Source organism: Scyliorhinus canicula, chromosome 11 (assembly GCF_902713615.1).
Source record: "Scyliorhinus canicula chromosome 11, sScyCan1.1, whole genome shotgun sequence".
NCBI lineage: Eukaryota > Metazoa > Chordata > Chondrichthyes > Carcharhiniformes > Scyliorhinidae > Scyliorhinus > Scyliorhinus canicula.
Genome location: NC_052156.1, coordinates 15014042 through 15302399, shown reverse-complemented (window position 1 = coordinate 15302399; position 288358 = coordinate 15014042). Strand labels below are relative to the sequence as shown.

The 288358-nt window shown below is 48.3% G+C and overlaps 1 protein-coding gene across 5 annotated transcripts; it reads left to right on the top strand.

The window, feature by feature from the left end:
- The first annotated feature begins 92720 nt into the window (after positions 1-92720).
- On the top strand, positions 92721-282667 carry LOC119973850 (caM kinase-like vesicle-associated protein). 5 transcript variants are annotated; one of them, XM_038812330.1, is made up of 12 exons: positions 92721-93003; positions 98644-98811; positions 167024-167131; positions 172842-172973; positions 200145-200219; positions 246489-246627; positions 250388-250508; positions 256178-256253; positions 263030-263166; positions 272519-272597; positions 274624-274711; positions 280193-282667. In XM_038812330.1, exons 3-12 carry the CDS (start codon positions 167037-167039, stop codon positions 280457-280459), a joined length of 1209 nt encoding a protein of 402 aa, XP_038668258.1. In that variant the 5' UTR covers positions 92721-93003; positions 98644-98811; positions 167024-167036; the 3' UTR covers positions 280460-282667. The 5 variants fall into 5 exon arrangements, with proteins under 5 accessions (XP_038668258.1, XP_038668257.1, XP_038668260.1 ...); XM_038812331.1 differs by lacking the exon at positions 92721-93003 and adding an exon at positions 96219-96384; XM_038812329.1 differs by lacking the exon at positions 98644-98811 and having other exon boundaries at positions 92722-93003.
- Positions 282668-288358: the final 5691 nt, after the last annotated feature.

Sequence of the window (288358 nt, the reverse complement as noted above, 5' to 3'; positions counted from 1 at the left end):
TGCACTGTAGGAGCTGCGGCAGCCAATTTGCTCACAGCAAAGTCGGCCACCCAACCAGAAATGAAATAAATGATCGGATTGTGTGTTTCAGCAGGCGGTTAAGGGAAAAATGTTGGCCAGTACACTCAAAGAGCTGGTCTGTTCTATCTATGTCATGGGATCTGTTACATCTGCCTGAGACAGATCTCAGTTTAATGCTGCATGTGAACGATGGCACCTTAGTAATAATAATAATCGCTTATTGTCTCACGTAGGCTGCAATGAAGTTCCTGTGAAAAGCCCCTAGTCACCACATTCCGTTGCCTGTTCGGGGAGGCGGGTACAGGAATTGAACCCGGGCTGCTGGCCATGTTCTGCATTACAAGCCAGCTGTTTAGCCCACTGTGCTAAACCAGCTCCATATTGCAGTTGAGCATCAATCTATGTGTTCAGATCATTAGAGTGAGAATCACCAGGGAACTCACCAAGACTCCTTGGACAGCACCTTCCAAACCAATGATCGCCGCCATCCAGAGAAGGACAAGAGGAGATGGGACATGCCAATGCCACTAACTGGACTTTCCTCAAGACAGACAACATCCTGTCTTGGACTACATCACCGTTCCTTCACTGTCAATAGATCAAAATCCCGGGAGTCCCTCCCTAACGGGTAACACGGTGACGCAGTGGTTAGCACTTCTGCCTCACCGCGTCAGGGACCTGGGTTCGATTCCGGCCTCGGCTGATTGTCTGTGTGGAGTTTGCACTTCCCTCAGTGTCTGCGTGGGTTTCCTCCGGGTGCTCCGGTTTCCTCCCACAGCCCAAAGATGTGCAGGTTATGTGGATTGGCCATGCTAAATTGCCCCTCAGTTCCCAAGGATGTCCAGGTTAGGTGGGGTTACGGGGATTGGGTGGAGGAGTGGGCCTAGGTAGGGTGGCCATTCAGAGGGTTGGTGCAGACTCAATGGCCTGAATGGCCTCCTCCTGCACTGTTGGGTTTCCATAATTCTAAGAGGCATGGTATGAATGCAATTTCTTCCTAATAACACTGTGGGTGTACCTAACCACATGGACTGCAGCGGTTCAAGAAGGCAGCTCACACCACCTTCTCAGGGGCAATTAGGGATGGGCAATAAATGCTGGCCTGGCCACTGAAACCCGTGTCCTGTGAATGAATAAATAAATATATTCCAAGGAACAGATTACAGCCTGTGCCCCCTGAGAAATATTCAGAAGTTGTTGAGTTGGAGTCACACTCCTCATGCACTCCGAATTTTGTTGTCCGTTTGAAACCCCCCAAACTGCTCCCATACCCACTCACTCCCTCCCTACCCCAGTGTTTCTCCTGGTAACTCACCCGAGTAAGATTTCACTGCTCTTGGCAGATGTAACGGGTCTTCTTTTCCCAAAGAAGATCATTCACTTGATGTGCCTGTCAGCGAGGTTTGTTTAGCAACTGTATAGTGATTGCCAATTTTTGTAAATGCTCACCACTGCCCACAGAATGCGTTCGGCAGTTGGTTCTCTAGGATTTAATCTTAGGTAGTGCAATCGTATTCTAATTATATGTGTAATTACGACATATAATTATTCTCATTAGTAATTGAACGAAGCAGACAAGTAACGAACCCTTTCCTGAGGCAGACCACAGTAAACAGATTTTCATGAAGAATGTGATTTTAATTACACTTCCATAAAATAAAACTTGTTCATTCATGTGAACAGGCGTTTACAGAATTTACAGAATTTACAGTGCAGAAGGAGGCCATTCGGCCCATCGAGTCTGCGCCGGCTCCTGGAAAGAGCACCCTACCCAAGGTTAACACCTCCACCCTATCCCCATAACCCAGTAACCCCACCCAACACTAAGGGCAATTTTGGACACTAAGGGCAATTTATCATGGCCAATCCACCTAACCTGCACATCTTTGGACTGTGGGAGGAAACCGGAGCACCTGGAGGAAACCCACGCACACTCGGGGAGGATGTGCAGACTCCGCACAGACAGTGACCCAAGCCGGAATCGAACCTGGGACCCTGGAACTGTGAAGCGATTGTGCTATCCACAATGCTACCGTGCTGCCCACGGTATTTATGGGTATATATTGTATACTGTTATATACATGGTATATATTATACACTGGGCCAGCATTTATGGCCCATCCCTACTTGTACTTGAGCTGAGTTAGGCTGAAAGCATTTTGAGAATCAAGCACATTGATGTATATCTGGACCAGGTAAAGACATGTGATGAATGCAAGAAATTGGTGTATAGATAGGGGCTGGTTTAGCACAGGGCTAAATCGCTGGCTTTGAAAGCAGACCAAGGCAGGCCAGCTTCAATTCCCGTGCCAGCCTCCCTGAACAGGCACCGGAATGTGGTAACTAGGGGCTTTTCACAGTAACTTCATTTGAAGCCTACTTGTGACAATAAGTGATTTTTTTTTTCATTTTCATAATGAATTTTATGTATCTGGTGCAGTAATGGTTTTAAAAATCTGGGTTAGGGTGAGTATATTTCAGCTGCAGTAACATTTTTCAAAAATCCTGGTTTAAGAGGAAGGCAGAGACTGTGGCTGCAGAAGGTGCAACTATTATGTCGTAAAAGAGAGATCATCATTATTTCAAAACGATCTTATGTTTACAAGGAGGCTTAATGGGTTTTTGTTATGCTTTCTGGGGAGGAGATTATTAGAGGCATTGTATTTAAACTTAAGTAATTAGGTTATGGGATTTGAGTCGGATAATGATGATGTAGTAATGGGAGGAGCCAGGTCTGTAGCAGGTCCGGGATTTTGCATGGAAAGAGGTACTCTTGTTCCCTCATTGCCAGAGCACACTCTGTTGGACAGGTTGTTATCGTCAGATGAGCTAGGGGATGGGAGGATTGTGAACATCTATGGACGGCCGGTGGGCACAGGAAAAGCGCCAATCGAGGAGGTAAAATGGAAGTTGAAGGAGGGACCGGTCATAGAGTTGGGATAGGAGATATGGAGTGAGATTATGCACCAGGTCAAAACTACGTCATCCCGTGCCAGGATCAAGATGGTGCATAGGGCTCACCTGACGCAGGCATGGATGAGCGGGTTCTTTGCAAAGGTAGAGGATAAGCATTGGAGATATGGCAGGTGGATTGCAAATCATGTCCACATGTTTTGGTCATGTCAACAATTGGTGGTGTTCTGGGGTCTGATATTTGAAACTCTATCGAAAATTGTTGGGGTGGAGATGTCGCCGGGCCCTCTGGTGGTGATCTTTGGGGTGTCGGAATTGCCAGAGCTGTTAGAGGGGAATGGGACTGACAGTGGTTTTTGCCACGCCGCTGATTGCCCGGTGGCGAATTCTACTGGAGTGGAGGTCGGTGCAGCCACCAAGGGCGTTGGCATGGTTGGGGGATGTTGCTGAATTCCTTAAACTGGAGAAGATTAAATTGTTCTTTGGGGCTCGGAAGTGGGGGGGGGGGGGGGGGGAGCAATCCTGGGTGTGGTGGAGCATGTTCATGTCCCTGTTTGAGGACCTGTTCACTGCGAATGAGTAAGGGGGTTAAGGTGAGAAAAAGGAGAGAAAATGTCAAATGATGGGGATTGCTATGTTTTTGATTCACTGTGTGTTTATGTTTATGTATGCCCTGGTTTGATTTAAAATATCTTAGGAAAAAAAAGGCCTGTACCAGTCTTTAGCAGGTGTTGGATCTCTGGAAGTTGTGAGCTGAACAACAATTTCTGCAGAAGGCTGTCAAAGATTCAGCATTAATCTGACAGGACACCTCTCTCTCTTCAAGCGACCTCTCAAAAGATATTTATGCCCAAAGATAGCCAAGTAATCCTGTGTTTGCGAACTTTATTTAAAAGTGGATTTTGACCTGTGATGGGTTTTGCCTAATTGGAGATAAAGGATGTATTCGTTAGAAGTTAAAGCGGTTCCTTTTATTGTTAAGCATTGCCTAACTGGTAATTGTAAGCTATATTTCTATGACTTTAACGTAGTATAACGCTGTGTTAATAATAACGTTTGTTTTACTAAACCATATCCCTTAATTGGGTGGAATCAGTCCTGGAGCAAAGTATTCTTTCCTCCCAGTTTTATAAGTTTAAACAAAAGTGATTGGGGTTCTTGTCCAGTATCCCAGCAAATTTCAGGGTCTGGGCTGGGATCGTAATAGACTGCACATTTCCTTCCCTAAAGGGCATTAGTGAACAAGATGGGTTTTTACAACAATTGGCAATGTTTCGTGATCCTCATTACGACTTGTAATTCTAGTTTTTATTGAATTCACATTTCATCATCTGCCATGTGGGATTTAAACCCGGGTCCCAGAGCATTATCCTGGGTCTCTGAAATATGTTTAGCTCACAGGGCTAATCGCTGGCTTTGAAAGCAGACCAAGGCAGGCCAGCAGCACGGTTCGATTCCCGTACCAGCCTCCCCGAACAGGCGCCGGAATGTGGCGACTAGGGGCTTTTCACAGTAACTTCATTGAAGCCTATTCGTGACAATAAGCGATTTTCATTTTCATTTTTTCATTTCAAATATTAGTCTAGCGACAATATCACTGCCTTGTCATGAACATGAACACCATCTCCCCCACCCCTCCTCAGAACGGAATATATCACGTCAACTCCTTGCTCGACTGGAAATCTGTCCATGATCTTTCTGTAAATATTTCAAAGTTGAGACATATTAATGTTGACTTCTCCCTCACCAACGCAATATGGATTGTTCTCAAATACCAGCTCCAGGTTAACATGATGTATGAGAGTCAATACTGAAGCAAACACAGACCAAATGGCATGAGATGTGGCGCAGTGTGTGAAACTCCAAGTGGCACAAACACATCTCTAGACATGAAATGGATGGTCAGCTTTATTTTATCTGGAGTGTGAACTGTCAGTGAGAAAAATATCAGCCACTACTGCAACAAGTGTGAACAGATTGTGACTAGGGTTATCAACTTTATAGTTTTGGACAGTTCAGACTAATTTTTGATTGGGCTCTACTAATGCCATCACCTCTGAAATGAAATGAAATGAAATGAAAATCGCTTATTGTCATAAGTAGGCTTCAAATGAAGTTACTGTGAAAAGCCCCTAGTCGCCACATTCCAGCGCCTGTCCAGGGAGGCTGATACGGGACCTCTGAGGTCCTCTTAAAGTCACACACCATCCTGACTTGAACATTGATCACTGTTCCCTCCTTGACAAAATCCTGGAATTCCCTATAACAGTCCCATTGGAGTCCTTCACTAACTAGATTGCAGTGATTGTTCAAGAAGACCGCCTACAGACCCCACCTCAAAGACAAACACCAATGAGCAATAAAATGCCGGCCTGACCGAAATCTCATACGGCCACAGTTAATATTTTCAAAAACACATTTCGAAAATGGACAGCAGGAAATTGTGAGTCCAGTTTTCAAATCGGACTTTTCTTTGTTTCCACACACTTGTGTTTAATATTGTAGAGGCATTAATCATTAATGTCCATGCATATTTTATCAACAAGCAAACATTATAGCCTAAAGTTTTTCATCCTTGATGTATGCTCGCTGTGAGGCAAAAGAATACCTTGGAAGCTGTTCTAGGAACCCACTGCTCGCCCTACCCCCCGCCACTTGAGCAAATGAACAAACAACCAGAATTTTCTTTGACTGCGATGAAGAGGAAGGCGGTCCACACCACGGAGAAGAATTATTTATCGGGTGCAATGGATCCTGAGCATTTACCTGAAGAGACAGCCACAGTCTCCACTGAACAACTCATGAAACAGTTACTCTGACCCTACAACAGTCCCCCAGTGCCAAACGTCAGCCTAGATTTAGTTTCTTAATTCATTCGGGGGGTGTGGGCGGTCAAGGGTAAGACCAGCATTTATTCTGTTCCTATCTTTACTTGCTCTAAATATGGCCGTCAATAAGGTTGCCCTTCTTTTATCTAGATAGTGATATAATATGCTCTCAGAGTCACCAGGTATCAAATGATACCGCCACAAGGTTCAAACGGGTATCGATCAAAGAGCCAAACAACCAGTTAGTTAGTTCAAGATCAATGGTAATTTATTTACACACAAGATCACCTTACACATGCAAAATAAACACTACGAGCTGAACTACACCTAACAACTATGACAACCTGTCCTTAACTTCAGGCACCTGGCTTAGGTCACAGGAACAGTGGCCTTTGTTCGAATCTGGATCGGCTGGATCTGGAGAAGTAACTGCGGTTTGGCTAGGATCATCTGTCTGGTAGCGAGCGTTGAACTTGAACTTGCTTCTGGTCGTCGTGCTGCGATTGGAGATGGACGTTGCCGGAGCACCAGGTTCAAAAGAGGTCGAACACATGGCAGTGTCTCTCTTTATCCTTGGGGAGTTTCGCGGCTCTTTTGGGCAGTCCTGAGGTTTGAACCCAATTAATTGGGCAGTTCTCGATCACTGCCTTCATACTGAGCCAATAAAGGGGCGGGTGCCTTGATGGCTGGGCGTGTCCTAAGCGGTCATTGACCTTGCTGTTTATGCTTCCTGAGTAAAGGGGGTGGCGCCAATGTGTCTGGGCTTGTATCGGTTACTCGAGTACCAGTCCTTTGTCCGACGGAGATGGGCCATCAAAATGCTAATCGGTTGGGGGTTTCGATGCTGTCTGCATTCTCTGCTGATGAATATACATTCAGGCTCTGAGCCTGCCTGAATCTTACATTGTCCATATTTCCCTTTAGGCTTTGCGAACGTCCATGTTTCTTGTTGTAATTGGCCATCCCAGATGGCTACAATTCCCCCCCCCCGCCCCCCCCCCCGCCCACACACCCCCCCACACCCCCCTCCCCCCCCCCCCCACCCCCCCACCACCACCACACAGGCTATTGAGAAGGTGGCGGTGAGTGCCTTCTTAATCTAGATGCACCCAACAAGTCATTATGGAGGACGTGCTCAGATTTTGACCCAGTGGCAATGAAGTAATGGCGATACATTTCCAAGTCAGGACGCTGTGAGACCTGGAGGGGAATTTGAGGGTCGTGCTGGGACATGCACATGCTGCCTGAGTTGTCATTCCAGCTGGAAGAGGTCATTCGATTGGGAGAGTTGCTGCACTATACCTTGCAGATGGTACACACTGCAGCCCTGATGCATTGATAGCAGGGTGGCGTGGGGTGGGGGGAGGGGGGATGTTTAAGGTGGTGATTGAGATGACAGTCAAGCAGGCTGCTTTGTCCTTGTCTGCGGCAGGCACAAATGTTGAAAGTATAAAGTAGATAATTCCTCACCTTATAATTGAAAAGACAGACTAATTTTTTGTTTGCAGTCCTCCAACAGAATAATTGATAGATAAGTAACTGTGGGCGGGGAAAACAAAGGGAAAAATCAAAGTTGAGCTGCCCGTCCAATGAGGCCAGTGAACCTCTGCGTCATTTCTGCAAACTCACACACCCACCCATTGAATCCATTCCAACCTCACTTCTCCTGTCTCACTTTCAACTGCAATTCAAATCTCCAAACTGCAAAAACCTTTGGCCTCCATTCAGCACACTACTTCAGCAGTTTCCATTTACCCCCATCGCTCCCATCTCCCATTTCCCCTCTCCCATCCCTGACCGTTAACCCCTGGTATGAGTCACACAGCAGTTTTGTCGTGTTATTCACCCTGGGGTAACACAGACTGCAACTGGGTGCAGTTGTACTTGAAAGTAGACACCAAACGGTGATGTTGGTTCAATACGCTTTATTGAACTTGTTAAGCAGTGCAGACAGTTCGCTGTGGGTTTGACACTCTACTAATCTAAGCGTGCTTGCTATAACTAACTAGACCAGACTAGCTCTGAGCCACGTGTAGAAGGTGCTAACTGATATATACACCCTGACTGTCACTACAGTTATCACCAGTGGAAAGAGGCAGAGTGCTGATGCCTCGTGTGTTTTATAGTGGGAGACCACCTTCTAGTGTTCTGACTGGTGATTGGTTGTGTTCTGTCCTTTGTGTTGATTGGCTGTACTGGGTGTCTGTCACTGCCTGTCTGTATCTCATTATGTGCATGAGTGCATATCATGACAAGGGTTAAGCATGTGTCGCCTGGAAATGTGCATCAGGCCCTTGACACCTTCAAAAAAAAGGAAAGAGAAGGTCCTGAGATCACCTTCCATTTTCCAGTGACTATTACTCAATATGGATTCTATACTGGCCTCTGGCAACAAATGCTGACCTAGCCAGCGGTGCCACATCCTGTAAATCCCACTCCATGGTGTCCGAAGCAGGATTCTTCATGATGGCAATGTCAGCGCAAGATGGCGCCATCGCAAGAAAACAGAAAAACTAAGAAAAAGGGCAACTTGACAGATTCTGAACTAACATAAGCTCCAAACTGAAGCTACAGATGTTTGAGGAAAATCTGCCGGGGATAGGTAGCTCCAGCGAGAGTAGAGCCTGGCAGCAAAATGGTGGAATATTTGCTTCAGTGCAAGGCTCCAGGGCAGCACGGTAGCATAGTGGTTAGCACAATCGCTTCACAGCTCCAGGGTCCCAGGTTCGATTCCGGCTTGGGTCACTGTCTGTGCGGAGTCTGCACATCCTCCCCATGTGTGCGTGGGTTTCCTCCGGGTGCTCCGGTTTCCTCCCACAGTCCAAAGATGTGCAGGTTAGGTGGATTGGCCATGATAAATTTCCCTTAGTGTCCAAAGTTGCCCTTAGTGTTGGGTGGGGTTACTGGGTTACGGGGATAGGGTTGGGTGCTCTTTCCAAGAGCCGGTGCAGATCCGATGGGCTGAATGGCCTCCTTCTGAACTGGAAATTCTATGGAAATTCTATGAATCGCCCTTGGTTGTCCAGCTTCAGCCAGCAGAACCTACAGCCTGCATGCAGGAACCCCTTTCCATCCGGTCAGTCAGAAGGGCCATTAGAAAGAAACTCATCCACTAATCCTGTCCCCCGACTCAACACGTGGGTCCTGAGTTCGGCAAAATAATTTTTAAGAATTAAATTAACAATTTTTTTTTCTACTTTGGGTACCTCACAACCGTCCCATTTCCTAAACAGGAAGTCTGGAGTTCCTCTCTACTTGTCCCGACTCACATGCCAAAGCCCGGCCTGTGTGGGAAGATCCATTGCTCGGCAGTGAACAGCGACGCCATCTTGGAAGCCTGTAGTCTCCTAAAGCTGCATCCATAACCTTTAAAACTCTTCAAAACAGATGACAGTTGCACACTTCCAGTTCCACTGGGATGGGCTCCTGGCCCAGACCAATCACAGAATTGGAGCCTTTGGGGAAAATATTTTTGAAGATACAGCATTGCTGCAGGTCTGGAAAAAAAATCAAAAGCAGGGCAAGTCAATAAACTCCTTACTAATTACAGATGACATAATTACACAACAAGCTATGGAAATCAGTCATCCGCCAAATTTGATGATGTTTTAAAATCCTTCGACATTTATTTGACCGTGAGATCCAATAAAATATTGGAGAGTCAAATTTAATAAGAGAGTCCAACTGCTCAGGGAACCTGTCGATTCATCAATGAAGTCTGCTGGCTGGCAAAGGGATGTAAATAGAACGATTGCAAGTCTGGATTTATCTGAGACAGAATTTGGGGGGTGGGGGGGGGGGGGGGGGGGGGTGGGGTGCAGAAGATTCATTTTGTAACCTCCTACAATTTAAGGATGATCTTACCCCAGGCAAGGCAATCCAGCTTGTTAGATTGGCTGAGTTACATGAACAGCACAGGACCATCCTAACAGGAGGAAACACTACTTGAGGCGGAAATTAAACTTCATTCCACCAGATCAGGGGGCGGGATTCTACCCTACCCGGCGGGGCGGGGGGTCCCGGCGGGACGGAGTGCCGTGAACCACTCCGGCGTCGGGCCGCCCCAAAGGTGCGAAATCCTCCGCACCTTTAGGGGCTAGGCCAGCCCCGGAGTGGTTGGTGCCCCGCTGGCCGGCGTGGAAGGCCTTTGTCGCCACGCCAGCTGGGGCGGAAGGGTCTCTGCCGGCCGGCGGGAGTCCGCGTATGCGCGGGAGCGTCAGTGGCTGCTGACATGCTGACATCATCCCCGCGCATGCGCAGCCGGGGGGGGGGGGGGGGGGGGGGGCGTCACCTACACGTCAGCCGTGGCGGAGGCTGATGGCCGACGCGAAGGGGAAAGAGTGCCCCCACGGCACAGGCCCGCCCACGGACCGGTGGACCCCAATTGCGGGCCAGGCTACCGTGGGGGCACCCCCCCGGGGCCAGATCACCCCGCACCCCCCCACCCAGGACCCCGGAGCCCGAACAGGGACCTGGTTCAATCCACGCCGGCGGGACTGGCATAGAAGCAGCGGGCTTCGGCCAATCACGGACCGGAGAATCGTCGGGGGGGGGGGGGGGGGGGCGTTAACCAGCGCGGCGCAATTCCCGCCCCTGCCGAATATCCGGTGCTGGATAATTCGGCAGCCGCCAGAGGCGGGATTCACGCCGGCCCCAGGTCACAGAAACGCAGGGAAACGCCCAAATCAGGAAAAGCGATTGCCGAACCGTCCAGCAGAGCGACCTTGCCAGTGCCGGGGTCTGCAGCACCCTCACAGGCAAGATCAGTGCCCTGCCAACACTGCCCAATGCTTCCACTGAAACCAACAGACGCTTCAGTGAACTGTGTACGTCAAAACCCCAGCCCTGCTCAGATATCCTGGAGATAATCCATGAGGGTTAGGTCCATGAGACCGAAAGCCTTGAATACACACAACCAAGCTTCTTGGGTGACCTCAGAGAATGTGGCTCACTATTCTGGAATGCTGACATCTTGGTCAATGGTCATCAAAAGAATATTTGAATTAGATTCCGGTAGCAGCGTGGCAATCCTGTTAAATGAGGAACCCCGGCTCCAAGGCCTTTGGATTTGAACAGCGGACACTCCACTTAATAACAATAATAATCTTTATTGTCACAAGTAGGCTAAAATTAGCACTGCAATGAAGTTACTGTGAAAAGCCCCTAGTCGCCACATTCTGGCCCCTGTTCGGGTACACGGAGTGAGAATTCAGAATGTCCAAATTACCTAACAGCACGTCTTTCAGGACTTGTGGGAAGAAACCAGAGCACCCGGAGAAAACCCACGCAGATACGGCGAGAACGTGCTGACTCCGCACAGTTACCCAAGCCCGGGAATTCAACCTGGAACCCTGGCGCTGTGAAGTAACAGTGCTAACCACAGTGCTACCGTGCCGCCAAGGGAGCAGGAGGAGTCTGACTCCTCTGCATGATCCTTGATCCACTGAAGTGTGACAACAATCGTACCATTGAGATAATGTATGTTGTGTGGGATCAGTCTTTCTCTCTTCTGAGTGGGGTCTCTTACAAAACCCTCGCTCTCCTCCGGGTGTCAAGATATCAAGAGTACCACTGTCGTTAGCCAACCAGAACAGCACAACCCTGAGTCCTCAAACACCAAAGAATGATCGGACGCTGATTTCACTTGTGATCTTTCTTCTCTATCTGCAGAGCAGGGTTGTCCATCATTATTCAGGGTCCTAAAAGTCTCCAATGTCCAGACCAACCTACTGCACACAAGGTTCCAATAGAGCAGGGGTGGGCAAACTTTTCCGTGCAAGGGCCACATTCAGAAATTCACAATTTTAAAGGGCCGCATAGTATATTAAGTAAAATAATTACTTCACCCGGTTATGATTCTGGGCGCCTCATATAGAACATAGAACAGTACAGCACAGAACAGGCCCTTCGCTCCTCGATGTTGTGCCGAGCAATGATCACCCTACTCAAGTCAACGTATCCACCCTATACCAGTAAGTAACCCAACAGCCCCCCCCCCCCCCCCCCCCCCCCCCATTAACCTAAAAGAAATTTTTTTTTTAAATTAAAAAAAAAAAAATTTTTTTTTAAACATTTTTTTTAATGACTTGGTGGGCCGCATAAAGACCTTTGGCAGGCCGCATGCGGCCCGCGGGCCGTAGTTTGCCCACCCCTGCAATAGAACCTACGGTGGAAGGATCAAAAGTGTGAGGAGCCTCTACCCCCCACCTACGATGATGGTACAGTTGGTAGGCACACCATCCATTGTGCACAGAGGGCAACATCCAGCTGGCATAGCAAAACCACAAAGGATGCTGGAACCTTGTAGCAATCTCGCACCTTCAACAACAAAAAAAAGAGGTGAACATGCCATTCAATTTTCTTCTTGCCGCAGGAACGTCCTTCCTCAGCCTGAGCAAAATGTCCTGATGGCCCGAACAAAGAAAGGAAGAAGAAAAGACACCAGGAAGCAGACGACTGCCATTTTCGTCCACCCACAAGGAACGATGAAGTGTAACAAGAACCATTCAGTGCCAAACCAGCCTGATCAACCAGGCATGGTTTAACACCAGGTGGCAGCCAGATCTCCAAGCCAACAACACAAAGCAGAACCACCAGTTGATATCTCTCTCTCTCGACAAAATGGGAAAGGAGGTTTGAAAGGGTTGTGAGGCCTCCAGACCTCAGAACCTTCAAGGACCTGAAGTGGGGGGATGGATCGAGGAGAATGTTGCTAATGGTCATAATGTAACAGCAATAATGTTGGAATAGCAGTAAGGTTGTGTGGTAGTCGGTATTAGGGGTATTACGGTACCCTGGACAATGCTGTAAGACCATTGGTGTGGGAGGTACCTGAGACTGCCGTATCATTGGTGAAGCCTGCCTGCTGGTTCCGCCCAGTAAGGCGGAGTATAAGAGCCCGTGTCCCCCCAGCAGCTGCATTCTGTACCTGCGCTGCTGAGGGAAACATCTAGTACAATAAAGCCTTAAATTGTCATCCAATCTCGCTTCTGGAGTCATTGATCGAGCATCAGGTTGCAATAATTAATTAAATGTGCAAGACTCATAACAATGCAAGACTTGAAGTAAACCAAAATACTCTATATCCTTGGGATAAAGACTTGGGGGGAGGTGTTGTTGTAGGGTCTGGTACATACAGGGTTAATATAAGTATAGTACCGCCCACACGGTGATGTAAGAAGCCACATGACACAGAGGCAGGAGCAGTCCAGAGATGTAGAGAGATGTGTAAAAACCTAGGATGGAATCAGCTCCACACCTGTATCTTCTGCTGTATCTATCTATATAGCTATGAGTTGTTAAGAAAGACTTGCTATTAATATGTTGAAGACTATGAAAGCTGGGCCGGATTTCTCCAACGTTGGGAATTTCCTGTGGGCAGTGCACCCCCGCCCATAGGTTTCCTGGTGATTTCAATGGAATATCCCATTGACAAGTGGTGGGAGTATATAGTCCCACTGCCAGTGAACGGCGTGCCTCCGACAATCAAGAGACTGGGGAACTAGAGAATGCCGCCCTGGTGTCTGAAACAGGATTTTACAGATTCAGCTGGTCTTTTGCCAGGCTACTGATTTCCAATAAAAACTCCAAACATCCATGCAGCCCATGACAGCAAGGAAACAGCACCAAGGGAGGGAATCCTCACACAAGGAATTTTCTGATCTTCCCCAGTCTCTGCAGTGAACTACATCCCAGCGTGAAAATGGAGTAGAAGCCCACGATCAGCCATGATGGTATTGAATAGCGGCGCAGGCTCGATGGGCCTTGTGGGCTACTCCTGCTTCTCATTCTTGTCCTATTTCTTGTGTTCTTGTCAGCCCATATATGGATCGACTGAGCAAAAGATGGAGGCACAGCCTAAGAGGCCCATACAGAGCCCCAGGGTATGTTGGAATGCCATCAACTATCAGCTCACTGTGAGAGGAGACAAGTTGGCAGCAAAGGAAATCTTTGCAAAGGTCATTCATTTCCTCTCCCATACACCGACCCTACTCTTGCACCACAAGATGGTTAGGTAGACCAATAGTGGTGTGTTTTTCACCTAATTAGCGGAAGCTAGATACATGAGATACAGGAGTATTGGTCATTAACATATCCAATGATGGAATGAAGCGAAGGAATCTGACCAATCTTACCATGTTGCCTAAGACACCTGAATCCAGAAACAAAGGGCAGAATTTTCCAAAGAGATGGCAAACGGCCATCTTGTAACTGAAAAGCAGAGTGCTTCGCTCCAGAAACACAGCCGGGTTTTCTGTCCAGATGGATGGGGGTCGCAGGGATAGGGTTGGAGAGTGGGCCTAGGTAGGGTCTTTCGGAAGGTTGGCGCAGACCCGATGGGCCGAGTGGCCTCCTTCTGCACTGGAGGGATTCTATGGATTCTGACACTTGGTCAAAACAAGATAGGGGTGCGTGTTTTGCACCAGCACTCTAGTGGGGTGGGACAGAGACCAGGGTAGAATCCTTAAAGAGTGTCCTGGACAGCATGAAAAATCAACTCCCTCACACTCCCACGGCCATTGATAGAAATCTAAATTTTTAATATGTGATAAGTTATAGGAAGAAATGGTCTAGAAGTAAAATGGTTTATTAAAGTCACACATTTTAAACATGACGATGAAAACTGTTCAATAGCATGGGAATGGTCAGATTGAAATAGGCCAGGCAGAAGCAAGGACACAATTTGTTAGTATGAAAATCTGGACAACTTTCCTAGTCCAGTTTTCATGGCAACAGATAAAGCTTGATGAGAAAGCAACATCTCAGTCACACCATATCAAAATTTGATGGACAGACATTTCAATCGTAATTGAATGAACTATAATTATTATGACCCAATCACAGCCAGAAAGGGGACAGAACATTGATGATAGCAATTACCTTAAAGCTAGGTGCCGGTTGTGAGCAATTAATCCCGGGACCTTCTTACTTCATTTCTGAAGCTATTTCCTGTGCTTTGCTTTGAAAGCTACCATTTTGTTTATTTCCAACTTCTCTGTATTGTGTATTTTTATTTGAAGAAATGATCAAGAACTGTAATCTGTATTGAATTCAACTCAGTCATCTGTAGTTGCTTGGGCAAAACAAACTTTCTAAAACTCTGTATTTGCAAGTAAAGTGACCTGATCAAGAGCCATTTTAAACCTGACTGAATAAAGCTACAATTTACTCCACGCATGAAGCTCTGTTTTATGTTCTGCCGAGTGATGTATGAGTGCGGCGACACGTAGATATATTAACCAAGTACAGACCTATCAGTCATGGAGGATCCCCTCCCTCGCAAGCTTTGGGGAACTCTTCCCCACCACCCCCTGCATTCGCCAGAGTGCAACCCTCACCCCCCCCCTCCCCCGACTCCATCACACAATAGGGGAAGACCATTCCCCAATGGCTCAGGGTTTGCCCTCTCTCAATAACTCCTCTCTGTGCCCTTTCCCAATGCCACCTTTGGCACTGCCCCAGTACTGACATTTAGCGCGATTCCGTGGCCATCGTGAGATTTGTACCCGTGGTGAAAGGCATCTGGTGGGATTCAAATTCAATGAATAAAATCCGGAATGTAAAGATAGGGTGGAATCTTCTCCTTTCAGTGGTGGAAAGCTGGGAAGGATCTATAATGAGGTAGTTTGGGGGTGAACCTTCCTTCTTGTCTTTGCCAGAATTAGACTCTGACCTTGAAGTCCCAAGGTTGACCTTTGCACCCTTGCCTCTGACTGACCATTCGCTCGGTGAGAAATCTGCCATCCTTACCTGGTCTGGCCAACACGTGACTCCAGACACACTGCAAGGCGACTGACTCTTCATCACACTCTGAACCGACCTGGCCGGCCACTCAGTTCAAGGGACAATTCGGGATGGATTCACGACCTAGACCAGAAATCAAGCTTGTAGACTAATCGGAAGCGACAGCCCAGAGCTGGATGCATTGCTTGAGGCCCGGTGACTCCGGTGAAACATGAAACCAGGATCGCGTGTAGCCGTTCAGAGGATGTTAAGGATGCTGTGGCTCTATTACTCAAAGAGGAAGGATTCTTCCTGGTATCTGGGACATCGCTCCTTTCTCAGCCAACAAAAACAGAACAACAGATTCCTCTCACTGATGTTTTGTGGGAACTTGCAGCATGTAAACAATAGTTGCTGAATTTCAAAGCAATTTACTGAACGTCAAGCAATTTGAGATGTTTCTGGGCGATATGGTGAAGTGTATAATAAGTGCAAGTCTTTCCTTCATTGCACTTTAAGCTGGTGGCTACATTTAATCATTCAGGGAGAAAAATGCCAAGAAATGCGGCAGATTTTCAAAGGCTGGATGAAGATACTGAAAAATGTATCAGAATGCTGAGATACACATCTCAGTCGATCTGTATCGGGAGCATCGCAGGAGGAGATGCCGGATACTGCGGGAATGGTGAGGAAAGGTATCCATGAAACCTGCTTTGACATAACTTGTCCAGCATACGCCTAATCTCGGAAGTTCATTCAATATAACCCTCAGGAGATTTAATCAGCCTTATATTGATGCAATGCAAGATGTGTATGTTGTCCTGTGGGATGAGAGGAATACCCTGTGTGGGATTTTCTGCCCCCCCCCTTGCCCCCCCCACCACCCCCCCCCCCCCCACCCCCGCACCGTGGCTTGTTTTGCAGTGGAGTAGGCGGCCCGCCATTGGCAATGGCGAGGTCTTCCTGTTCACGTTGTTCACGTTTCAAGTTGTTCACGCCTTTTATAATAATAATATTTATTGTCACAAGTTAGGCTTACATTAACACTGCAATGAAGTTAGTGTGTAAAGCCCCTAGTCGCCACATTCCGGCGCCTGTTCAGGGACACGGAGGGAGAATTCAGAATGTCCAATGTCTAACAGCCCGTCTTACGGGACTTGTGGGAGGAAACCGGATCATCCGGAGGAAACCCACCCAGACGGGGGTAGAGCGTGCAGGCCCCGCACAGACAGTGACCCAAGCTGGGAATAGAACCTGGGACCCTGGCGCTGTGAAGCAACAGTGCTAACCACTGTGCTACCGTGCCGCCTGGGAAACCCACGGCGGGGTGGTGCCATCGGCGGGAATGGAAGATCCCGTCGGGAACTGACGGGACATTTTGGCCGTTATTTTTTTCATTCGCTTGTGGAATGTGAGTATCTGTGGCAAGGCTAGTTATTGTTCCCGATCCATGACTGCTTTGCCTTGCACCGAGTCGGGCAACCAATGGAAAATTCAGGAACTGGTCATCTGGATCGTGAGGTCTGACTTAGACCACTTCGAAAAATATTGACGCTAGTTGAAACAATCTGTTCTATCTGACTGCACGGTACACAAGTGGCTAGCACTGTGGCTTCACAGCGCCAGGGTCCCAGGTTCGATTCCCCGCTGGGTCACTGTCTGTGTGGAGTCTGCACGTTCCCCCCGTGTCTGCGTGGGTTTCCTCCGGGTGCTCCGGTTTCCTCCCATAGTCCAAAGATGTGCAGGTTAGGTGGATTGCCATGATAAATTGCCCTTAGTGACCAAAAAAAGTTAGGTGGGGTTACTGGGCTATGGGGATAGGGTGAGGGCTTAAGTGAGTCGGTGCAGACTCAATGGGCCGAATGGCCTCCTTCTGCACTGCGTGTTCCATGCTCCATTTCTGAACTGAGATCCCGACTTCTTACCCAACACCAGAGATTAAACAAAGTTAAAATCTGAAAGGTCATTCCTTATTTTGTCTTGGCTCAGAACACCAGATCATTCTCTGGCTTTAATTCTTCATGTGCCACATTACATTTGTCATTGTATTTCTTGCATTGTCACAGCTCGGTTATGTCTCATTATTTGGGCCACCGTCCCTGTGGCAATTGCACTGGTACCACAGGGAAAGCTGATTATTAATTAATTAGACACTTGCAGCAGAAGATGGCTTCGCGACCATTGCTCATTTCCCGAGAGTGCGAGGGGGTAATTGGCTGCATTCATTTTATATTTCGTGTTCCCTCGGAGCAGCCAGCGGCATAAGTGAACCGCAAGGGTCTCCGAACGTCTCCGAACGTCTGCGAGCACAGCTGAAGGATGAGGTCAATGTCTGTTTGTTTCCCAGGGAGCCCTCCTTAGTTGTATGTCTTGTGGAACTCGCAGCTTTCTGAGCTTTTTGAAGCGCCCGCCCCAGGTTGACGGCTAGATCCTGATTGAGAAGGGCTAACCCCTCTCGGCCTGGTTATTGGCACCTTTGACGCATTCCAGCAGTAAAACGCTACAATGCAGCTCACATCTCTACTGGGGCCATCAACACACAAACCATTGACCTGTTGAAAATGCCACTGACTGAACAGATTTGGAGGGGTTTTGCAGTACCCATCAAAGAGGATTTCGCAGATAGTAAAGGTAAAGGTAGAGTCGCTATAGTCCCAGATGACCAAAGGCTGCTTTCCCCTTTGCGTGGGGGGTGGGGAGAGCTGACTGGTGGTGGCTTAACCTGAGAATCTCCACATCTCAGGCGAGGGGCAAGGTTGAGAAGGCATAACCTCAGCCAGTATTGGAGTAGAACCTGCGCTGCCGGCCTTGTTCTGCGTCAGAACCCAGCTGTCTGGACCCACTGAGCTAGACCAGTGGTACGTTGTGCACAGCACAATATGGCCATGCACCATGGAAACCCCTTGCATCAGGACCTTAGGGAGGAGCAACACTTCTCCTCAGATGAGGAAGAACGGGGTGAACATCAAGATGAGAACATTAACCCGAATGAGCCGCCACTGGATGTCAGGGCTATGGAGAGACGTGCCAAGAATAACTGGAATTTGCCCAGGATTGAGTCACCGACATGGCCATTGTCCCATCTCCATCAGCAGGGATGGCAGTGCCGTAGTGGTACTGTCCCTGGACTACTAATCCAGAGGCACAGAGCAATACACTGGGGACCTGGGTTCAAATCCCACCATGGCAGATGCCAAAATATGAATTCATTTAAAAATCCGGCAATAAAAGTCTAATGATAATCATGAAGCCGTTGTTGATTGTTGTAAAAACCCTTCGCGTTCACAAATTCCCTTTAGGGGAAGGAAATCTGCCATCGTCACCTGGTCTGGCCTACATGTGACTCCAGACCCACAGCAATATGGTTGCCTCTTGAAATAGCCTGACCCAGTTCAAGGGTCAATTAGGGATTGGCGACAAATGCTGGCCTAGTCAGTACCATGTGAAGTACCCCTCCTCCCCACCCCCCCCCCCCCCCCCTCTCCCGCAGCAGCTACCTCTCAAACTGTGTCCAGGATAACAAGGAGAGTGGGTCTCTCACACAAATCCATCACTTCCTTTGTTGTGATGGGGCACAGTCCCGGACCCCCCCTCCCCAACAGCACTGTGGGCGCCCCTACCCCACATGGACCGCAATGGTTCAAGGAAACAGCAATTAGAGATTGGAAATGGAGGGCTGGCTTGTCAGTAACGCCCACATCCTGGGAATGAATAAAAAATAGGATTCTATTCTTATCAATTCTGATACATCTCATTGCCATCTGGCAGGTTTACAAAGGTAACATTTAAAGAGGAAAGTGAATATTTCATGAGAGACTCAGATTAAGAAGTACTGGGGAGGGGGGGGGGGGGGAGTTGGAAACAGACTTCAAGCATAGCAATGCCTTGGTATTTGTGGATGATCATTGTATTTTTTTTCACATAATTAAGCTTCACCCTGTCATCTCAGCATCCATCACCCCTGTCATCGAACTCCAAGATTTTCACTGACCATTTTTCTTCCCTTAGCCTCAATAACCTTTTTCTCATTGCGGACAGAAACAAAACTCTGATTTCCCGTCTCAGTAACCCACCAATGGAACAGCATTTACTGTGTCCAAAGACTCTTAAATTCTGAGGTCATGTTCCAATGAAGTACATACACACTCACACACACACACACACACACATACACACTCACACACACACACACACACATACACACTCACACACACACACACACACACACAGACACATACACACTCACACACAGACACACTCTCACACACACACACACACAGACACATACACACTCACACACACACAGACACATACACACTCACACTCACACACACACAGACACATACACACTCACACACACACACACATACACACTCACACTCACACACACACAGACACACTCACACACACAGACACATACACACTCACACACACACAGACACACTCACACTCACACACACACACTCACACACACACAGACACATACACACTCACACACACAAACACACACTCACACACACACAGACACATACACACTCACACTCACACACACACATACACATACACACTCACACACACACACTCACACACACACACATACACACTCACACACACACATACACACTCACACACACACAGACACATACACACTCACACACACACAGACACATACACACTCACACACACACAGACACATACACACTCACACTCACACACACACAGACACATACACACTCACACACACACACTCACACACACACAGACACATACACACTCACACACACACACACACACACTCACACACACAGACACATACACACTCACACTCACACACACACAGACACATACACACTCACACACACACACACACACAGACACATACACACTCACACACAGACACATACACACTCACACTCACACAGACACATACACACTCACACACACACACTCACACAGACACATACACACTCACACACACTCACACACACACAGACACATACACACTCACACTCACACACACACAGACACATACACACTCACACACACACACACACAGACACATACACACTCACACACACACATACACACTCACACACACACACAGACACATACACACTCACACACACACAGACACATACACACACACACACACACAGACACATACACACTCACACACACAGACACATACACACTCACACACAGACACATACACACTCACACACACACAGACACATACACACTCACACAGACACATACACACTCGCACACACACAGACACATACACACTCACACACACAGGCACATACACACTCACGCATACACACACAAACACATACACACACACACAGGCACACACAGACACATACACACTCACATACACACAGACACACACAGACACACACACACAGACACATACACACTCGCACAGACACGTACACACTCACACAGATACGTACACACTCACACAGACACATACACATCTCACACACACAGACACATACACACTCACACACACACAGACACATACACACACACAGACACATACACACTCACACAGACACATACACACTCACACAGATACGTACACACTCACACAGACACATACACACTCACACAGACATGTACACACTCACATAGATAAGTACACACTCACACAGACACACACAGACACATACACACACAGACACATACACACTCACACATACACACACACAGACACATACACACTCACACAGACACGTACACACTCACACAGATACGTACACACTCACAGACACAGACACACTCACACAGACACGTACACACACATAGACACACTGAGTCACATACACACTCACAGACACACAGTCACACAGGTACACATATACGTACACACTCACACAGACACACAGTCACGTACACACACAGACACACGCAGACAAGTACATACTCAAACATACACACACAGACATGTTCACGCACACAGACACACACAGATGTATACACACTCACACATACACACACAGATACGTACACACTCACACATACACACAGACACATACACACTCACACATACACACACAGATACATACACACTCACAAAGACTCACACAGACATGTACCCACACACATACACACACAGATACGTACACACTCACAAAGACTCACAGAGACATGGACATACTCACACAGACATGTACACACTCACACATACACACAGACACGTACGCACTCACACAGCTACACACACACAACCACCCCTCCCCCCACACGGGCATTCCTGGCCCCGCCAGAAGTAAAATGGGCCTTTGATTGTTTCTCCAAATTTTCCGTTCCTGCCACCAGCTAAGGCTTCATCTGGAAAATTGCAATTTACCTCCCTCAAGATTTTAAGTGTGAAAATGTGTTGGGTTCCAGAAACACCATCAACAAGGATGTATAACGGACATCTGGTGGCTGCATGTAGGAGAAGATCACACGCAAGGTAGCTCCCGCCAAGGTCCTTGTTTTTGGTCCTTTTTACCCGGTTGCCGGGAGAAATTGGTGAACACACCTGACCCATTTCATTGTATTCAATGGCAGGATGTCGAAAGCCACGAAACAGACTTTTGGAAAGAAGGATACGAGTGTTAGTCCTTCGATGGAGCCAGAGAGAGGAGCCCATTGGGAGGAAAGATGGTGGAGGCGACCTGGGCAGGAGTGGCCGCTCCCATCACAGTGAAAAGGCTGACTGGGGTCCTGGCACACAAATTCAAAAAAACATTTGGAACACTTTGAAAGACACGGAAAGGAAATGATGGAGACCCTCAAAATATCTATTGACGAGGCACTCTGCCTGATGAGAGAGATGGAGGCTATGAACGAGCATGGAGAGGTGCTGAAGGGATGGAAGGGGTTTTGTCAGGGCAGAGTGAGCAGATTGCCTTGCTGGAAGCCGAGATGATGATGGTGCGGGAGAGGAATAAGGCCCTGAGGGCAAAGGTCAGGGACTTGGAGAACTGGTCCAGGAGACAGGATCGTGGGATTGCAGGAGGGGGTAGGGGGCCCCAAGGCCAACCAAGTACTTTTCTCAGATGTTTGAAAAGTTGTTGGGCGGCGGATGAACAGGTGTCCCCTCCTGAGTTGGATAGGGCCCACTGAGCACTCCAGCAGAGGCCTCGAGTGAATGAACCACCGCAAGCGGGTGATAGTTCGTTGTCATAGCTTCCAGAAGAAGGAACATAGAACATAGAACAGTACAGCACAGAACAGGCCCTTCGGCCCTCGATGTTGTGCCGAGCAATGATCACCCTACTCAAACCCACGTATCCACCCTATACCCGTAACCCAACAACCCCCCCCCCTTAACCTTACTTTTTAGGACACTACGGGCAATTTTAGCATGGCCAATCCACCTAACCCGCACATCTTTGGACTGTGGGAGGAAACCGGAGCACCCGGAGGAAACCCACGCACACACGGGGAGGACGTGCAGACTCAGCACAGACAGTGACCCAGCCGGGAATCGAACCTGGGACCCTGGAGCTGTGAAGCATTTATGCTAACCACCATGCTACCGTGCTGCCCCCTACCGTGCTGACCCCTAGGAGCGGTCCTGAAATGGGCCAAAGAGAACCGGGACGTGAAGCGGGAAGGAAGCAACATCCAAATTTATCAAGATGCCGGGGCAGAGCTTGCAAAGAGGCGCGCGGCCTTTAATAGGGCAAAGTTGGCACAACATAAAAATGGAGTGCATTTTGGAGTGATGTACCCGGCGAGGTTGAGAGTTACGTATAACTCAATAGATCACTTTTCCGAGACGTCAGAGGAGGCGGAGGCTTTTGTCAAGGAACAAGGACTTGGATTTAATGGAAAGGGTTTGAGTGGGACTTTAATGGATGTTGATGGGATGGGACTGTTTGGGGATGTTTCAGTATTATGTATATAATTTTGGTTATTTGGGATTTATTGTTCTCTATTGGAGTGTATATGTTGTTGGGGGTGGGTGGACCTGTTGTACCTGTTTGGACAGGTTTCAATGTGCCTAGCCTGTTTGTTTGGTGAGGGGAGGGGGATGATGAGGAGGGAGCATTGTGTGTTGGGAGGTAGTTTGCAGGTTCTTGAGTTGGGGACGAGGGGGTAGACATGGGGTTTTTCTTTGTCTCACCTTATGAGTCGGATTGGTGGCCATCTTGGGTAGGCCTTGACTCCTTAACCTGGGGTAAGGACTGGATAATTCCTCATGGTGGAAATGACTGACATGAGAGGGAGGGGAGGTGATAGATCCCTGATCAAACTAGTCGCTTGGAACATTGGAGGTCTGGGGGGCCCAATGAAACGATCAAGAGTTTTCCCTCCCCTGGGGAATTTAAGGGCCGATGTGGTGCTTTTGCAGGACACCCACTTGCGGGTGAGGGATCAGACTGGGCTCCGAAAGGCCTGAAGCCAGGCGTTCCACTCGGGTCTTGACAGTAGGGCATGCTGGGGGGGGGGGGGGGGGAGAGAGGGGGAGGAGGGGGGGCAATTTTAATTAACAAAAGGGTCCATTTTCTAGCGGGAAGGCTGTGGCGGATCAGGGAGGTAGGTATGTGATAGTCACTAGGACGCTGGAAGATAAGTTAGTGGTACTGGTGAATGTATATATCCCGAATTGGGATGATGCAACATTTATGAGGAGATTGTTGGCCTCAATAGTGGATTTGGACACTCATCAGATGATTCTGAGGAAATATAAATTGTATTTTTAACTCAAAACTTGACCGGTCAAATCCGAAGTCGTTGGCTCCTTCGGGGGTGGCAAAGTCATTGTTGGCGTTGATAGCGGAGACCAAGGGGCAGATCCAAGATATCGGTCAGGGTGCCAACACTGATGTTGGAACCTTGTCTTTCTCAGGTGATGGGGGAAGATCAGACGGAATTTGTCAAAGGCCGGCAGTTGTGCGGTGATTACTAAATCTGGAGCTTTCCCCATCTGAGGGCTCTGATCCAGAGGTAATCGTCTCGTTAGATGCCAACTAGGGTAAAATGGGAGTATCTTTTTGCGGTTTTGGAGAGTTATGGGTTGGGGCCCAAGTTTGTGTCAAGGATACGCCTGTTGCACAAAATTCCCCCAGCTCGTGCCGCACCAATACCACAAGCTCAGGGTACTTTGAGCTAATTAGCGAACGAGACAAGAATGCCCTATGTTGCCACCCCCCATCTTGTTTGCATTGACGATGCAGCCTTTGGCCACAATTTTGAGGACTTTGAGTAAGTGGAGAAGGATAATTAGGGGAGGATGGAGCATAGTGTCCCTGTATGCTGATGACCATTGACTTTAGGCGACGAACCCGGTCCCACTATGAGTGATATAATGGAACTACTGAGATGCTTTTGCTCCTTTTCAGGATACAAGCTAAACTTGGAAAAGAGTGAGTGTTTTCCCTGGCCCTACACTCATCCACAGAGCATCTCGACAACAAGGACGCCTACATCAGACTCCTATTTATTGACTACAGCTCCGCCTTCAACACCATAATCCCAGCCAAGCTCATATCAAAGCTCCAAAACCTAGGACTTGGCTCCTAACTCTGCAAATGGATCCTTGACTTTCTGACCCACAGAACACAATCAGTAAGAATGAACAACACCTCCTCCACAATAATACTCAATACCGGAACCCCCAAGGCTGTGTACTTAGCCCCCTACTCTACTCCCTGTACACACACGACTGCGTGGCAAAATTTTGTTCCAACTCCATCTACAGGTTTGCTGACGATACGACTGTAGTGGGCCGGATCTCGAATAACGATGAGTCAGAATACAGGAGGGAGATAGAGAACCTAGTGGAGTGGTGCAGCGACAACAATCTCTCCCTCAATGACAGCAAAACTAAAGAGCTGGTCATTGACTTCAGGAAGCAAAGTCCTGTACACACCCCTGTCAGCATCAACGGGGCCGAAGTGGAAATAGTTAGCAGTTTCAAATTCCTCGGGCTGCACATCTCCAAATATCTCTCCTGGTCTACCCACGTCGACGCTACCACCAAGAAAGCACAACAGCGCCTATACTCCCTCAGGAAACTAAGGAAATTTGGCGTGTCCACATTAACTCTGACCAACTTTTACAGATGTACCATGGAAAGCATCCTATCTGGCTGCATCACAGCCTGGTATGGCAACTGCTCGGCCCAGGGCCACAGAAGCTTTAGATAACACAGCCCAGTCCATCACACAAACATGCCTCCCATCCATTGACTCCATCTACACCTCCTGATGCCTGGAGAAAGTGGGCAGCATAATCAAAGACCTCTCCCACCCGGCTTATTCACTCTTCCAACTTCTTCCATCAGCCAGGAGATATAAAAGTCTGAGAACACACACAAACAGACTCAAAGACAGCTTCTTCCCCGCTGTTACCAGACTCCTAAACGACCCTCTTATGGACTGACCTCATTTACAGTACACCTCTGTATGCTTCATCCGATGCCGGTGCTCATGTAGTTACACCTTGTGTTGCCCTATTATGTATTTTCTTTTATTTCCTTTTCATTTCATGTACTTAATGATCTGTTGAGCTGCTTGCAGAAAAATACTTTTCACTGTACCTCGGTACACGTGACAATAAACAAATCCAATCCAATCCAATCTCAGGGTGCTACCATTTCGCATGGCTGGTTTCAGCTTTGGCTATCTGGGGGTCGGAGTGGCTCGGGATTGGGCCTGACTTGGAAAACTGATTATACCGGCCTTCTAGGTAGAGTCAAGACCGACCTGCAAAGGCGGAATATCCTTCCCTTTTCCTTGACAGGTAGGGTCCAATCGATCAAGATGAACATTTTGCCATTTTTATTTCCAGGGTCTGCCGGTGTTCCTTCCTAAGTCCTTTTTTTAGGAAGGTCGAGAAGTTGACATCATCCTTTATATGGGTGGGCAAGACCGCGAGGATTCGTAGGGCAGTCCTTCAAAGGGGGTGGGGGGCCTGGTGTTGCCGAATTTGGGCTGGGAAGGGGCTGGAGAGAGTGGGCAATTTGCCGGTCTAGAGGAATTAGCAGAAATGTTTCAGCTCTTGGGGTCAGATTCGTACAGATATCGTCAAGTTCAACTTTGCATCACGGATTTTCCCAACATTCCCCAGGGCAACGCCAACCTCTCTAATGAAGAGGGTCTTTTCGCTCGCGGGATCGGGGGGGGGGGGGGGGGGGCACTTCTGGTGTTTGTAGACGGATTTTGTCAGAAAACTGGGTGTCGGTGGAGGGGGTTAAGGCCAGGTGGAAGGAGGAATTGGGACCCACATTGGATGACGACGAAGGAGTGAGGCCCTTCGCAGGGCAAACTCCATGGCCCCGTGCACGAGTCTTGGTTTGATCCAACTTAAGGTTGTTTTTAGGGAAACACCTAGCCAAGTGCAGAATGAACCATTTCTTTGCAGGGGTGGAGGACAGATGCGAGCGCTGTTCAAGATGTCTGGCTGACCACACGCACACGCTCTGGTCTTGTGCCAAGCCCGTGGGATAGGGTTTCCTTCTTTCGCTAATTCTGAAAATTGAGCTGGAGCCCTCTACTTTAGTGGCCATATTTGGGCCATTCAGGCGGGCATGGGGGCCGAAGTCCTGGCCTTCGCCTCGCTGATTACCCAGAGGCGATAGCTGCTGATTAGTTTTCGAGAAGCATTTATGCCAAAAGTTCCAATTGTTCAGAGAGTTGGTGAGCGCAGTGGCAGAGCAGGAACAGGGTTGGTGTTTGTGGGGAGATTGATTCATGGGACTCCCACGGAAGTAGGCCCAAGTAAAGATGGTCGGGGTTAATTACTGGAGTCTGGTCTCGATTAGAGGAACCATAATGAAAAGTCCAGTCGTCAGTGACTTTCATTTCCACTGATGCATGGCATCGAAATGAATCATGACAAACAATTGATCACCAAAATGAACTGCGTTGCCCAGTGCCGGAATGTGGCGACTAGGGGCTTTTCACAGTAACTTCATTTGAAATGAAATGAAATGAAAATCGCTTTATTGTCATGAGTAGGCTTCAATGAAGTTACTGTGAAAAGCCCCTAGTCGCCACATTCCGGCGCATGTCCGGGGAGGCTGGTACGGGAATCGAACCGTGCTTCTGGCCTGCTTGGTCTGCTTTAAAAGCCAGCGATTTAGCCTGGTGAGCTAAACTATTTGAAACCTACTTGTGACAATAAATTATTATTTTTTTTTAAATACTGAAACGGGAACTTGTTTCCAGACAGAGATAAATATGTGTAGAAGAAATTCTCCTTCCATTCCTTAAGGTTTTAGTCAGCAATTCTTGAAGCAAATGTAGACAAGGGCAAGGTTTTTAAGACGCTTCACAGTTCATTTTTAGTCCAATGCACGCTGATAATCTAGCCATGAGTTGGTCCTGTCACCAGTTAAATGGAACAGAAAATTATTTGAAGTCAAATCAGCCGGATAAAATAAAACAGACGGTTTTCAGACTTTATTTAAAACGACAGTAGATTTAATTCTGTCAGCTTATTTTTTAAGCTTCTTGGAACATAACCTCCATACCAAGCAAATTAAATGGAAGTGCTGGTCTAACGATTGGGGAGAGGGAGACTTGTATAGAAAAATGTGGCTTTTATAGTTTTACAATAATTTTGTTGGAAAGCAAAGAAATGTAACCGATACAACAATCTGAATTTTAACCTAGCCCGCCCAGTGGGAATGGGTAAAAGCCCAATGCACACCTTGTTAAATGTTTGACTGTTCGCCACCAATGGAGTGTAAAATAGAGCAGGGGATAAGAGGGGCACCCAAGCTGAATCATCTGTGTTCCCACCAGGGAGGGTTAGGTTAAAATCACAAGTAAAGTCTTAGCTTGAGCTTAGCTTTGCCATCGCTCAGTCATCACCCTGCCTAGGTAACAATAGTCACCACTTTTCAAAGTAATTGATTGTGTGTGAAGCGTTTCGCGATGTTTATGAAGGACGAGGTCAGGAATTACATAAATACATGTCTTTCTTTTCTAATTACTTCATGACTTTGGGCTGACAGCAAGCTATAATTGAAATGCCGAAGAAAAAGATGTTTCGACAAGAATAAATACCTGGGCCACAATTGCTCGGGCTGATTTGTGTTCAGAGTGACAAATACATGGCCAGGCACTCAGCTGTCCATCAGCTTGCTTTTGCTGGTGAAAGCAATGTCAGGGTTATTTGATTTGAGCACACTCAATTTGTTGGTTTTAAAAAAATGATGTAGTCATGTCAAGTTGTGTTTTTGTTCTTTCCCAGGATATGGGTATCTCTGGCGAGGCCAGCTTTTTCATTGCCCATCCTTAATTGCCCTTCATAAGATGGTGTGAGCCACCTTCTTGAATCACGACAGTGCATGTGGTGTCGGTACACCCATAGTGCAGTTAGAGTGTAAGTTCTAGGATTTTAACCCAAAGATTGTGAAGGAATGGCAATATAGATCCAGCAAAGGATGGTGTGTAGGTTGGAGGGGAACATCCAGGTGGTGATGTTCCCATGTGCCTGCTACCCTTGTGCTTCTAGGGGGTGGAAGTTGTGGGTTTGTAAGATGCTGTTGAAGAGCTCTTGGTGAGTTTCTGCTGACTGTGTTGCTCTGTTTCGGTCCCAACAGCGTCACCAATACTGTGGATATTTCTATTTATCTCGGTGAACCACAAGTCTTTCCCTTAAAGCAATCAAATGACCACACAACCAGTTAGTTAGTTCAAAAGATGGTTTATTTACATATACAAGAGTTATCTCAACGTGCAAACACAATATCTACTATGAGTTAAACTACACCTATCAGCTACAATAACTTATACTTAACTTCAGGGCGACCGGCACTGTGCAAATGGATAAAGCCTTTATCTGGATTTCACTTGGCTGGTTCGAAGAAAGCGGCTCTGTCTCTGCTGGGTGGGGGGTCGGAGAATTCCGCCCAGGCTGTGTATATGTCCGATTCTTGGGTTGGCCATAATTCCCATGGTCCTTTGCAGGTGGCCATCTTAGATGGCTACAACTGTTACTACATCTTATAGACGGTGCACACTGCTGCTACTGTGAATCGGTGGTGGAGGGAGTGGATGTTAAAGATGGGGGGTGAAGTGTGTATCAAGAGAGCTCCTTTGTCCTGGGTGGTGTTGGGTTTCGTGAGTATTATTGGAGCTGCACTCATCCGGGAAAGTGGAGAGTATTCCATTACACTCCTGACTTGTGTCTTGGGGATGGTGGACAGGCTTTGGGGAGCTCAGCAGGTGAGCTACTCGTCAACCTCTAACCTGCTCTGATAGCCACAGAATTTATATGGCTGGTCCAGTTCAGTTTCTGGTCAATGTTCATCTTCTTCGGCGATCACTCGCTAATCAGTCTGATTGTCCATCTAAGAAACTCTCTGTTACTGGTCATGGGTTCTGTGGGTCCTTGAGTGACTGATGAGCCCAGTCCTAGAGCAAAATCTTCGACCACACACTTGGCAAGTGTTTCTGGGAGGTGGGATTGGCATTTTGACTTGAGATCGCTGGTATTCCGATCTGAGAATCCTTTTCTGGGCCTCCTGTTGCCATCGGATGTCCTCGAGGAATTGTGTCTCTTCAATCAGGAGGTTCCTCCAAGTAGGTCTCTTCTGAGCAAAGTCTCCCAGGCATTGATGCCTATGTTGCAAGAACAGTACTGTAAGGTCTGTTTCAATGTCTATTACTTTATGCAGAAAATACACACGGACCTGGATTCTCCATTTGGGAGACTAAGCTTTCCCACTGGAACTGAATCACAAGCAATTTGCGTGCCTGCTGTGTGAGCTGCTTGAACAAAATTCAGGAGAAGCAAATGGGCCGGCGCTCTGTCCACGTAAATTGTCAACAATTCTCAGCCCCGTTGACGGCTGTTTCGCTGGGGCGGGATTCGTGTTAAAGAGCCTGACAAACTATAGCGGCATCAGCACGGTAGCACAGAGGTTAGCACTGTTTCTTCACAGCTCCCAGTAGATTCCCAACTTGGGTTACTGTCCATGTGGAGTCTGCACATTCTCCCCGTGTGTGCGTGGGTTTCCTCCGGGAGATCCGGTTTCCTCCCGCAGTCCAAGATGTGCAGATTAGGTCGATTGGCCATGCTAAATTGTACTTTGTGTCCAAAAAGGTTAGGTGGGGTTACTGGGTTACGGGGATAGGGTGGAGGTGTGGGCTTAGGTAGGGTGTTCTTTCCAAGGGCCAGTGTAGACTTGATGGGCCGAATGGCCTCCTTCTGCACTGTAAATTCTACGATTCTTTAAGCACTCCACTCAGCACACATTCTCATTCAAGCCAAGAATATTGTTCAGAGAAGACCTGCCACCTCAGTTCGGGAGCCTGAAGTTGACCAGGTCACCTGCGGGAAAAAGGCGGCTTTGTTCGCAGGCTGTTGATTACCTTGACCATCCAAAGCCGCCAAGTTAATTGGCCACACTGAGTTGTACTGAATGCACCAACCTCAACACGTCCCCCACCCCAAGCAACAGCAGTGTGAGCATTGAAGCAATGGGGTGGGTTTAAATAACATACTGCAGCAATGGGGGTCTGAGCCAGCCCACCCCGATCGCGAGGGGGATACCCCGAGTCCGTGCATTTGGTACCAATTTGTTCTCCGTTACTCCCTGCGGCCCAGGCAGCACCCCCCAGCAAGCCCGCCCAGCACGCCGCCCTGCTGGTAAATATTTACACCAATGCACGCCCACGTGACATCCGCCTGAGAGGAGTGGTGTATTGCGGAGGCGTGGGGCATGTGGTGTCCAACCCGCTAATCACAGTCAAATCTAATTTGCATGGGGCTGCCAGCTCGGAGCGACCTTCAGTGCAGCTGCTAGCGGAGGACCGGAGCATCACGTCGGAATCGGCACCAGCCGCAAGTTCTGATCTTTGCTCCGCCCAACATTCGTCATCGCGATTCTCAGTGCCGGCAGCGAGCAGCGGAGAATCCAGTCCCCTCGGTTAAAAAGATACAATTAATTTACAGGTGCTGCTTTATGGCTCATGAGTGTTTGGGTGGCAGCCCCTGGGACAGCCTACTGTGAACTACATCCATTTTATATCCAGCCAAACAGAGGATCCGCGGTTTAAAATGAAGACAAGCTGTGCTGGTAGCTTAGGAACAACCTTCGTACAATATCACAGTGGTGCGGAAACTGTAATTGCTCCAATTTCCGGATCTCTGTTTCTCGTGTAGCTCCTTGTGATAATGATGTGCACCTTCCAGTTGCTATAGTGTAAGAGGCAGAATTTCTATCTGCTACCGATTTGGAAATGTACCTCCCTTCCTCAGACTGAAGATCTGAACCAGTGGTGGGCAGTCAGCAGCCCATCTGGGTTCTGAGTGTGTCCCACGAGACGTTTTGTTGACCGTTGACCCACGTGCAGGGTTGCCACGTTCCACTGATTTCTGCCCACGTGGATTTTATTCCGACCGGCATGGCTGAAGTGAGGCCCACGTAAAGCGAGGGAGATTGAAGTGAGGTGCGTGCTGATTGCTCACAAAATTGACTGTGAGAGCCGTGCATTCCCTCTGCTTCCAAAGTGGAAATCTTTCTTTTGTTTTTGAGTTGATGACAGTTCTATTAATATATAAATGATTGAGCATTTTCTATAACTCGTTATGAAATATTCATAGAATCATAGAATCCCTACAGTGCAGAAGGGGGCCATTCGGCCCATCGAGGCCAGAGAGTCGGGGCAAATTTGATCGTTTGAATGGCCTCCTTCTGAACTATAGGGATTCTATGAGCAACATAATTTGAAGACGAGCAGGAGAGCTCTCCCAGAGGCCTGGCGTATTTACCACCCAAAACAACAGTACCAACACAGATTAGTTTTATTTCATTTCTCCTCGTGGGGCGCAAATCAGCCACCATATTGCACACATAACAACAGGTGGTGCCCGTCAAAATCAGTTCATTATCTTTGGAGCATGTGAGAACATCCTGTGGAAATGAAAGAAGTTAGGCTGGATTCTCCGTCGACAGGATATACCGTTTTGCTGGCAGTGCCCTCACGCCTGCAGATTTCCCGACGGAGTGAAGTTGCCCACAATAGGAAACCCAATTGGCCGGCTGCCAGGATGGGGAATCCCGCTGCCGGCGGGATGGGGAATCCCGCCCCTTATATAAAAGCAAGTTTCTTTCTTTGTTCTTAATGAACTGTACAATGAGAAAGGATTAAGTAATAATTGGGTCCCTTGGGGAAGAGCGACCATAATATGTATAAATCCTTCTTTAAGATGGAGAGTGAAGTTGTCGAATCCGTAACCAGGGTCCTGAATGTAACTAAAGGGAACTGTGAGGGTACGAGGCGCGAATTGGCAAGGCTAGATTGGGGAAACTTATTAAACAGGTTGATGGTGGGTAGACAGTGGTTCATGTTTAAAGAATGTGTGCATGCATTACAACAGTTATTCATTTCTGCCTGGCTCAAAAAAATAGAAATATGGAACATAGAAGCAGGAGTAGGCCATTCGGCCCTTTGAGCCTACTCCACCATCATCAAGTTCAATACCCTGACCCCGCCTTCCCCCCATATCCCTTGTTTTTCAGCTTCAGGGTTACTGTAGAATAAAGGAGACAAGAGTTCTGCTTCTCCACAAAACACCTTTGTTTCTTTAATCTAACTTCACACACAAATCCTCCAACAAATAGTGCCACCTGTAACTTCTTTATATATCAGTGACTTCTATTGGATAGTTGACATCAAATTAGTATGTAATTGGAAGGACTGTTAATCCATTCCTAACAGTCTCCCCTTCCTTGGAGGAAAGAAAATATTTTGATGAATATTGGTTTTCCCAGAAAAACAGAAAATACAAGAAACACAAAACATGCACCTTGATTGGCTGGGGCATTGAGTATAAGAATTGACAAGTCATGTTGCAGCTGTATAGAACCTTGGTTAGGCCACACTTGGAGTATAGTGTTCAATTCTGACCGCCACACTACCAGAAGGATGTGGAGGCTATGGAGAGGCTGCAGAAGAGATTTACCAGGATGCTGCCTGGTATGGAGGGCATTAGCTTTGAGGAGCGGTTGAATAAACTGGGTTTGTTCTCACTGGAACGACGGAGGTTGAGGGGTGACCTGATAGAGGTCGACAAAATTATGAGGAGCATAGACAGAGTGGATAGTCAGAGGCTTTTTCCCAGGGTAGAGGGGTCAATTACTCGGGGGCATAGGTTTAAGGTGCGAGGGGCAAGGTTTAGAGGAGATGTACGAGGTAAGTTTTTTACACAGACTGTAGTGGGTGCCCGGAGGAGATGGTGGAAGCAGGGACGATAGTGACATTTAAGGGGCATCTTGACAAATACATGAATAGGATGGGAATAGAGGGATACGGACCCGGGAAGTGTAGAAGATTTTAGGTTAGATGGGCAGCATGATCGACACAGGCTTGGAGGGCTGAAGGGCCTGTTCCTGTGCTGTACTTTTCTTTGTTCTTTGTTCTCTTGATACCTTTAGCCCAAGGCTATATCTAAGCGGAAAGGTGGCTCAACCATGACTTACAAAATAAATTATGGATAAGATTAACACAAAAGAGGAGACATATATAATTGCCTGAAAAAGCATCAAGCTTGAGGATTGGGAGCATTTTAGAATTCTGTATAAGAGGACAAAGATTTGATCAAGAGGGGGAAAATGGAGTATGAGAGTAAAATAGCAGGAAGCATAGAAACTGGCTGTAAAAGCTTCTATAAATATGTGGAGAAAAAAATATTAGTGAAGACAAATGTAGGTCCCTTACAGTCAGAAGCTGGGAAATTGTAATTAGGACAAAGAAATGGCAGAAGGCTTGAACACATACTTTGATTCTGTCTTCACAAAAGAGGAAACTAATAACCTTCCAGTAATGCTAGGGTACAAAGGGTCTAGTGAGAGGGCGGAATTGAAGGAAATCAGTGTCAGTAAGAAACTGGTGCCAGGGAAATTATTGGGGTTAAAGGCTGACAATTCACCCAGGGCCTGGTAATCCATACCCCAGAGTATTAAAAGAAGCGGCCTTGGAAATATTGGATGCATTGGTGATCATATTCCAAAATCCGATAGACTCTGGGGCAATTCCGAAAGATTGGAGGGTGACACAGTGGCACAGTGGTTAGCACTACTGCCTCACAATGCCAGGGACACAGGTTCAATTCTGGCCTTGGGTGACTGTCTGGAGTTTTCACTTTCTCCCCGTGTCTGCGTGGGTTTCCTTCGGGTGCTCCGGTTTCCTCCCACAATCCAAAGATGTGCAGGTTGGGTGGATTGGCCATGATAAATTGCATCTTAGGGTCCAAAGGTTAGGTAGGGTTACGGGGAGGGGTGGGGAGTGCGCCTAGGTAGGGGTGCTCTTTCAGAGGGTTAGTGCAGACTCGATGGGCCAAATGGTCTCTTTCTGCACTGTAGGGATTATATGATTCAAATGTAACCACACTATTCAAAAAGGGAGGGAGAGAAAAAAGGGAAAAATTAAAGACCGGTTTGCCCGACATTAGTAGTGGGAAAGACGCTGGGGTCTATTATAAAGGACGTGAAAACAGAACATTTGGAAAGCATCAATGGGATTGGACAAAGCCAATGTGGGTTTATGAAAGGCAAATCATGCTTAAGAAATCTACTGGAGTTTTTTCAGGACGTAACTAGTAGAATAGATAAGGGAGAACCAATGGATGAAATGAAAATGAAATGAAAATCGCTTATTGTCACAAGTAAGCTTTAAATGAAGTTACTGTGAAAAGCCCCTAGTCGCCACATTCCGCCGCCTGTTCGCGGAGGCTGGTACGGGAATCGAACCGTGCTGCTGGCCTGCCTCGGTCTGCTTTAAAAGCCAGCGATTTAACCCTGTGCAAAACCAGCCCCTACGTGTTGTATTTGGACTTTCGTAAAGGTTTTGATAAGGTCCCTCAAAAGAGCTTAGTGGACAAAATTAAAGCACATGGGAGAGGGGTAATGTATTGGCATGAATTGAGAATTGGTGACAGATAGAGAACAGAGTGGAAATAAATGGGTCTTTCTTCGAGTGATAGACAGTGACTCGTGGGGTTCCACAGGGATCAGTGCTTGGGCCTAAGCTGTTCATGACATGTCCAAATGACCTGGATCAGGGAACCAAATGTAACATTTCCAAGTTTGCAGAAGACAGGAAACTGAGTCGTGAGGAGGGTGCAAGAAGGCTTCATAGTGATTTAGACAAGTTGAATGAGTGGGCAAACACATGGCGGATGCAGTACAAAGTGACTAAAAGTCAAGTTTTACACTTCGATGTGAAAAACAGAAGAGTATTATTTAAATGGTGATACACTGGGAAGTGTGGATGTACAAAGGGATCTGGGAGAATTGTACACCAGTCAATGAAAGTGGAGAGGCAGGTGCAGCAAGCAGTTAGGAAGGCAAATGCCATGTTGGCTTTCATTGCAAGAAGGTTTGAGTTTTGAAGCAGAGATGTCTTATTGTAGTTACACAGGGCCTTGGTGAGACCATACCTGGAGTATTGCACACAGCTTTGGTCTCCTTACCTAAGAAAGGATATACTTACCATAGAGGGAGTGCAGCAGAGGTTCATTAGGCTGACACTGGGGTTGGCGGGACTGTCCGATGAGGTGAGATTGGTTCAACTGGCCCTGTATTAACTAGAGTCTAGAAGGATGAGAGGAGATCTGATTGGAACGTATAAAATTCTGGCAGCGCTGGACGAACTAGATGCAGCGAGGATGTTTTCCCTGTAGAGAATTTAGAACCAGGGAGCATAGTCTCAGGATACAGTGGAGACCATTTAGGACTGAGGTGAGGAAAGATTTTTTCACTCAAAGGGTAACGAACCTGTGGAATCCTCTGCCACGGAATATTGTGCAGGTTAAGCCTTGAATTGTAAGGATGCCAGACCACACCCCAGCTTTCATTAGGATACCGGACAAGAACTACAAATGATGCTTCTATTTGTAAAACAGTCAGAAAGGATTCGCCACCACAGGAGAGATGACTCTGGCCAATAGCCATCTGTTATGCTGAAACAAACTTTAATTTAAATACAGAATTAACCACGTTAACATCAATAGAATAGTTTTACAATTAACAGTTAAACAATTCTTAAACAAAAACTTTAACTGATTATCTATATCTAATTCCAATTAAGCAACCCAATACAGTTCAAAAACCCAATAAATGAAGTTAACAAAACAGTTTACTTGCTGATCCGCTTGTAGACCTTTTGGAGAGAGACCCTTTCAAGAGCAGATCCAGTACATTTCTGTCCTGTTAGACTCTTCAGCTCAACCTGACAGCACCTGGCAAAACTGGTGTCCAGCTTAAAATCTTACAACAGACTGCAGAAATACAGACAGACCTGGCTCCTCCAATTAATTACATCATCTGCATCCCACTAAGCTACCCCATCATCTGCTTAGCTCGGATGAAATACAATCTCTCATAATTTATCTATTCTCCAGGGAATCTCCAGCAATCATAACAACGGGCATGATTCAGTGCCCCCATTGCACCCGGAGCGAATCCGGTCGTAATGGGTGAATTACGAACGAGTCCAAAATCGGGCTCTGCATCGGGCTGATCGTCAGTCACCTGAGTCACTCCGTCTATCTCATTCTTGCTGGGCGAGATCCAGATCTGTGTATTTAAATAAGCTCCAAAGTCTAAAGATGTGCAGATTAGGTGGATTTGCCATGCGTAAATTGTCCCTAGTGTCCAGGAATGTATAGTTTAGGTTACGGGGGTAGGACAGAGGAGTGGGTCTAGCTCAGGTGCTCTTTCACAGGATCAGTGCAAGCTTGATGGGCCAAATGACTTCCTTCTGCACTGTTGGAATTCTAAGGTTCTATAGTTCATGTAAATATGGACATCGGATTTACTCGGTACCGGAACTCACCAATCGCAATTGGGAGACCTCGCCAGGGTGCCATTTAGTACTGTCCACACAAACATGGACCAGAGGTAACGCCATCTGGGGGGCCTCCCACGCCATTGAGACCCCCATGTGGTCGGGGCAGGGCAGTGTGGCTTCCTACACTCCGCTGGCACCTGGAAACCTTGGCACTGACACCTAGAACCCTGGTAGTGACACCCTGGCATTTCCAGGGTGCCCAGGTGGCACTGTCAGGGTACCAGGGCACTGTCAGGGTGTTGGGTTAGCAGTGCCAGGTTGGCACTGCCAGGGGTCAGGCCTGGGGGGCCTTGCCAGGTAGAGGAGAGTGAAGGGGGGGGGGGTTCCTGGGAACCTTCCCAAGGTTGGAGGGGGTGAGTCGAGGGGGGGTTACAAAAATGGGGGGGGGCGACTGAAAGGGGGAGAAGGAAAGATTGGGGCAGTCTTCCAAAATAGTGCCCGATCTGTGAGGAGCCTCTCCTGCTGGCGAGCAGGAAATCCCTCTAGGTGCGGCCTGGGCGGAGAGAATCTTCCCAAGGCCAAAGAAAGCGGCAAATTGCCGTTGAATTGCGGGGTATTTCTCGATGCTGCAGCCGTCGGGAAGCACTCTGTTAGCCGCACGTCCAGTGGACTTTAACATGAGTCTGCTGAAAAACGCCCAATATCACATTAACCATCTGCATCTAAAGAGGTAAATGGTTAGAAGCCAGGGTCACCTCACTCCTTATTCCACATTAATTACAGTTTTAGCAGACACACAGTCTAGGTAACTTAACCTAGGTTCTTCAATAATGTCACTCCAACAAATATATACCTTAACCCAGGGTCTTAATAACTTTACTACAACAGGTATACAAACTTTACTGCAACAGATATCACGGAATGTATTCAAAAAAGAGTTAGATTTGTTTTTAGATTTTAATGGTATCGAGGGGTATGGGGAGAAAGCGGGAATATGGGATTGAGATGGAGGATCAGCCTTGCTCATATTGAAGGTGAGAGTGGGCTCGAAGGGCCGATTGGCCTCCTCCTGCTCTTAGTTTATATGTTTCTATGAACCCGACTCACTATTCATCAGCACGAGAATATTCCTCAACCTTTCCGTGAGGGAGCTTTAAAAGAGTAGGGCCCCAAAATGACTTTAGTGGGAAAGTGATTAGCAGGTATAGGGCGGCACGGTAGCACAGTGGTTAGCACTGTTACTTTACAGCGCCAGGGTCCTGGGTTGGATTCCCGCTTGGGCCACCGTCTGTGCGGAATCTGCACGTTCTCCCCACGTCTGCGTGGATTTCCTCCGGGTGCTCCGGTTTCCCCCCACAAGTCCCGAAAGAGGTGCTTGTTAGGTGAATTGGACATTCTGAATTCTCCCTCTGTGTATTTGAACAAGCGCCGGAATGTGGCGACTCGGGGATTTCACAGTCACTTCGTTGCAGTGTTAATGTAAGCCTACTTGTGACAATAACGAAGATTATTATTATGTTTGCAATCTCCCTCTCCACTATTTTAGTGGTGCTGTTAAAAATCTACTCCAAGGAAATATGGTAACATTTGCACTGAAATTCAAAGGAATGGATTTACTGCCAGCCTCCTGGTGCTCCTTGTTCCAAGACTAATTAGGGAATTAACATGTTTACAAATCCCGGCATAATTCGGGAAGAAATAAACATGGGCAGCACTTGAATTGCTTGGAGCTAAACTCAGTGAAAACTCTTCTCTCTATCGAAACACGGGCAATATTCTTCCCTGTAACCTTGAGCATTTACTTTGCCCACGAACTTGTTGCAAGACCGATCATTGCAAATATTTGCTGCTTTGTGTAAGTAGAATTTTTTCTGATATAAAGAGAAAACTGCTTAACACAAAGTTTTGGTTGTAGACTGGATCTTACCAAGGACTTTCAACATCAGAATGACAAAGGACCGATATGACTCACAGCATCATACAACTGCTGCCGAGGTCACGCTCACTCGTCCTTTCTCTCTGCATAAGTCTCGAGCCTGTCAGCGTTTGAGAGTGGATTCATGCTTCTTTCATTGAATTAGTATTATTGTTTCTGCTGCAGAGATGCTGAATTGTTGCAACTAATCCATTCACTGTCTCCAAAGGCTCTCAAACTCAACGCGCAAGCAAAAGGAAGGCCAGGGTCATTTAACCCACCGAATCTTATCCATTTTGTACCCTAAGCGCCTCATTATAGTGTTCAACTCAGACCTAAATGCACTTGCCAGAACATTCCAAACACTTAGCACTCTTTGAATGAAGAATTTTTGCCCTAATCTTGCCATTCAATTTACCTTTCATTCATTTAACTTTGCATCATGTCGACCTATCTTCTGACTTGTTTGAAAGTGTTTGATACTCTCTGTGCCTTGATGAGATTCTCCCTGGACTGCCTTTCTCCAGCATTGTGGAGACTGAGCATCTCCAATTTTTCCCCAAAGCTCTTCCTCTGACTTGTAACTTGTTGAAGTGCTTTCCTGCTTGTGACATTGTGAGAAATGTACAGAACTGTAAGGGTTAATGTTACGTCCGAATCAACCACTGGGGGGGAGCTAGATGCAGAACTATATAAAGGATTGATGCTAAGCCTTCTGGGAGAGTGTTGAGGAGAAAGTTAGGAGAAAGACTGTAGGAAAGCTACTGTGAGTGAGAGCAGATCATAGTTATTGTATTCGTATAGAGATTAGTACAAAGAACAAAGAACAAAGAAAATTACAGCACAGGAACAGGCCCTTCGGCCCTCCCAGCCTGCGCCGCTCCAGATCCTTTATCTAAACCTGTCGCCTATTTTCCAAGGATCTACTTCCCTTTGTTCCCCGCCCGTTCATATATCTGTCCAGATGCATCTTAAATGATGCTATCGTGCCCGACTCTACCACCTCCGCTGGAAAAGTGTTCCAGGCACCCACCACCCTCTATGTAAAAAACTTTCCACGCACATCTCCCTTAAACTTTCCCCCTCTCACCTTGAAATCGTGATCCAAGAGGTAGATGAGTGTAGATTGTATATTTATTGTCAATTGTTTATCATATAGAAGTAAGAGTTCAAATTCAATTAAGTAGTTTAAATATAACTTTAGCTTTGTTTAACACAAAAGATAGTTGCGGTCTTTGTGAACATTACTGTGGTGATATGCATCACTGTAAATACACAAGGGGTTAATGCAAATACACATAGACTAGCTAGACACTAGAGGGAGCACCAGAGACATGACACACAGACATTCAACCAATAGATCAGTAAGATAGGACACGACCAATGGGCATTCAAGATACACACAGAGGTGACACTACCACAGGAGGGCATTACACCAACCCATATAAAAGGACACAGCACACATGATCTTCCTCTTTCCAGTGGAGACACTTTGTGAGTACACAGGGTTGATTTGAAACACATCACACCCACCACGTGGATTGTAGCACACTGGTTCGTCAGTCTGAGTAGCTTTAGCAGAATTAACAGGAGAGTCGAATCCAAGTAGGAGAATTGTTAACAGTTTAATAAATGTGTTAAAGCTATCTCCGAGTCTGAACCTTCCTTTGTCAGAGTGCATATCAAGGACGCAGCTTATGCTACGTCAAGAGCATAACAAAACAATTACAACAACCTTCCGAAGATCTGAACTACAAAGAACACCACACTGCTTTATTTTCTTTCCTTATTTTAAACGGATATCAGTTGCAACACCTACAGCATAGGACCTTGTACTTAATGATCTCATGTCACGCAATCAAACCTGAGTACACAATCAAATCATACAAATTAATTACATTTAATGATTTGCCTCTTTATTATAGAATTTACAGTGCAGAAGGAGGCCATTCGGCCCATCGAGTCTGCACCGGCTCTTGGAAAGAGCACCCTACCCAAGGTCCACACCTCCCCCTATCCCAATAGCCCAGTAACCCCACCCAACACTAAGGGCAATTTTGGACACTAAGGACAGTTTATCATGGCCAATCCACCTAACCCGCACATCTTTGGACTGTGGGAGGAAACCGGAGCATCCGGAGGAAACCCACGCACACACGGGGAGGATGTGCAGACTCCACGCAGACAGTGACCCAAGCTGGAATTGAACCTGGGACCCTGGAGCTGTGAAGCAATTGTGCTATCCACAATGCTACCGTGCTGAGTTTATGATTCACTCTAAGAATTCGGATATCAATCTTTGAAACTCCAGCCTAACCATAGCATAAAGCTTAAAATATTAGACCAAATCTACCTTTGATCCCTATTTTCTGTCAATACTTACACGAGCTACAATGCATTAAATTATGCACTCTGCAGATGGCCGATAACATGGAGCCAGGAAGATACATTTAATTTCATCAATCACTCCCAATGATTCCTTTACCATGGGCATATGCCCTTTAATCAATGTATTGCTATTAACAGTAACTAAGCTTAGACTTGGGTGAATGACCGTCCCATTTCTTCAGCTTCTCATCCTTCACAAGGCATCCCTACTCAGCAGAATTGAAACTATATTAACTCAGTATGTCCTGATGTCACAAACAATGAGAAACGGTGAATTACATGAGTGGTTTGTACTCACATTTCCATAGAGATCAGTCTTACTTTTCCTCCATCCTCATTGCATTGCATGTACACAGTTTTGTACACATGTGAGAGCTGAGTGCTGCCTTGTTGCATCAGAGTGCAGCTGAAGTTTGGTGAAACAGGGAGTTGGGTGAAAGAGGGAGGAGGTGATCAGTCCCTTCCTTTCTCAACTTCTGCTCTTTAAAATAAAAATAAGGGGCAGGATTCTCCGTTGCCCAATGCCGAAATTGTATTCGGTGATCGGGTGGAGAATCCTTTTTTGACACTGAAATCGGGGTGGGTGCCTGTTTTTGGATGCTCTGCCCCCTCCAAAATGGCTTCATCGGTGAGTACGCCGCACGCTGTTGGGTCAGTCTCAGCACATCACCTGAACGCCCTCCCCCGATGCTCCGCCCCCGACGGCTGACCTCCCGACAACGTGGGACACGTGTGCTCTGAGGTTTCAACAACCTCACCTGGCGGCTGCAGACGATGTCCAGTGTTGCCACAGTCTGGGGGAGCCGTTCGCTGGCCGGGGGGGGGCTTCGGCTGGGGCTGGGGGGGGTGCTCCAGCGGTGGCTAGGAGGGGTACGGGGAGCACTATCTGGCAGGCCGGATCCGCGTGCGTCCGGCGCCATTTTGTACGGTACAACTGCTGCAGGTCGCCGCCGTGCGCATGCAGGGCCACGGACCCAGCAATTCTCCGGCCGTTTTTGTCAGGAACGCCAGGGGTTTTACGTGGCACGGATGCTAGCCCCCCCCCCCACTGGGCGGAGCATCGGTGTGGGGACAGGGCTGTCTTTTTCATCGTAAAACTAGACACTACCTCCAGACATATTCTCAAAGTCAGAGAATCCAGCCCTAAGTGTTGATGCTCAGGCAGATTTCATGGACTTTCACAACAGCTTGTGTGGGGAAACCGGAGCAGCCGGAGGAAACCCACGCAGACACGGGGAGAACGTGCAGACTCCGCACAGACAGTGACCCAAGCTGGGAGTCTAACCCAGGTCCTGGCGCTGCGAAGCAACAGCGCTAACCACTGTGCTACCGTGCCATAAACTAGGAGACGGGATGATCAGAGCTGAGTGAATCCATGACATCATCAAAGAAACAGTCCATTCACTGCAGATGAAAAGATAGAAATTTGGCAAAAAGAGCTGAATTTCTCAATCACTGAATGCTTGCTGCCAGCCACCATTGCTGAAGAATACCACATCAAGATAATTAACCTCTTCTCAGTTTGAACCAGTGGTCCACAAATTCATCATTAGACCATAAGACACATAAGATGTAGGAGCAGAAGTGGGTCATTCAGCCCATCGAGTCTGATCCGCCATTCAATAAGATCATGACTGATCTGATACAATCCTCAACTCCTCTTTCCCGCCTTCTCCCCATAAACCTGAGCTCCCTGGCTGATTAAAAATCTGTCTATCCCAGCTTTTACTGAACGACCCAGCCGCTACAGAAAAAAATTCCAAAGATTCACTACTGTCCGAGGGAAAAAGTCCTCCTCATCTCTGCCTCAAATGGATGACCCCTTACTTTGAGATCATGCCCCCTGGTCCGCGACTCTCCCACAGGGGGAAACATCCTCTCAGCATCTCCCCTGTCAAACTCCCTGAGAATTCTATATGTTTCAATAATGTCGCCTCTCATTCTTCTAAACTCCAATGAGCACAGGCCCAACCTACTCAACCTCTCCTCTTAAGAAAACCCCCCCATACCCAGGATCAAGCTGAAGAACCTTCTTTATCACTACTAGTCCATGGTTAGGAAGATGCATAAGTTTATAATGATAGGAAATAAAATAGCTTCCAGTTACAGCCTTTACTCAAAGTTGGCTTGGTCTAATTCTGCCTGTCTCCCCTGGAACCTAACTATCAATATATCCCAAATCGATGCAATGATCATCTCTTCACTCTGATTACTCATACATAGAGTTGGAATAATTTCCAATCTGCGTAACTGGATAGGGTAAGGGGTGATTGTGGATTGAGTTTGCAATCTGCTATGAAACACAGTTGCAGGATCGAGGGAGTGCCGCATTGTTGGAGATGTTATCCTTCAGGCCTGATATGTAAAGGCACTAGCTGCCTGTTTCAGTCATTCAGGAGGATGGTAACGATCCCGCTGTGCTCTTCGAAGAGAAGCTGTCCACTCTTCCATTGTGTGGGCAGAATTTGTGAACCAATGCTGGTCACCGGCAGTGTATCATATTGCGGCTTGTGGGATGTAGCAGCATGGAATGGGACTGCTTGATTAGTGCGGGAGAACAGCAGTCAGAAGTACTCCATTACGTGTGAAAAGGGCAGCACGGTACCACAGTGGTTAGCACCAATGCTTCACAGCTCCAGGGTCCCGGGTTCGATTCCTAGCTTGGATCACTGTCTGTGCGGAGTCTGCAAGTTCTCCCCCCTGTCTGCGTGGGTTTCCTCCCACAAGCCCCGAAAGACGTGCTTGTTAGATGAATTGGATATTCTGAATTCTCCCTCCCTGTACCCGAACAGGCGCCGGAGGGTGGCGACGAGGGAATTTTCACAGTCACTTCATTGCAGTGTTAATGTAAACCTACTTGTGGCACTAAGAAAGATTATTATTATTATTAAATGCTTTGCGATGCCTCCGAGAGATGGCAAAGAGTATCCTATAAATAAGAGTCAGGGAGGCAGTGGCATTGAGGTAACACCACAAGGCTAGTAATGCAAAGGTCCAGTGCTTGGCCATGAAAGAATGAAGAAAAATATTGGAGTATTCGTTCTGTTTTTTCATTCCCTTCCCTGCTATTGCCTAGGCACGGTTTATGAGCAAACCCTGACTGATGTTGAAGACATAACATGTACTGGCAAAACCTTCACATTCTTTCACACCCCTCCGCCCTTTCCGAAAAGCGGGTGGGTTGGGGGGGGGGGGGGGGGGGGGGGGGGGGCACTGCCCGTTAAAACACGCCGCCAAAACCCTGGCACAAGCTTGTTTCCAACAAGATCAGAAGACAGGACTTCAATGTAGATAGTGCCTTTCATGATCTCTTGATGTCCCACAGTGCTTCACAGCTATGTCAGAGTTGGATTACTGTTCTCAATAGAGGAGCGCAGGGAAGGATAATAGGCTCTGCCATAAAAGAGAAAGTCTTACATTTATATAGCACCTTTCACACCCTCAGGACACCCCAAAGCACTATACAGCCAATGAAATGCTTTTAAATTGTAGTCACTGTTGTCATGCAGGGAGCGTGGCAACCAATTTGTGCACAGCAAGCTCCCACAAACAGCAATGTGATAATAAGCGGATAATCCGTATTTTGCAATGATTAGATGATAAACATTGACCAGGACAAGAATGGGAACTCCCATTATTTCTTAAAGTAGGATTTTTTAAATCAACCCAGGAGCGTCCTGTTTTAATGTCTCACCCAAAGGTTGGCACCTCTGACACTGCTGCATTCCTATCGCATTGCGCTGGAGTGTCAGCCTGGATTTTTGTGCTCAGGTCCTGGACTGGGACTTGAACCGACAGAGGCAAGAGAGCTACCAGCTGAACTCACTAAACCTCCTTAGGCAGCAAACCTCCAAACCCACGGCCTTTACCACCTCGAAGGACAGGAGCAGCAGATACCTGGGAACAGCACCACCTAGAGGTTCTCCTCCAAGCCACACATCAGCCTGGCCTCGAAACACATTGTCGTTCCTTCACTGTCGCTGGGTCAAAATCCTGCGACCCCCCTCCATAACAGCACTGTGGGTGTACCTACACTACGTGGACTGCAGCGGCTCAAGAAGGCAGCTCACCACCACCTTTGAAAGGGGCACTAGAGATAGACAATAAATGCTGGCCTAACCAGCGACACTCACATCCATAGAACATAGAACAGTACAGCACAGAACAGGCCCTTCGGCCCTCAATGTTGTGCCGAGCCATGGTCACCCTACTCAAACCCACGTATCCACCCTATACCCGTAACCCAACAACCCCCCCCTTAACTTTACTTTTATTAGGACACTACGGGCAATTTAGCATGGCCAATCCACCTAACCCGCACATCTTTGGACTGTGGGAGGAAACCGGAGCACCCGGAGGAAACCCACGCACACAGGGGGAGGACGTGCAGACTCCACACAGACAGTGACCCAGCCGGGAATCGAACCTGGGACCCTGGAGCTGTGAAGCATTTATGCTAACCACTATGCTACCCTGCTGCCCCTTGAATTATGAATCCCATAAATTAATTTTGAAAAGAGAACCAGAGCTGACGACACCTAAATTACTGGTGGAAAATTACAAACAGAATAGGCTAGGGGGGATACTAAATAAATAAAAATGAATGTGTGAGACTAAATAAAATAGCTCAAAAGATTTGAATGAAATATTTCTGCAGCTGTACTCAGCGACAGTGAAATGTGCATTGAAGTGTTTGGTGTTCAATCAGTAGACAGACATGTCAACCTCTGGGCAGTGGCAGGTGCAAACGTTTTTACACACTCTACAGGTCTTTAATGGCATTTCCTAGTTACAGGAAAATCAAACCCTTAGAATGCACAATGTATCAAACTGCTGCCAATGTAGAACTCTATTTAACCGGTCTGTCTTTTTAACATTTCAGAGTCTCATTGTTAAGAACATTTGCTGTCAATTACAGGTTAATTACCATCAGTGAACAAAGTTGGTCGATTGACAGGCGCTTGTATAGCTCTGGCTCCGTGTTGGAGGACACTAGCATGAAATGACTGGCTTGTAATCTCCTGTATTGTAACTCTTTGGACACTTTGGCGTGTGGCAGACGGTGTTTGAAGGACATTGTCAGAAATGTTCATACAATGTAAAGTCGCCACAGGCTGCTTTCCGCCTTGAGGGGGGAAAGAGCTGACTGGTGGTGATGTAACCTGAGGATCATCTCAGGCGAGGGGCATGGTTGAGGAGGCCGGGCCTTCATGAATGACCTCAGTCGGTGTGGGAATTACATAGAATTTACAGTGCAGAAGGAGGCCATTCGGCCCATCGAGTCTGCACCGGCTCTTGGAAACAGCATCCTACCCAAGGTCAACAGCTCCACCCTATCCCCATAACCCAGTAACCCCACCCAACACTAAGGGCAATTTTGGACACTAAGGGCAATTTAGCATGGCCAATCCACCTATTGAACCCACGCTGTTGGCACAAACCAGCTGTCCAGCCAACTGAGCTGAACCAGCCCCCTTTTTCAAAATAGAGCAAAGAACCAAGTCAGTGGTGTGTCAGCCACTGTGTGCTTTGCAGGAGACTTGGCTTTAATGGAACTGACACATATTTAACAGCATCTGGAGGAAGGAAATGGACATCGGATGATTGCTTGCAGGTACAGACCATGTACCCCACGGAGTCAGAACACGTGCACAGGATCTGCCCAGCCTGCTGCTGCGTGGTGGAGGACCTTTATGTGGGAGGTATGTTTTGTATAATGTGATTACAGTTCAGTCCACTTAAAGTTGCAGTTGTGTGAATGCTCCGCACTCGCCCTCCAATCCAGCTCCACAGAAGCCTGTACAGTTAAGTGTATATTAATAAGGGTAATTTTCGGATAAGTATAAGGCTTTTCAGCTCACGCCCCCATCCTCCCCATTGTAAATGGTAATTTGTTAATTGTTCATTTATGTACTTGTGTCACACTGGTGTACATATCAGGCTCTGAGTACTCCCCTAAACAGAGCTATTATGGTAAATATAAAAGAGCATTTTTCCAAATAAATCTGTTTTTTTGTAAAGTGGCATTTCTCTTAAAGCCGCCAAGCCTCCTGAAGCAGAGCACAGCGGCTGACAGCAACTCCCTAATGTGAAAGTGGAGTGGGCAAGGTTGCCAACTCCAGTTGGGCCTATTCCAGGAGGCTTCATCATCAACCGCCCCGTTTGGTCACACATTCATTTTATTCATCCATCTCCAATTTTAAATATATCTAATAAAGAAAAGCGTTCAAAGAAAAATGGAAAGTACATATTTTTTTAATGCCCCCTCGTGATGTTCCTCCTGGCTATTGCGTGCAGTATTGTGCTGGATGTTAATCTCGCATTCATGGAGAATTGGCAACCCATTGGAGGGCTGTCGAATCACCGGGGGCTTGGACAATAAGAGGTAAAATCAGTAATTAAGGAATTTCATTTACGCCTCAGGTCTTGCCTCTTCACTGGGCAGGGAGAGGATGTCGAGGGATTGCTTTTGTAATGATATGTGTAGTACAAGTTTAGTAAAGGGTTAACAACAGAAACTACGTGTAACTCAACACTAGATGGCGTTACTAAGTGATTGTATATAAGGCAGCATCTCTAGGAATTCTGGGAAAAGATGATGAGAAGTTGATGAGACAGAGGGAGAAAGCTGAGGGAGATTTCATTGTGGAAATATAGCATGAGGTTGAGTTATAGTGCGGTTGAATAGTTGGAGAGAATATTGATTACTATACTACAGATTCAGTATAATAATTTTATTATGTTACTTAGTAAAGTGTGCGAACCTGATCAGGTTTAGGAGTGTAAAATAAATTTGTTTTGATTTGAACTTTTTAATTTTATATTCTTTGTCAACACTACATGTCTGGCTGTCTTGGAGAACGAGACAAGGAATATAACAGCTGTCAGAGGAAGAGAGAGTGACCATTCGCCACCTTTTAAGTCACATTTCAGGTTCCAGATAACTGGCAGGATGTGGGCCTCGGGTAGCTCTCTTGAAAGGGAAGGATCGGGGAGGGGGCGGGAGACAGACAGGGAAGGGGGGAGGGGGAGGCCTCTGGCATGGGAGACATTCTACCTCCACCTGGTCCCCCGAAAAGGCATTACTTCACATTCCTCGAAGGCCACTTTACCCTCCCACCTGCTCAATATGGGTGTTTCAGCCGGATGGGAAATGTTGTGATGGTGTGCTCGTTAACAGCTAAAGTATCTTCATTTACATATGTATTGATGTGAATAGTTACCTCATCACAGGAAGTGACATCATACCTCATCACAGGAAGTGACATCATACCTCATGCAGCAGCCATCTTAGTTAGTAAACAGTAAACACCGCGCGGGGCAGAAGCCTCCATTAAAGTTCTGCGTTCGATCTCAATATCTGCCCTTCAGTTGCATTGGTGTTAGCCCAGAAAGAGATAATAAAACAGGAAAGTCACTGCGCAGCTTTCCTGCTCTGGCTCCAGTTAAAGTGTCATCAGCGTGCCTATTTGCCACATCAAACCTCAATTCCCATTCAAGCATGGGAATGCCTGCTGGATCCTATCCGTACCTCATCCAGCACTATCACAGTATTGTTACTGAGCAAAAGGAGACCATTTGGCCCATCGTGTCTGCACCAGCTCTCCAAAGGAGCATCATAGCTTTGTGCCGTTGCCCTGCCTTTGTCCCGTGACCCTGCACATTGTTTCCATTCAAGTTATCACCTAATGCCCTGTTGAATGCCTCGATTAAGCCTGCCTCCACCACACTAATGCCCTGTTGAATGCCTCGATTGAGCCTGCCTCCACCACACTAATGCCCTGTTGAATGCCTCGATTAAGCCTGCCTCCACCACACTAATGCCCTGTTGAATGCCTCGATTGAGCCTGCCTCCACCACACTTTCAGGCAGGGCATTCCAAGCCCCAACCGCTCGGTGTGTGAAAGTTTTTTTCTCACGTCACATTTGCTTCTTTTGCAAATCACTTTAAATCTGTGCCCTCTCGTTCTTGATTGTTGTATGGGTGGGTACAGTATCTGCTCATCTACCAGAACCAGCAGGGTCAAGCAGAGTGGGAAATGGAGACACTGCAGCTTAATTGCACAACCACTCTGTTGCCACCCATTGTAAGAACATAAAACTCCGCCCCCCCCATCCCTCCCACTACCCTGGCTTTACACTATGATTACACAGGAGTCCAGCAGAGGGAGCCTATATCTAACCTTTTCATTCTTGGTAAACTCCAGTCTGAGATGCTGCGGTTCAACAATTGATGGCATCACTCCCAAGCTGGTGGTTGTAACAATATGTATATTGTGTGGGAGATAAAGAGTTGACAATTTCATGTCAATACTTCTCCCCACCAGATGGGGATCAGGAGCAGCCATATAAATAGATAACCTTTATTGTCACAAGTAGGCTTACATTAGCACTACAATGAAGTTACTGTGAAAAGTCCCTCATCGCCATATTCCGGCGCCTGTTCAGGTACACAGAGTAAATAAAATGTGACTCCTGGGATTCTGGGAGAAGGTGTTTAGGTGTGAGGTAGATCAGTTGTGTATTTGAGAGTTCTGCAGTTAGAGATAGCATAGTTTAATTTAGTAACCTTATACTTGAGGAATTTGTATGAATCTTTTTTAGTAGCGTTAATAAATGTGTTTTGTTAGTTAACAATGCTTGGTGTTCTTTGTTCAACAATGCCAATCCAGGTAAAGTAAAACAAGGGACATCACAGTGATCTGAACCCAAATAAAGATAATGATCGCATGGAAAGAGTAGTTTCTTCCAGTGCTCAGGTCAAGCAGCATGGGCAAAACAACAGATTAACTCGTCATTCATTCATCTCCTTTTTGCATGTGGGATCTTCCTGTGTGCCAAATGCTGCTGTTTTAACCCGCGTGACACCTGGCACTGTGCTTCAAAGTAAATAACTAAGGCACGATGAAAAAGTATCTTTATGCAAGCCTGGTCTCGCATGCACAAACCCAAGACCCTGTGCTAACTCAAGTCGGCAGAGTCCCAGATGACCGGAAGCTGCTTTCCCCTTTGAGGGGGAGAGAGCTGACTGGTGGTGATTTAACCTGAGGGTCATCACACCTCAGGCGAGGGGTCATGTTGAGAAGGCGGGTCCTTCCTGAATAATCTCAGCCTTTACGGGAATTGAACCCACACTGCTGGCATTGTTCTGCATCATAAACCAGCTGTCCAGCCAATTTATAGAATCACTGCATCCCTTCAGTGCAGAAGGAGGCCATTAAGCCCATCGAGTCAGCACCGGCCCTTGGAAAGAGCACCCTACTTAAGCCTGCTCTTCCCCCCTATCCCCGTAACCCAGTAACCTTACCTAACCCAATCTTTTGGACACTGAGGGGCAATTTAGCATGGCCAATCCACCTAACCTGCACATCTTTTGGACTGTGGGAGGAAACCGGAGCACCCGGAGGAAACCCACGCAGACACAGGGAGAAAGTGCAAACCCTACACAGGCAGTCACCCGAGGCCGGATTTGAACCCGGGTCCCTGGCGTTGTGAGGAAGCAGTGCTAACCACTGTGCCACTACACCGCTCACTTAAATCAGCTATTTACGAGATTATAACTGAGCTAAACCAGCCCCACTAACAACCATTAATAACAAATAGGGATTGTGTAAAAGTTTTAAATGCAAATATTACTTTAAAACAGGCTTCTTGTCATCAAAAGATAGAATTATTGGCCGATTTACAGATTAGATTTTCTCATTATTAACTGTGGAGCATGATTAGTGTTTTCAGAAGTAATCCTTCCACTGTCTCAATTTCTTCCTTTTCAAATAGAATTCCTTTAATGGTTCAGCTAAATATATGAGCTTAATCCCTTCCTGCTTACTACCCATGCGATAGAACCTTGCAACAAGCTGACTCACGTATCTGCTGGTAGAACTCTTCAACCAATATTGGAGAGTTTTGGGTTCAAGTCCCCCTCCTGAGACTTGAGCACAAAATCTAGGCCGTGTCTCGAGGCATTGAACTGGAGGCCGAGCTGCGGACACTGCACTGCATCAGAGAGGGACACTTTATTCCAGGAGACAGTCACACTCCTTAGGATACGACCACCTGATTTTGGTCAGTGGTCAGGGATAGGAAGATGTGACTGCAGCTGAGATAGGTAAAGGGGTCCATCAGATAGCAGTGGAGGAGCCTCAGTAGTCACAGTTGTCCAACTGGTTCGAGGTGTTTGCAGTCTGTGTGGAGGAAGACAGGGGCCGCAATGTGGATGAGCAAATTGACCATGGTACCATGGTACAGGAAGCCATTCACGCGGGGTGAATTGATAGGAATGTAGTCGTGGTAGGGGACAGCATAGTCAGAGGGGTAGACACAGGGATGTACCTGGGAATGAGATTCCAGATGGCCGTGTTGTCTCCCCAATGCTACATCTGCTCAGGGCTGGAGAGAAACCTGCAGTGAGAGGGAGAGGGAGAAGACCTAGCGGACTTGGTGCGAATTCTGTGGGAAAGAGGTTTTGCTCAGGGGTATGAGCAGCTAAGGACTAAATTAAAAAACACAACTTCAAAGGTAATAATCTCAAGAATAATCTCGTGATTCTTTCTGAGCCACGAGGAAATTGGCACAGGGTAAATAAGATTAAACGGTTAAGTGCATGGCTGAAAGATGGCATCCAATTCATGGGCATTGGCTTGAGTATGGGGAAAAGTAGGAGCAGAACTGTGTTGGGGACTGTGGCGAGTGACATGGCTAGGGCAGGAGAGTTAAACTAAATACTGTAGTGGTAGGTGAGGGATCACCTGTTGGAAGGTGTGGTAAATTGAAGAGAGAGCACAAGCCAGAGGAGAAAAATGACAATAAATGAGCTAGTAATATAAGCAAGAGAGGAGCGACCAGCAGAAGGCCCACCAATCTGAGGTCTTTTATTTTCTGTGAGAAGTAAGTTATGAAGCCAGATTGCGATCCAACATGCCTTAGCATGTTGAGATGGTGGTGTGGTGGTAAGGACACTGGGCTGGAAATACAGAGACCCCGGCTAATCCTCTGAGCAATATGGGTTCAAATCCCACCCAAGGAATTTAAATTTTATTAATAAAATCTGGAATTATAGATCATAGAATTTACAGTGCAGAAGGAGGCCATTCGGCCCATCGAGTCTGCACCGGCTCCTGGAAAGAGCACCCCACCCGAGGTCAACACATCCACCCTATCCCCATAACCCAGTAACCCCACCCAACACTAAGGGCAATTTTGGACACTAAGGGCAATTTATCATGTCCAATCCACCTAACCCGCACATCTTTGGACTGTGGGAGGAAACCGGTGCACCCGGAGGAAACCCACGCACACACGGGGAGGATGTGCAGACTCCACACAGACAGTGCCCCAAGCCAGAATCGAACCTGGGACCCTGGAGCTGTGAAGCGATTGTGCTATCCACAATGCTACCGTGCTGCCCATTATAAAGCTGGTCTCAGCACCGTAGCACAGTGGTTAGCACTGTTGCATCACAGTGCCAAGATCCCACTGCGTGCGGAGTCTGCACCTTCTCCCTGCGTCTGCGTGGGTTGCCTCCAGGTGCTCCAGTTCCCTCCCACAAGACCCGAAGGTTGTGCTGTTAAGTGAATTGGACATTCTGAATTATCCCTCAGTGTACCCGAACAGGAGCCGAAATCTGGCGACGAGGGGCTTTTCACAGTAACTTCATTGCAGTGGTAATGTAAGCCTACTTGTGACAATAATAAAGATTATTATTATCGTTGATTGCTGTAAAATCCCATCTGCTCATTAATGAGGGAAGGAAATCTACCATCCTTACCTTACTCAGTTTGGCCTGTGTGTGTGTGACTCCAGACCCACAGCGATGCAGTAGCCTCTTAACTGCCCTTTGAAATGGCCTAGAGATGGGCAACAACTGCTGCCTTTGCCATTGAGGACCACATCCCATGAAAGAATTAAAACAAATCAGAAAATGGTGCTACAATCCCAGCTGATATTACAACTGGACGGGAAGATTCCAGAATGTGACCCAGGCTCAAATGACCATAACTTGTATGTTTTTATTATAAAACACAGAGGGACAGAGTCACTGGGACCACTTATTAGTTCTAACAGCAAGAAAAAAACATTTATTAAACATGATAAAATTGGATTCTGATATATTTTACTTGTACTCCCCCCTTTAGTTTAACAATTACAGATAGATTATAAGATTAACACATATTACAGAGTACATGTTAAGATACAATAGTCTCATCAACACACAAAGTCCCTTTTAACCACACAGAATGACTGTGGTAAGACACACTCTTCTCTGAACCCAAGTGAATGTCTGTGGATTTCTCTTCATATTCCCTCCAGGTGATTCTTATACCGTGAGCCACCTCATCTCACTCAACTCCGGCTTCGACACGAGGGATTTCAAATTCCACTTTCAAAAGTCACACTTTTGAATCTTCTTTTAAATAATGCTTTCCCTCTGTTGCTTCCACCAAGGTTTCGCTTTCGGATTTTACACTTAAAAGCTTCTCTGTCCTCAAAGGCCCTAGTTGCTAAGCAACAACTGCTGGTTTATTTACTCTTCATGCCGTATCCCTCTCAAAGGAGACACATTTGGAACCGAAACAACACCCACACATATAAACACATTTGTCCAGCATGAATCTAACTACAGGTTTTATCCTTCCAGGCACAGAAACAGTAAATTAAACCCACTTAAAACAATATTTTATTTCTATTGTTTACCAATACAACTATAAATCCCTTAATACTACCTTTATTTTCTGAACAATGGCAGGAAGGGAAGAAGTGTACAAACTTAAGACTGAGCCAGCAAATCTGCCTGGAGGCCGCAAAATAGGAAATGGGCTAAACAGGTGATTTGGGACGCAAATAGAAATAAACATGTATGATCTGATAGCCATTACAGAGATATGGCTGGAGCCTGAATTTTCAAGAGGACATGACATTTCATGAGAACAAAAAGCAAGGAAAAGTAGTCCTGTTAATTAAGGATAGATTAAGGAGAAATCCATAGACATTCACTTGGGTTCAGAGAGGAGTGTGTCTTACCACAGTCATCCTGTGTGCTTAAAAGGGACTTTGTGTGTAAATGAGACTATTGTATCTTAAGATGTACTTTGTGATATGTGTTAATCTTATAATCTATCTGTAATTGTACCCCAAGGAGGGGTAGTTCTGTTAATTAAGGATGACATGAGCACAATAGTGAGCAATGACTTTAATTCCAAGGATCAAGATGCAGTTTGGATAAGAGATAAGAAAGTGTAAAGATAGGAAAAATAGAAAAGCAACATATTATTTAAATGGAGAAAGTTTGCAGAGGTACAGAGGGATATGGGTGACCTGATGAATCAGAAATCAGGTACAGCAAGTGACGAGGGGAAAAAAATGAATGTTGTTGCTTATCGCAAGGCAAATGGCACATAAAGAAAGGGATTTTTTTCTGCAGTTGTACAAGCTTTTGGTGAGATCAAATCTGAAGTATTGTGTACAGTTTTGGTCTCCTTAGTTAAGAAAGGATATAATTGCACCAGATGTAGTTCAGAGAAGGTTAACTCAACTAATTCCTGGGTTGAGGGGGTTATCCTTTGAGGAAAGGTTGAACAGGTTGGGCCTGTACCCGTTGGCACCTCTTCCCCGTCTCTTACAGGACAAGCTGCTCCTTAACCTAGTGCTAATGGCACCATGGAGCGTGTATCTGCTGTCATCACTCTGGATGTCAGTATTCATCCTCCCACCATTGCTACTCCGGTGGTGCCCTTGATACTGTCCCCCTTAGTCCAACGGCCTGGACTACTGCTGCCCATACTGACTGAGGTGGTGGAGTCCAAAGCCAGGACTCCAAGAGCTTCTCAAAGGCATTCCTGAAAAGCCAGTTACTGTCTCCCCCTCCACCCCTTGTAGAACGTCCACAGCCTTACTACAGTCACTGGTATAGCACTGCAGAGAAGAATGAGGCCAGACAAAGGTAATGTACAGGGGTGAATATTTCATTTTTTCTTGTATGATTAGATGCATTGTATGAAGACATTAGTGTCAAAGTTTCCACTGCAAGATTCGAGTCAAGAAAGCACTGTGATGGTGCATCGCAGATTTATGGACCAGGAAGGTATAGTAGAGCAATGGTGGTGAAGGGTTTCTATCCCACAGTAATGGGAGTCTGAGTGGCCACTCACAGGGAGTTGATCTGCGACAAAGGTGTCTCTGACGCCTCCTCCTCCACTCTCCATGCAGAGCTTGTCCTCTCTGCAGTCTCTGCTCCACCTTCCTTGCCAGACCCAAAGCCCCTGCAACTACAGACCCATATCGGTGGTGCTGACATCTATTATGAAGTTCTTCGAGAGGTTAATCGTGACACATATAAGACAGGATTCTCTGTTGGCGGGATCCTCCGCTTCGCAGGTAGCGCACTCACGCCCGCGTATTTCCCGACGGTGTGGGGATGCCCATTATGGGAAACCCCATTGGCCGGCTGGGAGGACGGAGGATTCCGTCCATCAACTCTAACATTCCAGATTGTCTTGATCCACTGCAATTCGCCTATCGCCACAACCGGTCCACAGCAGATGCCATCTCCCTGGACCTACACTCATCCCTGGAGCATCTCGACAACAAGGACTACAATGTCAGACTCCTATTCATTGACTACAGCTCCGCCTTCCACATCATAATCCCAGCCAAGCTCATTTCAAAACTCCAAAACCTCGGACTTGGCTGCTCCCTCTATAACTGGATCCTCGTCTTCCTGATCCACAGACCACAATCAGTAAGAATAAACAACAATATCTCCTCCACGATAGTCCTCAAGGCACTGTGCTTGTAAAGCCACATACTTAGCCCAGTACTATACTCCCTGTATACACACACACACAGCTATGTGGAAAAATTCTGCACCAACTCCATCTACAGGTTTGCCGATGACACGACCGTAGTGGGTCCGATCTCAAACAACGATGAGTCAGAGTACAGGAGGGAGATAGAGAACCTAGTGGAGCAGTGTAACGACAACAATCGCTCCCCCATGTCAGCAAACCTAAGGAGCCGGCCATTGACTTCAGGAAGCTAAATGTCATACACGCTCCTGTCTGTATCAATGGTACTGAGGTGGAGATGGTTGACAGCTTCAAATTCTTAGGTGTGCACATCACCAACAATCTGTCCTGGTCCACCCACATCAACGCTACAACCAAGAAAGCACAACAGCGCCTATACTTCCTCAGGAAATTAAGGAAATTCAGCATGTCCACATTAACTCGTACCAACTTTTACAGATGCACCATAGAAAGCATCCTGTCAGGCTTCATCACAGCCTGGTATGGCAACTGCTTGGACCAAGACCGCAAGAAACTTCAGAGAATCGTAAACACAGCCCAGTCCATCACATGAATCCGCCTCCCATCCATTGACTCTATCTACACCTCCCACTGCCTGGGGAAAGTGGGCAGCGTAATCAAAGACTCCTCCCGCCGACTTACTCACTCTTCTAACTTCTTCCATCGGGCAGTTGAAACAAAAGTCTGAGAACACGCACCAATAGATTCAAAAACAGCTTCTTCCCTGCTGTTACCAGACTCCTGAACTAATGGACTGAGCTGATCTTTCTACGCATCTTCTCTACTGTGTAGTATTACACTCCGTATCCTTCACCCGATGTCTGTGTCTATGTATTTATATTGTGTATTTCTCGTATGTTCTATGTTTGTCATGTATGGAGCGATCTGCCGGGACTAACAATACTTTTCACTGCCTTGGTACACGTGACAATAAATCTAAATCTGGTGCAGCCTTGTGGCTAGGTCACCAGATCTCCCACCCTCCCTGTGAGCGGACAGCAATCTCCACTGTCAAAGCCAGCAACTCATCGCAACCTCCAAAAACACTCAAGAGTACTTCCCGAGACTTTCCAGCAGCAGGAGTCAGTCCCAATCTCCTCACTTACATGTTGGGCGCCTGGTTGTTTAAAGAACACCAGTAGGTGTTCTCTTGCAGCTGAACTCGTGTTCTTTGGTGAGCTCGAAGCAGATGCGTTGCGTGGACCCGTGTGAGAATACATTGGCCAAATCAGTTGGAGAGCCCATGCAGGCTCTCTTCTCTGCAGGGTGCACCCAGGAACACTGCGTACCCCACTCAAGAGAGTCTTTGCCTTCCATAGCATTGTCTCCAGAGGCACGACGAAGGCAACGGTCAATGCTCAGAGCTCCATAAGAACACAAGAACATAAGAACTAGGAACAGGAGTAGGCCACCTGGCCCCTCGAGCCTGCTCCGCCATTCAATGAGATCATGGCTGATCTTTTGTGGACTCAGCTCCACTTTCCGGCCCGAACACCATAACCCTTAATCCCTTTATTCTTCAAAAAACTATCTATCTTTATCTTAAAAACATTTAATGAAGGAGCCTCAACTGCTTCACTGGGCAAGGAATTCCATAGATTCACAACCCTTTGGGTGAAGAGGTTCCTCCTAAACTCAGTCCTAATGCAAACTGCAAACTGGAACCATCGCAGCAAAACCTGCCCTTGGCCTTCCCCATTTCCTGATTGTCGCAGGTACAATTCTGGTGGCTCAGCTCATGGGCCGAGCTTGAGATGTTCTGGCCTCCTTTGCTCTTTAGCTAGCCACACAGTGAGTCATAGTGAGTCATCAGACAGGGCACAGCATCATTCACATCATGCAGCACCATCCTACCAGGTCTGTGACATAACCAGGGAGCCAGCTTACAGAAATAACCAAGGAATTTAAACAGTGGTAATTAAATAACACAAAACTATCATAAATCTAGTCGTGAGTCCATCAGAAAGTTAAAAAAATAATGAGCTTCTAAAGATAAACTCCAGCTCAATAATAGTATAATGATAACAAAATGCTTATGAAGTTAAACAAACACTTCAATTAAGAAATGAAGAGAATAATCTCCTGCATGATGCATTGGCAGTGTTTAATCTGGGCAGGGGGCTGAATGTCTCTGAAGTACTAATCCCTCGTCACGTGTACCAGGTTCAGCTGCAGAGGAATCTTTGTGGTTATTGGAGACACGAGCAAGCTGGCAGTTTGTCGCTGCTCTTCGTTGTCCCTGGAGGTGGAACAAGTGAACTGGCTGATCCGATAAATGAGAGGCACTATTCCCATTCGGGAACTGTGCTGTAAGGGATGCAAAAATGACAACGCCGGGAGTCAGGAGATGAGTTACTCATGACAGAATTCCCAATCTCTGACCTGCTCCTGTCGCCACGGTATTTATATGGCTGGCCCTGTTGGGGTTTTGGTCAAAGGTCATCCCCAGGATGTTGAAGGTGGGCATGCAGTAATGTTAATGCCATTAAATGCCAGGAGGAGATGATTACTTAAGAACATAAGAACTAGGAGCAGGAGTAGGCCATCTGGCTCCTCGAGCCTGCTCCGCCATTCAATGAGATCATGGCTGATCTTTTGTGGACTCAGCTCAACTTTCCGGCCCGAACACCATAACCCTTAATCCCTTTATTCTTCAAAAAACTATCTATCTTTATCTCAAAAACATTTAATGAAGAAGCCTCAACTGCTTCACTGGGCAAGGAATTCCATAGATTCACAACCCTTTGGGTGAAGAAGTTCCTCCTAAACTCAGTCCTAAATCTACTTCCCCTTATTTTGAGGCTATGTCCCCTAGTTCTGCTTTCACCCGCCAGTGGAAACAAGCTGCCCGCATCTATCCTATCTATTTCTTCATAATTTTAAATGTTTCTATAAGATCCCCCCTCATCCTTCTAAATTCCAACGAGTACAGTCCCAGTCTACTCAACCTCTCCTCGTAATCCAACCCCTTCAGCTCTGGGATTAGATCATAGAATTTACAGTGCATAACGAGGCCATTCGGCCCATCGAGTCTGCACCGGCTCTTGGAAAGAGCACCCTACCCAAGGTCAACACCTCCCCCTATCCCAATAACCCAGTAACCCCACCCAACACTAAGGGCAATTTTGGACACTTTGGGCAATTTATCATGGCCAATCCACCTAACCTGCACATCTTTGGACTGTGGGAGGAAACCGGAGCACTCGGAGGAAACTCACGCACACACGGGGAGGATGTGCAGACTCCGCACAGACAGTGACCCCAGCCGGAATCGAACCTGGGACCCTGGAGCTGTGAAGCCATTGTGCTATCCACAATGCTACCATGCCTAGTGAATCTCCTCTGCACACCCTCCAGTGCCTGTACGTCCTTTCTCAAATAAGGAGACCAAAACTGAACACAATACTCCAGGTGTGGCCTCACTAACACCTTATACAATTGCAGCATAACCTCCCTAGTCTTAAACTCCATCCCTCTAGCAATGAAGGACAAAATTCCATTTGCCTTCTTACATTCTTTCTAGCTGGAGATGGTCAGTGCCCTATACTTTTGGACTATCAATGTGCCTTGTGACTTATCAAGCCAAGATTAATATTTCCAAGTCTTGCTGCATGCGGGAAGGGACTGCTTCATTATCTGAGGAGCTGTAATGGAACTGAATGCTGGGCAATCATCCACTAACATTCCCAATCTCTAAAATAGGATGGAAAGAGGATGATTGATGAAGCAACTGAAGGCGGTATGACCTGGCACATTACCCCGATGAACTCTGCAGTGATGTCCCATTATAATTACAATTATATTACTCCCAATCCTATTCATTCTAATCTTTTCTGACAACCTATCGGGCGCGATTCTCCAACCTTGTTGCTCTCTCGCTCGAGCGGAATGAGGCCAGTGAATAGCGGGAGAGGACGTAAACGAGAACAGCTGCCAGCACCAGTTTGCGATGCAGCCGGCCCTGGTATGGCGAGAAACCAATTGTCACCACTTAAGTCCGATTTCCATATAATTAAGGGAGCCACCCCTTATCCAACGGCCTCCCGTCATTCAGCGGCGTCCCCAGCAAGTGGTCACACTGGCGCCGATTGGTGCTCCTTTTGAAATACGTGAACCTGGCGGAAGGCCTTCTGCGGGGAGCCGAGGTGGTGAGTAGCCATCTTTGCTCAGAGGCAAAGAACTCGGGGGTGCTGGGTTTGCCACCCCAGTGCTCGGCGGGGAGGGGTGGGCCGGGAGGTGGGGGACCCTTGGCTGAGCGGAGACCCTCCGTCGGGATGGGCCGCCAGGGGAATGTGGGGGGAGTCACTGGGAGGGCAATCGGGGGACAACCGCATGCGGCATCGCCATGCCAACCCTGGATCATGTGCACCGCTTCCGGGGGCAACCCTTGTCCCTGTCCATCTGGCCCACCAACCACCCATAATCCCCACCGACTGCTGAGGCCTCTGGCCGGGAGTCTGAACACTGTTGGTAATAAAGAATTGGCAATCTTGGTTAAGTGAGATCTTCACTCAACCCAAATGCATCCCCGTGGGTGGGCGGGCCATGTAACATGTGGGAGCCATTGCCTAGCATCCCAATCACACCTTGGTGCCTGGACACTGGGGGAGACATGCAGCAGCCAACACCCAGGGATGGGAACACAGCTCCGGGGACATGTGGGTGGGTAAGAGCCACAGGGAGGGGGGATGCCTGGAGAGATGGGCCAAGGGTTTGGAGGTCAACCGGCATTGCGGAAGAAAGTGACAGAGGCATCATACTGGTTTGCACAAGGATGTTTATTGTTATCATAGAATTTACAGTGCAGAAGGAGGCCATTCAGCCCATCCCATCAAGTCTGCACAAGCCCTTGGAAAGAGCATCCCACTTATGCCAACACCTCCACCCCATCCCCGTAACTCAGTAACCCCACCCAACCTTTTTGGACACTTAAGGGCAATTTAGCATGGCCAATCCGCCTGATCTGCACATCTTTGGACTGTGGCAGGAAACCAGAGCACCGGGAGGAAACCCACACAGACACGGGGAGAACGTGCAGACTCCGCACAGACAGTGACCCAAGACAGGTATCGAACCTGTGACCTTGGAGCTGGGGAACAACTGTGCTAACCACTGTGCTACCATGTTTGACAATTCCCCACACTCCCAATGGTGCCACCGCCTCCCCCACGCACCTCTCCACTCCCCCCCTCTTCACCTCTACCTACCCCCTGTTACCCCCACCCCCAGCCCCCCTCCCCTGGTGCCCTCAGTGATCCTCGATGTACTTCGCCTTCCCAGCTCTACCACTATGTCTAGGTGTGTCCCCAGGATGCACATCAGAGGAGAGGCAGCCAGCTGCTCACCACGTCCCTTGGGCTTTGATTCCCCGGGTGGGTGTCCTCTAGGGGCTCTGGGACTGGAGGGCCCCGGCTCACTTGCCGGCGGCCCATGCCGTGCTGCCCTGTACCGGGTGCTGGCTTCGTGACACGGCCTCATCGGAGGGGGAGAACTAAGGGGAGCCAGCGGCCGCCATTACATTCCCCATGGGAATGATTCGGGTTGGCACTCAGCCCAGAGGGCCCGAGGGTTCACCTTGGGACGGAAGGCCAGCTGGTTTGAGCCCCAGCTGCCCCTGCATCATCTGGCTCTGCCAACCCTGGTGGCTCCCCAATGTCTGCACCATCGTGTCGACGCCCTCGGTGACGCTCCTCAGTGACTGGGACATGCTCCGCAGCACCTCGGCCATTTCCATCTGAGAGCGGGACATGTCCCGTAGCACCTCATCTAGGTCAGCCTGGTACTGGGTCACATCCCCCAGCGAAGTGGACATTCTGTTGATACCCTCAGCCATGGCCGTCACCGACAGCACAACAACTTCACTCATGGTGGCAACGTCATGCACCAGGCTTTCCACTGCGTTCACCGCCATAGCAGTGTTGGCCTCAGTGCCATGCATTGCCGGCAACAAGTCCTGCGCTAATAGCCTCTGGGACTTCTCCAATCAGCCATGGATTAGCTGGAGTGTCGCTGACATCTCCCTCTGAATGTCTGACTGCTCCCTATTGTCTCCATCAGCACAGGCTCAACATCTGGCTGGGGCCCAGCTGCATCCTGGGATCCAGCAGGCCACGGACTGCTGTCTCGCCTGGGGGTTCCTGACTCCACCTTATGAGCATCAGCAGCAGCTGTGTGGTGCTCGCCAGACTGTGCCCCGGAAGCCTGACCATTAACATGTCCCACCGAGGTGTGTGTATCTGTGCTGGCGGAGAGCGGGGATGACAGCTGTGACACTTCGATCGTGTCTTCCTCAGAGCCCCCCTCTGAGGTGGTCTCATGGGAGGCTGGAGAGGGAGCCACCCGGGATGGGCCAGTGCTGTCGGCTGGAGGACCTGTGGGAGAATGGACATGTGGTCAGTGGGAGGGATGGATCAGTCAGTAAGGCAATCTCTACTCATGTTTGAAAGGTCCTATGGGTGGAGCCCGGTGGTTCCTCACCTCTGTGGTGTCCACCAGCTTCCGAATAGGTGCCGCCCTGTCCTCGGCCACCCCAGTAACCTCCAGGGCCCATTCCTCGAACGAGGTAAGGGTTCTTCAGTCTGGCACCCCACCGCCAGTCTGGGCCCTCTCCCAGCGATAGTGTGGCAGCTTTTCCTGAGGAGACACAGAGAGGGCATTATTAGCCACGGGGAGGTTCACAGTATTGGGAGAGGGGGTGGAGGGGGGGTTGGAGTGGGGGATTGAAGGGGGATGGGGTGGAGGGAAAGTTGGCAGTCACATGGAGAGTTGGGGGGGGTGGATGCTCATGTGGGGCAGATAGGTCTCGGTGGGGGAGGGACTTATGTCCACTTACTCGTGCTGCCCGTTCCATGCTGACCTTTTCCCGGCACTGGGGGCCAGTCCTCCTGGTCACACACGTGGCTCTCACAGCCGGCCCCACCTTGCCCCAGGCAGCACTGGCTGCCCTGTGACTAACCCTCCGGGACCCTCATGGGAACAGGACATCCCTCCTGGCCTCCACTGCGTCTCGGGCCCTCCCCAGATCTGGAACCTTAGTGCATGCTTTCTGAAAATTCAGATAGCCAAATATATACCTATTTATTTCCATTTATCTACATCTATAAATACACCCTCAAACATGGATCTGTTAATAAAACCAAGTTAACTCTGTCTAATATTGTGATTCGCCAAGTGCCCTATTGCCATCGACCTAATAATAAATTTGAGCATTTTTCTTCCGATTGGTATCAGACTAACTGGTCGAACATTCTTGACTTCCTCTTCCCCTTGAACTGAGAGTTGTACTCGCTCTGATTCCAGAAGGAGATTCTGAAAATCTGGGAAATTCGGGAAGATCAAGACAATGTATACACTTGCTGCAGCCCATCCCTTTTATAACCCCAGCATTTTGGCCTTTGGTCTCGGGGCTTTGTTGGCGTTTAGTCCCATTGATTTCTCCAGCGGTCTTGTGGCGCAGTGGGTAGCATCTCTGTATCTGAGCCAAGAAGCTCTGGCTACGAGTCCCACTCCAGGATTCGATGGCCAAAGAAGGTGTGTTCAGAACGCGTAAATCCTTCCAAACACGCCAATGGTTGGCGGCGAGAGTGGTAGAGACTCCTGGTTGGCCACACTTAATGTGGAGTGGCCATACGCCTTCTGGCGACAGACTGGCAACCTGCTCCGGGAAATACTAGCTATAGAAACAGATGGAAATCTGCCTCAGTGCAATACTCGGAACGGGGAAAGAGCCGGAATGAAATTTTTCTAGAACTCTTTTGTTACTGATATTGGCAGAGATTCTCCGACCTGCTCGTGGTCCCACTGAAAGTGAATGGCATTTTGCTTGGGACATCAAATTCTCTGTTCTCTCTTGTAGCGGGGGCAATATCGGACGAGATCAAAGAATCCTGGTCATTAATTACTTCAAGTTTCTCAGTCTCATTAGACCCAGTTTGTTCCCCAAACCTGCCAATATATTATTTGTGTTTCCCATTGTGAAGACATCCGAGGTACTTGTTTAACATCTCCGCCATTTCTAATTTCCCATTTCACCTCCAAAGGAACCATATATATGGGGCCGCACAGTAGCACAGTAGTTAGCACTGTTGCTTCACAGCACCAAGGGTCCCAGGTTTGATTCCCACTTGGGTCACTGTCTGTGCGAAGTCTGCACGTTCTCCCCGTGTCTGCGTGGGTTTCTTCCGGGTGCTCCGGTTCCCTCCCACCAGTCCCGAAAGATGTGCTTGTTAGGTGAATTGGACATTCTGAATTCTCCGTCCGTGTTCCCGAACAGGCGCTGGAATGTGGCTAAGAGGGGATTTTCACAGTAACTTTATTGCAGTGTTAATTTAAGCTTACATGCGACAATAATAAAGATTATTATTATATATCTTTGATAATCTCTTTATTGTTATACATTTCTAAAAATGTTCACAATCATGTTTTTATATTTCTTGCTATTAGACACTCATTTTCAATTTTATCCCCTCTTTTTTGGTCATCCTTTGCTGATTTTTTAAACCCACCCAGTCCTCAGGTTTACTACTCTTTTTGGCCACCTTATAAGTCTCTTTAATTTAATACTTAACTTCCTGTGTTAACTCCCCTTTCACCACTTTTCCAGTGGCTTCCTTATTCTTCAATGTTCATTGAGAAATATGAATTATTCCTTTAAATTTTTCCAATCCTCGTTTATTTCACATCTTAATCTAATTTCCCAATCTACCTCAGCTAGCTCACCATACATCTGTGAGAATTATTTCTTTCATTATTTTTATTTGTCAAAATTTAAGATTTCAGTTTTGGACTTGACCATATTGCTCTCAAACTTAATATGAAATTCATTCATATTATGACCGCTCTTCTCCAATGGGTCCTTTCTCATAAGATTTCTAATTAACCCTGTCTCATTATAAAATCCACAATCTAAAATAACCAGTTCCCTTATTGGTTCTTCAACACTCTGTTCCAGAAAACTGCCCTGAATGCATTCCTCAAACTCATTCTATAAACTTCCTTATTTGGCTTAGCTGCAGGGGACGGAAGTTGATGGCAGGCGGCTGCTTTAGTGACTGGAAGCCAGTGTCTAGTGGCTTACCACAGGGATCTGGCTGGTGTCCCTATTGTTTGTCAGGGGAAGGGGAAAAGGGGAAAAGGGGAAAGGGGAAAAGGGGGAAGGGGAAAAGGGGGAAGGGGAAAAGGGGAAGGGGAAGAGGGGGAAGGGGAAGAGGGGGGTGAAGAGGGGGGTGAAGAGGGGGGGGCGAAGAGACGGGGGCAAAGAGGGGAGCAAAGAGGGGGGTGCAGAGGGGGGTGAAGAGAGGGGGGAAGAGGGGGGAAAGGGGGGAAGAGGGGGAAGAGGGGGGAAGAGTGGAGGAAGGGTGGTGGAGTGTGGGGGATGGAGTGGGGCAGGGAGTGGGGGCGGGGGTAATGTGGGGGTTGGAGTGGGGCAGGGGAGTGGGGGCAGGGGGAGTGGGAGTTGGAGTAGGGGGGGGCGAGTGGGGGCGCGGGGGGAGTTCCCCTGGTCTTTCAGCCGGTGTTGGGGGTAGTCGGGAAACATGGCGTCCAAAATACTCTAGCCATTGTCTCATTGCAGGAAAGCAGACTTTACCCTACCAATTACATCAACAAAGCCCTAAAATACAAACTACGATCAAAGCCTTGGAGACTGAGAGAGATAACTCTCTACAGGTACTTCAGCCGTCATGCCAGCAGCTACATAGGAGCCTTACCTAAGATTACTAAGGAACTTTGACTGCAGATATCTTTGGAGTAATGATGTAATTGAAGGGATAGGTGCACATGAGGTGGGCCCTCTAACATGGGCTGCAGGGTGGGTATCACTCGTGTGGGTCGTGGATTCGGCCACAGAAATAACCACTTGGCAAGCTCCTGAGTGCCTGCGTGGATGCTCTTTAAAAGCATGACTTCTGGTCCCAAGGAACCTTCAGCCAAATATGGCATATCCTGACCATCTGCTCAGCAGCATCTTCTTCCTTGTGCCCAGCTACCAGTTGCTCCTATCTACTCGCATTCTCTGTATTGCTTGGTGAACCTTCCTCTCATTTAATTTCCCTCGAGTGAATTACACAGGATATGCAGCACAGAAACAGGCCATTCAGCCCACTCACTCCACATCGGCATTTATGCGCCATTCAAGTTACTTTCCTCATCTATGTTGTTCAGTGTAATCCACTGTTTCCTTCTCTCTCACACGCTGGCCTCGCCTCTACTTAAATACTATCCATTTCGACCACACCCGGTGCGGGTAGCCAGCGGTAAGAACTGCTGCTTTTCAGGAACCTCCTGCATTGCCTGACCTGCTGTAAATTTGATGCGGAGATGCCGGCGTTGGACTTGGGTGAGCACAGTGAGAAGTCTTACAACACCTGGTTAAAGTCCCAACAAGTTTCAAAACAAACCTGTTGGACTTTAACCCGGTGTTGTAAGCCTTCTTACTGTGCTACAACTTTGTCCAACACAAGATGGTGACGTAGTGGTGATGTCACTGGATTAGACATCCAGCAGCCCAGGCTAATCCTCTGAAGCCATGGATTCAAACCCCATCATGGCAGCTGGTGGAAGTTTAATTCATTATTAAAAATCTGGAATATGAAGCTATTGCCAATGACCATGTCAACTATCTTCGATTGTTGTCAAAGCCCTTCGGGGATTGGCTAATCCCCTTCAGGGAAGAAAATTGGCCGTCCTTACCTGCTCTGGCCTACATGGAACTCCAGGTCGCACAGTAACCTGACACTTTCTGAAATGGTCGAGCAAGCGATGGAGCTCAATGGCCAATTGGGGGTGGACAACAAATACTGGCCTTGCCGTCAAAGAAAGAATTTTTTTTTAAAAAAGGGCAATGGAGCATATTGGAGAGGACCAAACAGTATGACGATATACAGCTTCTCTTATTATCCCTGTGTTTCCGTCTCCCTCTTCCCAATCTTTCATACATTCAGGCATTCTAGCAATCATATGTTCAACATGCACAATGTCACAGCACAATATGACGTACAAGCTGCATGTTCAAGGACATCACTGTAAGGCTTGTGTTTCCCTAGGCATCCTCAAAAATCGCCAAACCTCAATTGACCCTTCACACCTCACAGCACACAGCAGCACTGATTCATCCTTTGGCAGTTCCCAGTGGGTGCGAGGAGGTGGCGCTTTCAGGCCTGAGGTTGGTGGCATTTGTTTCAGGTAAAGATGAGGAGCAAAGTTGAGTAAATGGAGTTGAGGTGCAGAAAAGCCAGCAGTTACGCAGTTGATGTAGTTTACATGGATTTCAGCAAAGTCTTTGGCAAGGCCCCAGATGGGAGACTGAAGGTCTCCATGGGATCCAGGGTAACTTGGCAAGTTGGATCCAAAACTGGCTTCGTGGTAGGAGACAGAGGGTGAAGGTAGAGGGCTGCTTGTGTGACTGAAGTCTGGTGTCCAGTGGTGTACCAAAAGGATCAGTGCTGGGTCGCTTATTGTTTGTGATATATACATAAACAATATCAATGCGAATGTTGGGGGAAGGGAAATGATAAGTAGGTTTGCAGATGGCACAAAGATTGTAGGATGGTTAAGAATGAGGCAGGAAGATATAGACGGGTTGGTCAAATGGGCAAATCAGTGGCAGATGGAATTAAAATCCTGAAAAATGCGAGGTCTTGCACTGAAGGAGTTACAAGACAAGGGAGTACTCAATGAATAGCAGGACACTAGGATGTTCAGAGGATCTTGGGGTGCTTGTCCACAGATACCTGGAGGTGGCAGGACAGATTAATAGGGTAGTTAAGAAGGCATATGGGACACTTGCCTTTATCAGTTGTGGCATTAATTGTAAAGGCTATGAAGAGAGGCTGGATGGGCTCGGGTCGTTTTCTTCAGAGCAATGAAGGTTGAGGGGGCTCCTGATTCAGGTGTACAAGATTATGAAGGGTAAAGTAAGTAAAGTTGCCATAGTGCCAGATGACCTTGGCTGCTTTCCCCTTTGCGGGCGGGAGCTGACTGGTGGTGATTTGACCTGAGGATCACCACACCTCAGGCGAGGGACAAGGTTCAGAAGGCGGGGCCCTCATGAATAACCTCAGCTGGTACGGGAATTGAACCCGCACTGCTGGCCTTGTTATGCATCACAAACCAGCTGTCCAGCCAACTAAACTAAACTGGCCCCCATTATGAGGTGTCTGGACAGGGTGGATAGGGAGCAGCTGCCCCTCAGTTGAAGGGTCAATAACGAGGAAGCATAATTTTAAGGTGAAGAGCAGAAGGTTTAGAGGTGGTTTGAGGAAAAGCCTTTTCACCCAGAGCATGCTGGGAGACTGAAATGCATTGCCTGGGAGAGCAATAGACGTGAGAAACCTCACAACCTTTAAAACATTTGTGGATGAGCATTTGAAATGTCATAACATTCAAGACTATATGCCAAGTGCTCGAACATGGGGTTAGTGTAGTTCAGTCGGCGGAGACTCAATGAGCCAAAGGGCCTCTCCGGTAATACATGATCTTATGACGCTATGACAGCAAAGTGTGTTTACACAGTGCCTTTAATGTAGTAAAGTTCCAAATTGCTTCATGGGAGAATTATCAAACAAAATTTGACACCAAGCAGTGTGAGGCAGATGACCAAAAGCTTGGCCAGAGGTAGGACCAAAGGAGCGTCTTGAAGCAGGAAAGAGAGGTGGGGATGCAAAGAAGGTCAGGAGGGTATCGTAGAGCTTGGGGACGTGGCAGTTCAAGGCACAGCAGCCAATTGTTGAGCAATTAAAATGGGGTGCTCCAGAGGCCAGAATTAAAGGCGTAGCGAGACCTCGGAGGATTGTCGGACATGTGTCAGCTGAATATTGGTGCATATCCGAAGACCTGGATAGCCTGCTCATGTTCCTAATGTCCCTACAGGAACATCCATAGTGTAGGATTCAGATAAAGGTTAGAAGTGGGAACGCTGGCTGACACACAGAGAATGAGTGAAGAACAAGTGCAGGTTGTCACTTAGAACTACCCCCATGGAGTCATTTAACAGTGGGTTATGGCTAGAATCAATTAGCCACTTCTATGAGGGTGGGTTTGTCTACTTCAAAGACCTAGAAACTATTTTAAACAAATGTATTTTAAAAAATATCTTTAATAATGAACCCATGTACAGCTATAGGTTCCTTCAGGAATACACCCACTGATATTTCTCAATGCCTTGGGTATTATTCTCTGCTCCTGTCCTGTCTGGATTCACCAGACTGGCTAATCAGACTCCCCCTGGGCTGATTGCAAAACCCGCTTGTATATGAACTAAATTACATTCTGGGACAGATTTCACTGGCAGGAGATGTCGGGGTGGGTGCGCAATGTTGGTTGAGGATATTGGAGTTTGGTGATCCAGTTCATTGGGAACATGTTCGCAAGAAAGCTTATGTTTTTCTAATTGGAAATGTTCTTTATTAGTGCTAAACACGCCTTCCCTCCTGGGCAGCGATACTATTGGCAATTAAAGAAAGGAAGAAAGACTTGCATTTCTGTAGCACCTTGCACATCCACAGGATGTCCTAATGTGCTTTGCAACCAATTAAGTATTTTTGAAATGTAGTCACTGTTTAATTCTGAGAAAGGGTTCATCAATATCAACATACTATAGACCTGAACTTTAACTGGACCAGCCAATATAAATACTGAATTTCTAATTATGTGGTGAGTAACTCACCTCCTGACTCCCCAAAGCCTGCCGACCATCTACAAGGCGCAAGTCGGGAGTGTGATGGGACACTCTTCTCTTGCCTGGGTGCGTGTAGCTCCAGCAACACCCAAGAAGCTCAACACCATCCAAGACAAAGCAGCCCATCCACCACCTTAAACATTCACTCCTTCCCCAGCTAGCGCACAGCAGCAGCTATGTGTACTATCTACTAGATACACTGCAGCAACTCACCAAGACTCCATTGACCTTCTAAACCATGACCTCTGCCACTGGAAGGACAAGGGCAGCAGTTGCATGGGAATACCACCACCTGCAAGTTTCCTGCCAAGCTGCACACCATCCTGACTTGGAACTCCATCACCATTCCTTTACTGTTGCTGGGCCAGAACTCCCTCTCGAACAGCATCATGAGTGAACCTACACCACATGGACTGCAGCGGTTCAAGAAAGCAGCTCACCAGCACCTTTTCAAGGGTGTCAAGGTCTTATTAATTCCATTTTTATGGATTAATAGAAGTCACATTGTTAAACAGTTAATGGGCATTTGTACAGCCATAAATGGGGATGGCTGGGACACTGGGCTGGTGGAGTGGTGTTGACTCTGAACCATGTCAATAAACCATCTCCAGCAAAAAAAAAGCAGCTGTGTTTTAGTTTTAACTTCACCAACCAGTGTGGATTTGATTAACGACGGGCAATTAGAGCTGGCTTCCCAGATATACTCATTGAAAGAATGGTTTAAAATCCCAAGCTCATTGTCAATTGATGTTCAGGTCCTCCTATCCACCCAATGTTGGCCCCACATGATAAGGTATTGTTACTGAGGTGAACGTACCCCAGATGCCAATGAATGGCACAGTGGTTAGTACGGTTGCTTCATAGCTCCAGGGTCCTCGGTTCGATTCCCGGCTTGGGTCACTGCCTGTGTGTAGTTTGCACTTTCTCACCGTGTCTGCATGGGTGTGCTCCGGTTTCCTCCCACAGTCCAAAGATTTATTTTAAATAAATTTAGAGTACCTAATTATTTATGTTTTTCCAATTAAGGGGCAATTTAGCACATCTTTGGGTTGCAGGGCTGAAACCCGCACAGATACAGGGGGAATGTGCAAACTCCACATGGACAGTGACCCAGGGCCGGGGTCCCACAGTCCAAAGATGTGCAGGTTAGGTGGATTGGCCATGCTAAATTGCCCTTAGTGTCAAAAAAAAGGTTAGGTGGCGTTACTGGGTTACGGGGATAGGGTGGAGGTGTGGGCTTAAGTGGGGTGAAGGGCTGATGCAGACTCGATGGGCCAAATGGCCTCCTTCTGCACTGTAAATTCTATGATCTTGTAAATTCTATGAATACTATAAAGTCTAATCCGGTGATGAGGGAGTTGAGTACAATTGGGAGCCCAGCAGTGCAAAGCACACCAGCTTGCAGAGTCCTTGGTATGGTCACAGAGAGCTCTGTCCTGCCATGCTGATCATCAGCTTAAATAACCTTATTCCGTGAGTATATTTATGTTTCATTCGGATGGATGTGAGCTATCACCATCAGAACCCAGGTGAAATTGCTGCTGTTGGCAGTTGACAGAACATTAAGTAATGCCCAATATTCCCATTTCACTGCTTCCTAAAATGAGCCCCATTGTGACCATTGCCGGTAATCGTCAAGGCATTATCCATCAATGTCGAGACATTAAACTGGACTGTACTCAGTCAGGAAAGGTGTTCATTGTTCATCTGCAGTTTATTTTTAATGTATATATGGATAACTATTGAAGAAAAATCTATTTTCATTATTTTTATGTGTGCGTGTGCAAACACGATAATCACACATGAATGACCTTTGTATTCTTTTGGAAAAGGTGGGAATGTTGAATGACTGCTAACCCCCCCCCCCCCCCCCCCCCCCCCGGTCATGAATTACTGGAGTGTTCGGTTCAACAAGCTGAGAAAAATAGGAATCTTTTGCCTTCGTGTTGAGTGGTAGAACCGCCTGGGCTAGTGCACGGTCAATTCCAGCCCCACTTGACCCAGAGTCGCAGCAAGTGAATTAACCAATAATTCTTAGAAAAATACCCAAAGACTCTGGCTGTCCAATAATTACAGTCACCAGGTTTGTAAATTTACGATTAATTTTTATTAATAACATTAGCTATGAGTAAATGGGCAGAAAATACAACTGGTTAAGTATTATCTATTTCCTAACCCTGCCTCCTGCTTTTAACTCACCCCACCCTCTACACACACACAAGACAGACAAACACAGAGGGGAAAGAGGGGTGTAAAGGAAATAATGCAAAAGTAAAAAGGATAAACGTCTCCGTTTCAGATGGATGTCTTCCAGTACATCTTTCCTCAGTCCAGGCCTTCAGTTGGTGGTTTTTGCTTCCAGTCTGTCATAGTTTTCACTGTGGATTCATCCAGGTCTCAAGAACCTCTCTGCAGGTTCAGGAATCAGCAGATTTTTTTTGGAGAAGGGGAGGGCAGCATGGCGGCACAGTGGTTAGCACTGCAGCCGCACAGCGGCAGGGACCCGGGTTCAATTCCAGCCTTGTCTGTGTGGAGTTTGCACGTTCTCCCCGTGTCTGCATGGGTTTCCTCCGGGTGCTCCGATTTCCTCCCACAGTCCAAAGATGTCCCGGTTAGGTGGATTGGCCGTGCCCTCAGTGTCCAAAAAGGTTAGATGTGATTACAGGATTACGGGGATAGGGTGGGGGGGAGTGGGCCTAGGTAAGGTGCTCTTTCAAAGCGTCGATACAGACTCGATGGGCCAAATGGCCTCCTTCTGCACTGGAGAGAGAGAGAGACTCATAGCTTCTTATCTCTGCATCCAGGATGTTCTCTGAAAACCATCCCACATGGATAGGACCCAATCACTGCCATGTACAAAGCCAGAATATGGCCTTTGCCAGAAAGTCTGAGTTCTGCTGTTAAAAAGCTAACTCTCCAAAAACACAGTCCAGTAACTTGCAGCTTTTGTGTTCTTCACTTCCACTGCTCAAGGATGTGTGTCCATTAAATATCCATGGATCAAAACGATAACCACAAAGTAAAAGAAGTGGGAAATAAGGGAATCAACAGGAAGGGGCCTTACATTAGTAATATGAAAATCACTTATTGTCACAAGTAGGCTTCAAATGGAGTTACTGTGAAAAGCCCCTAGTCGCCATATTCCAACACCTGTTCGGGGAGGCTGGTACGGGAATTGAACCCATGCTGCTGGCCTGCCTTGGTCTGCTTTAAAAGCCAGCGATTTAGCTCTTTGTGCTGTACTCTGTACTTGATATGCCTGCTGCAAAATAATAGGTTTGTAATCCTCTTGTGTCCTATGATGATTGGAGATTGTGGATTTATTTATTGTCACGTCTACCGAGGTACAGTGAAAGGTATTGTTCTGCGTACAGCTCAGACAGATCATTCCGTACATGAAAAGAAAATACCTACCTAGGGCAAACATAAGACCATAAGACATAGGAGTGGAAGTAAGGCCATTCGGCCCATCGAGTCCACTCCGCCATTCAATCATGGCTGATGGGCATTTCAACTCCACCTACCAGCATTCTCCCCGTAGCCCTTAATTCCTCGCGACATCAAGAATTTATCTATCTCTGCCTTGAAGCCATTTAGCGTCCCGGCCTCCACTGCACTCCGCGGCAATGAATTCCACAGGCCCACCACTCTCTGGCTGAAGAAATGTCTCTGCATTTCTGTTCTGAATTTACCCCCTCTAATTCTAAGGCTGTGCCCACGGGTCCTCGTCTCCTCGCCTAACGGAAACAGTTTCTTTGCGTCCACCCTTTCTAAGCCATGTATTATCTTGTAAGTTTCTATTAGATCTCCCCTTAACCTTCTAAACTCCAATGAATACAATCCCAGGATCCTCAGCCGTTCATCATATGTTAGACCCGCCATTCCAGGGATCATCCGTGTGAATCTCCGCTGGACACACTCCAGTGCCAGTATGTCCTTCCTGAGATGTGGGGCCCAAAACTGGACACAGTACTCCAAATGGGGCCTAACCAGAGCCTTATAAAGGCTCAGTAGCACATCGCTGCTTTTATATTCCAACCCTCTTGAGATAAATGACAACATTGCATTCGCTTTCTTAACATAGGTAGGTTTGCAATGTTTCTATCCTAATAAACAACTAGCCCCAGATCAAACAAAGCTGATTCATGGGATAGCCTGTTGCAATGACAGGAAGGCAGATTATCTGATTGGCGGCAGTTTAGGAAAAGGGGAGATGCAATGAGACCTGGGTGTCATAGTGGAACAGTTGCTGAAGTTTGGCATACAGGTACAGCAGGCAGTGAGGAAAGCTAATGGTAAGCTGGTCTTCATAGCGAGAGGATTTGAGTATAGGATTAGGGATTTCTTGCTCCAGTTATACAAGGTGTTGGTGAGGCCACACCTTGAGTATTGTGTGGAGTATTGATCTCCTAGTTTGAGGAAGGACATTCTTGCTATTGAGGGTGTCCAGCGAAGGTTCACCAGACTAATTCCCGGGATGGCAGAACTGACATATGAAGAAAGACTGGATCGACTGGGCTTCTACTCACTGGAGTTTAGAAGATTGAGAGGGGATCTCATAGAAACATATAAAATCCTGATGGGACTGGACAGGCTGGATGCGGGAAGAATGTTCCCGATGTTGGGGACGTCCAGAAGTCGGGGTCACAGCTGAAGAATAAGGGGTAAGTCATTCAAGACTGAGATGAGGAAGAACTTCTTCTCTCAGAGAGTTGTGAACTTGTGGAATTCCCTACCGCAGAAAGCTGTTGGGGCCAGTTTGTTGGATATATTCAAGAGGGAGCTGGACATGTCCCTTGTGGCTAAAGGGATCAAGGAGTATGGAGAGAAAGTGGGAGTGGGATACTGAATTTGCATGATCAGCCATGGTCATATTGAATGGGGGTGCAGGTACAAAGGGCCGAATGGCCTCCACCTGCACCTGTTTTGTATGTTTCTATAATGTGGGGAAATGTGAAATTGTTCATTTTGGCAGGAAGAATGTAAAAGAAGTAAATGATCTAAATGGTGAGAGATTGCAGAGCTCTGAGATACAGAGGGATCTGGGTGTCCTAGTGCATGAATCACAAAAGGCTAGTATGCAGGTACAGCAAGTAATTAGGAAAGTTGATACAATGTTATCATTTATTGCGAGGGGAATTGATGACAAAAATAGGGAGGTTATGCTCCAGTTGTACAGGGCATTGGTGAGACTACATCTGTAGTATCATGTACAGTATTGGTCTCCTTATTTACAGAAGAAATACTACTGGAAATACTATAGTTCGAGTACTATAGATGGGTCAGTTTTTGTGCAGTGTGTGCAGGAGGGTTTTCTGACACAGTATGTAGACAGACCAACAAGGGGCGAGGCCACATTGGATTTGGTACTGGGTAATGAACCCGGCCAGGTGTTAGATTTAGATGTAGGTGAGCACTTTGGTGATAGTGATCACAACTCGGTTATGTTTACTTTAGCAATGGGCAGGGATAGGTATATACCGCAAGGCAAGAATTATAGCTGGGGGAAAGGCAATTATGATGCTATTCGGCAAGATTTAGGAGGTATAGGATGGGGAAGGAAACTGCAGGGGATGGGTACAATCGAAATGTGGAGCTTTTTCAAGGAACAGCTACTGCGTGTCCTTGATAAGTATGTACCTGTCAGGCAGGGAGGAAGTTGTCGAGCAAGGGAGCCGTGGTTTACTAAGGAAGTTGAAGCACTTGTCAAGAGGAAGAAGAAGGCTTATGTTAGGATGAGACATGAAGGCTCAGTTAGGGCACTTGAGAGTTACAAGTTAGCCAGGAAGGACCTAAAGGGAGAGTTAAGAAGAGCGAGGAGAGGACACGAAAAGTCGTTGGCGGATAGGATCAAGGAAAACCCTAAGGCTTTCTATAGGTATATCAGGAACAAAAGAATGACTCGAGTAAGATTAGGGCCAATCAAGGATAGTAGTGGAAAGTTGTGTGTGGAATCAGAGGAGATAGGGGAAGCATTAAATGGATATTTTTCGTCAGTGTTTACACTGGAGAAAGACAATGTTGTCGAGGAGAACACTCAGGTTCAGTCGACCAGGCTAGATGGAATTGTGGTTCAAAAGGAGGAGGTGTTAGCAATTTTAGAAAATGTCAAAATAGATAAGTCCCCTGGGCCAGATGGGATTTATCCTAGGATTCTCTGGGAAGCCAGGGAGGAGATTGCAGAGCCTTTGTCCTTGATATTTATGTCGTCTTTGTCGACAGGAATAGTGCCGGAAGACTGGAGGATAGCAAATGTTGTCCCCTTGTTCAAGAAGGGGAGTAGAGACAACCCTGGTAATTATAGACCTGTGAGCCTTACTTCGGTTGTGGGTAAAATGTTGGAAAAGGTTATAAGAGATAGGGTTTATAATCATCTTGAAAAGAACAAGTTGATTAGCGATACTCAACACGGTTTTGTGAAGGGTAGGTCATGTCTCACAAACCTTATTGAGTTTTTTGAGAAGGTGACCAAACAGGTGGATCAGGGTAAAGCTGTTGATGCGGTGTATATGGATTTCAGTAAGGCGTTTGATAAGGTTCCCCACAGTAGGCTATTGCAGAAAATAAGGAAGTATGGAATTGAAGGTGATTTAGCGGTTTGGATCAGTAATTGGCTAGCTGAAAGAAGACAGAGGGTGGTGGTTGATGGCAAATGTTCATCCTGGAGTTCAGTTACTAGTGGTGTACCGCAAGGATCTGTTTTGGGGCCACTGCTGTTTGCCATTTTTATAAATGACCTGGAAGAGGGAGTAGAAGGATGGGTTAGTAAATTTGCAGATGACACGAAGGTCGGTGGAGTTGTGGATAGTGCTGAAGGATGTTATAGGATACAGAGGGACATAGATAAGCTGCAGAGCTGGGCTGAGAGGTGGCAGATGGAGTTTAATGCGGAAAAGTGTGAGGTGGTTCACTTTGGAAGGAGTAACAGGAATGCAGAGTACTGGGCTAATGGCAAGATTCTTGGTAGTGTAGATGAACAGAGAGATCTCGGCATCCAGGTACATAAATCCTTGAAAGTTGCCACCCAGGTTAATAGGGCTGTTAAGAAGGCATATGGTGGCAGGTCGGATCACTCCCGCCCGAGATGGGCAAACGGACCTTTGTCTACGGACTTTTTAGGGACCTGGCAGCCTGAATCGGTGGAGGAGACGACAGGGAAGAGGCTTTCTTCCCGGGGTATGGGCAGCTGGACCAGAAGCGGTCGAGTGGAGCGGGAAGGATCGAAGCGGGAGCAGCGGGGAACCCAGGCCGGGCGGCCAAGCATGGCGGACGGCGGGGACCGGGGAGCGGAGGCTCACTGGCCAAGGGAGGAGCAGATGGAGTTCTTCAAGAACTGCTTCGCCGAGCTGAGGAGGGACACGCTGGACCCGATGAGAGCGGTGATGGACCGAATGGTCGAGACACAGGCGGCCTAAGGGAAGGCGCTCAGGGAGGTCGAGGCGAAGCTCTCCAGTCAGGAGGGAACGGTAACGGAGCTGGAGCACGAGGTGGAGGAGCTGAACGCCCGTCAGAGGAGGATGCAGGAGCAGCTTGAAGAGCTGGGGAACAGAGCCAGGAGGCAGAATTTAAGAATCGTTGGCCTCCCCGAGGGCTGCGAGGGGTCGGATGTGGGCGCATACGTGACGGGTATGCTTGAGGCGCTGATGGGACCGGAGGCCTTCCCTCAACCCCTGGAGTTGGATGGGGCACATAGAGCCCCCGCAAGGAAGCCCAGGACGGGCGACCGACCGAGGGCCTTGGTGGTCCGCTTTCACCGGCTTGCTGACAGGGAACGTGTGCTGCGATGGGCCAAGGTGGAGAGGAGCAGCAGATGGGAGAACTGCGAGGTGCGCATTTACCAGGACTTGGGAACGGAGCTGGCCAAGAGGCGTGCAGGATTCATCAAGGTAAAGGCAGCCTTCTACAAAAAGGAGGTGAGGTTTGGAATGCTATATCCTGCAAAGCTTTGGGTTACGTTTGAGGAACTCCACTACTACTTTGAGACACCAGAACAGGTTTGGACCTTTATTAAAGACAAGAAGCTGGACTTGAACTAATGGGCACTGAGTTCTTTCAGTGCTGTACAGTGGCGGCGGCCTGTTAACTTAAAGTTGCTCTGATTAGGACTTTTACTAAGAAAAAGAAGCTGGACTGGAACTAAAGGACTCGGGGCTTTCAGACATTTTGTGTGGCGGCGGTTTGTTAAACTATCCTGTACTGTAATGTTTTATCTAAGATTGTTTTCAGCCTGGACAGAGAGTGGGGGCTGGAGGGCGCACTGTTTAGGGTCCTTTGGGGGGATCGCAATGGGGGGGAGGGGGGGGCCTGTGCGTGGTACCTTCTGGTGCGAGATCGGGGCCTCTGATGGGGGGATGGGCTAGGGGCTAGTCACGGGACTTGAAAGGGCTCGGTGGGATACAATTAGGTTAATGGGTCCCTGGTGGGTGGGGGGAGGGCCTGAGCGCTGGGACGGGAGACAGGTAGGCGCCAAGGGCAGGGGTCAGTGTGACTAGCGTAGGTCAGGGGGCACCAGGGAGATCGGAGGGGGGGCGGGGCGGGCTAGGGCCAAGCGCAGGGCTGACCTGGCAGGCCAGGCCTGGGGGAGTAGGGGAGACCAGGCGGGGGGGGGGGGGGGGGGGGGGGGGGGGCGGGGAGGGAGAAGAGGGTTAGGGCCACGTTAGCTTAGTGTAGTTGAACACGTGTGGCATGGGTAAACAGAGCTGGCAGGGAAAGTGCCGTATGGAAGGATTTTTGGTTTCAACATTTATTAACATGTTTATTCTTTCCCACTGTTCGTTTTCACTATGTTAAGGCTCTTTGCACAGGGCCATTTTTCGCTTTGTAACTGTTACAAATTTGTGTTAAATAAAAAACTTCAAAAAAAAAAAAAAAAAAAAAAAAGAAGGCATATGGTGTGCTAGCCTTTATAAGCAGGGGGATTGAGTTTCGGAACCACAGGGTCATGCTGCAGCTGTACATAACTCTGGTGCGGCCACACCTGGAGTACTGCGTGCAGTTCTGGTCACCACATTATAGGAAGGATGTGGAAGCTTTGGAAAGGGTTCAGAGGAGATTTACTAGGATGTTGCCTGGTATGGAGGGAAGGTCTTACGAGGAAAGGCTCAGGGAATTGAGGTTGTTTTCGTTAGAGAGGAGAAGGCTGAGAGGTGACTTAATAGAGACATATAAGATAGTCAGAGGGTTAGATAGGGTGGACAGTGAGAGTCTTTTTCCTCGGATGGTGATGACCAACACGAGGGGACATAGCTTTAAATTGAGGGGTGAGAGATATAGGACAGATGTCAGAGGCAGTTTCTTTACTCAGAGAGTAGTAGGGGTGTGGAACGCCCTGCCTGCAACAGTAGTAGACTCGCCAACTTTAAGGGCATTTAAGTGGTCACTGGATAGACATATGGATGAAAATGGAATAGTGTAGGTCAGATAGGCTTCAGATGGTTTCACAGGTCGGCGCAACATCGAGGGCCGAAGGGCCCGTACTGCGCTGTAGTGTTCTATGTTCTATGTTCTATGTTCTAAATGTAAATGTATTAGAAGTTCAGGGAACATTTACTGGACTAATACCACAAATAGGCAGGTTGCCTTATGAAGAAAGATTGAACCAGGCTCGGCTTCTATACACTGGGGTTTAGAAGAGTAAGAGACAACCTGATTGAAACATATAAGATCCTGAGGGGTCTTGACAGGGTGGAGATGGAGGGGATGTTTCCTCTTCTGGGATTATCTAGAACTCGGGGTCTCTGTGTAAAAATAAGGGGTTTCTCATTTAAGACAGCGATGAGGAGATGTGTTTTTGTCATAACGTAGTGAGCCTTGGAACTCTCTTCCTGAAAGAGGCAGTGGAAGCTGAATCTTTGAATATTTTTAGGGTGGCGATAAATAGATTCTTGATTAACAAGGTAGTGAAAGGCTGTTGGTGGGAGGCAGAAAGTTACAATCAGATCAACATGAATGGCGGAGCAGGCAAGGGCTGAGTCGCCTACTTCTGCTTCTACTTCTCTTTGTTTGTGAAAAATGATGTGGAGATGCCGGCGTTGGACTGGGTTGGGCACAGTAAGCAGTCTTACAGGTTAAAGTCCAACAGGTTTGTTTGGAATCACGAGCTTTCGGAGCGCAGCTCCTTCATCAAGTGAGTGCAAAATATTTGTGCAAAATATCAGAGGAACGCAAAATATCAGAGGAACGTAACAGGCCCAGTTTTCTCTGTACATGTGAATGGATTACGAGTGGGTTAAAATCAGGTTCCACAGATCCAGGCCATGATTTTAAAAAACTTAACTGCGCTTGAAACAGGCGGGTGAAAGAAAAATGTGCATTTGTCTAGTGCCTCTCACATCCCGGGATGTCCAAAAAACTTTACACCCAATGAAATACTTTTGAAGTTGTCACTGATGCAGTGCAGAGAGATGTGGCATCTAATGGGTTCACGGCAAAGACTGATGGCCAGTTATCTGTTCCGTCAGTGATGGTGGTTGAGTGATAACTATTGGCCAGGGCACGAGGTGAACTCTCCTGGTTTTCTTCAGATCGCACAAGAGAACATTTGTGTCTGGCGTGGGGCTTATACCAGGATCCGAACCCAGGATCACCCAAAGCTAGAATCAGACCCTTAAACCAACAAGCCATGGTCATCTGTACTTCTATAGTGCCTTCCGCAACCTCAGGGCAGCCCGAAGCACTTTACAGCCAATGGCGAGCTTTTGAAGTGTCAATGTTGTGATGTAGCAAACACAGCTGTCAGTTTGTGCTGCAAACTCCCACAGACAGCAATCTCATATTTGTTAAATCATTGATTTTTGTGACATTGATCGAGGAATGAATATTGATCAGGGCACCAGGGATTACATGCTCTGAAGAAGTCATACAGATTAGAAATATTAACTCTGTTTTTCTCTCCACAGACGCTGCCAGGCCCGCTGAGCTTATCCAACATTTTGACGTTTTTATTTCAGATTTTCAGCATCCGCAAGATAATGCTTTCATAACACGCCAACTGTTCTTTGAAATGACGTCATGGGATCTCTTACATTCACCAGAGAGAGCAACCAAAGGCCCGGGTTAGCATTCGATTTAATGACAATACTTCCTCAGAATCCATCGGAGCATCAGTCCCGGGAACGGGACTAGAACACACAACCTTCTAACTCAGGGGCAAAGGTGCTACCAACTGAGCTAATGCCTGACACCAGTCAGCTCTGAAAGGACTGAAATGTGGGAGACACTTTTGTCAGAGTACCAAAGTACATCACATAGGATGTGGAACTGAAGTACATTATTGTGATGATGCTTGGAGGTGGTGGTGGGGGGGGGGGGGGGGGGGGGGTTAAGCAGAGCAAGGCCACTGCGGGAGTTGTAAGGAAGAGTAAAGAAGAGTGAAGATGTTGAAATCGATGAGTGGAAGGAGTCAGTGGAGTTTGGAGAGCAGAATGGGGACCGTGACTTCACACGTCATCCTCACAGTGCCATGGTAACGAGGAATGTGAAGGTGGGAGTATATTAGTGGATAGGGGGTTATCGAATGAGTCAATTATCTCCAATTAGGGCAGCACGGTAGCATTGTGGATAGCACAATCACTTCACAGCTCCAGGGTCCCAGGTTCGATTCCGGCTTGGGTCACTGTCTGTGCGGAGTCTGCACATCCTCCCCGTCTGTGCGTAGGTTTCCTCCGGGTGCACCGGTTTCCTCCCACAGTCCAACGATGTAGGTTAGGTGGATTTGCCATGATAAATTGCCCTTAGTGTCCAAAATTGCCCTTAGTGTTGGGTGGGGTTACTGAGTTATGGGGATAGGGTGGAGGTGTTGACCTTGGGTAGGGGGTAGGGTGCTCTTTCCAAGAGCCGGTGCAGACTCGATGGTACGAATGGCCTCCTTCTGCACTGTAAATTCTATGTTCTATGTTCTAATACGGTTCAAAAATATAGGCACTTTACACACATTCTCACTTTTTACATGGCTCATCTACCTGGATCAAGCCATCATGAAGGCCTGGTTAAACTACTGTGCATGGAGAACCTAAACTGTGACCGTAACGCAGATGGTCACATCGATAAACACCACAACCTGACTGCCAGTGAGCAATGTCACAGAGCATCGTCGCGTCAAATTAAAATAAAAATTCTCTCGCACATCGAAGATTGAAGAGTGATCTGACCAAAGCATTAAAAAAGTTTAAATTATTTGACATTGTGGATATGGAGAATCTATTTCCTCTGGTGGGGAATGAAGAACCTGTGGACATTATCTTAAAATTCAACTCAGGCATGACATCAGGATCCACCTTTCTATATAAAGCGTGCGGATGTTGGGACAATTAAACCTTTCAAGACTGATTTTTGTTATTTAAAAGGATCAAGGGGTCTGGAGCAAAAGCAGTGACATGGAATGTAGACACAGATTAACCCTGCTCTTTATGCTCATGTCTCCTAACTGAATTATACAGTGTGTTAGAAAGGCACTTTCTCACCAATCACCTATTTATTGATTCTATGTTTGGATTCCACCCAGACCACCAACTCCTGATCTCATTAAAGCCTTAACCCAAACATGGACAAAGCGGCTGAATTCCAGAGCTTAGGTTTTAATAACATCAAGGCGGCATTTGGCCGAGAGCGACATCAAGGAACCCTCGGAAAACTTTAAGGCAATGGGAACTGTCCAAAATTCCCTTCTGGTTAGAGTTCTACCCAGCACAAAGGAAGATGGTTGTGGTTGTTGGAGGCCAATCATCTAACTCTCAAAATATTGCTTCAGGGGTTCTTCAGGGTAGTCTCCTAAACTCAACCATCTTCAGCTGCTTCATCAATGACCATCCTTCTATCATAAGGTCAGAGGTCGGGAAATTTGCTAATGAATGCAAGATGCTAAGTGCCATTTGTGACTCCTCAGATGCTGAAGACGTCTCTGCTAACATGCAGCAAGACTTAGACAATATTCAGGCTTTGGCTGATAAGTGGCAAGTAACATTAATATCACACAAGTGGCAGACTCCTTCTCCAACATGAGAAGTCTAGCCACTTCCCCTTCAAAGTAAGATCATAGAAACAGGCAGGAAAGATCGGGAGACTTTTTTGGTAGGTTGATGTTTTAAATTATTAATTTTTAGCATTTATAAATATGTTTGAAATGCAAATAAAGTGAAAGGGATACGTATTTTTATTTTTTTTAACTTTGCTTTGTGATGAGGGGGCGGCACAGTAGCACAGAGCTGAGCACTGTTTCTTCACAGCTCCAGGGTCCCAGGTTCGATTCCCGGTTTGAGTCACTGTCTGTGTGGAGTCTGCACGTTCACCCCGTGTCTGCATGGGTTTCTTTTGGGTGCACCGGTTTCCTCCCATAAGTCCCAAAGAGATGCTTTTAGGTAATTTGGACATTCTGAATTCTCCCTCGGTGTACCCGAACAGGTGCCGGAATGTGACGACTCGGGAATTTTCACAGTAACTTCATTGCAGTGTTAATGTAAGCCTACTTGTGACAATAAAGATTATTATTATTATTCCTTTCTCTGGCTCCCTTTCCAGGCCTCCTCTTGCCGTTGGGTCCTCGAAGAATTGTGATCCTTCAATCGAGAGGTTCTTCCAAATAGGTCTCTTCTGAGCCAAGGTCTCCCAGGCACTGAAGTCTATGTTCCATTTCTTGAAGTAAGCCGTCAAGGTGTCTTTGAAGAGCTTCCTTTGTCCTCCTCATGTTTGAGATCCTTCCGTGAGCTGGGTGAAGACTATTTGCTCGAGCAGTCAAGATTCTGACATCTTAAGCATATGGCTGGATCCTGGTGTTATTGACTGCGTCAAGGACACTAATGTTAGCACGCTTGACCTCCCAGCTGATTCAGAGCTAAAGTACATTTGGATTTCGCAATGTATTTTAAGCTGTGTTTCTCCCTGATGTAATGTTCATCCTTACAAGCCTCAGTGATTACTTCAACTGCTTTAACAATGTTGAATGCCTGAGTTGACATATGCAAGCCTCCTGTAAGTTAATGTGAACTATCTGTCTGACAGGTATTGGAACAAATCAATTACCCACCCTAAGGCCAAAGGATATCCCGATATTATGTTGGAGCAGATGTGTGCCAGACACTGCACTTCAGAAACTGCTGCTTTCAGACTTTGAGCTTGTAAAATTAACAATTGATATGTCAAAACACTTTCCTTCCCCCTCTTCCCTCCCCCTTCACTCCTTCCACTTCCCCCCTCCATCCCCTTCCCCCCTCTTCCCTCCTTCCCCTCCCCTCCTCTTCCCTCCCTCCTCTCTTCCCTCTCTCCCCTTTCCTCCCTCCCTTCCCTTTACAAATAGATAGAACCGTAGTGTTTATGTGGGAAAACATATTTTATTGACCATTGTGTTTAAGTGAGAAAATATACTTGATTGCAAGAAACTTGTAAAAGTTGAGGTAGTTTAATGTCATTGTTCAGCTCATAAAGTTAAACGTTAAGTTAAATGTTGACTGGTTTCAAAGTTTTGTATAATAAAATTAATTTTGTTAATAAATGAGTCGCGTTAAATTTTACAAACTTTTATAAATGTCTTCCTGAAACATCAAAACACAACATTTAATTATGGGATAATTACAAATGAATAAGAATGATTAAGATGATTGAAGTAAAAAGGCAGAAATAGAATAACACGGGCAACATGATAGCGCACTGGTCAGTACTACTGCCTCACAACACCAGGGACCCGTGTTCAGTTTGGACCTTGAGTGACTGTGTGTGTTTGCATAGTCTCCCTGTGTTTGCAAGGGTTTCCTAGAACATTGCATAGAACCATAGAATGCCTTCAGTGCAGAAGGAAGCCAGTAGGCACATTGAGGCTGCCCCAACCCACTGAAAGAGTACCCTACCTAGGTCCACTCCCCTGCCCTATCCAGGAACCAAACCTGTACATCCCTGGACACTAAGTGGCAATGTAGCACGGCCAATCCAACTAACCTGCACATCTTTGGGCTGTGGGAGGAAACCAGAGCACCCGGAGGAAACCCATGCAGACACGGGGAGAACGTATAAACTCCACAAAGACAGTCACCCAAGGCTGGAATTGAATCTGGGTCCCTGACGTTGTGAGGCAGCAGTGCTAACCACTGTGCCACCGCGCCGCCGCCATTTCCTCCCGGTGCTTCTATTTCCTCCCACAATCCAAAGATAAGCAGGTTAGGTGGATTGGCCATCATGTGCAGGTTAGGTGGATTGGCCATCATGTGCAGGTTAGGTGGATTGGCCATCATGTGCAGGTTAGGTGGATTGGCCATCATGTGCAGGTTGGGTGGATTGGCCATCATGTGCAGGTTAGGTGGATTGGCCTTGCTAAATTGCTCCTTAGACTCCAATGGTTAGGTGGGATTATGGGGATAATGTGGGGGCGTGGACCTGGGTAGGTGCTCTTTCGGAGTGTTGGTGCAGACTCGATTGCCTGAACGTCTTTCTTCTGCATTGCAGTAATTCTATGATTCTATAACCACAGGCGGGATTATCCCCTACCCGGCGGGGAGGGGGGTCCCGGCGGGACAGAGTGGGTTGAACCACTCCGGCGTCGGGCTGCCCCAAAGGTGCAGAATCCTCTGCACCTTCAGGAGCTAGGCCGGCGCCAGAGTGGTTTGCGCCCCGCCAGCCTGCGTGGAAGGCCTTTGGCGCCGTGCCAGCTGGGGTCGAAGGGACTCCGCCGGCTGGCGTGGGTCCGTCAGCGGGATCATCAGCGGCTGCTGACGTCATCCCCGCGCATGCGTAGGGCGGGGGGGGTCACCTACGCGTCAGCCATCGCGGAGGCTGACACGGCTGGCGCGTAGGAAAAGAGTGCCCCCACTGCACAGGCCCGCCTGCGGATCGGTGGGCCCCGATCGCAGGCCAGGCCACCATGGGGGCAGCCCCTGGGGCCAGATCGCCCCGCGCCGCCCCAGGACCCCGGATTTCACAGATTTCAAACAAAAGACCTGTTCAGTTATAAATAATCACCTTTAATTATAAAAATTTAAAATTACTTTAAAAGAATTAATAACAGTAGCAATGTTTGAATGCAAGATAGAGCAAAGAAACTGTTAAATAAAACTTCTACATACCTTTGAAATACGTGTTAAATATGGTGCCTATTAAATTCAATCTCAATCTGCTGTTTAAATGCCTGCCCTCAATGCGTGTTCCCGTAGCTGCTGTGTCACAAGTTGGCGACGCTGCACTCCTCCTGCGCCGCGCTGGAACCTGCGCAGACTGTCCCGCTGGAGGCCCCAGGCTGCTGCATCGACTGGAAGGCTCATCGCGTTATTCCAGCGCAGGTTAAGTGCGCATTTTTCCCTTTTAGAATCGGCTGCCCGTGGCTTCCCGTCGCTTGCCAAAGGTTACAGGCCCTCGGACCCCCAAACAGTGATGGCAGTTTATCCTAATCTAATCTATCTTTTCCTGTTAATAACTTGAAGACTTCAATCAGATCACCCTTTAACCTTCTAAACTCTGGAGAAAAGAGGCCTAATTTGTATAGTCTCTCCCCACAACTTCACCCCTGAAGTCCAGGCATCATTCCTGTTAGGTGAATAGGACATTCTGAATTCTCCCTCCGTGTACCCGAACAGGCGCCGGAATGTGGCGACTAGGGGCTTTTCACAGTAACTTCATTGCAGTGTTAATGTAAGCCTACTTGTGACAATCAAGATTATTATTACGGTTATTATTATTCTGAACCTATGTTGCACTCTCTCCAAAGCCAAAACATCCTTCCTAAAGTGCGGTACCAGATCTGGTCACAGTGACTCCAAGTGGGGTCCAGCCACGGTTTTGTAAAGCTGCAGCATAACTTCTGTGTCCTTCTGCTCCAGTCCGCTAGATACAAAGGCCAGCATTCCGTCAGCCTTCTTGATTACTTTCTGCTCTTGTTTGTGGCGTTTTAAAGGTCTATGCAACGAACCCCAAAGGCCCCTACGAACATCTACTGAATTTAGTAGCTTCATACCATCGAGAAAGTACCTTGATCTATGCTTTCTTGGTCCAAAATGGATAGTCTTGCACAGTAATAGAAAATACTGGACAATCGCAGCAGGTCTGACAGCATCTGTGGTGAGAGAATGTTTTCATGTCTGGATGGCTCTTTGTCAAAGATAGCCTCACACTTGTCAAAGCTAACCTCACCTTTGTCAAAGATAGCCTCACACTTGTCAAAGCTAACCTCACCTTTGTCAAAGATAGACTCACACTTGCTTACATTGAAATCCATCTGTCACAGTTTTGCCCATTAACCTAGTCTGTCAAGTCTCTTTGTAGTTTAACGCTGCCATCTACGCTGTCTGCAATGCCACCCACCTTTGTGTCAATGGCATCACCATGTTCAAACTCATCCGGACATCATCATCCATGGGGGTCTGATTTCAGGGAGATTTATTATTATTGATCTCTGCAGTGAACCTGACAGCTGTACACTAACAAACATAAAATTGTGAGGGCATTTCGGAACAGATAGGTCCCCTTAACAAGCTCCTTCAGGAAGTCGTGGTGGTACAGGTCACTCAGGGAGTCCAAGTTGCCGTGGCAACGTGCACTTTGTTACATGTATGTTGTAGTCAGGAGCTATGGATACTGATGGGGGAGGCTCAAACTTTCTTTCTGTTACATGACTGGCCAGGAATTTCTCCCTGTCTCGCTGCCCGCTATTGGTGTGTGTGGGATGAATTTTGCAGGTTGACACTCTGTGATGATCGGAATACCTTGCCCCTTTAAGAGGCTTGGCATTGCCCCTTTAAGAGGCTTGGAACCCTGGGGGACTCCGCCTCTGGCTACGCCCCCTGGGAAACAGTATTTAAGATGAGACTCCATTTTGCGAGCACACTTCTCTTGGATGCTGCCATTGTTCAATGCTTATTAAAGCCTTTGTTTACTGACCTAACTTTCGTGTCGTAATTGAGGTTGCCTCACACTCAACCTGTTTGGCCACATTATGAACACACCTTCCTTGGCTGTCAAGTGCTGGGGTGAGACTCGAATTCACAGCTTCTGTCTCAGAGGCAGGGACACCACCCGCGAGAGTCCTTAAGGTGTTTAAGGGGGTGTTGATGGTAAATGCGTTCCTCACTCACAGCTCGCCGGCCCACCCAAAATTCAAAACTGTCAGCATCCCAAAACAAGCTCCAGGACCCTCACTTTAAAACTCCACCCACGCTGAGCACGAACCCCGTGGCCTTTTGAAAACCCAAGCCAGGGTATCACCCCACATGCTGAAAATGTGGGGGCGTGGGGGCGGGGGGGGGGGGGGTGAAGACACACTGCACAAAACATTGAGAAAGAACCGATAATCTGACTGATAAAATCCAAATATGGACAGGCTGGGTGGATTGGCTGTGGCTAAATTGTCCCTTAGTGTCCAAAGGTCATGTGGGCTCAGGGAGATAGGGCACAGGAGTGGGTTTAGCTAGGGTGGTCTTTCAAAGGGTTGGTGCAGACCACATGGCTGAACGGCCTCCTGTGGGGCGTCTCTTCCATTCTATTCTGAAGCACAGCTTTTGCAACTGATGCAGTAGATATAATGGAGGTAAAGAATCAGAGCTGCCACTCCATAGTTAACATCACCCTCATTGCAAATGCCTTCAACAAAAGGAAGCAATTCACTCAAGTGAGGGTTGAAAATGCTCCTCTGTGTGTCTCAGTGACCTGCACACTACAGCCCACTGGACTCCCAGTCTGCCTATTTCTATCCCAGGAGTGTGCTGAATCCACCCCCAGTGCGAACAGTGTGATGAATTCTTCCCCCAGTGCTGGGACTGTGATGAATCCTTCCCCCAGTGCTGGGAGTGTGATGAATCCTTCCCCCAGTGCTGGGAGTGTGATGAATCCTTCCCCCAGTGCTGGGAGTGTGATGAATCCTTCCCCCAGTGCTGGGAGTGTGATGAATCCTTCCCCAGTGCTGGGAGTGTGATGAATCCTTCCCCAGTGCTGGGAGTGTGATGAATCCTTCCCCCAGTGCTGGGACTGTGATGAATCCTTCCCCCAGTGCTGGGAGTGTGATGAATCCTTCCCCCAGTGCTGGGAGTGTGATGAATCCACACCCAGTGCTGGGATTGTGATGAATCCTTCCCCCAGTGCTGGGAGTGTGATGAATCCTTCCCCAGTGCTGGGAGTGTGATGAATTCTTCCCCAGTGCTGGGAGTGTGATGAATCCTTCCCCAGTGCTGGGAGTGTGATGAATCCACCCTCAGTGCTGGGAGTGTGATGAATTCTTCCCCCAGTGCGGGGAGTGTGATGAATCCACACCCAGTGTTGGGAGTGTGATCAATCCTTCCCCCAGTGCTGGGAGTGCGATGAATTCATCCCCAGTGCTGAGAGTGTGATGAATCCACACCCAGTGCTGGGATTGTGATGAATCCACACCCAGTGCTGGGACTGTGATGAATCCACACCCAGTGCTGGGATTGTGATGAATCCACACCCAGTGCTGGGACTGTGATGAATCCACACCCAGTGCTGGGATTGTGATGAATCCACACCCAGTGCTGGGACTGTGATGAATCCACACCCAGTGCTGGGAGTGTGATGAATCCTTCCCCAGTGCTGGGAGTGTGATGAATCGGTCCCCAGTGCTGGGAGTGTGATGAATCCACCCCCAGTGCTGGGACTGTGATGAATCCACACCCAGTGCTGGGAGTGTGATGAATCCTTCCCCAGTGCTGGGACTGTGATGAATCCTTCCCCCAGTGCTGGGAGTGTGATGAATCCTTCCCCCAGTGCTGGGAGTGTGATGAATCCTTCCCCAGTGCTGGGAGTGTGATGAAACCTTCCCCCAGTGCTGGGAGTGTGATGAATCCTTCCCCAGTGCTGGGAGTGTGATGAATCCTTCCCCAGTGCTGGGAGTGTGATGAATCCTTCCCCAGTTCTGGGAGTGTGATGAATCCTTCCCCAGTGCTGGGAGTGTGATGAATCCTTCCCCCAGTGCTGGGAGTGTGATAAATCTACCCCCAGTGTTGGGAGTGTGATGAATCCTTCCCCAGTGCTGGGAGTGTGATGAATCCTTCCCCAGTGCTGGGAGTGTGATGAATCCTTCCCCCAGTGCTGGGATTGTGCTGAATCCACACCCAGTGCTGGGAGTGTGATGAATCCTTCCCCCAGTGCTGGGATTGTGATGAATGCTTCCCCCAGTGCTGGGACTGTGATGAATCCGTCCCCCAGTGTTGGGAGTGTGATGAATCCTTCACCCAGTGCTGGGACTGTGATGAATCCGCCCCCCAGTGTTGGGAGTGTGATGAATCCTTCACCCAGTGCTGGGACTGTGATGAATCCTTCCCCCAGTGCTGGGAGTGTGATGAATCCTTCCCCAGTGCTGGGAGTGTGATGAATCCACCCCCAGTGCTGGGAGTGTGATGAATCCTTCCCCAGTGCTGAGTGTGATGAATCCACCCCCAGTGCTGAGTGTGATGAATCTATCCCCAGTGCTGGGAGTGATGAATCCTTTCCCCAGTGTTGGGAGTGTGATGAATCCACCCCAGTGCTGGGAGTGTGATGAATCTTCCCCCAGTGCTGGGAGTGTGATGAATCCTTCCCCAGTGCTGGGACTGTGATGAATTCACCCCCAGTGCTGGGTGTGATGAATCCTTCCCCCAGTGCTGGGACTGTGATGAATTCACCCCCAGTGCTGGGACTGTGATGAATTCACCCCCAGTGCTGGGACTGTGATGAATTCACCCCCAGTGCTGGGACTGTGATGAATCTATCCCCAGTGCTGGGAGTTTGATGAATCCTTTCCCCAGTGTTGGGAGTGTGATGAATCCAGCCCCAGTGCTGGGAGTGTGATGAATGCTTCCCCCAGTGCTGGGAGTGTGATGAGTCCTTCCCCCAGTGCTGGGACTGTGATGAATTCACCCCCAGTGCTGGGTGTGTGATGAATCCTTCCCCCCAGTGCTGGGACTGTGATGAATTCACCCCCAGTGCTGGGACTGTGATGAATCTACACCCAGTGCTGGGACTGTGATGAATTCACCCCCAGTGCTGGGACTGTGATGAATTCACCCCCAGTGCTGGGAGTTGATGATCCTGGGACGTGTGATGAATCATCCCCAGTTCTGGGAGTGTGATGAATCCCTCCCCAGTGCTGGGAGTGTGAGAATCCTTCCCCCAGTGCTGGGAGTGTGATAAATCTACCCCCAGTGTTGGGAGTGTGATGAATCCTTCCCCAGTGCTGGGAGTGTGATGAATCCTCCCCCAGTGCTGGGTAGTGTGATGAATCCTTCCCCCAGTGCTGGGACTGTGCTGAATCTCCACCCAGTGCTGGGAGTGTGATGAATCCTTCCCCCAGTGCTGGGATTGTGATGAATGCTTCCCCCAGTGCTGGGACTGTGATGAATCCGTCCCCCAGTGTTGGGAGTGTGATGAATCCTTCACCCAGTGCTGGGACTGTGATGAATCCGCCCCCCAGTGTTGGGAGTGTGATGAATCCTTCACCCAGTGCTGGGACTGTGATGAATCCTTCCCCCAGTGCTGGGAGTGTAGATGAATCCTTCCCCAGTGCTGGGAGTGTGATGAATCCACCCCCAGTATCCCCAGTGCTGGGTGTTTGATGAATCCTTTCCCCAGTGTTGGGAGTGTGATGAATCCAGCCCCAGTGCTGGGAGTGTGATGAATGCTTCCCCCAGTGCTGGGAGTGTGATGAATCCTTCCCCCAGTGCTGGGAGTGTGATGAATCCTTCCCCCAGTGCTGGGTGTGTGATGAATCCTTCCCCCAGTGCTGGGACTGTGATGAATTCACCCCCAGTGCTGGGACTGTGATGAATCTACACCCAGTGCTGGGACTGTGATGAATTCACCCCCAGTGCTGGGACTGTGATGAATCTACACCCAGTGCTGGGACTGTGATGAATTCACCCCCAGTGCTGGGACTGTGATGAATTCACCCCCAGTGCTGGGAGTGTGATGAATCCACACCCAGTGCTGGGACTGTGATGAATCTACACCCAGTGCTGGGACTGTGATGAATTCACCCCCAGTGCTGGGACTGTGATGAATCCTTCCCCCAGTGCTGGGACTGTGATGAATCCTTCCCCCAGTGCTGGGACTGTGATGAATCCACCCCCATTGCTGGGAGTGTGATGAATCCTTCCCCCAGTGCTGGGACTGTGATGAATCCACCCCCAGTGCTGGGACTGTGATGAATTCACCCCCATTGCTGGGACTGTGATGAATCTACACCCAGTGCTGGGACTGTGATGAATTCACCCCCAGTGCTGGGAGTGTGATGAATCCACACCCAGTGCTGGGTGTGTGATGAATCCTTCCCCCAGTGCTGGGACTGTGATGAATCCTTCCCCCAGTGCTGGGACTGTGATGAATCCTTCCCCCAGTGCTGGGACTGTGATGAATCCTTCCCCCCAGTGTTGGGAGTGTGATTAATCCTTTCCCCAGTGCTGGGACTGTGATGAATCCTTCATCCAGTGCTGGGAGTGTGATGAATCCACCCCCAGTGCTGGGAGTGTGATGAATACTTCCCCCAGTGCTGGGACTGTGATGAATCCTTCCCCCCAGTGTTGGGAGTGTGATTAATCCTTTCCCCAGTGCTGGGAGTGTGATGAATCCACCCCCAGTGCTGGGGCTGTGATGAATCCACCCCCAGCTTCTCTGCAGATCAGTCCGCCTCAGTCAGTGTGCAAGCTTTGCCTGAGCTCCATCACTCTGAGTTGCTCCTGCTATCTCTCTGAGCATATCTCTCTGAGCAGCAGCATTTGGCTCCCCCCTTCCCCGAATCTCCCCCCCCCCCCCCCGCCCCCTTCCGAAACTGACTCAAACTCATCCAGCAACTGACCGCAGAGCGGTACATGTGGCTCCCTGAAGACACTGCTGCCCATGGTTCGCGTGGAAGCGCTTCATCTGGAGCCTTTCACTCCTCAACAGACCCAAGTCGCCCAAGAGAAGAGGGGCTGCGACCCCTGTGATCTTTCATGATAAGGAACGCGGCGCTGGGACACGTTTTGTGAGCGGGTTCAGGTGCCGCAGGATTTAGACCGCACACGTTCGCTAGCAAGACGAGGAAAAAGTAAGTATTGTAACCTCAGGCGCTGGGTGAAAAACTGGCTGAATTAAACCGCCGAAGCAAATACCCACTTGGATGTGTTTCAGTCGGAATCATTTGTGTGTGTGCTGGGGGGGGGGGGGGGGGGAGGGGGGGTGTATCATTTGTTCAATTGACAGCCCTTGGTCAGTTTCTGAAACTGACTAGACACCGGTGCCTTGCCAAGATCCCAGGTGCTCAGTGCCCCCAGTTCATGTTGTGTGGGGACTGGATTGTAAAATCCTATTATTATCTGGAGCTGAATTACAATGTGCGGGGCTGGAGTAGGGATCCGTCCTTTTGGGGAAAGGTGTGTGAGATGTTTTTTTTTGGGGGGGGGGGGGTTGCTGGACTAAGTTCCTGGGGTAGGGGGTTGGGGGGGGGGGGTGGAGATCTAATATTAAACAATATTGAATTGTTGCTTTGAGCGCTGTGTGTGCGTGTATTGGTAAATAAGGCATCATCTCAGGGCGGGGTATTTCTGTCTCCAAATAACATACTCGTGAAAGCAGATTTGGGCTGTGATGAAGAACTTCCACCGATGTGGGATCGGTGTCTTCACTGGGAGCTGTGTCGGGGTTGAGACCTGCTGGATGTCGATGTGAAACTTGATTGTACAGCACCACCGTCTGCCTGAAGTGGTTGGAGGCAGCATTTCAGCGGAGATCACTACCGTGTCTGAGGGTGAAATTAAATGTTTGGACTTGGTCAGTTTCTGTGTTTTGTGTGTCTGCGGGGGGAGGGACAGTTCAGGGGATAGGGACGGGAGGGTGGGCTGCCTGCTGGATTTGGGAAGCAGCAACATTGTCCTCCCTTCCCCTGGGGCTCACAGTAACATTTTTTTGTTAAAAAGCTGCTCTATGATCATTGTTCTCAGTTTCAGCTCGGCGCCAGTTATTAATAACCCCCCCCCCCCCCCCCTAATATTTTAATCTGGAACGGTGGCGTGCATGAAAACGGAACTTTATTCATCCCTGTTACATAATACTGCGGAGTTTTGGGGGTTGTGTGGGACCAGAACTCGCCCCCTCCCAAAATCTGGACACGCCAGAGAACTCAAGCACTCTGGTTTTTGCCTCTTCTATTAGTTCTCAGGTGGAGGAGGTGGGTAGAATTGCCAATATTTATTTTTTTGGGTGGGATTGTCAATATTGATTTATTTTTGGTGGGTAGGATTGTCAATACTTTTTTTGCTGGTGTCAACATTACTGTTGTTGGAGATGCCGCTTTGTAATTCACACTCAGTCACTGTGCACAGGTTGAATGTCCACTAACAGGGGACTGAGACTTTCCTGACAGTTTGTCACCAGCTTCTGTGCTAACAGGTGAAGACGCTGTGTTCGCTCGCCAAGGCTCCTTCCAGTCTGCGTTAGCCTTTGCATTTAGCTATTCCTCCCCCCATTCTGTGGCCAATGATTGCTTCATCCCATCATACATCCTGCCGAACGATTGGCTTGTTGTCCGTCACATTTTGAGACTTAAAAAAGTGTCTCCTTTCCGTCTCAATAATCCCGCCGAACGCAGCTTCTGATTGATGTTAAAATTACTCCTTGAGTGGAATAATTTACTTCCCATTCAAATCACTCTGGGCACAGGGGGGTTAAAAAAAACAGAATAGAGAAACATTTTAATTCCATTCACCTTTCAACACACAGGAAGTAGTTTGGAGAATGTCGTGTTTGTATTTTGAATCTTTCAATTAAAATCCCGGCACCTAACACCCCCCACCCTTCCACCACCTCAAATAAATTCTTATTAAGCGGGGAATAGATCCCCCTTCAGTTCTTTGCTGGGAGTCTTACATAATTCCAGTGGTGGTTGGGAATGTTACGCTCCCTGTGTAAAACTGCTTGTGAATCCAGCGCTTGAGGTTTTAAAATTGGACTGTTTACAAATATCCCTTCCACATGTTTTGTTCTTAACCAATGCAAAGTATCACCTTGAAAGATTCTTCCGTGTTTCTCCCACTTGCCAGTTGTAGTTTTACATGTCAAGCTGAACCGCAAGATGTGGCCAATGATTCATTTATATCTTTGCTTTGTCGCATGAAATTTGGCTGTTCCTAATCATTTAGAATCATGGAATCATAGAATTTACAGTGCAGAAAGAGGCCATTCGGCCCATCGAGTCTGCACTGACCCCTGGAAAGAGCCCCAATTTAAGCCCACACCTCCACCCTATCCCCATAGCCCAGCAACCCCACCCAACCATTCTGGACACCAAGGGGCAATTTAGCATGGTCAATCCACCTAACCTGCACATCTTTTGGACTGTGGGAGGAAACTGGAGCCCCCGAAGGAGACCCACGCAGACGGAGAGAACGTGCAGACTCCACACATTGATCCAAGCCAGCAATCAAACCTGGGACCCTGGAGCTGTGAAGCACTAGTGCTAACCATGTCAATTATTTTAAAGGTTCCTGCTTGTGATCTCCATCGGTCATTATGTTTGCCAACTGCGGTTAAGGTTCATGAACCATGTCAGTCAACATCACCGTATTTTAACCCAGAAACGTCAGGTCAAGTTCCAGTTACACCATCTATTTAAACGAGTGATGTTTAAATATGGTATTCTTGTCTGTGAAAATGCATTGTGTCTTGTAAATTTTTTTGTCCTTCTCTTGGTGATATCTTTCTCGACTATGATCTTTTCCGGAGTTTTCCCAATATATCAGTTTAGTCAGTGCTGCAAACTAATCGAATCTCAGCCCGGGGAGCCTAGCTGTTAAAATGGGCGACAAAGCTACTCTTTGATGCCCCTGTGCTCATGTATACTCTGAAGACTGGTGCAGTGCATGCACTAATTGTCTTTAGTTGACTTCCTTTGGCAGTAATAGGTTAGGAGATCATTATTTCACCTGGCCTACATCGCACTTAGGACTTCTGAGACTGGATGGCCCATTTAAGTGAACAATTAGCAATTTCAGAGACGAGTCAAAGGTCATTAATTTGGTCTTTGAGCGCATGTTTGTGAGCATGGAAATGCCCACTTGACCTATTTCAGAAAATTAACTTTCCATACGTGACACTTAAACCCCACAGTAGATGCAGTGTCGCATGCTTTAGAAATGGAATAGCCAATTGATAGATCTGATTCTGTTGCATAATAATAATTTCTTGGGCCGCTCGAGGCATTGGGGGGAAATAGGGCACAGTGGTGAATATGAAATGCAAGGGTGAGAGCAGAAGCAAGATAAGGGTCGTGTTCGTGGATGCATTCAGACAAGATTTCATTGGGGGGGACCTAGATGGGACTGAGTCCCTTTTGAAAAATTTTCTGCACCTCTAAACGAACAGTTATTTCAAAAGGACTTAAAGCGTTAATCTCACTTCCGGAGGTGTAAATAGCAAGCATTGTGAGTCGCAAGTGAGTATGATTTTTAAAGGAATGGGGAATTGTGTTTTGAACAATGTTGGGGCAGATCATATTTAATGTCGCTTTCGATACCCGCAGCCAATTCCTGTTGTCCCCTTCAACTTTGCCAGCTCTGGAGGGGGCAAAAGGAGTGGAAAACTACAATGAGGAGGATTTAGCAGGAGGAGAATTTCCCTCCTGTCCAATGGTGTTCTGTTTCATCAGAGGAAATGAATAAATATTTTAAGATGAACAACCTATATATAAAAAAAGGCTTTTGATTTGCACAGGCGAACAGAAATTTTCAAAAACAATGTTTACAAGAGAGTCAGTCACGTCTGGTTCCTAGGACAACACTGTGCATTTAAATAATGCCTTTAATATAATGCAACATTGCCGGATATTTCACAGAGGCAGAACAGAACAAAATGTGACAGTGAGCCTTGGACGGCAATGTTAGGACTAATGACCAAAAGCTCGGTTAATGATCCCAGCTACGGCTGCTTATTCTATGAAGGTTTGCTGGTTGCAAAGTCAATAGGGAGCTGCCGAATTAATTTGGAAAGCAGAACGAAGTTGATACTGTAGCATCATAATGGAAGCCAGTGTAATATTTCATACTTATTTTGGAGTGGGGGCATCTCTTAATGAGGTGACTTTAACCCAAACGGCAGATTGAACTGTGTAAGAGCTGACGTGAGAGGTCTTGAGACAACTGTTGTATCTTTTTCACTACTCCTGGCTCATGGCTGGGCAACACGGGGGGGGGGGGGGGGGTCTCTTGACTTTTCAATACCATATCTAGTGGGAGTCTGTAACTCAACTATGTCAGTGACTGAAGACACAAACTTCCATCTGAGGTATAACTGCCTATATCATAGGTTTTAATAGCAATTCTTTTTTTGGTATTCTTTGTTTTAACAAACCATTAACCCATATATTATGGAGCCCATTTTGGCCCAACATGGTGGGGTGGGGGCAATGTGTTTGCGATTTTTCCCGCTGCTTTGTTTTAAAAAAAATTTGGAGTAGCCAATTATTTTTTTCCAATTAAGGGGCAATTTAGCGTGGCCAATCCACCTATCCTGCACATCTTTTTGGGTTGTGGGGGTGAAACCCACGCAGACACGGGGAGAATGTGCAAACTCCACACGGACCGTGACCCAGGGCCGGGATACGAACCCGGGTCCTCAGCGCCGTAGGCAGCAATGCTAACCACTGTGCCACCGTGCTGCGCCCCCCCCCTTTGTTGAGAATTGGTGGCCAAATTCTTTTGCTGCTGTCAAAGACGACAACATTGGAGAGGGGAGAGGTAGCGCCAGGGAAACAGTGCCATTGTAGAGGGTTAACGTGCTGAGGTTGAGGTAGGGTACTGGAGAAGGAGATGTCAAGAGATTAAGCAAAAGGCAGAACGTAATGGAAAAGAATTGTAAGTTCTTTCGTTGTGATTGAAATATAACTAACAATAGGTGCTCGAGCCCATGCAATTGTACATTTCTTATAGTTAAATATTTTCCAGAGCTGAAAAGTCAAAACCCCATTTCCAGCAGATTATTACATTGAGACTATCATTGGCAACAGTGTACTGATAAAAATAAAAATGAAAATTCAAGGAGGGGTGTAGTTTTTATCATTGCACTAGAACATTAATGAAAGGAAGATGAGCACTTACAGAGCATATTATCAATTGGCTCATAAAAATTTAAGAATGCTTCACGCACAATGAATTGCTTTTAAAGTGTAGTGACTTTCACTTGCGCACAATCACAGCAACTATTTAATGCACAAAATCTGACAAATTATAATCAGCTGACTGATGGGTTAATCTGTTTTTTTTGGTGATATTGCTTAAAAGCCAGATTCCTGCTGGGAAGCAACAATGCCCGGCACTTGTGCGGCATGAATCCTATTTGTCACTTACCATTCCCGAGCCTGAAATCTGTCCAGGCGTTGCTGCATTTGGGCATGGAGGGTATTGCTTTGTTATCTAAGAAGTTGCGAATGGTGCTGAACATTGTGCAATCATCAGCGACCATCCCCGCTTCTGATCTTATGATGAAGGAAAAGTCATTGATGGAACAGCTGAAGATGGTTGGGCGTTAGAACACTAACCCGAGGAACCTCTGCGTGATCTCCCGGGACTGAGATGATTGACCATCAACAGTAACAATCTTTTTCCTTACTGTTCAATATGACTCACCAATGGAGCTCTTTCTCTCTCTCTTCCCCCCCCTCCTCACTCCCGATTTCCATTGACTTCAATTTTGCTAGGACTCCTTTATGCCACACTCAATCAAAACGCTGCCTTGATGTCAAGGACAATCACTCTTACATCACCTCGATGTGGTTGGACATAGACTGCAACATGGTGTTGAGTTGAATGGCCCTGGCACAACCCAAACTCAGCATCAGTGAGCAAGCTACTGGTGGTTAAACACGGTGGGTAACATTTTCCATCACTTTGTGAGATGTGCAGCTTTTTGTGGTGAGGATATATCTGGGGCAATTTTCATCATTGTAATGTCGATGACAGTGTTCTAGTTGTGTTGAAACAGATTGACTCAAGGTGCAGCGAAACTCTGGAGCAAAGTAGCTATTCGTACAGCTGGGGATTGTTGTTGGCCCATAACCTTTACTGTGTGAAGTGCCTTAAGCCATTTCTTTATCGCATGAAGTGAATCAAATTGTGTGAACATTGGTGTCTGTGTTTATGGGGACCTCAGGAGGAGACTGAGATGGATCATCCACTGGGCTCCTTCTGGCACAAGGTGGTTATAAATGCTGCAACTTTGACTTTTCCATTGGTGTGCTGGGCTCTCCCATCTTTGGGGTTGGGGGTATTTTAGAGCCCCTTTCCCCAGTTAATTTATGAGAGAATGTGGCAAAACTGAAGATCTTTGATCTGATCTGTTGGTTCTGGGATTGCTTAGCTCTATTGCATACCATTTCCATTGTTTAGCACTTATGTAGTCCTGTGCTGTAGCTTCACCAGGTTGGAACCTCATTATTAGGAATACCTGTTTCTGTTTCTGCTGCCTTACGCTGCTCATTGAACTAGGTCTCCTCCTCCGGCTTGATGGTAACGTAGTTAGCACTGTTGCTTCACAGCACCAGGGACCCAGGTTCGATTGCAGGCTTGGGTCACTGTCTGTGCGGAGCCTGCACGCTCTGCCCGTGTCTGCGTGTGTTTCCCCCGGGTGCGTTGGTTTCCTCCCCCAAGTCCCGGAAAACGTGCTGTTAGGTAATTTGTATATTTCGAATTCTCCTTCCATGTACCCGAACAGGTGCCGGAATGTGGCAACTAGGGGATTTTCACAGTAACTTCATTGCAGTGTTAATGTAAGCCTACTTGTGACAATAAAGATTATTATATTATAACGGTGGGGCAGAATGGTGGTGCAGTGGTTAGCATTGGCGCCTCACGGCGCCGAGGTCCCGGGTTCGATCCCGGCTCCGGGTCACTGTCCGTGTGGAGTTTGCACATTCTCTCCGTGTCTGCGTGGGTTTCGCCCCCACAACCCAAAGATGTGCAGAGTAGGTGGATTGGCCACGCTAAATTGCCCCTTAATTGGAAAAAATGAATTGGGTACTCTAAATTTATATTACAAGTTTTTAAAAAATAATGTTAGAATGGTGAAGTGAGGGAAATGCGGTTACTTCAAGTTACAGATTATGGTGGAATACAATTCTGCTGCTGATGGCCCACAGTGCCTCACGGAGGTTCAGTTTTGAGCTGCCAGGTCTCTTTAATCTATCCCATTGAGCACAGCTAGTGCCATATAAAAGATGGAGGGTGCCCTCCGCTTGAAAACACAGTTTTGCCTCCACAAGGACAGTGTGGTGGTCCCACTAATGCTCTCCCGCATGGATTATCTACAGCAGGTTGACTAGGGCGGATCGAATCTGAATGGTCCATCCTGTTCTATTCTTCCGCAAAGTTTTCATAGCAGTTTGGTACAGTTGCATAGTTTTCCAGGCAACTTCAAAGGGGAATTGGAAGTCAACCAAATCACTGTGTGTCTGGAGCCATATGTAGTCAGATCAGATGAGGACACCAGCTTCCTGCCCTGAGGGACATTTGTGATCCGATGGATTTCATGACCAGCAGTAGTTTCATGACTGTTTATTCCAATTGTACTTATTGAACGTTTCGAACATCAGTGTTGAAGTATGCTGTCAACACGGTTAGAGGAGGCTTTATTCCTTTTGAGATGACGCACCAAGTGTTAGAAGCTGAGTGCAGAAGCAATCCGTTGACTAACACTGGCAGCTTTTATTTGACGATCCATTCACTAGCTTGACACTCTGCACATGATGAGAACAAAATTAATGCTTTCTTTAAGATAACATAATATATATATATCCATTTTGTATGTCAGGCTGTTCTTTTGGGATTCTTCCTTGAAATTGCGTTGTGAGGGGTCTTTGTCAAATAAAATTTTACACAAAATTTGGCTTAAGGAAAGCGACACAATATAAATAGTAGAGAATGCCGATACCCTGCACAAAATGGCTTCCAGATTTGCTTATATAACAACTGTCACTAATTTTCAAATTAATTCATTGTGTGCGAAAATTGAAATACGTAGACAAGTTTCCACATGAGTGCAAATCTTTTAAAATCTATTTCCTTTTTTATATAATGCATTAATTTGCTATTTTAAAGGATTTCACTTCTAAACAGATTAAATCAAAAATGTTGAGCTGCACTCCCAGCCCTTTGCTGCATTCCAGAATCTAACTATTGAGATAAACCCCTTACAGAGTCATATTGTCTCCATGGCAACCTCAAGGGTTTTCTTAGTTGTTGAGAGGACATGGAAGGTTTGACGTAAGAGTCAGACTCTTTCCAGAACAAGAAGACCAACGTTTCATCCAGAAGTTGGGCCTTATTTAACCATTCTCAGCCAGGGCAGCCATAATGGATGTTGACATTTGGCCTCAATGCTCTCTGGGAAAGGAGGGGCTGTGAAGCAGGGCTCCCGCTCTTAATCGCTGTCCGGTTGGAAGCCATGCTCGTCTGAGGGTATCATGAGGAGACATCATTGGGCTCAACGGTGACGGCTTCTGTTGTAGAATACCTTCCCAACACTCACTTCCTATGTTCGCACATGTAGAATAGCCACTTTCAAAAAGCACTGTCCAATGGGAGCCGAGAAAAAAGGAGAGAAATCTTTAACTCCTACCCGAGACGCCAACACTGTTTGCTTGTGGGCATTGGATCTCTCAAGTGAGACTTGTTTTTACATTTTGCCTTATCACATATCAGAATCAACTCAAATCACTTTGCATATAAGGAGCCTTGTACAGTGATTGTTGTTATTCAAGGTAATGTAGCAGCAATTTATCAAATAGATCCATTCCCAAAACAGCAGTGCGATGTGTGAAAGTGAATCTGCTGTTAGTTGAGGGGACAGCATAATGGTCAGCACTGCTACCTCACAGCGTTGTGGCTCCAGGTTCAATTCCTGCCTTGGGTAACTGTCTGGGTGGAGTTTGCCCTTTCACCAGTGTCAGCGTGGGTTTCCTCCCACAATCCAAAGATATGCAGGTTAGATGAATTGGCCATGCTAAATTGCTCCTTCGTGTTCAAAGATGTGTGTGTTAGGTGGGGTTACAGGGATAGGGCGAGGGAGTGGGCCTAGATAGGGTGCTCTTTCAGAGGGTCGGTGCAGACTTGATGGGCTGAATGGCCTCCTTCTGCACGGTACGGATTCCACGGACAGTCACGATCAGAACATGTAAGAGGGGCAGCACAGTGGTTCACACTGTTGGGTCGCAGCACCAGGGACCCAGGTTCGATTCCTGCTTGGGTCACTGTCTGTGTGGAGTCTGCATGGGTTTCCTCCGGGTGCTCCAGTTTCCTCCCACAAGTCCCGAAAGACGTGTTTGTTAGGTGAATTGAACATTCTGAACTCTCCCCGTGTACCCAAACAGGCACAGGAGAGTGGCGACTAGGGGATTTTCACAGCAACTTCATTGCAGTGTTAATGTTAGCCTACTTGTGACACTAATAAAGATCATTATTATTATTAATACTAGTCTTGCAGAATTATCTGTGAGGTGCAATATTATGAGGTGGAATCAGAGATTCTGTCAGGCATGTTCTTTGAAAGTTGTAATCTTGTTTTTACAAATATCCTGGAATGCCTGTTGAGATAATAAAGTGGGGCAGAGGAGTAAACGAGCTTCAGTAAATGCACATTTAAACTGGTGCTGAGCATAATGCTGCAAAACATCTTTCTTTCATTTATGTGAAAATCTCTCAAAGTACGACATTCCCTGCTTTCTATAGAATGAAGGAAGAAAATGTACCAAAATGATGATGTCTTATTTCTCTGTTCCTTTGTGAAACTGAGCGAAATTTCAGTGAAATGTTTTAATATTCAGGTTGTTACATGTACAGTGCCGAAACAGAATCTGAGCCTAATCATTTGTTTCAATAACGACAGTCAATACTGATTCTGCATATACTGCCGTTCCTGTTCCTAACTCCTTGTTTGAGAACAAAAATGCACCAATCTATCTGGTGCCATGTCAAACCCAGCTGGCTTACGACAGTCTGAATCATATCTGCCGTATACGGAGAGCACTTTGCATTTTATTATCTAAGTACCTCTTTTACAGCTTAATACACCATGGGTCAGACTGTGAAATTCTGACACTCAAACTAAAAATGCAAAGAAGATTTAAACTTGTGTGCACAGATCTTGTTTAGAGTAAACCCTCAGCCCCTCCAAGATCGCTTCGTCATTCTGTATCCAGCAACTATTAATGGGCATTATGAGAGGATGCACGCTGAAAATAATTGGCTTAATTAGGCCATCAGTGTAATGAACTGGATTTCTCCTTTATTGTGTTATTGACTGTTTGCTCAATAATTATAAAATACTCAAGAGTTTGAGCTTCCTCTTGAACGTTGATGTTGTGCGGGCTTTCACAATTGTCAATGCCATATCAAACAGCGTGATTCTCAAAGCAACCGTGAGTTTTGTGAGAATTAATCTTCTGCTTTTGTTAGTTGAGGAGGCAACGATGGGCGGAACATGCAAGACGTCTGCAGTGTCATGATATACAAACATGCAACCAATGAACACTCAGAATAAGACACAACCAATGGGCAGTCAGGACACTCAGAGGTGGCATCACCACAAGGGGGCATGACATAAACACTATGAAAGGGATGAGGCACTCACACACTGCCTCTTTCCACAGACAGACATCTAGAGAGTTAGACAGGGTCGATCAGCAGCATCACACCCCAGAACGTGGCTTAGAGCAAGCTGGTACAGTTAGACTGAGTTACTACAGTTAGATTAGCAGAGAGTCGAACTCATTTGAGAACTGTGTTAATAGTTCAATAAACACGTTGAACTTATTTCAGAGTCTGGACCATCCTTTAGTTAGGACTGCATCAAGTTAAGCCTTAGCAAGGCTTTTCACAGTAACTTCATCGAAGCCTACTCGTGACAATAAGCGATTTCATTTTCATTTCATTTTCAAGTAGCAGCCTGTGTTATCCGAAGCAGCAGAACACAACATGATACCAGGAGTGACTGTTCAATCTATTTAGTTCAAGTCAGCAAAATCCGTGACAACCAGCTACTGAATACAGGCACAATGGACAAGATTCAGGCTCCTCATCAGGTCAGGACCACCAGCAATCTTCGTCCCAACTGGCGATCATTCAAGCAGAAATTGCAACTATACGTGGAAGCATCCGACCTCAATGGCGCGACAGATGCACGGAAGATAGCTCTTCTACTCACCACTGCGGGTGACCATGCGATAGAGATTTTCAACTCCTTTGACTTTTCCGAAGGGCAGGACAAAACAAAGTACCAAACCATCCTGGAGAAATTCGACAGCCACTGCGAGGTGGACACCAACGAAATCTTCGAGCGCTACATCTTCAAGCAGAGGATAAAAGGAAAGCCGAATCCTTCACCTCCTATCTAACTAACCTCCGACTGCTAGCGCAATCCTGCAACTTCGGTAATATCACTGACTCCGTGATCAGAGACCAAATAATTTTTGGAGTCCACTCTGATCCTCTGCGAGAGCAATTGTTGAAAATCAAGCGCATGACCCTGCCAGTCGCGATTGAAACGTGCACTGTGCATGAGCACTCTAAACATCGCTATTCACAGTACAAAAGGGCAGAAAGTGAAAAACAAGCCTCCTACGAGATGGAGAGTGTTCAGGCCATCTCCCGGATGTAGCGCCTCCACATTGATTAAAACGGCCATTTTGTGTGCTCTTCCCGGGGCCTGACGCATGCGCAGTGCGATCGGGAACATGAAACGGCCGAAAACCGCACTGCGCAGGTGCAGACGTCCGAGAACCGCATCGCGCATATGCAACGATGCACTGAGCGTCATGACGCCGACGTCATGATGTGTGCTAACTGTGGCACTGCCCATTTAATAAAAAAACTGCCCTGCAAGAGGCAAATGCTGTTTAAACTGTGGGAAACCAAACCACTATGCAGCCCTGTGCAGATCTGCACCACCAGTCAGGAGCCAGCACTCCCAGGTGGACTTCAAGAGAATCAAGAAGCCCCACAATCCTTCCAGCTGCCTGCAAACTCCTGGACTACAATAGAAAAGCAATCAAGGCACTGGGGTCCTGCCATCTGCAGGTGTCCAGCCAACACACACAAGCAAGCTTCTGCTTTGAGATTGTTAAACCAGACAGGGCCTCCCTGCTAGGTGCACACGCCTGCAAGCAACTAAACCTCATTCAAAGGGTCTACACCACGACGCCGACCCATTCGGATCTTCAGGCCAGCATCGACGACATCTTAACCTAGTACCCAGATGTATTTAGCGGGGTGGGCACGCTGCCGTACGAGTACAAGATTCTACTGCGGCCTGATGCCAAGCCAGTGGCCCACGCACCACGACGAGTCCCTGCTCCACGGAGAGAGCACCTGAAGTCAGAGCTCACGAGTCTACAACAAAAAGGCATAATCTCCAAGGTCACTGAACCAACCGACTGGGTCAGCTCGATGGTAGCGTAAAGAAGCCTTCGGGGGACCTACGCATCTGCATTGACCCCAAGGATCTAAACAAAAATATTATGCGGGAACATTACCCCATCCCGAAGAGGGAAGAAATCACGAGTGAGATGGCACACGCACGCTTCTTCACAAAATTGGACATATCCCATTGATTTTGGCAAATTCAACTTGAAGAATCCAGCAGAAGGCTCTGCACCTTCAACACGCCTTTTGGCAGATTCTGCTACAACCGAATGCCATTTGGCATCATCTCGGCATCAGAGATTTTCCATCGCATCATGGAACAGATGATGGAGGGAATAGAAGGGGTTCGTGTCTACGTTGACAATATCATAATCTGGTCCACAACCCCAGAGGAACATGTGTCGCGACTCAAGAAAGTATTCCGACGCATACATGAACATGACCTCAAGCTGAACAGGTCCAAGTGCTGTTTTGGGACATCCACGCTGAAGTTCCTGGGCGATCAGATTTCACGACACGGTGTGCGCCCGGACACAGACAAAATTAAAGCCATCAAGGCAATGAAAGTCCCCGAGGACAAGAATACAGTACTGACTTCCTGGGAATGGTCAATTTCCTTGGCAAGTTCATCCCGAATTTGGCCATACACACTATGGTCCTGCGCAACCTGGTGAATAAATCAACCACCTCTTTGAGTGGAAGGCAGAGCACCGAACAGAGTGGCTGGAGCTGAAAGCCAAGCTCACCACTGCAACCGTCCTTGCATTCTTTGACCCAGACCGAGAGACCAAGATATCCACAGATGCGAGTCAGGATAGCATTGGGGCGGTGTTGCTTCAAAGAGACGACACGTCATCCTGGGTACCAGTAGCATACGCGTCACGGGCAATGATACCCACTGAGACCAGATATGTGCAGATTGTGGAGGATTGTTTAGGTCTTCTCACTGGCATCCTCAAATTTCATAATGTCTACGGCTTGCCAATATTTACTGTTGAGACGGATCATAGGCCTCTGGTCCACATCATCCAAAAGGACCTGAACGACATGACGCCTCGTTTGCAGACAATTCTGCTCAAACTCCGGAGGTATGATTTCAATTTGGTGTACACACCTGGCACGGAGCTCATCATCGCCGATGCATTGTCCGGCTCTGTCAACTCACCCAGTGAACCACTGGAGATCATCCAGCACATTGAATTGCAGGTACAACTGTGTGCAAGCACTCTCCCGGCAACAGATGAGAAGATCGTTCTCATCCGAGACAAGATGGCCAAAGACCCCCTGTTGCAGCGAGTCATCCACAACCTCAGCAATGGCTGGCAGAAAGGGCAATGCCCTCAATTCTACAATGTCAAGGACAACCTGATGCGATCGACGGCATCCTGCTCAAGCTGGACAGGATAGTCATCCCGCTACGTCTCCAGAGCATGGCGCTGCGGCAGATTCATGAGGGACACCTGGGCATAGAAAAGTGCAGACACGGGGCCCAGCAAGCTGTCTACTGGCCCGGCATCAACCAGGACATCACGGACATGATCCTGAACTGCAAAACCTGTCGGAGGTTCCAACCAGCGCAGAGCAAGGAGATATTCCAACCACATGACCGAGAGACCTCTCCGTGGTCCAAGGTTGGCATTGACCTATCCCTCTCGAATGGTTGCGACTATATCTTAATCATCGATTACTTTTCAAACTATCCTGACGTGCTGAGGCTGCCAGACCTCACCTCACGGACCGCCATCAAAGCGTGTAACGAGACATTCTCACGGCATGGCATTCCAAACACCGTCATGAGCGACAAGGCCCGTGCTTCCACAGTCGAGAATGGTCCATGTTTGCCAAGAGCTACAAATTCAGGCATGTCACCTCGTCAGTCCCCACTATCCGCAGTCCAATGGCAAAGTCGAAAAAGGAGTGCACATTGTTAAGCAGCTCATCCGCAAGGCCTCGGTCTCCACTTCTGACACACGCCTTGCACTACTTGCGTACCGGATGCACTGGCATGTCGCCAGCTCAACTGTTGATGAACAGGGACCTGCGGGCGATGCTTCCAGCCATACACCTGCCCAACCTTGATCACCTCCCGGTGCTGCAGAAGATGCAGCAGCTTCGCAACAGCCAGAAGCAGGGCTATGACGCAGATGCCACCGATCTGGATGTGCTATCCCCGGCAGACATGGTCCGGAACAAGATACCGGATGGTGGGTGGTCTGCTCTGGCTGTCGTTGTTCAATAGGCTGCGCCCAGATCCTATGTCATACGTATGGCTGATGGCTCCATTGTGCGAAGGAATCGAAGGGCACTGTGAAAAGTTGCTTGCCCACAACCACTTTCCACTCCATTTCCACATGTCGAAATTGCCACCTCCAGACACCTCGATCCACGAGGCCACCAGTCGTGCCTCCCACTCGCCTGCCAAGACACCGTCTTCCTCTCCGGCGGGCGACAATGATCAGGCGCAAGCATCAGAGGCTGGACTTATGAGCATTTGTTTTGTTTGTTATGTTCTGTATTCCTCAGTCAGTCACATTAGACAGACACATGTACATACATCTACAAAAAAAGGGGAGATGTTATGATATGTAAACATGCAACCAATGAACACTCAGAATAGGACACAACCAATGGGCAGTCAGGACACTCAGAGGTGGCATCACCACAAGGGGGCATGACATAAACACTATGAAAGGGATGAGGCACTCGCACCCTGCCTCTTTCCACAGCCAGACATCCAGAGAGTTAGACAGGGTTGATCAGCAGCATCACACCCCAGAACTTGGCTTAGAGCAAACTGGTACAGTTAGACTGAGTTACTACAGTTAGATTAGCAGAGTGTCAAACTCATTCGAGAACTGTGTTAATAGTTCAGTAAACACGTTGAACTCATTTCAGAGTCTGGAGCATCCTTTAGTTAAGACTGCATCAAGTAGCAGCCTGTGTTATCCGAAGCAGCAGAACACAACATGCAGAACCACCTGTCAGGAATTGGAGATCTTTATTAGAAGTATTCTTTACAGAGAATTGTAATATTTTCACAAATATCCTGGAGTGCCTGTTGAGATTGTAAAGAGAAGTAAATGGACTTCAGTAAATGCACAGCTAAACTGGTGCTGTGCACTATAGCTGATTGAAAGCAAATTTGAAAAGAGCATTGCAGTCCGGAACTCAGGTGCTTATGTGGTGATGTAATCCAATGTTTCAACTTGCAGTATAACTTCATGCTTGAGAATCTTGCTTCTCCGGGCAGCAAGCTATACTTAAACTGATCCACGACAGTCTTCGAGCTTGTCCTCATCAAGGACAGAGGAATATAGAATCATAAAATCTATATTCCTATATTATCAAGAATATGCTTGATAAAAATGTCCCAAGATCCATCTATTTCGCCTTCCGCCATCTTGCTTCATGGTAGCCGCGTGATGCAACAATGATTGTGTTGTTGATTAACCGCAGCAGTAAACGTCTGTCAATCAGCCTGTGACAGAATTACATGAAGAAAGCCTCGTGGTGGAGGACTTTGGGAGGTCACGGGAGAACCCACCGACGTAAAGAATGAGCTGCCCCTCAGTCATTTATTGCCTTTAAGTGGTTGAAGGCTTTATTTGTACCCTCAGGATCAGGAAGGCCCACCTCAGAGAGCTGTCAGCCTGTTTGAGGCCACTAGCTCACTCCTGGATTCCTGGGGAAATACTCCAGAAAGCAGAAGCACAAAGGGACTTGGGAGTCCTTGTTCACGGTTCTCTTAAGGTTCAGTGGGCAGTTAAGAAGGCAAATGCAATGTTAGCATTCATGTCAAGAGGGCTAGAATACAAGACCAGGGATATACTTCCGAGGGTGTATAAGGCTCTGGTCAGACCCCATTTGGAGTATTGTGAGCAGTTTTGAGCCCTGTATCTAAGGAAGGATGTGCTGGCCTTGGAAAGGGTCCAGAGGCAGTACACAAGAATGATCCCTGGAATGAAGAACTTGTCGTATGAGGAATGGTTGGGGGCTCTGGGTCTGTACTCGTTGGAGTTTAGAAGGATGAGAGGGGATCTTATTGAAACGTACAAGATACTGCAAGGCCTAGATAGAGTGGATGTGGAAAGGATGTTTCCACTTGTAGGAAAAACTAGAAGCAGAGGGCACAATCTCAAGACTGAAGGGACAAACCTTTAAAACAGAGATGAGGAGGAATTTCTTCAGCCAGAGGGTGGTGAATCTGTGGAACTCTTTGCCACAGAAGGCTGTGGAGGCCAATTCACTGAGTGTCTTTAAGACAGAGATAGTTAGGTTCTTGATTAATAAGGGGATCAGGAGTTACGGGGAGAAGGCAGGAGAATGGGGATGAGAAAATATCGGCCATGATTGAATGGCGGAGCAGACTCGATGGGCCAAGTGGCCTAATTCTGCTCTTATGTCTTGTGGTCTGATGGTACTACTAGCGCCCATGGGAGCAGTAGTCACTGGCAGTACTGCACTCGCCTGATGAGGTAGTGTGTGGTGATGGGTTGGAACCTTCCTAAGTGTTCGGAGGTCAGCCAGGGGCAGCGGGGAGCAGGGCTTGAGAAACCATAGAGGGAGGGAAATCTCACCTTGGAAGTGCCCATTTATGGGCACTGGGAGCCATTTAGCACCCCCCCCCCCTTCCACCACCACGCCAACCTCTGCACAAGAAAACCTGCTGAGCAGGCCGCTTGTTGCAAGCTTCTACCAAGGCTGGTTTAATCGCCTAATTCCCACTTGAGGGCCTCAATTTGCCCAGTGGCAGGTGGGCTGCCCAACCCCACCCCTGATGCGGGTAAAATGGTGAGGGCAGGGGCAGGCAGGTAGGTGGCAGGCAGGCCACCCACTGGATTTAAGGGGGGGCCCCCTCGCCAACAAACCTGCCTGTGGGGGGAGCATCAACTTCAGTCCTTTGGATCACAAGTTACCTTTTTCTTCCCAAAACATGTCCCACTTCTCGAGTGCCATGTCTCAAATTACTCCCCATGCAAAATCCCAAGCTGTAACTTTCTGAATGAAGGCTTGGAGCAAGCATTAATAATCCAGTTATGAACTACGAACTCAACAACTTTCAGTGAATTACTCAGTGAATGTAAACTTCTGACCTGAACCTACATTGTCTGGAAGACTTCAGTTTCAATTTTTTTTTACCCGAAGGAACTTGGGTAGTTCTTCCTTCATCTCCAGTGTATCTGCAAGAGGAATAACTTGTCAGTGATAAATAGGTCCGGAATAACTGCACTGACAAGTAAATCATTTAGCATGTTTCACCTAGTACTGTCAATGTAACACCTTTCTCTTTTATTCAGTCACGGGATGTAAACATCACCGGCAGAGTCAGCGTTTATGGCCTTTGAAAAGCCAGTGGTAAGCGGCCTTCCTGAATACAATGAGTGGTTTTCTACCCAACAGGGAAAAAAAGCAGTTTGGACTAGTGTGGCGGTTAGAAGATGCTAGTAAAATTGGATTAAAAATGTATTGGGTTGTTTTAAGCATTAAAAGCCTGGGGTTAGAATTTACTTTATTGCAATGGTCGTGTTCTTTAAAAAGGAGAGTTCTGTTCTGCAGGGCTTGAGTAGTTTTGGCAGCCAGCGTGTGAAATTGACCAAGGAATGTGTTTTTCAGTCTGGGTTAATGCCTGGTGAAGTTCCTGGGGAGTTTAAGTGCTTTGCTTCTGAGAAAATTTGTTTTTTTTCTCTTGGGGAGGTGACATCATGGCCGGGAAGAGCCAATGAATGCGTAGAGACATTTTGAGAAGCTGTGAAGGAGGACAATTGTGGAGAAAGCTGCGGAGAGGGACATGACTTTGGGGAAAGGGCTTTTGGAAGTGAAGTCTTCTCTGGCAACCATTGTGTTTTTTTAGACCACCAATAAAGGGAGTTTTCTTTCCCGATAGGATAAGAGTAATAATATTTTAAAAGCCGAGCATTATTGTCTGAAGACAAGGAAAAGGCTGAAACAACCAGTTGAAGCAGCTATTTGAAGATATTCAGCCAGAGTCTGAAGGGATTCAAACAAGAGCCAGAATCTGTTCTGTAGCGCAAGTACTATGCTGTGCCATGTTAATTTTGAATTGGATTGAGTGCTGTATGTTTATTTTCTTGTTGTCTAATCGGAAATTGTACAGTTGTGCTAAACTGTTCTTTTTCAGGTGTGAAGTTAAAAGTTTAATATTGTATTTATAATAAAGGTGTTGTTTTTTTCATTCAATCATTCCTGGAGTGAATCATTCTTTCCGCACAGTCTTAAAATAAACTAAAATATTGCGGTTTTGGTCCAGTATCCTAGCCACTGTTTGGGATTGTAATACCAGTATCCTTACTTACCAGTTTTTCCTGTTTTTTCCCTCTGAACAGGCTCTTTCAGGGGGCAGTTAAGAATCAATGATAGGACCATAGAATCCCTACAGTGCAGAAGAAGGCCTTTCAGCCCATCGAGTCTACACCGACCCTTTGAAAGAGCACTCTCGCCAGGCCCACTCCTCCCCTACCCTATCCCCGTGACCCCACCTAACCTCCACATCCCTGGACACCTAAGGGGCAATTTTCTACCATGATTAACCCACCTAACCTGCACATCATTGGACTGTGGGAGGAAATTGGAGCACCTGGAGGAAACCCACACAAACATGGGGAGAAAGTGCAAACTCCACAAAGACGGTCACCCAAGGTTGGAATTGAACCTGGGTCCCTGGTGCTGTGAGGCAGCAAGGCTAACCACCGGTCCACCCACATTGCATTGGATCTGCAGCCACATGTAGGCTAGACCGGGTAAAGGATGGCAGATTTCCTTCCCTAAACGACATTAATGAACCAAATGGATTTTAACAACAATCCGGTCCCCATTACTGATTTCAATTAATTGCATTAAAATTGTCAGCTGTCATGGTGCGACTTGAGTTCATGTCCCTTTAGTCTAGGCCTCTGGATTACTAGCACAGTAAAATAACACTGTGCCAGAGGGAGAAGCAAAAATAATCCAAATGGTTTGGTTATACAGGATTTACATTACCTTATAATCTGCTGAAGACTTGCAAGACCTTTTAACCTCTTTCAGTGCTGCTTTACGTTTATTCCAGAGTCTTGTAAGGGATTAGAGCCCTACCCAAAACCAATAAAGTTGAGTGAATATTGCTGAATAATGACATGTTGCAGAAGCTTTTTGTCTTGTACTCATCAGATCAATTTGCAAGAATACCAAATGTAAAAGAAACACCAATTTATACTACATGAGAAGAGAGTGCTGATTGGTTGGCAGGTGGACTCTGATTGGTAGAGGTGTTGCCATGGAAAATACACCAGTTAACTGGTGACTGACAATTAACTGTCAAGCTTTGTTTAAATCCAAACCAGGCATGGTGATTCTGATTGGTCATTGCATTTCCCTGGATAATGAACCAGAAAATGGGCATTGCCCCTTTTGTATCGCTGAAACGGGTGCAATATGTCTACATGTTCTTTCTGTCTGCAAGTGCAAGACGGAAAACTTCGGCAACGTATCTTTTTTCAGCAATACTCAGCTTCCGAACTACCAAATGAGTAAGTGTTGGGTGACATCAAAAAGGCCACATAAAGAAATAACTTGCGCTTATTAAGCATCCTGCACTAGTATAGGATAACCCAAAGTGCTTTACAGTTAATTAAGTACTTTGTGAACTGTAATCATTGGTGTAATGTAGGAAATTATGAAAGCCAATTTGCACACAACAAGCTCCGACAAACAAATTGGTGGTAGGGACCTGATGATCAAATTTGTTGGTTTGGTTGAGGGATGAAAGTTGGCCATGAAACCAAGGAGAACTGCCCTACTTTTCTTCCCATAGTACAATAGGATGATCTTATATTCTTTCATGGGACGTGGGTGTCGCTGGCTCGGGCAGGGTTTGTTGCCCATCCTTAATAGTCGTTGAGAATTATCTCTGCCTGAGATGGCAGATAGAACCTTGGTTTTCCTATCATCTGGGGAAAAAAAATGTACCTTCAACAGTGCAGCACTATTTTAGTGTTGAACCAGAATATAAACCTGGATTCTGTACTGAAGGAGGCCTGAATTCACAATCAGACTCCAGAATACAAAGGCTGGCACATTGCAAACAGTCATAGACAAAACTGATTCATTGCTGCAATCATATTTAATGAGTAACAGTAATGTGGGTAGAGCACTTTAATGCTGCTCTCATGGTTTGACCTCCTTCGATCTTCTGACTCAAGGAAACATTTAACGCTTAATTACTTTTGCGTACGTCTATTGGTCGGACCTGTATGTCCATTACACAAAAAACGTTCCAACTTAGCAGCATTTTAATATAACCTGCGAGGACCTGGGTAGCACAATTGGTTGAATAAAGTGTGAATTCACCCTTCAGTCCAGTTGGATTGGGAAGATAAGATTCAGTTCTCCTCTCTGGGGGAATTCTATGCGGCATTCTGTTGCACTTTTTAACATGGAAGGTGCAAAGGAGCTTATGATTTAGGACTAAGTTGACTCACTAAGTATAGAAATCTGAGGCGGGGAATTAAAGAAACGGAAGGGATGTTTTGTTGAGTTTGTAGGCTAGGCACATTAGTGGGGTTTAATTTTACACCTAAACCATACAATGCTGATACGAGAGTGCTAATATTAATACAGGATGCAAAAAGTTGGGGAAATGCTTTGTCTATCGTGATTTTTAAAATATCATTAACAAACTCTGCAAATCCAGCTCTGATTATCTTCTAATTGTAACCAAACTGTTGTCTCCATAACCTTTTGTAAGTAGCTATTCTTAGTGAAGCAGTGTATTACTATTACTCATCATATCAGCACTTAACTTACTGTCAGGTACAGAACAAGACAAGAATGATAATATGCATATGAATTCTTCTTGGAGATCTGTGACAGATCTCGGGGGAACACAATTGACTACAGATCTATTCCCTTTTTAAATTATTACAGCAAGCTGTCATTATTAAGTTTCATAAAAATCAGCAGGTGGTATAATATTGTGATCAGCAATAAGTCTGTTGCGTTAATCTTCAAGATTTTGAGCTGAATGGGATCTAAAATTGAAATATAAGCTCTCTTAACCATTCTGTTAACAGCTTTACTTAGTGCTAACACTTGAGCTTCTGTGTGAGGAGGCAATGACTCACGTCCCTTTCTAAGACTTGAACGCACATTACAAGTTGACAGTACAGTGCAGTATGGGCTGCGTGCTGTCAGATGGTTTCTTTCAGATGGAATATTCAACCAAAACTCTGTCTGCCTATTCAAGTGGATCTTCTGATGCTATTCAAAGGGGTCCTTCCAGTGCCTCGTACCGTCTGACAAACATCCAATCTCGAAGTTCCCCTTCCACCTGTTATACGCCTGATAGTCAGTTGGTGAGGGAAAAGAGCAGAGCCAGTCTTTAATTGGAATATATTTATTCACAGAATGGAACATTACAAGCACATATTGTTACAAAAGGGATTGCAGCGTGCTTCTATGAAAGGGAGAGAAAGCGGGAGTGGGATACTGAATTTGCATGATCAGCCACGATCGTATTGAACGGTGGTGCAGGCTCGAAGGGCCGAATGGCCTATTCCTGCACCAATTTTTCTGTTTCTATAACATCTCTTGTGTGCCATGTGATCCAGTTTTAGTTTTACTTTTGCTTTCAGCAGAGCACACACGCACAGCTCAGCTGCGGGTGTCTTCAAGCTTTCCACCCATGTATATCTGTTCACATGTGCCTTGAATCATTAAATTAATCCACAATGGGTTTGCCCAATCCATTATGAATGATTGGTGCCTTTCTATCATTTTAACGCACACAACATATATCTCCTGATTCTACTCTACTCTGTAAGTATCTCTTTATACGTGCTCAAGTAACCATTCAACCAATGCCCCCACCTCTATGAACTTAACCTCAACTGATACAATTAACACGATTAATAGCTTGTTTTTATCCGAAGTTCACTTTTATAATCGCCCGTTCTGCCACCTTTTTATGTTGTAAAGGAAATCTGACACTGGCAGAAATGGACAGCTGGTCAGTTGGTGTCCGTGGAGAGATAAAGCCAATTCTAGAATTTACAGTGCAGGAGGAGGCCATTCGGCCCATCGAGGCTGCACCGGCCCTTGGAAAGGGCACCCTACTTAAACCCATGCCTCCAACCCTATCCCCGCGATCCAGTAACCCAACCTTACCTTTTCATAGAATTTACAGTGCAGAAGGAGGCCATTCGGCCCATCGAGTCTGCACCGGCTCCTGGAAAGAGCACCCTACCCAAGGTTAACACCTCGCCCTATCCCCAAACCCAGTAACCCCACCCAACACTAAGGGCAATTTTGGATACTAAGAGGCAATTTAGTATGGCCAATCCACCGGACCTGCACATCTTTGGACTGTGGGAGGAAACTGGAGCACCCGGAGGAAATCTTATGCAGATACGGGGAGAAAGTGAAAACTCCACACAGACAGTCACCCTGGGCTGGAATTGAATCCAGGTCCCTGGAGCTGTGAGCCAGCAGTGCTAACCACTGTGCCACCATGCCGCCCTATGAAGTTCAGGCACCAAAGAAATGGTAGACAACTCAAATGGCACAAAATACCTATTCTTTCTCTTGACAGGTACCTCCATAACGGGGTTTTCAAAGTGCGGATGCCGACTCGCGGGTGGGTCGAGGGCGGGTGTCAGAAGAGTCGCGTAGCTAAGGTATTCCTGGCACAGTCTCAAATTGCTTTGCCACGGATGGACTTTGTATTCTTAATATCGGAATATCTTATCCCTCTGTGCTTCATTTCTCATAGAGCAGGCATTATTTCCACCAGCATTTGCCCGGCAGATAACAAAGCAATTCCGGCTTTCACACCAATTTATAACAAAATGCAGAAGTTTCCCCCAAGACAATGCTGGGCTATTATGATGCATGGTTGCATCCACGGATACTAATATAAACACATACTGCACCCCCATAGCCAGTCTGCTATTTCTTATCATTCCCATATAAATGACATTATAATTTTTAAGTTATTTGTAATGTTAAGCGGTGGCTATATTTGGGGAAGTAGACAAGGAACTGACTTTTCGACAACTAACTGCAGGTTTAAATGACTATTCCTCCACTAGGAACATGGGGAAAATGTAAATGAACAATCCCGGCCATGTGTGGAGTTTGCACTTTCTCCCTGGGTTTTCTCTGGGTGCTCATTACCACAGGAAGTAGCTGATGCTAAAACTTTGAATATATTTAAGAGGCGGCTGGATGTAGCACTTGGGGAGAATGGGATCAAAGGCTTTGGGGAGAAAGCAGAATGATGTTATTGAGTTGGATGATTGGCCATGATCGTGATGAATGGTGTAGCAGGCTCGGAGAGCCAAAAGGCATCCTCCTGCTCCTATCTTCTATGTATCTCTGTATAGACTCAATGGGCCGAATGGCGCCCTTCTGCACTGTAGGGATACTATGCTATCTATGATATGCTCTCCACCGAACTGAACTTCCACATCCATGGACATTAGGCAAGGCAGAAGAGCACACAATGTTTTGTGAAATATCTCCAGTTTTACGAGTCTTGAGAAGAGTTTTGGGCAATGGAACTAAAGGAGAATGAAGTTTGAACAGCTGACTGGTCAGAGTCAGTCAAGGCACCATTCCCATCTGAACTGATTGGAGAAATTGACTGGAGTTAGTAACTGACCGACCTTTAGTTGCTGCACATCACGAAATATATTGGCTTCAGGACAATCTGAATATTTGGAAATGGGAAGACCACTAAAAGGTTGGAATGCCGAAGGCTGGTGGTTAGTTATTCATGGTGGCATGGATGTTTGTGGAATGGAGTAGACCAGACTGTTCCTATGTAACTACCATAAATGTCCCATGCTTTATTCTGGTTTTGATAATGATTGCCGTCTCTGCGGCACATTCGCCTGTTAGCACCGTGCTTAGGTCACATCCAAGAACGGCGTAATTTGCTTTTTCCAAACTTTAATGCTTCGCCCCACGCAATTTGGTCTGTACCCTTCAGTTGCGCTCCAATATTTATTGAATATTCACCTCTGTTGTTAACTAGTGAGCTCCCATCACGTAGCTTGATGGTATTCATGACAAGTACAGGATATCAGCATTGACCCAATTAGAAATATGCCATGATTGATACTGAAGCTGAAACTATTTCCACAGATACACTCCAAATACAGCATCAGCAGAGGGTCTCTGCTGAAATTGACGAGCAGATCCATTTTAAGCACGTGGCTCAGTTCTCAGTTTCTCTCCACCTTTGAGGCGGGGTCCGTAGGCGTTCTTCTTGAACCATCACTGCAATCTAGTTAGTGAAGGACTCCAATGGGACTGTTATAGGGAATTCCAGGATTTTGTCAAGGAGGGAACAGTGATCAATGTTCAAGTCAGGATTGTGTGTGATTTGGAGAGGACCTCAGAGGTCCCATCTCAGCCTCCCCGAACAGGTGCCGGAATGTGGCGACTAGGGGCTTTTCACAGTAACTTCATTTGAAGCCTACTTGTGACAATAAGCGATTTTCATTTCATTTCATTTCATATTTAGGAGAACCGTTTCATTTCAGTTCATTTCATTTTCATTAGCGACAAATTGATTCAACACGGGAATCACTGTGAAGATGTATCACTAAAATGGTTCGTAGTGTTCAAATGTATCTTTAAAAATTCAGTCGATTATCACCCCCACACGCCCCACAAAAAAACCTGCCTTTATCTTACGAATAATTGAGAGGTATTGTAAACATTGGAGGCAGGAATCCAGCCAGCGAGGAGCAACCGCAACAGATTGTCAACTATTCCGTCCAGACTTCTGCTGTTGCCTTGTGTTATGGCCTGTTTAAAAACCCAACAGTTTAAGAGTTAAAGTATTCCATGGGGTCGCAGAGCAAATCAGGACATCGGTGATCGCAGACTTCTGAGAAATGTGAGCAGGGCCAATGAGCGATGAGCAATCACGTCATTTTCTCACTTCCCAGCTGTCATGGAACTGTTGTAACAGGTTCCAAACGCTTTCTGCGAACTCCACCTCTCTCTCTCTCTCTCTCTCTCTCTCTGGCCAAGCCCCAAAACATGTTCCACACCATTATGTTTACAATCGAAAATCTCAATTAAAAACAAAGAGTGGAATAGAGACAAGACAAAAACAAAGTTCGAGGTGAGTTGGCAGTAGTTGGCTCAATGGCAGCTGGAGATCCTGGAAGAGGGAGGCGGCCAGAATCCTGATATTCAATGGAAGAGTGCAGGCAGGAAATGAAATAATGCTGGGTAGGCAGGCTGGAAGACACGAGACCTGATTGGAGTGAGGTCGTGAGGATAAAAGCAGGCTCACCTGTCACATTAAAGGTAAGCGAACGTGTCCCGAAGATTGACCGGCATCTGTTCCGAAGTTCGGCCAGTTGGCAAAAGTGAGTCCCAGGGAAAGAATTTGAAATGAAATGAAAATCGCTTATTGTCACAAGTAGGCTTCAAATGAAGTTACTGTGTAAAGCCCCTCGTCGCCACATTCCAGCGCCTGTTCGGGGAGGCTGGTACGGGAATTGAACTGTGCTGCTGGCCTGCCTTGGTCTGCTTTCAAAGCCAGATCTTTAGCCCTCTGCTAAACCAGGCCCTTTGAACATTTTGAAAAACACTGCCCTATAATGTTTCCTTCCATCCCTCAGGATGTATAAAAAATGCTCAGCCATCTTGTTAAACATTCTTGGCAGCATTTTACAGCTCTGTCATGGTGGGTCGGGGCCGGAAGATGCAGAGAGCCATTCAAAAGTCTATTGACTTCAAAGGGACCGTAAAATCCCGCCACTGTTAAATTCTGCCCCCAATGTCTATTGAGCTAATATCAAGGTATTTTACCCAGTACACAAACAGCTGGGAGGCCTTTCCACCATTGAACTGTGTTGAGTTACAATGTAAGCTCACTTTGCCCATCTCTACTAAACATCAAGTTTGAGATCCAATGGGTTATTCCTAGTTCAATCATTTGCAATCCAGGAGTAACATAGTCAGTGTTGATTTCCAGTCTAGATGGTTATCGGTATAACAGTCAATATTGTCAGTTTAATCAGGACATTCCAAAGTTAAAGTATGAAAACTGGGAAAAGTAGCATAGCACATGAGAGTTTCAAATTAGCAAAAGAGATTGATGTTTTTTCATCAGGAAGGCGACCAATTTTCCAACCTTTCAACTTAACATAACTTGAAAGATATGGGGCGAGATTCTCCGTTCCTGAGGCTAATTGCCATCTCGAACGGAGAATTCACAGGAGGTTCACTTGAAAAAAATCGACGCAAACCCCTCAATGATTCCGGGACCGGTGAGGGGCTAGAACCGGCGCCATGTGAAACGCCCGCAGACCGCGTCGAGAATGGCCAGGTCCCGGGCCGCACATGCACACAGCTGACGATGTGCAGCGGTTGCGCCGTACAACATGGCGCAGGCCGTGCGCGAACCAAACCCGCCATCCACGACCCCACAGCCCACCTCCTCACCACTCCCCACCAGTCCCCCCAGCCCTCACAGAAGCACCCCCCCCCCCTCCCAGCTAGCGGCATGGATCCGGCCGAGTGTACACTCCATAGCCGCCGCGCCGGGTTCGCGATTTGTGTGGCCACACCGTGTCCCGCACCGTCGGGAACTAGGCCCGTCGGAGGCGGAGTATCGCGAGAGGGCCGGCCGATGAGGCACCAACGGCATTGCGACTATGCGCGCCGTGCGTCACAATGACGCCATTTCCGGGGGGGGGGGGGGCAGAGAATCAGAAACCAGCGTCAAACCGGCACTGACCCCGATTTCAGCGTCAGGCAACAGAGAATCCCTCCCATGAGTACCACCATATTTCATTGTAAAAGTATTTATGATTGTTAATGCCATCCCTAAATGGTACTCATACATGTAAATGTTTACAGGGTTAAAGGGAAAGTACAGGGGTAATGGCACTAATTGGATAGTTCATTCTGTGATGTAAGGTGTGACAATTCAAAGTAGTCTCACGATCGAGAATTGCCCATGCTGGCTGCACTTTATCAAGAATCAATCTTGCTATTGCAAGCGTTTTAGTTTGTAACTTCATCAAAGTGGGTTTTACACCATTGATGAATATAAATTTTGCCTTTTATTTTAATTCTCCGCCACACTTCCAATCAGATCACACTGTTTCGCACAGCCCGCAGCGTTAGAACAGTACAGCACAGAACAGGCCTTTCGGCCCTCGATGTTGTGCCGAGCATTGTCCGGAACCAAGATCAAGCTATCCCACTCCGTCATTCTGGTGTGCTCCATGTGCCTAGCCAAAAATCGCTTGAAAGTTCCTAAAGTGTCCGACTCCACTTTCACAGCAGGCAGTCCATTCCCCACCCTAACCACTCTGAGTAAAGAACCTACCTCGGACATCCCTCCTATATCTCCCACCCTGAACCTTATAGTTATGCCCCCTTGTAACAGCTACATCCACCTGAGGAAATAGTCTCTGAACGTCCACTCTATCGATCCCCTTCATCATCTTATACACCTCTATTAAGTCGCCTCTCATCCTCCTCCGCTCCAAAGAGAAAAGCCCTAGCTCCCTCAACCTTTCCCCATAAGACCTATCCTGCAAACCAGGCAGCATCCTGGTAAATCTCTTTTGCACCCTTTCCAATGCTTCCACATCCTTCCTATAATGAGGTGACCAGAACTGCACACAATACTCCAAATGTGGTTTCACCAGGGTCATGTATATAGAACATAGAACATTACAGCACAGTACGGGCCCTTCAGCCCTCGATGTTGCGCCGACCTGTGAAACCATCTGAAGCCTATCTGACCTACACTATTCCATTTTCATCCATATGTCTATCCAGTGACCACTTAAATGCCCTTAAATTTGGCGAGTCTACTACTGTTGCAGGCAGGGTGTTCCAGACCCCTACTACTCTCTGAGTAAAAAAACTGCCTCTGACATCTGTCCTATATCTACCACCCCTCAATTTAAAGCTCTGTCCCCTCGTGTTGGTCATCACCATCCGAGGAAAAAGACTCTCACTGTCCACCCTATATAACCCTCTGACTATCTTATATGTCTCTATTAAGTCACCTCTCAGCCTTCTGCTCTCTAACGAAAACAACCTCAAGTCCCTGAGCCTTTCCTCGTAAGACCTTCCCTCCATACCGGGCAACATCCTATTAAATCTCCTCTGAACCCTTTCCAAAGCTTCCACATCCTTCCTACAATGTGGTGACCAGAACTGCACGCTGTACTCCAGGTGCGCCCGCACCAGAGTTTTGTACAGCTGCAGCATGACCTCGTGGCTCCGAAACTCAATCCTCCTACTGATAAAGGCTAGCACACCATATGCCTTCTTAACAGCCCTATTAACCTGGGTGGCAACTTTCAGGGATTTATGTACCTGGATGCCGAGATCTCTCTGTTCATCTACACTACCAAGAATCTTGCCATTAGCGTTCAACTGAAGCCCAATGTCAACTCGAGAAACAGCATCTATTAGATACTTTACAAACTTCTGGACTCGACACTGAGTTCAATAATTTCAGGCTGCAGTCTACACCCCGCTAGGTGAGATTTTACGATCCCGCCGGTGGAAGGGGCAGGAAAATCCGGCCCTCTGTTTCCCTCCCCACAGATGCTGAGCATTTCCAGCACTTGCTGTTTTCTTCAGAACTCCAGTATCTACCGACCGTATTTTGTTGGGTTATAAGATATTTCTCAGTTGGGAGGTATCCACAAACAAGGCTGCTTAAAGGGATTATAGTGATTTGACACTGAACTTCATAGTCCAGTTGCTGAAAGATGCAGGTTTAAGCAAAACAATAGGAAACAAATCAGATTTTCCTGGAAGAACTAACGTACAAACTGGAGATAGGTTATTTTAGCCATTACAACTCTCCACAGAGGCTTCGTCAAACTGACAGCGAGATTAGAATCATTAAACATGGGGCTGGTGTACAGAATGCAGGGACAGAATGTTAGGATGATGGATGGGAAAAGGATCATTGAGAAAGATGCTTAGAGAGTGAGTATTCCAGACAGAGAGACAAGGCAACTGAGAGAGTAGAAGGTGGGGATGGTGGAGTAGCAGTAATTTCACTGGGCTAGTAATCCAGAGGCCCAGCCAAAGCTCTGTGTTCAAATCCCACCACAGCAGCTGGTGAGATTTAAAGGTAAGCTAGCCTCAGTAATGTCGACTGTGAAACTATCATCGATTGTTGTAAAATTCCAGCTAGTTCACAAATACATGTTAGGCGACAAAACCTGCTGTTCCTTACCCGATCTGGCCTGCATGTGACTCTAGAACCCAGTAACGTGCTTATAAAACAATCTGGGACAAACCGGGATGAGCTAGGAATGCTTGATCTCCAGCGATGACCACATCCCATCAACCAATATTGAAACTAGAAACAGGAAGACTGACAGAGAAATAGGAAGCTCCATGAGTCATTCACAAGGATAAACTACTGAAGGATCCAGAACAATTAGTCAGAGAAACGATGCGCGGACCTTCCAGTTCCATCTCCCCCCAGTTCTCAGTCAATAATTTCCTCCAGGAATCAGCTCTGAGCGAGCAACTTCCTCCCGGGATCAGCTCTCGGTCAGCAACTTCCTCCCGGGATCAGCCCTCAGTCAGCAACTTCCTCCCGGGATCAGCCCTCGGTCAGCAACGTCCTCCCGGGATCAGCTCTCAGTCAGCAACTTCCTCCCGGGATCAGCTCTGTCAGCAACTTCCTCCTGGGATCAGCTCTCAGTCAGCAACTTCCTCCCAGGATCAGCCCTCAGTCAGCAACGTCCTCCCGGGATCAGCCCTCAGTCAGCAACTTCCTCCCGGGATCAGCCCTCAGTCAGCAACTTCCTCCCGGGAATCAGCCCTCAGTCAGGAACTTCCTCCAGGTGGAGGTATTGCTCGGTGACGAGGGTCTATGCGGTGGGGGGTGGCGGGAGATGGGGAGGAGGCGGGAGATGGGGAGGAGGCGGGAGATGGGGAGGAGGCGGGAGATGGGGAGGAGAGAAATGTAGTGGGGTTGGCATGCAGGCCTAGAGGGGCAGGGGGAGGTTGGAGTGCTGTGGCAAAGAGGAGCTCAGCGTGGGTCTTGGAAAGGGTGAGGTAATATACAGCGGGTGGATGGGAAGGGCAGGAGGTCAGGTTGCAGGCAGGAGCAATGGGGGAGGTTTGTGCAGGTGTGAAGGGGCATGGGGCCTTGTGGAAAGGTGTGAATGAGCATGGGGAAAGGGGCTCAAAGGAAGAGGTCAGTGCAATCGTTGAGGATTCCAGGGGAGGCATATTGAGGTTACCGGTGGTAGAACGGTGATAATTAAAGGGGGCAGTGGGAGCCGGTAGGCTGGGAGGGCGAAGGTGCAACAATCTCGGGTAAATGGGTGCTGAGGGTTGGTGGAGGGGATGTGGAAAGTGATGTGGATTCCGGGAGTCGGAAGAATGAGGGCAGACATGTCTATCGTTACAGGGAGTGTTGGATTTTCAGGAAGTAACGGGAACTCTACATTTACCCTGGCGGGATGTGAGGCGATGGGGAGGGTTGAGGGACAATGTTGGGGAGATCCAAAGTGATTCCTGAAGGATCAATGGTTGTGGGGGGACGGGGGAGTGGAAACGGTGTTGGACTGGAACTCAAACGTTACTAACACCATGGCTGGTTGCAACTATACAGAGCCTGAAAGGGAGATCGGCTGACCCCCTCTTGCCTTCTCTCTCTCATTTCTATTATGGCTAACGGGCGATGGTGGAGTTGAAAGCAATTGAGTTTACGGGCTCTTTCTCATACTTCCAGTCATCCGAATAGCGCAATGGATTTTGTGCCATGTGATTGATGCTCTGCACGTTGTCCAGAGGTATTCTGGGCCAGCACCATCCAGGGTCAGCCCGTGCAGATACATGGATGAGGCTCACAGAAACATGGAGATTTGCAGTGCTTGCTGGTGCCTTTGACATCTGAGCACCTTCTCCCACCTCTCTCCCATGCCCTCCCAGACAGTATGTGAGCTCTCTGTGTGGAAGGGTGAGTGGCCTGTTCTCCTGTAGAGTGGATGGACTGCAATGGGCTATGAAGCATCACGGGGTATCACTGGGACAGCACGGTAGCACAGTGGTTAGCACAGTTGCTTCACAGCATCAGGGTCCCAGGTTCAATTCCTGGCTTGGGTCACTGTCTGTGCGGAGTCTGCACGTTCTCCCCGTGTCTGAGTGGGTTTCCTCCGGGTGCTCCGGTTTCCTCCCACAGTCCAAAGATGTGCAGGTTAGGTGGATTCGCCATGATAAATTGCCCCTTAGTGTCCAAAAAGGATAAGAGGGGTTACTGGGTTATGGGGATAGGGTGGAGACATGGGCTTGAGTGTTCCTTCCGTGAGCCGGTGCAGACTCGATTGGCCAAATGATATGAAATGAGAATCTCTTATTGTCACAAGTAGGCTTCAATGAAGTTACTGTGAAAAGCCCCTAGTTCACACATTACGGCGCCTGTTCGGGGAGGCTGGTACGGGAATTGAACCATGCTGCTGGCTTGCCTTGGTCTGCTTTCAAAGCCAGCGATTTAGCCCTGTGCTGAACAGCCCTGTGCTAAACAAATGGCCTCCTTCCGCACTGTAAATTCTATGATCACCATGTCGCACTCCCACTGAGATCCCTGTTCACCATTCGTTAAGATGTGTGTGAGCAGTTGAGGGCTTACTTACCCTGGCGTCGCTGGTGTGGTCAGTTGTCCCTTTTCCAGCATTGGGGGCAGTGCTCTGCTGGAGGCCCTGGACACTGACTGCCCTGTGGACCGCCTCCCGTGTAGGGTTTGTCTTCCTGCTCAGCCTCTTCCTCCTCCCACCTGCTGGAAAGAGGACGTCCCTCCTCGCCTCCGCTTGGTCGAGCGGGGCGTGCGTCATCCAACCCACCCCGCAGCGAAAAACATCGAGTAACCCCCAACTGCATAACGAAAGAGGCTAGGGCCACGTCATACAGCACAAATTCCCATTGGCCTCCGCAGTGAGAAACATTCCCAGTCTCTGCCTTTGCCACAGAACTTAGTTCTGGAAGGGAAAATCCTGCCTGATGAATCTAATTTGTTATTTGTCAGTTTGCGTGTCTTTCATTGTGCCCCATGTGACTTGGAGAATGTTCCTTTTCCTTACCCACAGACTGAACATGTAAACACAGTGGAATTGGTTATTTACAAATGATAATTCATTCTTCAAATACTGTACTTTATTTGTGACTGCTGAATTCAATTAAGAGTGAGGTTGATTTCATCAATGCAATTTAATTCTCCTCATTGTGGCCAGCTGACACAATATCGTGCATCAAAACATTAAAGGGGTATATGTTCTTTATTTTATCAGCAATGGTACAACAAAATGATCTTTGACCGAATCAACATTCAGTGACGTATCCTTTTAGCTGCCGTGAAATGGTGATGGATGTTGGTTAATTCATGAATTATTTTCAGAATTTGGGGCTTTGAAGACTTAAGATCTTCTCCATGTGTGATGAATGTAGGACATGTTTATATAGATTGTATTACATATATCTGTTTCAATAACATTATTAAAGAACCTAGGTTAAGGTATGCAGAATCTTTCTGCTAAAGCAGGGTCAGCATGCTAGCACAGTGGTTAGCACTGCTGCCTCACAGCTCCAGGGTCCCAGGTTCAATTCCGGCCTTGGGTGACTGTCTGTGTGGACACATTCACCCCGTCTCTGCTTGGGTTTCCTCCAAGTGCTCCAGTTTCCTCCCATAGTCCTCCAGTTTCCTCCCACAGCTAAAGATGTGCAGGTTAGGTGGTTCGCCAGGCCAAATTGCCCTCAGTGTCCAATAAAAGTGAGGTGGGGTAGGGTGGGATAGGGTGGAGCTGTGGGCTTAAGTAGGATGCTCTTTCCAAGGGCCAATGCAGACTCCATCGGCTGAATGGCCTCCTTCTACACTGTAAATTCTATGATTCTAAAGCTGCAATTAAGATGTTGTAAAAGGTGAGATGATGATTAATATTAAACATTTACCTGTTTACAAGTACTTTGTTAACTTTGTTATGATTGCTGGAGATTCCCCAGAGAGTAGATAATTTGAGGCATTGTGTTTAGACTTGGGTAAGCAGGTCATGGGATTTGAGTGGGAAACAGATTATGGGAGGAGCCAGGTCTGTTTGTTTTAATATCAAAGATCCCTTTTTGTCAGTGGAATAATTCCCAGAGCAAAGTATTCTTACCGCAGTTTTACAAAGTGAAATATTATTGGGGTTTCAGTTAGTTTCCTAACACATGCCCTGACACATTTCCTAACACATTACATGGCTTTGATTCTGAAATACCTTGCTCCATTTAGCCCATTATTCCCTTTTAAGGTGCTGCTGTTTGCTGTGGATTTCCCATATTCCCAAAATGGTGAGCTGCCTGCATGCAAATAAGGCACCAACTCCAGATGGAGGTGGGCCAATGGTGAGGCGGCCAGGTTAAAACACCTGCCTCCATTCGCTGAGACACTGGTCCAGTTCTAGGGATGTTTGAGGCCCCATAATCAGCAATCCCTATTTCTTAACCCCCCTCCCTTATATCACCTTACTGTCATGCCCACCCCTTCGGCTAATCTTCACCCCCTCGTACCACCCAACCCAATTACTCAGCATCCACTTTATACAGAATTTATGAATCCTACAATAAGATTGGGAAGTTCTTTGGGAGGTTTATAAACCTGTCAAAATATGCAAAAGGTACTTTAATATTCTGTTAAAATCTTCAGGAGCTCATAAAACTGTCAAAATAAAAATATGGAACTTGAATATCCACTTAAAAACCATTATCCTCTGAATAGCTCATTAATATATCAAGATAAATGATTTATACTCTTGACTGGTCACCGACCTCCAGGCAGAATACTTTCCATCCACTACCACTCGCTGTCTTCTTTCGGCCAGCCAATTCTGTATCCTGACAGCCAAATTTCCCTGTATCCCATGCCCCCTAACTTTCTGAATGAGCTACCATGGGGAACCTTATCAAATGCCTTACTGAAATCCATACGCACCACATCCACTGCCCGACCTTCATCAATGTGTCTCGTCACATCCTCAAAGAATTCAATGAGGCTTGTGAGGCATCCTCTATACCCATGCTGGACAGAATCTATTACTGAGTTTGGAAATCTGCCAAGCCCTCGTACAAACAAAACTTCCTTAGCTGAATACATTAAAGACTTTGAAGACAGCCAGAAACTCAATCATCTATCATGGTTTTGAATCAACAAATGGCTGAGCTGAACTTCAAAGATAATGAAAGCTTAGCCATCATCAAAGCTTTGCAAGAGCCAGACAGTTGGCTGAGCTGATCTTTAAGGAAACCATGAAAGCAAAAGGAACATTTTACACAATGAAATCAGCATTTCACTATAGTGCAATGCAAAATAGCTTTATTCAGTGGATAATATGCTCTAATACACTAGAAGATCTTTCCACTTTCATAACATTGTTAATTACCTTGACAGCTTAGCAAATTTCAGAAGTGACCACCTGGAAAATACATTCTTTAATGGTCACTTCCTTTTTTCTTTCCAAAACAAAGCCCTTTCATCCCTTGCACCATTAAAACATATATAACTTATTATGCAGTATATTGTTACGAAATTTAAATTTGGCAACAGCTTTTGAACATACCTTTCATATGATTTCCAGCTCCAAACCATGACTCATGACACCTCTGAGCTGATGTGAAACATGTCACCTTTCAAAAGTGGCCTCGCTCCTTGAAAATCGAATCAGATTCTAAATGCTCACTTTTGTAAAGGAGCTGGCTACATAGGGGCAACTGGTTTCAGGCTCATGACACCCTCCCCTTTCCCGATTTGCCGAAAATGGGGCAGGAATTCATTGAGTCCCGCACACCATTTTGAAGGCCCATCTGACCCGATTTGATGTCATGTCAGGAAAATCCAGCCTCTGGTATTTTCAGCCCCAGTGAAGAAAGCACACAGGAGCAACAGAAACAATATTGTGCGCGTTTACAGCACCTTTAACACTGTAACGCCTCTCAAGTCGCAGTACAAGAGTTTTATCAAACAAAATTTGACATTCAGGCCTGAATTACTGTGCAGACGGAGAGGCTCTCCATCTGCGTCTAAATGTTGGAAACGGCCTGAATCCAGAAGTCCTGCCCCCAAAACCAGCCTCCACCAATTTTCCCTCCGTTCACAGAGGTAGCTGCCCATATATATCAGCCGCTGCCAGCATTGACGTGTGATTTTGGTGAGGTATGTGTCTGAAACCCAAAATGTGCAGATAAGACCTGTTAGAAACAGACAGACTAACTCCAGGGTACCTGGAGACGTAAGGTACCCCTTTGGATATGGTCCCAGAATACCTTTCAAGCAGTGCGATTGATTGGCAGCGAATTCACCATCTTAAACATTCATTCCCTCCACCAGTGATGTGCAGTGGCAGTAGTATGTGCCATCTACAAGATGCACTGCAATATATCAAAGCACCTTCAACAGCGCTGTCCAAACCTGGCACCTCTACCAGCTAGAAAGACAAGAGCAGTAACTGCATTGGAAGACTGCCATCTGCAAGTTCCCCTCTAAGTCACACACCATCCTGTCTCGGAAATGTTTCGCTGTTCCTTCGCTTCCACTGGGTCAAAATCCTTGAACTCCCTCCCGAACAAGTAGATGGGTAAAATAATAATAATCGCTTATTGGCACAAGTAGGAGTCAATGAAGTTACTGTGAAAAGCCCCACGTAAGAGTCACGTAAATGTCCCTCATGACTCTGACTCCACCACCTCTGCTGGCAGTGCATTCCACACACCCACCACTCTCTGTGTAAAGAACCTACCTCTGACATCTCCCCTATACCTTCCTCCAATCACCTTAACATTATGTCCCCTCGTGACAGCTATTTCCACCCTGGGGAAAAGTCCATGGCTATCCACTCTATCCCTGCCTCTCATCACCTTGTACACCTCTATCAAGTCACCTCTCTTCCTCCTTCGCTCCAGTGAGAAAAGCCCTAGCTCCCTCACCCTTTCTTCATAAGACATGCCCTCCAGTCCAGGCAGCATCCTGGTAAATCTCCTCTGTACCCTCTCCAAAGCATCAACATCCTTCCTATAATGAGGCGACCAGAACTGGACATAATATTCCAAGTGTGGTCTAAGTAGAGTTTTATAAAGCTGCAGCAAAACCTCGCGGCTCTTAAACTCAATCCCCCTGTTAATGAAAGCCAACACACCATACGCCTTCTTAACAACCCTATCAACCTGGGTGGCAACTTTGAGGGATCTATGTACGTGGATCCCTCTGTTCCTCCACACTTCCAAGAATCCTGCCTTTAACCCTGTATTCAGCATTCAAATTCAAAGCTTCCAAAATGAATCACTTCACATCTATCAAGGTTGAACTCCATCTGCCACTTCTCAGCCCAGCTCAGCATCCTGTCAATGTCCTGCTGTAACCTGCAACAACCCTCAACACTATCTATAACTCCCCCAAGTTTCGTGTCATCGGCAAACTTTCTAACCCACCCTTCCACTTCATCATCCAAGTCATTTATAAAAACCACAAAGAGCAGAGTTCCCAGAACAGATCCTTGCGGGACACCACTGGTCACCGACCTCCAGGCAGAATACTTTCCATCCACTACCACTCGCTGTCTTCTTTCAGCCAGCCAATTCTGTAGCCTGACAGCCAAATTTCCCTGTATCCCAGGCCCCCTAACTTTCTGAATGAGCTACCATGGGGAACCTTATCAAATGCCTTACTGAAATCCATGTACACCACATCCACTGCCCGACCTTCATCAATGTGTCTCATCATACCCTCAAAGAATTCAATGAGGATTGTGAGGCATGACCTGCCCCTCACAAAGCCATGCAGACTATCTTTAATCAAACTATGCTTTTCTAAATAATCATAAATCCTATCTCTCAGAATCCTTTCCAATATTTTTCTCACCACTGACATAAGACTGATGGGTCTGTAATTCCCAGGGATTTCCCTTTCTTGAACAGGGGAACAACATTCGCCTCTGTCCAATCATCCAGTACTACTCCAGTGGAGAGTGAGAACGCAAAGATCATCGCCAAAGGCGCAGCAATCTCCTCCCTTGCTTCCCGTAATAACCTTGGGAATATCCTGTCAGGCCCAGGGGACCTTATGCTTTTCAAAATTTCCAGCACATCTCTCTTCTTAATATCAACCTGTTAGTGTTGATTAACGTGGTTCACGCTGTTCTCATGAGCAACAAGGTCCCTCTCTCTCGTGAATACTGAAACAAAGTATTCATTTAGGGCCTCCCCCATCTCCTCAGACTCCAGGCACAAGTTCCCTCCACTATCACTGATCGGCCCTACTCTCACTCTGATCATCCTTTTCTTTCTCACATAAGTGTTGAACGCCTTGGGGTTTTCCCTAATCCTTCCCGCCAGGTCTTTTTCATGCCCCCTTCTAGCTCTCCTCAGTCCATTTTTGAGTTCCTTCCTGGCTACCTTGTAACCCTGTAGAGCCGAGTCAGATCCTTGCTTCCTCAACCTTACGTAAGCTTACTTCTTCCTCTTGACTAGAAGCTCCACTTCTTTCGTCATCCATGGCTCCTTCACCTTACAATTCCTTCCTCGTCTCAGTGGGACAAAACTATTCAGCACTCGCAGAAAGTGCTCCTTAAACAATCCCCACATTACTGTTGTGCATTTCCCCAAGAACAATTGTTCCCACTTTATGCTCCTCAGCTCTTATCTAATAGCAGTATAGTTTCCCCTCCCCCAATTAAATACCTTCCTATACTGTGTGTTCCTATCCTTTTCCATGACTATGGTAAAGGTCAAGGAGTTGTGGTCACTGTCACCAAAATGCTCTCCCACCGAGACATCTGACACCTGGCCTGGTTCGTTGCCGAGCAACAAGTCCAATATGGCCTCCCCCCTTAGTCAGCCTATCTACATATTGAGTCAGGAATCCTTCCTGTACACACCTGACAAAATCTGCCCCATCCAAACCATTTGCACTAAGGAGGTTCGAGTCAATATTAGGGAAATTGAAGTCACTCATGACAACAACTCTGTTATTTCTGCACTTTTCCAAGATCTGCCGCCCAATCTGTTCCTCTATCTCTCTGCTGCTATTGGGGGGTCCATAGAAAACTCCCAATAAAGTGACTGCTCCTTTCTTGTTTCTGACTTCCACCCATACTGACTCAGTAGGCAAACCCTCCTCCACTACCTCCTTTGCTGCAGCTGTGGTGCACTCTCTAATTAACAGTGCCACCCCCCCCCCCTCCTCTTTTACCTCCCTCCCTATTCTTCTGAAAACATCTAAACCCCGGAACATCAAACAACCATTTCTGCCCCTTTGAAATCCATGTCTCCGTAATGGCCACAACATCGTAGTTCCAAGTACTGATCCATGCTCTAAATTCATCTTCCTTATTCCTGACACACCTTGCATTGAAACAGACACACTTCAACCTTGCCCTATCAACTGTCTATCCTTCCTCACAGACTTGCTGCATGCTATTTCTGCCTGTTCAACAGCTACCCTGTCCTCTGATCCATAGCTCTGGTTCCCATCCCCTGCCAAACTAGTTTAAACCTTCCCAAAGAGCGCTCTCAAACCTCCTACTGAGGATATTGGTGCCCCTCCAGTTTAGATGCAATCCGTCCTTCATGTACAGGTCCCACCTTCCCCAGAATATATCCCAATGATCCACATATCTGAAGTCTTCCCTCCTGCACCAGCCCTGTAGCCACCTGTTCAGCTGCATTCACTCTCTGTTCCTTGCCTCACTTTCATGTGGCACTGGTAGCAATCCTGAGATTACTACTCTGCTTGTCCTGCTCTTTAGCTTCCAACGTAACTCCCTAAAATCACTTAAAATCATCCCTTTTCCTAGCTATGTTGTTGGTGCCTATGTGCACCACGACTTCTGGTTACTCACCCACCCCCTTAAGAATCCTGTAGACTCGATCCGAGACATCCCTGGCACCCGGGAGGCAACATACCTTCCGGGAGTCTCGTTCACGCCCACAGAATCTCCTATTAATTCCCCTAACCATTGACTCTCCTATCACTAGTGCTTTTCTATTCTGTCCCCTTCCCTTCTGAGCCACAGAGTCAGACTCAGTGCCAGAGACCTGGCCGCTAGGGCCTTCCTCCGGTAGGTCCCCCCCCCCCCCCCCCCCCAAACGGCATCCAAAACGGTATACTTGTTTTGAAGGGGAACGGCCACAAGGGATCCCTGCACTGTCTGCCCGTTCGTTTTCCTTCCCATGACTGTAACCCAGCTACTCTTGCCCTGTACCTTGGGTGTGGCTACCTCCCTGTAACTCTTCTCCATCACCCCTCTGCGGCCCAGATGATCCAAAGTTCATCCAGCTCCAGCTCCAGTTCCCTAACGCGATCTCTGAGGAGCTGGAGTTGGGTGCACTTCCCGCAGGTATAGTCAGCGGGGACAGCGGTGGTATCCCTCACCAGCCATATCCTATAGGAGGAGCATGCAACTGCCCTAGCCTCCATCCCCTCTGATCTAAATTCACAAAGAGATTTAAAGGGGGAAAAAAAGAAAGATTAAACACCCATTAGGCCCCTGAGAACCCTCAAAAATTGGTGATTCTGCCAAATGAAAGAATGATAGCTTGCTGCCCCCCAAAAACAAAACAAACACAAAAAATAAAATTTTAAAAATTAAAAAACCCAAAATCAAACTCTTACCTTGCAGAATGTAGCTGCCCTGTGGAGCAACTGGAACTCCGCCCTCTGACTCTGCTCCCAGTCAGCTGCGCTCTCTGCAAACTCCCGGCTCCCTTCTCGCTCTTTGAGGAAATTAAATGAAAGGAGCACCTTGCTCCCTCTTCACCTAACTCCCTCAGTCACCAAACTCTCACTATCACACTCGAATGCACCCAAATTCAGCACTCAGTGCAAAACCCTTGTTCTGCATTACCAGCCAGCTATTTAGCCCACTGTGCTAAACCAGTATACAGTGGCATAGGGAATATAAGGATCTATTGGGGCTGGGTAGAGGTACATATAGTCACATATAGTGACTTGGGGGTATGACATGGGTGGCACGGTAGCACAGTGGTTAACACTGTGACTTCACAGCGCCAAGGCCCCAGGTTTGATTCCCACTTGGGTCACTGTCTGTGTGGAGTCTGCACATTCTCCCTGTGTCTGCGGGGTTTCCTCCGGGTGCTCCGGTTTCCTCCCACAAGTCCCGAAAGACGTGCTTGTTAGGTGAATTGGACATTCTGAATTCTCCCTCTGTGTACCCGAGCAGGTGCTGGAATGTGGCGACTAGGGGCTTTTCGCAGTAACTTCATTGCAGTGTTAATGTAAGCTTACCTGTCGCAATAATAAAGATTATTATTATTCTTATGAGGGGCTCCAGAAGGTGGAGGTAATAAAGTGGCGTAGGTTGGCATGGTTGGGACCTGGGGAGTGTGTGTGGGGGTAAGTGAGGAGTGAAGGTTTGAGTGCGATTTTTCATTTTCATCATTTTTTTGAAAAAATAACTTCAATAAAGTGTTGGAGCACAGAGGCTAGCCTCCCACCCAGCCTGCACGGCATCCAGCAGCCTCTGCAGTCATCCCTGGGTGTGAGGGAGGCCCAGCTCTAAATGCACCCTGCCTCCAGAATGAAAATCCGACCCCCCCCCCACCCCCCCCCCCTCTTTTTTTCCAGGTTTGTTGGCAGAGTCAGAAAATGTCCCGTCTCTGTTCTCGCGACCCAGGAGCAAAACTCCGGGCCAGAGTCATGGAATGAGATTTGAGGGCAAATGGCCAAAAGCTAGCAAAAGACAGGAATTTTTTTAGCAGTATCTTAAAGGACAGGTGAGTTTAAGGAAGGAATTCTAGTATAAGGTATTAGTATAAGGAAAAACAAAATCAAGAATTCTATACCATATGCACATGGCACAAAGAACAAGATAAATGGACAGGACAAATAGAGGTAACTAGGTATGATCTGACAGCCAGTACAATGGCAGCACGGTAGCATTGTGGATAGCACAAATGCTTCACAGCTCCAGGGTCCCAGGTTCGATTCCGGCTTGGGTCACTGTCTGTGCGGAGTCTGCACATCCTCCCCGTGTGTGCGTGGGTTTCCTCCGGGTGCTCCGGTTTCCTCCCACAGTCCAAAGATGTGCAGGTTAGGTGGATTGGACATGATAAATTGCCCTTAGTGTCCAAAATTGCCCTTAGTGTTGGGTGGGGTTACTGGGTTATGGGAATAGGGTGGAGGTGTTGATCTTGGGTAGGGTGCTCTTTCCAAGAGCCGGTGCAGACCCGATGGGCCGAATAGCCTCCTTCTGCACTGTAAATTCTATGAGTACTGAGACATGGTTGCAAGGAGATCAAAGTTGGACAATCAATATTTAGGGTATTTCACTTTTAGGAAGGACAGGCGGGAAGGAAAGGATGGTGGGGTAGTTCTGCTAATGAGATGAACTAAGTACAGTTCTGAGGGACGATCTAGGCTCAGGGGATGTGCAGTCAATTTGGGTGGAACTGAAAAATACCAAAGGAAGGAATAGCATGGTTGGAGTATTGCTTAGGTCCCCGAAAAGGAGCCACACTGTAGGAAAGAGTTTAAATCAAGAAATAACAAATGCATGTAAAAAGAGCACTGCATTAATCATAGGCGACTTTGATTTTCATATAGATTGGGCCAATCAAATTGGAAATGGCAACCAAGAGAATTAATTCATAGATTGCATTCAGCATGGTTTCTTGAAGCAGTATATTATGGAGCCAGCTAGGGATCAGGCTATTTTGGATCTGCTAATGTGTCATGAGGTAGGTTTAATAAATGAGCTCAAGGTTAAGGATCCCCAAGGAAATAGTGATCACAATGTGACAGAATTTAGCATTCCGCCTGAGTGAGAAAATTGCGACTCAAATATCAGCGTTAATCTTAAAGAATTCCAAAATTATGAGGATGGAATTGGCCAAAGTGGGCTGATCATATAGATTAGTAGGCAAGACAATGGATTAGCAGTGACAGACATCCTAATGAGAAGAAAGACTCTAAGAGGAGGAAGAATTTACCATTGATAACCAAGGAAGTTAAGGAGGGTATGGAAATGAAATGAAATGAAAATCGCTTATTGTCACTAGTAGGCTTCAATGAAGTTACTGTGAAAAGCTCCTAGTCACCACATTCCGGTGCCTGTTTGGGGAGGCTAGTAGGGGAATTGAACCATGCTGCTGGCCTGTCTTGGTCTGCTTTAAAAGCCAGTGATTTAGCCCAGTGTGCTAAACCAGCCTCTATTAAGTTGAAAGCGGAACTATATAACCAGGGCCTGGTTTAGCTCACTCAGCTAAATCGCTGGCTTTTAAAGCAGACCAAGCAGGCCAGCAGCACGGTTCGATTCCCGTACCAGCCTCCCCGGATAGGCGCCGGAATGTGGTGACTAGGGGCTTTTAACAGTAACTTCATTGAAGCCTACTCGTGACAATAAGCGATTTTCATTTCATTTTTCATTTCATAAGATGGTAAAGGCTAGTGGTAGGCCAGAAGAGTGGGACAGATTCAGAATGCAGCAAAGGGGGGGCTAAAAAAAAAATCAGGAAGGAGAAAATAAACTGAGAGTAAGCGAGCGATAAACATAAAGACAGATAATGAGAGCTTTCTTCAGTACATTAAAAGGGAGAAGTAAAATACGGTATTGGCCCCATTGGGAATGAAGTTGGGGAAGTAATTATGGGGGACAACGAAATGGCAGAGGAGTTAAATAGGTATTCTGCATCAGTCTTTACTCTCGAGAATATTATAAGCATCTCAGAAATAGTAACAGATTACGGGGGAGGAATTAAATACAGTCACCATCACCAGATAATTAGTTTTCGGCAAACTAATGGGGTTAAAGGCTGACATGTCGCCTGGACCTGGTGGTTTTCATCACAGGATCTTAAAGGAGGTCGCGATAGAGATTGTGGATGCATAGGTAGTCATATTCCAATTTGGGGGCAGCACAGTAGCATTGTGGATAGCACAATTGCTTCACAGCTCCAGGGTCCCAGGTTCGATTCCGGCTTAGGTCACTGTCTGTGTGGAGTCTGCACATCCTCCCCGTGTGTGCGTGGGTTTCCTCCGGGTGCTCCGGTTTCCTCCCACAGTCCAAAGATGTGCAGGTTAGGTGGATTGGCCATGATAAATTGCCCATAGTGTCCAAAATTGCCCTTAGTGTTGGGTGGGGTTACTGGGTTATGGGGATAGGGTGGAGGTGTTGACCTTGGGTAGGGTGTTCTTTCCAGGAGCCGGTGCAGACTCGATGGGCCGAATGGCCTCCTTCTGCACTGTAAATTCTATGATAATCTATGATGAAAAGATCCTTGGATTCTGGAACTGTGCCAAAGGATTGGAAAATTGTGAATGTGGTACTCTTGTTCAAGAAGGGAAGAGGGCAAAATGCAGCAAACGACTGGTCAGTGAGTCTGACTTCAGTTATTGAAAAAAATATTAGAATCAGTTATTAAGGAGAGAATTAAGGGGTGCTTTGGAAGTCGTAATCTGATCAAGCAGGGTTTCATGAAGAGTCTGAAAAATTTATTAGAGTTCTTTGAGGAGGTATCACCCAGGGTAGATAATGGATAACCCGTCAATGTTGTATATTCGGATTTTTAAAAGGCATATGATAAGGCACCAAACAAGATAGGAGCCCATGGTGTTTGGAGACAATATTCTGGCATGGAGAGAGGATTGGCTAACTAACAGGAAGCAGTGAGTAGCGATAAGGGGGTCTTTTTCAGGTTGATGGACAGTAACCAGTGGAGTGCCACAGGGATCAGTGTAGGGACCACAATTCTTAATATATGTTAATGATTTGGAGGAAAAAGGCCAAATTTTCAGATGGTACATGAATGGAAGGGAAGGCAGGTTGTAAGGGGTGTCATAGTAGCACAGGTGGTTAGCACTGCTGCCTCACAGCACCAGGGACCCAAGTTTGATTCTGACCTTGGGTGACAGTCTGTGTGGAGTTTGCATGCTTGTCCCGTATCTACATGGGTTTCTTCCGGGTACCCCAGTTTCCTCCCATAGTCCAAAGATGTTAGGTGGGGTTATAGGGTTACAGGGATAGGGTGGGGGAGTGGGCCTAGGTTGGATGCTCTGTCAGCGGGTCAGTGCAGACCTGATGGGCTGAGTGGCCTCCATGTGCACTGGAAGGATTCGATAGATTCAATGGAAGGAAGGTATAAATAGTTTACAGAGAGATATTGACAAGTTAAGTGAGTGGCCAGAGAATTGGCCAATGGAATTGAATGCGAGATTGTCCATTATAGAGGAAATAATAAGGAGACGGGTTATTATTTAAATGGAGAGAAACCGCAGAAAGCTTTAGCAAAAAGGAACTTGGGCTTTGACAAAGTGTCATCTGGACTCGAAACGTTAGCTCTTTTCTCTCCCTACAGATGCTGCCAGACCTGCTGAGATTTTATGGTCTCTATGGTTTCAGTTTCCAGCATCCACTATAATTTGCTTCTATTACTTGGTGGTCCTTGTTCATGAAACCAAAATGCTAATATAAAGGTGCAGAAGGTAATAGAACATAGAACATAGAACATTACAGCACAGTACAGGCCCTTCGACCCTCGATGTTCCGCTGACCTGTGAAACCACTCTAAAGCCCATCTACACTATTCCCTTATCTCCATATGTCTATCCAATGACCATATGAATGCGTTTAGTGTTGGCGAGTCCACTACTGTTGCAAGCAGGGCATTCCACGCCCTTGCTACTCTCTGAGTAAAGAACCTACCTCTGACATCTGTCCTACATCTATCTCCCCTCAATTTAAAGCTATGTCCCCTCGTGCTAGACATCACCATCCAAGGAAAAAGGCTCTCACTGTCCACCCTATCTAATCCTCTGATCATCTTATATGCCTTAATTAAGTCACCTCTTAACCTTCTTCTCTCTAATGAAAACAGCCACAAGTCCCTCAGCCTTTCCTCATAAGATCTTCCCTCCATATCAGGCAACATCCTGGTAAATTTCCTCTGCACCCTTTCCAATGCTTCCACATCCTTCCTATAATGCGGTGACCAGAACTGCACATAATACTCCAAATGCGGCCGCACCAGAGTTTTGGACAACTGCAACATGACCTCAATAGGCAAGGCAAATGGAATGCTGGCTTTTATTTCAAGGGGACAGGAGTATAAAAGGAAAAGGGTGACGCTGCAACTTTACAAGGTACTAGTGAGGCCACATTTAGAATACTGTGTACAGTTTTGGTCCCTTTATTTAAGTGAAGATATATTATCATTGGAGCCAGTACAGAGGAGGTATACTCGGATGATCCTGTGTATGGAGGGATTGCCACATGAGGAATATTTGGACAGGTTAGGTATGTACTCCTTTGAGTTTATAAGACTGAGAGGAGAGATGATTGTAACATATAAAATTCTTCAGGGGTCGGGGTTCGACAGAGTAAATGTTGGGCGGATGTTTCCACTCACGGGAGAGCGTAGGACCAATGAGCAGAGTTGCAGAATAAGATGGATTTGAGGAAGAATTCCTTCTCCCAAAGAGTGGAGAATCTTTGGAATCCTTTACCCCAGGAAGCTGTGGACTCCGAGTCACTGAACATTTTCAAGGCTGAGGTTTTCAATCAGTTTGGGAAATAAGGGTTACGAGGAGAAGGCAGGTCAGTGGATTAGGGAGTGTTAGACCAGCTATGATCTTATTAAAAGGTGGAGCAGGCTCGAAAGTCTCAATGGCCGACTCCTGTTCCTATTTCCTCTGGTCTTATGAATCCCAAATCTTACTGCCGGGCCAATCAAAAGCACTGGCGGAACGATGAATATCAACATTGTGCAAGAGAATAGAATTGAATAAATGCTAGAATTTGTGGCGGTTACAGAGATTGGAAGGGGTGAAGCCACGGAGGGATTTGGAAGTAAACGTGAAATTTTTTAATGGAGGTGTTGTCAGACTGGGAGACTATATAGATCAGCGGTTGGTCAAAAGGACTTGGTGTGGGTTAGGATATGGACAGTATTAGTTTTATGGAGAGTGTAAGATTAGAGGGTGTCAAGGGGAGTGCCAGGTGAGGTAGTCAGCAAGCATTTCTAATGCAGTCACCATCAAATGCCATCACTTTCAACGCTGACATTCATTGGGAGCCATCAAGAAGCTTATAATGCAGCACCATGTGAGCCAATCCCAATAGCTGACTGGTACTGAGTCTGAAAGAGATTAAGTCATCAGGAAAAAGAGCCAAAAGATCATTTTCACACTCAAAGTAGACTCAGTAATATTTTGTGACAGATTTTGCTGCAAATTGTGGGAGTGTTTGGGAATTGTTTTTGTGAAGAAATTTGCTGACTATCTCTTCTAAATGGACACGGCACGGGTGTGTTGTTCTGAATGGCTTCCTTCCATGCCATAATAACTCTATGGTTCTCTGGCGGTCCCCTTTAAATATTCCTGTCACCTCGACTGACATCCAGCACAGCTGACTGGCATTGCCCAATGCCAACATTGAAGAATATGTTAGACAGGTGGTTGAAGAAAAGGGCAGGAAGAGGGTGGACACATGAGATAAGTATTACTGTTCACGTAGGAAGACAAGCACCAACACAGTCAACTGTTTTTGTGTTGTAATTTCTTTCAGCAGAGGTCACATGTTGTGGGGCTTTTATAACCACGGGACCAGGCCGATTAGGTTCCCCGTGACTCTTGAGGGATACGAGTTACCCGGCCGAGGGAGTGGAGCTCCCTCATTCGTGGGGAACAAACCTTAACATAAAAACCCTGGCTCGGGTGTGGGCTGGTCACGGGAGTCCCTTTGGGAAGTGGCGGTGTGTAGAGTTTTCATTCAATGTTTGGGCGGCATGGTAGCACAGTGGTTAGCACTGTTGCTTCACAGCGCCATGTTCCCAGGTTCGATTCCCTGATGGGTCACCGTCTGCGGAGCCTGCACGTTCTCCCCGTATCTGCGTGGGTTTCCTCCGGGTGCTCCGGTTTCGTCCCACAAGTCCCAAAAGACGTGCTGTTAGGTGATTTGGACATTCTGAATTCTCCCTCTGTGTAACCGAACAGGCGCCGGAGTGTGGCGACTGGGGGTTTTTCACAGTAACTTCATTGTAGTGTGTTAATGTCAGTGACAATAATCGAGATTATTATAAATAAACCTTTGAATCCTTTACGCTCCCATGTGGTCACTTCCTTGGATCCAACAGGGACCCCTTGCTGGCATCAGTGGTTGACACACCTACTCAAATCTTACGCTGCCTGACCACACACTGAAAGCCCACATTTAAATTTTTCAAATAGAACTGACTCCCAACAGGATTGCCTGCAGATTCTGCAATGTGGCTGCATCATGCGCCTGCTAAAATCAACATGTTTCATCTAACCTGCAATTTCCAAAGCCAATGCTGAGCTGCTCTCTTTGAGTAAGTGGTCTCAATAGGCACAGTAAAGTCAATTAAAGACTAATTATTGACAGAAGCCTCATGTTATTGCTGTTATCTGGGTGGAAGCCAGCTGATGGAGTTCAGAAAACCAGCAGGCCCACATTTTGTTTCGACACAGTTTTGACACTCTGAAGTATGGCAAATATTCAATGGACTAAAGACTGTCATTTATATTATAGAGAGACAGACAAGCAGGCAAAAATAATTTAATGGCTGTGTTTGGTTTCATGGCCGAGTTTGGATTGTCTGTCACAGCGTCGTTGCAGTTTTATTTTCCATTTGTTACGAAGGGGATGTTGTTTTTGACATTGTAATACTGGACTAAAGGCACTGTGATATCAGTTGACAGAGCAACGGGGCTTCACTGAGAGGAGCGCTGATGTCCTAAGTCATTCTGTGTCAGATAATGCCTTTGTAGAAAAAGAACACAACTCATCCTTAAAACGGGAATCTCCTCTCTTAGCTCCCAGCAACCATTGTTGGAGCAAATCTTTGGGCATGAGTTGAGGAGCGAGTTCCTGGCTGTTACAATCACGCAGAGGGAATTCTGACAAACACAGACGAGGGAGCATTTTTTTTCCGGAAAATGATTATATTTTTAAACAACGCAATTAACCACCTTTAATAATAAATGCTCAAAGGGCAGGAATGGACTGTTCTTAACAAGGACTGAGCATTGTGCCATGGCACCATGGGCGGGCCTGTGGTCAATTCCAGTCCTACATGACCCAGAGTCACAGGTGAAATTAGATTTTACTTAAAATACCCAAAGTTCTTGGTTGAACCAAATACATTACAGTCACCAGGTTTGTAACTTTAAAACGTAAGTAATGTTTTATTATGTTTAGTAATATAATTAAATCGACAGAAAATGCAACTGACTATCTACTATCCCTTTCCCAATATACCTCCCCTTCCTAACTGCCCCCATCTCGACACACACACAAACAACACAGCAGGGAACTGGTGTGGAAAGGGAAAGAAACTATGAATAAAAATAAAACAATTAGGATCTTTGATGCACTGGGATGACTTCCAATTGATGTTTTTCTGAAGTTCAGGCTTTCGTTTTGGTTCTTCTTCCTCCCAGGCTTGTGATGGTTGTCTCTGGAAGGTTGCCTGTCTTCGCTGCAGGGGCAACATCATTTCAGGTTCACAGCCAAGGTTATGCCAGGCACTCACTGCTTTCAGAACAATAAAGCAGTTCTTCACTTCAGCAAGCAGGAGATAGAGCACTGCTTTCACTTCCAAGGTCTGAACACTTCTGCCCAGTTCTCTCAAAAAGCATCACGCAGGAACCAATCACTGACCGTTGGCAGGCAGAACACGGTCCCTGACCAACCCTCTGGTTGCTAGTTAACCAATCAATTCAACTCCCTCCAAACCTGCTTCCAAGATCCACTCTGTGCCGAGGAGTCTGGCCTCTACTGTCTGAAAACAAAACATGGGAACGCAGTGTACTGACAAGCAGGCTGTTTCAACCTGGAGACTTCTGCTTAATGACACATCCTGATTACGGGTCCACAACCAAAATAATAAAATAACATTAAAAAATGGAAACCAAGGAAATAAACAGAAAAGATTCTTACAATTGCCGATCCCTAGTAGTTGAAGTTGGACATTGGCAGTACAGAATATGAACATTGCTGAAAAAAAGAGACATGCTGTTGAAGCTTTTTGTCTGGCACTCATCAGGACACACCCAAGAATCCCTAATTATAAAAGAGAACGGCAATTTACAGGGGTGCTGATCTGTTGGCAAGTGGACTCTGGTCAAGACGTAGCCAGAGATAATGCACCAGGGAACAGTTATCTTCCAAGCTTTTTCTTAAATTCAAAAAAAGAAAGTCAGCTCTGACTGGTTGAAGCATTGCCATGGCAAATGCACCAGGGAACAGTCTTCCCCCATGACTTTGCTTAATTGAAAAAAGTGCAATGCCTGGACATGTTCCTGGACATGCTTGCAGAGGTCGGGGCCCTGTGTACGAGGTATATGTAGCATAGGTGGATTGGCCATGATAAATTGCCCTTAGTGTCCAAAATTTCCCTTAGTGTTGGGTGGGGTTACTGGGTTATGGGGTTTGGGTGGAGGTGTTAACCTTGGGTAGGGTGCTCTTTCCAGGAGCCGGTGCAGACTCGATGGGCCGAATGGCCTCCTTCTGCACTGTAAATTCTATGTAATCTATGTAAAATCTAGCAAAGATAAATGAGCCACATTGCGAACCTGCCTGATGATGTTAAATTGATTGTTTGTGTCATTCTTAGCACACTTTGGATTGTTGAGTAAATGTTGTCCAATCGTAAAATTGCATCTAATGTTGGAGATGATGGGGGAGACCATGGATATTGGTAATAACATTGGACTAGTATTCCAGAGGAGGCTCAGACAGATGTTCTGGGAAAATGGGTTCAAATCTCAGCAGGGCAGCTGATGGCATTTAAATTCAATTACTAAATCTAGAATATGAAGTTAGTCTCAGTAATGGCGACCATGAGAACTAACATCGATTACTTTGAAAACTCATCTGGTTTACTAGTGTCCTTTAGGGGAGGAAAAATGCCATTCTTACTTCACCTGTCCAACATGTGACTCCAGATCCACAGCAATGTGGTTGCCTTTTAACTGCCCTCTGAAATGGCCTCGTCCGAGGGCCATTCAGGACGACCAACAGAGGCTGGCCTTGCCTGTGAAGCCCACATGTGGTGAAAGAAAAAAGAAACACAATGTTATGAGGTTTGCAAGCACAAAGGACTGGGGCAAGTAGCTTCAGCAGAATCTCCAAATGTGGGGAAGACTGTGGCAAATGTACCATCAACTGCTGCATCAAAGACTGAACATTTCTTGTTGCTGAACATCTCTAGGACAAGATTGCTCAACAGGATTCTGCATCTTTGGAAGTGCTAAATATTCTGCTGCAGCTTCTCTGCTGGCCACCAGCTCCAAGGGAAAGAACACTTTCAGCTTGGACTGAAGTGTGGGTGCCAGTTGACTACCATCCTGAGAAGGCACCAGTTCTTGAGCAATGTGATCCTCTCTTGGCACTAATTTGGACTTGGCAGAACATTGACTTCATGAGAAACAGGATATAAAATAGGCAATGGATCAGTAGATTCATTGGAATTAAGATCTGATTCCAGCAACTACCGGCAGAACGGATTCTCCTAATAGGACAACAGAGACATCTGTCTCCAGGTGCTCACCTCCAAGAGATCACGCAGCACTTCAAACGTTTCTTACCACTCTCTAGGAAGAGCCAGTTCATGTACAGCAGATCTTTACAGTGATGCCAGCAATGGGCTTCACAAGCCTTCTGTATCCTCCACCTTTAGCCTTACTTCACGAAGACTGAGGAGGTTCATAACTTCCTTGTCTTCCCTCAGTCTAGTCGATGGTGTTGCTGTGAAAGAAAGGCACTTACTGCCAAGTATATGAACCTCCTTAGCGTCAGAAGGCTAAATATCCACAATTTCAAAATAAGTGGTTGAAGACCGTTCCATGAAGACAGTGCGTTGTTCAGATGGTAGGGAACATCTGGTTTTCTAGAATTCATAGAGTATGCCAACATCACAACTCAACAAGAATATGCGTTAATTGGGACAGGTAGAGAATCAATGATCTGCCTCCACTTGTAGCTGATATTGCAACGGTCCTGGCTTTAATTGGAATATCTATGGCATGCCACCTGGACCTTGTAACTTTATGTCTGATGGATAAAGGGTCAGAAGCCGGTCGAGGTCGTTTGCTGATACATTAACAGCAGCTCTAGTATCAATTTTTAAAGCAGTATCCAAGCCTTGAACAGGATTATAACTGACCAGTAATCTGGATTAACACAATCCACTTCCCCGAGGAATTCTGTGGGGTCGCGTTTCTGGACTTTCCATTTCTTGGAAGGAATGTGTTTCATAAATGGTCTACGACTGGGGGCAGTACTACAGTGGCATAGTGGTTAGTGCTGCTGCCTCACAGCACCGAGGTCCCAGGTTCCATCCCGGCTTTGGGTCACTGTCTGTGTGGAGTTCGCACATTCTCCCCGTGTTTACATGGGTGTTGCCCCCACAACCCAAAGAAGTGCAGGGTAGGTGGATTGGCCACGCTAAATTGCCCCTTAATTGGAAAAAAAATAATTGGGTACTCCAAATTTATTTTTAAAAAGTAAATGGTCTACGACTTTGATGAAAATTGCTGGATTTGCATAAATGCTTGAAATGTCCAGTTTTGCCACACTGGAAGCATCCGCACGCAGCGCTGGGCAGTCTTGGTGTCTATGCTGGGTTTTCACGCCACAACATAAGCGTCACAAAATGGCTGCCTGAATGGAGTTTCCCACCCTTTTGGCTCGTTTGTCGGATTTTCATATGGACCCATTCAATTTACAGAGTCATGTGAAGATTCAGTGTCACCACGAATTATAGTCTGGTTAGATACCTTGCGTACTGAGCCACTTGATCCAAGTCAAAATCGCCTTTGGTCTGCAGAAAGTCTGAGAGGTTCTCATCCAACAAATGCAATCACAGATCAACTTGCCATTCAGCACCCCGTATTCATGAGAACTAGCGAAGCGATGTAGATCAGTTAGGAATGATTCAACCAATTCCCCAGGTTGTTGCCCGCACCCATTAAAACTTGCTCTTTCAATTACCAAATTTTACTTCAGGCTAAAAATAGATGTTGAAGGTTTTAATAATGGAATCAAACCCTGCGGTGGACTCCTGCACGCTCTGCCTTAAGAGAACATCATCTGCTATCGGAACTACTGCGTAAAGAAAGGACCTAATCTGGAGTTTTGGCTTTTTTCATGAAGGTCGGACACTGCTCGGTACTGGAGAAAATGGTGTTTCCACAACTCCCACTGCCGACCTCTCTGTGGCCCTTGAGGTGGTCAAACAGGTTGGGCAAGAGCTGGGACTGTTCAGCAGGTACGGTCATCGTTACCTCCATCCAGTTTGCCTGCTTCTTCCACCGAAATTCCTCGAGTTGCTTTCAAAGATGCCCTGACTCGGTTGTTCCTTCGATAACGCGAATGTATGTTTTAATATCTAGGTCTACATTGCTGCTGCCACGTTCTGAACTGCCGCCATGTTGCGGGATTGAGTTATTTTGTCTTGGACTCTTGACGAGGGTACTTCGACAGGCTGTGGACATACTCAGGTATCTCTCTAGCACTTCTTTACTAATATTACTTGATGTCAAGCACCCTGTACCTACATGCTTTTGGCTTCAAATCACAGAGGAGAGCTTCTTCCATTTTCTAGCTGCTAACAAGCAAGGCAAGTGGATGTGAAGATGGATCATTTTGTTACAAGGAAGAGATGGTCAGACACACAAACAGGTGATGTACCGACTGGCCAGGATCTCGCATCGTAATATGGTGGAAAGAGCTGTTCAGGAGAATCCACGATAGGACAGAGCAGTGCTAGTGATAGCACTGTTCAGAGCTCCAGGGCCTCCGGCTAACAGCCTACAAAGGAGAAACTTAACTCGGGAACAAAGCAGTATAAAGTTGATTTCTTGAGATGTGGTTCTGTCAATTGTGCCAATGCAAATAAGGATGCAAAGTTCATGTGTGCTGTATGCAGGGAAGTACTGGCGAATGAGAGCAGTTTCAGATTTTGAAAGAGAAGTGGTGGGTGAAAAATTCCTTTTGGGGTTGAGACCTCAGCGTCCATTATTAACTTACAGCTGACTCCAAATGAAGACTATGCTGTTGTAACTGACCTGTGGCAGCAGATTAAAAACAACCCCATGAGGCTGTCAGCATTCTGGAGTAGCAACTCCCAGGAGCATCCAGTGCTGAGTAAAACAAGTATTTTGTTGCTAATGTCCTTCACGTTGACCTACATGTGCGAGGTTGGATTTTCCATTCTTACAAAGTTGAAGACGGCACAAAGGAACTGGGTGATCTCTGATATGCGCGTTGACCTATCTTCCTGTGAACTTGATTAGAGTGAGATCGTGAGGACTAAGCAGGCTCCGGTTTCACCTAAAGGTAAGTGAATGTGGTGTGTATCACGATGGTTGGCTGGCATGGGTCGCAAAAGTCAGCCGTGGTGGCTCATTGTCGGCCAACATGAGTCACAAAGGTTGACCGGCATGGGTTGCGAAGGTCAGCCAGCATAGGTTGTGAAGGTCGGCCGGCGTAGGTCGTGAAGGTTGGCTGGCGTGGGACCTGAAGATCGGCCAGCGTGGGTCACGAAGGTGGGCAGCGTGTGTCTTGCCGGCCGGCATGGGTCGCAAAGGTCAGCAGGTGTGGGTTGCTAAGGTCGGCCGATTGGCAAACGTCAGTCTTGGAGAAAAAAGTTTGAGAAACTCTGGACGAGTGTCTGTGGTACATCCCCATCTGCATCATACATTATAGTACAAGTGAAAGGTAAAACACTTTGACATTTTGGGCGGGATTCTCCGGCCATGTTCGCCCGCTGACTGGAAAATCCTGCCTGAGGTCAATGGATTTTTCCGTTCTTTGCGGCTCGCCCATGGTGTTCTAGGAACGGGCAGGGCGGGAGAATCCAGCCCTTTGCCTCTTTTTTTTTCAGCTGTGCTCAAGTTGAGCATTCTGTGTTGGGTCTGCCCAGTTAAGTCCTGGGGCCAGGTTTTCTTATTGTCTGATTTACAGCCCTTAGTACTTGTGTTTGCAGTAATAAAGAGAAAGTCATTTTGTTTCTCTCAACATCTATCACGTCGAGTATCAGCACCTCAGGAATAAAGAGACAAAAAGAACAGTTTCTACTTACCCATTATAAACTTCTAACCTCGTGTATATTTATTGTCTGACTGAACTCACTCACTATGATGAGTCTCATTATATATCCCAGCAAATTGACAAAAGAACTTCAACAAGACAAACCAATATCTTATGGGTTGGGTTGGATTTGTCACGTGTCCACATACATATAGAAAAGAGAGTATGACGACAGAGGACCTGATGCTTTTTGACATTCATTGTGAATCCTATTGGGAGGATCAGAATAGGGAGATAACAGTCCCCTTTTTGAAGCTGAGGACAAAGTGAACGACTACACACATTCGATATATGCGGGTCTAACAAAAGTGCCCTAAAGCTATGGAAATGTTCCTTTCCTCTCGCTACACTCTGTCAGCTGGTAACCACTCATCTCCACATTAACATCATGTCTCGTTGCCGAGGCTGCGACATTCTGCTCTGCTTGACAGCTACATCTTATTACATAATCGTAAGGCCATAGGACATAGGACCAGAATTACGCCACTCGGCCCATCGGGTCGGCTCCACCAATCAAATCATGGCTGATATTATTATCATCCCCATTCTCCTGCCTTCTCCCCATAACCCCTGATCCCCTTATTAATCAAGAACCTGTCTATCTCTGTCTTAAAGACACTCAGTGATTTGGCCTCCACACCCTTCTGCGGCAAAGAGTTCCACAGATTCATCACCCTCTGGCTGAATACATTCCTCCTCATCTCTGTTTTAAAGAATTTTCCTTTCAGTCTGAAGTTGTGCCCTCTGGTTATAGTTTTTCCTACAAATAGAAACATCCTCTCCACGTCCACTCTATTCATTGATTAGAATTTACAGTCTAGAAGGAGGCCATTCGGCCCATCGAGTCTGCACCAGCCCTTGGAAAGAGTATCCCATTTAAGCCCACACCTCCACCCTATCCCCGTAACCCAGGAACCCCACCTAACCTTTTTGAACACTTTGGACAATTTAGCATGGCCAATCCACCTAACGTGCACATCCAGGCCTCCTATCTTGTAAGTTTCAATAAGATCCTCCCCTCATCCTTCTAAACTCCAACGAGTACAGACCCAGAGTCCTCAACCATTTCTCATACGACAAGCTCTTAATCCCCGGGATGATTCTTGTGAACCTCCTCTGGACCCTTTCCAAGGGCAGCACATCCTTCCTTAGATACAGGTTCAAAACTGTTCACAATACTCCAAATGGGGTCTGACCAGAGCCTTATACAGCCTCAGAAGTACATCCCTGCATTGTATTCAGGCCCCCTCGACATGAATGCTAACATTGCATTTACTTTTCTGACTGCCAACTGAATCTGCACGTTAACCTTAAGAGAATCTTGAACTAGGACTCCTAAGTCCCTTTATGCTTCTGATTTCCTAAGCATTTCCCCATTTAGAAAATAGTCTTTGCCTCCAATCTTCCTTCCAAAGTGAGTAACCTTATATTTTTCCACATTGTATTCCATCTGCCAATTCTTTGACCATTCTCCTGGCCTGTCCAAATCCTTCTGCAGCCCCCCTGCTTACTCAATACTACCTGCCCCTCTACTGATCGTTGTATCTTCTGCAAACTTAGCAACAGTGCCCTCAGTTCCTTCTTCCAGATCATTAATGTATATTGTGAAAGGTTGTGGTCCCAGCACAGACCCCTGAGACACACCACTAGTCACCGGCTACCATCCTGAAAAAGACTTCTTTATCTCCACTCTTTGACTTCTGCCAGTCAACTAATCCTCTATCCATGCCAGGATCTTACCCTTAACACCATGGACTCTTAACTTATTTAACAGCTTCCTATATGCGGCACTTTGTCAAAGGCCTTCTGGAAATCTAAATAAATCACGTCCACTGATTCTCCTTTGTCCAACTTCCTTGTTACCTCCTCAAAGAACTCTAACAGATTTGTCAGACATGACCTCCCTTTGACAAAGCCGTGCTGACTCAGTCCCATTTTACCATGCACTTCCAAGTGCTTCGCAACCTCATCTTTAATAACAGACTCTAAAATCTTACCAATGACCGAAGTCAGGCTAACCGGCCTATAATTCCCCATCTTCTGCCTCCCTCCCTTCTTAAATAGCAGTGTTACATTAGCCACTTTCCAGTCCTCTGGGAGCTCTCCTGCCTCCAGTGATTCCTGAAAGATCATCATCAATGCCTCTGCACGAAAGAATGTGCTGAAAGCCACCATAAAGTACGGAGGCATTACCCCCACTGGCTGGAGGAGAAGGTTGCAGACCACTCAGTGTGGCTCCACCTAGTCATAGATTTACAGTGCAGAAGCAGGCCATTCGGCCCATCGAATCTTGGAAAGAGCACCCTACTTAAGCCCACGCCACCACCCTATCCCCGTAACCTCGCCTCACCTTTTTGGACACTAAGGACAATTTATCATGGCCAATCCACCTAACCTGCACATATTTGGACAGTGGGAGGAAACTGGAGCACCTGGAGGAAACCCACGCAGACACGGGGAGAATGTGCAGACGCCGCACAGACAGTGACCCAAGCTGGGAATCGAACCTGGGACCCTGGAGCCGCTAACCACTGTGCTACCGTGCTGCCCCTCAAAGCGGGAGGCGCTCCGAAGCTCAGCGAGCTGACAGCGAGGCAGAACGGCGGCAGCAGAGGAAGGAGAGGGAATCCCCCCCACCACTTGTGGATCCAGAATAGGGCTCCTCAGACGTCCATAGACTCACAAAGCCTGGCGGATATCATGCTCAATCCAGACGGACCGCCCACCACCAATGATTGCCTGCCCACTTTGTGTTCCAAACACCACCACTTCTAATGAGCAACTGAAAGCTGTTATCTGTCAGCTTCCCTACTCATGCACCAAAGAGATCCATCTTTCTCCCAAAGGCAGAGCCTGTTTTCCCACTTTCCCCAGCTCAGCCCACCTGTTTGAAGTGAGTGCGAGAGAATTAATAAATGTGGTGCACCAGCATGTTAGGTGAGATCTTGCATCAAGCACCCACCAGAGACTCATTAGTCCAAGATCTGCACAGACCCATGAAGTCAAAAGGACGGCAGTGCAGTTTTGAATTATCAATAGGCAGAGCAAATTGGTACTTGACTTGGATAGGTCTAACCAGCTTTCCTTAATTATCCTTGGCTGCATTCCGCAGTCTCTCTGCATTTAAATAACATTCTCCCTTTCTGTTCTGTCCATTCTTAAGCCGCTGCAAGCTTCTCCAAAAATAGTGACGAGAAATGGTTTAGAAATGCTGTTTGCAGGGTCGGGGGGGCAGCAGAATAATCAACATTGATGATGCATGGTGCCTGACCCTTCCATTGTTTCCACCTCCCCCTGCCCACTGCCCCCATCACCAGCCATTGGTATAGCTGGACTGGCTGGGAACCGTGCTGGAGTCACCAGATATTCAAGCCACTCCGATCGGTGAGGCGTTCCAAATACACAAGAGATTCACCCACAGGAGTGTGGTGAAATTTGGTCGACCCTTGGAATGCTTTGGTCAGGTGGGCAGCGAGGGCTCTCCGCCTACCTCCCATTCGACGTCATGTGACTGCTCCCAATCAACCCCACTGTCTTTCAGACGATGTTTCTAACATTTTCTCAACTCTCCATCACCCAGAGATGACAAGGCAAATGTTAATGTCCCGACACTTGGCTTGTTCGGTTTGAAGTTGCTATTTCAGTGTGGAGGTGTTAACCTGATTAGCATAGATGGGTTAACACCTCTGCCAGAATAGTGGAGGGAAGATTTTCAGAGCAGCATTTCAAACATTCATTTGCTCATATCGCATGGCACAATTTCAAAGCAAGCACGCTTTTGGCATGGATTTGTTTCTGCGTTATGTTTGCTGTGATTGTGCAAGAGTTAACGCAGGGTACCTTCTGTTTTCAGTCATTGTCTGGAGCACGACACTGGCTTGGCATGCTTGTTAATCTAATTTCTGGTCCCTCAGTGTTCCTGTTGTTTTTGGACGAGCCTCCTTTGCTTTAAGAGAGAGCGCGATGCTACATGATAGCGTCTGAAACATCACAGTTCACCCCTTCTGTGAAATGAGCAGGACACAATAACAAGATCGATATCAACACAATGAGGTTAGAAGTGGGGATGTTCGCTGGTGATTGCACAGTTCCATTTGCAATTTCTCATAATTAAGCAGGCTGTGCAGCAAGACCTGGACAATTCCCAGGTCCGTAAATGACAATTAACATTCGCCGTACACAAATACCACCCAATGACCATCTCCAACAAGAGAGTCTAACCAGCTCCCTCTGACACTGAATTGCAGTCCCAGTCTTCAATCACCAATTATCGACACCCTGGTTGCCACTGACCAGAAATTAACTGGATCAGCTTCCTAAATATTATGGCTATCAGAATAGGATAGAGGCTGAGTATTCTGTGCTCAGGAAAGTAAGGTCGACATTGTCCCAGGTGACCACAGGCTGCTTTCCCCTTTGAGGGGAAGAGCTGACTGGTGGTGATTTACCCTGAGGATCACCACACTTCAGGCGAGGGGCGAGGTTGAGAAGGCGGGGCCTTCATGAATTACCTCAGCGGGTACGGGAATTGAACCCATGCTGCTGGCCTCGCTCTGCATCACTCTGAGCTAAATGTCCTTCACCATCAGAGCAAAATGGCAGCGCAGTGTGTCCTATACAAGGTGCACTGCAGCAACTTGCCAAGGCTTCTCCAGCCTCCAAAATCCACAGGCCTTCATGGGTAGTGATGGAACCATCAATTCAGCGAACACGTGTAGTTGGATCTGAACAGAGGCTTTAATACACTTACAACAGAGCCAGCCTATTCGTCGTTGAACTCCAGATGAAATGGCAGGCTGGCTCTAAGGCACTGATCTTTATACATCGGTCCCAGGGGGAGGAGTCCTGGGCGGAGCCAAGGGAGGTGCCCAGTACAAACTCTCGCGTACTCCCAGAGCGACTCCCCCTGGTGGTCGGATAGTGCAACTGCACTTACAACAGGTAGATAACGAACATACATACATGGAGTGATATTGGCAACTATATATAGTGTGAATCACATTCACCACAGGTAGAACAACAAGAGCAGCAGATGCATGGGAACACCACCACCTGCAAATTCTTCTCCAATTTCTTAGCACCACTTGGAAAGGTACCGTCGTTCCTTCACTGTCACTGGGTCAAAATCCACTCCAACAGCACTGTGTGAATATCTACACCACATGGACTGCAGCAGTTCGACCAGACAATTCATCGGCACCTTCTCAAGGGCAATTCGGAATGGGTAATAAATGCTAGTAAGGCCCACAACCCACGAATGAGTAAATTAAAAAAAGGTTACAGGTGTGGCACAGTGGTTAGCACTGCTACCTCACAGCACCATGGTCCTTGGCTCAGTTTCTGCCTCAGGTGACTGTCTGTGTGGATTTGTACTTTCTCCCCATGCCTGCGTGGGTTACCTCCGGGTGGTTTGGTTTCCAACCACAGTCCAAAGATGTGCACTGGATTGGCCATGCAAAATTGCCCCTTAGTGTCCAAAAGATTAGGTGGGGTAACTGGGTTACGGGGATAGGGTGGGGGTGGGGGGGTGGGCCTAGGTAGGGTGTTCCTTCCAAGGGTTGGTGCAGACCCGTTGGGCCGAATGGCCTCCTTCTGCACTGTAGGGATACTATGATTCTTGATTGATTGATTGATATTTATTGTCACAAGTACCAAAGTACAGTTAAAAGTATTTTTCTGCAGCCAAGAGAATGTACACAGTACGTACATAGTAGACAAAAGAATAATCGACAGAGTATATTGACAAATGGTACATGGACAAATAATGATTGGTTACAGTGCGGGACAAGGGACAAACAAGAGCAGCATACGTTCTATGTACCACCTCAGCTTCAGGACAGCGCTACACGAGTCCTTCAAGGCAATGTCCTAGGAGCAAACATACAGCTGCTTCAACAATCATCTTCCCTTCAATAAAAGATCGGGGCAGGATTCTTCGATCCCCCCCCCCCGCCGAGCCGGAGAATCGCCGGGGGACAGCGTGAATAGTGCCCCTGCCAGCTGCCGAATTCTCCGGCGCCGGGTTTGGGCAGGGGCGGGAATCACGCCGCGCTGATTCCCGCTAGCAGCGGCGCACCCCCCCCCCCCCCCACCCCCCCCCCCCCCCCCCCCAGCAATTCTTTGGCCCGCAATGTGCCGAGCGGCCGTCCGTTTTAGGCCAGTCCCGCTGGCGTAAATTAAACTTGGTACTTACCAGTGGGACCTGGCTCTGCGGGCGGCCTCCAGGGTCCTCGGGTGGGTGCGGGGGGATCTGGCCCTGGGGGGGGTGCCCCCACGGTGTCCTGGCCCGTGTTCGGGGCCCACCAACCCGTGGGCGGGCCTGTGCCGTGGGGGCACTCTTTCCTTCAGCACCGGCTGCTGTGGAACTCCGCCATGGCCGGTGCGGAGACGAACCCCCTGCGCATGCGCTGGGATGACACCAGCACACGCTGGCGCTCCCGCACATGCGGCAATTTGCGCCGGCCGGCGGAGGCCCTTCTGTACCGGTTGGCACAGCGCCAACCCTGCCGGTGCCGGTCTAGCCCCTGAAGGTGCTGAGGATTCACGCCACTCCTCGGTGCCAAGACGGACCGCCCCGCCGGGTAGGGGAGAATCCTGCCCAGAAGTGGAAATGTTTGTTGTTATTCTGTACCATTTGTGACTCTTCAGATTCTGTAGATGTAACCTCACTATTAAAGAAAGGAAGGCGACAGAAGCCTGAGATTTATAAACCTGTTAACTTGATCTCAGTAGGAAGGAAAATAATAGAATTCATTACAAACTATATAACTATTAGATGATAACTGGGCACTTAGAAAATAATGATATAATTGAGTAGAAAATAATGATATAATTGAGTAGAGTCAATGTGGATTTGTTGAAGAGAAATCATGTTTGACAAACCTGTTGGGGTGTTTGAGGATGTTACTTGTAGCATAGATAAAGGAGAACCAGTAGATGCGGTGTATTTGGCTTTTGAGAAGACTTTTTTGATAATGTCCCGCACAGGAGGTTAGTCAATAAAATGGGAGCACATGGGATTGTGGTTATATATTAGTATGGATTGGGAATTGGATATCAGACAGGAAACAGAGATTAGGAATGAACAGGCCATTGTCAGGATGGCAGGGTGTTAGCAGTGGGGTAGCAGTGCTTGGGCCTCAGATGTTCACGATCTGCCCAAAGGATTTGGATGTGGCGAACAAGAGTAATATTTCCAAATTTGCTGATGACACAAAGCTAGGTGGGAATATAAGTTGTGAGGAGAATGCAGGGAGGCTTCAAAGAGATTTAGGTAGGCTAAGTAAATGGGCACGAACGTGGCAGATGGAACATAATGTGAATAAGTGTGAAGCTATCCTCTTTGATAGAAATATCAGAAAAGCAGAGGATTTGTTAAATGATGACAGGTTGGGAAATTCAGATGTCCAAAGGAGCCTGGTTGTCCTTGTTTATGAGTCACTAGAAGCCAGCATGCAGGTGCAGCAAGCAATTAGGAAAGCAAATGGAATGTTGGCCCTCATCGTACAGGAGTAAAGATGTTTTGTTGCAATTGTATGGAGCCTTAGCGAGGCTGCACATGGAGTATTGTCTACTGTTTGGTCTCCTTACCTAAGAAACAATAAACTTGCCATACAGGGAATGCAACCGAGGTTGAGTCTGGGATCGTATGATTGTTTTCTGAGGACAGGTTGGGGAAGCCGGGCCTGTATTCTCTAGAGTTTTGAAAAAATGAGATGTGATCTCGTTGAAACTTACTAAAATCTTACAGGGTGCGGCAGGACAGATGGAGAAGATAAGGGGGGTGAACAAATGGCCATGTTGCGCCTGAAAAGCAGTGCACTGTGGTGCAATGTGGCCAAAAGAATCCGGGAGACTCAGCTCCTGGACTCTAATCAGCTCGCAACGCCGCGCAAGAGCTAACACGATCTCTCAAAACATTGTGATGTGAATCCCGCGTTGTGATTTGAATCCCGAGACAGCTCGTCTCACTGTAATATGCAGTTTGCCGAGGCACCCGAGGCGTTGGAATCCATCTCCTTCACCTCGGAAACCTCGGGTGAGCGGCGTTTAGAATCGGTCTATTTCCAGGGACACACCCCGAGACAAACATCAACTGCTGCTGGAAGGTCATCAACTCGGTGAAAGATGCTCTTTGGTCTGTCCGTAACTTGCTGATCTTCCACTGCAAAGAATTGTCCTCGACCGAGTGTTGCAGACTGGCACATTCCAAGGTCCAGGACTACGTGCTGAGGGACGCACTCAAGCTTGGGGCAGCTGCCGCCGAGGCGCAATGGGGAAAGACCACTGTGTAAGGTCTTACCAGCAAATGTACACCGAGGGGTGGGTAACAGTGGGTAACGGCTTCCCCTCGGTCTGGGTCTTCAACATTCCAATGTATAAAAGAAACATGACAATGTAAATATTTAAGAAAGAATTGTAACGTAAAGAGAGATATGTGTGTAATGTCATACCAATTGAATGGAAGAAAGAGAAGTGAATGTGTAACTTTGATGGAAATGTACAGTCAAGACGATTTGAAATGTTCTGTAATGTTTATTAGAGATTTATGAATAAAGTATATTTTTGGAAAAAAAAAATTGGTCTCCACAAACAGGGACCAGATGGAAAGGCAGTTGAAGGATTCTCCCAGAGGATCAGAGGTCCCGAGCTGCTTGCCCTCTGGGACTGCTGGTGCCACCTGAGCCCCCTGGCACTGCCAGCCTGGCATTCACTCCTATCCCAATGGCACATTGTGTACTATCTACAGGATGCACTGTAGCAACTTTGCAAGCCTTCTTTGACTCCACCATCAATGGCTATGACTATCTAGAGGGGCGTGGATATCCAGAGCACATGGGAATGCCATCACCTACAAGACACTCACCTCCTTGACTTGGAAACATATTGTTGCTCCTTCATTGACTCAGGATCAAAATGTTGTTGCTCGTTCTGGGTGAGTGTTCTTAACACTGGATTTGGCTCTGTTTCGTTACTTAGCTCTGGAGTCGCCAGGTATCGTTAAGATACCGCAACACGTGTCAAGTTCAAAGCAATAAAACCATACACCAATTAGTAAGTTCAAACAAATGGGTTTATTATAGTATGATTATAATGTACTCATGCACACGCTAAGATGACTAAACTATTCCTACCACTATATAAACCAATACTTATCTTAAAGGAACTGCCGGATCAGGGGACAAGGCCTCTTGCTCTGCACTGGTCCGCAGACTTCAGGTTGGTACGAGTTAAAAAGGGGTCAGGAGTGTCTATCTCTGGTAGCGATCGTTGTGAGACACTTACTTGCTGGCGGCTGCTGTCCCAAACCTCTCCTCTCTCTCGGTCAAGGTCTTCTTCGGTAAAAGCTGGTCGAAATGCTGGTCCAGAGAGGAGGGCTGGTCAAGAAGAACAGACTAAGTGTGGGACCTGTCTTTTATAGGTCCTAGGGCTTCGCGCCCTTTTGGGCGGACCCTCTACCTGCTGGGAATCGATTGGGTCTCTTCCCAATCGATATGTTTGAATCCCCCCAATACTGAGGCTGTCTCTCGGCTACTGGGCGGGCCTTCAGGTGCTTTGTTTTCGAACCCCGCTGGTGCCGGGGTGTCTGGTTTCCCATACACTGTTGCAATCACTTCACTATTTGTGTCCATTGTCCCTGGGATCGTTCCATTACTATGTTAACTATCCCGGAGATTGCCTCATTAGTATGCGGAATGTTCGTTTCGGTGCTGTCTGCTCTCTTAGCAGCCAGAATACACATTGGCTTGGTGCAGCCTGCTTGTGCTGCAAACTTTGTCCATTTTAACCTGCAAGCTTTGCGTTCCTCCATTTTGTATTGAGGGAATGGCCAACTTCGGTGGCTACAGCGTCTCTCCCTAACAGCACTGTGGGAGGGCCTTCACAGACTGCAATTAGCCATGACGGGAACTCACCACCAACACATTCTTGAGGGAAATTAAGGATGGGCAATAAATGCTGGCTTTGGTTGCCGGTAATGCCGACATCTTATCAATGAGTTTTTTAAAATCCCCTCATTTGCTGGGGCAAAATTCAAAGGCAAGTGAAAAAGTGTTGCGAAACTTGAATACTTACCACAGTGTTCGGAACTTCAGTTCCCAGCAGGCCTTGGGATTTCTGTGCAAGTGCAGGCAAGGGATTGGCTGCACAGGTGCAGTTTGAGTCTTTTTCCGAATTTCAGGTCTCCTGCACCAGGAGAAGGCTGAACATGTGCAGCTCATTGATTTCACACAAGTACAGTCTAGGAGAGAGCCGCACATGCACAGTTGGTCCAGTTTTACATTCTTCAGCCAGGAACTGATCCTGCGCACAAGAGCAAGAAGAAGAGTCAAAGTGTGCAAAACTGCAGGTCAGGTGACCTGTAGAGGAGCACCATTGCAGAGAAGGTGTCCCAGAGAGCAGGACGCTGGGAAGGGGAACTGGGAGAAGGTCCCAAGCAAGGGAGTGGGGCAGAAACAGTGCCGAGGAGAAAGTCCCAGGTAAGGGACAAGGACAGAGATCAGAGACAGATCCCATTAAGTAAAGTTGAGAAAAAGGAGCAGGGCAATAAAGAGAGAGGGCTGCGGGGGAAGAGATTTCATAGAATTTACAGTGCAGAAGGAGGCCATTCAGCCCATCGAGTCTGCACCGGCTCTTGGAAAGAGCACCCTACCCAAGGTCAACACCTCCACCCTATCCCCATAACCCAGTAACCCCACCCAACACTAAGGGCAATTTTAGACACTAAGGGCAATTTATCATGGCCAATCCACCTAACCTGCACATCTTTGGACAGTGGGAGGAAACCGGAGCACCCGGAGGAAACCCACGCACACACACGGAGGATGTGCAGACTCCGCACAGACAGTGACCCAAGCCGGAATTGAACCTGGGACCCTGGAGCTGTGAAGCGATTGTGCTATCCACAATGCTACCATGCTGCCCTTGAAACAAAGTAGGTTCAAGAGAAGCTTAAAGATCCGAGGAGGCAGCCGAAGGTTGCTGACTCCTCATCGCCACTTTAGGAGCAGTGGTGTTCTGCTTGGCATGGCCAAAGACAAGACATTGTGCTTGGAAGGTTGGGCATAGCAATCCTGAAGGAAAAAATCTCAGAAGGCGAGATCGAAACTCTGGAGGTGAATCCTGGTTGAAGCCGAATGGCTGAGAACGATGTGTGCGAGACGAGTTCCTGAAATGTAGAAATTGGAAACAATCGTGATGAAGACAAAGTTTCAGTGAGGGCAGTTGACCCACAGTGTAACAGACGTGTAACTCCATGGAATCTGCTGTGGTCACATCTGTCATTTACTGTGTGAGTCTGTCTGACCACAGTTCACCAGTTGGTTCGCATATACTGCAGCTTTACCCTGAATAATAGTATTTAAGGCTGATAGAGTAAATTATGTCAGCTTGCTGAATTTACATGTGTCTGTAAAGAGATAGCTGGGGTGAAGGAATCGGAATATTTGAATAATTTCCGGTGTTTGTATTGAGATTTTTCCAATCTTTTGTCTGAAAATGAAATGAAAATTGCTTATTGTCATAAGTGGGCTTCAAATGAAGTTACTGTAAAAAGCCCCCAGTCGCCACATTCCGGCTCCTATTCGGGGAGGCTGGTACGGGAACATAGAACATTTTTCCTTGTTTATTAAATATTTTATTCTTTGTGTTAAAAGTGAATCAGCAGACACCTGTGAATTTGTTGAGTAACTTACCTCTTCAGTTTCTGAAAAAAGTACATGTTAATAATAATAATCTTTATTATTGTCACAAGTAGGCTTACATTAACACTGCAATGAAATTATTGTGAAAATCCCCTAGTCGCCACATTCCGGCGCCTGTTCTGGTACACTGAGGGAGAATTCAGAATGTCTAATTCACCTATCAAGCACGTCTTTCGGGACTTGTGGGAGGAAACGAGAGCACCCGGAGGGAACCCACGCAGACACGGGGAGAACGTGCAGACTCCGCACAGACAGTGACCCAAGCCACAATCGAACCTGGATCTCTGGCGCTGTGAAGCAACAGTGCTAACAGTTGGATCTATCAAGCCAGGGCTCACTCTGGGATCTGACTTGCCCAGTAGGAACACCAACTTTATTGTAACAAAAGCATTGTGCAAATAGCCTTGGGCATTTTCTTCATCATAACGCTGTTATATATGGGCCCTCTGGTCCCTGTACGCAAGGTAACGGTGCTCTAGGATAATAGAATCATTGGCCGGAATTTTCCAGTTCTTACCACCAGCGGAATGTCTAGTCACGACTAAGTCAGACCCGCTGCGGGTTCCTCAATGGTGGCATGGGCGCGGAATGTAAATCGGCATTAACATCCGCAGGACCGGAAGATCCCGCCAGTGGCCGATGGCAAGCCGTCTCTGCCACAGGAAAGCCCACCGCGGAGGGTGCTGGAGAATTCCACCCACAGAATAGCCGCAGCCCAGAAGGCCTGTCGTGTCTCTACTCGCCCTCCGAAGGAGCAAGTCGCATAGTGTCACTCCCCCTGCCATTACCCCACAGCCCTGCTATTGTGCAATGCCTGGTTTCTTTGAAGAATTCCTCTTCTTTGTCCTGCTCTGCGAGGATTGCTCTCAAGTCGATTAATTAGACTGGCTAATCTCACACATTGAGAGATGAACCATTAATAGGTAAAAATTGGATGTGGGTCTGAGAGCTATGAACTGAAGTGGACATTGGGGGAAGCGGAAGGAATTTTGGCCTTTGGTAAAATAATTATACATCCAGTCGGTGGAAGACGTGAACACATTTTCATTTGCTAAATTGAGCCTTCAACAAAACGACCCTGGCAATAACACAGATGGGAATAGAAATGTTGAGGCAAAGTATTACCTCAGATTAGACCTACACCTGCTCAGAACATGTTTAACATACAAATGTGTCAGACAAACAAGGACTTTGCAGATTTAATTTGCAGGAGACATGATCGCAGATTGTCACTTATAATGCTTAATTATTTTGTGAGTTACTAAACCCCAATGGAATTGCCTTGGCGGAAACATTTTTGTTTTTGTTCTGAATTTGTAAATGTTCCTATTATTTGTGATGACGTGAGAATAAGTCACCTGCATAAGCGCAGGACCCCTTATTTAAATATTTCAGTGAGCATTAAAAGTACGTTGTCCTTCCTTTTATTTGGAATAATTTTTATTCAAGTTTTCAACAACAAATTTTATCACAACAGAGAAAAACAGTAACCCCTCCTCTCCAATACAAAAACAATAAATTAACAAGAAAAAGAAATAAGCGTAAAACCATGAGAACAAACCCCCATAATGAACCCGTAGCCATCCACCCCCCCCCCCCCCCCCCCCCGCCCCGCCCCGATTCCCGTCCATTTTCCCCTGATTCTTGGCCACCCGACTATTCTTCCTCTTGTTCGTTGGCCACAAACAGGTCCCGGAACAATTGCATGAATGGCTCCCACGTTCTGTGGAAGCCGTCGTCTGACCCTCTGATGGCGAATTTGATTTTCTCCATTTGGAGAGATTCCGAGAGGTCGGACAGCCAGTCTGCAGCTCTGAGCGGTGCTGATGACCGCCAGCCGAACAGGATTCTACGGCGGGCGATCAGGGAGGCAAAGGCAAGGGCGTCCGCCCTCCTCCCCAGGGACAGTCTGATGGCAAGCTGAGGCCCAAAACCAAATTGTAAATAAATGCCTATAAACATGTGCCTCGGCCACATTGGGGAATGTAAAATATGTATGCCGGTTAAAGGGGGCGGCCACAGTTGTTATTATGAAGGTGCTTACCTGTAAATATACATGTTAATTTTTGTATGTTTTTTTCTAATAAATTGTAATTTGTTGGATATAAAATATGAAAACTCAATAAAAAACATTTCCAAAAAAAAAAAGTACGTTGGGCGCGCCCGCTGGAAGGCCATGTCAGATCCCCTTCAGAATGACAGGCAGCAAATCTCCACTCGCAGAACCATTGTATCCAGGGCTGAGGCCCTTGCTCTTTACCTTTGTGTTAGACGCAGGAAATGGCCAACAGATTTATAGGCCACGGAGCTGGTTATAATCTCAGACCAGATTTTGGTACAGTCTGGTTAGGGATTTTTTGGTTAGTAATTTCTTTTTAAGGTAAGCAACATTTGAGATCCCAGGTACTTAGTAAGAGTCAAAGTGTTTAATCATTGATGGGAGATAGGCCAGCATTTATTGCCCGACCCTAATTGCCCCTGAACTGAGTGGCCTGTTAGGCCATGTCAGAGGGCATTTAAGAGTCAACCACTTTGCTGTGGATCTGGAGTCTCATGTAGGCCGGACCAGGTAAGGACGGCAGATTTCCTTCCCTAAAGGAAATTAGTGAACCAGGTAGGTTTTTACGACAATCGGCAATGGTTTCATGGTCATCTTTAGACTGTTAATTCCAGATTTTTATTGGATTCAAATTCCACAATCTGCCATGGTGAGATTCACACCCAGAACCTCTGGCCACTGGATTATTAGTCCAGTAATAATACCACTACACTACCACCTCCCCTCAAGATTCCACAATTTTAAACAAACCAGCACAAACTTTACGATACAAAGTCAGAAAAGTAAAACAATTTACAATACCTATTTTATAGTCTCACATTCAGAATTAACATGAGGTATATATGAATTAATAGGTAAACTGTGGTCAAACATGGCACACTGCGTAGTAAATGCCAGATGTGACCATGACAGATCCCATGGATTTCTCACCCACGCCCCCAGGCATCAATGTCCACTGAGTTACGCAATCAGGTTAAAATTCGGCCTCCCTCATGATTAATTTCAACTCTTCAATTTTAGAACATAGAACATTACAGCGCAGTACAGGCCCTTCGGCCATCGATGTTGCGCTCACCTGTGAAACTGATCTAAAGCCCATCTACGCTATTCCATTATCATCCATGTGTTTATCCAATGACAATTTAAATGCCCTTAATGTTGGCGAGTCCACTACTGTTGCAGGCAGGGCATTCCACGCCCTTACTACTCTCTGAGTAAAGAACCTACCTCTGTCCTATATCTATCTCCCCTCAATTTAAAGCTATATCCCCTTGTGCTAGCCATCACCATCCAAGGAAAAAGGCTCTCACTGTCCACCCTATCTAATCCTCAGATCATCTTTTATGCCTCAATTAAGTCACCTCTTAACCTTCTCTCTAATAAAAAGAGCCTCAAATCCCTCAGCCTTTCCCCTCCCTCCATACCAGGCAACATCCTGGTAAATCTCCCCTGCACCCTTTCCAATGCTTCCACAAACTTCCTATAATGCGGTGACCAGAACTGCACGCAATACTCCAAATGCAGCCGCACCAGAGTTTTGTACAGCTGCAACATGACTTCATGGCTCCGAAATTCAATTCCTCTACCAATGAAAGCTAACACACCATACGCCTTCTTAACAACCCTATCAACCTGGGTGGCAACTTTCAGGGATCTATGTAAATGGACACCGAGATCTCTCTGCTCATCCACACTACCAAGAATCTTACCAGGAGCCCAGTACTCTGTCTTCCTGTTACTCTTTCCAAAACGAATCACCTCACACTTTTCTGCATTAAACTCCATTTGCCACCTCTCAGCCCAGCTCTGCAGCTTATCTATGTCCCTCTGTAACCTGCAGCATCCTTCCGCACTGTCCACATCTCCACCGACTTTAGTGTCATCTGCAAATTTACTCTCCCATCCTTTACGCCCTCCTCCAGGTCATTTATAAAAATGACAAACAGCAGTGGCCCCAAAACAGATCCTTGTGGTACACCACTGGTAACTGAACTCCAGGCTGAACATTTCCCATCAACCACCACCCTTTGTCTTCTTCCAGTTAGCCAATTTCTGATCCAAACCACTAAATCACCCTCAATCCCATGCCTCCGTATTTTCTGCAATAGCCTACCGTGGGGAACCTTATCAAACGCTTTACTGAAATCCATATACACCACATCAACTGCTTTACCCTCGCCCACCTGTTTGTCACCTTCTCAAAGAACTCAAAGATCTTTTGAAGATGAATTTCTGAAATCCCTCAAGATTTACTCAGACTCGGATTGCCTCTTGTACAATTGTACACTTGTACACTTCCCAATGGTTCAATCTCGTCCCCTGAGAAAGCGTTCCGTGGAATTCACAAAGTTGCCCTCCAGCATCGACTTGCTGGCACAACCCTGGCTCTTCAGCCACATCGAGCAGAACAACACTCCAAAGTGTTACCTTCAGTTTGCCCCAGTGGTATGTAGAACGGGGTCAGCTACCTTCTGCTGTCTCTTCAGCTCTCCAGGGCTTCACTGAGCCTCTTCCTTTCCTTCTCTCCCAATGGTTTCTCTCCCCAGTGGTTCCTTCCCTGTTGGTTTCTCTCTCCCTCCCTCTGGGTCCTCCCTCTTTAGGTCCTCTCCCTGGGACCTCTTCCCAGTTCCTTCTGTCTGTCACAAGAATCTTCTTTTTATGGCTTCAATGGGAAATCTCATTGACAAGTGACGGGAAGAGAGAATCCCGCCACCAGCGAACGGCACGCCGCTGACAAACACATGGCTGGGGTACCAGGCAATCCCACCCTAGGTGTGGGAAGAGAATGGATGGACTGAGAGGATGCTGAACCTTCCGGGTGCCCTGCTTTCCGATCTGCATTCCCCCTCTCAGGTGGAGGCTAAGGGCCGGGTCAAAGAGCAGCAGCAGCGTTCCTTTAACGTCCTGGCCAACATTCACCCCTCAATCAACACCTGTCACAATTCGTTGACCATTTATTTCGTTGCTCCATGTGGGACATTGCTGTGTGAAAATTGGATGTGCCACTTCCTGCATGGCAACAGAGGCTGTGCTGGAAAATATACTTAATTGGCTGGGAAGCAATTTGAGACGTCCTGAGTTTGACAAGGGCAGTATATAAATGAAAGATCTTTTCACTCTTTGTGACAGTTTCCGTAATTGATTACGAGTTTGTACTTTATGTAATGTAGCTGTGCCCACGCCACTTGGGAGGGAGGGGAGGGAAACTAGTGATCCACTGAGAACTTGAAAATGAGAGACAAGCCGAACCTCTGTCTGATTCACATACTGAAAACTCAGTAATATAAAGGTATCTATCTACTTTAACTTATAAATATGTAGTACAAACTGTGACATTGTGATTCGTTGTGTATAATTTATAACATTACACAATTCATCTTGTAGAGCTCTTCATGAAAATGTAGAGTATATACTGTGCACGGAGCAGCAGGATATGTAATCCGTCCCAGAGTTTAAAAGGAGGAAGACATGGCCTATGAGTATACACTTGCTGTGTTCTCCAAATGAATATTCAGCATATCTCTGCGCTGTTATGCAACGTACCAACTAATATTTGAACACAAAATCTAGCATAACATGTATTTCAATGAGTTTATAATTATGAAGAAGCCACATGGATCCCGCAATGCAAATTACGATCTGTTTGTAGATTTGGTTTAACCCAATCCGTGTGCAGTAGAATGTGGGTGCTGCAGTTCAGGAACGCTCTGCCCTCCGACCCAGGAAGTGAATGTTGGCTATAGAAATCCAACATGGCAGAGCCATCTGAGACTGGTTCCGACAGTGCGTCGTAGAATCACACAGTGCAGCCAGAGGCCATTCAGCCCATCTGGTCTGTACCAGTCTCTGAAAGAGCTACTATTTAGTCCCACTCCTCTGCCTTTTCTCTACAGACCAGTACTGTTTCTCCTTTCAAGTAGAGTCTGCATTCCCTTGTTGAAAGTTACTGATGAATCTATCTCCAGAACTCCGTGCATTCCAGATCGCAACAACTTGCTGCACTAATTTTTAAAAATTCTCCTCATCTGCCCTCAGCATCCCCCACCCCCGCACATTCTTGTCAATTATTTTAAATCTCTGTTCTTGAGTTAGCGACTCTGATGCCAACGTATACAGTTTCCTCAAAGAAGCCATGGGGTGGCGGATAGGGGCATGAGAAATGTCACAATAAAGTAAGAATGTCCTTTTCTGCGGCTAACACTGACAAAACTCATTGGAGCAGTGTGGAATGAGCTTTGTCCTTTTATCAACTCACGTTATACCCAACCTGAAAGTTCTTTATGTCGGCAATTCAGGTTGGTAAATGTTTCATTCCCCAGCACTATCATGCCTCAGTTTAATTGGGTGGCGCGGTGGTTAGCACTGCTGCCTCCCGGCGCCAAGGACCCGGGTTCGATCTCAGCCTCGGGTCCCTGTCCGTGTGGGGTTGCCCATTCTCCCCGTGTATGCATGGATCTCACCCCCAAAACCCAAAGATGTGCAGGGTAGGTGGATTGGCCACGCTAAATTGCCCCTTAATCGGGGGGGGGGGGAAATTGGGGACATAAAATTTTTTTTAAAGCCTCAGTTTATTGGCAGCATTTTTACTGTAGTCAATCCTGGTTTTCTTGTATCATTTCGTTAAAAACATCTAGGCATGTCCCAGAACTGTGAGGACGATGCTGCGGGAACCAAAAATATACGGGCACCTTCCTGCCCAATTATAATTTACATTTCCTTCATTAAGTTAGTGCTGACACAGGGCAATCCGAGCATTGGAATTCTCCCAGGTTCAATGGCGGGCGGTGGGGGAGGAAGATTTCAGCGGGATCCAAAAATCCTGCCATGAATTTCCCAAGGGATCGTCCGCTGGTGACTGCCATGGCGGATCGGGAAACACGTTGGAGGCCAGCATAAACCTCCAATGAGTGCCGACATAAAGAATCTGGTGGATCTCCTTTAAACCCTTTCTAGTGCAAACACATCCTTCCTGTAGTGTGGCCTCCAGAACTGTACACAGTACTCTAGCTGTGGTGTTTTATGCAGCAGTACCATAACCTCCCTGCTGTTATATTCTGTGCCTCCGCCAATAAAGGTTGGGGCTCGTTGGGGTGCTGTTGCCCAAAGACAAGTCTCTTGCATTCCTTTATACATTGGAAAATATTTTCTCAGCAATTTTCTCCATCAAGATGTGAAAGAATCAGGCTGTGATTTTCCATGTGCTGTTGGATTGATCAGCATTGTACTGTGGTTAGCACTGCTGCCTCACAGCTCCAGGTTCCGAGGTTCAATTCCAACCTCGGGTGACTGTCTGTGTGGAGTTTGCACTTTCTCCCCGTGTCTGCGTGAGTTTCCTCCGGGTGCTCCGGTTTCCTCCCACAGTCCAAAGATGTGCAGGTTAGGTGGATTGGCCATGATAAATTGCCTCGTAGTGTCCAAAAGATAAGGTTGGGTCACTGGGATGGGGGTGGAAGCGTGGGCTTAAGTAGGGTGCTCGTTCCAAGGGCTGGTGCAGACTCTATGGGCCGAATGGCCTTCTGCATTGTAGATTCTATGAACTGTAGCAATGCTACTGTGTCTGGCAGCAGGAAGCCCCTCTGAACAGGCTGATGTCTATGGAACGGATGCCATGTTCTGGATATGTTCCTGACCTCACTGACAAGACGTTGGAATTCATTGATGTGGTTAATTTCTGAATGGATGAGGCAAAATGAACTCAATGGCCAACCCGCACCCACATTGAACTGGCGGTGGTTGGTGTAACATCCTTGTGTACCGCACTTCCTAACCAATTGCTTTTGTTTTCCTCTTCACACAGGCACACAGCAGCAATGCCTTTTGGCTGCATAACACTCGGTGACAAAAAGGATTATAACAACCCTTCGGATGTAACGGACAAATATGATCTGGGACAAACAGTCAAAACGTAAGTACACAGCCAAGCCTGTGAGGTATCGCATCTGCCAGAGATGATAATTTCCGCCTCCCTTTTGCTTCTGCACAGGGTAGCGTGTAACTAAAGGATAAATTAGAACGCTTGACTGATGGGAGACTCGAAGTAGATGGATGTGAACAATATTTGTTCCTGAAGCTGTAACAAAACTTAATGTGATTTTACAGAACGGTAAATCTGAAGATGAATCACTCTGCTAATTGAAAGAGATGTAGCAAAGCTGGAACTTGTCCCTCCACTCCTGGGTCTTGCAGTTGAATCCGATGCAACTCGTTGAAGTGAAAGTCTCTACTTCTTGACAGTAGTAAAGTTGCTAAGTTTGGGGCAACTTTGATTTGAGCTATTGGAGTTAGGGGATTCGTAAGAAGTTTCAATGAAAAAAGGCCACCGGGTTCACTAATCAGTAAAGACGCAAGTAAGATATTGGATGGCATGAGGAGAAGGACAGAACTGAAACTTACATTGGCTGTAGGTAGATTCCATCTGAGGTATTTTATGAAGTTTTGGCTTCCTGATCACAGGCTGAATGTTATTACCCTGGAGAGGAGGGAGCGCCGAACGGGTCAATTCCAGGTATGTTATGAAGAAAAGTTAGGGAAGTTTTGTTTTCCATGGCAAAGCAATTCCAAAATGACCCACCTAAGTCCTCCATGATTCAGAAGGGACACCTGATCATTGACTTTCGTGCCAGTGTAAACCCTTTTACGCTATCTGCTCTATCAATCATTCATAATTATATTTAAATCTCATTAGCGGGCTTCCCTGCTGTATCATGCCGCCACATACGAGGATTTCCCGTCACGTCAGCGAGGTTTACCACAGGTCTGGAGCAGCTGAAACCAGGCGACGAGACCATGCCAGGGGGCGTGCAGCTAAGTGCAGCCTCCAGGGTGAAAAGAGAGATGCCCGGGCAGTACCATAACAGTACCAAGGGGGGGGACATCCTCTAGGCGATCCATCGGGTAGGGGGGTGTTCCACGTGTCTGTGGGTGGGTCCCCTTGTCCATGGAGGGGAAGAGTTCCTCATGTGCATTGCAGGGAGGAGGGGGTTGGATCGGGTACCCAGTGAGCTTGGGGGGGGGGGGGGTTCTCCATGATCATGGGGTGGGGGGAGGGCTGGTTCTAACTTTTCTTTTTTACTTCTGGAGATTGGAGGGGTCCTTTTCCGACCTCTGGAAAGCTGACGTTCTGCAGCCATCTTGTTTACCGAATGCTGGAAAATATGTTGAGAAAAGTCAGCTGTCCAGCCGACGAGCTGCACCCCACATTCCTCACCTGACCCAGCGCTTTGTAAAGAAAAGCATAAAGTTCCACCCAAGGATTACGAATTCCAGTTATTGGCTTTCCAATTTCATAACAGTTTGGCTTCCAATGTGTGATCTGGTTCCTGCATAAGTGTCTTTTTCCTTCACATGAATGGAAAGATTACGTGTCAAAATTAATTGATCTGAGCAATACAAATTTGGAATTTGAATACAGAAACACCTTCCCAATTTCCCTTCACATTCATCAATTGTTGTGTTTTCTGGCTTGTCTGAATTGTGGCTGTAACGAAACTGAGCCTCATTATGCCAATGGAATGAAAACAATGCCTAAGTGCTAAAGTGCTAAACATTTGAAATGAAGGGAACAAAGTGGGGCGGCATGGCAGCACAGTGGGTAGTACTGTTGATTCACAGCTCCAGGGTCCCAGGTTCGATTCCCGGCTGGGTCACTGTCTGTGCGGAGTCTGCACGTCCTCCCCGTGTCTGCATGGGTTTCCTGTGGGTGCTCCGGTTTCCTCCCACAGTCCAAAGATGTGCAGGTTAGGTGGATTGGCCATGTTAAATTGCACTTAGTATCCAAAACGGTTAGGTGGGGTTACTGGGTTACGGGGCTAGGGTGCAAGTGTGGACTTAAGTAGGGTGCTCTTTCCTAGGGCTGGTGCAGACTCGATGGGCTGAGTGGCCTTCTTCTGCATTGTAAATCCTATGAAAATGAAACTTGTCGGTCTTTTCCCTCACCAAATCCTGTTGAATTACCCTGTGTATTTTCACCATTCTCAGGGGGGTGTTTATGCTGCACAGTCCTCCACAGAGGCATTCACTAGATTAGTCCCTGGGATAAAAAGGACTGTCCAGTGTTGAGAGATTGAATAAAGTTGGCCATATTCTCTGAAATTTAGTAGACCAAGAAGGGATCTCATTGAAACATAACATTTTGAAGGGTCTTAATTGGGCAAACCCTGAGAGGCTGTTTCTGCGGAATCTGGAACACGGAGTTTCAAGTTGAGCTGTCAATCATTTCGGATTGAGATGAGCAAAGATTTCTTCAATCAGAAGGTTGTGAATCGTTGGCATTCGCTACCCCCAGAAGATTTTAGATGCTTCATTACTGAACATATTTAAGACTGAAAGAGATAGATCTTTTGCCTCCCAGGGAATCAAGGCATATTGGCGGGGGGGAGGGGGGGGGGGGGAATAAAGATGCAAAGGATGCAGACTCGGTCACAGATTCAATTCAGTGTGTATCTCTATCCTCACAAAATATACAGCACGGAAACAAACCATTTAACCCAACTAGCCTATGCTGGTGTTTATAATCACAAGTGTCTTCTCCCATCCTATCCTCCTCATTTCAACTTTTCAGCATTTCTTTTCTATTTCATTTTCTTTATTTTCCTTTTGGAAGAATCTGAGTTCCACATTCTAAGCACTCTCAGAGAAAAGAACTTACTCGTTAGTTACTATTAAATCCATTGGGGAAATGTCTTTCCCACAAGTAGAAACATTTGAACGAACACTTATGGGGATGGGGTTAGGGGATGAGGGACGGGTAGTTTTGCAATTGGGAAACCTTGAAGAACGAGTTTCCCTCCGGTCCTGCACAATTTAATGGCAGGACCATATTAGCATTTTCTTTGTCCTCATTTCCCAGCTACAGCCACCCAGATTGAAGGGCTTGTGAGCTGTCGGGAAGCACAGACGATGGGCGGGGCTTGGAAGGGTGGAGATTGAAAGAGCCTGGAGGGGCGATCAAAAGAATCAGGCAGACACATGGCTCAGGATGGTGGGAGGGTGTCTGCCAACATACCAGCCAATCAGCACCCTTTTCTTAGGCGGTACAAATTGATGTTCCCTTTGAAGTTCGGTACTTTTGTGTTGGTCCTGATGAGTGCAAGATGAAAAGTTTTGACAGCATGTCTCTTTTTTAGCAATAATCCACATAATCCTTCCCAATAGGTGTAGTCTCTCAGGGCAGCACAGTGGCGGAGTGGTTAGCTGCCTCACGGCAGCGAGGTCCCAGGTGCGATCCCGGCTCTGGGTCACTGTCCGTGTGAAGGTTGCACATTCTCCCTATAATTGCATGGATTTCGCCTCCACAACCCAAAGATGTGCAGGCTAGGTGGATTGGCCATGCTAAATTGTCCCTTAATTGGAAAAAATGAATTGGGTTCGCTAAATTTTGAACTTCAAAAAAAAAGGTGCAATCTCTCAGTTCTGGTACCATCCTCATAAATCTTGTTTGGACTTTCTCTGGCGCTTCTATGTCCATTTTATATTATGAAGACCACCACTATGCACAGTGCTCAAAGTGCAGCCCGACCAGGATCCTTTACAACTTTTGCATAACTTCATTACTTTTAAATTCCATAACCCTACAAATAAACCCCCGTGTTTTGTTAGCATTTTAATTGCTTTGCAGTTTTGCTCTGCTTTTAATGATTTGTTCAGCTGTATCCCTGGACCTCTTTGCTTTTCAACCATGTTCATTTTCTAGAGGAATTGCATTAAATTGGGGTCAGCATACTAAATAAGGGTCTGATATAGACTGACTTGGATCCAATGGGAATTTAACCCACGTGAGAAAGCTGGGTGGGTTTTTTCAATCATATCCTCCGCATTTATCTAGTATTTTCACCCCTGCTTCTCATTCTGGTAGCCAGGACTTTCCATAATTACTTATTCCAATTTAGAATATTGCATTCAAACAGTGCAGTAGGGAACCATTGTACCAGCTCCTCAACAGGGCTATCCAAATGATCTTGTACAATAGTACATGTCCTTTGGAAGGTAACTATGGAATCGATTCTTCCACCCTTTCAAGCAGGGCATTTCAGGTCTTAAGACTACTCGGGATGAATATATCTCTGTTCACGTTCCTTAACAAATCTCTGCTCCAAGGAAAACAACCCTAGCTTCTCAAACCTCGCCGCATAACAAATGCACCTGTGTAAACCTCTTCCCCACCCTCTTCAGGGTCTTGACATCATCCTTCCCAAAGTGTGATAGGCAAAACTACGCAATGTTCCAGCTGAGACGTTTTAATTTTATTCATTCTTGGGATGTGGGTGTCGCTGGCTGGGCCAGCATTTGTTACCCATCCCTAATTGCCCCTTGAGCTGAGTGCTTCAGTAGGGGGACAGTTAAGAGTCACATGTAGGCCAGACCAGGTAAGGACAGTCGATTTCCTTCCCGGAAGGACATTGGTGACCATGACTAATGATTTGTAAAATGGTACCATCGTTAAGAGGGTCTATGGTGAAGGTAAAGTCAAAACTAAGACAGAGAGCTTTTCCTTGCTGAGGGAGCTTTTTTAAAAAATAATCTTTATTGTCACAAGTAGGCTCACATTAACACTGCAATTAAATGACTGTGAAAAGTCCCTAGTCGCCACATTCCAGCACCTGTTCGGGTACACAGAGGGAGAATTCACAATATCCAATTCACCTAACAGCACGTCTTTCAGGACTTGTGGGAGGAAACCAGAGCACCCGGAGCATGCAGATACAAGGAGAACGTGCAGACACCACACACACAGTGACCCAAACCGGGAATCGAACCTGGGACCCTGGAGCTTTGAAGCATTAGTGGTGCCCACTGTGCTACTGTGCTGCTTATTGACATTGTTCAGTGCTAACACTCGTCCCCTCCACCCACTGTCCCAGCAACCCCTATTTGTATATGCTCAAATACCCATCACCTGTTTCCCTTAACAATGTAATTGACATTAACAAACCACAGCAATATAATTCATAAGGCATTGACAACCATGACTTCCTTGTTTTTTGTATTTAATGCCCCTATTTACAAAGGTAATTATCCTGTATGCTTTCTTGACTGGCTTATCAAACATTTCTGCTGCCTACAAAAAATTGTGAATATGCATCCCAGGTTGCTCTGTTTTTTTTTCATTTTTGCCACAAAACAGATTGTACTGCCTCTCCATCATGTTGTGCTCAAAGTGAATTGTTTCACGTTTATCTTCATTAAATTGCATCCACCACAGGACCAAAGATGTGCAGGTTAGGTGGATCGGCCGTGATCAATGCACAGGGTTCCGGGGATAGGTTAGAGGAGTGGACCTAGGTAGGGTGCTTTTTCGGAGGGTCGGTGCAGACTGGATGGGCCGAATGGCCTCTTTCTGCACTGTAGAGATTCTGTGGATGACTGCCCATCTCACCAGTCAACGTTCTTCTGAAATCTGCTATTCCCCTTACTAATTGCTACATTGACATTGGAAACGTTACTTTATTGTGACAGGAAAAAGTGTCGGAGAATTGTTTTTACTGTGGCTACATTGATCTAACTGAGGCATATTTCTTTCAGAAGGCCTGCTCCCTGATGTTACCGTTGCCTGGAAACGAAATGATCATGTTCTACGGAATCTCCAATATTTTCTTTTCTTTCTCTTTCAAAAACAGAGAGGAATTCTGTGAGATATTCCGAGCGAAAGAGAAATCTACTGGAAAAATGTACACTTGCAAGAAGTTTTTAAAGAAAGACGGAAGGAAAGTTAGGAAGGCTGCAAAAAATGAGATCATGATTTTAAACATGTAAGTCCCTACAGCTTTCTCAGCACTTCCAGTTAGGGATCTGTCAGGGCCACACTCATACCTTATTAAAACGATGTATGTCAAATCTTTTGTAAACTAAAAGCTCAATACTAGCATAAGAATTGCCAGCATATCATTCTTCTCTTTGCGGTTGCTGGAGGCAGCTGCCAAGTTTAAAGAAAGTCTCTCTCTTTTATTAATATTGATGGAGGGAATATTGAAGCCATTAAAAGACAAAGTTTTATTCTCTTTTTATTCACTGTCTTGACATGAAGTTAAGGATGTGGGGAATAAAAAATATAGCTGATGTTCTTTTGCATTCCTTTCGAACCTGTCTTCTCCCCAGGCTGCTGTGTCTCTGTGTGGGGGCAATACACTGTACCGTAGACTGTGACGACCTGTAAGGCCGTTACTAAGCTAACGATCAAGAAAATGCCATCGGGGCGACACGGTGGTGCTGTGGTTAGCACTGCTGCCTCATGGTGCCGAGGACCCGGGTTCGATCCGGGCTCCGGATCACTGTCCTTATGGAGTTTGCACGTTCTCCCCGTGTCTGCATGGGTTTCGCTCCCACAACCCAAAGATGTGCAGGGTTGGAGGATTGACCACGCTAAAGTGCTCCTTAATTGGGGGAACAATGAATTGGGCACTTTAAATATTTTTTTTACCATTTTTTTAAAAAAGAAAATGCCATCAGGAATATTAGCGAGCCCATCCCATTTTTGATTCGCTCACATCCTTCACACAGATTTATTGGACATGGTGGACACCTGAGCACAAACTCAATGGTGAAAAGGCCTCAGGTTTGAGGCTCTGAATCATGATGTACGACGGACGGGATTTTCCTGCCCCCTGCGCAGATGTTTTCCAGAGTGGTGGAGGCCACTCCCCATTGGCTGCTGGTCGGACCTTCTGCTCACGCCAGTGTCGATGACGTTTTGGGTTGCCTTCGATGGGTCTGGAAGATCCCGCTGGTGGGAAGGACTGGAAAATCCCATCCTGTCTGCCAGACTTAGTAAATAAGAACTGAAAATCATAAGAATTCTGCAGAAATGGGAGCCGGAGCAGACAATACAGTCTCTCGAGACTCCTCCATCATTCATGACTGACTGGCCTCCATTCCACTTCCCCGCCTGCTCCCCTTATCCCTTGATTCAACGAGAGGGTAGGAATCTGTCTTATCTCAGCCTCAAATATGATGGAACAAATGTACTCTTCTGGGATGGAGAACTACACAATCCTCTAAGTGAAGAAATTTCTTCTCACTTCAGTCCTCATCCTGCAACTGTGCTCTCCTATTCTAGATTCCCCAGCCTGGGAAACACCCTCTCACTGTCTATCCTGTCAATCCCCTTATGTATCAATGAGATCACCACTCATTTTTCGAAGTTCCAGAGAGCCTAGGCCCCATTTACTCAGTCTCTTGCCATACAACAACCTTCTACTACAAGGAACCAATTAAGTGAACTGTTTGCTTTGCCTCCAATGAAGAGTGTACTCTTCCTATGAAGGGCCCAGTGGTAATGTCACTGGACTAGTACTCCAGAGGTCCCAGGGTAATGCTCTGGGGATCTGAGTTCAAATACCATGATGGCATATGGGGATATTTCAATTCAATAAGAATCTGGAATTAAAGGCCTAATGATGAAACTATTGTCAATTGTGGATGCCATGGTGGCACAGTGGTTAGCACTGCTGCCTCACAGTGCCAGGGACCCGGGTTCAATTCAGGCCTTGGGTGAATGTCTGTGCGGAGCTTGTACATTCTCCCCGTATCTGCGCGGGTTTCCTCTGGGCACTCCGGTTTCCTCCCACAGTCCAAGGATGTGCAGGGAAGGTGCATTAGCCATGCTAAATTGCCCTTAGTGTCCAGAAACGGTAGGCGGTGTTACAGAGTTAGGGCTGAGGTGTGAGCCTAGGTGAGATGTTCCTTCGGAGGATCGGTGCAATGGCCTCCCTCTGCACTGTAAGGATGCTATGCTATGTTGTAAAAACCCAGTTCACTCATGTCCTTTAGGGAATGAAATCTGACAACCTACCTGGTCTGGCCTACATATGACTCCAGGCCCACAGAGATGTGGTTGTTTTAATTGCCCTCTCAAATGCCCCAGCAAGCCACGCAGTTCAAGGGCAATCAGTGATGGGCAATAATTACTGCCGCAGCCAGTGCCACCCTCATTCCATACTCCACACAGTACTCCAGATGTGGCCTCACCAAAGCCCTGTACAATTGTACCTTCTTCTGCTTCAATCCCCTTGCAATAAAGGCCAACATAAGAACATATGAACATAAGAACTAGGAGCAGGGGTAGGCCATCTGGCCCCTCGAGCCTGCTCCGCCATTCAATAAGATCATGGCTGATCTTTTGTGGACTCAGCTCCACTTTCCGGCCCGAACACCATAACCCTTAATCTCGTTATTCTTCAAAAAAAAACTATCTATCTTTATCTTAAAAACATTTAATGAAGGATCCTCAACTGCTTCACTGGGCAAGGAATTCCATAGATTCACAACCCTTTGGGTGAAGAAGTTCCTCCTAAACTCAGTTCTAAATCTACTTCCCCTTATTTTGAGGCTATGCCCCCTAGTTCTGCTTTCACCCGCCAGTGGAAACAACCTGTCCGCATCTACCCTATCTATTCCCTTCATAATTTCATATGTTTCTATAAGATCCCCCCTCATCCTAAATTCCAACGAGTACAATCCCAGTCTACTCAACCTCTCCTCATAATCCAACCCCTTCAGCTCTGGGATTAACCAGTGCCAGCACGTCCTTTCTCAGGTAAGGAGACCAAAACTGAACACAATACTCCAGGTGTGGCCTCACTAACACCTTCTCCAATTGCAGCATAACCTTCCCAGTCTTAAACTCCATCCCTCTAGCAATGAAGGTCAAAATTCCATTCGCCTTCTTAATCACCAGTTGCACCTGTAAACCAACTTTTTGCGACTCATGCACTATAAAACATCCTCGTATTCAAATTGCTCCGTGGTCTCAGGCCTCCCTATTTCTGTAGCTACTTCGGGAGTCACTGGGTCTGTTCTCAGTTCTCAGTCTCGGACCTACAATGATTGAAGATGTCCGTCACAGCGGTGACTGTGGATCCTCAGTCGCCGCTCAGCAACCTCAGGCGAGATTCTTTGGCCTGTCCCGCAGCATGGTTATCAGTGCGGGAGACGTTCCGCCATTGGCAGACAGAGAGATCTTCTGGCTCCGCCACTGCCAATGGGATTTCCGGGATAACTGCGATGGGGATGTGTCATCAGCAGGCACGGAAGATATCGCCCCTCACGTCCGAAGCCCTTTTTCTGTACCTTTCCAAAGCTGGTCCTCACTAACTAAATTGCCCTTAGTGTCCAAAATTGCCCGTAGTGTTGGGTGGGGTTACTGGGTTATGGGGATAGGGTGGAGGTGTTGACCTTGGGTAGGGTGCTCTTTCCAAGAGCCGGTGCAGACTCGATGGGCCGAATGGCCTCCTTCTGCACTGTAAATTCTATGATCTATGATCTAACTCACTATTTAACTTACCTATTTGTGTTTGAACCCATTGTTCCATTATTCACTCTTTGAGAAAAGACAAGGTTAGACTGATCATAGAACAAAGAACAAAGAACAATGCAGCACAGGAACAGGCCCTTTGGCCCTCCAAGCCTGAGCCAATCACTTGTCCTATCGAGACCAACCACCTGTATCCTTCTATACCCCATCTGTTCATGCGCCTATCCAGATAAGCCTTAAAAGTCGCTAACGTATCTGCCTCATCCACCTCACTTGGCAGTGCATTCCTGCCATGTTCCACTTCCGAAAGTAATTCAGTTCCATGTTTGCGAACAATTGTTCGAATGTTTCATCTTAGATTAGCGTGTCTATAAAAAATGTGTTTGCAATTCCTCAAAGACTCTACCACTGCTTTAGTTATGAAAAAGGGCAGTTTAAATTATTTCAGCTTTATAAATAACTTGAGGACTTTACATGAGTCATTAGCGCACCGGAATAAAGTGTTTTCTGCCGCAGTTAATGGCATAATAAAACCAAAATCCATAATGCCCAAACCATTCGCCTCTCTCCCCAATCCAGGTTTTGAGTTTTAAAATGCTATTTATGAGAGCAGATGGATTTCAATTTATACAAAAAATGAAATGAAATGAAAATCACTTATTGTCACAAGTGGGCTTCAAATGAAGTTACTGTGAAAAGCCCCTAGTCGCCACATTCCGGCGCCTGTTCAGGGAGGCTGGTATAGGAATTGAACTGTGCTGCTGGCCTGCCTTGGTCTGCTTTCAAAACCAGCGATTTAGCCCTGTGCTAAACCAGCACCAAGGGAATTGCAGACTGCAAGTCGTCCTTTGGAATCTCTTCATGTAAATTCAGTCTCCAGAAACAAAATTATTTGGGGCAAACTGAATTGTCTTGTGTTGACGTGCTGTGTTTGTGCGTAGATTTACGTGTGCCCCATCCACACAGAACTTTGGTGTACTGATCTGCCTCGTCAACCGTCACTGTTACTCAGCAGCGAAGAGTTTAATGAGCCAGGGGCCAACCTGAAACATAAACCTCCCATCACTGGGGCTGGTTTAACTCACTGGGCTAAATCGCTGGCTTTTAAAGCAGACCAAGCAGACCAAGCAGGCCAGCAGCACGGTTCGATTCCCGTACCAGCCTCCCTGGACAGGCGCCGGAATGTGGCCACTAGGGGCTTTTCACAGTAACTTCATTGAAGCCTACTCGTGACAATAAGCGACTTTCATTTTCATTCAATGGTTTCCACTTGGTAGTAAAAGAGGAATTAAGCAGTGCAATCTCAGTCTTGACTATCCCCAATTACTGAGCAGTCCATAATCCCTGAATAAACAGGACTCTCCTTATCTTCATTTTGCAGCTCTCTCTAAGATTGTTGGTCATGTCTGCAAAGCAGGGCTCAGAGGGAATTTTTAATTTTTAATGAATATGTAAATAATGTGTGCTTTTCCAAAAAAAAACAGAATCAGTATTCTGTGACGTTTTGGTAGTTCTCTGAAGTGAAGGAAATGTTTCTTCACATTAAACAGAAAGTGACCGTCTGTGTGGAGTTTGCACGTTCTCCCCGTGCCTGCATGGGTTCCCTCCGAGTGCTCCGGTTTCCTCCCACAGTTCAGACGTGCAGGTTAGGTGGATTGGCCATGCTAAGTTAGCCCTAGGTAGAGTTCTGGGGATAGTGTGGGGTTTGGGCCTAGGTAGGGTGCTCTTTCAGAGGGTCGTAGTAGACTTGATGGGGCGAATGGCCTCTTTATGCAATGTGGGGATTCTATGGTACTATGATTCAACCAACTTGTGGAATAGTTTTCTTTTTAAGTCCATCGTGAAGTGACCTTTCGGATTTGTCTGTGAATGTATTTGGGTGGTGCTGTTTTTGTACCTGTGGCATATAGATAGTTTACAGGTTTAGACATTGCAACCTGACCAGCTGTTTGACAAAAGTAAACGGTTGCATTTATCTGCTGTTTTTGGTCCTAATAAATCCTAATTACATGCTGTTTTGTGAGAGTACATAGAACATAACAGTGCAGATGGAGGCCATTCAGCCCTTTGAGTCTGCACCGACCCACTTAAGCCCTCACTTCCACCCTATCCCCGTAACCCAATAACCCCTCCTCACCTTTTTGATCACTAAGAGGCAATTTATTATGGCCAATCCACCTAACCTGCACATGTTTTGGACTGTGGGAGGAAACCGGAGCACCCGGAGGAAACCCACTCAGACAAGGGGTGAACGTGCAGACTCCGCACAGACAGTGACCCAGCAGGGAATGAATCCTAATAGTTAGTTTGCATGGTAATGTAGAAACAGGACGGGTCATTTAGCCCCTTTCACCATTCAGTGGAATCATAGCTGATGAATGAATAAAACATGAATGTAAATCACTTATTGTCATGAGTAGGCTTCAATGAAGTTACTGTGAAAAGCCCCTAGTCACCATATTCCGGCACCTGTTCAGGGAGGCTGGTACGGGGAATCGAACTGTGCTGCTGGCCTGCCTTGGTCTGCTTTAAAAGACAGCGATTTAGCCCAGTGTGCTGATCGATCCCCTTCCTCCATTTACCCACCTTGACTCTGTGCCCTTATTACCCTGGTGGAGCAGCAGGGATGTCATTGGAGTAGTGACCCAAGAGGCCCAGTCTAATGTTCCTGGGACATGGGTTCAAATCCCACCACAACAACTGGTGGAATTTAAATTGAATTAATAAATTCTGGAATTGGAGACTAATCTTCGTAATGGTGACAAAAAAACCATAGTCATAGAAGTTAGTTCCCTAATTTCCATTAGGGAAGGAAATCTGCCATCTTTACTCGGTCTGGTCTACATATAGCGCCAGATTCTTACCTACCTCTGAAATGGCCTCCCAAGCTATTCCGATCAAGTAGTAATTATTGATTTCAGATTTAATAATAATAATCTTTATTGTCACAAGTAGGCTTACATTAACACTGCAATGAAGTTACTGTGAAAAGCCCCTAGTCGCCACACTCCGGCACCCGTTCGGGTACACAGAGGGAGAATTCAGAATGTCCAAATTACCTAACAGCACGTCTTTCAGGACTTGTGGGAGGAAACCGGAGCACCCGGAGGAAACCCACGCAGACACGGGGAGAACGTGCAGACTCCGCACAGACAACGACCCAAGCCGGGAATCGAACCCAGGTCCCTGGCGCTGTGAAGCAACAGTGATAACCACTGTGCTACCGTGCCGCCCATACTTGATTTGAATTATCAATGATGTGGAGATGCCGGCGTTGGACTGGGATGAGCACAGTAAGAAGTCTTACAACACCAGGTTAAAGTCCAACAGGTTTGTTTCAAATCACTAGCTTTCGGAGCACTGCTCCTTCCTCAGGTTCCTCAGGTGAATTATCAAGTGTGACACACTTGCATTTGAGTGAAGAAATATGACTGAACTCCTCTCCTGAATAGCCTGGCTCTTATTTTAAGGTCAAGTCCCCTTGTTAAATATTCTACTCTCTGTAAGGGCGACAGGATCCAAACCTCTGTTTCACATGTCCTAACGCAGTCTCGTTAACCTATCACCCATATGCTTGCTGGCCTATAATCATTCTGGGTTAAACAACTCTTCCAATTTCAAATTTCTCATCCTTGTTTTCAAAATCTGTCTGTGGCCTCGCCTGGCAAGTTTTGCAAATGATATAACGGCACCAATCATTCATAAGGGATTGGATAAACACATTGTGGGTTCATTTATTAAGACTAGGTGCATGTGAACAGATATATGTGGGTATAAAGCTTAAAGACATGTCAGCAGAGCTGTCTGTGTTGTGTTCTCTGCTCAAAACCCCTCCTCCTGTAATCTCCTGTCTCACAACGGTCTACAATATCTGTGCTCCTCTAATCCTGGCCTCCTGTGCATCTTTGATTTCAATTGCTCCACCAATGATTGCTGAGTCTTCAGCTGCCCTAAACTCTGGAATTTCCTCCCTGGCAGTTCCCATGCCAGCTGGCAATGGCACCTGGGGACCTTGGCAGTGCCAGGCTGGCGCCCAGGTGGCACCAGCAGTGCCAGGGCATCACCCTCACAGAGGCTCGGGGCCTCTGATCCCCTGGGAGACCCCCACGAGTGCCTTTCCGCCTGCTCCCCATTTGCAGTGACCAGGGCCGAACAGCAAACACCCGAGGTCTTCGAGGTGAAGGGCCAAGGCCTCAGGTACCTCAGGAATCTGCACTTCAGAGTGAGACTTACTGACTCGTTCTAAAATGCAGATTTGCCAAAGAGTGATCCCGCTCACAATGGGTGGGATTTACATCACAATGTCTCGCGAGATTGCGTTGGATCTCGAGAAGTGTTGTGAGCCGGGTAGATCCCTGGAGCGGGGTCTCCGGTTTTTATTGGCCACACTGCGCCGCGCGAGCTGCTTTTCCAGCACAGCGTGTCCATTGGATCGTGTCCTAAATCTTTGACCAAGTTCTGTATTAGCAACCTGATGTACCATCAATTGAACGCGAGGCGAGTTGCTGAACAAAAGTATGGCTTTAATATACTAGATGTTAAGCCCTGCGGTCGATTACAGTAGAAGGACGACCGTCGGGAGTACTGGGTATTTATACCCCACCCTGGAGGCGGGGTTAATTCAGCCTCTCGACCAATCGGGGAGCCGTCACATGACTGGTCTCAACCAACCGGTCGAGAGGCACATGACCGACCAGGGCCAATGGTAAGCCGGTGTTCAGGCAGCTATGCTAATCATACCACCACACAACCCTAATATATCCTTATGTGGAATGGTGTCAAATCTTGCTTCATAACACTCCTGTGAAGCTTTATCCTGGATTTAAAGGCACCAAATGTTTACCCTGGTTGGGTAAACATATGGTTCTAGACATTAAAGATATCAAGGGATATGGGGTTAACACAAGAAAATGGTGCAGAGGTAAAAGATCAATCTAGTCAAATGGGAAAGTAGGCTGGAGGGACCAAATGGCCAACTCTAACTCCTATCTTCTATGTTCCTATATGTGGTGAATGTGTAACCACTATAATTCATACTGTACATTACTGTGTCCCTGTGGGCTCCATCTGTGAGACATGGCTCTGCCCACAGGGGGAGATGAGGAGCATGTACAGGGCTCCGCCCCCTTCAGGAAGTATGCCGAGTGCCCTCCTCTCTCCGCACTGATTCTTCTTGAGTGCCCTCCTCTCTCCGCTGATTCTGCCCGAGTGCCCTCCTCTCTCCGCTGATTCAGCCCGAGTGCCCCCCTCTCCCCGCTGATTCTGCCCGAGTGCCCTCCTCTCTGCGCTGATTCAGCCCGAGTGCCCTCCTCTCTGCGCTGATTCAGCCCAAGTGCCCGCCTCTCTGCGCTGATTCAGCCCGAGTGCCCTCCTCTCTCCGCTGATTCAGACCGAGTGCCCTCCTCTCCACGCTGATTCAGCCCGAGTGCCCTCCTCTCTCCGCTGATTCAGCCCGAGTGCCCCCCTCTCTCCGCTGATTCAGACCGAGTGCCCTCGTCTCTCCGCTGATTCAGCCCGAGTGCCCCCCTCTCTGCGCTGATTCAGCCCGAGTGCCCTCCTCTCTGCGCTGATTCAGCCCGAGTGCCCACCTCTCTGCGCTGATTCAGCCCGAGTGCCCCCCTCTCTGCGCTGATTCAGCCCGAGTGCCCTCCTCTCTCCGCTGATTCAGCCCGAGTGCCCTCCTCTCTGCTCTGATTCAGCCCGAGTGCCCTCCTCTCTGCGCTGATTCTGCCCGAGTGCCCCCCTCTCTCCGCTGATTCAGCCCGAGTGCCCCCCTCTCTCCGCTGATTCAGCCCGAGTGCCCCCCTCTCTGCGCTGATTCAGCCCGAGTGCCCTCCTCTCTCCGCTGATGCTGCCCGTGTGCCCTCCTCTCTGCGCAGATTCTGCCCGAGTGCCCTCCTCTCTCCGCTGATGCTGCCCGAGTACCCTCCTCTCGGCGCTGATTCAGCCCGAGTGCCCTCCTCTCTGCGCTGATTCAGCCCGAGTGCCCCCCCTCTCTCCGCTGATTCAGCCCGAGTGCCCCCCTCTCTCCGCTGATTCAGCCCAAGTGCCCCCCTCTCTCCGCTGATTCTGTCTGGGTGCCCACCTCTCTCCGCTGATTCTGCCCGAGTGCCCTCCTCTCTGCGCTGATTCAGCCCGAGTGCCCTCCTCTCTCCGCTGATTCAGCCCGAGTGCCCCCCTCTCTGCACTGATTCAGCCCGAGTGCCCTCCTCTCTCTGCTGATTCTGTCTGGGTGCCCCCCTCTCTCCGCTGATTCAGCCCGAGTGCCCTCCTCTCTGCGCTGATTCAGCCCGAGTGCCCTCCTCTCTCCGCTGATTCAGCCCGAGTGCCCTCCGCTCTGCGCTGATTCAGCCCGAGTGCCCTCCTCTCTGCGCTGATTCTGCCCGAGTGCCCCCCTCTCTCCGCTGATTCAGCCCGGGTGCCCCCCTCTCTCCGCTGATTCAGCCCGAGTGCCCCCCTCTCTGCGCTGATTCAGCCCGAGTGCCCTCCTCTCTCCGCTGATGCTGCCCGAGTGCCCTCCTCTCTGCGCTGATTCTGCCCGAGTGCCCTCCTCTCTCCGCTGATGCTGCCCGAGTGCCCTCCTCTCGGCGCTGATTCAGCCCGAGTGCCCTCCTCTCTGCGCTGATTCAGCCCGAGTGCCCCCCCTCTCTCCGCTGATTCAGCCCGAGTGCCCCCCTCTCTCCGCTGATTCAGCCCGAGTGCCCCCCTCTCTGCGCTGATTCTGTCTGGGTGCCCACCTCTCTCCGCTGATTCTGCCCGAGTGCCCTCCTCTCTGCGCTGATTCAGCCCGAGTGCCCTCCTCTCTCCGCTGATTCAGCCCGAGTGCCCCCCTCTCTGCGCTGATTCAGCCCGAGTGCCCTCCTCTCTGCGCTGATTCAGCCCGATGGCCCTCCTCTCTGCGCTGATTCTGTCTGGGTGCCCTCCTCTCTGCGCTGATTCTGTCTGAGTGCCCTCCTCTCTCCGCTGATTCAGCCCGAGTGCCCTCCTCTCTCCGCTGATTCTGCCCGAGTGCCCTCCTCTCTCCGCTGATTCTGCCCGAGTGCCCCCCTCTCTCCGCTGATTCTGCCCGAGTGCCCTCCTCTCTCCGCTGATTCAGCCCGAGTGCCCTCCTCTCTCCGCTGATTCAGCCCGAGTGCCCTCCTCTCTGCGCTGATTCAGCCCGAATGCCCCCCTCTCTCCGCTGATTCAGCCCGAGTGCCCCCCTCTCTGCGCTGATTCAGCCCGAGTGCCCCCCTCTCTGCGCTGAATCAGCCCGAGTGCCCCCCTCTCTCCGCTGATTCAGCCCGAGTGCCCCCCTCTCTGCACTGATTCAGCCCGAGTGCCCTCCTCTCTGCGCTGATTCAGCCCGAGTGCCCCCCTCTCTGCGCTGATTCAGCCCGAGTGCCCTCCTCTCTGCGCTGATTCAGCCCGAGTGCCCCCCTCTCTGCGCTGATTCAGCCCGAGTGCCCTCCTCTCTGCGCTGATTCAGCCCGAGTGCCATCCTCTCTCCGCTGATTCAGCCCGAGTGCCCCCCTCTCTCCGCTGATTCAGCCCGAGTGCCATCCTCTCTGCGCTGATTCTGTCTGGATGCCCTCCTCTCTGCGCTGATTCAGCCCGAGTGCCCTCGTCTCTCCGCTGATTCAGCCCGAGTGCCCCCCTCTCTGCGCTGATTCAGCCCGAGTGCCCTCCTCTCTGCGCTGATTCTGCCCGAGTGCCCTCCTCTCTGCACTGATTCAGCCCGAGTGCCCCCCTCTCTGCGCTGATTCAGCCCGAGTGCCCCCCCTCTCCGCTGATTCAGCCCGAGTGCCCTCCTCTCCCCGCTGATTCAGCCCGAGTGCCCCCCTCTCTCCGCTGATTCAGACCGAGTGCCCTCGTCTCTCCGCTGATTCAGCCCGAGTGCCCCCCTCTCTGCGCTGATTCAGCCCGAGTGCCCTCCTCTCTGCGCTGATTCAGCCCGAGTGCCCCCCTCTCTGCGCTGATTCAGCCCGAGTGCCCTCCTCTCTCCGCTGATTCAGCCCGAGTGCCCTCCTCTCTGCGCTGATTCAGCCCGAGTGCCCCCCTCTCTGCGCTGATTCAGCCCGAGTGCCCTCCTCTCTCCGCTGATTCAGCCCGAGTGCCCTCCTCTCTGCGCTGATTCAGCCCGAGTGCCCTCCTCTCTGCGCTGATTCTGCCCGAGTGCCCCCCTCTCTCCGCTGATTCAGCCCGAGTGCCCCCCTCTCTCCGCTGATTCAGCCCGAGTGCCCCCCTCTCTGCGCTGATTCAGCCCGAGTGCCCTCCTCTCTCCGCTGATGCTGCCCGTGTGCCCTCCTCTCTGCGCTGATTCAGCCCGAGTGCCCTCCTCTCTGCGCTGATTCTGCCCGAGTGCCCTCCAATCTGCGCTGATTCTGCCCGAGTGCCCTCCTCTCTCCGCTGATTCAGCCCGAGTGCCCTCCTCTCTCCGCTGATTCGGCCCGAGTGCCCTCCTCTCTCCGCTGATTCTGCCCGAGTGCCCCCCTCTCTCCGCTGATTCTGCCCGAGTGCCCTCCTCTCTGCGCTGATTCAGCCCGAATGCCCCCCTCTCTCCGCTGATTCAGCCCGAGTGCCCCCCTCTCTGCGCTGATTCAGCCCGAGTGCCCCCCTCTCTGCGCTGATTCAGCCCGAGTGCCCCCCTCTCTCCGCTGATTCAGCCCGAGTGCCCCCCTCTCTGCGCTGATTCAGCCCGAGTGCCCTCCTCTCTGCGCTGATTCAGCCCGAGTGCCCCCCTCTCTGCGCTGATTCAGCCCGAGTGCCCTCCTCTCTGCGCTGATTCAGCCCGAGTGCCCCCCTCTCTGCGCTGATTCAGCCCGAGTGCCCTCCTCTCTGCGCTGATTCAGCCCGAGTGCCCTCCTCTCTCCGCGCTGATTCAGCCCGAGTGCCCTCCTCTCTGCGCTGATTCAGCCCGAGTGCCATCCTCTCCCCGCTGATGCTGCCCGAGTGCCCTCCTCTCCCCGCTGATTCAGCCCGAGTGCCCCCCTCTCTCCGCTGATTCAGACCGAGTGCCCTCGTCTCTCCGCTGATTCAGCCCGAGTGCCCCCCTCTCTGCGCTGATGCTGCCCGAGTGCCCTCCTCTCTCCGCTGATTCAGCCCGAGTGCCCCCCTCTCTGCGCTGATTCAGCCCGAGTGCCCCCCTCTCTGCGCTGATTCAGCCCGAGTGCCCCCCTCTCTCCGCTGATTCAGCCCGAGTGCCCCCCTCTCTGCGCTGATTCAGCCCGTGTGCCCTCCTCTCTGCGCTGATTCAGCCCGAGTGCCCCCCTCTCTGAGCTGATTCAGCCCGAGTGCCCTCCTCTCTGCGCTGATTCAGCCCGAGTGCCCCCCTCTCTGCGCTGATTCAGCCCGAGTGCCCTCCTCTCTGCGCTGATTCAGCCCGAGTGCCCTCCTCTCTCCCGCGCTGATTCAGCCCGAGTGCCCTCCTCTCTGCGCTGATTCAGCCCGAGTGCCATCCTCTCTGCGCTGATTCTGTCTGGGTGCCCTCCTCTCTCCGCTGATTCAGCCCGAGTGCCCTCCCCTCTGCGCTGATTCAGCCCGAGTGCCCTCCTCTCTGCGCTGATTCAGCCCGAGTGCCCCCCCTCTCCGCTGATTCAGCCCGAGTGCCCTCCTCTCCCCGCTGATTCAGCCCGAGTGCCCCCCTCTCTCCGCTGATTCAGACCGAGTGCCCTCGTCTCTCCGCTGATTCAGCCCGAGTGCCCCCCCTCTCTGCGCTGATTCAGCCCGAGTGCCCTCCTCTCTGCGCTGATTCTGCCCGAGTGCCCTCCTCTCTGCACTGATTCAGCCCGAGTGCCCCCCCTCTCTGCGCTGATTCAGCCCGAGTGCCCCCCCTCTCCGCTGATTCAGCCCGAGTGCCCTCCTCTCCCCGCTGATTCAGCCCGAGTGCCCCCCTCTCTCCGCTGATTCAGACCGAGTGCCCTCGTCTCTCCGCTGATTCAGCCCGAGTGCCCCCCTCTCTGCGCTGATTCAGCCCGAGTGCCCTCCTCTCTGCGCTGATTCAGCCCGAGTGCCCCCCTCTCTGCGCTGATTCAGCCCGAGTGCCCTCCTCTCTCCGCTGATTCAGCCCGAGTGCCCTCCTCTCTGCGCTGATTCAGCCCGAGTGCCCCCCTCTCTGCGCTGATTCAGCCCGAGTGCCCTCCTCTCTCCGCTGATTCTGCCCGAGTGCCCTCCTCTCTGCGCTGATTCAGCCCGAGTGCCCTCCTCTCTGCGCTGATTCTGCCCGAGTGCCCCCCTCTCTCCGCTGATTCAGCCCGAGTGCCCCCCTCTCTCCGCTGATTCAGCCCGAGTGCCCCCCTGTCTGCGCTGATTCAGCCCGAGTGCCCTCCTCTCTCCGCTGATGCTGCCCGTGTGCCCTCCTCTCTGCGCAGATTCTGCCCGAGTGCCCTCCTCTCTGCCGCTGATGCTGCCCGAGTACCCTCCTCTCGGCGCTGATTCAGCCCGAGTGCCCTCCTCTCTCTGCTGATTCTGCCCGAGTGCCCCTCCTCTCTGCGCTGATTCAGCCCGAGTGCCCCCCCTCTCTCCGCTGATTCAGCCCGAGTGCCCCCCTCTCTCCGCTGATTCAGCCCAAGTGCCCCCCTCTCTCCGCTGATTCTGTCTGGGTGCCCACCTCTCTCCGCTGATTCTGCCCGAGTGCCCTCCTCTCAGCGCTGATTCAGCCCGAGTGTCCTCCTCTCTCCGCTGATTCAGCCCGAGTGCCCCCCTCTCTGCGCTGATTCAGCCCGAGTGCCCTCCTCTCTCTGCTGATTCTGTCTGGGAGCCCCCCTCTCTCCGCTGATTCAGCCCGAGTGCCCTCCTCTCTGCGCTGATTCAGCCCGAGTGCCCTCCTCTCTCCGCTGATTCAGCCCGAGTGCCCTCCTCTCTCCGCTGATTCAGCCCGATGGCCCTCCTCTCTGCGCTGATTCTGTCTGGGTGCCCTCCTCTCTGCGCTGATTCTGTCTGAGTGCCCTCCTCTCTGCGCTGATTCAGCCCGAGTGCCCTCCTCTCTGCGCTGATTCTGCCCGAGTGCCCTCCTCTCTGCGCTGATTCAGCCCGAGTGCCCTCCTCTCTGCGCTGATTCAGCCCGAGTGCCCCCCCTCTCCGCTGATTCAGCCCGAGTGCCCTCCTCTCCCCGCTGATTCAGCCCGAGTGCCCCCCTCTCTCCGCTGATTCAGACCGAGTGCCCCTCGTCTCTCCGCTGATTCAGCCCGAGTGCCCCCCTCTCTGCGCTGATTCAGCCCGAGTGCCCTCCTCTCTGCGCTGATTCAGCCCGAGTGCCCCCCTCTCTGCGCTGATTCAGCCCGAGTGCCCTCCTCTCTGCACTGATTCAGCCCGAGTGCCCTCCTCTCTGCGCTGATTCTGCCCGAGTGCCCCCCTCTCTCCGCTGATTCAGCCCGAGTGCCCCCCTCTCTGCGCTGATTCAGCCCGAGTGCCCCCCTCTCTGCGCTGATTCAGCCCGAGTGCCCCCCTCTCTCCGCTGATTCAGCCCGAGTGCCCCCCTCTCTGCGCTGATTCAGCCCGTGTGCCCTCCTCTCTGCGCTGATTCAGCCCGAGTGCCCCCCTCTCTGAGCTGATTCAGCCCGAGTGCCCTCCTCTCTGCGCTGATTCAGCCCGAGTGCCCCCCTCTCTGCGCTGATTCAGCCCGAGTGCCCTCCTCTCTGCGCTGATTCAGCCCGAGTGCCCTCCTCTCTCCGCGCTGATTCAGCCCGAGTGCCCTCCTCTCTGCGCTGATTCAGCCCGAGTGCCATCCTCTCTGCGCTGATTCTGTCTGGGTGCCCTCCTCTCTCCGCTGATTCAGCCCGAGTGCCCTCCCCTCTGCGCTGATTCAGCCCGAGTGCCCTCCTCTCTGCGCTGATTCAGCCCGAGTGCCCCCCCTCTCCGCTGATTCAGCCCGAGTGCCCTCCTCTCCCCGCTGATTCAGCCCGAGTGCCCCCCTCTCTCCGCTGATTCAGACCGAGTGCCCTCGTCTCTCCGCTGATTCAGCCCGAGTGCCCCCCTCTCTGCGCTGATTCAGCCCGAGTGCCCTCCTCTCTGCGCTGATTCTGCCCGAGTGCCCTCCTCTCTGCACTGATTCAGCCCGAGTGCCCCCCTCTCTGCGCTGATTCAGCCCGAGTGCCCCCCCTCTCCGCTGATTCAGCCCGAGTGCCCTCCTCTCCCCGCTGATTCAGCCCGAGTGCCCCCCTCTCTCCGCTGATTCAGACCGAGTGCCCTCGTCTCTCCGCTGATTCAGCCCGAGTGCCCCCCTCTCTGCGCTGATTCAGCCCGAGTGCCCTCCTCTCTGCGCTGATTCAGCCCGAGTGCCCCCCTCTCTGCGCTGATTCAGCCCGAGTGCCCTCCTCTCTCCGCTGATTCAGCCCGAGTGCCCTCCTCTCTGCGCTGATTCAGCCCGAGTGCCCCCCTCTCTGCGCTGATTCAGCCCGAGTGCCCTCCTCTCTCCGCTGATTCTGCCCGAGTGCCCTCCTCTCTGCGCTGATTCAGCCCGAGTGCCCTCCTCTCTGCGCTGATTCTGCCCGAGTGCCCCCCTCTCTCCGCTGATTCAGCCCGAGTGCCCCCCTCTCTCCGCTGATTCAGCCCGAGTGCCCCCCTGTCTGCGCTGATTCAGCCCGAGTGCCCTCCTCTCTCCGCTGATGCTGCCCGTGTGCCCTCCTCTCTGCGCAGATTCTGCCCGAGTGCCCTCCTCTCTCCGCTGATGCTGCCCGAGTACCCTCCTCTCGGCGCTGATTCAGCCCGAGTGCCCTCCTCTCTCTGCTGATTCTGCCCGAGTGCCCCTCCTCTCTGCGCTGATTCAGCCCGAGTGCCCCCCCTCTCTCCGCTGATTCAGCCCGAGTGCCCCCCTCTCTCCGCTGATTCAGCCCAAGTGCCCCCCTCTCTCCGCTGATTCTGTCTGGGTGCCCACCTCTCTCCGCTGATTCTGCCTGAGTGCCCTCCTCTCAGCGCTGATTCAGCCCGAGTGTCCTCCTCTCTCCGCTGATTCAGCCCGAGTGCCCCCCTCTCTGCGCTGATTCAGCCCGAGTGCCCTCCTCTCTCTGCTGATTCTGTCTGGGAGCCCCCCTCTCTCCGCTGATTCAGCCCGAGTGCCCTCCTCTCTGCGCTGATTCAGCCCGAGTGCCCTCCTCTCTCCGCTGATTCAGCCCGAGTGCCCTCCTCTCTCCGCTGATTCAGCCCGATGGCCCTCCTCTCTGCGCTGATTCTGTCTGGGTGCCCTCCTCTCTGCGCTGATTCTGTCTGAGTGCCCTCCTCTCTGCGCTGATTCAGCCCGAGTGCCCTCCTCTCTGCGCTGATTCTGCCCGAGTGCCCTCCTCTCTGCGCCGATTCAGCCCGAGTGCCCTCCTCTCTGCGCTGATTCAGCCCGAGTGCCCCCCCTCTCCGCTGATTCAGCCCGAGTGCCCTCCTCTCCCCGCTGATTCAGCCCGAGTGCCCCCCTCTCTCCGCTGATTCAGACCGAGTGCCCTCGTCTCTCCGCTGATTCAGCCCGAGTGCCCCCCTCTCTGCGCTGATTCAGCCCGAGTGCCCTCCTCTCTGCGCTGATTCAGCCCGAGTGCCCCCCTCTCTGCGCTGATTCAGCCCGAGTGCCCTCCTCTCTGCACTGATTCAGCCCGAGTGCCCTCCTCTCTGCGCTGATTCTGCCCGAGTGCCCCCCTCTCTCCGCTGATTCAGCCCGAGTGCCCCCCTCTCTCCGCTGATTCAGCCCGAGTGCCCCCCTCTCTGCGCTGATTCAGCCCGAGTGCCCTCCTCTCTCCGCTGATGCTGCCCGAGTGCCCTCCTCTCTCCGCTGATTCTGCCCGAGTGCCCTCCTCTCTCCGCTGATGCTGCCCGAGTGCCCTCCTCTCGGTGCTGATTCAGCCCGAGTGCCCCCCTCTCTACGCTGATTCAGCCCGAGTGCCCCCCCTCTCTCCGCTGATTCAGCCTGAGTGCCCCCCTCTCTCCGCTGATTCAGCCCGAGTGCCCCCCTCTCTCCGCTGATTCTGTCTGGGTGCCCACCTCTCTCCGCTGATTCTGCCCGAGTGCCCTCCTCTCTGCGCTGATTCAGCCCGAGTGCCCTCCTCTCTCCGCTGATTCAGCCCGAGTGCCCCCCTCTCTGCGCTGATTCAGCCCGAGTGCCCTCCTCTCTGCGCTGATTCAGCCCGATGGCCCTCCTCTCTGCGCTGATGCTGCCCGAGTGCCTTCCTCTCTGCGCTGATTCAGCCCGATGGCCCTCCTCTCTGCGCTGATTCTGTCTGGGTGCCCTCCTCTCTGCGCTGATTCTGTCTGAGTGCCCTCCTCTCTGCGCTGATTCAGCCCGAGTGCCCTCCTCTCTGCGCTGATTCTGCCCGAGTGCCCTCCTCTCTGCGCTGATTCAGCCCGAGTGCCCTCCTCTCTGCGCTGATTCAGCCCGAGTGCCCCCCCTCTCCGCTGATTCAGCCCGAGTGCCCTCCTCTCCCCGCTGATTCAGCCCGAGTGCCCCCCTCTCTCCGCTGATTCAGACCGAGTGCCCTCGTCTCTCCGCTGATTCAGCCCGAGTGCCCCCCTCTCTGCGCTGATTCAGCCCGAGTGCCCTCCTCTCTGCGCTGATTCAGCCCGAGTGCCCCCCTCTCTGCGCTGATTCAGCCCGAGTGCCCTCCTCTCTGCGCTGATTCAGCCCGAGTGCCCCCCTCTCTGCGCTGATTCAGCCCGAGTGCCCCCCTCTCTGCGCTGATTCAGCCCGAGTGCCCTCCTCTCTGCGCTGATTCGAGCCCGAGTGCCCTCCTCTCTGCGCTGATTCATCCCGAGTGCCCTCCTCTCTGCGCTGATTCTGCCCGAGTGCCCCCCTCTCTCAGCTGATTCAGCCCGAGTGCCCCCCTCTCTCCGCTGATTCAGCCCGAGTGCCCCCCTCTCTGCGCTGATTCAGCCCGAGTGCCCTCCTCTCTCCGCTGATGCTGCCCGAGTGCCCTCCTCTCTGCGCTGATTCTGCCCGAGTGCCCTCCTCTCTCCGCTGATTCAGCCCGAGTGCCCCCCTCTCTCCGCTGATTCAGCCCGAGTGCCCCCCTCTCTCCGCTGATTCTGTCTGGGTGCCCACCTCTCTCCGCTGATTCTGCCCGAGTGCCCTCCTCTCTGCGCTGATTCAGCCCGAGTGCCCTCCTCTCTCCGCTGATTCAGCCCTAGTGCCCACCTCTCTGCGCTGATTCAGCCCGAGTGCCTTCCTCTCTGCGCTGATTCAGCCCGATGGCCCTCCTCTCTGCGCTGATTCTGTCTGGGTGCCCTCCTCTCTGCGCTGATTCTGTCTGAGTGCCCTCCTCTCTGCGCTGATTCAGCCCGAGTGCCCTCCTCTCTGCGCTGATTCTGCCCGAGTGCCCTCCTCTCTGCGCTGATTCTGCCCGAGTGCCCTCCCCTCTCCGCTGATTCAGCCCGAGTGCCCTCCTCTCTCCGCTGATTCTGCCCGAGTGCCCTCCTCTCTCCGCTGATTCTGCCCGAGTGCCCCCCTCACTCCGCTGATTCAACCCGAGTGCCCCCTCTCTGCGCTGATTCAGCCCGAGTGCCCCCCTCTCTGCGCTGATTCAGCCCGAGTGCCCCCCTCTCTGCGCTGATTCAGCCCGAGTGCCCCCCTCTCTGCGCTGATTCAGCCCGAGTGCCCCCCCTCTCTGCGCTGATTCAGCCCGAGTGCCCTCCTCTCTGCGCTGATTCAGCCCGAGTGCCCCCCCTCTCTGCGCTGATTCAGCCCGAGTGCCCTCCTCTCTGCGCTGATTCAGCCCGAGTGCCCTCCTCTCTCCGCGCTGATTCAGCCCGAGTGCCCTCCTCTCTGCGCTGATTCAGCCCGAGTGCCATCCTCTCTGCGCTGATTCTGTCTGGGTGCCCTCCTCTCTCCGCTGATTCAGCCCGAGTGCCCTCCCCTCTGCGCTGATTCAGCCCGAGTGCCCTCCTCTCTGCGCTGATTCAGCCCGAGTGCCCCCCCTCTCTGCTGATTCAGCCCGAGTGCCCTCCTCTCCCCGCTGATTCAGCCCGAGTGCCCCCCTCTCTCCGCTGATTCAGACCGAGTGCCCTCGTCTCTCCGCTGATTCAGCCCGAGTGCCCCCCTCTCTGCGCTGATTCTGCCCGAGTGCCCCCCTCTCTGCGCTGATTCTGCCCGAGTGCCCCCCTCTCCGCGCTGATTCAGCCCGAGTGCCCTCCTCTCTCCGCTGATTCAGCCCGAGTGCCCTCCTCTCTCCGCTGATTCAGCCCGAGAGCCCCCCTCTCTGCGCTGATTCTGTCTGGGTGCCCTCCTTTCTCCGCTGATTCAGCCCGAGTGCCCTCCTCTCTGCGCTGATTTCAGCCCGAGTGCCCTCCTCTCTCCGCTGATTCAGCCCGAGTGCCCTCCTCTCTGCGCTGATTCAGCCCGAGTGCCCTCCTCTCTGCGCTGATTCAGCCCGAGTGCCCTCCTCTCCGCGCTGATTCTGCCCGAGTGCCCTCCTCTCTCCGCTGATTCTGTCTGAGTGCCCCCCTCTCTGCGCTGATTCAGCCCGAGTGCCCGCCTCTCTGCGCTGATTCAGCCCGAGTGCCCTCCTCTCTGCGCTGATTCAGCCCGATGGCCCTCCTCTCTGCGCTGATTCTGTCTGGGTGCCCTCCTCTCTGCGCTGATTCTGTCTGAGTGCCCTCCTCTCTGCGCTGATTCAGCCCGAGTGCCCTCCTCTCTGCGCTGATTCTGCCCGAGTGCCCTCCTCTCTGCGCTGATTCAGCCCGAGTGCCCTCCTCTCTGCGCTGATTCAGCCCGAGTGCCCCCCCTCTCCGCTGATTCAGCCCGAGTGCCCTCCTCTCCCCGCTGATTCAGCCCGAGTGCCCCCCTCTCTCCGCTGATTCAGACCGAGTGCCCTCGTCTCTCCGCTGATTCAGCCCGAGTGCCCCCCTCTCTGCGCTGATTCAGCCCGAGTGCCCTCCTCTCTGCGCTGATTCAGCCCGAGTGCCCCCCTCTCTGCGCTGATTCAGCCCGAGTGCCCTCCTCTCTGCGCTGATTCAGCCCGAGTGCCCCCCTCTCTGCGCTGATTCAGCCCGAGTGCCCTCCTCTCTGCACTGATTCAGCCCGAGTGCCCTCCTCTCTGCGCTGATTCTGCCCGAGTGCCCCCCTCTCTCCGCTGATTCAGCCCGAGTGCCCCCCTCTCTCCGCTGATTCAGCCCGAGTGCCCCCCTCTCTGCGCTGATTCAGCCCGAGTGCCCTCCTCTCTCCGCTGATGCTGCCCGAGTGCCCTCCTCTCTCCGCTGATTCTGCCCGAGTGCCCTCCTCTCTCCGCTGATGCTGCCCGAGTGCCCTCCTCTCGGTGCTGATTCAGCCCAAGTGCCCCCCTCTCTGCGCTGATTCAGCCCGAGTGCCCCCCCTCTCTCCGCTGATTCAGCCCGAGTGCCCCCCTCTCTCCGCTGATTCAGCCCGAGTGCCCCCCTCTCTCCGCTGATTCTGTCTGGGTGCCCACCTCTCTCCGCTGATTCTGCCCGAGTGCCCTCCTCTCTGCGCTGATTCAGCCCGAGTGCCCTCCTCTCTCCGCTGATTCAGCCCGAGTGCCCCCCTCTCTGCGCTGATTCAGCCCGAGTGCCCTCCTCTCTGCGCTGATTCAGCCCGATGGCCCTCCTCTCTGCGCTGATTCTGTCTGGGTGCCCTCCTCTCTGCGCTGATTCTGTCTGAGTGCCCTCCTCTCTGCGCTGATTCAGCCCGAGTGCCCTCCTCTCTGCGCTGATTCTGCCCGAGTGCCCTCCTCTCTGCACTGATTCAGCCCGAGTGCCCTCCTCTCTGCGCTGATTCAGCCCAAGTGCCCCCCCTCTCTGCTGATTCAGCCCGAGTGCCCTCCTCTCCCCGCTGATTCAGCCCGAGTGCCCCCCTCTCTCCGCTGATTCAGACCGAGTGCCCTCGTCTCTCCGCTGATTCAGCCCGAGTGCCCCCCTCTCTGCGCTGATTCAGCCCGAGTGCCCTCCTCTCTGCGCTGATTCAGCCCGAGTGCCCCCCTCTCTGCGCTGATTCAGCCCGAGTGCCCTCCTCTCTGCGCTGATTCAGCCCGAGTGCCCCCCTCTCTGCGCTGATTCAGCCCGAGTGCCCTCCTCTCTGCGCTGATTCAGCCCGAGTGCCCTCCTCTCTGCGCTGATTCAGCCCGAGTGCCCTCCTCTCTGCGCTGATTCTGCCCGAGTGCCCCCCTCTCTCAGCTGATTCAGCCCGAGTGCCCCCCTCTCTCCGCTGATTCAGCCCGAGTGCCCCCCTCTCTGCGCTGATTCAGCCCGAGTGCCCTCCTCTCTCCGCTGATGCTGCCCGAGTGCCCTCCTCTCTGCGCTGATTCTGCCCGAGTGCCCTCCTCTCTCCGCTGATTCAGCCCGAGTGCCCCCCTCTCTCCGCTGATTCAGCCCGAGTGCCCCCCTCTCTCCGCTGATTCTGTCTGGGTGCCCACCTCTCTCCGCTGATTCTGCCCGAGTGCCCTCCTCTCTGCGCTGATTCAGCCCGAGTGCCCTCCTCTCTCCGCTGATTCAGCCCTAGTGCCCCCCTCTCTGCGCTGATTCAGCCCGAGTGCCTTCCTCTCTGCGCTGATTCAGCCCGAGTGCCCCCCTCTCTCCGCGCTGATTCTGTCTGGGTGCCCTCCTCTCTGCGCTGATTCTGTCTGGGTGCCCTCCTCTCTGCGCTGATTCTGTCTGAGTGCCCTCCTCTCTGCGCTGATTCAGCCCGAGTGCCCTCCTCTCTGCGCTGATTCTGCCCGAGTGCCCTCCTCTCTGCGCTGATTCTGCCCGAGTGCCCTCCTCTCTCCGCTGATTCAGCCCGAGTGCCCTCCTCTCTCCGCTGATTCTGCCCGAGTGCCCTCCTCTCTCCGCTGATTCTGCCCGAGTGCCCCCCTCTCTCCGCTGATTCAACCCGAGTGCCCCCTCTCTGCGCTGATTCAGCCCGAGTGCCCCCCTCTCTGCGCTGATTCAGCCCGAGTGCCCCCCTCTCTCCGCTGATTCAGCCCGAGTGCCCCCCTCTCTGCGCTGATTCAGCCCGAGTGCCCCCCTCTCGGCGCTGATTCAGCCCGAGTGCCCTCCTCTCTGCGCTGATTCAGCCCGAGTGCCCCCCCTCTCTGCGCTGATTCAGCCCGAGTGCCCTCCTCTCTGCGCTGATTCAGCCCGAGTGCCCTCCTCTCTGCGCTGATTCAGCCCGAGTGCCACCCTCTCTGCGCTGATTCAGCCCGAGTGCCCTCCTCTCTGCGCTGATTCAGCCCGAGTGCCCTCCTCTCTCCGCGCTGATTCAGCCCGAGTGCCCTCCTCACTCCGCGCTGATTCAGCCCGAGTGCCCTCCTCTCTGCGCTGATTCAGCCCGAGTGCCATCCTCTCTGCGCTGATTCTGTCTGGGTGCCCTCCTCTCTCCGCTGATTCAGCCCGAGTGCCCTCCCCTCTGCGCTGATTCAGCCCGAGTGCCCTCCTCTCTGCGCTGATTCAGCCCGAGTGCCCCCCCTCTCCGCTGATTCAGCCCGAGTGCCCTCCTCTCCCCGCTGATTCAGCCCGAGTGCCCCCCTCTCTCCGCTGATTCAGACCGAGTGCCCTCGTCTCTCCGCTGATTCAGCCCGAGTGCCCCCCTCTCTGCGCTGATTCTGCCCGAGTGTCCCCCTCTCCGCGCTGATTCAGCCCGAGTGCCCTCCTCTCTCCGCTGATTCAGCCCGAGTGCCCTCCTCTCTCTGCTGATTCAGCCCGAGTGCCCCCCTCTCTGCGCTGATTCTGTCTGGGTGCCCTCCTCTCTCCGCTGATTCAGCCCGAGTGCCCTCCTCTCTGCGCTGATTCAGCCCGAGTGCCCCCCTCTCTGCGCTGATTCAGCCCGAGTGCCCTCCTCTCTGCGCTGATTCAGCCCGAGTGCCCTCCTCTCCGCGCTGATTCTGCCCGAGTGCCCTCCTCTCTCCGCTGATTCTGTCTGAGTGCCCCCCTCTCTGCGCTGATTCAGCCCGAGTGCCCGCCTCTCTGCGCTGATTCAGCCCGAGTGCCCTCCTCTCTGCGCTGATTCAGCCCGCGTGCCCTCCTCTCCCCGCTGATTCAGCCCGAGTGCCCTCCTCTCTCCGCTGATTCAGCCCGAGTGCCCCTCTCTCTCCGCTGATTCAGCCCGAGTGCCCTCCTCTCTGCGCTGATTCTGCCCGAGTGCCCTCCTCTCTCCGCTGATTCTGCCCGAGTGCCCTCCTCTCTGCGCTGATTCAGCCCGAGTGCCCTCCTCTCTGCACTGATTCAGCCCGAGTGCCCTCCTCTCTCCGCTGATTCTGCCCGAGTGCCCTCCTCTCTGCGCTGATTCTGCCCGCGTGCCCTCCTCTCCCCGCTGATTCAGCCCGAGTGCCCTCCTCTCTCCGCTGATTCAGCCCGAGTGCCCCCCTCTCTCCGCTGATTCAGCCCGAGTGCCCTCCTCTCTGCGCTGATTCTGCCCGAGTGCCCTCCTCTCTCCGCTGATTCTGCCCGAGTGCCCTCCTCTCTGCGCTGATTCAGCCCGAGTGCCCTCCTCTCTGCACTGATTCAGCCCGAGTGCCCTCCTCTCTCCGCTGATTCTGCCCGAGTGCCCTCCTCTCTCCGCTGATTCTGCCCGAGTGCCCTCCTCTCTCTGCTGATTCTGCCCGAGTGCCCTCCTCTCTCTGCTGATTCTGCCCGAGTGCCCTCCTCTCTCCGCTGATTCTGCCCGAGTGCCCTCTTCTCTGCGCTGATTCAGCCTGAAGCTGAATCTGCTCTAACATTTCCCTCCCTTTTCGCTCGGATGGGGTGGGGGGGGGGTGTGTTGGAGGTGAGAGTCTTTGTAAAAAGTGTTTGTTGATGGAATCTTGTCAAAGAATGTTGTTTATGGTTCACGTCTTTTATATTCTTTTGTATGAAATATAAATATTTCATAAAAATAATTTCCAAATAAAACACCTGAAATGAAGCCTGCATTGGTTTTCGAAAACAGTCTCCAGACAATGTAAGTCTCTGAAACACAAGGATTTTCAAAGATCAGACACAGACTTTGATGCCAAACCAACAAAAGAAATTAGAAGACAGATTCAGGGGAAAAAGGCCGTTCACTGTATTTAATTTCGACCTCCTGGCTTCGGCAGCGTTCCCTCCCTAAACCCCCCCCCCCCCCCCCCCCGTTATGTTCTTGTTCAGAGACAATTACTGAGTCGGCGTTCTGAAGAACATCTAGTTCAAGACTAGTCAATTTATTTATACTATAAGAAACGTGAGTCGGAAACTAATGCTATTAAACTAGAACTAACGCAAACACAGCTGACCACGATGCATTCCCCTCCAGACTCCCTCCAGGATACAGTGTCACGTGCTGTTACTTGCCTGACACCTACTGGTGGGAGGCTATACTTATTTGCATATACACATGCTTATGCATATCATTACAACCCAACACCTCCCCCTCCACCCCAACCCCCCGCCCACCCCCACTCCCCCTCCCACCAAGACCACACCTACATTCATTTCGTGAACTGAGGAGCTCGGCTGGCCAGTGCAGGAAGAGATCCACCCTGATCTCTTGACCTCCCAAAGGGACCCACAACGGCCCAACGTATTGATTAGGAGGTACATGAGCCCCGCTCTCACCCCCCGCCTCATAAGGGTAGGGTACCCCCGGGCCCAATCGCCAGCACGGGTAAGGTGCCACCTGGGGACCTTAGCTCTGGCACCCTGGCAGTGCCACCTGGGCACCCTGGCAGTGCCACCTGTGCACCCTGGCAGTGTTGAGGCCACAAACAGATTAGCAACGACCTTATCAAATGACGGGTTAGGCTGGAGGGGGGCAAATAGCCTACTCCTGCTTCTAATTTGTATGTTTCAACCCCCCCCCACCCCCATCCACACCATGGGTACACCATCACCTGAAAGCCCCTCCAAGTCACTCCCCACCATCCTAACCAGGAACAATATCACTATTCCTTTGCTGTCACTGTGTCAAACTCCAGAAACTCCGTTCTTAAGAACACCGTGGATCTACTTACACCACATGGACTGCAGCGGTTCATAAAGGCGGCTCACCACCACCTTCTCAAGGGGCAATTAAGGATGGGTAATAAATGCTGGCCTGGTCAATGGCATCCAGAAATAAAAAGGAAACATTAGAAATAATTTAATGTGTCAGTAATAAGCCGAGCAGGTCTGACTACTTTCAGGTGAACAAAGTGGTTCCAGGAAATGGTAGGTGATGCCAGAGGAGGATACAGGAGATCTAAATAGTCAAACTGCAATAGATTGGAAGCATGATTTGTGCTCACTGGAACTCAGGGTTGTAGCCAGTGATTTTTCCAAATAGTAAATTTGACCCAAAATCTCCACATTTTCACAATAACAGCAAAGGGAAACTCAAGTTGGCGCTACGTCCTGCCACGCCATTGTCTGTTGCTACACTTGCTCCACCTCTACCCATTGGTGTGCTTATTGAAAATCAAATTGAAATGCAGGTCCTCGATCACAGATACTTTCATGCCCTGACTGGCAACAATATCGCTGTTCCTTCTCTGTCGCTGGGTCTAAATCCTGGAACTCCCTCCCTAACAGCACTGTGGGTGCACCTACACTACATGGACTGCAGCAGTTCAAGGGGGCAGCTCACCACCACCTTCTCCAGGGGAAATTAGGGATGGGCAATAAATGCTGATCTAGCCAATGACACCCACATCCTGTGAAAGGAGTAAAATAAAGTCCACATTAACACAATCAATGAACTTCTGCTGAACCAAAACTGGAGCGAGGTGATTTATACTGGGTTCATAGGGCTCAAAAGATCAAGAAGGTCTGGGAAGAGTGTCCTGCAGTCAGCGTCGCAGTGAGGCAGTCTGGGAAGGGTGTCCTGCAGTCAGCGTTGCAGTGAGGCAGTCTGGGAAGGGTGTCCTGCAGTCAGCATCACAGTGAGGCAGTCTGGGAAGGGTGTCCTGCAGTCAGCATCACAGTGAGGCAGTCCGGGAAGGGTGTCCTGCAGTCAGCATCATAGTGAGGTAGTCTGGGAAGAGTGTCCTGCAGTCAGCATCACAGTGAGGTAGTCTGGGAAGAGTGTCCTGCAGTCAGCATCACAGTGAGGCAGTCTGGGAAGAATGTCCTGCAGTTTAAAAAAAAGGGCAGCACGGTAGCATAGTGGTTAGCACAATTGCTTCACAGCTCCAGGGTCCCAGGTTCGATGCCCGGCTTGGGTCACTGTCTGTGCAGAGTCTGCACATCCTCCCCATGTATGCGTGGGTTTCCTCCGGGTGCTCCAGTTTCCTCCCACAGTCCAGGTTGCGCAGGTTAGGTGGATTGGCCATGCTAAATTACCCTTAGTGTCCAAAATTCCCTTTGTGTCGGGTGGGGTTACTGGGTTATGGGGATAGTGTGGAGGTGTGGGCTTGGGTAGGGTGCTCTTTCCAAGAGCCGATGCAGACTCGAGGGGCCGAATGGCCTCCTTCTGCACTGTAAATTCTATGATCTATAAGGTGCTGGTTTCCTAAATGTAACAGGGTTAATTTTTTTAATAGGCTTGGTTTGGGCAGGGTTGGAACTTGCCATTTGTCTGAATATTAAAGGCATGGGAATGTACTTAAAAATCACCTCAATGTCTCCAGCTTTCAGCAATGAACTTTAAACACATGCAACTGGCTGGCAAGTGTGTCTCCTCAATCAAGAGGGTATAATTAGCACAATTACATTTTGAAACCATGTCCTTGTGAACAATGCAGCCAGGTTTGTCAGAGGTTTACAGTTGCCATCGTTATTGGTATTTGTTGCCCTCTTTCAGTCTTTGGAGAATATCCTCACTGCTTCTTAAGCCAACGCTGAAAAGCTTTGTTCTCTCTTCCAGGGTGAAGCATCCAAACATATTGCAGCAGGTGGACGTCTTTGAAACACGCAAGGAATACTTCATTTTCCTGGAACTGTAAGTCAATTTACAGCAGAAGATAATGTAAAGACTATGGTAAAGGGGGGGGAGGGGGGACGGTTGCTGGGAAACCAATCGTGGAGGATTGCCTTCAGACAGACCGGTGGATCTCACCAGGGGGAAGGGCTGGAAAGTCCCTATCTGTGATCATGGGTGATTGAAGAACCTTCTTTACAGCCAGAAAGCTGTGGGTTCAAACCCCACTCCAGACATTTGATCACATCATTATTTCTGCATTCGTAGTACAATAAAGATCAGGAAAATATTCAAAATACAAGCTGTGATGCGGTGTTAAGAAATTAGGTAGGCTGAGAAGGAATTTCAAGAAGGATATAGCTCTGGGAGCTAAAGGGATCAAGGGATATGGGGGGGAAGGCGGGATCGGGGTATTGAACTTGATCATCAGCCATGGTCATAATGAAGGCGGAGCAGGCTCGAAGGGCCAAATGGTCTCCTCCTTCTATTTTCTATGTTTTTACGAGAGCAAGAAGTAGGGCATTGCGACAATCAGCTCCAACCTTAGAACAGCGATTTGGAACGTTGCAAAAGTGTTCCGGAATATTCCAACAAGTGTATGGAAGACAACGTCCTAATGTGTGCTTCCACTGCTCAGTGACCTCTTTGTCAATTCAGTACGATCTGAAGGAGTGCTATAAGACCCAAAGCTCAGCACAGCCTCAGACTGAAGGGACGATCCTTTAAAACAGAGATGAGGAGGAATTTCTTCAGCCAGAGGGTGGGGAATCTGTGGAACTCTTTGCCGCAGAAGGCTGTGGAGGCCAAATCACTGAGTGCCTTTAAGACAGAGATAGAGAGGTTCTTGATTAATAAGGGGATCGGGGATTATGGTGACAAGGCAGGAGAATGGGGATGAGAAAGTATCAGCGATGATTGAATGGCGGAGCAGACTCGATGGGCTGAATGGCCTAATTATGCTCCTATGTCTTATGGTGTTACACTGGAGAATCAGCTTGTGCTTCTATCACTGGGGTGAGGCTTCAACTTGCAAACTTCTGACTCGGGAGCAAGAGTAATGGCCCATGATGCATCTTCCGTACTTTATTGCTCCTCTAGCTGCCAGACCTAACCTATTTTACTTAATTTCTTACAACCAACCAGCCAGGTCAAACATTTGTTGAACAACCTCCCTATCGCAGCTAATCTCCCCCAGTGCTGGAACTGCCCAGTAAGGATCCATACTGAAATAGATTATCGGAGTGAGGGCTAAGTCTACTCTGCCCGATTGTAGTCTGCTGTTTGTTGTGTAGCTTTGTACACGTTGTTGAAAAAGAAGGCCCAATGGTGTCAAACCCCTCAGTGGGATCAATGACCACAAAGGGATGTGGAAAGCTTTTGAAATAACGTGTTTACTGCAGTATTCTGGAGACAGCCTCAGTGTGACAGGCCCTTGATGTATGATTCATTGCAGGTTCAAAGTACTTCTGATCCAAGGTTTTCTGTTGCTGTTTCCTTCCTCTAACTTTTTGTTTAAAAGCAACCTTGTTTTCCCAGAAAACTTTGAACATCACTGTGGTGAATGTGATTCGCACTGTATATAGTTGCCAATATCCCCATGTATATATGTTCGTTATCTACCCGTTGTAAGATCAATGCTGTATATAGTTGCCAATATAACTCCGTGTATATATGTTCACTATCCACCATTGTAAGTGCAGTTGCACTATCCAACCACCAGGGGGAGTCGCTCTGGGAGTACGCGAGAGTTTGTACTGGGCTCCTCCCTTGGCTCCGCCCAGGACGCCTCCCCCTGGGACCGATGTATAAAGATCAGTGCCTTAGAGCCAGCCTGCCAGTTCATCTGAAGTTCAACGACGAATATGCTGGCTCTGTTGTAAGTGTATTAAAGCCTCTGTTCAGATCCAACTACACGTGTTCGCTGAATTGATGGTTCCACCGATCGTTCCCAAGTTGGGAACGCCATTGAGTTTTCTTTTCAAATTTCAATTTAGGACATCAGTAACGCCTGTAAAACCCTCACACAGTGAGCCTGTTTTAGCTTTTTCCTGTGTACATAGGGGCACAAGTGAATCCTCAGATAATGTCCACTGTCTGCATATAAGTGGTATATAATTAACCAATTCAAGGGCAATTGTGAATGGCAATAAATGCTGGTCTAGCATGAGGTGCTAAGTCCCTGTCTCATGAATCCCCCACTCACCCAATAAACTGAACCACGTTCACCTACACTATAACCCATTGCATTTAATCTAAAATATTCATCCTTGTAGACCATAATGCATAGGAGAGAATTAGGCCACTCAGCTCATCGAGTCTGCTCTGCCATTCAATCATGGCTGATATTTTTCTCATCCCCATTCTCCTGCCTTCTCCCCATATCCCCGATCCCCTTATTGATCAAGAACCTATCTATCTCAGTCTTAAAGACACTCAGTGAATTGGCCTCCACAGCCTTCTGCGGCAAAGAGTTCCACAGACTCACCACCCTCTGGCTCATCTTCAAACGATCCTGCTAGTTTCTTACAACTCTTCCGGATCAGCGTTCCGTTCTCCGGGCTCCAGACTTATTGTGAACGGTGGCGCTCTGATCTCTGAACCAAAAGGTCACGGGTTCAAGTACCACGCCAGAAACATGTGCACAAGGTGTAGGTTTGCCATTAGATTTCTTTGTTGCTGTAAGGAGAAACATTATGGAGGTGTCCACACTCTGGATTCTTGTAAAACACAATGAGAGGTTTGTTCAGGGCGTTGTTCAATACAATCGAGAGAGCGATCTGCTCAAAGCCCGCACTGACCTCAGCACCCATAACGTGACGCAGAACCAGCAGGAATGTGATTCCCAGATACATGACACAACTGCAATGTGGTACTGAGGGAGAGCTGCACTGCTGCAGGTCCTGCTTTTTGGATGCAAGGTTGCAGCCTAAATTTATAAGAGCTCCAAACTTGGTTCTAGTCTGGAAGCCGGACGGCAAAGTTATGCCAGAACTGAGAAGCACAGGACTAATCCAAATAATCATCATCATCATTCGGGCAAACCACAGTCAGCTGTCCTGATGCAGCTCACGTATCTGGGCCTCCAGGTGCATCTACAGAGGAGATAGTGGGGAGACATAGACCCATAGGTTTAAGAACAATCTGGTTGCAGCCCACAGATTCTTTGTGGCATCTTTGAGAACTTTATTTATTTGTTTACAGGAAGTGAGCATTACTGGCTAAGCCAGCATTTAGTGCCCATCCCTAATTGCCCTTCAGAAGGTGGTGGTGAGCTTCCGTCTTTGAACCGCTGCAGTCCATGTGTTATATAGGTATACCCACAGTGTTGTTCAGAAGGGAGTTCCAGGATTTTGACTCTCCCCCCCCCCCCCCCCCCCCCCCCCCCCCCCCCCCCAGTGACAGTGCAGTAAGGGTGATATAGTTCCAAGTGATGATGGTGTGCGACTTGGAGGGGAACTTGTGTGAAGTGGTGTTCCCAAGCCACTACTACCCTTGTCCATCTAGATGGTAGTGGTCATGGGTTTGGAAGGTCATGTTGATGGAGCTTTGGGGAGTTACTGCAGCGAATCGTGTTCATGGTGGCAAAAGTGGATGTTGAAGGTGGTAAATTGGGTGCTAATCAAGCGGGTTTTATCATAGAATTTACAGTGCAGAAGGAGTCTGTGGTGAATGAGATTCACACGGCATTATAGTTACCAATGTCACTCTGTTCCAAGTAGATACATGTATCAATATTGTAAGTGCAGTTGCACTACCTGACCACCAGGGGGAGTTGCTCTGGGAGTACTCAAGAGTTTGTACTGGGCTCCTCCCTTGGCTCCGCCCAGAACTCCTCCCCCTGGAGCTGCTGTATAAAGATCCGTGCCACAGAGTCACCCAGCCAGTTCACCGAAAGTTCAATGGCTAACAGGCTGGCTCTGTTGTAAGTATATTAAAACCACTATTCTAATCCTACAAGCACGTGTCCGTAGAATTGTCAAGTCTGCACCGGCTCTTGGAAAGAGCACCCTACCCAAGGTCAACACCTCCACCCTATCCTCATAACCCAGTAACCCCACCCAACACTAAGGGCAATTTTGGACAATAAGGGCAATTTATCATGGCCAATCCACCTAACCTGCACATCTTTGGACTGTGGGAGGAAACCGGAGTACCTGGAGAAAGCCCACTCAGACACGGGGAGAACGTGCAGACTCCGCACAGACAGTGACCCAAGCCGGAATCGAACCTGGGACCCTGGAACTGTGAAGCAATTGTGCTATCCACAATGCTAGCCTGCTGCCCTACCGTTGCTTTGTCCTGGATGACGTTGAGATTCTTGAGTGTTGTTGGAGTTGCACTCATCCAGGCGACTGGCGATCAGCCCATCGTGCTCCATTGTGCCTTGTAGATTGTGGACAGACCTGGGAGAGTCAGAAGGTGAGTTACTTTCAGCAGGATTCCTAGCCTCTGATCTGATCTTGTAGCCATAGTATTTATATGGCTCGTCCAATTCAGTTTCTGGTAAATGGTATCCCCCAGGATGTTGGCAGTCGAATCATTTCAATCGTGCTCCTTTGTGTTCAACAAAAAACATTTTGGAAGTTTTGAAGCTTATTTTAAGCAGACTCCAGCATTCCATACGGATCACCGGTTGCACAACCCAAGACTGGTCTAAACAGATTTTGGAGCCCAAGTGGTAAGCCAGGGGCGTAGTGGTGTTGTCACTGGACAAGTAATCCAGAAATCCAGGGTAATGCTCTGGGGTCCTGGGTTCGATTCCCATCAAGGCAGATCGTGAAATTTAAATTCTATTAAAAAAACTGCAATTAGGAGTCTAATGACGACCGTGAAATCATTGTCAATTGTTGTAAAAACCCACCTGGTTCACTAATGTCCTTTAGGGAAGGAAATCTGCCATCCTTACCTGGTCTGGCCTACATGTGACTCCAGACCCACAGCAATATGATTGACTCTTAAATGCCCGTTGGGATGGGCAACAAATGCTGGCCCAGCCAGCGACGCTCACATCCCATGAATGAATAAAGAAAAAATGGGCAGCACGGTGGCGCAGTGGTTAGCACTGCGGCCTCACGGCGCCGAGGTCCCAGGTTCGATCCCGGCTCTGGGTCACTGTCCGTGCGGAGTTTGCACATTCTCCCCGTGTCTGCGTGGGTTTCGCCCCCACAACCCAAAAGATGTGCAGGTTAGGTGGATCGGCCGCACTAAATTGTTTCTTAATTGGAGAAAAAAATGAATTGGGTACTCCAAATTTATTTTTTTTTAAAGAAAGAAAAGTACAAAATGCAAGAAGGAATAAAGCCCATGGAAATTGCGCCTAAAAACAAAGACCCCAATAAATTTAGCAATGATCCAAACATCCTTTCAGAAGGCAGACAGGTCTCTACATCACTAATTCATTATTATTGCAGCTGTTATAGAGTGATAAAATTGGTGCAATAGTATTGTCAATTATGAGCAGATAATTTCCTGGAGGTTTAACTATATCACCCATCATTGGGCACAGGCTCTAATACAACCAATCAATGTGTTATCCAAACTATACACGCATGGTTGGCAAAAGGCAGGTTTGAAGTAGATAATATAGAAATTGTTGACAAGATGATCAGAGATCAGCTATTACCTCGAAGCAATTGCGGCTCCAACTCATGCAATTACAGTTATAACACTGCTCCTGAACTCAGTTAGACATTTATGACTAGTTACTCAACAAAGAGAACCAAACTTGAACTGTCTTAAAACACATCTTAAGTAGAAATGTACCAGAAAATGACTGGCTGCCCCAGAGAGTCCCAAACTCCCTGGACTATATGTCCAGAATGTTCGGAAAGTTGGTGGGGGAGGGGGTCTTGCCGACCTCTCCAGAGTTGAACCGGGCCCATTGGTCACTGAGGCAGCAACCCAGATCTGGATTGGATTGGATTGGATTTGTTTATTGTCACATGTACCGAGGTACAGTGAAAAGTATTTTTCTGCAAGCAGCTCAACAGATCATTCAGTACATGGGAAGAAAAGGGAATAAATGAAAATACATAATAGGGCAACACAAGATATACAATGTAACTACATAAGCACAGGCATCGGATGAAGCATACAGGGGTATAGTGTTAATGAGGTCAGTCCATAAGAGGGTCATTTAGGAGTCTGGTGACAGTGGGGAAGAAGCTGTTTTTGAGTCTGTTCGTGCGTGTTCTCAGACTTCTGTATCTCCTGCCCAATGGAAGAAGTTGGAAGAGTGAGTAAGCCGTGTGGGAAGGGTCTTTGATTATGCTTCCCGCTTCCCCCAGGCAGCGGGAGGTGTAGATGGGGTCAATGGATGGGAGGCAGGTTCGTGCGATGGACTGGGCGGTGTTCACGACTCTCTGAAGTTCCTTGCTGTCCTGGGCCGAGCAGTTGCCATACCAGGCTGTGATGCAGCCCGAGAGGATGCTTTCTGTGGGGAACCACCTCGAGCCGATCATAATCAGTTTTCATAGATACCTGGTTGAGGAGCGGGGCAAAGGACCATCGAGAATGTAGATAGAAGGGCCACATGATCAGAATATACCAAGGTGTTGGGGCAGAGCTAGAGATAAGGTATGCAGCGTTTAATAAGGCCACGGCCGTGCTGTACTAGAGTAACGTGAGGTTTAGTGTGATGTTTATTTTCCTCTGTTGTTCAGTATTAAAGTTTGGTTTGGGCAGGGGAGCTGATCATTAATATATTATTTAGTTCACATTGATTTCTACCCTGTGCAGGGTGTCACCCTGCTAGCAGTTTAGCTAGTTAACAGGCAGAGGGGAGATTTCCGCAGCTTGTTAATGATGGGGCGGGGGTGCGGGGGGTGTTCATGAAGGTTAGGTTTTTGTTTCTGTTTTGTTTGGGATTGGGGGCGGAGAAGTGGGGGGAGAAGGGTGCTCGTTCTTCTATTGGATGTTTGTTTGGTGTTCAGGGTGGGGTGGGGCTGAGCTGGGAGGGGGAAGGGGATGGGGAGGAAGGGGGGGGTAGACTGGTGACGGTAATGATTCCTTTGTTTTTGAACGGGCTTGCAGGGGGATGTGTTTTGGATCCGAGGTTGGATAGGTCGAGTCCTAAATCTCGGAGTCCATCTGGGGTGACAAAGGAGTAATTGATGTTCATGGGACAGATGCCCGTGGGTAGATCCGTGGAGATTTAGGTTTCCGTGATGAGGAGTGTGTTTGTTTTTTGCACATCCATTGGGTTTACTCCCAGATTGACGTCTTTGGAGTGGGTAGGTCTCCTCTCTGGGATGAGGAGGGCGGGGTACATGGCGATCGCTATCTTGGATCAAGCTCTCCATTTTGTCGACCCGATGTTGGAGACGGGCCGCTCTCAGCAACCCCCGTGGAGATTGAGCATGGCTTTGCTTGCACATGAGAGATTTGTGAGCGGGTGTCCTCTGCCATTGGCGAGTATATTGAGTTCAACAGGAATGAAGTGGTCTAGCCTTCCACACTCTGGGAAGCCATGAAGACAGTTATTGGGGGGAGGGGGTGATAATCTCTTACAAGGTGCATAGGAACAAATCGTGGAAGGTCAAGAGGTAGAGGCTGGTCGACTTCATTCTTGAGGTGAACCGCAAGTAATCAATCTCCCGGACACTGGAGTTATTGGCGGACAAAAAGGAATTGCAAATGGATTTTAAATTGTTGTCAATGGGTAAGGCAGTGAGATAGCTGCAATGCTCAAGGGGGACTTTTTATGAGTATGGGGAGAAGGCCAGTCGCCTGTTGGCTCACCAGCTGCCTCCTGGGAGATAGTGCAGCTCAGGGACTCGAGTGGCAGGATGGTTTCAGCCCCAGAGAAGGTTAATGAGGTCTTTGAGGCCTTCTACCGTGGGTTGTATAAGACAGAGCCCCCGGAGGAGGGTTCATCAATAATGCAGTTTTTGGATGGGTTGACCTTGCCTGAGGTGGAGCAGGAGAGTAGGCAGGAGTTAGAGACACAGATAGGGTTGGAGGAGATCATGAACTGTATTCAGTTAATGCAGACGGGCAAAGCACCAGGTCCAGATGGGTTCTCCATTGAATTTTACAAACAGTTTGCTGGCCCATTGGCCCCACTTCTGCCGGATATGTTTAATGATTCCGTGTCCCGGGGGCTGTTGCCGGTCACATTGGCGCAGGTATCGATTTCCTTTTATCCTGAAAAAGGACAGATTGTTGACTAATGTGTTGGCAATGCGTTTGGAGCCCAGCCTGTGTGGGGTGATGTTGGAGGAGCAGACTGGATTTGTTCAGTGCTGACATTTGTCAGCCAATATTAGAAAACGTGCTAACTAATACCCTGAGTTCAGGATATTTTCAACTGAACAGAGGTACAAGGCAGGGTGTCTGTTGTCTCCGCTATTGTTTGCCTTAGCAATCGAGGCGCTGGCCATTGCATTGAGGTGGTAAACCGGGTGGAGGGGAATAGAGCGTGGGGAAGGAGCAGAGGGCGTTCTTATATGTGGATGATTTTTTACTATATATCACAAAGTCACGTGGGGGAGGTAATGGAAGTTTGGCTCCTTTTCGGGGGTACAAGCTGAATCTGGGCAAGAGTAAATATATTCTGGTGAACCCCCCCCCCCCCCCTGGGAGGGGAGCTGATCTGGGAAGGCTGCCGTTTCGTCCAGCCAGGACCAGCTTCCGATATCTAGGAATCATCTGATGGAGGGGATAAAGGCCGATTTGAAAAGTTGGGATGCCCTCCCTCTGACCTGAACGAGAAGGGTACAAACAGTGAAGATGAATATTCTCCAAGATTTTTTTTGCAGGATCTATGAATTGAAATCTACTTTCGTTTGGGCTGATAAGACTCTTTGGGTTTGTAGGACGCTTTGGCAGAGGAGGGGGGGTTGCACTACCTAATGTGTTCTGTTACTACTGGGCAGCAAATATTGATAAGGTGCGGGGGTGGCTCAGGGATCTGGACTCTGTGGGGGGTGGAGGGAGAAGGTTTTGTGCATAGTGTCGGGTCCAAAGACCCTGGTTACTGGACAACCCCTGGTTTCCCCTGCTAGATTCTCTTTCAGCCTGGTGGTTATAGCCACTTTGAAAATTTGGAATCAGTTTGCACAGCATTTTAAACTGGGCTCTATGTCACTGCAGGAACCATAGGTTTGTGCCGTCTGGGATCATTCAGGGCATGGGAGAGGAATGGGGTTAGAGAGGTTTAGGGACATGATTCTCCTTGAAGCAGAGAAGGCTGAGGCGAGATTTAATTTAGGTGTTCGTAGTCGAAGGCCACGATCGTACGGTCTCGTCGCACCTGACTTGGTGATGAGACAGGGCCGTTAAATCTCACGAGAGGCCTCTTGCGAGATTTACAACACTCAGGACATTGAATCTCGCGAGACATCACAATCTGGATCTCGCTCTCACTGGCGGGATCCAGTTTGCATATCTAAGTGAGCAATTAATTTCACTTAAATATGTCTGCGCGGGAGGATTCCAAAGCCCGGGATTGAACCCCCACACCCGGGAGACATCGCCGTGAATTCATTTAGCACTGATCTCTACAAACATGGCGATTGGAGGCATCTGGGTGGCCGGGCTCTGGGTAAGGAGGTATCCTGGCACCTCTGATGCCAACCGAGTGACTTGTCACTGCTGGTCTGGCACCTTGGCATGGCCACATTGACACGGCCACCTGGGCACCCTGGCAGTGCCACCCTGGCAATGCCACCTTGGTACAGCCAGCGTGTCCAGGTAGCACTGCCAGGGTGCCAGGCTGGCAGTGCCAAGGTGTCTGATGCCAGATTGTCCGTGCCGGCGATCAGGCCTGGGGGTGCCTGCTCATGAGGTGTGGTGAGGGGGGAATGAGGACCCCCCTAATCGGTAAGTTGGGGTGTTGGTTGGTTCCGGAGGCCGGGTTGGTGGCGGCATTTAAAAATGAGCTCATTGTTGTGGGAAATCCCGAGCCGAAATCTCGCTGACTCAAATCCTACTTTTGACCTCTCGCAAGGTTCAGCGGCCATTATGGGATTTGTGCCCATGGCTGACGCTGCCTTTGTCGACGGTTCGTAGCCAGGATTTGGAGCCAACAGTAGCAATGCAGCTCCGAGGGAAAACTGCTGCTGGGAATGGCAACTATATTATCTGACACCGACTTGCATTTAGTATTGAAGCACCGACCTGTTCCCAGCGAGAGGACCAGCTGTCCAGATCATGGTTTGCATGAAAATCTGATCATCCGGAAAATCAGCTCTCCGATGTCCCTCCCCACTTTGGTCTCGCTGCCATCCTGATTTGAGGTAGAAACAGGGTGGCAACTGCCTCCAACATCTGCAGTCAGTCAATACCTCCTGGACCATTTAAATGAGGTGGCTCAAGCTATGCCTGAGATTCCTCAAAGCAAATACAGAGCTCGACAACCCTGCGTAGCATTTCCTAAAAATCAATAACATTCCGGGATACAGCATATTCCAGCAAATTGAGAGATGGAGGAAATATTTGACATTTGGGGAAGTGGACCCGGGGTTTACGATGTGCAATTAGCCTTCCCTCTGTCCGATCTTTTGAGTGCAGGCTGCACTCAGTCTTACTGCTGCTTGATAACTTAACTGGTAGAAGTGGGCAGCTCAATGGTTATCTGAGAAACAAAACTGACAGTCGAGGGAAGTGGGAAAGATCTTCAGGCAGCTTCGAGCTTGACCGGCAGGCTTGGAACCAGGAGGCTGTCCGAAGGCCGGATCCTGCACACGGACACATGGATATACGTATCAGGAGCAGGATCGGCCAGAAATTGAGAGTTCCAACGGTGATGGTTCAGGTTTGAGGCTCTTGCTGCTTGCTCTGGACAACGGAGAGACCTCTAGTTACAACATGCACCTCGGTGTGCCCCACCACCCCCAGGGCCTGATGCGTTCCTTTCTCCTGGGCCCTGAATGCAGGCAGTGATGTACCATCAATTGAATGCGAGACGAGTTGCTGAACAAAAGTATGGCTTTAATATACTAGATGTTAAGCCCTGCGGTTGATTACAGTAGAAGGACGACCGCCGGGAGTACTGGGTTTTTATATCCCGCTTCGACCAATCGGGGAGCCGTCACATGACTGGTCTCAACCAACCGGTCGAGAGGCACATGACCGACCAGGGCCAATGGTAAGCCGGTGTTCTGCACCAATGGCAGGCAGCTATGCTAATCATACCACCACAGGCAGCTCGGCCACTTACGAGAGCAACTAGTACAAGTGAGCACCAGCAAAGAGACCTGTGGCAAATCCAAGGTCCGAGCACTCCCCATCAGCTTCCCTTCTTGTTGACGATTGTACTATCTAACCCATGTCAGCAAGTTTGGTTACCATTGGCACAAGCAGTGCCTCATTAGTATTATTATTTTTATAATGGTATTTTATTCAGGTAACAAAAACTCCGTACAAATATTATCTCTTTTGTTTGTTGAGTTCCAAGCTTTGTGCCATAAAAGGGCATTGTTGTACAACTGTTACTGAGCGCCCGGGATCGACCTGAGCCTCTTCTTTCAATCTGGCCAGTTTACACGTGTGTGAGGGCAGGGTGCCACGCAGGCAGAGGGCGGGATTTTCCGGCCCGTCCCAGCAGCCGGATCACCCGGTCCTGCCGAAGGCCAACCCCCTTGGCGGGCTCCCTGGGGACGGGACGGGTGAGCCACACTAAACACTGTTGACATTGGTGGGACCAGAAGACCCTGTCAGTGGACATTGGCGAGTCGCTTCCACTGTCGAGAAAGTCCCACCCACCCTGTTTCAACCAATGGACAAATGTGGCCAGTGTCGATCAGCTGAAGGTCATGGACTGGGTATCCGAATGGGTGAAGGGATCTGAGAATAAACATTTATCTATTTATTTATTTTAGAATACGGTCTCCTTGGCCTTCCCACTGAAAGTTAGCTTGAATGTGTATTGCCAGGATTTCCAAGGTTGGTGTGTAATGATCTAACGTTATTTCAAGAGGGATGTGCTCATGTCTACCAAAGTCTACTTGTGTGTCAATATATTTAGTAGCCTTTAACTGCGTACTATTTTCCCCTCACTGATCATCAAGTTTCCAGAGCTCCATTGACTGCACTCTGCAGCCTAGACTCAATGGGTCTCATATCATTCACAGCATTCACGGCCAGAAGAAGAGAGAACGTTATTAATGCGGAGTAGGGACAGAATTGGTTCTAGCCGAGCGGCCTGAGGCACATCTGCTTTTAACTGAACACTTTCAGATAGGCAAACATTGTATCTAACACACTGAACGGTATTGAATGGAAGTAACATGAGTCACGTCCACCGACTCACGAACCAGTGAGCCGCGTATCGTATCCTTTGGAGAAGGCCCGCCGAATTGTGTGCCAATCAGGCATTTAACTGGGCAGCAGTGGGCCTTCCCAATGATCAAACACCCCGAGAACTATGGGCCAATCAGAGGCCGTCAGCTATGCATTGCTCAGCAGTGCCACTAATGGATCAGTGGCAATTGTTGGTAATGCACCCCACCTGAGGCCCAAGACTGCCGAGGGATCTTGGCCACAGGTGAGAGATGGCAGAATGTGTGGGGGGAGGGGGGTGGTGTTGGCAGCAAGGGAACGGAGTGGCTCTCAGTAGGCCCTCCCTTCCCAATGCCAGGTCCCGTGATTAGGCACTGAGGGGCCCTGCCCACTGAGGGACCTCAATTGGCAGCGGGGAAGGAAGGCAGTAGGGGCCCACCCACCACTCTCCTGCCCAATTAATGCCCCAATGCCCCCTGCCACCAAACCCGAATTTGGGGGGGGGGGGGGGGGGGGGGGTGTGCTAGGGAGGCATTAAATTCCACCCACTGAGAGCGCTCAGTACAGAATTGAGCCATCTACTGGACAAGAATCATTTCAACCCTTTCCCCCCCCTTGTGCCTCCTATTTTAAACAGGTTTGAGCTGCAGCTGCTCTGTGCTGTGACCTTAACAATGGAGTGCCGGCCGATGGAAAGGCTGACATTATCCTCACTGCCGTTCCACTGTTTGAAACTGATCCTGCAGCAAAGCGAGTGGAAGTTGATTTTGGTGCTGTTTGCGCTCCTGGGTTCCCTGACGCTGGTCCCACTGAGGAGCAATATGACAGAGTTGTCCTGCAGCATTGATCCAAGCTCCCCCTGCTGTGATAATCTAATTGCAAGGTCATGGGCATCAATCCAGGCTGGTAGCTGATAGTGAAGGGGGTGCGTTCAGTCAGACAAGCGCATGAGACCTCCGGTGGTGGCCAAGGAGTGAGTAGTCGCACCCAGGGCAGCTCTGATTTAAAGGCGTTGGTTTGAGCTCTTTCTCCCGAACGCGAGGGAATTTTGATGGGAAAGTCCCAGAGAGGAGTTCCACCAGTAACAAAAGGAGATGCAGGAAGGTCAATCGAAGGCCATCGAAGGCCATCCAGAAAGGATTAATGGAGAGATTTGAGAAGAGTCTGGAGGCACAGGGGTCACAGATTCGGGAGATGGAAAGGTGATATCTGACCACAGTGATCAGGTGGTGGCATTGGAAGCGGAGGTGCAGCTCTTGGGGACCTTTGCAAGTCGTTAAGTGCAAAGGTAGAGGAGCAGGAGAATAGATCCAGAAGGCAGAACCTGCGTATTGCTGGCCTGCCTGAAGGTATGGAAGGCAAGAGTGCTACGAGGTACGTCTCGAGGATGCTGGCGGGGCTGATGGCAGAGGGGGAGTTGCGCAGAGGTGGATAGGCCATACAAGTCCCTGGGGCAGGAGCCGAGAGTGGGGGAACGCCGCGGGCGGTGATTGTGAGGCTCCACAAGTTTGTGGAGAAGAAGGTCCTGCAGTGAGCCGGGGAGAAGCGGAACTGTGAATGGGAATTAAGGATGGAATGGAATTAATGTCCAAATCCATCAGGACATTGATTGGAGCGGAGCTGGCGAAAAGACGTTCTGGGTTCAACAGGGCCAAGGCAGTGCTTCACCGAAGGCCGGCCAAGTTTGGGGTGCTGTGACCGGCGAAACTGTGGGTGACATTTGAAAGCCGGGAGTAGCACTTTGAAACCCCAGAGGAGGTCAATGACTTCATTCGAGACCATAAACTGGGGGACAACTGAATGTTGATGGGAGGCGGAGGAGTGGGAACAAAGGAGTTTGGAAGGTGCGGGTAGTATGGGGGCTAGAGAGTGTGGAGGGGGGGTTCTTCTTGGGTGGAGTGATTTTGTTGTTGTGAGGTGGCCGGGTGGGGGGGAGGGGTGGGTGTTGGGGGAGGGGTTACGACGTGGCAGTATTGAAGTTGGAACGGGGTCTTGGATGGAGAAGAGGGCCATCTTGGATGGCCGGTTTACGGCAAAATTAAAGGGGCAGAACCGGAGGGGGAGGATGGCAGACGGTAGAGGGAGTGGAGGCACAAGCCTCTGATAAGGTTCATAGCATGGAATGTCCGGGAACTGAATGGGTCGGTGAAGAATTCTTGGGGCTTTGCGCACTTGAGGAGCTTGAAGGCGGAGGTGGTCTTTCTGCAGGAGACGCACCTCTGGGTGAAGGACCAGGTTAGGTTGAGAAAGGGATGGGTGGGTCAGGTATTTCACTTGGGGTTCAATTCAAAGTCGCAGGGGGAATGGCCATACTGCTGAGCAAAAGCAACGGTTTGTAGGTGCCAAGGAAGTGCGGGATCATGATGGATGGTACGTGATAATGAGCGGGGTGTTGGAGGAGATGCCGGTGGTGCTATTGAATGTTTATACACTGAATTGGAATGACGTGGGGTTTGTGAAGGAGTTGCTGGGAGCGATTCCGGACCTGGATACGCATCAGTTGATCATGGGGTGGTTGTAACTGCGTACTGGAGCCGAGGGTGGACTGATCGAGCCCCAAGTCAATGGGAAGGTTGAGGATTGTGAAGGAGTTGGGAGGGTTTATGGAACGGATGAGAATGGTGGAACCTTCTTCTTGTACGTGTCCATGGTATACTCCAAAATTGATTTATTTTTGTGGTGAGCTGAGAAGTGTTGGTGGGACTTAATTTGAAGCAGGAACAGAGGCCGGAATGGAGATTAGACTAGGGGCTTTTAGCAGACAAAGGGTTCTGTCATAAGGTGCGGTCAGTAATTAAGGACTATCTGGAGCTGAACCAGAATGGGTTGGTATCAGCGGTCACATTTTGGGAGGCATTGAAGGTGGTGGTTCGGGGGGGGAGATGATCTCATTCAAAGCACATGGAGATAGATAGATAGATAGAGAATAGATAGAGAAATACAGCACAGAACAGGCCCTTCGGCCCACGATGTTGCGCCGAACTTTTGTCCTAGGTTAATCATAGAATTTTGGACAATTTGTCATGGCCAATCCACCCAACCTGCACATCTTTGGACTGTGGGAGGAAACCGGAGTACCCGGAGGAAACCCACGCAGTCACGGGGAGGATGTGCAGACTCCACACAGACAGTGACCCAAGTCGAAATCGAACTTGGGACCCTGGAGCTGTGAAGCAATTGTGCTATCCACAATGCTACCGTGCTGCCCTTAAGAAGTTAACCTACACTCCCTTATTCTACCCTAATCCAAGTACCTATCCAATAGCCGTTTGAAGGTCCATAAATTTTCCGACTCAACTACTACCACAGGCAGTGCATTCCATGCCCCCACTACTCTCTGGGTAAAGAACCTACCTCTGACATCCCCTCTATATCTTCCACCATTTATCTTAAATTTATGTCCCCTTGTAATGGTGTGTTCCACCCGGGGAAAAAGTCTCTGACTATCTACTCTATCTATTCCCCTGATCATCTTATAAACCTCTATCAAGTCGCCCCTCATCCTTCTCCGTTCCAATGAGAAAAGGCCCAGCACCCTCAATCTTTCCTCGTATGACCTACTCTCCATTCCAGGCAACATCCTGGTAAATCTCCTCTGCACCTTTTCCAAAGCTTCCACATCCTTCCTAAAATGAGGTGACCAGAACTGCACACAGTACTCCAAATGTGGCCTGACCAAGGTTTTGTACAGCTGCATCATCACCTCACGGCTCTTAAATTCAATCCCTCTGCTAATGAACGCTAGCACACCATAGGCCTTCTTCACAGCTCTATCCACTTGAGTGGCAACTTTCAAAGAACAATGAACATAGACCCCAAGATCTCTCTGCTCCTCCACATTGCCAAGAACCCTACCATTAACCCTGTATTCCGCATTCAGATTTGTCCTTCCAAAATGGACAACCTCACACTTGTCAGGGTTAAACTCCATCTGCCACTTCTCAGCCCAGCTCTGCATTCTATCTATGTCTCTTTGAAGCCGACAACAGCCCTCCTCACTATCCACAACTCCACCAATCTTTGTATCATCTGCAAATTTACTGACCCACCCTTCAACTCCCTCATCCAAGTCGTTAGCAGAGGACAGCAGAGGACCCAGAACTGATCCCTGCGGTAAGCCACTGATAACTGGGCTCCAGGCTGAATATTTGCCATCCACCACAACTCTCTGTCTTCTATCGGTGAGCCAGTTTGTTATCCAACTGGCCAAATTTCCCACTATCCCATGCCTCCTTACTTTCTGCACAAGCCTACCATGGGGAACCTTATCAAATGCCTTACTAAAATCCATGTACACTACATCCACTGCTTTACCTTCATCCACATGCTTGGTCACCTCCTCAAAGAATTCAATAAGACTTGTAAGGCAAGACCTACCCCTCACAAATCCGTGCTGACTATCCCTAATCAAGCAATGCCTTTCCAGATGCTCAGAAATCCTATCCCTCAGTACCCTTTCCATTACTTTGCCTACCACCGAAGTAAGACTAACTGGCCTGTAATTCCCAGGGTTATCCCTATTCCCTTTTTTGAACAGGGGCACGACATTCGCCACTCTCCAATCCTCTGGTACCACCCCTGTTGACAGCGAGGACGAAAAGATCATTGCCAACGGCTCTGCAATTTCATTTCTTGCTTCCCATAGAATCCTTGGATATATCCCGTCAGGCCCGGGGGACTTGTCTATCCTCAAGTTTTTCAAAACGCGCAACACATCTTCCTTCCTGACAAGTATCTCCTCAAGCTTATCAGTCTGCTTCACGCTGTCCTCTCCAACAATATGGCCCCTCTCATTTGTAAATACTGAAGAAAAATACTTGTTCAAGACCTCTCTTATCTCTTCAGACTCAATACACAATCTCCCGCTACTGTCCTTAATCGGACCTACTCTCACTCTAGTCATTCTCATATTTCTCACGTATGTGTAAAAGGCCTTGGGGTTTTCCTTGATCCTACCCGCCAAAGATTTTTCATGCCCTCTCTTAGCTCTCCTAATCCCTTTCTTCAGTTCCCTCCTGGCTATCTTGTATCCCTCCAGCGCACTGTCTGAACCTTGTTTCTTCAGCCTTACATAAGTCTCCTTCTTCCTCTTAACAAGACATTCAACCTCTCTTGTCAACCATGGTTCCCTCACTCGACCATCTCTTCCCTGCCTGACAGGGACATACATATCAAAGACACGCAGTACCTGATCCTTGAACAAGTTCCACATTTCACTTGTGTCCTTCCCTGACAGCCTATGTTCCCAACTTCTGCACTTCAATTCTTGTCTGACAGCATTGTATTTACCCTTCCCCCAATTATAAACCTTGCCCTGTTGCTCGCACCTATCCCTCTCCATTACTAAAGTGAAAGTCACAGAATTGTGGTCACTACCTCCAAAATGCTCCCCCACTAACAAATCTATCACCTGCCCTGGTTCATTACCAAGTACTAAATCCAATATGGCCTCCCCTCTGGTCGGACAATCTACATACTGTGTTAGAAAAGCTTCCTGGACACACTGCACAAACACTACCCCATCCAAACTATTTGATCTAAAGAGTTTCCACTCAATGTTTGGGAAGTTGAAGTCGCCCATGACTACTACCCTGTGACTTCTGCACCTTTCCAGAATCTGTTTCCCAATCTGTTCCTCCACATCTCTGCTGCTATTGGGGGGCCTATAGAACACTCCCAACAAGGTGACTGCTCCTTTCCTATTTCTAACTTCAACCCATATTACCTCAGTAGGCAGATCCCCCTCGAACTGCCTTTCTGCAGCTGTTATACTATCTCTAATTAACAATGCCACCCCCCCACCTCTTTTACCACCCTCGCTAATCTTGTTGACACATCTATAACCAGGGACCTCCAACAACCATTTCTGGCCCTCTTCTATCCAAGTTTCCGTGATGGCCACCACATCGTAGTCCCAAGTACCGATCCATGCCTTAAGTTCACCCACCTTATTCCTGATGCTTCTTGCATTAAAGTATACACACTTCAACCCATCTCCTTGCCTGCAAGTACTCTCCTTTGTCATTGTTACCTTCCCCACTGCATCACTACGTGCTTTGGCGTCCTGACTATCGTCTACCTTAGTTGCTGGACTACAGATCCGGTTCCCATTCCCCTGCCAAATTAGTTTAAACCCTCCCGAAGAGTACTAGAAAACCTCCCCCCCAGGATATTGGTGCCCCTCTGGTTCAGATGCAACCCGTCCTGCTTGTACAGGTCCCACCTTCCCCAGAATGCGCTCCAATTATCCAAATACCTGAAGCCCTCCCTCCTACACCATTCCTGCAGCCACGTGTTCAACTGCACTCTCTCCCTATTCCTAGCCTCGCTATCACGTGGCACCGGCAACAAACCAGAGATGACAACTTTGTCTGTCCTGGCCCTTAACTTCCAGCCTAACTCCCTAAACTTGTTTATTACCTCCACACCCTTTTTCCTACCTACATCGTTGGTACCAATGTGCACCACGACTTCTGGCTGCTCACCCTCCCCCTTCAGGATCCTGAAGACACGATCAGAGACATCCCTGGCCCTGGCACCCGGGAGGCAACATACCTTTCGGGAGTCTCGCTCGCGACCACAGAATCTCCTATCTATTCCCCTAACCATTGAATCTCCTATTACTATTGCTTTTCTATGCTCCCCCCTTCCCTTCTGAGCCCCAGAGCCAGACTCAGTGCCAGAGACCTGGCCGCTGGGGCCTTCCCCCGGTAGGTCATCCCCCCCAACAGCATCCAAAACGGTATACTTGTTTTGAAGGGGAATGGCCACGAGGGATCCCTGCACTGTCTGCCTGTTAGTTTTCTTTCCCCTGACTGTAACCCAGCTACTCTTGTCCAGTACCTTTGGTGTGGCTACCTCCCTGTAACTCTTCTCTATGACCCCCTCTGCCTCCCGGATGATCCGAAGTTCATCCAGCTCCAGCTCCAGTACCTTAACACGGTCTCTGAGGAGCTGGAGTTGGGTGCACTTCCCGCAGGTATAGTCAGCGGGGACACCAGTGGTATCCCTCACCACCCACATCCTACAGGAGGAGCATGCAACTGCCCTAGCCTCCATCCCCTCTTACTTTACAGAATTAGCTGCCCTGTGGACCAACTGGACCTCCGCCCTCCGGCTCTGCTCCCAGTCAGCTGTACTCTAAACTCCTGGTTCCCTTCACGCTCTTTGATAAATATAGGAGAAGGAGGGAGAAGTATGGGCGGTTATAGATGAGGGAGTCGAAGGAGATAGGGAGCATTCGAGGGCCCCCACCAAGGAGGGGCTGGTGAAGAGAAATACGTTACAGGGGCAGTTCGACAGGCTGACGACGGGTAAGGCTGTTGGGCAGCTATGGAGGGCGAGGAGGGTGCAGTATGAATATGGGGAGAAGTCAAGCCGCATGCCATGCCATCAGCTACGGAGGGCGAGGAGGGTGCAGTATGAATATGGGGAGAAGTCAAGCCGCATGCTAGGCCATCAGCTACGGAGGGCGAGGAGGGTGCAATTTGAATATGGGGAGAAGGTAAGCTGCATGCTCGCCCATGAGCTACAGAGGCAGGCGACGTCCAGAGAAATCCTGACAGTGTGGACAGGGAAGGGGGAGGGAGTGGCAGAGCCGGGGAGGATAAATGAGGTGTTCAGAGGGTGCTTTGAGAAGTTGTATAGGGCCGATCCGGTGCTGAGGAAGGGGACATGGGGCGGTTCTTGCATATGCTGGAATTCCCACGGCTGAATGAGGAGATGAGGCAGGCACTGGAGGAGCCCTCAGGGTTGAGAGAGGTGGTGGAAAGCATAAAAGGGATGAAGTCGGGGAGGCCCCAGGGCCGGGCAGTTACCGGCCAGAGTTCTATACGAATTTTGCGACGGAGCTGGCATTGATGTGTTATCTGTGTTGGTCTAACATCAACTGCAACTGGATGCAGTAAAACGAGAAACAGGCTTCCGACACAGGAGATGGTCCAACACAGTTTTATTGAACCTGTTGATTGCTGTACATAATCTGCTGTGGGTTGACACTCTATTAACCTAACTGATAACCTCCTACTGGCTTGACCAGACTAGCTCTCTATCACATGGTGATGATGTTCATTGGCCTGTGCACTGCGACTATATCCCTGGCCACGTCCTGTGAGAGAGGGAGAGCCTTAATGCCCTGTGGGCTTTATAGTGGTGGTGTCCTGTCTGGTGATTAGTTGTTCTGTGTCGTGTGTGTTCATTGGTTATCCTGTGTGTCAATCACTGCCTGTCTGCATCTCATGATATACATGAGTGGATATTATGACATCTCCCCCTTTCAAAATAAATTTTGGAACGCGGCTGAAGATGCATGCATAACTATGTACAAGTGGGAAATGAATGACCATATGTATATGGGAAGGTGTCTATCGTGCAGATATAGAGCAAACTGAACAACATTTACAAGATTTATGTCTATAGATTCAGTCTTTTTGGTGGGCGACAAATTCTCGCCAATCGCCTCAGAGGTGGAGGGGGGGACGCCGGCACCTGGACAGGCGGGATGGCTGCCATCTTGGTGGCCTTGTGGACAGGTGGGATCGCTGCCAGATCGGTGGAGCGGACCTGCATAAGGCCGCGTAATGCCCAAGCTTTCCACACTGTATACATCGCCTTCCTTTGGCTGGACATTGCCGCTTTAAATGGGCGGAGCCACAATTTGGACACGTCATGACGCTGACGTCAGCGCGTTCCATGCGCCATCGCGCATGCACAGTGCGGTCGGCCGACTTCCGCACATACGCATCGGGGTCTTCGACCTCGTCGTCCACCCGGTCGTGGCGCACGTGTGTAGGGACCCGGGAAAAGCGCGCGAAACGGCCACTCTCCCTGATACTCAGGCCTTGCATTTTTGCGATGGCCTGCACTATTTCTGCCTCCTGGGAGACTAGTTTTGCATTTTCTGCCGCCCTGATGCGGGAGTAACAATTCCTGGCATGTTCATGGACAACGCACATTTCAATGGCGACGAAAAGGGTCAACTGTTTGATTTTGAGGAGCTGGTCCCGCAGGGAGTCGGACTGGACCCCGAAAACAATCTGATCCCGGATCATGGAATCAGCCGTCGAGTCATAATTACATGACTGCACTAGGATGCGGAGATGGGTCAAGAAGGGCTAAAAAGATTCATCCTTACCCTGAAGCCTCTGTTGGAAAATGTACCGTTCATAGCTCTCATTCACCTCAATGTCGCAGCGGTTGTTGAATTTCACCAGAACCGTCTTGAACTTCATCTTGTCTTCGCCATCGGCAAACGTGAGCGAGTTGTAGATATGGATGGCGTGATCCCCGCAGTCGACAGGAACAGCGCGATCTTTCGGGCATCCGATGCTGCCTCGAGGTCGGAGGCCTCGATATACAGGAGGACCTTCTGTTTGAAGACTTTCCAGTTGGCGCCGAGGTTGCTGGAGATCCGGAGTTGCGGAGGAGGTTGGATCTTTTCCATGCCGCTGGATGGCTGCGTGCTGGTCGTTGCAGATTCACTCGTGGTAGGTTCATTAGAGTTAATAGCTCTCTGGTACCATGATGTGTTATCTGTGTTGGTCAAACATCGACTGCAACTGGATGCAGTAAAACGAGAAACAGGCTTCCGACACAGGAGATGGTCCAACACAGTTTTATTGAACCTGTTGATTGCTGTACATAATCTGCTGTGGGTTGACACTCTATTAACCTAACTGATAACCTCCTACTGGCTTGACCAGACTAGCTCTCTATCACATGGTGATGATATTCATTGGCCTGTGCACTGTGACTATCTCCCTGGCCGCGTCCTGTGAGAGAGAGAGAGCCTTAATGCCCTGTGGGCTTTATAGTGGCGGTGTCCTGTCTGGTGATTGGTTGTTCTGTGTCGTGTGTGTTCATTGGTTATCCTGTGTGTCAATCACTGCATGTCTGCATCTCATGATGTACATGAGTGGATATTATGACAGGCACCACATTTGTTGGGGATGTTTAGCGAGGTGCTGGAAAAGGGGGCACTGCTGGAGACACTGATACAGGCGTCGATCATGCTGATTCCGAAGAAGGGGAAGGACCCACTAGAGTGTGGGACATATAGGCCCATATCACTGTTGAATAAAGATGTGAAAGTGTTGGCTAAGTTAGTGGCGGGGAGGATGGAAGGAAGCGTTCCAGTGGTGGTTGCAGAGGACCAACCGGGTTTCGTGAAGGGCAGGCAAATTTCCAGTAACATTAGGCGGTTACTAAATATGATCTTAATCCCATCAAAGGGTCGGGTACTGGAGATAGTGGCCTCTATGGACGTGGAGAACGCTTTTCAACCAGGTGGAGTCGCGGTACCTGTTCGCGGTTCTGGGAATGTTTGGGTTCGGGCCGACGTTTGTGGCGTGGGTGCGTCTGCTATACGTGGCCCCGGTGGCAAGTGTACGAACAATCGCGATGAGTTCACGGAGCTTCGGGTTGCACAGGGGCACGAGGCAGGGGTATCCGCTGTCGCCACTGCTGTTGGTGCTGGTGATAGAGCCCTTGGCGATAGACCTCAGGGGATCAACATAGTGGCAGGAGATTGCGAGGGTGAGTAGGGAACACCGGTTGTGGCTGTATGCCGACGACCTGCTGATGCTCGTGTCAGACCCACTGTGAGAGTATGTGGAGAATTCTAGGTTTAATAGAGAGGTTCGGGGCTATAAGCTGAATGTCGGAAAAAAGTGAGGTGTTTCCGGTGAATGAGGTGGGTCAGGGAGCCAGGGATATGTGGGGGTGTTGCCATTTAGGGTAGCCAGGGTTAGGCTCAGGTATTTGGGGATTCAGGTGATGGGGGAGTGGGCGACGATGCACAAATGGAACCTGACAAAGCTGGTGCAGGAGGTTAGGGAGGACTTTATGAGATGGGATACGTAACACCTGACATTGGCGGGGAGGATCCAGGTGGAAAAATGAACATTCTGCCATGGTTCCTATTTGTATTCCTGACCCTCCTGATCTTCATTCCTAAGGCCTTTTTCCGGAAACTGAACATAGTGATTTTGGAGTTGATATGGGCGGGGAACACACCTAGGGTGAAGAGGACCCAGCTACAGAGGCAGAAGAGGGAGGGCTGGGGTTACCCAATCTGCTGCACTATTATTGGGTGGCAAATGCAGAGAAGGTGTGGCGGAGGTGGGAAGGAGAGGGGCTAGAGTGGGTTCAGATGGAGGAAGAGTCCTGGAGGGGGTCCAGCCTGAGGTGACCACTGGCACTGAGGAGGTACATGGAGAGCTTGGTTGTACAGTCCACGATTCTGGTGTGGAACTAATTGAGGAGACACTTTAGGATGGAGGGGATGTCGTTGCTAATGCTGCTGTGTGGGAACCATGGGTTTAAGCTGGGGGAGACAGGTGACATGCATAGGAGGTGGAGAGCGTTGGGGCTGATGAGGGCGAGGGATTTGTACCTGGAGGTGAGGTTTGCAAGTCTGGAAAAGCTGCAGGAGAGAGTAGAGCTGTCGAAGGGAAGTGAATTCAGATATACGTAAATGAGGGACTTTGCGCGGAAGGTATGGGAGGATTTCCCAAGCTGCCAAAATATTGGAACGACTGCTGCTCCCGGATGTGGAAGGGGAGAGTAGGATTGAGGACATATACGAGAGCGGGGGGGGGGGGGGGGTGGGGGGGGGGGGGGGGGGGGGTGGAGTGCAGGTGGTGAGGATCAAGGAGCAATGGGAGGAGGAGTTGGGGGGGAGACGGGACGGGGAGTGTGGAGTGAGGCGATGCGCAGGGTGAATTTGGTCTCCTTGTGTGCGAGGATGCGTATGTTACAGTTTAAGGTGGTACACAGGGTGCACATGATTCAGACGAGTAGCTTCTTCCAGGGGTGGCAGATGAGTGCGCGACATGTGAGCATGGACCAGCAAACCACGTGCATATGTTCTGTGAGAAGTTAGAGAGGGCATGTTCGGGGCGCTAGTAAAGATTGTGGGGGTAGAGGTCGGGCTGGACTCAATGGTGGTGATTTTTGGGAGTGTTGGAAATTCCAGATCTGATGGAGGGAAGGAAGGCTGATGGTGTGGCCTTCGCCTCTCTAGTTGCCCGGCGAAGGATTTTGCTAGAATGGCGGTCGAGAATGCCACCAGGGTTGGCGGCCTGGCTGGGGGACCTGTACGACTTCCTCCAGCTGGAGGAGGTTAATGTTCAAAATGAGGGGATCAGCGAAGGGCTTTGAGACACGATGGGGACCATGTTTGAGGAATTGTTCGTCAAGAGGGAGGGGAGAGGCAGGGGTGAAAAGGATGGAAAACGTGTACAGACTGTAAACCGGGAGATGTGGTGAATGTTCTCTGAATGATTTATGTTTTTGTACTTTTGAATGTGTTTGGAATAAAGTATATCTTTTAAAAACCAGCACATCTCCCCCCCCCCCCCCCCCACCCCCCAAGCACCACCCCCCAGTTGCTGCAAATGTGACTTCGCCGCAGGGCTGCGCTTCTTAAAGCAGCAATGTGCTAAAATTGGCTGTGATGAATCATGGAACACAGAAGCTACTCACTTTGACTCACGCATCTGCCCTTTCCCCAAATCCCAGCGATATTTTTATTTTTCAAGCATTTATTCAATTCCCTATCGAAGACTATTGTTAACTCTGTATCCACCGCCTTACCCGCACTGCATTCCAAATCCTAACCGCTCGCTGCAATAAAAAACATATTTTCTCATGTCGTCTCTGCCGCTTCTGTCAATCAATTTAAACCTGTGCCGTCTGATTATTGACTCTCCAGCCTCCTGAAATCACTCCTGTACATTTACACTATCTAAAAGGATACACCAGAGTGTTTTGACCACGTCAGTTATTTCTATTGCATGTAAAAATGTTTGTAACTTTGCGATTTTAAAATTTGAAATTGATGAGTGTGGTCCTTGTCAACTGCACCACTCTATTTGACTCCTCAGCATTTTCCTGACTCCTGTCTCCAAAAGCGCATCAACAGAAGCTACTTAATTAATCTACTTGTTACTCACTTGCTCGCCTTCGCTGGTTATTTATTCCACATGCCTACTGCCCTTTATGGAAGAAGATTTTATTTGACCTTCTTCCTTATTTTTAGTCTCCTAGATTTTAAACTTACATTCGCTGCCGAAAATAAAATTCAGCGCTAAGACGTTCTGAATTGTTGCTAGCAAGGGCAGTTTGAATAGCTTCACCATTGGTGGCCGTGCCTTCAGTTCCCTGGGCTCCAAGCCTTTGAATTCCCTTTCTAAACCTCACTGCCTCTCTTTCTTCTTTTAAGACACTCCTTACAACCTGGTTCTTTGATCAAGCTTTTGGCCATCTTCCCCCCGATACCACCTTATGAGGCTCGACATCTAATCTTGCTTCATAATGCCCCCGGAGAAGCTCTTTGGGAAGTTTCATTATATTAAAGGTGCTGTATAAATAGTAGCCGCCGTTGTTATTATTCTCTGTCGGAGACCGCTGTTCAGTTAGAGTCCAGAGAAAGGTGTTACTTTACACACAATGCCAACTACTGATTTACGGCTATAACATCCTGCTGGGCGGGTTTAGCTCACTCGGCTAAATCACTGGCTTTTAAAGCAGACCAAGCAGGCCAGCAGCACGCTTCAATTCCCGTACCAGCCTCCCCGGACAGGCGCCGGAATGTGGCGACTAGGGGCTTTTCACAGTAACTTCATTGAAGCCTACTCGTGACAATAAGCGATTTTCATTTTTTCATTTCATCCAGTGTCCCACGTCCCCATCTCCAGCCAACATTTTACTTTATCAATTTAGAGCAGGGGTGGGAAAACTACGGCCCGCGGGCCGCATGCGGCCCGCCAAAGGTATTTCTGCGGCACACCAAGTCATTAAAAAAAAAAAAAAAAAAAAATTAATGGGGGGGGGGGGCTGTTGGGTTACTTACTGGTATAGGTTGGATACGTTGACTTGAGTAGGGTGATCATTGCTCGGCACAACGTCGAGGGCCGAAGGGCCTGTCTTGTGCTGTACTGTTCTAGGTTCTATATGAGGCGCCCAGAATCATAACCGGGTGAAGTAATTATTTTACTTAATATACTATGCGGCCCTTTGTGAATTGTGAATTTCTGAATGTAGCCCTTGCACGGAAAAGTTTGCCCACCCCTGATTTAGAGTGTCCAATTCATTTTTTCCAATTAAGGGGCAATTTAGCCTGGCCAATCCACCTACCCTGCACATCTTTGGGTTGTGGGGTGAAACCCATGCAGACATGGGGAGAATGTGCAAACTGCACACGCCGGGATCGAACCTAGCGCCGTGAGGCAGCAGTGCTAACCACTGCACCACCGTGCTGCCTTCTCCAGCCAACGTAACATGGACCTCAATTTGCAGCTAGAGGAAACTTCTAGGATTTAAGCACATCGCTCACGTAATGAGCCTTCTGAATATTAATCAATGCCTTGAGATAAATTACAGCATTAAGAGCCGAGCTCTTTTGAAAATCTCTTTTCTGACTTAAAAAATAAATTCTCATTTTCAGAAATTATTTGCTGCGTGGCACAAACAATGCTTGGCAGTTAATTGCCAGTCACCATCAACTGGTACACTCTCCATGGCAAGACTTTTACCAATCAAAGTCTACTTGCCAACCAATCAGCATTCTCATCACATAGAGTATAAATTCTTGTTTCCCTTGATACTGGTATTCTTGCAAATTGACCTGATGAGTGCAAGATGAAAAGCTTCGACATGCCTCTTTTTTCAGCGATATTCAAGTTCTGTACGACCAAACAACAATAACTTTCTGGTATTTGTTTGAACCCTAAGGCCATGCCTTATTGTAAAGACACAGCTCTTTATCTTACAGTGTCTTGTGGCAGACAAAGGGGATGTACTGAAATAATAGATCTGTTTTCTTCTCAAAGCTTAACGCCTATGAGATATCAAAAGGAATTATTTTTTTAATACATTTTTTTAATTGGGTTTTTGAACAAAGTATATTTACCGTTATGTACACAGAATAAGAAATTTTATATATATACATATATAGAAGAGAAGGGCAAACCCAAACATACCAAAAAAAGTAATAATAACTGGTAGGTTATCGTGCAACAGCTCAACAGCAGTAACTATGTACAACTGGCAAAATTATTTACAACACATAAGTAGGCAACTGTTTGTGTGGGGGGGGGGGGGGGGGGGGGGTGGAGACTGGGGAGGTAAATATACATTTGGGTGCCGGAGAAACAATTACAGAGGGCAATACTCAAATGGGTTGGGTGTTGGTGTTGTCACTTGCTTCTCCCGGAAGGATCTCGCTGTCGTTGTCGTCTCCCACTCACCTCCGCTTCAGCTATTCGTCCCGTCTTTCACCTGGATTCTACTTGCTCTTTGTTCCTGGAGATGCCAAGTTTGTTATCGTATCCCATGCCCACCTTCCGGCTGCCATTTCCCTGCCTCCCCACACCCCCCCCCCCCATCTCCCTGGTTCTCCTCTCTTGTTCCCCTCCCCCACCCCCCACCCCCCTCCTGTGGTTTGCCTTTCTTTCCTCTTAGATTTAGCTGTCCCTTCCCCCCTCTCCCAGTCTATCTCTCCCTCTCATGCCTTGGCTACTCTCCCCTGATTCCTGGCTACCTGGCTATTCTTCTGCTTGTTCGTTGGCCACAAACAGGTCCCGGAACAATTGCATGAATGGCTCCCACGTTCTGTGGTAGCCTCTGTCTGACCCTCGGATGGCGAATTTGATTTACTCCATTTGGAGAGATTCCGAGAGGTCGGACAGCCAGTCTGCAGCTTTGGGTGGTGCTGCTGACCGCCAGCCAAACAGGATTCTACGGCAGGCGAGCAGGGAGGCAAAGGCAAGGGTGTCCGCCCTCCTCCCCAGGAATAGCTCTGGCTGGTTCGAGACCCCCAAGACGCCACTTTCGGGCATGGCTCCACCCTCATCCCCACCATTTTGGGCATAGCCTCGAGGAAGGCTGTCCAGTACCCTGCAATTCTGGGGCAAGACCTGAACATGAGGGCGTGGTTGGCTGGTCCTCCTTGGCACTGTTCACATCTATCCTCCACCTCCGGGAAGAAGCTACTCATACGAGTTCATGTTAAGTGGGCTCTATGTACCACTTTTAGCTCCAGAGTCCCCACCCTATTTCAATCTCCAGGTCCTCCTCACATTTCTTTCTTGTTGCGTCCAGTACGGTGTCGGCCCTTTCTACCAGTCGGGCATACATGTCGCTACAGTTTCCTGTACCTAGTATGCTTGTGTCCAGTAACTCTTCTAGTAATGTCTACCATGGCGGTTGTGGGTACGTCCTTGTCTCCTTTCGTTGGAAGTTTTTGAGTTGTAGATACCTTAGCTCATTCCCCCTGGCTAGCTAGAATTTCTCTGTCAGTTTGTCCAGTGTTGCGATCCTGCCGTCCGTGGATCAAAAGGATTTGATCTCTGGATGTGGGTGACACATGTCAGGCATTGTCCACATTCATCGTCCATCCCTAGTTGCCCAGAGAAAGTGGTGGTGAGCTGTCTTATTGAACCACTGCAGTCCATGTGGTGTAGGAGCACCCACAGTGCTGTTAGGGAGGGAGTTCCGGGATTTTGACCCAGCGACAGTGAAGGAACAGCGAAATATTTCCAAGTCAGGATGGTGAGTGACTTGGAGGGGAAGTTGCCAGTTGGTGGTGTTCCCATGTATCTGCTGCTCTTGTCCTTCCAGGCGGTAGAGGTCCCCAGTGTGGAAGGTGGTTGGTGAATTGCTGCAGTGAACCTTGTAAGTGTTGCTGCTGGACTGATAGAGGGAGTGAATACTTTATCCTGGATGGTTTTGAGCTTCTTGAATACTGTTCGAGTTGCAAGTGGAGAGAGTATTCCATCACAAGGCGGCATGATGACCCAGTGGTTAGCACTTATGCCACACAGCGTCGGGGCCTGGGTTCAGTTCTGACCTTGGGTGACTGTGTGGAGTTTGCACTTTCTCCCTGTGTCTGCGTGGGTTTCCTCCGGGTGCTCCAGTTTCCTCCCACGGTCCAAAGATGTTCAGGTTAGGTAGATTAGCCATGATAAATTGTCCCTTAGTGTCCAATGGTGAGGTGGGGTGATCTGGTCATGGGGATGGGTCGGGGAGTGTGGGCCTAGGTGGGGTGCTTTTTCGGAGGGTTGATGTAGACACGATGGGCCGAATGGGTGACACACGTCAGGCATTGTCCACATTCATCGTCCATCCCTAGTTGCCCAGAGAAAGTGGTGGTGAGCTGTCTTATTGAACCACTGCAGTCCATGTGGTGTAGGTGCACCCACAGTGCTGTTAGGGAGGGAGTTCCAGGATTTTGACCCAGCGACAGTGAAGGAACAGATTCTATGATCGCACCCCTGTCATGTGTCTTATGGGCAGACTTTGGGAAGTCAGGACGTTCGACAACTTCAAGAGGTTTGAGAATCACCAATGTCATCTGAGGCAGGACTAGTGTGCAGAGTGAAGGCATGGTCAAAGCTCAGAATAACCTACCAGCCTCACTCTGAGGGGAATCTGTTGTGTGTGATGGAAATGCACAATAATACAATCATGTTATTCTTCTGATGCCAGGGTTGATACATTGTGCTGGTGACGAACAGAAGGAACCTCACTCTGTGTCAAATAGACAAAAGCAAAACAACCCAGATGGTGGAAATCTGAAATAAAACCAGAAAATGCTGGAAATGCTCGACACATGTAGCCATACACATGGAGAGAGAGAATTAAAGAGCTGAATTTTCGCCCCCTGCGGGGGCAAGTACGGAGGGCGGGGTGGGCATGGAAATTGTTGGCACAATCCCATCCGCTCCCGCCACCCTGGGCGACTCTTCCAGAGGCGGGATGAGGGTCGAAAGGGCCACATGCCCGCAAGCAGTGGGTAGCCATTTGAAATGTCGTGGCTATTAAAGCCAATTTCCAGAGGCCAACTGGAGTTTTCCAGTCAGCCTCTGAGGTGCCCTTGACATCACGGGGCTGGGGGGGGTGCAGAGCAGCAAGCTGCATAAAGGCGAGCTCCCATAGATTAACTGGGTGTGGAGAGTGGTAGTACTCCAAGCAGGCTTTGAGGCCCTTCCCATGTGCCAGGCCGCAGTTCCCCCCCTCCCTTCCCTCTCCCTCCCACCCCCCCCCCCCCCCCCCTCCCCACAGTGGTGCTCTCTCCCTCTCTCTTATCTGAACGACAGGTAGCTGCTCCCATTCCGAGCTGGAGGGCCTCCTATTGGTCCTTTGGTGTTGGGAATCCGTCCAGCATCCAATCAATCCATCCTCCGGTCACTAATTGACCAACGGTGGAAAATCACTGCTGGGTGACTGTTTCCCACACAATGTGGAGGGGGAGGGGTGGGGTGCGTGGAGGAGGGGGCGACTGGAGCTGCATGGCAGCGGTGTTTAGTCCCTATCTGACCCTATCTGAGATCGGGGTCCCAACACTAAACCCTGCCCAATGTTTCTGGTAAGTTAGCCTTCACCACAACGTTGCTGAATGGTCACGGACTTGACAAGTTAATTGTGACTTTCTCTCCTCAGCTGCTGCCAGAGATGCTGAGCTCTGTATTATGCAAATAACTTATTTTCTGGCGGTGATGCAGACAGTCCTCAAGCAACACTTGCGCACATGACTGGCAGAGATGTTTTGCCATTCAGGATATTCTGCTCCTCACCGGATCGTTTGAGAGGCCTTTCAGATAGAGGTCAATAAGAAAATAGTGATTGCGAACAAAGGCAGGAATGTGCCAGCCCTTCACGGCAACGGGGCCTTCCGATGAGCACGGAGATTTCAATGGTGCTCCGGTCTTGCCGTGGGGAAACCCACGATGCGGGAGGCTGGAAAATTCCGGCAATAGGAGCAGGAGCCGCTCATGAGGCCTCCTTCTGCACTGTAGGGATTCTATGATTCAAGCCTGTTTAATGAGATTGTGGTAAACCACTGTTAGTGTACTATATGTATTGTGGTAAACTGTTACTGTACTACATGTATTGTGGTAAATCACTGCCTGATGGCTCCGCCTGTGGCTCCTCCCCTTGGGCTGTGTATGAAGGTGGCTGACCTCCGACCCTGCCCCAGTTCGGGACCAGTGGCCAGGAGGCCTCCTGTTTACCTTATTAAAGCCACAGTTTCATTCACTACTCGTCTTTTGTTAATTGATGGCACCTCAGAGATCATGGCTGAGGTGCAACCGAACTCCAAATACCCCAATTTTCCCCCATAACCCTTCACACCTTTAGTTAATAAAACTTCACCAATCTCAAGTGTAAATGAATCGTTCATCGAGCATCAACTCACGTTTGGGAAAGAGAGTTTCAAAACGCATGTAGAAGTGTTTCATTCCCGAAGGACCTGGCCTTTAGCTCCAGTCCCCAGTTCGAGACTCCTCAGTCAGCCAGACAGTAAGTGATGAGGATTATACTAGCTCACAGGAAGAAAGATGACTGGGTCGGCTTGACTTTGAATTCTAACATGAAATAGACAAGATTAAAGCAGAAGTGTCTTTTGGAAGGACCTAAAATATTTGGGTTGATTCAAGTTCCTCGCCTAGGAAAAATCTATCAAGCTACTAAGAGGTACAGGTCAAATAATTTGAGCCTAAAAACTACTGTCAATAATAATTAATAGACACACTGCATTTTAAGACGTTCCTTGCCCCTTTTAAACACGTTTTCCTGCTGATATATGTAAGCAATGGTCCTCTTTGTTGATGTATGTGGATCACGAGTGACGGTCACAGTAAGGTGCAAATCTCGAAATGTGGAATGAGAATGCTTTTATTGTCCGCACACAGTCCTACCCACAATGCTTCAGATGTCTGGCACGGCAACCTGTTCCGTATCCTATTCATAAATCTCACATCAAAGAAGATGATAATGACAGAGATCAGGATCCCAGTGCCGATGAGGAGGATTTGGGCTCAGAATTATTTGTGTGCCAACCTCTGCTGTTGGTGTACTGGCACAAGGTGGTATCTAGCCTCAGTCAGAAAAGGTGAAGGATGCCAACTTTGGGGAGAAGCGTGAGGAATGTGAACGAGAACAAAGAGTATTCATGTATTGTAGGCTGTGATAAAAGAGTCTGCCTTCGATATATGTTTAAAGCAAAGATTGATAGATTGCTGATTTGCAATAACTTAAAGTGTTATGCGGATGTTGGGTGTAAAAGGCACTGGCTTGTCCAATCAGCCATGATCATATTGAATGGCTGAGCAGGCTCGATGGGCTGAATGGCCTACTCCAGTTTCTACATTCCTTCCTATAAAAGCATAGCAGTTCCAAACATCTCCTCTCAGGAAAGGGCTACTGATTTGAAATACTTACTGATTGTGAAGGGTAATTTCCTGGCCAGCTTCCTGACAGGAATATATATCAAACACTTGGGGTGATATGGATTTGAGCTCCATCCGCACCCAGATTTGCCATGAGTTCTCCTGGTGGGCAGAGCAAAATGTCAGGAGCAGGGATTTGGAAAACGAGCCTGCTATTCCGAATTCCTGGAGAGATCCCAGTAACTGAGGCTGCAGTTCATCTGGCCTTATTGGCAGGAGAGGCTTCATGGCGAAGAGATGCTAACCTCCAGGTCTCACGGTATTTTGAAGCTTACGATCAAAAGAGCAGAGAGGTTTGCATTTAGGTAGCGCCTTTCACCTCGACTGGGCGAACATCTCAAAGTGCTTAACAGCCAATGAAGTACTTTTTGAAGTGTGGAAAAACATGGCAGCCAACTTGTGTAAGGCAAGCTCCCGGAAACAGTCATGTGATAAAGACCAGATTATCTGCTTTTATTCATGTTGAGTGAGGGGGAAAATGTTGGACAGGGCATCGTGGATAATTCCCCCGTTCTTCTTCAGCGTCATGGGGTCTTTTACATCCACCCCAGCGGGCAAAGTGGGCCTCGATTTAAGATCTCATCTGAAAACCAGCACGTCCGACGGTGAAGCATCACCTCAGTAACTCACTGGATCGCCGGCCTTGATCTCTGTGCTCAAACCCTGGAGTGGGTCTTGAGCCTTGTGACTCAGAATGCTGCCAACAGCTATGACGGCGATAGTGCCCAACATCAGTATTGTCCCACAGAAGCGCCATTCCTGAAGCAACGGCTGGAGCTGGAAGCACTGACATTTGCTTCATGGTTGTCCACCTCCATCCACACTGTTTCCAATACTAAAAATCTCCAGGCAACGACAAAGGAAGAGACATCACTCTTTCGCAACGAGTAGGAATTCCATCGCCAGAAATTATGTTGTTATTAAGTTACTGCACACTTCCATAGACATTGAGCATGCATTTTCAGGACTTTGACAAAAGTCCTGCTCTTATTCTGGTGATGATAGTATTGATACTTCTGCTTCCTGAGGATGTTTTGCAGAGATACCAACCACCAATACTTTGTCATATTAACTAATGGGTGAGTTATTTTGATAGACAGATAAAGATTGGAAGAGGGAGTGCTCTACGCCGGGTTTGGTAGTGACTGGCAGTCTGTGTTATATTTGTTCCTGCTGATTGATAGTATATCTTTTATAAAATTGTTCAAAAGTATCTCTGGTGATGTTTTGTATACAAGATGTAGAGCGTAATCTACCCCAATGGGAACAGAGTCAGTGAGCGCATTGAGCCGGGTGTTTCACGGCACTCGGAGCTCTGAGAACCACCACACTGTTTAACGTCCATTCGGGAAAATACAGGATCTCAGTGGGGAACGCCCCGACGAGGCCGCACTTAGTCCCGTCTTCCGCTCCACTCGCTGGAATCCCTTAGTGCGCAAGGAGATCATCCTGCACACTCAACCCCCGCCATGACCACCAACCCCCCCCCCAAAGCCCCCACTAACCTATTCCTCCCCCCCCCCCCCCCCCCCCCCTTCCCGGCAATCTCTGCACCCACGCATGATACCCCCAGGACCGATCCACAGGGCGGGACAAATGTCAACATGGCACCTTAGCAATGCCAGCCTGGCACCCTGGCAGTGCCAACTGGGCAGTGCCAGGTTGCCACCTGCCAAAATTCCAGGCTGGCAATGCTAAGTGCCTGGGTGACACCGGCGGTGCCAGGGTACCACCCTGCCAAGCGGGCAAGCACCTGGGGGCCTCAATCCCCTGGGGGACCCCCCACTATTGCTGTTCCGTCTGGTCCCCATTTGTGGAGACCAGCACTGAACGCCTCTCGCCCAAGATTTCCGAGGCAAAGGGGTTAGATCCCAAGATTGTGGAGTGCATATTAGAGTGAGACCAGCTGTTTCACTCTAATATGCAGATTTGCCAAAAAATGATGCGGCCACAATGCGCGGGATTCACATTGCGACGTCTCGCGGGATCGCCTTAGATCTCGTGAGGTGTGAAAGCAGGGTAGATCCCAGGAGAGGGATCTCCTGGCATCTACTAACCATGTTACACTGTACTGCCTTTCAGGCATAATTCAGCCGGTAGATCACGCGTAAACTTTCTGTACAGCTGTAAAGAGATATAAAGGAAAGGTTTATAGAGTGCCTTTAGGAACTCTGCCATTCCAAGGGGATTTTGTTACCAGTGAAGTACTTTTGAAGTGTCATCACTCTTGCAATGTAAGAAGGAGAGCATCAGATTTGCACATAATCAGCTTTCACAAAGAACAATGGAAGAAACGACCGAATATTCTATTTTAGGTGTTGGCCGAGGGATAAATGTGGAATCCTCCTTCAAATAATGCCTTGAGGTCTTTTACATCCACGCTTGAGGCAGACAGGGCCTCAGTAATCCTTCAGAACTGCATTGAAGTATCAGCCTTGATGACAAAGAACAAAGAACAATACAGCACAGGAACAGGCCCTTCGGCCCTCCAACCTTGTACCTGCCTAAACTAATACTGTGTGCACTTACGGACTCCATATCCTTCCATTCCCATTCGAGGTGGAGCTTGAACGTACAACATTGATTTTTCCGACTGTGCTACCACTGAGCCACAAATTAAGCTTAAAGATGAGAACAGGAAAGTTGTCACTTGATCTGCGCCCGGACTTTGTTATTTCTCTTCATTTGTTCGTAGAATGTGGGCAAGGCCAGCATGTAGCACCCATCCCGAATTACCTTTGAGAAGGTAGTGGGAAGCTTCCTTCCTGAACCGCTGCAGTAAGTACACCCACAGGGGGCGATTCTCCGAGCTCCGTGCCAGGCCGGAGAATCGCCGCAACCGCACCACGACGCCCTGACGCCGACTCGCGATTCTCCGAGGTGCGGAGAATCGGCGACATTTGCGCCGGCGCATTTGCGCCGGTGCTGGCTGCGGGCCACTGGAATCGGCGGGGCCACCAATTCCCCGGCCCAGATGGGCCGAGCGGCCACGCGGATCCGACAGAGTCCCACCGGCGCCTTTCACCCCTGGTAGCTGCCGGCGGGAACTCTGTGCGACCGGTCGGGGGGGCGGCCTGTGGGGGGGGAGGGGGTGCTCCTTCACCAGGGGGACCTCCGATGGGGTCTGGCCTGTGATCGGGGCCCATTGATCGGCGGGCCGACCTCTCACCCCCCCCCCCCCGGGCCTACTTTCAGGGCCAGCGCGCTAAAGAAGTCCCCGGCGCAGGTTGGCACGGCGTCCATTTGGCGCCTGGGAAGGAAGCTGGAGCAGCGTGAACCTGTGGGGGCCAGAATCGGTCGTACTCGGCCTAGTTCGCGCCATCGTGAAACACGACGGCATTCACGACAGCGCAAACACTTGGGCTCCATATTGGAGAATCGCCCCCACAGTGCGGGTGTATAAATCGGATGAAATAGGAGAAGGTCCATTCGGCCCATGGTGCCTGCTCTGCCCTTCAGCAAGATCATGGCTGATCTGATTGTGGCTTTCGCTCCACTATCCTGCCTGCCCATCCCCCGTAACCCTCGACTCCCTTGACCCCCCTTTGCAGACTCTTTATATCCTCCTCACAACTTGCATTCCTACCAATCTGAACATGGAATGACGAACATCGATTGCAGAAGCTGGAGGCAGCCAAGCAGAACCAACTGAAAAAGAACCATAAAGTTGCCATCATATTTAAGAAAGGACAATGGGCAATAAGAAAGGATACTAGCAAAGGGGTGGAGGTTGGTTGGTGCCGTGATGCCTTCCCAAGTCGCAGGGATGTGATTATTTTCAGTAGTGGGGTGGGTGACCCATGCCTGTGGAGGCGCCTGTCACAGTGAAATGCAAAAATGTTGCAACAACACCATTCACCTTGAGGAATAAGTCACAAAACCAAATAGTTTGGACCACAATGGGAAGCGGGTGGCACAGTAGTAACATCGCTAGTTCTGACCCTGAGGTAGACTAATACTCTGGAGATAGATTATGGTTTCAAATCCCATCGTGACAACTGATGGAATTTAAATTCATAGAATACATCTAGGATATAAAGCTTTTTGCAGTAATGGTGACCATCAAGTTATCATTGATTCATGTAAAACTCCAGCTGGTTCACATTGTGGATGGAAATCTTGCCATCCTTACCTGGTCTGGCCTACTCCAGATCCACAGCAATGTGGTTGATTGTAAACTGCTCTCTGAAATGGCCTTGCAAGCCATTCAGCTCAAGGGAAGTTAGGGATAGGCAATTCTGACCTTATCAGCGACACTAAAGTAAAGTCGCCACATTCCATGCCCAGTGAAGCAGTTGAGGCTCCTTCATTAAATATTTTTAAGATAGTGATAGATAGTTTTTTGAAGAATAAAGGGTGTTCGGGCCGGAAAGTGAAGCTGAGTCCACAAAAGATCAGCCATGATCTCATTGAATGGCGGAGCAGGCTCGAGGGGCCAGATGGCCTACTCCTGCTCCTATTTCCTTATGTTATTTTTTATTCCCAGATGGCTGCTTTCCCCTCTGAGGGGGAGAGCTGACTGGTGGTAATTTAACCTGAGGATCACCACACCTCAGGCGAGGGGCAAGAATCATAGAATTTACAGGAAGCCATTCAAGTCTGCACCGGCCCTTAGAAAGAGCACCCTACTTGAGCCCATGCCTCCTCCCTAATCCAGTAACCTCACCTCACCTTTTTGGACACTAAGGGCAATTTATCATGGCCAATCCACCTAACCTGCAGATCTCTGGACTGGTTGAGAAGGTGGGGCATTCATGAATAACCTCAGCCGGTGCGGGAATTGAACCTGCACTGTTGGCATCACTCTGGATCACCAACTAGCTGTCCAACCAACTGAGCTAAACCAGTCCCCAGCGATATTGCAGCCCAAAGAAGAATAATGAAAAAGAAACTGCGGATGGGTCAAGATTTACAAAATGGGAATCCATCGCTGGCTGGACCAGCATTTGTTGCCCATTCCTGAGGGAATTTAAGAGTCAACTACATTGCTATGGATCTGGACTCACATGTAGGCCAGACTAGGTAAGGACGACAGATTTCCTTCCCTAAAGGACATTAGTGAACCAGATGGGTTTTGTTGACAGTGGTTTCGTGGTCAGCACTAGCCTTCTAGTCCCAGATTTTTTTATTGAATTCAAATTTCACCATCTGCTATGGCGGGATTGGAACCCAGGTCCCCAGAGACCCTGGATCTCGGGGTTACTAGACTAGTGACAATATTGTTATGCCTTTAAATGGGTCGGCGAGAAGGGGCTACAGGGTGGAAACCCAGCATGTCTGGGTTCCTTCCTAAATTTTAGTGGCCCACCAGAACAAACTCCCAATTTACCCTCTCCCCAGCCCAGGAATTGTGGCACCACTTACTCCGACACTGGCTGATCCACTCACTCACCAATGAGCCGGGTCTGAACCGGGAATCGTCGCTGAGTACACCACGGAGGGTGGGATGGGTGCGTTCCTGCTGCCTCAAACCCTGAACAGCACGCCAGGAATTCTACAACCTTGCGTGAACGATCTGTCAATAATCAGTGCGAAATTAAAGCCCATTCACACTTGACTCAGAATGTGCCCGTTACTGCCAGTGCAATGTTGTAGATGCATCCCATAACTGCTGACTGAACTAAATCATTCCCTTATAGACAGGCACCAGTCCCAGCAGTATTCTCATCCAGCCATCTGTAACTAAACGAACACCGGATTTATGTGGCACACCGCGACCTTTCCAATCAATTACAACTGATGAACAGAGCGGTGATAAATGGCAAGAATAAAGGTCAAAATGTCCATTTACGCTGTAACAAGAACATATATTGTTCAACAGTCCCAAGATTCCATTTTGCCGTTCTAGTCAATTTCTCCTTTGTAATTTATGCGCACAGTTTCAGCACAATCTGTGCCAAGCAGACTGGTTATGGAAAGCTTGGAACATTTGGTATCAACCCATGGGCGTGTGGAGCATATGCTGTGCTTGTAAATAGCCTTTTAAATGCTTCTGAATATAGAAAGATTATTTGTAACAATACAGTTTACATTAAAACGGCTACTTTGCAAGAAGGTGATATTAGACGGGGCAGTATTTTATCTCGAAGAAGCGTGGCCCATTGTTGCAGGAATGCAGGCCAACAACATCAGGAATAAGTCGGGAGTCTGAGATCAATCACTGAGCTATGAAAAGAGCAAATTGAGGATCAATCTGTTCCTTCAGCAGGAACATAGATTGGGAAAAGGTTGGTAAATCCGAAGAGGTGGAATTCATGTTCAGGCACACAGGGTTTTTGCAAGTTGTCAGTAGGAATGGTAGGGTCCTCTTTCCAAGGGCCGGTGCAGACTCGATGGGCCGAATGGCCTCCCTCTGCATTATAAATTCTAAGATTCCATGAATACATGGAGAGCAGTGTCGGTTAGATTCATTGCCCACAAATAAGGAAGCAAGTCCAAGTCGGCATTGGCGCTTGAATCTGTTTCCGTGCATCCCAGCATCCCTTTGAGAGAGAGAGAGAGAGAGAACTCCAATTTTCCACAATTTATTTGTGTGGAACGAGGTGGCCCTGCCTCTCAGACAAAAGTTCTGGTTTCATGATCCACTCCAAGAAAAATACGTCCCACAAGGTGGCCAAACGGGTCTCACCTTGTAAACCCTTCCAGCACACGTGGGGGTGGTAATTGTAGGAGAGATCCCTGGTCAGGAATTGGAGCTTCTGCCATCAACAGTCATTGTTTCAGATGACAAAATACGTGTAACAGTGTATGTTGCCACAGAAACCCAGATTCCTTGAGCGGTGCGGAGGGAGGGTTGAGTGTGCGGTTAGCTCAGTTGGCTGGGCAGCCACTGTGGATCTATGAGAGAACAGCAATATATTTCCTGGTCAGGATGGTGAGTGACTTGGGAGGGGAACTTGCAGTTGGAGGTTTTCCCATGCTCCTGCTGCATTAGTTCACCTGGGTGCTAGAAGCCACAGGTTTGGGACATTTCCCAGTGAATTTGCTTCAGTGCACCTTGGAGAGGTTACACCTCAGTCGCATCGCATCAATAATGGAAGGTGGTGCACGGGTGCCAATCAAGTGGGCTGTTTTGTGCGAGAGGGTATCAAGCTTCTTGAGTGTTGTTAGAGTTGCACTCACCCAGGAATTTTGGAAGGGCGTAGCGAGGACGGTATTGAGGGTGGTAGGATCCAGGGTCAAACCGGGCTGGGGGCTCGCAATATTCGGGGTAGCAGAGGAGCCGGGAGTGCAGGAGGTGAAAGAGGCCGGTATTCTGGCCTTTGCGTCCCTGATAGCCTGGCGGAGGATTCTTCTTCAGTGGAAGGATACGAGGCCCCCAAGCTTGGAGGCCTGGATCAACGACATGGCGGGGTTTATTAAATTGGAAAGGGTAAAATTTGCTTTGTGGGGGTCGATGCAAGGGTTTTTCAGACGGTGGCAACCGTTCCTAGACTTCCTGGCAGAACGGTAGACAATGGTCGGTAGCAACAGCAACCCGGGGGGGGGGGGGGGGGGGGGGGGGGGGGATAGGTTCTATTTTATTATTATTTTTCTATAATGGGGGATCTGAGGGGATGTATATGTTTGCTATGTGTTTCTACGGGTGTTAATTTATTATTTGTGTATAGGGGTGGGGGAGGCACTGAGTTGTTTTGTTCTGTTTTGTATTTTATTCTACTGGGTTCCTTTTACATTTTGTTGTTGATATTTTGTGAAAACTTTAATAAAAATTACTTTTTAAAAGAAAGAGTTGCATTCACCCAGGCAAATGGAGTGTGTTCCGTCTCACTCCTGACTTGTGACTTTTAGATGGCAGAGAGGGTTTGGGGAGTCAGGAGGTCAATTAATCATTGCAAAATACCCAAATCTTCATATATACCAGCAGTATTTATATAATTGGACCATTTGATCAATGCTGATCCTCAGGATGTTGATAACCGAGGAATCAGTGATGGTAATGCCGGTCAATGTCAATATTAGGTGGTTAGATTATCTCTTGTTGGAGATGGTCTTTGCCTGGCACTTGTGTCGTGTTACTTACCAATAATGCTAAATACTGCTCAGGTCTTGCTGCATGCGGGCATGGACTGTTTCTTCAGCTGAGGAGTTATAAATGGAACTGAACACTGTGCAATCATCAGTGAAAATCACCAGGTCTGACTCTATAATGGAGGGAAGGTCATTGATGAAGTAGGCGACGATGGTTGGGCCTCAGATACTACCTTCAGCTGCAGTGGTGCCCTGGGGCTGACAGAATTGGCCTCCAACAACCACAAACATCCAGTCTTGTGCCAGTCAGTGGGGAGGCTTCCTCCTCATTCTCATTGACTTAAGTTTTTCTCGGCCTCCTCGACGCCACACTCGGTCAAATAGCGCTTCGATGTCAAAGACAATCACTCTCAGTTGTTTCTCGGTTGAAAAATGGTCTGGTCGAACCCAAACGGAGCGTCGGTGGACAAGATATTGCAGAGTTGGCTCAATCGCGCTGTCAGCAGCAACACCTTCCAACACTGATTGAGAGTAGACTCTCAGGAAAGCTCACAATCACCTTCCCAATACCTATTAGGGGTTGGCAATAAATGTTGGCCTTGCCAGTGACCCTACAGCACATCAAATTAACTTATTTAAATCGACTGACGCGGCAATAATTGACAGATAGGATTTGACTTGCTTTGCATGGGCAGTTCATACTTGGGCAATTCTCCAGTTTGTCGGATAGATGTCACTGTTGTAGCTGTACTAGAACACCTCAGCTAGAGGCGCGACTGGTTCTGGAGTTCAAGCCTTCAGCACTACTGCTGGATATTGTTGGGGTCTTTGCTGCATCAAGCCGGAAGGGCGGCGCAGTGGTTAGCACTGTTGCCTCACAACACCAGAGACCCCGGGTTCAATTCTCGCCTGTCTGGGTGGCTGTCTGTTTGGAGCTTGCACGTCCTCCCCGTGTGTGCGTGCGTTTCCTCCAGGTGCTCCGGTTTCCTCCCACAGTCCAAAGATGTGTAGGTTAGGTGGATTGGACATGCTAAATTGCCCCTTAGGGTGGGGCTAAGTTGGAGTAAAAGGGCGGGGGGATTGAGTCCAAGTAGGGTGCTTTCAATGGGTTGGTGCCGACTCGATGGGCCGAATGGCCTCCTTCTGCACTATAGGGATTCTATGATTCCATGATTCGATGAAGTACACTCAACCACTTCTTGATACCACTTCCGAGGTGCAGAGGGATCTAGGTGTTCTTGTGCATGAATCACAAAAGATGAGTGTGCAGCTGCAGCAAGTTATTGAGAAGGCTAAGGGATTCTGTCCCTTATTATGAGAGGATTCAAATATATAAGTGAAGAATATGATGCTTCAGGTACACAGGGCATTGGTGAGACCGCATCTGGAACAGTGAGTTTTGGTCTCCTTTTTTAAGGAAGGATGAAAATACATTGGAGGCTGTTCAGTGGAGCTTTAGTAGATTGATACCGGGAAGCAGTTGTGTTATGAGGAAAGATTTGTTTCCACTGGAGTATAGAAGAGTGAGTTGTGATTTGCTTGAAGTGTATGAGATCCTGAACGGTATTGGCAAGGTGGACGTGGAAAGGATGTTTCCTCTTGTGGGCAGGTCCAGAACTAGGGGGCACTGTTTTAAAATGAGGGGCTTCCCTTATAGGACAGAGATGAGGAGAAATGTTTTCTCTCAGAGCGTTTTGCAACTTTGAAACTCTCGGCCTCAGAGTCATTGAATATTGTTAAGGGGGAGGTACATAGATTCTTGGTAGTCAGGGGAACCAAAGGTTATCGGGTTTGATAGGAATGTGGAATTCGAAAGACAATCAGATCAACCAGGATCTTATTGAATGGTGGAACAGGCTCGAGGGGCCGAATGGCCTACTTCTTCTCCTATTTCATATGTTTACATGTTCGGATATCACGTGGAACGAATTGAATTAGCTAAAGATCGGTGTTGTGATCTCTGTATTTAATAATACATGATCAGACTATGTTAAGCAAGAACAGGCAAATGAACACTAGATGGCCACACTATCAGGACCTATATAAATGCTTTCCCGCTCTTTCTCAGAGGAGTCTGTGTCAGGATTGCAGAGCGAACAGAAGTTAGAAAGCTCGAGAGAAGAAGTTATTAGTTACCAGAGTTTTATATCAGCTTATTTAATAATTAATATTCTACAGTTGTTTATTTGTTTTACTAGTTTAGTATTAGACATAGACATAGAATTTACAGTGCAGAAGGAGGCCATTCAGCCCATCGAGTCTGCACCGGCTCTTGGAAAGAGCACCCTACTCAAGGTCAACACCTCCACCCTATCCCCATAACCCAGTAACCCCACCCAACACTAAGGGCAATTTTGGACACTAAGGGCAATTTATCATGGCCAATCCACCTAACCTGCACATCTTTGGACTGTGGGAGGAAACCGGAGCACCAGAAGGAAACCCACGCAGACACGGGGAGGATGTGCAGACTCCGCACAGACAGTGACCCAAGCCGGAATCGAACCTGGGACCCTGGAGCTGTGAAGCGATTGTGCTATCCACAATGCTACCGTGCTGTAAAAGTAAAAAGAACTCACAAGATTATGTTATATTACTCAATAAATTACTTAATCATTACTGGAAGATTATGGATATTATTCAACAACTCAGCTAGATTAAGGGAGTAATAAATATATTAGATATCGTAATATAACAATCGGCATCTGTAACCTCAGGAGGAGGCCGAGACTCGGTATTCTGGTGGTAAAGGCTCTGCCTTTTGCACTCACTGAAGATCTGCCATTATTGAGGCTGTGGATGTTCTTGGAGCGTACTCCATGTTTAACTGACCGCCACCATTCATGACTGGATGTGACGGGACTGCAGAGCCTTCCTCTGATCATAGGAATATGAGAAACAAGAGACAGGAGTACACCCCTCAAACTTTTAAAATATCAGAGCTGTTCACCTACCTCAGCAGCACCTTCCCAAACTATCACCATATCCCCTTTGATTTTCTTTGTATCCAAAATTCCAGCAACCTTTGACTTGAATATATTCAACAACTGAGCATCCGCTGCTTTCTGCAGAATTCTAAATTCTACAGCCCTCTGTGTACACAGATTTCTCCCCGCCTCAGTCTTAATAATCAACCGCTTATTCTGAGACTGTGACACCTAGTTCTCCACTCCCCAAGCCGGAGAATTATCATCAATCAAACCCTTCAATAATTTTGGATAATTCATTGAGATCACCTCCCACGCTTCTAAACTCTAGGAAAGATGGGCAGGGTCTACTCAATCTGGAGGTCATGTGGCACAGTGGGTCATGTCCCTGTCTCCGACTCAGAAACTCTGGGTTCAAATGCCACTCCCAGGGCCTGATGGGCAAGGAGGGTATGTTCATGATTGTTCTAACCCATGGGACCAACGAGGGTGACCCGGTTGATCTCCCCGTGGGGCTCCTGGAGTACGAGGTCCCCCACTGAGGGGCAGGGGCCCAACAGCGGACTCTTTCATTCCCCGGGAGAAAAACCAGCCCAGGAAAGAGCCGACATCTCAAGATGGTCCCGGCTGGGACTTGGACTTTGCTTAGTTGCTGTATTTCGCAGCTGTGAGGAGGAAATAAATTACTTTTGACTCCCTTTTCGGGGCTCCTCATTAACGACAATATTGGCGATGAGGATAAAACGGCACGACAGGCGGCGCTGCAGGCCACTCAAACCATGCCTGCTTCTCAGAACAAAGGTGCAAGGTTTGCACTGTTTCAAAATCGCTGCTCTTCAACAGACTCAATACGTTTGATGCGAGTGTGGAAGACTGGGCTCCAAGCATATTATTTCTTCAGGGTGAACGTTATTACTGGGGAAGATTGCCCAACGATGATTCTTTTGACCGTCTTTCAGCGTCATAAAGAGCCTAACCTAGCCTGCGGCCCCAGACTCCAAAAGGTTTGACAACTTGGTGGTGCTTGTGATAAACCACTATAACTTCAAACCATCGTTCATTGTCTAAAGATACCGATTTAATATGGCCACGAGAACTCCGCGGATGTCTGTTACTGAATTTCTGGCATGTTTACGCAAACTGGTGGAATACTGTGACCACAGGCCATCTCTACCCAAGATACTACGAGACCAGCTTGAACGCGGAGTAAACAACATGGCGACGCAGAGGAAATTGCTGGCCGAACCATCCTTGGACCGTAAAAAGCGGCATCGTGATCTCCCTCTCACAGGACAGCATGGAGAAGGGAGTCCAGGAGCTCCATGGTACGTTTGGAATGGAGATGAATAGTGTAGGACCCCACCCATTCAGACAAGCGGCGCCCCCTAGGAGCAGGAGGTCTGGGATTCCACCCTTACCTGAATGCTGTCCGGACCAGGCCCGTTAGCCGAGGGCCGCTGCAGCCGAGCGAGTCACCTCTCCAGAGCCACAGGGAAGAGGTGAGGAGAAACCGCAGCGACCTGCAGCGCCAGGTCAGCCAACAAGCTCGTTACCTAGGTCGAGGGACGTGCCACCTGTAGTTAGGACCCTGCACCAATGAATGCAGTTGAATTGCATCACCGCGCCACAGGTTGCCCCCATCAGAATCACCGCCCAGGTGAATGTTCCACTAGAAATGGAGCTGGACACGAGGGCAGCAATCTTGGTGGTAGGACAGCAGACATTCGAAAAGATCAGAACAGGAATCCAGCATTTGAACCTAAGGGACACTGAGGCGAGATTGGCAACATACATGGGGGAACCACGAGCCATCGCGAGTACAACGATGACGCCACTTGTCCATGGACAGCAGTCCGTCTGGTTGTCCTTGATAATAGTGCAGAGCTCCGGCCCAAGTCTGCTGGGCTTATATGAAGGATTATATGAAGTCCTGGGGAAGTACCCAGATGTTTCCCTGGGTACGATCAAAGGACGCATGGCCAAGATATGCGTAGACTCTGAGGCCCAACCAAAGTATTTACGGGCATGCCCAGATGCCTACGCGTTTGATGACAAAGGTAGAGGTGGGACACCCCCACCAATACTGCCATGGACACAGGTAGGTTGGTGAGGATGAGATCAGGTAGGCACTTCCCTCTTAATTGATCTCTCACCTCCTGAGGCAGCAATCTCCTTCATGATTTGGCCAGTTCGATCATTAGTATTGCTACGGAGCCACTCTTGTTGAATGGCATTGGAGGGTCCACCCAGAGTCCTTTATCACGTCTGAATCCGGTGCCCAGGTTAATGCCAGGTGGTTTTATTAATATTACGGTTTCTCGTAGCGGTTTCCTGATATAACTGAGCGGCTTGCTGGACCATTTCAAAGGGCAGGGACTTCACAACCATTGCTGCAGAGTTGCAAAGTCACAGATAGGCCAGGCTGGGTAAGGATAGTCGATTTCCTTCCCTGGAAGATATTGGTGAAGCAGATAGGTTTTTCACTACAGAACATTAATTTAATGATCACCATTGCTCATATTTGCATTTTATTTCAGTTTTATTTAATTCATTGAAGTTAAATTTCCCAGCTGCCATGGTGGGATTTGACCTCATCCGTCCTAATTACTCCTGGCCTGTGGATTACAGGCCCAGTAGAATAGCCACTAAACTGCTGGAATACAGCCCAAGTCTTTGCAAGCTGCCCTCATAATTTAACCCTCCACTCGCCAATATCTTCCTGACGAAGCCGTGATCCAGCCTTTCTGAGCAAATGCTGCCATTCTCAAATTCCTGAAATGAAATGAAATGAAAATGGCTTATTGTCACAAGGAGGCTTCAAATGAAGTTACTGTGAAAAGCCCCTCGTCACCACATTCCGGCGCCTGTTCGGGGAGGCTGGTCCGGGAAAGATCCTGGTGAAAGATCCACTATTAACGCTCCTTATTTATTTATTTCAGTGCCACAGGTCGAGAGGTGTTCGACTGGATCCTGGACCAAGGTTACTATTCAGAACGGGACACCAGTAATGTGATCAGACAAGTGTTGGAGGCTGTGGCCTACTTGCATTCCCTCAAGATTGTCCACCGGAATCTGAAGGTAACAGATGTTGAAAGGAACTGTTGCCTCACACAGTACTTTTCAAAATTGCACTTGAGAAAAGTTCCATTAAGTGTTCTTCAGAAGCAAGGGGCCATAAATCAGGATGGACTCGACGCAAGTACTGGTTTAAGGAGAGTCTCGACACGAGTGCCTCTTTGGAGAGTCTCAACACAAAAAAACGATTTTAAGGAGGATCTTACCGCAAGTGCCCTCTTTAAGACACATGCTAACATTGGCTTTCTATTTGTAGATATTTTTCAAATTTTTAAATTTAAACGCTAAGTGTTGATGACGAAACAGTTGCCAATCCTGGAGTTTTAATGACATCAGCAAAGATGTTTATCCTGAAGATTTTCTCAAAATGGTGTTATTCCAGCCATTTTGGGTTTTGTTTTTCACTTCAGACCATCAGTTCCACTGCTGCATATAGCTCTTCCCTACCAAACTGTCAATGACGTCATCAGCACTCATGATTTAAACAAAAGCATTCAAAATATACCCTGCTCAACAAACAGGAGCTCCATATGGCCGCACAACAAGTGCTATGACTAGCTCTTTAATCCTCGATCTGCTGCATAAACAGGAGCTCCATATGTTTCACACAGCGACAGTCACTGGTGCCTTTAACCTTTGCTTTGCTGCACAGGAAACATGGTGCAGACCCAGAATTTGATGGAGCCCGGCGGAGCTCGCTTGCGAGGGCTGTTAGATCGCAGAATACCTGCTGGAAGTGAGAGCTGATAATGGTGCAGTGAGGACAAGGGGATGTCTCAGATCTTCGTGAGCAGTGACCTAAATCAATGAGGTTAAAGGACAGGGGAAGAAACTGAGGACTGCTGGAGGAGGAAATAGAGCGAGTTAGAGTCAAATTAGATTCAGAGCGGAAAAGAAAGATTGGTTTAAAAGAGAGAGAAAGAGAGAGACAATAATACGAATAAGTAGTGTGATTTTTCTTTCGACTTTTCTTTACATTTTAGAAGCAAATGCTCAGATCTCCCGGTCTCCGGAATCTCGGAGATTGGACATAACACCCAAAATGCACGATAGGATCCTTCAGAAGCGCCAATGCACTGGCTGTGTGGCAACCACAGGGAATTTGAACTTCTGAATTCCCCTGCTCCCCAAGACCCTCCAGAAAAGTTTCCAACTCAGAATTAGAGGCAGAGATTCAGACGGTTCCAACTTACTTACCTCAATAGTTATCCAGGAACTGTTCACAGGAAATCCCAGTCTAACTCCTGGGTAACTATTCAACTGACACCTCCCCACCCCCACCCCCTCCCCACAGCGCTGACTCGCCCCACGAACCCCCAACTCTCCCGCTAACCTGACTTGACTAGCCCCTACCACTTAACCCCCCGCACACCCCTGACTCCCCACCCCCCCACCACCCCCACCCCATACCCAAATTGCTTAGCAGCCACCAACTACCCACCTCCCAACCTGCCCAATAACCAACCTACCCAGGTACCACCTGATCCACCTTCCAACCTACCCAGCTACCCTCTGAAACCCCAACTACCCCCTTGGTCACCAACTTCTCCCCGATCCAAACTGACTGGCCCTGTCACCTCCGTCTGCCCTCCCAACACATAGCAATGGCTGGCATCCTTGCAGCCAGACCTGATGCCAGCACACCACCTGCTATCACCCTACCCAGCTACCAACCTACCCAGCTACCACTCTACCCAGCTACCAACCTACCCAGCTAACATCTACCCACCTACCAACATACCCACCTTCCAACCTACCCGCCTTCCAATCTACCCAGATACCAATCTACCCAGCTACCAACCTACCCAGCTATCACTCTACCCAGCTTCCAATCTACCCACCTTCCATCTTACCCAGCTAACATCTACCCACCTTCCAACCTACCCGCCTTCCAATCTACCCAGATACCAATCTACCCAGCTACCAACCTACCCAGCTACCACTTTATCCAGCTACCAACCTACCCAGCTACCACTCTACCCAGCTACCAATCTATCCATCTTCCATCCTACCCAGATACCAATCTACCCAGCTACCACTCTACCCAGCTACCAATCTACCCACCTACCAGTCTACCCACCTACCAATCTACCGACCCAGCTAACATTCTACCCACCTTCCAACCTACCCACCTTCCAATCTACCTACTTTCCATCCTACTGAGCTAACAACCTACTCACCTTCCAATCTACCCACCTTCCAATCTACCCAGCTACCAGCCTACCCACCTCACAACCTACCCAACAACCAACATACCCAGGTACCACCTGATCCACCTTCCAACCTACCCAGCTACCAACCTACCCACCTCCCAAGCTAATCAGCTACCATCCCACCCAGCTACCAACCTACTCACATGCCACCTGACCCACCTTTCAACCAACCCAGCTACCACCCTGCTCAGCTACTACTCTACCAAGCTACCGGTCAACCAAGCTACCACCCTACCCAGCTCCTAACCTATCCAGCTACCAACCTACCCACTTGCCATCTGACCCACCTTTCAACCTATCCAGCTACCAACCTACCCAGTTACCAAACTACCCATCTATTACCCTACCCATCTACCAATGTACTCACCTGCCAACATATCCAGTAATCGGAGGGATTGCAACCCTAAGCAGAAGATTTGGACCAATATGTTCACCGACAGGAGTGCGAGACCGAAGATTCAGTTGTTGCTTTCCTAGGCTGGAGAGTTTGAATGCTATTTTAAGAAAATTAATCTTGTCACTAAAAGGGTCCTTCTACTGTAAAGTACCAGCCCAAACTTTCAGCAGCAAATTTAATTTGTTTTAACAGCTCACATGCAATAACGTTTTAACATTCATTGGGAGTTGATATTTTAGAAGGTTAATGGAGCAGATTGTCTCGCAGTTAATGACAATTCACCACTCACGGTGCATCCCTCACCAGCACGGTGGCACAGTGGTTAGCACTGCTGCCTCACGGTTCCAAGGACCCGAGTTCAATTCCGGCCTCGGGTGACTGTCTGTGTGGAGTTTGTACGTTCTCCCGTGTCCGCGTAGGTTTCCTCCGGATGCTCCGGTTTCCTCCCACAGTCCAAAGATGTGCGGGTTAGGTGAATTGGCCATGCTAAATTGCCCCTTAGTGTCCAAAAGGTGAGGTGGGGTGACTGGGATAAGGTGGAGACGTGGGATTAAGTAGGGTGCTCTTTCCAAGGACTGATGCGGACTCGATGGGCCGAATGGCCTCCTTCTCTACTGTAAATTCTATGATCTATGACTTGCCTCGTGATTTGCACCTTTTTTTAAATATAAATTTAGAGTACCCAATTCCTTTTTTCCAATTAAGGGGCAATTTAGCATGGCCAATCCACCGACCCTGCACATCTTTGGGTTGTGGGGGCGAAACCCACGCAAACACGGGGAGAATGTGCAAACTCCTCACGGACAGCGACCCAGAGCCAGGATCAAACCTGGGACCTCGGCGCCCGTGAGGCAGCAGTGCTAACCCACTGCGCCACCCTGCTGCCCTAACACCCTGCGCCTTTAACTCGCTGTTATTTTCCCAACAAATCCTGGGCCTCTATAATTGCTGCCTGCTGGTTTTGCATTCAAGCTCACATCTATTTCTTGTATTTCTGTGCTTTTGACTTTAAATTGGCAATCCGGCATTAGCTGTCAGCACTTGCTGAAGGGAAGCTGTTGACATGTGTGACAATCTGCGAATGCGAATAATAATTGTGTTCTTCCTCGCCATCGTTTCCTAATCTGTGCTTTTCTGTTCACTGCTCTGTCAGCTGGAAAACTTAGTTTACTTCAACCGTCTAAAAAACTCCAAGATTGTGATCAGTGATTTCCACCTGGCCAAGTTGGAGAATGGGTTGATCAAGGAGCCATGTGGCACACCAGAATATCTCGGTAAGACCGCACAATTGGCCAATTGCGTGAAACGCCGAATGATATGAGTCGCAAAAAGTTGGTTTGCAGGTGCAACAGGTGATTAAGAAGGCAAATGGAGTTTTGTCCTTCATTGCTAGAGGGATGGAGTTTAAGACTAGGCAGGTTATGCTGCAATTGTATAAGGTGTTAGTGAGGCCACACCTGGCGTATTGTGTTCAGTTTTGGTCTCCTTACCTGAGAACGGGTGTACTGGCGCTGGAGGGTGTGCAGAGGAGATTCACTAGGTTAATCCCAGAGTTGAAGAGGTTGGATTACCAGGAGAGGTTGAGCAGACTGGGACTGTACTCGTTGGAATTGAGAAGGATGCGGGGGGGGGGGGGTTCCTGTAGGGGCCAGAATTATTCGTGGGGTTGGCCCGTTCATGCCATCGTAAAATGCAACGGCGTTTACGACAGCGTGGACACTCTGCCATGGGATTAGAGAATTCTGCCCCCTATCTATATCTGCTACTAACGCCAATTAAGCAAACCAATACAGTTTAAATGGCACTTATAAATAAAGTTAACAACCCAGGTTTACTTGCTTAGCTGTGTAGAAACATTTAAAGAGAGTTCCTTTCAAGGGCATATGCAGTACAATTCTGTCTTGTCAGACTCAAATCCCATGGCAAACTGCAAAACTACAGACAGACATGGCTCCTGTAATTAATTACATCACCTGTATCTCACTAAGTTCCATGACCTGCTTAACTAGGGCTAAACAGCACTCCACCATTAATGATGTACACTCCACAGAATCACCAGCAATCAAAAGACAATTCCATTCACCTTTTATCGGGAACCAGCTAAGCAGTTAAAATCAATAATTACCTCACTCTTTTACAACTCCTTAATTACAGCTTTAGCAGACACACAGTTTGGGTACCTTAACCAAGGTTCTTTAATAGTATTACGGCAACAAATATTTACCTTAACCCTGTCTTTTAAAAACATTACTGCAACAGATTTAAATATAATATTAAATAATTTCTACATTGATCACACATATGATCTCGTTCTGACTCTTTTTGCTCGAAGGAATCTCTTTATATTTGGTGTTTACTTTACTGGGATTCACAAAATGTTATAATTAGGTGGAGGTGATGATGCAGTGGCATTTTCACCAGACTAGAGACCCAGGGTAATGCACTGGGTGCCTGGGTTCGAATCCCACTACAGCAGATGTTGAAATTAGAATTCAATAAAAACCTAGAATTAAAAGTATAATGCTGACCATGAAACCATTGTCATAAAAACCCATCTGGTTCACTAATGTCCTTCAGAGAAGTAAATCTGCCATCCTTGCCTGGCCTACATGTGATCAACACAACAATGTGGTTGACTCTGAAATGGCCGAGCAAGCCACCTCTGTTCAAGGGCAATAAATGATGGCACAGCCAGCGATGCCCACATCCCATGATTTTTTAAATAAAACCCTCTTTTCCTTATTGACTTGGATCAAAACCTTAGAGCAGGTTGTAGAAAAATCAAACTTGCAGCACAGAGTTCCATGCATTGGGAGTTTACATCTGGAATTCAGGTGTGGTTGTCAACAGAGCACACCTGATTTCACATGGGTTTAAGTTACTCCTGCGAGATGTGCTGACCACTAAACCCAAGCTTCAGATGTGCACTCCCAATGTTTCAAGCTCCATGATTGGCCTGGTGGACCCTCATTGACTAGCAAACCATTTTTCAATGAGAGAAAGCATTGGGCAGCACGGTAGCATGGTGGTTAGCATAAATGCTTCACAGCCCCAGGGTCCCAGGTTCGATTCCCGGCTGGGTCACTGTCTGTGCGGAGTCTGCACATCCTCCCCGTGTGTGCGTGGGTTTCCTCCGGGTGCTCCGTTTTCCTCCCACAGTCCAAAGATGTGCGGGTTAGGTGGATTGGCTATGCTAAATTGCCCGTAGTGTCCTAAAAAGTAAGGTTAAGGGGGGGTGTTCTTGGGTTACAGGTATAGGGTGGATACGTGGGTTTGAGTAGGGTGATCATTGCTCGGCACAACATCGAGGGCCGAAGGGCCTGTTCTGTGCTGTACTGTTCTATAAAAGCGATATTCACTCTTTCCCAAGGTGAACCTACAGTCTCGACAAAACTGCCAATCAGGATTTTAATCCGCTTCAAATGCTTGCCATTGAGCACAGGTGCGTTCTGTAAAAATGCATTGGCTGTTTATTCCAACATCCTAATGGCTGTCGTTCAAAGGTCAGGAGGTGCAGGACCTTTGTTTCCTTTCCATCTCTGTCTCTCTCTCTCATTTTTAAAGTAATTGTCAGTCTAAGAAAAATCCAGACAGATTAGAGAAGAAGAACATGAATATGTCATGCAATGGGCTCTGGACTAGCAAACCAGAGTCTATCAGCTTAAATACTGCCAAAGGCACTAAGAATCTAGTCCCTTGCAGGTAAGCAACATTTCAATGAATTGTTGGCAGAAAAACCCTTACTAATGTATTTCAGGAAAGAGAAGCTCCCATCCCTACCTGGTCCGACTCACATGCTGCAACATGACTAAATAACGAGAAACTGTTTCCAATAACTTGTCAGGTCAATAAGCAGAGGGCGTGGGTTTAATGTGATTGACTAAAGAACGATGAGGGAAATCTGATTTTACACAACAGATGATTAGGATTCGGAATGCACTGCCTGGTAGGGTGATGTAAACAGATTCACAAATGACCTTCAAAAGAGTTTGGCTGAATGGGTGAAGGGGGAAACGATCTTGGGCAAGAGCCATAGAGCTGAATTTTAAGTACCGTGGGTGGGGAGGGGGGTAGGGGAGGTGTATCTCTCGTGGGGCGAGGGGAGGCACATAAAACAGAACGGGCACCCATCTTCCCGCCCACCCCTGAGCTTACACCCATAATGGAGAGAGGGAAGAGGGCAAACGCCAAAATTGCCACCTGCCATATTTAAATGATCATTAAGCCAATTGACCCTGATAATATGTTGCCTCCGACATAAAACTCTTGGCATGGGCAGCCAGTTGGGAATGGAAAGCCCAATTTTTAAACTTAAATGTTTAAAGGAAGGACGAGGATGGTCGCTCTTTAGGGGCTGCCCTTTGCCGATCACAGGGCAGCCCCCCCCCCCCCCAGTGGTTGAATCCCCCCCCTTGCCCACTTGCTTAAATGAATGCCCCCTCCCCCCCCACTTCACCCTGTCATAATATACACCAGTATATCATGGTGCAGACACACACTGATGGACATACACTAGGACCAATCAACATGCACAGACACAGCAGCCAATTACCAGTTAGAACACACGCACTATAAAGACAGAGGGCATCACTTTTCCCGCTCATTCTGGATGCTGCCTCTCAGAAGCACAAGAGTTCATCAAGTACAGCACAGACTCTCACCACGTGCTGAGAGATTCAGCTGGTTCGGACAGGCACAGGTCTCTAGTTAAGCTAGCATCGTTTAAACCCACAGTTATAGTATGTCTATTATTTTATCAGAGTCAATAAAATAGTGTTGAAGATTCTTCAGTGTTGGTGGCATCTATCTGCTTCACAAGTCCACAGTGCCCAACACCTCACACCCCTTCTCTCTGATCTACCCAAGCCCCCCTGATCCAAGGCCCCAGATTCACCTGCCACAAGGGTTCACGGGTCTTGATTTTATCTCTGCAACCCTGGCAACTGCTACAGACGCCTTGCTGGTACTGCCAGGACTGGTGGAGGAGCTGCCACCAATTGGATTGGCCGGCAGCTCCAGAGGGGTGGAGTTCCGTCCCAGTGAGGGAGTGTGGGGGGGGGGGGGGGGGGAGGTTCCACTCGGCCCTCGTTTATGGCTTTATGAGCGGATTGGCAAGGAGCACATCGCTCCGCGTTGACGATGCTTTAGGGGTGAGGCACCCTCAATTAAGACGCGAGAGAGAGGTCGGTAATCAAAAGGCTTTAAACTACAGAGAACAGGACAACATTCGAGAGAAGTGTGCTCGCCACATGGAGCCTTATCCTATATACCGTTTCCTGGGGGCGTAGGCAGAGGCGGAGTCCCCCAGGGTTCCAAGCCTCTTAAAGGGGCAAGGTATTAAAGGTCAGGTACCTTTTACGGCAGTTATTAATACCGTTCATCACAAGGGGGGAGGAGTTATGGCATCTGTTAACCCCCCCCCCTCCATCCCCCCAGTACTATTCAGCCCATGTAGTGGGACTAACTAGATCGTGCTCTAGGAGAACCAGCATAGACTCGATGGGATGAATGGTCACCTTCAATGCTGCAATATGCTAACATTCCATTACTAAGAATGTCCTCAGGACAAGCAAGGACAGCAAATAAATGGTCGCATTGCTCAAATCCTAACAACAAACTTTTAAAATGAGGGCGATTATAATGAATGAGACAATCGAATCGTTATGTCACCATTTTTTTTATCACTCTGCTCATTATATTGATGACAGACCATCAAGTCCTGGAATACAAATAGCAGCATAATTATGATCAATCACCATTCAAACCATCAGAGTTCAATTGTTACACCCACAGTTAAATTTTTGTTGCTGAATTGTTTCAAACACATGTTTTTAACATCACTGCTTTCTGCTTGCTGTGAGGTTCCTATTAATTGATTTTATGTTTTAGGATTGTTGGAAAAAGGGCATATTAAAGCATGTGGCACAAACTTTTCCTTCAGAGTAGAAAGGGGGAGATTCTCAATCGGGTTGTGTGGGCTGAGACATCCCAGCCTGATTTGCCTGCCTCTCAGTGAGAGTTCAGTTGAAAAATGAATTGAAATGAAAATTGCTTATTGTCGCAAGTAGGCTTCAAATGAAGTTACTGTGAAAAGCCCCGAGTCGCCACATTCGGGGAGGCTGGTACGGGAATTGAACCCGCGCTGCTGGCCTGCCTTGGTCTGTTTTAAAAGCCCACTATTTAGCCCTGTGCTAAACCAGCCTCAAGCTATCACTTACAAAGCCAATGACATAAAGAGATGGGAAAGTGGGATTAACCAGAAAATCCACCTTGATGAAAACATTTAGCTTGCTCCCAAATGAATTATTTCAGCATCTTAACGTTGCAAAGAAGTTACAATTACTTGCTTTTTATGATACGTGCCAGTCCAGTTAACTGTGGTTGACAGTGACCACAGGATTCTTAGTTTCTCTTCTCCCTCAAACGTAACATGGGGGGGCTGCACTCCTCTGATATATTTAGGTTAATCAGCTGCAGACTGGATTTCCCGGAGTTTTATTTTATATATTAAGAGTGCCCAATTCCTTCTTTCCAATTAAGGGGCAATTTAGCGTGGCCAATCCACCTAACCTGCACATCTTTTGGGTTGTGGGGGCGAAACCCACGCAAACACGGGGAGAATGTGCAAGCTCCACACGGGCAGTGACCCAGAGCCGAGATCAAACCTGGGACCTCGGTGCCGTGAGGCAGCAGTGCTAACCACTACGCCGCATGCTGCCCCAGGACTTCCCAAAGTTACCACTCATTTCCCAAGTGCCTCTGGTTGGGACCAGTACCACTCATTTCCCAAGTTTTACTGGCGTTCCCAGTGAAGGTATGTAGCAGTAGTTTAGGAACCGAGTCGTTGAGTGAAAAGGCCTGTGTCTTTGGCACTAACAAAGACCATAGAGAGTGCGCCCAAATTGCTCTATTTCACAATTGTCTGTTTCATGCAAATTTCCAGCTCCAGAGGTGGTTGGACGACAGAAATATGGACGACCCGTTGACTGCTGGGCCATAGGAGTGATCATGTACATACTGTACGTACTATTTCATTTGGGCTTGGGGTTACAGGAGTGTCGGGGCGTCTATTTTTAATGTTATGCTTGCTTTCAGGTGTCTGAAAACTGCCAGTAAATCAATGTACCTCGAGAATTAACTTTTAAAATGCCATTTTGCCTCCCCGCCATTTTGCCTCCTGGCCATCTTCCAACCTGGTTTGAACTTTGAATGAATCAAAACAGTTTCATTGAGGAAACTTTTAATTCGGCCACCCAAAAAGGTAAATTGAGGGTGTAATGCCCCCACAGGAGAGGGGGAGGGATGGAGTTAAACCGTGCCTGTGGGAATATGCACAGCCATACATTGATCTGCACACTGAAGTGAATTTCAAAGGAGTGCCAAAATCGATCACTTTCAGGGAAGAAGGAAACAGCTCATGACAAATGGTTCCCCCATTCCCTGACTTAAATCCGAGACCATGGGTGGGATTTTCTGGTGTTGGCTCAGGCGAGGAAACGTTTCTGCACCTCATTAGCTGCACTGCCAGCTTTTCCCACCATATTTCATAGAATTTAATCATAGAATTTACAGAAGGAGGCCATTCAGCCCATCGAGTCTGCACCAGCTCCTGGAAAGAGCACCCTACCCAAGGTCCACACCTCCACCCTATCCCCATAGCCCAGTACCCCCACCCAACACTAAGGGCAATTTTGGACACCAAGGGCAATTTATCATGGCCAATCCACCTAACCTGCACATCTTTGGACTGTGGGAGGAAACCGGAGCACCCGGAGGAAACCCACGCACACACGGGGAGGATGTGCAGACTCGGCACAGACAGTGACCCAAGCCGGAATCGAACCTGGGACCCTGGAGCTGTGAAGCAATTGTGCTATCCACAATGCTACCGTGCTGCCCTTTATTTGTAAGCACTTTGTAAAATAAAATGCTGGAGGCGTGGCTCGCCCCATCGCACTGGTGGGGGTGGGACTGGAAAAAGGCAGCAGTTGGGAATCCGAAGATCAAATGAGCCCTGATCTCCGCTGTAAAAAATGGAACCCCTTCCCCAAGTACAAGGAGACCCCCACTCCTGGCACTGCCCCCCCCCCACCCCCCAGGCAGTGCCAAAGTGCCAGTGCCAGGCTACTGCCCCGACATGTTCCTCTACCCCCCCCCCCCCCCCCCCCCCCCCCCCCCCCCGGGGGGGCTATAACTACAAATACGCCCCAGCAGGTACCAACCAACAGCTTCAGGTTTGTGAAAAGCAATTGCAATCCTTGCTAATGTCACGTCACATTGGCGACGGGAGAATTCCAAAGGTGTCGGGGGTTGGGGGGAATGATATGGCGGGAGAGCCCACTAATTAGATTAAAACGTATGGAGGAAGGGTGGGAACCTCGTTACGCCACCAGCGGGAGGCTGGGAAAATCACAAAACGCGATCTTGCCAGCGAGATTCCCGGTTTCCGAGTCATGCGAGACTTTGCACCTGTGTCACTATTTTCGTTCACAGTGGGCACAGACACAAATCCATGGCACGTACAACACACTTGGTGATGTGGCAGGTTGTGATGAGAGTGATGAAAGACTGCAGGAGATTAAGATAACATATATGTGTTGGCATGATGGGCAACTGGATGGTAAATGCAATTGTAATGCATAAAAATATTAATCAGTGTACACTTGTCAGCCAATCATTATTATTATTATTATTATATAATATTATATTATAATATTACTTATTACTTGCCGCTTGGTGTTTCTCAGCTTGACCCATACAGATTCCACATTTGTTGGAGCTAATATCCTTCCTCACTATTGCGTTAATTTCCTCTATAACCAGCATTGCCACACCATCACCTTGTCCTTTTTGTCTGTCCATTCTAAATACTGAATACCGCTGGATGTTTGGTTCCCATTCCTGGTCACCCTGCAGCCATCTCTCTGTACTCCTGATTATATCATACCTATTTACATCCATTTGCGCGATTAATTCATCCGCTTTATTGCGAATGTTCCATGCGTTGAGGCACAAAGCCTTCTTTTTAACATTACTTGTCCCGCTCCCAATATTTTTCACTGTGGCCCTGTTTGAATCTGGCCCTTAGTTTCTCTGCCTATCACGTTTCTTATTTCCCTTTCTATCTTTTGTTTTTGTCCTTGACATCCCCCCCCCCCTCTAAATCCTTGCATAGGTTCCCATCCCCCTGCCTTTTTAGTTTAAACCCTCCCCGGCCACTGATTAACAATTGTCCCAACAAAGGAGATCAAGATGATGTGCTCCCATTGTTAAACTGCATGTGGTAGTCACCACTGATGTATATATTGTACATATAGGATGTTGATATAGGTGCTTAACGGTAAGGCCCCTGTACTACAGGTACGGGGGCAGATCCCTGCCTGCTGGCTCCGCCCAGTAGGCGGAGTATAAATATGTGTGCTCCCCGTACAGCAGCCATTTCGTCAGCTGTTGTAGGAGGCCACACATCTCAGTGCAATAAAGCCTCGATTACATCCTACTCTCGTCTTTGCATAATTGATAGTGCGTCACTGCATGATAGATAAAGTTGCAATCACGAAAGGCATGTGAGTTGAGGGAGATGGTTAAACATAGTACAGCAATGGAGTCAGTGAGAAAGTCGGTGATCGGGATAAGGAACAAGGTGAGAGGTAGACAAGAATCCTGGAAAATCCCAGAAGTTGGGCTGTTAACTGCAGAACAGAAAGCACCATGGGATGCTGGAAGAGGATGATGTCCTGGTTGGGTGGGTTTCTTGTCTGATCAGAGAGTACTTTCAGCATATTGCCAAACAGGAAAGGGCAATGGCACCTATTAAAACAGGACTTATCACTAATACAATTAACAAAGCAGATTGTTTGGAAAATGCAAATTAAAGAATCTCTTAGTAATAAACCAGCCACACATTTTCATCAAATCCTATCTGGAAGCTTAACAAAGCACCAGTTGACAGTTTATTGCAAAAGATGGCATTGACTGAATTAAGTGGCAGTCTGTTCCAAGTGAGTTGGCAACCCGTGCGCTAGCTTGAGATAGCAGCCTATTCCAACCAGTTTGATGTTCATTGCCTCAGGTGGCAGTTAACAGCTCTAAGTGTGAAGAACTTTGTCTTCAGATTTGCTTATTCACACACAGCTATGTCGAGCTGTTCCTGCAGCATTTCTTTTAACACAGTCATTCACTGAGCCTTCATGAATTTGGCTCTCTCTAGTTAATGCTGGGAGGGAATGCCAGGTTTGCAACAGACTCAATAGTTTGAAGCTGCCTTGCAACGCACCGGGTGGCACAGTGGCGTCAAGTGACAAAATCTCTTTATTGACCTACGCTGTATCAGGTGTGGAGCAGAATAATCAGGTGAGAGCATAGCCCATTCAACTTGAAATTGAGACTGAATGCGGCATGGATCGATGGGATGAAAGACTCCTTCCCTCTCCCTTTTGTGATAAGCTGGCCAAAGGCCTGAATCTTAGGCCCGACACAGAATTGGACACTTTAAATTAAACCTCAGTCAGTACCATAGACCGGCCTGATCGGAATTCAAACAGACAAGTTCAAATATACGGGTCAGAGGCAGCAGGCCAGGGCTACCCTGTACACAGGAGATGGGAGATAATCGGCTCTATTCAGATAGATCGATTGTTGTGGATTGCCCAGGTGCAGCCAGACTTTCTGGCACCTCAATTTCCCACCATTACCTTATATTACCATTACCTGCGGACAATGCACCTGAGGATGGACACCTGGGGGAGTTCTTGGTGTCCTGCAGAGTTGGAATCGGCTACTCCATTGGGTGTTGCGAAACCCCGCCCAGTGACCTTATTGGGTGAGGGCCAGAGAAACTTCTAGAAGGGCGTGAAGAAGGGAATTGGAAGGGACACCCAGAGACCTTCCCTAGCGATACAGAGACTACTGACCAGACTCAGCGGCAAACCAGAGTCGGACGGAAGAGGTCTGTAAGAACCACCTTCGCAGACGAGGGTCCTGAGGCAACTGAGACTCAGAGGATTGGACCCGCAGCTTGATCATGTTCATAGGCAAGGGTAGTATTAGAATCTTAGGCAGATAATATTGGGGATAATTTGGGAGAATAACTGTTTATTGTACTCGTGAATAAATTTGGGTTGAATCGTGAACCTGCGTTTGTTCTTTGTTCATCTCGCAAATAAGGGTAAAACGTTTCACTAATAAACTGGTCGAAATGTCTGATAGTTTACAGACAACACGCTTTCTTTCAATCGTAAGGGTCTGAAGTGAAATAAGGTCTGAGCAATCCCCATCCAGTTTCCTCATGAGGAGGACACTGTTTGTAAACTGAACAGCCCACTCGGGTAGTTCATCTTGATGGAGGAAACATTTCGCGGCAGAAACATTTTTCCAAGTCGGATGTTGAATATAAAGGGCTGGAATCACCACTCTCTTGATCCCGTGTTTCGTGGTGGCACGCTGGTTTCCCGGCAGTATGGGGTGGCTTCAATGGGAAATCCCATTGCCGAGCGGTGGGAGTAGAGAATCCCGTCGCCAGCGAACGGCACGTTGCCGAGAAACACGCGGCTGGAATCCCGGACAATCCAGCCGAAGATTTCCCGTTCATTGTGGTGTAGTGGAAGCATTATCCGAACTAAGACAGCTGACAAAGTGACACACAAGTAAAATGAACAATAAGACCATAGAACCAGAAGTAGGCCACTCGGCCCATCGAGTCTGCTCCGCTATTCAATCATGGCTGATATTTTCTCATCCCCTTTCTCCTGCCTTCTCCCCCTAACCCGTGATCCCCTTATTAATCAAGAACCAACCTATCTCTCTCTTAAAGACACTCAATGATTTGGCCTGCATAGCCTTCTGCGGAAAGGAGTACCACAGATTCACCACCCTCTGGCTGAAGAAATTCCTCCTCATCTCTCTTTTAAAGGATCGGCCCTTTAGTCTGAGATTGTGTCCTCTGCTTCTAGTTTTTTCTACAAGTGGAAACATCCTCTCCACGTCCACTCTATCCAGGCCTCGCAGTATCCTGTAAGTTTCAATAAGATTCCCCCCCCCCCCCCCCATCCTTCTAAACTCCCAACGAGTGCAGACCCAGAGTCCTCAAACGTTCCTCATATGACAAGCTCTTCATTCCAGGGATCATTCTTGTGAACCTCCTCTGGACCCTTTCCAAGGCCAGCCATCATGAACATTAATATCCCACCATCAGTCCATGAACACAGAGAGAATAGTAGGGAATCTAAAACCTGTGGCTCGGAAAGTGAGTTTGTGTGTTGATATGAGGGAGGATCTTGATTTCAAATTTCATTCCTGAGTTTCAGCCACAATGGAATGAATATACGAGCAAATTAAGCAAAATGGCTCCTGTTGCACTGTTTGATTTCATTAGCTATTCCCCAGATCTTACTCTGTGCACATCTGAGTGTGTCTTTCATCTGCATCCAGATGCATAATAATGCTCCGTTAAAAAGACAAAGAATTTGCATTTACCTTTTACACTGTCAAGTTGTCCCGAAGTGTTCTACAACCAATCACCTTTGAACTACCATCACTGTTGATGTAGGAATCATGGCAGCCAATTCGTGCACAGCAAGCTCCCACGAAAGCAATGCTGTAAGTGATTGGCTGGTCTGTGTTTTTATAGTAAGAAGTCTTGCAGCACCAGGTTAAAGTCCAACAGGTTTGTTTGGAAACACTGGGTGCGATTCTCCGCTGCCCACGACGGGTCAGAGAATAGCGGGAGGGCGTCCCCGACATTTTTCACGCCCTCCCGCTATTCCCCCCCCCCCTTCCCCCCCCACGGCCACCCCACGACACGAATCGCTGCTCGCCGTTTTTTATGGCGAACAGCGATTCTCCCCAGGCCGATGGGCCGAGTTCCCAGGCCTTTACGGCCGTTTTTACGGCAGCAAACACACCTGCTTGCTGCCGTCGTAAAAACGGCCGCAACATGCCCGTTCTGGGTATCCAGGGCCCCGATTGGCACGGCAGTACCACGGCTGTGCCAAGGGGGGCATGGGCCCACGATCGGTGGGCACCGATCGCGGGCAGTGCGTCCGTAACGGACGCACTCTTTCTCCCTCCGCCGCCCCGCAGGATCAGTCCGCGGGGCGGCCGAGGGAGATGACGGCCCCGCGCATGCGCGGGTTGGAGCCGTCCAATCGCGCATGCGTGGCTGACATCATCGTGCGCGTCAGCCGGCGTGACGCTTGGCGCGCGGACTTAGCGACGGTCGCTAAGGCCGCGATGCCATGGTTCACAGGGCCCCGCTGCTAGCCCCGCCCGGGGGGGAGAATCGGGTCCCGGGAGGGGGCGCGGAGGTTGCCGTGAAACACGGCCAGTTTCACGGCAGCCTTTGCGACTCGCCGCATTTGCGGAGAATCGTGCCCACTAGCTTTCGGAGGGTAGCTCCTTCCTCAGGTGACTTCAACCTGGTGTTGTAAGACTTCTTACTGTGCCCACCCCAGTCCAACGACTGCATCTCCACACCATGTGTTTTTAGATGTTGGGTATGGGATAAATGTTGGTCTAGGCATTCAGGGAAGACTTCCCTGATCTTCTTTGAAGAGTGCCGTGGGATCTTTTAGGTCCAAGCAAATGGAGCATCAGATTAAAATCCTGTCCGGAAGGTGTCACCTCCAATCGTGCAGCACTTCCTTTGCGTTGACGTGCCAGCTGAGATTATGCATTTGATCCTTGGAGTGGGAGCTGATTGGAGATCTCTACTCGAATCTAGCTGGTGGATACTGTGATTGTCTAGATTCAAGGTTCTCTTTTAATCCTCAATTTTTGCCTGTCCTTTTTTCCTCAGGTTATCAGGGAACCCTCCTTTCTATGATGAAAACGATGATGAAGATTATGAAAACCATGACAAGAACTTGTTCCGGAAGATCCTGGCGGGAGACTATGAGTTTGATTCCCCATACTGGGATGACATATCCGAAGCTGGTGAGCATTAAATCCGTGCGACAAAACGTGGGAACAGGTACCGGCCACCTCAGCCAAATTTGCACCTTAACTCCATTTCTCTTCCTTAGCTCCAACTTCCATGAGATCCTTGCCTAACAAAAACCTTATTGATGTCAGCCCTGATAGTTCGCATTTTTTCCCCCTTTGGCAGCCATTGTCTTCTGCCGACGAGGACTCCAGATTTCTTCTCCACTCGAATGTGTTGCTATTTGTAGCTCAGCTGCCAAGCTTCTCAAACCCCTTGGATGGATTAGATCCTCTCCCTCAATCTTTAGTGAAAGAAATAGCTCTTGTTTGGCTGGTTTAAACAGCATAAATAAAGAAAGATCTCACACTTTGATAGTGCCTTTCAAATCTAAAAGGTACCAAAGTGCCCAACAGCTAGCGAAGCTGGCTTGTAACGCAGAAGAAGGCAGCAACGCGGGTTCAGTTCCCATACCGGCCTCCCCGAACAGGCGACGGAATGTGGCGACTAGGGATCTTTCATTGACTTCATTGAAGCCTCCTTGTGACAATCAGCGATTATTATTTTATTATTAACCACCTTCTGAAGTACAGTCACTGTGGCCATGCAGGTAATAATGGGGGCCGGTTTAGCTCAGTTCGCTGGACAGCTGGTTTGTGATGCAGAGCGAGGCCAACAACGTGGGTTCAATGCCCGTGCCATTCATGAGGTTATTCATGAAGGCCTTTTCAATCTTGGCCTTCTCCTGAGGTGTGGTGATCCTCAGGTTAAATCACCACCGGTCAGCGCTCTCCCTCTCAAAGGGGAAAGCAGCCTGTGGTTATCTAGGACTTTTACAGATAGAAATGACAGCCCAGATCACAGACAGTAAGATTCAGTTAATCTGATTCCGCCTGATAATTAGTGTTATGGGTTACGCCGGGGAGTGGCATTTAAGGATTAAAAAGACCTCTGTAACCCATTCCTATCATTTGCATTTTCCATGAGTTTGAAAGCTCTTCACACCAAGGAAAATGATATCAGTGAGCAGCAGTCAGCATATTGTATCAAGGATTGCCTTTACAGATGGTAGCTACAGGAAGTATGAGAGACTTATTTGGCGATTATTGAAGATTAAGTTACCTACACAGTTTCATAGAAACATGGAAAATAGGAGCGGGAGTAGGAAACTCGGCCCTTCCAGCCAGCTCCACCATTCATTATGATCATGGCTGATCATCCTACTCGATAGCCTGTTCCTGCCTTCCCCCCATATCCTTTTGTCCCTCTCGCCCCAAGACCTATATCTAACCCCTTCTTGAAAACATACAGGGCGGTATTCTCTCAGCCCAGGCCAGGCCGGAGAATCCCCGGGACGGGCGGGAATCGCGCGATGCCGCCCCAACGCCGGTCCACCGATTCTCCGGAGAACGGAGAATCGGCCCCATTTGCGCCGGCGCGGTTGGCGTGGCGGCGGGCCTCCCGGCGATTCTCGACCCGGGGTGGGCCAAGCGGCCACGCAAAAAAACCCGAGTCCTGCCAGCGCCATTCACACCTGGTCTTACCTGGCAGGACAAAGAACAAAGAAAATTACAGCACAGGAACAGGCCCTTCGGCCCTCCCAGCCTGCGCCGATCCACATCCTTTATCTAAACCTGTCGCCTATTTTCCAAGGATCTACTTCCCTCTGTTCCCGCCCGTTCATATATCTGTCTAGATGCATCTTAAATGATGCTATCGTGCCCGCCTCTACCACCTCCGCTGGTAAAGCGTTCCAGGCACATCTCCCTTAAACTTTCCCCCTCTCAACTTGAAATCGTGGCCCCTTGTAATTGACACCCCCACTCTTGGAAAAAGCTTGTTGCTATCCACCCTGTCCAAACCGCTCATAATTTTGTAGACCTCAATCAGGTCCCCCCTCAACCTCTGTCTTTCCAACGAAAACAGTCCTAATCTACTCAACCTTTCTTCATAGCTAGCACCCTCCATACCAGGCAACATCCTGGTGAACCTCCTCTGCACCCTCTCTAAAGCATCCACATCCTTCTGGTAATGTGGCGACCAGAACTGCACGCAGTATTCCAAATGTGGCCGAACCAAAGTCCTGTACAACTGTAACATGACCTGCCGACTCTTGTACTCAATACCCCGTCCGATGAAGGCAAGCATACTGTATGCCTTCTTGACCACTCTATCGAACTGCGTTGCCACCTTCAGGGTACAATGGACCTGAACTCCCAGATCTCTCTGTACATCAATTTTCCCCAGGACTCTTCCATTGACCGTATAGTCCGCTCTTGAATCGGATCTTCCAAAATGCATCACCTCGCATTTGCCTGGCTTGAACTCCATCTGCCATTTCTCTGCCCAACTCTCCAATCTATCTATATTTTGCTGTATTCTCTGACAGTCCCCCTCGCTATCTGCAACTCCACCAATCTTAGTGTCATCTGCAAACTTGCTACTCAGACCACCTATACCTTCCTCCAGATCATTTATGTATATCACAAACAATAGTGGTCCGAGCACGGATCCCTGTGGAACACCACTAGTCAGCTATCTCCATTTTGAGACACTCCCTTCCACCACTACTCTCTGTTTCCTGTTGCCCAGCCAGTTCTTTATCCATCTAGCTAGTACACCCTGAACCCCATACAACTTCACTTTTTCCATCAACCTGCCATGGGAAACTTTATCAAACGCCTTACTGAAGTCCATGTATATGACATCTACAGCCCTTCCCTCATCAATTAACTTTGTCACTTCCTCAAAGAATTCTATTAGGTTTGTAAGACATAACCTTCCCTGCACAAAACTATGCTGCCTATCACTGATAAGTCTATTTTCTTCCAAATGTGAACAGATCCTATCCCTCAGTATCTTCTCCAACAGTTTGCCTACCACTGACGTCAAGGTCACAGGTCTATAATTCCCTGGATTATCCCTGCTACCCTGCTTAAACAAAGGGACAACATTAGCAATTCTCCAGTCCTCTGGGACCTCACCCATGCTCAAGGATGCTGCAAAGATATCTGTTAAGGCCCCAGCTATTTCGTCCCTCGCTTCCCTCAGTAACCTGGGATAGATCCCATCCGGACCTGGGGACTTGTCCACCTTAATGCCTTTTAGAATACCCAAAACCTCCCCCTTCCTTATGCCGACTTGACCTAGAGTATTTAAATATTCATCCCTAACCTCAACATCCGTCATGTCCCTCTCCTTGGTGAATACCGATGCAAAGTACTCATTAAGAATCTCACTCATTTCCTCTGACTCCACGCATAAATTCCCTCTTTTGTCTTTGAGTGGACCAATCCTTTCTCTCGTTACCCTCTTGCTCCTTATATATGAATAAAAGGCTTTGGGATTTTCCTTAACCCTGTTAGCCAAAGATATTTCATGACCCCTTTTAGCCCTCTTTATTGCGCGTTTGAGATTTGTCCTACTTTCCCGATATTCCTCCAAAGCTTCATCAGTTTTAAGTCACCTAGATCTTATGTATGCTTCCTTTTTCATCTTAGCTAGTCTCACAATTCCACCCGTCATCCATGGTTCCCTAATCTTGCTATTTCTATCCCTCATTTTCACAGGGACATGCTGGTCCTGCACTCTAATCAACCTTTCCTTAAAAAAACTCCCACATTTCAAATGTGGATTTACCCTTAAACAGCTGTTCCCAATCCACATGCCCTAGCTCCTGCCGAATTTTGTTATACTTGGCCTTTCCCCAATTTAGCACTCTTCCTTTAGGACCACTCTCATATTTGTCCATGAGTATTCTAAAAATTACGGAATTGTGATCGCTATTCCCAAAGTAGTCACCGACTGAAACTTCCACCACCTGGCCGGGATCATTCCCCAATACCAGGTCCAGTATGGCCCCTTCCCGAGTTGGACTATTTACATACTGCTCTTAAAAACTCTCCTGGATGCTCCTTACAAATTCTGCTCCATCTATGCCTCCAACACTACATGAGTCCCATTCAATGTTGGGGAAGTTAAAATCTCCCATCACGACCACCCTATTGCTCCTACATTTTTCGATAATCTGTCTACATATTTGTACCTGTACTTCACGCTTGCTTTGGGAGGCCTGTAGTAAAGTCCCAACAATGTTACTGCACCCTTCCTATTTCTTAGCTCTACCCATATTGCCTCAGTGCTCGAATCCCCCATCGTGCCCTCCTTAATCACAGCTGTGATATCATCTCTGACCAGTAATGCAACTCCTCCACCCCTTTTACCTCCCTCTCTATCCCTCCTGAAGCATTTATACCCTGGGATATCCCCCACCAATCCTAATCTGCAATCTTGCCCTTCCCTCAGCCAAGTCTCAGTAATACCAATAACATCAAATACCCAGGTACTAATCCAAGCTCTAAATTCATCTGCCTTACCTGCTATACTTCTCGCATTAAAACAAATGCACCTCAGACCACCTGTCCCTTTGCGTTCATCATCTCATCCCTGTCTACTCTTCCCCTTAGTCACAATGAGTTTATTATCTAGTACCTTAATGGCTTTAGTTGCTGCCTCTTCACTGACCACTAACTTCCTAATCTGGTTCCCATCACCCTGCCACATTAGTTTAAAACCTTCCCAACAGTGTTAGCAAAAGCACCCCCTAGGACATTGGTTCTAGTCCTGCCCAGGTATAGACCATCTGATTTGTAATGGTCCCACCGCCCCCAGAACCAGTTCCAATGTCTCAAAAATCTGAACCCCTCTCTCCTGCACCATCCCTCAAGCCACGTATTCTTTCTGACTATTCGGAATTTCTACTCTGACTGTCTCGTGGCACTGATAGCAATCCTGAGATTACTACATTTGAGGTCCTACTTTTTAACTTATCTCCTAACTCCCTGAATTCTGATTGTGGGGCCTCATCCCGTTTTTACCTATATCGTTGGTGCCTATATGCACCACGACAACTGGCTGTTCACCCTCCCCCTTCAGTATGTCCTGCAGCCAATCTGAGACATCCCTGACCCATGCACCTGGGAAGCAACATACCATTTGGAAGTCTCGTTTTTGACCACAGAAACACCTGTCTACTCCCCTTACGATTGAATCCCTTATGACTATAGCCCTGCCAGTCTTTTTCCCGCCCTTCTGTGCAGCAGAGCCAGCCACGGTGCCATGAGCCTGGCTACTACTGCCTTCCCCTGGTGAATCATCTCCCCCAACAGTATCCAAAACGGTATACCTGTTTTGGAGGGAGATGACCGCAGGGGACACCTGCACTGCCTTCCTGCTCTTTCTCTGCCTTTTGGTCACCCATTCCCTGTCTCCCTCACCAATCCTAATCTGCGGTGTGACCAACTCACTGAATGTGCTATCCATGACTTCCTTAGCATCGCGGATGCTCTAAAGTTAGTCCATCCGCAGCTCCAGAGCCATCATGCGGTCTAACAGGAGCTGCAGCTGGACACACATCCCGCACATGAAGGAGTCAGGGGCATCGGCTGCGTTCCTGAACTCCCACATTGAGCACGAGGAGCATAACACGGGTCTGGGATCTCCTGCCATTTTTACACTTTACCTTAACTGATTACAAATATAATATCAAATAATGAATAAGTGAAAGGAATAAAGATTTTACTTACCAATCTTATCAACACACAAAGAGTTAAATTTCTCCCAGCTACTGCTAATTGGAGCACTTTCATTACCAGCCAATTAGGTCACTGCTTTGCTGTGATGTCACTCTTCAAATTTATCCCCAAAGACCCTGTGGCCGCTGTTTAAGAACCTCGGCGTGGTTGCATCCGGGGACGGACTGGGGTGGGGAGGGGGGGTCCGACCCAAAGGGGCCTGGCCCTTGATCGGGGCCAGTCTCTCGGGCTGGGGGCCTCTTTTGTTCCGCGCTGGCCCCTGTAGCCCTACCGGCGTGGAGAAGGGAGCCATTACACATGCGCGCATTGCCGCCGGTCCCACTGCGCATGCGTGTATTTGGCGCCAGTCCCACTGTGCATGCACAGACCCAGCGGCGCCCATCTGACGCCGGGAATGGCAGCTGGAGCGGCCTGGGTCGCTCTAGTGCCGTGCTGGCCCCCTGTGGGGGTCAGAATCGCTGCTCCTGAGGCCATGTTGACGCCGTCGAGAAACGCGATGGCGTTTACGACAGCGTCAACACTTAGCCTCAGGATCAGAGAATCCCGCCCACAATGTTTTGTCCTCAACTCTCTGGGTGAAGAAATTTCTCCTCACCTCAGACCTAAACGGTCTACCCCATATCTTCAGATTGTGATCTCCTAGTTCTGGGACTCTCCCACCATCGGGAACATCCTTCCTGCTACTATCCTGACTCGGGTTTCCCAAGGAACTGGTGGGTGTCATTTCCAACCCATGGTGTCTATTTAAAAGAATCGCCCAAAATTAACCTATCCATTGGCTTCATTCTCCAATTTTGCCCCATAAGTTGCATTTCATCTGCCCTTTTCCATTGATAAACTGATCATTTTCTTCCCGAAATCAGTGTCTTTTTTCTGAGCCCAGACAGAGCCATTGCCTTCAGTGTAATTTCAAAGTTCATTCAAGGACAAAAACATTCAATGACCAAAACTTTGCTTCCAGCCCCCTCTAATGGAAAAAGACGGAAGGAATGCTTTACTCATAATTTTCTCATGGAATGTCAACTTGTCTGCATGCCAGACAAGGAGATGACCATGGAAATAGTGGATGTGATGTCTGTCACCTTTCAAAATTCTGTAGATTCTGGGACAGTTCCAGCAGGTTGGAGGGTGGCAAATGTAACCCCCGCTATTTCAGAAAGGAGGGAAGATTCTAGAGCCCATTATAAAAGGATTTTATAACAAGACAGAAAAGAACAAAAATAGACAAAGTCAGCATGGAAATATATTTAAGAAGGAAATAGATAGATTTGTAAACTCTAAAGGTGTCAAGGGGTATGGGGGGGGGGGGGGGGTGCAGGGAGTATGGCGTTGAGATAGAGAATCAACCAAGATCACTATGAATGGGGGAGATGGCTCATAGGATTGAACCACGTACTCCTGCTCCTATTGTCTGCGTTTCTAAGTAAAGAACCATGGAAGAAAATAGAGGCCTTTAAAATACGAATGCTATGACCTTTGCTTAAAATTCCACATACAGACCATAAGACAGATGAAGAGGTGCTTGGAATTGTGAGAACCAGAAAAAATTCATAAGAAGTGATATCCAGAAAGAAAATGTCTATATTTTGCTACTGATCAGAGCTGAAAAGATAGAGATCTCTTTTGGAGGGCAAAGTGGAGAACAGCAGAAAGAGGGGTTGAACTGGGCGTAGTTGGAAGACGGGCCCCACAGAGTGGTTGCCGACGAGCTAAGTGGATGTGTGAGGATGGAGCGAGACAGAGGGGTATGACATACATTGACACCAGGCCTTCTGGAAGGAGGTGGTGGCGTAGTCCTTGTGGTGATATGAGTGGGAGCACTGCCATTGGTGCAGAGCATTGGTTTCCCATTGGCTCTGGCTGGTCATGTGCCTCTCATCTGATTGGCTGGGACTAGTCATGTGAGTGCTCACCAATTGGTCAAGAGGCAAGTAGACCCCGCCTCCGAGGCGGGGTATAAGTACCCAGGTTTCCCGGCGGTCGGCCTTTCTCTGTAGTCGACCACCGGGCTAACAACTAGCTGATTAAAGCCACAGTTTGGATCTTCATCGTGTCTCGCGTCCAATTGATGGTTCATCAGTCCTATCGTCAGTGGATTATTAATCCTGAGACCCAAGCCAATGCTCTGGGGAGATGGACGACACAGTGACAGAATCTGAAATTTGAATTCAAAGTCGAATGATGGCCGTGGAGCTGTTGTTGTAAAAAACCCTCTGGTTTCCGAAAATCCTTTCGGGAAAGAAATCTGCCAGTCTGGCCTCCTCCAGATCCACAGCAATGTGGTTAACTCTGAAATGGCCCAGCAAGCCACTCAGTTTAAGGGCAGTTCAAGCGACACCCACAGCCTATGAATGAATAATTTAAAAAAGTAGCAGTAACATCTCCCATTTTACTGCTGCAACTTCAGCGGAAATGTGTGGAAACTCTGGTTACATGCATAAGCGTACACCACCAGCAAAGTTAGGGCGATGGAATGGAAGTGGATCCAAAGACCCATTTTTCCTCATCCGCAAAGAAGAAGGCCAAACACCTTGTGGGAACCTTTGAGGTATTTTTCTGAGGCAGCAGAGTTTGTTTTCGAACACAATCTAAATTCTTCAGGTTATTCATCTGAGATTCACTCACTCGACAGGATCAATCCTACAAGTCGTCAATAAACTTCACATTCGGGAAATTAACCAGGAGCTATTTCATTAATTCCAGTCCCCAGTGGTTGCTGAAAAGCAAAAACAAATTGCAATCCTCAAAGAAGCGGGTTCAAAGGCGATGGATAATTGGGCCACGATGCACAAATGTAATTAAGGTCTGGCATTATCTGCGAAGAGAGAAACGGAATAAACAGGCGGAATTTACCCGCTGTCACGCCGGTGGGATATTCCGGTCCCACCAACGAGCACCCCCGCCTTGGGTTTCCTGCCGACGAGGAGTGCATTCAGCAGGAAATCCCGTTGGCAACGGCAAAACCGGAAAGTCCCGCTGGCGGGCCGCCTCTGACACCGAGAAACACGCGGTGGGCTTGTCATTCGGTAAATCCCGCCCAATATTTCAGACCTGTCATCTGAACTGGGAAAAGTTAGAAATGTAATAAGGGGGCGGGTTTCCCGGCCACGCTGCGCCGGCGCAAAGCCCGCTTGATGAGACCATCAATTCACGCGACACGTAGTTAGAAGTGAACAGTGGTTTTAATCGTCTTACAACAGAGCCTGCCTGTGACGAGATGAACTCCAGATGAACTGGCAGGCAGGCTCTCAGCATCAACCTTTATACTTCCGGTTAGGGGGAGGAGCCATGGGTGGAGCCATGGGCGGAGCCAAGGGTGGAGCCCAGTACAAGCTCCTGATCTCCCCCTCTGGGTAGAGCCGCGCAACTACACGTGATCCAATACAATATACAGGCTCAACACACATTGTACAATACAGTGTGGATTATTAGTATTTATAATTCACCACACCGCCTATGGGAAAATTCGACACGAGGCCAAAAATGGGACTCGTGTCGGGCGCACAACAGCTTGCGATCTTCCGGGGCCCTTCCCGCTGGCATGAACCACAGATCTTTCCCAGAGAGGGCGAGAAGCTGATTTAAATCTATTCGAATAAATTTCAATTGCATTGACGAGATTGGGAAGTCAGACCTTCCGGCCCCGTGCAATTTTCCCAACTTTATTGCGAACGGTTCCATTTTAAGTGTGGATTTAAAGTTTGGCCACAGGAAGTCAAGCTTTGCTGATAAAAAATGGTAACATAAGCAAATCCGTTGTATTTCTAACTAGCAAAGGATCTGGTGAGTCGCTTGATGGAGGTTGACCAGGACACGAGGATAACAGCTCAAGAAGCCATCAACCATGAATGGTAAGCAGAATGGAGATGGGATTAACGGGAACAAAATACTGCGGCTGCTGGAAATCTGAAATAAAAACAAAAACAATTCCTGGAGACGTCCCGAGTTCACGATTCAAGGCCAAAATAACCCGACGAAAGGTCAATTCAACCTGAAACATTAATTGTTCCTCCCCCTGGATGCAGCCTGACCTGGGGAGTATTTCCAGGATTTTCTTGTTTGTATTTTGAATACGTCAAAATGTTCTCACTTGTTTTTAAGAACTCTGACTTGAGTCATAGAATCTTAAGGTCATACAGTACATAACAGGCCCTTCGGCCCATTGAGTCCGCACCGACAAAACCACACTCAATCCCACGCTGATCCCACTTTCCAGCACTTGGCCCATAGCCTTGAATGTTATGGCATTTCAAGTGTTCGTCCACATACTTTTTAAAGGGTGTGAGGCTTCCGCCTCTACTACCCTCCCAGGCTGCGCATACAAGATCCCCACCACCCTCTGGGTGAAAGCTTTTTTTCCTCAAATCCCCTCTCAACCTCCTGCCCCTCACCTTAAAACTATGTCCCCCGCATTATTGACCCTTCAGCGAAGTGGAACATCTGCTTCCTATTCGACCTGTCCAAACCCCTCATAATCTTCAGCACCTCAATCAGGTGTCCCCTCAGCCTTCTCTCCTCTAAAGAAAACCACCGAGTAAATCCAGCCTCTCTTCATAAGCTCAATTGCCCCATCCCTGGCAACATCCTGGTGAATCTCCTCTGCACCCTATCCAGCGTAATCACATCCTTCCTATATGAGGCGACGAGAACTGTATACAGAACTCTAGCTGATAAAAGACACGTGTTGAAGCTTTTCATCTTGCACTCATCAGAACAGTTCGCAAGAAAACCAAATGTAAAGGGAACAACAATTTAGACTTTGAGAGAAGAGAATGCTGATTGGTCGGCATGTTGATTCTGATTGGCAGAGGTGCTGCCATGGAGAATGCACCAGTTAGCTGATGACTGACAGTTAACTGTCTATCATGTGTGCCAAGATTTACGCTAACAACCGATTTAAGATCATCAGACAGGCTCACAGTGTGGCATTCTCACACGTACGAGAAGCTAAGTATGATAATACATTGAGCCTTGTTGTTTGCAGACAGAAGGAGCATGTGCACACATTGGGGCGATTCTCCGAGCCCTGCGCCGGGTCGGTGCGCGGCGCTGGCCACGGCGCCGATGCTCCGGCCCGGATGGGCCGAGTGGCTGCTCTGACACGACAGAGTCCGGCCGCGCGGTTCACCCATAGTCACTGCCGGTGGGAACTCTGCGGGAATGCTCGGGGGGTGGCCTGTGGGGCCAGGGGAGGGGACTCCCTCACCGGCGGGGGGCCCTCCGATGGTGTCTGGCCTGCGATCGGGGCCCATCAATCGGCGGGCCGACCTCTCTATCGGCGGGCCTCCTTTCCTCTGCCGGCAATGTTATAGTCCTGCGCCATTTTTGTGTGGGGCAGCCTGGGGGAGGACGGCCACTGTGCATGCACTTGTTGCCACCTGTTGAACTGCGCATGCGCAGGACCCAAGGCGGCGCATCTTTTATGGGGAGGCCCCAGAATGTGGTCTGGGAACGGGTGCCGACGCCGGAGTAAAACACTCCGGTTTTTATTCCGGCGTCAGCACTTAGACTCCGTTGGGAGAATCCCACCCATTGTGCCTGTTTCAACCGAACAAAATAGGGGACAGCCATTCGCTGATTCATTCCACAGGAAAATGCCTTGATTAATCAGAGTTAACCTGCTTGGTTCAAATTTTTTTAAAAGCTCGGCGGTTGACTGTCAGCCATCAGTTAACTGGTGCATTCTTCATGGCAATGCCTCTACTAATCAGAGTCCACTTGCCAATCAATCAGTACTCTCTTCTCATGAAGTATAAATTGGTGTTCCCTTTGCATTTGGAATTCCTGTGAATGTCATGATGAGTGCAAGTCGAGAATCTTCTACATGTGTCTTTTTTTTCAGCGATACTCAAAACCTGACTTATTTTTCCTCCCCAGGATTTCTGGAAATGCGGCTTCAGACAAGAACATCAAGGATGGCGTCTGTGCTCAGATTGAGAAAAACTTTGCCAAAGCGAAATGGAAGGTACTTGAAGTAAATACCATTTTACTGCCTTTAACCACTTGTTACATGATCCCATCAAGGTGGCAGGTTTTTGTGCTTCTAGTCGGCCGTGTTCTCATTTTATGCATTCAATCAACTCGATTTGTCCGTCACTTGCTGATCCAACAGGAGCAGAGAAGCAAGAGAGTGCATCAAACAATGCCAGAAACTTGAACTGAACAATGGTACTGGGCTCACAATATCTTGGGCACAAGCTCCATTGTGCTTTCATCTCATACTGTTGCATTAAGGAGACTTGCCATCCTTTGGATGAGGTGAGACATTATGGCTTGTTTAGTTATCTAGGTTGGTTCAGGTGGATTTTTTTAAATCATTAATTCACACGGTGTCGCTGTCACTGGAAAGGCCAACAGCTGTTGCCCATCCTTATACAAGGGATGGGCAACCTGTTGAAGGCATTTCAGTGGGTAATAAATAATTTGCAACATTGCAATGTGTCTGGAGTCAGACATACGCCAGGCCAGGTTAGATTTACTTCCTGAGGACAACAATCCAATCAGGGCGGCACGGTAGTACAATGTTTAGCACTATTGCTTCACAGCGCCAGAGACCCGGGTTCGATTCCCGGCTTGGACCACTGTCTGTGCGGAGTCTGCACATTCTCCCCTTGGCTGCGTGAGTTTCTTCTGGGTGCTCCGGTGTCCTGTCACAAGTCCCCAAAGACATGCTTGTTAGGTGAATTAGACATTCTGAATTCTCCCTCAGTGCACCCGAACAGGCGCCGGAGTGTGCACAGCGGCTGGGGCATTTTCACAGTAACTTCATTGCAGTGTTAATGTAAGCCTACTTTTGACACTAATAAAGATTATTATTATTAGTTTCAGGACAACCAATACTGAAGTTTATTTTTTTTTAATTCTAGGTTTATTTAGTTAACTTAATTTGAATTCTATGGTAGGATTCAAACACATGTCCACAGATTATTAGCCCTGCGCTCTGGATTACTAATCCAGGAATTTAACCATAACCTTAAACCTAAAGGATTGATTGATGGGTGTTGAAAATTCTATGGTAAAAGAGCAGGTAACTCTCCTGGTATCCTTGCCAATACTGTCCCTTCCTCAAGGAAAGCTCTTTTATTGGTCATTCATCTCATTGCTTTCTAGGGGTGACGTTGCCAAAGGAGTGAGTAGCTGCTCGTTTTGAAACCATTTTTGAAATAAAGCCCTGGAATCAGACCTCAGTTGCCCAGAGCTGATTCCGAAGACCTGGCATCGCACCAATGCCGTACTGGACTGGAGCCCCAGCTTGGGTTCCATGGATAGGGACTTGAATCCACAATCTTCTGACTCAGAAAGCACAGGGCTCCAAACAATGTGATGTTGGTTCCATTGCAGTGCAGCCTAACGTCCCATTCCCATGTCAACCAATTATCTACTCCTGTCAGTATATTGAAATATTATCCCTACATCATGTAGTAATTTTAGAATTTTCTCTTTTTTATGTTTCATGTCCTCTCTCAGCTGCTTGCCAATGTTTCCCTACAAACGGGCCAGAAAGTGAAGCTGAGTCCACAAAAGATCAGCCATAATTTCATTGAATGGCGGAGCAGGCTCAATGGGCCAGATGGTCTACTCCTGCTCCTAGTTCTTATGTTCTTATGTAAATGAACCACCAGGAAATACTCTCCCTTCAGAGAAATGCCCTCCGTCCAACTCGCCTCTAACAATGGCTCAACTGAGATCAGGCTCACACTGTATGGATAGGCTGGCGGGTTGTGGTGATGAGCCAATGCTGTGGGTTCCTACTCCTGCTGGGTTCGAATCCCACTCAGGCAGTTGCGGAAAGTTGAATTCAATAAAAATCTGAAATCAAAAGTCTAATGACGACCATGAAACCATTGTCGATTGTCTTAAAAAGCCATCTGGTCGACTAATGCCCTTGAGGGAAGGAAATTTGCTGTCCTTACCTGGTCTGGCCTCCACGTGACTCCAGAACCACAGCGATGTGGTTGATTCTTAAATACCCACATCCCATGGATGAACAAAAAAAATCATAATGGCCGGGCTCACATAATCAGAGGAGAGGCCACCTGTCAGTCTCTCTGAGCAGGGAAACCTCCCGCAATTAAATCAGAGGAGAGAATGTGGAAGGCCCATGTGCAAAACCTGCCCATTCACAGCAGGGTGTCATTAATCAGCCAATTGACACCTTCTTCCCTGAGCTCACAGAGTGGCGGATTAAGGATAAAACAGGGGTCACACGGTTTTCTCATTCCTATCGAAGGCCGCCCAGAAAACCCTATCGAGTTTACTAGCTACCTACTGGGGATGGGGGTCCCTTGTTGTCAGGCACTCTATGCCCAATCGAGGGACCTGACATCAGGAAAAAAGGGGACACTGAAAGCCCTGCCCTCGCCTCTCCCACCACCCCTACCCAGCCTCACACACCTGAGCCAAGGAATCCAGTGACAGTCCCTGGTGGAGCCCCTGGAGCAGCGGAGCCAGCGCTCCTGGTGATGCTGCTGGCAATAGAGAACTGTGATTGGCTGGCAGCTCTCAGCAGGTGGGATTTACACTGCCGGGGTCCTAAATCCCAGGAAAGACCGAACATTTGCCAGTTAATTTGGTGACACAGGTCTCTCACCGGTTCTCCAGCCGGTGGGTGGGAGTCACTTTGGGAACATTAAATCCATATTATTTAAATAGAGAAAAACGGCAGAAAGCTCCACCAGCACAGAGGGATTTGGAGGTCCTTGTGCATAAATCACAAAACGCTAGCATGCACGTTCAGCAGGTAATAGGGAAAGCAAATGGAATGTTGAACTTTACTTCAAAGGGAATACAGTACAAAAGTAGGGAAGTCCTGCTAGTTAAGCCACACTTGGAACAATAACAATAATCTTTATTAGTGTCACAAGTAGGCTTACATTAACACTACTGTGATCCCCTTATACAGGTGGGCAACACAGGTGGAGAAGGTAGTCAGGAAGACATACAGCATGCTTGCCTTCATTGGCTGGGGCATTGAGTATAAAAATTGGCTAGACATGTTGCAGCTGTATAGAACCTTGGTTAGGCCACACTTGGAGTATAGTGTTGAATTCTGGTCGCCACACTACCAGAATATGTGGAGGCTTTAGAGAGGGTGCAGAAGAGATTTACCAGGATGTTGCCTGGTATGGAGGGCATTAGCTATGAGGAGTGGTTGAATATACTCGGTTTGATCTCACTAGAACGACGGAGGTTGAGGGGCGAGCTGATAGAGGTCTACAAAATTATGAGGGGCATAGACAGAATGGATAGTCAGAGGCTTTTTCCCAGGGTAGAGGGGTCAATTACTAGGGGGCATAGGTTTAAAGTGCGAGGGGCAAGGTTTAAAGGAGATGTACGAGGCAAGTTTTTTACACAGAGGGTAGTGGGTGCCTGGAACTCGCTGCCGGAGGAGGTGGTGGAAGCAGGGACGATAGTGGCATTTAAGGGGCATCTTGACAAATATATGAATAGGATGGGAATAGAGGGATATGGAGCCAGGAAGTGTAGAAGATTTTAGTTTAGATGGGCAGCATGGTCGGCACAGGCTTGGAGGGCCGAAGGGCCTGTTCCTGCGCTGAACTTTTCTTTGTTCTTTGTTCTTTGTTCTATACTGGCATTGGAGGCATTCCAGAGAAGATTCACTGGGTTGATCCCGGATATGGAAGGATTTTTTTTATGAGGAGAGGTTGAGTAGGTAGGACCTGCACTCATTGGAGTAACAAAATCAGATCAGTCATGATTTCATTGAATGGTGGAACAGATTTGATGGGTCAAATGGCCTAGAATCATAGAATCCCTACAGTGCAGAAAAAGGCCCTTCGGCCCATCGAGTCTGCACCGAACCTCTGAAAGAGCACCCAATCTAGTCCCAATCCCCTACCCTATCCCGAAACCCCACCTAGGGGAAATGTAGCACGGCCAATCCACCTAATCTGCACACCTTTGGACTCTGGAAGGAAACCGGAGCACCCGGAGGAAACCTGCACAAACACGGGAAGAATGTGCAAACTCCACACACACAGTCCACCCGGGGGGGGGGGGGGGGGGGGGGGGAGGGAAGGGGAAGGGGGAGGGGAAGGGGAAGGGGAAGGGGAAGGGGAGGGGAAGGGGAGGGGGAGGGGAGGGGAAGGGGAAGGGGAGGGGGAGGGGAGGGGAAGGGGAAGGGGAGGGGGGAGGGGAAGGGGAGGGGAAGGGGAGGGGGAGGGGAGGGGAAGGGGAGGGGGAGGGGAGGGGAGGGGAAGGGGAGGGGAGGGGAGGGGAGGGGAGGGGAAGGGGAGGGGGAGGGGAGGGGAGGGGGGGGACGGAGTTGGACCCGGGTCTCTGGTGCTGTGAGGCAGCAGTGCTAACCATTGTGCCATGGTGCCGCCCCTATTTCTGTTCCTGCGCCTAATGATCTTATGGTCATCCCAATGAGTTGAAGAGGCTTTCTGCTGAGCAATGGGTGCACTCTGTAAGCGGGCATAAGGGAAAGATGCTTCCTCCGATAAAGGAACTGATGGAAGTTGCGAAATTCACACATCCATGACTCTGATAATCTGCAATATATTCATTAGGTTATTTGTGTTTATAATAATAAAATAATAGGAAGAGTTTATAAGGGAGCAGGATGATTAGAAGCGATTGAGAAACATTAAGTGCATTTTGCCTCCTCCCAGTTGGTATCCCGAAGTTACTTTCAGGTACCTGTGATGCACTGTGGCTTTATCCAGCATTTTCTGTTTTTATATTACTATGAGGAATGTGGGTGAGACTTTGTAAGCAATGCTGATACTGCAATCTTGATGTGTGGTGTACCTGAGCCCACATGCTGGGTTCATTAATAATAATCGCTTATAGTCACAAGTCGGCTTCAATGGAAGTTGCTGTGAAAAGCACCTAGTCGCCACATTCCGGCGCCTGTTCGGGAATTGAACCCGCGCTGCTGGCATTGTTCTGCATTGCAAGCCAGCTGTTTAGCCCACTGTGCTAAACCAGCCCCCTCAAATTAAGGATTTGGTTCTGCATTGCTATTGTTGTTTGAAGGGAGAAAGTGAATTAGATAAATAAAGCAGTCTAACATGCTCCAATACAGAGTAGGGATACCCTATCATCAATTAATTAGCAATGATCTCCACGCCCCCGAGTAACCTTACTCAAGGTCGAGGTGGGAATGCTGTGCATATGGAAGCCCATGTAAGCATGGGACCGTGCTCCATGAGAGGATAGTCCCAGAGGTTGGTGAACCTGTGAATTGTCCACCACAAAAGGCTGTGGAGGCCAAGTCGCTGAATATATTTAAGAAGAAAATGGACAGATTTCTAGACTCTAGAGGTGTCAAGGTGTATGGGGGAGAGCGCGGGAGTTGGGATCGAGGATCAGCCATGATCGTATTGAATGGTGGAACAGGCGTGTGAAGGGCCGAATGGCCTACCCCCGCTCCTATTGTCCATTGTTTCCATGTTTCCCTTTTTACTTTTCTGTCATCCAGAAAGCGGTGAGAGTGACGACGATCATGAAACGCCTGCGGGCGCCTGAACAAAGCGAGACGGCCACCAATCCCCCGACCGCGGCAGCGTCCCCCGCCCCCCCAGGCGAGCCCGAGAACAAGGCGGCGAGTGGTGCCCTGCCGCCTCCGAGCCAGACGGACAACTCTGCGAAGGTCGGCGTGACGGCCGAGGCCTCGCCCAGGTGTAACGGAGAAGCAGCCAGCCCTCACAAACCCGCTGCTGAAGCGTGGGAGGAACAGAACGGCTGAACTGTAATCGCTCGCCCAGAGAACTTATTGTACAAAATAAAAAAAAGTTTAAAATTTTTAAAAGTTATAAAAATGCCAGGCATGATCAAACTGATCATATACATTTAAAAAAGATAAAACAAATTGAAGTATTATTCAGATAATTGCCGCAGTTCGTTCCAGCAAGGCATGTGTTAATAAGTTTGTGACATTTTGAAGCAATAAGTTGGCATGTGTCAGTATTGTCTTTGTTAAAGTGAGTCTAGAATGGGCAACAGGGAGGAAGTGCTGCAGCTAAAGCTTCGTCTGCCAGTCATCTTCTTTGCCCACAATGTGCCAACACAGTACGCACATGGACTATTATTTCTTTTTTAATACAAAAACTACTTCAGCTGCAGCTTTTTTCCTAAAAACCACAGGTCGCACGTTTTTTTCTCCTCAATGTAACTTTTTAAACCCCACCTCTGAAGCTGCCGAGGGTTTACACCTTTTAGAACAGTTTAATATCAGACTGTTTTGAATGGAATTGCTGCCTTTGCACCATGTGACCGGGTTTCCGAGGTTGTACTTCTGATGAGGGGCTTCCTCAACCCTTCCTCCCCCTCCCCATTGTGTCATCTTCTCGCGAATTGAATGGGTGGGCTTTATCCCCATTTCCCAATCTCCCCGGTTTAAACCAATGATTCGCTCAGCCAGCGTTGCAGCTGAAACCCCCGGCCCACCATTTTCTCCAGCCCAGTGAGGATCCACTCAGCAAAGCTACGAACCCTCCCGCCCAAAACAGAAACAGCGGGACCTTAAATCCCACAGTTCTGAAGGGCCTCTGGAAACGAAACCCCTCGTTATACAACAAAAGCTTCAGTTCCTTTCGCCAGCGGCACAATAGGGGCCACTGGACTAGTAATCCAGAGACCCAGGGTAAATCTCTGGGTACATGGGTTCAAATCCCACCACGGCAGATGGTGGAATTTGAATTCAATGCAAATCTGGAATTAAAAAGTCTAAGGTGACCATGAAGCCATTGTCGATTGTTGCAAAATCCCATCTGGTTCACTAGTGTCCTTTAAGGAAGGAAATCTGTCATCTGTCATCCTTACCTGGTCTGGCTTACATGTGCACCCAGACCCACAGCAATGTTGTTGACTCTTAATTGCCCTCAGGGATGGGCAACAAATGCTGGTCCAGCCAGCGACGCTCACATCCCATGAACGAATAAAGAACAATTCATTGCTGCGTTGATCGTATTTGCAATTCATCTCCTTTCCCAGTGAAATGAACTGCACATTTATTTTGTTGATTGTAGTATACTTCATTTCAGTGCTCAATGTATTGCTGTGCCAAGCGCTTAAGACAAAAATTCTGGAGCCCTCAATTATCTGTCAGTTTCCCCCCAGTCGGGTTTGCTGTGTAACACAGCCATAACATAATCTTATATTGACACAGAGAATTCTTTAAGTTGTAGGCGTTCTGTGATCCCAAGTATCTCTCAGAGCCACAGATTTGCAGAGCATTACAGATTTTACAGAGAATATTGTTTGGCAGAGGTTCTGTGATAGAAAATGTATGTGCTTTGAAAGCTTTGGGGGGAGGAACACAGAAAGGGTGCTTCATAGTGTTAACTTTATAGGCTACAAATGGTAAATCATTATTTTCAGCAAATCGTTACTTTGTGTCTACATTCTAGACAGCTTGTTTGGGAATATTTTAAAGCCGGCCAGCCTGTTGAGGCGCTGGCACAGATGCATCACATGCAAGCAAACTAGAAGCCGTTTGAACTAATGTATATAGCCAGCTGACAAACTGCGGAAACTTTCAAACAACAACAAAAAAAGTTTAAATAGTTCTTTAAAAAAAGGCTAAATTTGTAACAATGTGTATGTATTTGGAAATATATTTGTTCATGAGATTAAAATATCAGTGGCAGACATGTGCAGGGTCTTCTGTGCTGTGAAGAAAATAGGATGCACAGAGCAAGGCTGTTGCATGTGGGCAACTTGTAACATGTACATGTAGTTGCATGCTCGTAGTTTTCACGCTTACCTTTTGTCACACTAACACGGTGGGGTTAACATGGTGTAATTTCTTGTGTTGTAACCTGTAAAATAATTCAAGTCAATTTAAAAAGACGGATAGAAAATGGTTAAAGTTTAAACCAGTAATTTGTGCAACTCTAAGTTTGAAGAAAAGGTATTTTGACTCTTATGAAAATAAATAAAATTTTAAAACTTGTCTTTTCTTCCCCATCTGGATTTCAGGCACACACACTAATGCACAAACAAAGTTTCCTTATTTCTCTCCCTCTCCTTCCTCCTTTCCTCCCTCCGCCATGCTTTCTTCCCTTCTCCTTGCCTCCGTCTATCTAGAACCTTGTTCAGAATGACTTTTGGGAGTGTGACACTCGTGAGAGGCCAGGAAAAATGCAAGTGGGGCAACTTTCACATTTACAATCAGTTGATGCAAAAAAAAAAAACAATAATCACCATGATTGCCTTCAGCTTCTGTGAATAGATATTTAGTGGGCTAAAGAGTGCAACCACCTTTGGAGATAATAGGTCCTGAAAATGTTTGGGGAGGCCTGTAACATTTTGCATGAGACCACATTGCTCAGCATAAAGTGTGGAATAATGCCACTGTTCCCGCACTCAAAATCATATGTGCAACTTATTCCCCTCTCTGTTCCTCTTCCTAAAGGTGCCAACTCATAGGCAAGGCTCAGTCCCTTAAGGAGCTGGCTATCTTCTTGTAGCCATTCTTCATGTGTGAGTCCTGCAGTGAGGGTCAGCAGACAATTTAGTTATAGAATATATGAATGTTGAGCCCAAAACAGTACTTATCCATCATCTCTAGAGGCACTCTTATGGATTGTGATCATCAGTGGGAATCCTGGCAAACACCCTTTCTCTTCTCTCTGGCCCTGAGTGCTAATTGTTGCACTCTTAATGTCATCCCGACTGAGATTTCTAGCCCAGGAGAGACCACTGAATGAGCTGAAAAGCTTCCTACTCTGCATGGTCCTGCTTCCACAACCATTTTTGCTTTTTCAAAACAACTTTATTTGCAAAAAGGGATCAGCTGCTTTGTTTTATTTCGCCAACGTATTTGTGTGTAGTTGGGATGGGAAGGAAGTGTCAACTCCCTTCATTGCAACTGCACATCAGCTGAAGTGACTGATGTTCCTTTGGGTCTGATGCGCCTGTCACTGCATTTCCCTCTGCTTGAGAAAAGTTAGAAACGTAGAAAATAGAAGCAGAATGAGACCATTCGGCCCTTCAAGCATGCTTCTCCATTCTATATGATAATGGCTGACCATCCAATGCAATAACCTGTTCCCACTTTCCCTCCATATCCTTTGGTCCCTTTAGCCCCAAGAACTATATCTAACTCCTCTTGAAAACGTACAATGTTTCGGCCTCAGCTGCTTCCCCTGATAGTGAATTCCACAGGCTCACCACTTTCTGGGTAAAGAATCCTCTCCTCATTCCCTCAAACTGTGACCCCCTGGTTCAGGAATCCTCCACCAATGGGGACACCCTTCCTGTGTGGAGTTTGCACATACTCCACATGTCTGCGTGGGTCTCGCTCCCACAACCCAAGGATGCGCAGGTTAGGTGGATCGGCTACGCTAAATTGCTCCTTAATTGAAAAAATAATAATTGGGGACTCTAAATTTATAGGAAGAAAAAGGGGAAGAGGGAACTGTGGTAGTACGACAAGGGGTATTATGGTACCTTGGAGTGTGAGCTGCCATTGGTGCAGAGGGCTCGCTGCCCATTGGCCCAAGTATTGTGCTCTCCGTATTCCTATTGGCTAAGAGGAAGGTAGCTCCGCCTACGAGGCGGGGTATAAGAACCTGTGTTCCCCTGCAGCCAGGCCATTTCCTGTACATCTGCTGCCGGGTTCACTTCTTGCTAATTAAAGCCTTTCGTTTCGGACTTCACCTACGTTTCGTGTCCATTCATTGTGCATCAGGAACTCTAGAGCCTCAGCAGCAGAAGGCCTGAACGCCAATAGTGGAGTGAGATTACCCTGCTCCTCTTCACAATACTGCCGTTGAATCTTTTGCATTCACCTGAGAGGGCCAACAATTTAACGTCTTGTCCCGAAGACAGCAATTCCAAAAATGCAGCTTATGTGCTTAATTCTCTGGGATGGGATTTGCACCTATAAACCTCTTAACTCAGAGATGCAAGAGGGGCAGCACGGTGGCGCAGTGGGTTAGACTTGCTGTCTAAGGCGCCAAGGTCCCAGGTTTGATCCCAGCTCTGCGTCACTGTCCGTGTGGAGTTTGCACATTCTCCCCGTGTTTGCGTGGGTTCACCCGCACAGCCCAAAAGATGTGCAGGATAGGTGGATTGGCCACGTGAAATTGACCCTTAATTGAAAAAAATGAATTGGGTACTCTAAATTTCTACAAAAAAAGAGATGCACGAGAGTGCTTTACCCCGATCTGTGGCTGACAGCAGAATGTATCTCCCCTAATGCAAGAAACATCCAACTCCAGTTTGTTCTGTTCATCTATATAAAGGGTGGCCTTATCACCCATCAATTTGAACATGAGAATTTTGAGATGTTCCTGAACAAAAGGAAGTGCTGTATCAACGTTGCAGTCATCCAGGCTGAAATGAGTTAGTTTACAAAATGCCCCTTCTCGTACAGGATTAATTCGGCATGTGCTTGTCCCCATTCTGACCTGGGACCTTTTTTTGACCCTGCCATCGGGACCTCTCTCTGTGCCTTTGTTCTCTCCCCCCCCCCCCCCCCCCCCCCGTCGTCTGGCCCGGCTGTTTCCGACCCCCCTTTCACCCTCCCTCGTCCCCCCCCCACTTCTTTCTTCCCTCTTCTTATTCCTTGCTGCATTAGTGGCCCTTGTGGGGGGACCTCCTCCACCCCCTCGGTCTATTGGCTGTTGGCTACAAACAGAGCCTGGAACAAGTTAATGAATGGTTTCCATGCCTTGTGGAAGCCCTCTTTTGTCTTCCGGACGGTGAACTTGATTTTCTCCAGGTGGAAAAATTCCCACAGCTCGTCCAGCCAGTCTGCAGCTTTGGATGGAGCCGCTGAGCGCCAGTGGAGCAGGATCTTTCAGCGGGTGATTAGGGAGGCAAAGGCTAGGGAACAGAAATTGCACAGTCACAGGGCTCCTCCAGGAAGTTGACCTGAGAAGAGTTTCATTGGCCCTCAGATGTATGTCACCAGGTGAGATACCCGCGCAGGAAAGGGAGCTATGACAATATCGCCACTCATTCTCCAGCAAGCTTGTCAAACATCTAACTGCAGTGAAGCAAGTCCTGCTGTGTCACCATACTGCAAGATGCTCGAATCATCCCCCTCCTGTGCAGCAAAAAGGCGGGGCTGGTTTTGACACTTTACATTTGAATGTAGATCAATGTATAAAGGTGAACGGTGTAGGTGCTTAAATATTGGAGAGGCATGATTGTAAAAGCAGGAGGCATCTGTACAGGACGAACTATGAACAGTAAAGGGGAAGGGACCCAGTTTAGGGGCAGGGCCATGATTGTGAAGGAAAAAGGAGCCAACTTCGAGTGGGGAGGGTGGGGCACTTTCCCTTTAATGCACCCCATTATGGCTCCAAATAACCATGCCCAGATCAGCAGCCTTTGGTTGTAAAGGTAAAAACGAACAAAGTCAGAGAATGGGGTCCCTAAATCTGCGCCAATCACACAATATCCTGAATTTAAATGGGCTGTGGATATGTTTCCTGGGTCTTCTCCATTATAATGTCAGAAAGGAAAGTAAGACTTGCATTTATACAGTGCTTCTCACCATCGCTAGACATCGCAAAGCACCTTACAGGCAATGAAGTAGTTACCGTTGTCATGTGGGAAATATAATGGGCAATTTGTGTTCAGTGCACTTCCAAAAGCAGCATTGTGATAGTGAGCAGATAATCTTTTTATGTCATTGATTGAGAGGAAAATATTGGCCAGGTCACTGGGGATTGACTCCCCTGCTCTACTACAAAGTAGCACCATGGAATCCACCAAGGAGACACGTGGGTTACATTCAAGTGCTGGAGTGGCAACTGAACCCACAACCTTCTCAATTCGAGGTAAGAGCGCTTACCCGCTGAGCCATCCTGAGAGAAGGCTGCCTGCTCTCCTATTTAGGAATGAAACGTGGCACAGCAGTGGGAGGGCAGCCTGCGAGAGGCCAGTGTCTATTTGAAAAAAGATTTTTCCATTTCTTTAAAACAAAGTTTAGAAAGTCATAGAAGTGACAAGAGTTCTGTGAAAGGAATTCTGTCAATAACAAAACGAAGGTCTGTGGTAATTGTCTAATCATCAGAAAGAGGAAATGAGGGCAGCACGGTGGCCTAGTGGTTAGCACAACCGCCTCATGGCGCTGAGGTCCCAGGTTCGATCCCGGCTCTGGGTCACTGTCCGTGTGGAGTTTGCACGTTCTCCCCGTGTCTGCGTGGGTTTCGCCCCCACAACCCAAAAATGTGCAGAGTAGGTGGATTGGCCACGCTAAATTGCCCCTTAATTGGAAAAAATAATTGGCTAATCTAAATTTATTAAAAAAAAAGAAAGAGGAAATGGGCACAATTTTCTATCGTGGAGAAGTAGCTGCTTTATTCTGTTCCATACCTCTGCTGGTAGGGATGGGGGGGGGGGGGGGGGAATGAAAGGAATTTGAACCAACACAAATGCTTCACTACGTACAAAACCTACCCATTCCACCTGAGGCCAGAGGGCCTTCAGCTATCTTCCCAGCTGACTGCTGCATATTTTATATCAGGGATCTATGCAACAATGACACTAGTTTCTATGTGTTGTGATGAATGTGAGAACTTATATTTTATTTATTTATATTTTATATTCGTTGTAGTAATTTTATTAAAACCTGGGTTAAGATGTATACAGGCAGTATGATTGCTAGAACGGTGACTAAGGTGTCATAAAGTAAGGTAATCATTCATTTGGAGGTGAAGTGTTTTGCTAATAGATTTACCATTTTGTTAGGTGAATTGGACATCCTGAATTCTCTCTCAGTGTACCCGAACAAGCGCCGGAGTGTGGCGACATGGGGATTTTCACACTAACTACTTTCCACTCTTAATGTAAACCCACTTGTGACACTAATGAAGATTATTATTAAGATTATTATTGCTTGTTTACAGATAGCTAGCAAATGGAATATTGTTAAGGTTTGGAGGACCCCTGGGGTGTGGATTATTTATGAGGGGTATTGTGTTTGGTCATGGCTAAACAAATCAAGGGACATCTTGTATGAAGAGACAAAAGAATACCCTGTGCTTTGAGATTATGTAGTTATTGGGAGGAGCCAGGTCTGTCTGAAGAGTTAGTAACTGCTAGAACTCTAACTGAACAGAGGTGTTTCAGTTTGGTCTATAAAGGTTCTCTCGCCAAACAATCTGCAAAGAGAAAAGATAGTAAAGCCCTAGTTGTTAACTTTATTCCTGAGTGGTATTTAATATATATTGGCTTAATTGGAATATAGTGGCAGGTTGAGGGAGTAAGTTAAAGTTTCTTCTTTTACTTAAGAACTGTTGTAACTGTTAACTGTAAAGCTAACTCTTTGTTGCTAATGTGGTTAATTGTGTGATTAAATTAAAGTTTGTTTCAACATCCAACACACCTATTGGTCAATGTTATCACTCCTGTGGTGCAGTAATATTTCCTGAGTTTTACAAATTGTTGGGTTCTCATCCGGGATCCTAATAATGTGTGACGGGTTTTATTTAGTGTTTTAAAATACCTACTCCAAGTGTCAGCTTTGGCTTCCAGCTTTGTCTGCAGTTTCTCTGTTTTTCTCTGACTCCACACCCAGGCTCAATCAATCAAGCATAGTGAGCATCAGTTGTGAACATATTCACATTATAAAGCACAGGACAAATGGAACACAACGGAGAACCTGCCCAAACCCAAGGTTTCTATC

Excerpts from the sequence above, each read along its gene's own strand:
- LOC119973850 (XM_038812330.1), top strand. The coding sequence starts at position 167,037 with ATGCCTTTTGGCTGCATAACACTCGGTGACAAAAAGGATTATAACAAC. Across the intron at positions 172,974-200,144 it reads GAGATCATGATTTTAAACAT|GGTGAAGCATCCAAACATAT; the intron begins GTAAGTCCCTAC and ends TCTCTCTTCCAG. Across the intron at positions 274,712-280,192 it reads TTGCCAAAGCGAAATGGAAG|AAAGCGGTGAGAGTGACGAC; the intron begins GTACTTGAAGTA and ends TCTGTCATCCAG.